At 38.9% G+C, this 256,562-nt stretch overlaps 2 protein-coding genes across 2 annotated transcripts; one reads left to right on the forward strand and one right to left on the reverse strand.

Annotated features, from left to right (window-relative positions):
- Positions 1–6,216: 6,216 nt before the first annotated feature.
- Positions 6,217–26,173, forward strand: LOC140231114 (N-alpha-acetyltransferase 35, NatC auxiliary subunit-like). The gene is made up of 16 exons (XM_072311266.1): positions 6,217–6,263; positions 11,383–11,453; positions 12,602–12,698; positions 13,918–14,107; positions 16,243–16,410; positions 17,002–17,112; positions 18,166–18,216; positions 18,733–18,816; positions 19,248–19,386; positions 20,682–20,860; positions 21,200–21,436; positions 22,056–22,154; positions 22,915–23,093; positions 23,697–23,904; positions 24,629–24,892; positions 25,678–26,173. The coding sequence occupies exons 1-16, from the start codon at positions 6,217–6,219 to the stop codon at positions 25,816–25,818; spliced, it is 2,265 nt and encodes a 754-aa protein (XP_072167367.1). The 3' UTR covers positions 25,819–26,173.
- A 16,740-nt stretch (positions 26,174–42,913) lies between these two features.
- On the reverse strand, positions 42,914–217,766 carry LOC140230439 (insulin-like peptide receptor). Its single transcript, XM_072310593.1, has 23 exons — positions 217,701–217,766; positions 163,909–164,457; positions 106,952–107,115; positions 100,418–100,568; positions 98,675–98,773; positions 72,120–72,270; positions 69,080–69,297; positions 67,737–67,869; positions 66,228–66,439; positions 65,036–65,206; positions 64,212–64,410; positions 55,217–55,240; positions 52,627–52,985; positions 51,789–51,991; positions 50,959–51,136; positions 50,092–50,209; positions 49,755–49,828; positions 48,958–49,165; positions 47,838–47,982; positions 46,578–46,737; positions 45,894–46,023; positions 43,857–43,991; positions 42,914–43,283 (listed from the first exon to the last, which is right to left on the reverse strand). Exons 2-23 carry the CDS (start codon positions 164,444–164,446, stop codon positions 42,914–42,916), a joined length of 4,140 nt encoding a protein of 1,379 aa, XP_072166694.1. The 5' UTR covers positions 164,447–164,457; positions 217,701–217,766.
- Between the last annotated feature and the right edge of the window lie 38,796 nt (positions 217,767–256,562).

Here is a 256,562-nt window from a genome sequence, read left to right on the forward strand (position 1 = left end):
TCCCCCTACATATCAATAATTATTATGACAAATAAATGAAAAATTATATATATAATATATATATGCATATATATATATATATATATATATATATATAGGGAAAACTTTGAGCACAGAAAATGGGTTTCCATCGGTTTCGTTTTCTTTTCTCATTTTCTTTGCTCAAAGTTTCGCTATTTATCATTTGTTTCTGGTCAGTTTTCCCTTTCTTTGTTTCAATATACATATATATATATATATATATATATATATATATATATATACAGTATACTAAGTATATATATATATATATGCGGTATATATATATATATATATATATATATATATATACATATGTTTAAATACGGCCACCATCGATCCTATTCCAAGTTGCTGAATCATGGTGCAATGGCAAAGAGGGTAGTAAACACACCTAATCTTATCTTGTCTTCATTTTTCCTTCTGACGAGATAGTTGGATAGCCCGTATGCAACTAGATGGTCTGTTTGTAAAACTGGCCAGTTGTATGTGTACTTGGGGTGGACCACTTTACCGGTTTATGCACCTTGAGTTTTCCGATAACGGAATGCCAATTCGGGATCTTTTCATGCGTCTGGGTTTGTGATTCTTTCACACAAGGGACTTCCACTTTTTATATCCAAGTGATGAGGTGCAAAGTGTTGTGCCTCTACTAGAGGGGACGGTATGACAACACACACCATTGCTCAGTGGCTAGACTTGAGATAAGTGGGATTCGAACCCGCGCCGGAACACAAGTCCCTTACCGCAAGCCATATGCTACCGACTGAGCCACCTCGTCACCTTTCATGGTCAATTATATAACTTTCCAGCTGACAAGCGATATGGTTCTCCTCCTGCTGAAATTGGTGTATGCCTGCTCTCCCTTGGCAAGACAGCGTCTGCTTCTTCAGTGAAGGAAGCAATGGCCGAAGCTTCCAGGGAATCAAGTTCCTCAATCCAGGTCAGACCAGTTTTCTAGGGGCAGTAAACTAAATTTGATCATTAAAGTCCTTTAATGGTAGTATCAGAGTAGGTGAAGACAATTCAGCTGAAGGTTTTTTCTTATCTTTTTTTATTCTCTTTTTATCAAACGAAACCGTTTCTTTACTGAAAGCGCAAATGACTAGGGAAACTGAACACCTATTGATGTTGTATGGGATACTGATCCTGAAGAAAATAATCTTAACATTTTTGCGCAGCAACACTGTGCAGTCCTCTGACAAGAGATGGTGATGGCACCACTCAAATCTCAAATTATGATTGGAAGAGCATAGCGGCTTCCTGAAAATTAAGATTGAAAAATAAAGAACTGCCCTCATTTATCAGCGCACAGATATCCAAGAATAAATGGGACGGACACCTCGTCCTGAGCACCTGATTCGAGACGGAAATATCCAACAGGAACTGTGATCTCACAATCCTTCAGCTTTCCAACAACTTAGATGCGATCTCCGCAAAGATCCTTACAAAGGATGGCATAATGTTTTCTGAAAGCATTTTCTGAAAACAGTATACAATCGCACGGATGAGCATAACATCACATTTTTGGTATAGTGTGCTTTTTTTAATCCCTTTGATCTGAGGGAGTTACGGGTGGGTCGTGGTATTGAAAAGATAAAGGCCTTTTCAGCTCTTTCCTGTACAGCATACCTCTCTTCCAGAGCCCAACATCAGGCACTGACAGGGTGCGACATTACTTCAGACTTGCTTTAATGTGGCATGCAAAATGCCTAAGTAGTATGGGTCAGCAAACCAGAGCTCACTGACACATTAACTACTTTAATAATCGTGCTCATGTCCAGCAAGGACTGATGAGCAACAAGGTTTATGGGGCAGCCAGCGTCAACGAGGGTAGGCATCATCTCGTCATAACGTGGGAGCAGATCATCAGAAACTACCCTATCTGCTCAAGCGGCGCTGTATCAACATTTCGAAGATGAGTGCTGCTGCAAGTGAGTTTCTACTAGAATCATGACAGCATGGGTCATGATGTGATCCCTGACTTCAGGGAGTGGAGTTGGAGGAAAGATGGCACAGGTACATGGCAATTACTAGTACTATCAGCCACCCTCCGCAGTGCTTCAGTACCAAATTTCATTCTTCTGCACCGCAGCTGTTTCAAGGCATGCATTGGGAGGTGGAAAACATGGATATGAAAAAAAAAATAATGAAATGAATGAATGAATGAATGAATGAATGAATGGATGGATGAATGAAGGTGAAAATGCACAATGTAGAGCAGGTGTCAGACGAGCCATGGTCAGTAGTTTGATATTGCTGCAAATTTAAGGGGGGGGGGAGAGGGGATTGAGGGCCTATCTGACGGGAGGAGACACTGTCGCAATGCCAGCGTCTCGAAGAAATTATTTTCGCTGTCACAACTAATGCAATTTCCAGGGCGACGTCCAAGACGTCTTCAAACAAAGGGACAACTTATTTGCTTGGAAGTCACGGGGATGTTGGCACGGCTTTTGCAGTCGCAGGGACTTATCAGAGACGTCTTTTCTCAGCGACTTCTCCCTTTCGTTGCCATTATGTTATTACGGTCTCCACAAGATGCGGGGACATCTCGAAGATGTTGCAGACAAATTTAGTCCCCACGACATGGACACAGTGATGGACACTTCGCAGAAACGTCTCGGAGACAAGCTGGAAGACGGAAATAGTCTCTTCAAAAATCGAAAATGTTCGATTCTCCTGGGAATCCTGGAGATTGGTCTCATCTCCAGGAGACGTGCGTCGTAGAGATGTTGCGGAGAGTAGAGTTGCAACCTATAGTCTTCAGACCAACGAGATACCAACTTATAAAGTCTTGTGATATCATACCAATTTGCGTCCAAGCACTTTGGATAGAATCTTAATAGACCCTAGAAGGTGTCATGAAAGTTGTACTATAGCATGTCTAATCTGTACCCTGTTAATGGTGTCACTGGTGGCACCTGTGAAATAATATGCTTTTTCCCTACATGGCGTCACCAGGACCGTCATGTTCTCTGAACGGCATATTTAGCTGTGGAGGCACAATAAAAAGGACTTTAGAATCGAACTTTGATACACAAGTTCGAAAATAGCAAATTGATGCCAACCTGATGTACTAAAAACTCTCTTAAACACGACAGATTTTTTTCTTTTTTCATCCGGATTAGGAGTGATCTTCATAGTTATTATTCCATTGAATTTAAATCTGAAATATGAATATATATATATTGTGATTGAGGATCCCTGAACTGCAACAGAGAAATAAAAACACTTCTCTTTTTAGTGGCAACGTCAAGGACGCTGGTAATATAGAGAGTAGCCCCTCCCCCTATTGCTAAACTTAATATATTCGGTAGCAATAGGATTCTATTTCTCATATATGTATGTTTTTAATTGCATTCCTTGCAGATGAAGATGAAAATAATAATCCAATAATCAAATCCTGAAAACTCTTTAAAAGGGCATTACCCACAATTCTATCTAGCTCTTTTGGCTGTCATTAAAGCAGATGCAAATATACTGAATTCCGCAAATATGACCAGTCGGTGAGGATATTTCCTCTTAGCGCCTGTAATGTAAAAATGATTAATGGAATGATTGTGACATGAACTATGATATTCCATAGGGAGACCTTATAAGAACCTTTAGGGAGACCTTATTTGGAAAAGTTGACATCCGACCATAAAAACAACTTCAGAATCGAATTCCTTGACCCATGAAACCTCTAAAGCTGACTTTTCAAATTATTGTAACACTTTAAAGGTTTTTAATTGTTATACTGGCCTTTAAACGTAGGTGGCAGCCATATTGGATTTTGCAAATATGCCGCCCCGAAGGGCGCCCTTCACAAGAAATACGCCTTGTTTTCAGCCGTCGACAACTGCAATTCTATTACTAAGGCTGGCATTCCTGGAATATTGTCCATGGGCAAGCCATTTTTTTCAATAAACTGTTATGAATACAATGGCTTGACCCCTAAATGACCTTAAGGTGACCTTATAAGGGAAAATTGACTTCAGACCATAAAAACAACTTCAGATTCGAATTCCTTGACCCAGAAAACGTCTTAACCTGACTTTTTAAATGAGTGTAACCCTTTTATGTTTTCAAATGCAAGTGACCTTTAAACCTATATGGCGGCCATATTGGACTTTGCCAATATGGCCGCCCCAGAGGGCGCCCTTCTTGGCGCCCATCAAAAATCGAAATAGTATGGATTGGGCTACATGTGTGCCAAATTTTGGTGCTTTTGGAAAAATTTGAACCAAAAATCCCTTGCGCCCCCCACTAATATATATATATATATATATATATATATATATGAAGAGTTTGTTCGCAAAAACCGATAAGTCCATATTTGCCAAATGGAGATATTTGCGATTAAAGGTCAAGAAAAATAAAGAGAATAATAAGAAAATTTTTGCTTCTTTTGACTATAACTTCAAAAATGTACCTTTATATATAGTGACAAATATATCATTTAAAAGGTATTATTTTGTACTTTATGACAGAGATCGTACTTCAAAATCTTCAAAAATGGACTTATCGGTTTTTGCAAACAAACCCTTCATATTGTCATGAATATGTATTTGTACAAAGTGGGCGTGGCCTGTTCGGCCCACGTTGGAGAAAAGATTGATCAAGACTGGGATGATGCCGCTTGAGGAGAGGGAAGAATAAAGTTCTTGTTGCTTTAAGTCTGATATCATTGGTGATGGTGATTTGTTTTGTTGTCAGAATGTGTGACATGTTGTTGTGCCACCAGTATTTCCCTCCCTATCGTAATAATATATATATATATATATATTTTAATCATACAACAATGAAAAACTATATTTCGTTTTATAGGGGGATGTCCTTGCCCTCCCAATCCAGCCATCGCCCACAAAAACTGGCATCACAAATGGATTCCTGTTCATAGAAAACCTTTGAAAGTGTATTATTTTTTCAAACTTTCTTTATTATAAAGCGTAAACAACGTATTCTATTGTCAACCTAATTAGATCTTTATGCTATTTGGCTACTAAACTGCATTTGCCTGACGTTGCCAAAGTGGCAACGAAGTATTATTTATCCTTGAATACAAATCTCAAAACCTCGAAAAGTCATATCTTATGAGTATTCAGATTCTAGGATTAGAATTAGCAACATGCTCATTGCATATTCTAATCAGCTAACATCATGCTAATTAGCCTAATCAAAGATAATTACCTAGGGTTCAAAGAGTGGCAACCAAGCTGAACTAGTTTACTGCATTGTTAGTTCCCATCTAACATATCTAAAACCCCAGTCTACAAAGACCTTGTACATACCAAATTTTCCAGGTCATATACAGTACATGGCATATGACACCATTTGCTGGACTATTGTACACTGTTCAAACATAATATGCTAATTATGTAATTATGCTAATTATGATATTCAAGACCAATTTCATAGTTTGGAAATATGAACCAGTGTTACAGATGAATTCCTAGTCTTAAAAAACCTTTGAAAATCGTATTATATGTGTGTTGTCGGGCTTTCTACAGTGAAATTAAGAATATATGACATATTGCGCTAATTAGCTGAATATGGTAATGAGACTAATAAAAATGATTGTTCAAGGTTGCCATGGTACTGAGCAAGTTCAGATAACTTCAGTATCCATCTTAAGAATGAACCAACCACAACACCAACAAAACCTTGGGCTTAACAGCATTTTCAGGTCATATCAATGGTATTATTATTACCATATACTTCACTATTATACGTATGCAAATACGCTCATTATGCTAATTACGGTATTTAAGACACTTACATAGTTTGAAATTGAAAATTAATGTTATGAATGGATTCCTCGATATAGAAAACCCTTAAAAAGATTTATTTCCCATGATTTCTGGTTTCCTGTATCAAAATTAGTAATATATTACATATTTCATATATGCTAATTACGTAATTATGCTAATTAGGCTTATAAAAAAAAGTTGTCCGAGGTTGCCCAGGTGGCAACCAAGCTAAATTTACTCCAATACCCTTCTAAAACACGAATCAACAAAAAAACCTTGTACTTAAAAACTTTTCCAGGTCTAATAAGTTTCTACTCGACTAATGGATTTTTACTCATTCCAGTGTTCCCTCCACAGAACTCTGTGGTTCCCTCTGCCCCTTCATGTTAACGAAAAGACGCCCTCTCGGTTCCGCTAGCGCTAGTCTGACTGGCTGCTGCATGCTGAGTGTAATATCCAGATGAAGATGGCCAATATGAGCAGCCAGACTGGGATACAAGTTACCGAATCTGGGTAAGAATCACCTTATTAATCTCTCAATGTTGCAGTTTTATGAACGGCTTCTTTATCCATTTATGTGCTCCACTTCTTTCAGGTTATTAAGAGTCATACTGACTGCATAATTAGTGCTAGGCCCTACTAGAAGTTTACAACGCAAGTTGCCGATTCGACAGCCTCCGAAAACGTGTAGTCCCATGCGTTTGTTTACATGTAACTTTATCCAGAGAAGTCTTCGCGTTCAGATATGACCCGACGAAGAAGCCGAGGCTAGGATTCGGGTATGCCATAAATTGGCGTAAATACTCAATTCTGAGTGATACACGCCATTAAAACCAAAACAACAACAACAATAGGCAAAATCGTGAAATAGGCCCCACTGCAATGCGCGTGCACCCGTGCGTTATGCAGCTGTCATTTGTATGACGCACCTCTTGACCCCCGGGAAATGTGCGTCATGGTCGCGTCAAGTACCACCAATTTGATGACGCGTGGTGCCGTCACGGGAGCAAAATGTCCGTCACAATACTGACCCATTATGTGCGTCATAGTCGGTCATTTAACCAGAGTGTGTCAAAAGGTTCGTTAATGGGACCGTCATGTAATTTTGCGAGGCTTCTTGCATGGTATCCCTCCGTAACAGAATAAAACAAACTCGCGATCGCGAGTCGGCCGAATTCACCGGCTCCTGGAAACGCGAAAATGACACAATTTTCAATCAGTTTTATTATAACATACTGATACTCACTTCATTCTCGTATGTCTTCTCTTTCTATCTGATGTCAGACTAAAGGTCTTTTCAGAAAGTTTGAGTACAAATTTGCTCCAAAACCACACTACCAAACACGATTTGTGATTAAAATCATCACATACAGCCCGCGGCATCGCGAAGCTCGCTATCCTTCAATCGCATTCACTGTAGTGTAGCATCGACCGTCGACCGTGGAACCTGCAGCAAAACCACGTGCGTGATGTCGACCATGTGGTACATGTATACATACAGTACACGCGTACATACGTATACAGAAGGCGAGGCATGGCAGAGGCCAGGCCCCAAAACACATACAAACGATTATAGAACTAACATTACTGAGAGTCTATTAAAACCTGCATTAACTTAAAATAGTAAATTCTATTTAAACACTAGCCATATAAACCATGTACCTAACTTGGGTTTAATAAGGTTCGTGTTTAAATAGGCAGGGGCTTCAATCAAGCTGTTTTCGATTCGGGGAAGGGGAGGCGGGAGGTTACGGAAAAAATTACTGTGGCCAGGCGGTACAGGTAGTTTCGCGAAACTAGATAGTTTGCCATAGCAACGTGTATATCAAAACACGCGTTTCTATGGGATGTCCATGAACTAGGGAACGGTTTAGAGAAATTCGAAGTCATTCGAGGTTGAAGTGGTTTTTTCCTACGCATTTTTTTTTTTTGTTGTTGTTGTTGTTGTTCATATCTAAAAAATTCGATTTCTTAATTTTTTTCAACTGGTATTTGGGAGTCTTGTAATATATTTAAAATGTTGATAGAAATTTCTGAATATATTCAGAAAGTACGCCTAGGCGCCTACTGTTTGGATAAACGGTAAACATGCAGTCTACGTTCGATACGAAGAAATCATTACGTCTTTCACGAGGAAAAACATACAAAACAAACAAAAAACACCTACGAACGAATGTTGATAGCCAAAACTTTGATAAGTAATAAGCAGTTATCATGAGCGTGAACTGAAATTAATTGTCATGATTTTGTTGTCTAACCAGGTGATGACTGCATCTCATTGAACCTACTCGTAGTGAATTTCTCTGGGCATACGAGACCTTTTAAGTATTTCTGGCTCAGTTGCATTTTTAATTGACTGATTAATCGATCTTTTTTTTTATTGTTCAGGGAACATAAGATATTCGATCAAGTACATTATATTCGACTGTTTGATGTTTCCTACTATGCGCCAAAAGAAAGGCTATAGAATCACGATATCTTTGCAATGATTCCTTTAATTCAACTAATGAGCTGGTTCTTCGATCGATTCCATGATATTTACACGCTGTTTATTCCAGTGCGCGCATTCTTCCGTCTGGCACGCACCTGGGTGTGGCACCTGCTTTTGTGGAAATTTCCACAAGGGGAGAGGGGTGGGGTGTCAAGTTTCTTCGAGCCGAAGAGACTGCATGTAAAACAATCTCTTCGCTCTAATTTATTGTCATTCGTGCTTTCCCCTTATTCTTTGCTGATATTGAACATTTAGATATAACTTTACGAAGGTTGGTAGCACGTGGTTCTATTTTGTTGTGAGGTGTATGTAATTTCTTTTTTTTTATCATTCTTGGAAAGGAAAAGAAGAGTAAAGGGGAAAGAAGAATAAGAGGGAAAGTAAAATGGAACGAACGGCACGTACGCTCAGCATTCACAGTAAGCCGTCTTTTTACACCAGCATAGTTATCATCATCACCATCAGACATCACTCAGACCATTTTAGCCTTTTCCTATCAACATTAAGAAAAATAAATAACAAATACAAAGTATCAACACCTCCCAACAACACAAATATTTAGAAAAGACAACACACGGCACACTACAGCGGCTGGTATCAAACTTCGTCGCTTCGATTCGAAAAAGTATTGCAGCAAAGCGGAGAAATCGCCGTTACGAAAATAGCAGTGCGAGACACTTGAAAGAATTACGTCAAATACTTCAAAGTATAAAGGGAACGGATAAAGTGATATAAAATGGAAGAAATCGTACCAAACGATGTGTGAGAAACGACAGTGGAGAACGGTAAGTTTAGTAGTAGGCTTAGGCCCTAGCAACAGTTTACAGCACCGAAAGCTACGCGAAAATAAGGTGAAAATAAATACACATTGGAAACTCGGTATTGCGACAAGATCCTTAGGATCAAGTCAATAAACGATACAAAACAAAGGAAATCAATTCATTTTGACCGGAAAACAGTTTGTTATAAGTATTCTGTTGTATGAGATCTCCTTTGATAGGCCGAGAAATACATCGAGCTTCCACGATACTCGGGAAAGACAGTTCGAACGCTTTTCACCTGCACATACTGCAGTGCACATCAATACACGAACAGAAACTCACCTCTTCCTTGCAGAAAAATGATGCAATAACGTTACAAAAAACACACACAACACTCTAAAAATCATTTCATACTTGGGAGGCAAGGGACAAGCGGATGAAGAAGAAGAGAAAAAGAAGCAGACATTGCACAACGGAACGCTTCTACCCCGATTCGAATCGAAACAGGGTACTGGAGTGTAGTGGCAGCTGGCTACAGTGTGCAGCAGCCAAGCTACTATACTAACGCTCCCCAGCCGCCCACAACATGGGGATACAGTACCACGGCGATCGAAGTAAACATCCAGGGTCCGTAGGCGACAGGGATTCACGCGGGCGAAGTTCCGTTCGGTGTACACAGTTCGCAGGCAGCGAATTGCGTGAGCGCACACAGAGCTCTGCAAGCATTCCAGTCTGGCACGTACTGCGAATAACATGTGCGTCAAGGGTCAGTCATTTTCACGAAGAGGTGCGTCACCATTTTGACTGGTTAATGCGTCAATGTCTCATAGAGGTGGGTCACTTTTTGTGACGGAGGGTACGTCTTGGTACCTAAAAGGTATGACGCACATTGGTACTTTGACGCACCTATCCCGGGGGTCAAGAGGTGCGTCATACAAATGACAGCTGCATTAGCAAGCAAGGTTACAAATGTAGGTTAGGGTTAGGGTTTAGGGTTAGGTAGGGTTGTATTTATGGTTAAATTGGCCATTAGATTAGTCAAGGGACATTAGGGAGTCCTTCCGAGAATAAAAAGTAGAAGACCAAAGAAAAAAACGGGAGAAAGAGAGGACGAAAGATGCTATGCTGTGGAAATCGGCCCCACCGCCGTATGCATCTCGCGTAAACGCCGTTTGATGGGGCCGCATTCACGAGTATTATACTGTGGAAGAAAGCCCCACCGCCGTGCTTATCTACCGATGAACGCCACACGGTGGGGCTGAATTCACGAGTATAAACGGGCGAGCCGCCGTAGTATTTGTATGTGGACACGCAGTGGTGGGGCCTATTTCACGAGTATGCCCAACAATATATGACACGCGCCTTAAAAATCGAAACAACAACAACAATAGGATAGGTCTAGAAGTCTAGTCTAGTCCATTCATCAGTGGTGCCAGTGGCAGTGGCCTTGGCCATTTGATTTGGATGAGCGGTGCAGTGAACGTTTGGGTCAGCATACCTCGCCCTTCACTAGTATTCATTTCATAGTTAGTAGACCATTTGTCTATCATTTTTTTTTTTTTTTCACTCAGACATGTAGTGTCACAAAATCAGATTAGAATAAAATCAGAGGACCAAAATGGCAGAGGATTTATCAAGATCAGACCTAGAATCTATCCATTATGGGAAGTGATGCGTGATGGAATTTTGAACTTTGATTTTGAAGGTTCATGTGTTGTCATGAAACACTAAAACAGTGATAATAGTTGCAGCAACATGTTAATGTAATTACACAAGTCTGCTATTAACTGTTAGACCTGTGTCGTGAATCTTTCTCAATGATGTCCTTCCTTTGTATGGTTTAAGTTAAAGAAAGACAAAGAGTAAAATGTACAACCTTTATGCATTGATCTTTATACTGAAGAGTGAAGACTTTCAAAACCTAAATCGTCTGTTGAGAATGATAAGGGCGTTAAGTTGCCACAAAACCCATAGTGTTCAAGACCACTTAACGCCCTTCTCATTCTCAACAGACGAAATGTAGTAACAATAACTTATTAAGGGGAAATATTAATACTAGAATTAGTACAACTTGTATAATTATCATTCCAAAACATGATTTAGATATATGTTTTAAGTGTACATGCCTTTTGCAGAGTTATGAAGTTATGACATTCACTTTCCAGTAATGTGGCTGCCACCAATATCACTACTCGGTGAAGACATGTGAAAATTTCAAATTTCATTCAGATTTAATTTGAGATTCTGAAGAAAAAAAAAACTTCTACTTTTCACTCAGCTCATGTTTTTCTAATTATCAAAGTAAAAATTGAATGTTGGATGAAATCACACTTTTAATGTCTATAAGATGATTTGTATATATGTGCTTGTGTCATTCCAGTGCAGAAAGGCCTTTACCAGCTGACCCCTTTGATGATCATGATGGCTGTGCTTTCACTCATCATTTGCCGAGTATGTGTTTGTTGAATTGAACTTAATCTAAATGAGAGGAATTGGATGGATTTCATTTCCATCAAACAGTTAAATAGTGAGAAATTGAATTATTTAAAGGATATCTGATTTTATTTATTTATTTATTTATATGTTTTGTTTTTTTTTCACAGGGTGGCTCCATCAGTGGGTTAAACACTGTTGTTCTTGGAGGCCCTGCATGAACACATACATACAAATAGACACATGATAATTATACAATACCAACATCAAAATCAAGTTTGCAGTATCAAATCTGTATATATCTTAACATACTATACACTATTATATTAAACTCAAAATTTAACAAATATTATGTAACGCATTACATCCTCATATTCTTGAATTTCTCCTACCTAAAAAAAAAAAAAAAAAAAAAAAAAAAAACAGGAGAAAATAACAGAACTATACTTGGGCACAGTGGAGTGCCCTCCAAAATTGGGCTGAGAACGAATGTTTAGATGGGGCATGCCTTAAGTTTATTGGTAGACTGTTCCATTTGAGTGCTCCAGTGTATAAAAAAGACTGTTTCCCAGCATCAGTTCGAGCTCTAGTTACTATTAGCCCGTCAGAGACTGCTGATCTAGTCGGGTAGTTGTGCGTATTACAAACTTTCTGAAACAAGAGTGACAGGTACTCTGGAGCATCCCCATTGGCCAAATGAAATGATACATCAAAGTTGTTGTTGTTTTTTCTTCAACTGGTTAATGATTGAAATGCCTAGAAGTTTTCTTTATAGTTTTGACTTGTGGCAATGCAACAATACTGCACAAACTTGCTGGCTATCAGGCACAGTCATATAATGCTGACAATGATACTGGTATATAATTGGAGTGGTATTTCCATTACCAGCTTATGTGCAGTAGGTCCTACAGTACCTTCCACTTTCAGAGATGTTCTTAAGCGAAACTTACAAGTGGTCTATGAAGGCTAAGGCTCCTACTTTTAATTTGAAGAAAATGGGAAAATAATGACAGATTAGTTGATAAAATTTTGAAACAATCCAGTATTTAGGAGAAACTTCAGTTAGATATTTTTTTTAAAATATCATATTTTTTCGTTTCTTTGTTTCTCTTTTCCGTTGCTTCTCATGTCACATCCCTTTTAATACTCTGTCTTGCTTCTTTCAGGTAGACAAGATGTTCCTAGGAATTGGAAGGATATCACTGGAGACTTCAATGAGGCATCATCATACCTCAAGCTTGGGGAGCTTCTCCATGACTCCATGTAGGTTTTGTTCTACATACTTTAATCTTTCAGATGTTTGTTTGTTTGTTTGTTTTTCAACTCAGAGTAGTGCTGTGTTTTAAATAGAAGCTCTCTCTTGCAAACCCTTTCGACATCCATCAAGTTTTATTTTTAATATGTTCATTATTTAAGGAAGAGAATATGCCTTCATGTTTATGTCTCGCCTATGTTGCCTTCACATTTGATAAATGCTCACTTTTGCATTAAAGGACAAGTTCACCTTCATTAACATAAGGATTGAGAGAATGCAGCAATATTAGTAGAACACATCAGTGAAAGTTTGAGGAAAATTGGACAATCGATGCAAAAGTTATGAATTTTTAAAACTTTTGTGTTGGAACCGCTGGATGAGGAGAATACTAAGGCTCGTGATGTCACATGAGTACAACAGTAAAGAAAATGTAAAGAAAATTCAACATATTTTCACTTTTTTCCCATAATAAAAGAGCACTTGACTTGCCTCTTTCTAAAGGTAATGGGAATAATATTACCCATAACATATGTCAGTAACGAGTCAAGGGAATGTGTACTTTTTTCAAAAGATGAAATTTTGTGAAATTCTCTTTATATTTTCCTTATACAGTATTGTTGTATGCATGTGACATCATACACTGCAGTAATCTTCTCATCCAGCGGTGAATGCACAAAAACTTAAAAAATTCATAACTTTTGAACGGATTGTCCGATTCTCCTCAAACTTTCAATGATGTGTCCTACTAATATTGCTACATTCTCTCAATCCTTATGTTAATGAAGGTGAACTTGTCCTTTAATATTTGACAGAAAGGATAAAAAGATGACTTATAAAAGCAGAAATACATCATTGTAATGTGAGTCAAGTCAAAACCTGTCATTTTAAAGACTTACTGATGTGAATAATGAGAGAGTGGGCCTGTAAGTACTGGCATGCCTTTCATGAGTGAATGTGGGCTTTTAAGTACTGGTATCTGAAAAGGAAAGGCAAACGCAGTTTTTTGTCATCAAATTTGGCTTTTGGAAATGACAAATGTTCTGAAAAGTGTTTTGAATATGTGCACAGTATGGAGAAAGAAAAATTAAGACAGGATGCAAGAGAATTACAATGCAAGGAAGAAGGAAGAAGAGCTGGCAGTTTGGTCAGACCAGAGAGAAAATTAAAAATGGCAGATGAGTTACGTTTTAAACTGGTGCCATTTTTTATGGTTGTTTGCTATCAAAGCTTTGGTCTCTTTGAGGCCATGTCGGCCATCGAGATGATGGATCCGAAGATGGATGCAGGTATGATGTGCAACCAGGCCGGGCGTAAGGTTCTCAACCTGCAGCAGTCTGTGGAGGCTGGGAGAACGAAGGTCGGTGACCTCACCAACGGCGAACTCATCGGAATAATGGACACAACATTTGCATGCATGGTAAGAGTGATTTCTTACGTCCCCTCCATTGAAACATGCACACTCACAAATAAACTAAGTGGGCATAGTATGCATAGTTTATCATAGATGGGTGGATCTCCTGTGAGATTGTGTTGCAAAGGTCAAGATTTCTGATTTTTATGCCTCCGCCACGAAGTGGTGCCAGAGGCATTATGTTTTTGGGTTGTCCGTCCGTCCTTCCGTCCATCCTTTCGTCCGTCCGTAATGAATTTTGTGGACAACGTAACTAAAAAACCTTTTGAGGTATCCTAATGAAACTTGGCATGTATGTGTATTAGGGGGTGAAGTTGTGCCTATCAACTTTTGGGTGCACATGCTCAAGGTCAAAGGTCAAAAGGTCAAGGTCAAATACGTAAAAATTTCACTATTTCCACCATATCTATGCAATGCCTAAAGATATTTTCTTGAAACTTAGTGTATACATGTGCTACCCAATTAAGATTCTCTGGTGAAAGTTTGGGGTCATGAGGTCAAAGGTCAAATGGTCAAGTAAAAATATCAAAACTTCAATTTTTTCTCCATACCTTGGAAATTGTTCAAGGTATCTTCATGGAACATAGTAAGTATATATACATGTACTGACTGGCAGTGATTATCTAGAGAATTTAGGGTTCATGGGGTCAAAGGTCAAGGGCAACACTTGAAAATTTTACTATTTCCCTCATATTTATGCAATGCCAGCAGGATCTTTTTTTTTTCTTTTCTTTTTTTTTTACACTTGGTATATGCATGTATAACCTAATAGAGATTCTCTAGAAACTTTTTTTTGTTGCCTCAAAGGTCAAAAGGTCAAAGATAAAGGGAAAGTGCTGGACTCACTTTTTCCTCCATATCTCGGAAATGGCTCAAGTTATCTTGAAACTTACTACATATTTATGCATGTTCTGCCGACAGTGATTCTAGAATTTTAGGGTCAAAGGCCAGATGAAAATGGTAACAATGTACTTTTCAATACAGAAATTGCACTTTTTCTCCATACCTTGAAAATTACTCAATGCATAAACTTATGAATGGGTGAAAGTCAAGTTAAAGTCCTTTGATCCCCAAATACATGCTCTCCTATTCATCCAATTAAACCTAGGTCAAGGAAGGTGAACATTCAACATATTTGTGACAAACTTGTCATTTTAATATTTTGCCAATTTTGTGAAAATGTAATCACACATTGTCCACATGTACTATAGACCTATTAGGAGAATCATGCATTATGGCGGAGGCATACCAGTCGCCTTAGAGACATTTCTTGTTCCATCTAAAACATTTATAAACCTCAACAGCAGGTACGACTAATTGAATGTAGAAGATCATGTTTGAAAAGGAGGAGAAAGGAAATGACAATGTAATACAAAATTTCACTGGCTCATGCTTCATCACTTGAGTTTATTTCTGATGAGTTTGAAATTATGAATAACAATCTCTACAGCTCCAGTGGAATACAGGACAAACTAAAGCCATTCTTAGAAGGGGGATAAATTAATAGACACTGCATATAAGCCAAGACCTTGACCCTTATTCTGTGTACCTGTAGTGTTATTGTTTTGTGTACTGAGAAACTGATACCTTTTTGAAATCTTCTGTTTGCTCTGCTTTGATGTTCCATTTGCTTTACTGATGACCATGATTACCATAAGTAAGAAGTAAATTATTTGCCAGACATTAAGGAATTTTCCTCTGAAGCACTCTTCTATGTGAGCACATTGAAGAGGAGCAACAAGATTGCAAAGTACATCTCGCTTCCAACTAAAAAGATTGACAAAAATATAGAAAACAGACAGGTGAGTAGGGAGGCAGTGGGGCAATGTTTCTGTGCTTCTGTTTGTGTGTTATTAATTTCTGTTGGGTAAACACCTTGACTGCTGAGAAGGGAGGTTTGTGGTAACACCATGTGGTGTTGCTGCAAACCTCTCTTCCTCATTTATATCACCATGCAAACTTTCAAACAACACCTTGGCTGTTATTCAAATTCATGAAATTCTTCCGTCGAGCTGTTTTCATTGCAACTGATTGACAAATTGCCCTACATCGACGTAAATAAGCACAATCAATTCAGTGCTTATTTACGTTGATGTAGGACGCTTTGTCAATCAGTTGCAACCTTGGCTGTTGTTCCCCAGGCAACATGGTTGGAGGGACACTCGCTGGCGCAGACCGTGTTCACCAACCTCTACACCCACAACCCTGAGCTGATCGATGACAGGTGTCTGAGGGCCTTTTCCCTGGTCACCTTGAAGCTTGTTGAGTGCATCAAGGACAAGGTCATGAGGGCAGGAGTCTTTGAAGAGGTCAGTCACTTGGGCAAATTTGAAGTCAATTGATTTGATTCATTTCGATTGATTTGAAGGAAGAAAAAAAAAACACCACAGAATCAGGGGAGTTGATGAACATATAACTGCTGTAAGGTGAGCACTGGAGAAAAGTGAGACAAACTAGAGTGAGCAGATTTCTCTGTGTTCTGCTCACCTGATGGGTGTAACTGAAACTCACTTTTGGGTTAGCAAAGTGACTGTGTACTTGTCTGCTATTCAAAGAGTGTTGATCCTGTGCCCTGATTCCCATTTTGGCAAGGGGAAGAAATTTCTGTTTTTTTTCTTCATTTTTTTTTTTTTTTTTGATTTTGTAATGCCCCTAACTGTTACAGAAATCTTAAAAGAGCAAGTGGTTGTCACCAATTGTTTGCATTGATTTAGAATTATGCTTATCAGCTGTTTGCATTGATTAATATTATGCTTATCAGCTGTTTGGAGTGACACAGAAAATGGTAAACAGTCTCATCAGTGTGAGTGTATCATTTCTGTACACTTGGCATGCCTTGCCAAAGGTGTTGATGTTTTGCTTATTACTTGGTCATAAAAACCTGTTTAACATCTTTGCAGGAGGACTTCCAGTCAATGACATACGGCTTCAAGCTCGCCCACAATGTGACAGAGCTGAGAGTGGTGGGAATGCTGAAAGAAGTCGAGGAGGAGTACAACAGGAAAGTTCGAGTAAGAATTGGCCTACTGTTGCCCGTATAGAAATTCAGAATGTCACATGCTACTGCAGGGGAGATAACTGCATGATATTTATATTGCTTGGTCTTGGGGGGAACAACATAATATGCATAGCCTGAGCTGGGGCTGTACTGCACAAGTTGAAGATGTGTGTAGATTCATAACCACTATAAACCTTTTTGTATGCTCACCCTGTGAGAAAGAGTAACAACTAGATGATGGTATACAAGAGTGCAATGATGTCACAACATATCAAAGTATCAAATTTGCCAAGTCTCCTTGGTTTTGCAGGAGGCTCAGTAAAACAGATATATCAAGTATTTGGTCATGTCTTGACAATGAGAACGCCCCCTGATTTGGGTTATTACCATTGTGTACTGAGAGGAATGTAGCAAATAAGAATTTCCTTGATATCTGTTTGGAACTAGAGATGTTGGCAGCCTTGAAGTATACTTCATTTACATTGTAGACAAAGACTAAAAGCCCCTACATTGTGTATCAGTAATACTGCAAAGGCTTGTAAATGTACCTACATTCACAGACGTCTGTGACTTTTCTGTCACCCATTGCACACTGGAAGGAGGAGTGCTTCAGAAGCAGTTCCAATTTCCATGTATGAATGGGTCATGAGCTCACGAGACAGTTAGGCCTCTTAAGTTTAGGCTGCTCTCGGATGGTCCATTTCAGGGCTGCTGTAGAATTGCCTCTGCAGCAGTTTTAAATGGTTGCCTTTTTTTTTTCTTCTAGCAGTGGTCTGAATCCTGGTGTCTTAAAGTAAAAACTGACAGAAATACTCTTATACAGTGGACTCCTGTTATAACAAAGTCCTTGGGACCGGCAGTTTTGTTTTATAATATCGAAATTTTGTTATAACCAAGCAAATCAACAATTAGAATACATAGAGCCGCTAATGCTGTGCGGCCTGAATTTCTATTATGTTGTAACCAGAATTTCGTTATAACCATATTTGTTGTAACGGGAGTGCACTATAAATAAATACCTGGTAATGTTTGCTGTCAAATGATCACAAATCTTCTTATTTCATAGAGTACGAGGGCAAGGCAGGGTGAAGACAGAGATACTGCCACAGAACTGGAGGTTAGTCTTGATTCTATTGCTTTTGATTTTGATCTGTTCTATCCGCTTATCATGAATGCTGTGTGTTCTTACACAGACTGTCGGTTGGTGCACCTTATTCCACTGTAAATTGAGAGGAATGGTAAATTGGAAGAATTTTGTTCTTTTGTTTTGAATTTGATAACTGTATCTGAGGTTGCTCCCTTCAAAATGTGTGTTTTCTATAACTTGATTCATACTATAAAAACAATAATGTCTATCAAAAATAGGAAGGAGAAAGGTTTTTTTCCATTCATATTCGTATTATTGAAATCTATCCTGTATAACAAATTGTGAAATATGTAAGCATTAAAAAAAAATTTAAAAAATCATAATCTTTTATTCATAAGAGTATGCCCTATCTTTGCGGAAAAGAGAAAATAAAAAAGGAGGGGACACACTTTAAAATGGACATGACCAAATGCTATGTATCAGTATCTTTGACAATGAACAGTGCAAGAATGAGTCATAATCATATTAAACATTTTGTCTTTGCAGCATGAACAATGTGTAGCTGTCGTCTCCAGAATCAAGTTTTGCAGGATGTTTTACTCTGCACTGTTGGCATTCAACAAGAGAGAGGTAAGACCTTTCGTAAAATATCTTCACGTGGACTTTGCTGTTGTCACCTGTATGATAATAAGATAGAAGGTAAAAAAGCATTTTCAGTTTGAAAGGTTGCACTGTCGTAAATGATGTAGCTTGATAAATGATGTAATGAATAGGTATGCTTGATGATTATGCAGTAAACAAACATGTTGGTGATCATTCAAAGTGTTATTTAAGGGGAAATGTCCTTCAACGGTTGTTTTAATATGATGCCCAGGGACAATTTGTGTTCCCTGAAATCAGTAAATGTTGCATCTACTACATCAAGAATTGCACAGCTACAATACAGTGTATGCACTTGCTGGTTGTATGTGTTTGGTGAAAATTAATGCTATGAATGAATGACAACACCAAAGGAATCCTCTGTGCATGCTCTGATTTTCTACATCCTTGCAACATCCCAGGTCAAACAGAGCATTGAGGAGGCTAGGAAGCTCTTACTCTTGGCCCAGGACCTCCTGCCTGTCATAGAGAAGACTGTGGAGCTGGGAAATCCCCTGGAAACAGAGTTAGAAACCAGTGAGAAGCTGCCAGCCACACCAGGTCTGCTCCAAGCGTGTGATGATGATGATGGTGATGATGGTGATGATGATGATGATGATGATGATGATGATGATGATGATGATGATGATGATGATGATGATGGTGGTGATGGTGATGGTGATGATGATGATGGTGATGATGGTGACGGTGGTGACGATGGCGACGATGGTGGTGATGATGATGATGATGATTGATGATGATGATAATGGTGATGATGGTGCTGTTGATGAGGGTTATGATGATAATGGTTATGATGATGATGATAATGGCAATTGTGTTGATTGTGATATTGATAATAATTATGATAGTGATAATGATAATGATGATTGTAAGGATTATGGTGATAGTGATGATGGTACTGGTGATGCTGATGAGGATGGTGATAGTGATGGTGGTGGTGATGATGATGGTAGGATGAGGGTTATGAAGGTAACAGTAATGGTATTAATTATGATTATGATAATGATAATGATGGTTATGAGGATTATGGTGACAGTGATAGTGATGATGATGGTGATGATGAGGGTTATAATGATAACGGTAATGGTATTGATAATGATATTGATAATGATTATGATAATGATGGTTATGAGGATTATGGTGACAGTGATAGTGATGATGATGCTGATGAAGCTGATGATGGGGATGATAACGATGGATTGATGGTGATATTGATGGTGATGGTTATGAGGATGATGTGGATAATGATGATGATGGTGATGAAATAGTGATAACATGATAAAAGAAAAAACTAGTACCAGTAGTGATGATGAAGAATTATATCACCAAAGTTGTAACTGTAGAGAAAGTAAAAAGTGGGTTGGAATTATGATTTCTGATGATGAATCAAATAATAATGCTGAAAACATGATGATGATTAACATTGACTGATGCTCTTTCAGTGCACAAATGACATGAAAAAGAATGGAAACTGAAAATTTGAAGATATAATATGTCAAACTGAAAATGTATTAAAGAGACAGCATCACTCAAAATTCTTGTGGAGGTACTAATCAAGACTCAAAACCTGAAGGCACCCAGAGGTACTCTGTGTAAAGCCGGCATCCATTGGAGATGAGTCTAAGCTCTTTGTGAGCTCTTTGTCACCATTTCCTGGTAATTATCTTATAAATTAGGAGGAATCTGGAGCTGCCCAACATCCTCTGTAAATTTCAGTTATTTTTTGTGATGATAATTACAGGTAACATGCCTCTGTTTCACTCTTGTGTGTGCGTTCAACGCCTTTGAACTTACTGGACAACACCCTGTGGTTATTCTTTCCTCCCTTTCTTCAGACTACCCAAATATGATGGGCTTTGAGCCACTGGTCAACCAGCGTCTGCTACCTCCGACCTTCCCTCGCTATGCCAAGATCATCAGCCGGCAAGATGCAATAACCTACTTTGAAGGGCTAGTTTCTAGACTAAGGACAGTCTGCGAGGTCACCAGCGTGACCTCCTTTCATTCCATTGTGGTAAGACTGAATATTGGTACTCCAAGCCAATGGTAAATCTATAGAGGGACATATCTGAGTTTCATTAAATTCCTGTAGAATTTGATAGTGGTATCCCTCTGATAATTTTGCTTTGTGTCAGTGTGGTAACTCTGTGAAGGTCTTGTAGGTGTAAAGAAGAAAGCAGAAGATTGATATTGGTACCAACGTTTGTCAGCCACATTGATATATTTCACAATGACATATTCTGCAACTGCACAGCCAGCCAGAAGTGAACAAAGGCATCTATACCCATGAAAATATATTCTGAGGGCTGCATTATCCCTCTTTATCGCATTCTGTTTCTCCCTCATGCATCAGGATTTCTTTGCTGAGTTCAGCAAGCACTGCCCCTGTGTTCTGTCCCGGTCCGTCCTGCAACAGACCTTTCTACCGTACAACAACAAAAAGGTGTTTGGGGTTGAGTTGGTGCAGGAGGCGCTGAGAGACGCCATGAGGGGCTTCGTCTGCCCCCCTGTGCTGGCCCAGCGCTCGCCCATCTACAACAATGCCCAGGCCAAGGAGCTTGCAGACTCCCTGCTTCTCCATGCTGTCAGGGTACGTAGGTCCGACACTGTCGGGATGCTTGAGGTTTGGTCATAACCTGTTGATGACGGGCTGATTTTGCTACAGCATGCATTTCCCATTGACTCTTGCCTGAGTATACGTTGTACTTGGAACTCGTCCTCAACAGGTTAAGTGTAGAACAAAGTGTTATCTTGGATGTGAAGTGCATCGAGAGTTCTGTCAGATCTGAAATGTACTATATGAATATGTATTATCAGTATAATTATCATAACTATAATGATGATAATGATGATTGTTATTGTTATCATTATCATCATCATCATCATCATCATCATCATCATCATCTTCATCTTCAAAAATTATTATTGTAATGGGTCTGCATGTCATTAGGGTAGGTTCGACACTGTTGGGATGCTTGAGGGTGGGTGTAGCTAGTCCCCCTCTGTAGATGATTATCTGTTGTTTCCCATTTGGGATATATCAACAAAATCATTGCAGAGATGCTGATTTCTGTATTATGTGATGGAGATATCCCAGTCTTCGCACATTTTAATATAAGAGTAGGTTTCTACACAGCATCCCATCTTGTCGTGTTAAATTGTTACCTGAAAGTGACCTTGTACTTGCCCCCACCCCTCCCCCTTTTCAGCCCATGTGTTCCTTGGTCCAGATCCATGGTCACAACCGGGCCAGGCAGAGGGACAAATTTGGACAACTCCTGGAGGAATTGGCTGCTCTTCAAGATCAGGTCAGATACTTCTTTCTCTCCCTTTTTTTTCTCTCTTTTTCTTTCTCTTTTTGGCCAGGTCACATCCCATTGATCTCAGTGAAATTATATCCTTATGGTGTAATAGTGGTAATATTTTCCCATCCCATTCATTTCTAAAACAGACTGTCTAGTGCTACCTCCACCATTCCTGTTTTGACTAAAACTTGCCACACCATTTCAGGTTGACTTGATTATGTATGTGAACTGCTGGACAGAGCTGATCATGACATGTTTTTTCTTGTTTTTTTTTTATTTTTTTTTTACAAATAAGAATTGAAAGACTTATTCACTTTTTTCTAGAAAATTAGCAGGTTTACTTGATAATCATTCTGTGTAGGTTGGAGAATATGGGCTGCCGTAAATACACTGTACTTGTATGATGCCAGCAGGGTTTAATTACAATTTACATGTACAATTCATATGGTATAATAATATTTGTGTGTGTATGTATGTGTGTATGTGTTTGTATGTTTGCACATGTGTACATGTATGTATATGTATGTATGTATCTGTGGTTATACATTTGTATGTAATTATGAATTTATGTTTGTGCATGTACAATTCTATGTGTGAGTATGTCTGTGTGAATATATATTTGTGGATTTGCATTTGAGTGTGCATATTTTATATTGTTTGCGTCCTTCATTCTTGAATTCTTATTCATATCTTTGAGCTTTGCTAACCTGTGTCCTGGTAATTTTCCCCGTTGAATGTCCCCTCTTCCGCTGGACCGATGCAGGCAGAGAAAGTGGACGCCAACCTGCACACCTTGATGTCCAAGGCAGAGATCAAGAAGACGTACGAGGCGTCCTTCAGCTGCTGGGTGATGTACCACACACTGCGCACCATGATCCAGTATGTCCTGTCAGGCTTTGAGCTGGAGCTTTACGCCATCCACGAATACCACTACATCTTTTGGTGAGACTGGCATCCTTAAAGGCATAATTTACCATTTGCAGATGAAACAAAAACCCAGCTACATTGTATAGAGTGCTTGTTTCTATGGCAGGTGTCTATGGGAAATGCATGTTATAGCAATATCAGTCCGTCCTCAACGGGTTAAGCAGATCCCAATTATCAGGTGAACACTGTAAAGCTGTTAATGGTAGTTCGAAGTAGTGAACTTTTGATTGATTTTGAATTCGAAGGAAAGTTTATTAACAACATATCATTGATAAGACAACTTAAGCCTTAGGGTGTTCATAAACATTGTCATAGCCTGCTATTGAAACCAGTCATGTCTCAGTAACCAAGTTTTATGCTTTTGTACTGTATCTTATTCATTGCTAGTGTTTAATGAAGTACAGTACAATCATTTTCTTTTTATTTGAGCCCTTTGTGAAATCTTACAAGCATTCTAAGCTAGCATATCATACTTTAATAGACTGACCTGATATTTCTCCAATTTTCTCCCTAGATTAGTCCTTGGAGTGAAATGGTGAATTGTTACCATGTTTTCCAGATATTACTGCAGAAAAATATTGTCAGCGAGTTTAAATTGCTACTGTGATTGTATTCCAGGTACCTCTCTGACTTCCTGTACGCCTGGTTCATCTCGACCCTCAGTCAGGCGGACAGCATGCTGGGGGACCATGAATCCCTGTACGCCGAGGCCCCGGGCAAAGGTCGCAGCAACAAAAAGAAGGGCAAGCGCAAGAGGTCGCGGCCGCTGGAGCGCGAGCTGGCCCTGAGCAAGGCGCTTCAGGCCCTGTGCTCAGGCTACTACAAGGTAAGTCTTCTCGGCCGTTCCCATGCAGGGTTTTTAAACCTCCATGAGTATGGGATTCATAATTGGAGTTACTGCTTTTAAATGGTCCTAACCAATGAACTGTTCATTTTGCATTTCTTCCAAGAGAATGTGTGCTTCCCTGTGACTTGTGGGCACTGCATGCACATGTAATAGTGGAAGACAGAAATTGACTGCAAGTCACATTGATTGTAATATTAAAGAGAACATTCAAAATACTACCAGCGCTTGTTTCTGTCCAGTATTGGTGCAAATTGTCCTCATTTTGCCTCCTTTTTCTTTCTACGTGTATTCCAAATATACATAATATGCTCCTGATTTATATAGCTAGCTATGGATATACAACTGTAATGTGATGATAACAAATAAAAACATTTTATTGTTGGCATTGTATATCATATATCCAATCCTAACTTCACGACTTCAGGTGTGACCCTCCCCCCCCCCCCAAAGGGGGAAAAAAATGCCTTGCCCCTACCCTTCATGGACCTAACATGTCATCTGTCATGTACCTGTGTCTCTTGTGTTGGTCTCCTTAGAAAAAAAAAAGTTAAATCAGATGGGTAAGTATAGTTGCATGCCATGAGAACAAAAGCTTGTCTCATGCTGCCAACCACAATGCCTGCAGTAACTGTCTCTGTCACTTTGACCATAAGCCCCACACTTCACACGTGTTTCCTCATTCTCACACCCTACCAAAATACAGGCAGTCGTTGGTTTCAGACTAGACGGCAAGATTCAGCAGCCCAACTCGGAGTTCGATAACGAGCGGGTGCGCTTTGAGCATCGCTTTGGGGCGTTCACTAACATCTTGACCCCACCCCTTGTGCAATATGACCAGTTCTGTGAGATCACCAACCCCAGGAAGGGGGACAATGTGCCCAGCCCGGTGGCCCTCTATGGCACCTCCTCGGAGCTCTTCGCCCACGCTGCCGAACTCTTTGACAAGGTTTCAAACCAGGGCCCTGAGGTAAGAACAACCTGGTTGTGACATACAGTACCAGTAGCCCTCCTTGGCAGGCTACATCAATACATCTATGACATTGAAGCTGTGAAGACCACATGTGGTATTTGAAACAAAGTTTTTTGCCATGCCTTGCTTCACAGGTGAAGCAGGACCAACAGTTATAATTGGCTGTGAATTTGAAAATGTAATGGTAAAATTAACAAAAAGCCAACTGCAACCAAATGCAGGTTGCTTTTGAGCCATTCAGAATATGGCACACATAGAAGGCTTGCTGTTGATTTTCATTAACAGCTGCAATCAAAATATTTCATGCAAGAAGACTTGCCATTTGTGCTCATGACACATGCCATTGGGCAACAGGAAATCAGTCCCCCCCCCCTCTCCCTTTCTCTTTGTTGCCACCTCACCACCCCTCTTTGATTTTGTTTTGTCCCTGTGTTACTGTTAGCTGTGTTAGATGGTCAGCTTCATACCTGAAATTACAAAATAGTAGTGATGAGAATGATGATGCTAATGATGACAATACAAATGCTGCTGCTGATGATAATGATGGCCAGGATGATGATGATAATGATAATAATAGTTATAACAGTGGTGATGAAGCTGATGCTGATAAGGAAGATAGTAATGATAAGATGTTAGTGATAATGATGATGGTGATGTTGATAATGATAATGATAGCAAGAGTGAATAGTGATGATAATGATAATGATGATGATGATTCGGATGATAGAGATATGATGATAATAAGTGACATTGCTATGGAACATTGCATCTCTCCTCTGCAGATTGTCAGTCTGATCAGGGTGGCCAAGACCAACACGGTTGTCCTTCGCCTCCTCGTCAGGGGCCACAAGCGGGACTCACAGGCCCCGCCCGAATTCGACTTTGGCACCCACCGGACTTTCCCCATCATCAAACTCGTCTGAAGAAGGGACTGCTCAGAGCTCCTCCGATACGCAGATGAATTGGGGGATATTACATAAACTACCTGAGGAGAAGATTGATACTGGGGTTGGTATTGCTTCAAGTCATCATCATCAAACGGCATTCTGGATGACCTGGTAAATCTGGAGAGATGTGGTCGATATGCTGCATTGAGAGACACTTTGGATTGGGGTATCACACTTCGCTTATATGGACCATTAAAGTGAATTGCATAGGAGCAGGAGAAAGACTCAAATGCCAGGACCATGAAGTGTTTCCTGACACAGAAGAGTGAACGTGGATAGTATGTGGCAAATGCAGTCAGGATATCCCAAGAGGCTTCTGCCCTGCAGCATGCAAACAATGCTATGTTGTCATACAATGAAACACGTGGGGGGCATTTCATGAAGGAACTTGTCGGATAAAATGTCCGACAAGTCAATTATATCTGACAAGTTCAGAGAAATCAGCCAATCAGACTAAAGAATTTCTCAAAACTTGTCGGATATAATTGACTTGTCAGATATTTTGTCCGACAAGTTCCTTCATGAAATGCCCCCCTGATTTCAGGTCACTCACTATGGCAGGCTTTTCAGTGCAGCTTTAAATGTGTTCCAGGTGTTGATCACTGTTGGACGATGCGAATGGAAAAAAAAAAATGGGAGTTCCGTCCAGTGATATGTGATTTTATTTGCATCATCTGACACATTAGAGTAATCAGCAAAGATTTTCATCTGTTTTACTGTGCTTTTCATTCTCAATTGCTGGCCAGGATTTACAAACTCCTGTGACCTAATGCTTTGGTGAGTGTAAGACTGCTCACACAATCACAGCAGGTGAGATATTTCCATATGTGTCAGTCTCGTCTGAAATGAATGACAAAACTTCAGACTACATGGTATAAATTCTGTTGGATTTTTAGCTCGCCTGAGCCAAAGGCTCAAGTGAGCTATTGCGATCGCCCTTCGTCCGGCGTGCGGCGTGCGTCGTGCGTCGTGTGTAAACTTTTTATATTTTCATCTTCTTCTTGAAAACCCCAAGACCGATTTTCATCAAACTTGGCAGGTAGCATCCCGAGGGGGTTAGGAACTCAATTTATTAAAATGGGCACCATGCCCCACCCAGGGGGCCCCCAGGGGGGCCCAAACCCCCCAAAATTAAGGAATCTGTAAAAATCTTCTTCTCTAGAACCAGAAGTGATAGAGCTAAGTTAATACTATGAGTTAGTACATTGATGACTGTAGTTTCAAGTTTGTTCATGGCAGAATCAGGGGTGCCCCCCTTGGGACCCAGGGGAGGGGTCCTAATGGGGCCTAAATTGTACATTTTCATCTTCTTCTTGAGAACCCCTTGACCCATTTTCACCAAACTTGGCAGGTAGCATCCCTAGGGGGTTAGGATCTCAATTTGTTAAAATGGGCACCATGCCCCACCCAGGGGGCCCTCAGGGGGCCCAAACCCCCCCCCCCCAAAATGAAGGAATCTTTAAAAATCTTCTCTAGAATCAGAAGTTATAGAGCTAAGATAATACTATGAGTGAGTACATTAATGACTGTGGATGGGAAGGTTCAAATGGGGGCCTGAATTGTACATTTTCATCTTCTTCCTGAAAACCTCATGATGGATTTTCGTCAAACTTGGTAGGTAGCATCCCTAGGGGGTCAGGATCTCAATTTATCAAAATGGGCACCATGCCACAGCCCAATCCCCCCAAATTAAGGAATCTTAAACAATTTGGGCCCTTATTGTACATTTTCATCTTCTACTTGAGAATGCCTGGTCAAATTTTAGTAGAGCTGTGAATAATTTAGATTAGTGACTGCATGAAAGGTGAACTTGCAATACTCAGGTGAGCGCTAGACCCGCGGGTCTCTTGTTTTTTTTTTTCTTTCCAGAGTCACTTCGAGAAAGGGTTCTCCTTTAGTTAAAGAACACTGTGTATTAGAACTTTTCAATGTGAAAATTTCAGCTGAATTGGAAATTTGACTAGACTTGTTAAAGCCGCATAGCTAAAAAAAAAAATGGGGCTCATATCTTTCATATTTGAAGGGAATCTCCAATTGTGTTGCACATCCACCAATAGAATGCAAATATTTTTACAGGCACAAAAACCTCAACACAATATCCTACAAATCTGAATTGATTTGAAATGTATTCATAGCTTGGGCTGTACCTGAACAACTACCAATGTCAATCAAAAATGATGTTTTGCTAGCCAGGGGTGTTAGTTTTTAAGATTATGATACACAATTCTGTCAGTTGGTACTGGTGGATAAAGAAAGAAATGTTTTCTATAAGAAAATATATTTGACATTCATCTTGCCCTAAACATCCAAATATTTCTATGATTTTTTTTTGATGTCCCATCTCTGTCATTTCTGGTACATAACTCAAGTTACTTTATAAAAATCAAATACCCCTCCTTATGTATGGTCCATTTTTATTTATTTTCCTCTTTTTTTCTCAAAATTTTCTCCTTTGGATCAACTACAAAATTGAATTACCTTTATAATGGTGTTTTCCTAATCAAAGGTAGAATAAACTTGTCTCTCATTTGAGTACTATTTTGGTCATATACCATAGTGTATTTCGGTTGCAGAATTGCTAAATTGTTTAATCATCCTTAGATTGACTACACTTTTCCAGAAGATCAAAGTTAACAATGATCTCAAAGTGGCAAATTGTTTGAGGTTGTTTTTTTTTTTTTGTTTTAAAGAAAAAATCATTTTGTGCAAATTCATTGAAGTTAATAAGTTTCATTCTAGTTTTTCTCCCATACCTGCAGTAAAATTCAGAGTTGCCAGAGTAATGATAAGATGATCATTCCTGCCCCACAATTCTGCAAGGACTGGACTCAAATCTCCCTCATTTTTGTTATGATTATTATTATTATTTTTTTTTTTTTGGTCTCCCCTCAACTCCAATGTAGTTAATATTCATCTCACTTATGAAAAGAGGAAAAGTTGGCTAAGTTTGACAACATGGAATTTTAGAGCAATCAGTAATTTGTGTAGTCAAAGACATTCTTGATGTTTTTTTTTCTGTTGCACTGGTTATGAGGGAGATTTGAGTCCAGTGGAGGTGTCGTGGCTGAGTGGATAAGAGCGCTCGTCTGTGAACGACATGAGCGTGGTATGGTTCGTGGGTTCGAGCCCATGCCAAGCCCGACACGTTTGCCCTTCAGCAAGGCACTTTATCCACATTGCTGCTCTCCACCCAGGAGTATAAATGGGTACCCGGTAGGATGAGAAAGCTTATGTTGGTTGATAAGCATGTGCGCGCCTGTAAAAATGGCTGCGACTGGCTGGAATGCTCCCCAGGGAGTGGAGAATGAGCACTGTTAGTGCTGGTTGATAATGTATCCAGTGACCGGGGTAATAATAGTCTGTAAAGCGCATTGAAACCCTGAAGTGTGTGAAATGCGCTATATAAAAACCAGCTATTATTATATTGATAGCCAGAGAAAAAGCCATCCTGTACATATTTAATTATATTTTATGGCCAGATACAAGCTGTTTATGAACAAATGTATATTGCATTTTTCTCCCAAGGAGCAAAAGTAAAATGTGTTATGATTATGCAGTTTGAGGTTACTCATTAAAAGGAGATAAATACACAATGTGTTTGTGAAAATGTTGCTCCAAGATCACCAGCTTCGTCTACGCACAATGCACCATTCACTCACCTGTGTTACATCGTTGACCTTGAAATAATAATAAAAAAATGGTAAATGTATTTCGTATTTTCTTTCCCGTTTGTTGCTGTGTCTGGTCAGTCCTGTCACAAATATTGGGTGGTGCATGATACCTTATGATTGCATGAAACTGAATGTGACACACACTTTCAGTCAATCTGCATGCATGAGGGGATAAGAGTTGCGCATTGCTGATGGTGATCAGACATTCTTGTTGTTGTATCTTTGTTAGTGATGGAAGCGAGAATATCTGTGACTTAAAATAGGCAATTTGTTGATTTGTAAATGCGGACTTACCCAAAGAATTTCATATGAAATATAAGTGGCTCCGATCCTCAGGACCAGCAGGGTTTTTTTTTTCCCCCATCATATCAAACTTTTGTTTACAATAAAGCACATATGTATATAAAGATGTATAGATAATAATTTCTGGACCTGAATTTTTACTTCATTGTAACCAGAGTTTCATTATAGCCGACTTTGTTGTAACGAGTGCACAGTAACATTTTTGAGCAAAGAATGGAGGCTTCTTAATTACGTCTACTTACGGTTGTATATATATGCATTTGAGCAATTCCTTTCCTTGGGTAATAACATACTTCAAAACATCAGTTTATTTGTCTGATGTTAGCCCTATCTTATACACATAGCATGGAGTGAAAAAAAAAAAATTCATGCATTTTGCTCAGGTCAAAGGTTGAGCTGAATGTTTAGAATTTACCTTTTACCATTGACACTGTACTTAAATTTTTTCCCCACCAATTCTGATTTTTTATCTTCTTGAAGTCTTCCCCAAATGCAATACATGTATTGATTTCCCCTCTGCACTCTTCAAAGTTAGAAATTCCAAATTGAACGGGGCCATTAACTTTTAGTCCTCTCTAGCAGCTCACAACATTAAAATTTATGCAAAGCCCCATTATTTGAGCCAATTGTCTTCAATACGTTCCCACTAAGAAATTCATTGAATATGCAATTTTTCAGAGCAGTAAGTAGAACCAACAAATTATTCATTATTACATTGCATTACAGTCCAACCTATTACCAATAGCGACCACCTGCTTTAGTGTATGTATGCCCACTATAAAAGATCACGATGATACAAATACGTGTGGGATACACACAAAATGTCAAGAACCTGTGACACCTGTCTACAATGTTACTATCATTATCATTATCACCCTTATCATCATCATCATCATCATCATCATCATCACCATCATCACCATCATCACCATCATCATCATTACCATCATCATCACCATCATCATCACCATCATCATCATCACCATCACCATCATCACCATCATCATCATCATTACCATCATCATCACCATCATCATCATCATTGTCATTACCTATGTTTCATCTTTGGGGTTTGCCTATTTGTTTTTTGTCAACAAACTTTTTCCTTCTTACTGCCAAGAGATGACATGATATGACATTGCATTTGACTCCTTTTACAAGTATTCCATCTGCTCAGGGTAATTATAATCTGGTAGGCTGTGACTCCATATTTTGTGGATACTACCAGATTTGCAATAATGGGTACTGTCTGTCAAACAAATGAAACACACAAAACACAACAAACAGAAAGAATATGAGCTAAATAACATGAATGACTACACAGAGACAGACAATTTGCTTTTTGAAATTTTAATATTAAATATGTGACATCTGTGTGTATCTTGTTAGAGTCAATTTCTGTAACTTTCCATGTACATAATATACAATGAGTGCACAGTTTACATTGTCATTACACAACATGAAGACAAAGTACAGTGTAGTTGAGGTACATGTAATTTAGTACAAACACTGGTTACAACTTCCACAGAAAGCCGTCTGTGACACGGACAAAAATAATAGGCCTTTCACCAGAGGGACACCATATTAAACAATGACATTTTACGAGAACGGAGTTGCGCGTGTGAACTCTGTCCACACCATAACATAATTATACTTTTTATGACAATCAGACTGAAGAAAAGCAACAAATAATATCAATAATATCACCAGAGGGACACCATATCAAACAATGACATTTTATGAGAACGGAGTTGTGCGTGTGAACTCTGTCCACACCATAACATAATTATACTTTTTATGACAATCAGACTGAAGAAAAGCAACAAATAATATCAAAATAAGGGGAGATTTTTTAGAACACAATCTCTCCATCTACTGGCCCTAGATGCAACTAAAATGTGCTGCAGCTCGGGTGGCTCGCAATCTCTATGCAACTCTTGCCTGGTGCAAACCAGATAAGTGGAATTAGCAGCACTCGCTAGGCCTCTGCAGTAGCCTATGCTGTAATGCACCTCTTGATATCTTACGTAGGAAGTACAAATTTTTAAGTCAGTCTTGTGAGAAGCACGTTCATTGGACACCACTCAAGCCCTGTCAGAAAACAGACTGGCCGTAATCTGGCAACAGAGGGCCTGTACAGCACATTTCAAGTTTATCTCGAGGAATAAGTAAACTACAGTTATGAAATCATATGAATACTTCACTTTAATTTGTGCTTACAATATATCCTTCCTCAAAAAATAAACTTGGTCTTCGCATAAAACCTGTGAACCTCTGTTATACACATATTAGTTGGTCAGTCAGGAGTAATATTTTCTTCTAATTTTATAGTAATTTTCTAAAGTTAATCATATACTTTTACCCCACATTTGCCTTCGATGTAAAATTCCCCCTTCTCAGAATTCTGTGCCAAATACTGTAAAAGTGAAAATTTTTGCAGTGTGGAAATTTTTGTGCACTTCGCGCCACATGAAACCAGCCAAAAAATAAAAGCACGCAAATACCCAGTATTTGTGCTTCTCATATGCATGCAAAAATATTTCATATCTGAATCCACAAAATTAAAGCATGCAAAATTCATTTTACCAAATTGATCACAAAAAATTACACAAAAAATGTCCACTTTTACAGTACTTTCTTCACCTCACCACTCTCAATCTACACAAAGAAAGCTGTGAGTAAACGTCTTTAAAAGAGACAGGTCACTTTAGATACACAAATTATTAGTATTAGGCATTGTTTACATGTAATCCATTTTACAAAACCAGTGAATACTTGCAGCGTTATATGGAACGGACTCCACAAAAATCTCTTTAGTTTTATAAGATTTGTTGCAAGAGAATAAGCTTGGCTGCATTTAATAACATTTTTGAATGAATTGCAAATTTCAAGGCTTCTTCATAAAGGTTGAATAGATATGGTTGATGAGTACTTTTTTTTTTTTTATAATACTACTGTACTATTTACTTTGGGATACACCTGTATAAATATCATGTTTAATGTAGTTTATTGAAAGATTAAAAGACGTGATTATTCCTCCTAGCTAGTGACAATAAATGATTTGCTAGCAGCAAACTGAGCTCAACGTTCCTTGCAAAGTACTGTTTGACTTGAGGAATTTCTTGCGGGGATTTGAGGAGAAATGAATTCTCTTTTGTAAGAATACATGTACATGTCATGTCTCTTTAAGTACTGTAGTAAAAATACAATGACACCCCTGATTCATGTACCGACACGGTAAAAACATCAACATTGGTACTGGGTTGTAGTTGTACTTGGCAGCACTACAAGTTTACTTCCAAAAGTTTTGTGATGAGATGAAAAATCCAGTGGGTTAAGATGAACGACTTGTCTATGAAAAGGGAATACTGCAGGCTGTACACTTTACTGTAAACTTTAGCTCGCCAAATTTGTTTCCTGTAATTTCACCTCTCTGAATGAATGAATGCTGGTTTTGTCATTAGACAGTAGCATTCCGAGTAGATCCCAGAGTTGACAAAGTAAGCGTCACTTCAATTCTGAATTTTAAAATCACTAACTATTACTGATCAGTTGATCCGCAACCAGAAGGAGCACAATTACTGTGCATCAAATGTCATTAATTTGTCTGTGAGTCAACTGACCCCTCAAGACCCTGTGATGTAACAATAATCAAATTGAAACTCCACCATGCCCTACAGCTGTATAAAACAGACCGACTGGTAGTAGAATTGTCAATGAAATTGGGGATGAATACAAATATTTGGACCTTGAAAGCTTGGCATGTTTCTTGATACATGGACATTAGTCACAACTACATTCATGAATGCAAATGAAATAAGACGATGGTCGCATTGCCCTGCAATTCTCCCATGGGTTAGTATACAAAAATATTACAGAAATCCAATGTTTGGTCTTTCAGTTAATGAACTATAATCATCTTATCTAATTTGTGTATGTAGTTGTGACTAGTATCGCTGTATTGTGCAAACATGAAAAACATTACAATTCCATGTCTTTCCTCTTTTTTTGGGTCTACTCTCACTATAACTTTTACTGTTGTGTACATTTGCTTTTACTCTGCTTGTAACAGTCAACTCAAACAGAGGGATGAATTTTCATATTTAGAAGAGGTTTCTATTCAATAAGCAGCTTTCTCTCACTGCGCTATCAGACTTCCACAAAAACAACATCTGAAATACATTACCTCAGATAATTTGATTTTGAAATAAATACATTGTGCAAGAAGAAATCTTCACATATTCTATGAGTAATTATTATTTTTTTTTTGTATTTCTTCAATTTTACATGAATACCTGTAAGTTATTCTAGCAGCATAATTATAACTTTGTTCATTTACTAATTCAATGTATACATTTTATTTATCATGTAAAATGATATGCCATGTTGAGATGGTATTTCCCCTCACGAGTTGTCACTTACATGTCTACTAATGCCTAGCAGTGACTCAGAAATGAGAGCGAATAATTTTGAAGGCAGCTTGAGTTGTGGCAAGAATAACAGTAGGTATTGATTAACTTCTATTCCCACCCCCCATCCAGAAATAGATGGAGTGGAGTTGCATTAACCTCTCACAGTATCGAGATGTGGCGACAGTTGTTTTAGAGAGAGAGAGATGGCGCGACTTGCACGACAGCACCACGAACCAAAAATCACTTTCAAACCCCGCCTTCGAGGGGTCAAGTCTTGCGATCACAACCAATTGTAATTGACTGCAGTAATGCATGCAGCAGGTCCATTCCCTTCTATGGCTACGAGAGAGATAACCATCATCCCACTTCATATAAGATTCTGCAATACCAAAAAACACTCTTACAAAATAATATGCATTCCATGCAAATTCACCGCCAGGTGGATCCGTCTATACCACTGCACCAATCAGATTCAAATCCCACATCAATGGACTCTATGAAAAACAACAAGTACTGGTACACACTTCGTGAAAATACACAAGTTTTAGCTGACCAATGGAAACCCACACTTCCATCAAATGTACATTGACTGTATGATATATACGGGACATACTATATACCAAAATAATGATACTTGATGTTGATAATTTGCTCTGTACAGATCTTGATATCAGAGATGTTTGTCAGTTGGGCTAGTACAGTCCACAAATCCTCATGGAACTTTTGAGAAGGCACTACTTTTATTTTATTTTTACACCCTTTAATCGATTCAGGGTTCGTCGACTGCATAATGACCAATTTTTTTCTTCTGTTTCACAGAAATTACACCAAGAAATTTCAGGCAAAACAGTATGCTCAAATGTGAAATAACTCTTTTTTTTTTTTTTTCATAAACACAATTTGTACTACTGTGTGAACACTCTTCCTTCGTCGGGCTGAACATTGCAGTTTGGGGAAAGAGAAATTAAAACCACATAAGAATAATTATCACTTTTTCATAATGTGATCTACACCATGATGAGTTTAGTTTGAATGCACCACACACTACCATGATTCCTTATCCTTAAAAAAAAAAAAAAAAAAAATCACTTGTACTTGCTTGCTTACAGAACTGCACACTATCACCTATGCTATCACTGACTAATAATTATGAAAAAAAAAAATCTCCCCTCCATTCTCCCTCTTAAGCACCTCAGAGCTGTTTGCAAGAACAGGGCAATCCATCATGGCATCTGATCCTCATACACACAATGTTTTCTTATCTTTCTCTGGGTATTTTTGAAAAGTCGCCGCCTGGTTTTAATAGCTCTGCTGCGGCATTGTAATGACCTATGGCTATGACGCGAGAAATTTGAGAAAAATCCATATCTCTACCATTTCCACGGGTAATGAAGAGCTGTCACACTATAGCTTGGATGAACAGGGAAGTAATGCCTTACTAACATATCATTGCATTTTTAATCATTCTCTACTACATATATCAAGACAATCACCACTTAATGGGATGCTCAGTGGAATCCCTAAAGTCGTACATTTTCAATCTTTCTACCAATCAGATCCAGGTCTTGTCCGGTTGAATTTCCATCCCTTATTCATTCTCCCCATTTTCTTTATTGTGATGAGCGAAGTTCATTCATTATTTCCTCAAGATCATAAATCCTCCCTCCCCCCCCCCCCCCTGAATTACAGGCAACTATCTGCAAACTAACAAGATTGTCAATGCCATCACTTACTGTCCATCCAACAAAAATATTAATGAGTGAGGAGAAGTAAACTCAAATACAGCACAACTTGGGATAATGGCTCATCGTATTGCACAAACAATCCTTTTGCATTTTCTCTTTCTTCAATCTCTCCCTTCTTCCTCGCGCATCCTTTCTCTCTCCCCTCTCTCCTTTTTCCATACCCCTCCCACACCCATTTTCTCCCCTTCCATTTTCTCCTCTATCAAATAAACGTTGTACATCCTTAAGATTTTACTTGAACACATGGACTATTATATGTATGACCTCCTCCCCTCTCCCCCCCCCCCAAAAAAAAAGAAAAAAAAAATGTACTAAAATGTATGAATAGACTGTGCCAGATACAGAGGTTCAGAACACCGTTATGAGACAGATCTACAAACACCTACAACACAATTCCACCGACACCTATTCCTTGTCCCTTGACCTAAATTACGACGAGTTGAGTGGTTGTATGTGAATGATAGTAGATATTGGATTTTACTAGTATCGCCTTCATTCAGCGTTGGCAGGACTTACAGTCACAATGGCAAGGGGAGATTTTGTGTGATTTAAAAAAAAGGGGGGGGGGGAGAGGGAAAAAACCCAATTGTCTCTGCAAACTATTCTCTCTTTTTGGGTGAAATTCCACATATTTGTTTATAAAACTCTTGCTTTTCACCTCCACCCTGGCTGCTCCTATCATGCCCCTGTAAACTATACAACAATTCAGAAACAGCTTCCTCCACTATGCTCTCGACATTAGCAATGGTTATGGACAGAGGCTCCAACCCCAACCTTCTCTTATAAACTGGAGATTCTCCCACCTGCCCCCCTGCCCTTACCAATGCTTATTAAAGGGCCTTAAAGCTCCAGGGTAATGGATGCTCTCTGGTACTACAGTGCATGAACCTTGCCTTATTTTTCAACATATGCACCGTTTGACATAACTACAGTTGGGTGGGAGAAAATATATCTAAAGCGGGAGAATTCAAACTTGAGCGGAGGGTGCGAGATTTTGTGAAAATGGCCTCAAAGCCAGAGATCTCCCATTGAAAGTGGGAAAATTGGACTCTCTGCATGGAAGAAAGGCTGCACAGCTTTCAAAAAAGCCAACAAATTTACTTGTACTTGTACTTGTACTTGTAAATCATCCACATTACTTTCAGTGACAAAATGTAAAACCCTCCTGAATAACGGCATGTGTCTGCACCTTATATGAATGCTGTCTGTACACAGTTACATTTCAATTCAAACATTTCTGCACATCAACTATCAGAGCTGGATACAGACTGATATATATAATGTTTGTTTTGTTTGCAAGTATGGCAGGAATGGCATGTGCAATGAACAGTTGAACTCTTCTGCAATGGGAAGAAGAATAAGCAGAAGAGAGTTGTAATAATGAACACAAAAATCTCTCTTCTTTTCCAAAGAAGACCTCTAACACTTGTTCCCCTGTGTCACATAGAATATGATATGATCAAAAGTAGCTTTTCTGAGCTGAATGGTCCCTACTTTTCAACAGGTCAGATGTTGCGGGAGAATTTACACATACGCTACTCTACCGCTAATGCGATTCCTGAGTCCCCGTCTGCAGGCACAGCGTGGTTGAATATGAAGTACGTACTTGGGTGAAGGTGATAATGGGTTGATTGGGGGGGGGGGGGGGGAAGTGGTGTGTTCAAAGCTGCCACCATTTATTAGGTTGAGCTGTCTGGCGGTAGAGCAGTAGTATGGGATGTGACCCAGTGGTCAACCTAGAGACCATTGAGGGATCCAGAAGGGCAGAAACCAAAAACAAACAAACAAACAACACAAACAACGAAAAACAGCAACAACAACCCATTCCAAAGTACTCAAGGAGTTTAAAGAGGTTTTTAAATAGTCACTGGATAACTACGGCCTACAAATACACAAATTCTGAGCAATGTTAATACACTGCATCTAGGGCCCATTTCACACAATTCCCTTGAAGAAAAAAAAACACCCTCCCAAAACCAACATCAAACAAACAGTTTCCAAGAATTGACAATAAATCCTCCACAGACAGATCATTAGATTTCACAAAAGTTGAAGCAAGACAGTCAATATGTGGTGGCTTGCACAGACAAACGGAGCAGGTCTTTACGGCAATTTCATTCTAAGAAAGCAGTATGCCAAGTTGATAAAATTTGGGGAAAAAAAAGAAGAAGAAGATAAACATGAACATCAATTCTGGAGCAGAAATTGGTTAGTACTATTAACAATGACAGGCATCTGACATCTCAATCCATTCTACAAACAGGACACTTTACACATAGATTCTCTTTCTCTCTCACAAGATATTAGTCATACCTTACAAGTTATACTCTTGCTAAGTACATTCGAAAAAATGAATACATAGATGCAATATCACATGCTTGTTCGCAGACCCGGATACAAGTTTTCTCGATAATACCATTTCTCAATAATTATGGTACAGATGTGGCCAGTTACATTCAAACCACAAAAACTGCAAAATCTGATGAATGGCAGAATACAAGAAATTTGATGTCTGTTTCATAACAGAGAGCAATTAAGATATCTTAAATACATTGTACCTCTTGTCTTACATCTAGGAATGTTTTGGTATTGAAAATTTTTCAAATTTTGCAAAGCACATAATTTTAGCAAATAAAATTGCTCTTTTGTGTTCAGTTTCCTTAAAATCGCCTAAAAACATAACTGCATCTAAATTTTGAGGCCCATCTTCTAAAAGTTCATCCAGTATTTCATTATCTTTCTGTTTCTGTGGAAGGTTTTTTTTTTTTAAAGGATTCAGCTAGACACACTAATAACCATTGAAAAACAAAAAAATCAACAGAATTGAAAAAAAAAAATGAAGCAGGAAGAATCAATGTTTAGGCTTTTTAAGATGACAGGTAATAATGTGCATACTTTGGACAGCCGGGTCCCTTTCTTTTCCTGGTCATGCAGAATGTACGTTCATTAGCTCTTCTTAGTGAGGGGAATCTCGTTGTAACAAGGACCTATTGACAATTCCTTTGTTATATCAGGTTTCTCACTATATCACAGTACAAATATAAAGAGATATCAAGAGTTGGGTACTGCAAAATCGCATCGTTATATTAGAGGTTTTTGATATATATCTGACCTCTTTACATTGAGGTTCCATAGTACTTGTACATCAGAAGGGGTACTGACTCATGAGTACTCATCTCGTTAATAGTACGCTGTAGAAGTTAGGTATGTTATCAACTGCATTACTGGCATACATCGCACACTTGAGACAAACGAAAAAAGGACACAAACTCTCGACAATGTCGAGACAAAAAGACGCTTACATGACAAAATCAATATAGCACATTTCATAATTTACAAGCTCTTTAGAGAGACCTTCATAATGCTCTTTTAACACTACACTGAGTACAAATTGGAATGCAAATGCAAGCTCCCTCTATCAGAATATGCTATGATCATATCAAAAAACGATGTGAGCACCATTATAAAACTTGAAAATTTTCAATGATTGTCAAAATCTTATTAACCACTTGACTATTAGTTTTGTCTCCAATTCATTGAAGTTCACTGGACGAGTACTTACCAACACCATATAGCACACAAAAACTCTCAAAAATTTACTGTGAGGAGTTAATTGCTGTAAAAAGTTCTACCTAGATATGACAAATAACCATGGAGAAAAGTTGAACGTGATGAAAATATTTGACAGTCACAGACAAGAATGGAAAACAAATAATATGAAGACCTTTTTATGGTTCATTGCTGTTAATAACCAATTTTCATCCAATAACGATCTTTCTTGCAAGGTGGTTGGTATTACAGTATAACACCTCTGAAATATACAATTACATCTTTTAATATTTTCTTTTAAATGTATTTTTAAGTGGCTTGATTTCATGTAACCTAAAAAAAAAGAAGAAAGATATAAAAAAAAAAAGAAGAAAAGAAAAAAAGTTTATGTGGCATCTCTCTAGCAAACTGCCAGGACGTTTCATGGTGCCTATAAAGCCCATCTTGTTATAAGTATCCAAAATTGACCACACTGTAAAACCAGAAGCATTTGCGGTATGAAAAAAATCGCAAATAGCCACTGGCATTCAATGCATTGTGGAGAGAAAAGAAAAAGAAAACTTTCATGTGCATTGCACTTTCGCAAATCTTTGCTCCCTGTGAAATGTGCAAAAGTTCCACGCACATGAAATTTTTTGGTTTTACAGTAACTGATTTTGTCAGCCCATGCTGTGCAATCACATGACATCTGAAATACTCAATCCGTGCATTCTGCTTGATGGCCTTTGACCTTCTACTGACAATGTTTATCCCCAAGATATCTGCGCCCACACCATGTTTCTAGTTTAATAACCTACTGTTTGCTGGAACTAGCTGTAGATGTACCACATATCAAGACTATGGAATATCAAAGTCTCAGAGGTAAAAAGACTAATCATCAGAAATTCGAAAAGTCAAAGAGCTCAAATTCTTTGTCTGGTCTAACATAATTTTCTACTGGCCCTCCTATTGGAATCACCTCTCATTCTCACATTTTGGAGGTTTTGCAATCAGCTGCATGAACATCTGCCTTGTGGGCAACACAACCATTTGTTGTGGTGGTAACTCGAGGCTGTTACCGGGCACGCCCTTCAAAGACGAGAAGAGGAAACAGCTTGAAGGAAATAGCCATATTGTGAAAATTTGTTGACAAATTTTTGAGAGATGTAATGAGCAAGTACGTAAATTCATGCCCCCATTCCACAGAGATTTTCTCTCATCGGTCATTCATCCGAAGCAAAGTTTGTTGCTTCTGGCAACCAACCGAAGTGTATCGGATCATAGTACGACTAATCCGACTCATGTTGGTCGACCATCTGGGGGGCGTTTCATGAAGGAACTTGTCGGATAAAATATCTGACAAGTCAATTATATCCGACAAGTTTTGAGAAATTCTTTAGTCTGATTGGCTGATTTCTCTGAACTTGTCAGATATAATTGACTTGTCAGACATTTTATCCGACAAGTTCCTTCATGAAATGCCCCCCAGGTCAGTGTCAGACATGTCAGGTGGTGATCCGAGGAGGCAAGATCATCTGATGAAGATCACGCGCCACAAACCTGACACTCACCTGATAGTTGACGAACCGAGTCAGATTTATCAGATTGTGATCCGATACACTTCGGTGGGTGGCTAGAAGCAACAAACTTTGCTCGATGAGTGATTAATGAGAAAAAAATCTCTGTGGAATGGGGGTATTGTGGAAGGGCAAAATGATGTCAAGTCAAATTATGACCATGTTTCCATCCAACTAATACTTGAATTAAAGGTGTTTTTAATAGTGCTAGCATTTCTGGATGCAGATAAAAGCATCACAGCATTTGACCTTGAGCGCACCAGCCTATCACACAAAGGATTAATCAAATTGTCTCTTGCAGTAAATATGTGCTAAATGGGCAATATCCCACATTGTTGGTAGGCTTGACTCTAGACATGGCCTGCCTGACAGGCTTAAAATTAAAATCAAAGTCAGCAAAGAATTTGGTGATCAGTAGATTTCTGGTATTGATAAAGCAGAAATAAAGAGCTGTACTGACGGAACATTCATCACTATCAACAAGGCACCAGCAAAGGATGCCATGGAGTACCCCACAGACAAAACAGAGAGTATCCTTGTCTTTTCTCTACATTCAAAGTTACCGTAGACAATTGGAATTTCGACAAAGACAAATTTTTATGGACTGACAGTACAATGACTTGTGCCTTAAATCCCTCTGGAAAGAACAGCAACAACAATAACAAAAAAGAGCAACCTCAACTTACAATCGTAGCTACTTTAGAGATGCAAAATTGGACACGGGCAGTTGTTGTTTTGAGTCAAGCGATTCAGGCAAGATACAGTATTCTGTAGTGTTTTCCACTGTCAAAGTCTTGAAAACCAATATTGCACCAAAGAAACAGTAATTATATTCCTGGCTTTCAAAACTCAAACTGTAGACCGACTGCTCTCAAAACAATCAATAGGACTACCCAGGTGAACTTCACAAGTACACCGGTTTGACATGACGATCGCAGCATGGTACCTTATACCTTTCAACAACAACAAAAAAAAACGGAGAGAAGGAAAAGAAGAGACAAAATAACACAAGAAAAATGTATACAAAAAGTTCAGTGATGGATTGGTCGATAGAAAATAATCTTTTTCGTTTTTCTTGAAGGTCTCGTCTCGTCTTTCTCAGAAATGCCAGACAGCACATGCAACATCTTTGTTTAATATTTTTTGCACATGAGAGCTGTCCTCCACCGGAACTAGGTTTCCTCCACAGGGATCGAGTGTTAAGGGTTAAACATCACAGGTAGATAAGGCTTCGCTCAATTCCTCTATCCTGGTACCTCTCCGCGATCACCGGTCTCTCTAGGAGATGGAGAAACGATGGCTCTTCCACCAAAACTTGAACTGCATCATTTATATGAATTCGAAGCACATACACAAGTATTCGCTTTGTTTTTGTTTTTTCCTGGAGACAGTATAGAGTGTTCTAAAAAAAGGCATTTCTCCATTCTCTTTCCTCCCTCACCTTGAATCTTGGTGCAGACTTGAGAACAAAACCCAATATATATTCACAGGGCTGCGAAAATTGAAGTTTGATGAACAGCCAACTGACATCTAAGACTCTTTATGAAAAAAAACAAACAAACAAACAAACAAACAAACTGCACGAAGACTTCAACTTTGCACAAATCTCTGTTATGAACCTTCTGTCAGGAAGTCTAGCTTCACATGGCCCAATCCGGTGCGTCTCCTCGCAAATTGCAAAATAGGGTTTGTTGTCTGCGCTCATCCACAGTCTGCAATTCCCTTGCATTCAAATATCAGCACACCCTCGGACAGATTGATTTTTCCTCACGCCAGGTGCTGAAAGATATATATGAAGCTTCCGTGGGCACATAGGGTGTGGGAGGGGGCCGCCCTCAGCACTCTGTGCACTTTCCGATCTGAGACTTTCCGTGCAGAACCGAGCCGTTGCCCATTGCGTTTCCGTTTCGCGGGGAGGGTGAGCCCTGGGCACCCGTGGTGGGCGGGGTCCCGCTGGCATTAGGCCCCATATTGGTGTATAAGTTCTCCTGGGGTTGCCTTTGCTCTAGGATGGACACCTTCTCCAGTTCCTTGGAGGATAGTCCCTCCTGGGCATCACCTGCCCTCAGCTGCTCGTTGAGATAGAAGGAGTATTGGGGAAAAGTGTCGTGGAGGAGACCCGTGTCGTCTAACACCATGAGGATCTCACCAAACGTTGGTCGCAGCTTCTCCTGGTACTGCCAGCATGCCATCATAATCTCATGTCTAGAGGGTGAGTGGAGGGGGCAGGGAGCAGGAGAGGATAATAAAAAGGCACAAGAGAATAGTTTATAGTACAGTACCTTAAGGATGGCATTCACAGAAGGATGCGAGGGACACTAGTGTCATGTTGTTCTAAATATCAGATGGAGTTTCCTGTCACTACATTCATTACATTCTCAACACACCTTTGATACACCTGTAAAGCAAGTTCGTGTAGTGAAATGTAAGAGACATCTTTCTATATGTTTACATAAAAAAAAAGACAACTCATTTTCAAAAACAATGCTTCAAATCATATGTCAAACTGGAAATGAGTAAAGTCCTATTGTTATGAGGTTTTGGGGTTTTTTTGCCTTAGCTTGACAGTTTCTGGTTGTATTTGTAGCACGTAAGACATGAAGAAATTAATGACTTTGCATTGCAGATATCAGGATTCTACATCATACAACTTTGCAAATGACAATGAGTTTGTTACAACTGCCATCTAATAAAATGAGTAACATCGGTATCAATCCTACAATCAGTAGCAATGTTTCTACAAAGGATGCCAAAGTCAAATCAGAGAGTGTTACTCACAATTTCTCTGGACAGTTCTCCGGTGGCCGTAAAACGTTTCCGCCCTTGATGTACTCCCCTGCCTCTTCGTTGGACAGACCTTGGTACGGCAACTCGCCGAGTGTGGCCATCTCCCATAACAAGATTCCATACGACCTGCCATGTGACAGATGTGAACGCAACACTCGTTAAATCTTTTTGATATGAACACGTGTTGGGAAGGTCTTTCTTTCCTTATTGTCGACTCATGGGAATTTAAGTGATGTAAATCACACAAATAATGAACACAAACAGAAAAATGCCCAGTCACAATTAGCAAACTGTAATTTAGTCATTGTGACTATCCATAAGGTGGATACATTTTACATGGCACATCTGGGCCCCATTTCATAACAAGAGACCCGCAGGTCTAGCGCTCACCTGAGTATCGCAAGTTCACCTTTCACGCAGTCACTAATCTAAGTTATTCACAGCTCTACTAAAATTTGACCAGGTATTCTCAACTAGAAGATGAAAATGTACAATAAGGGCCCAAATCTTTTTAAGATTCCTTAATTTGGGGGGATTGGGGCCCCCTGGGGCCGTCTGGGTGGGGCATGGTGCCCATTTTGATAAATTGAGATCCTGACCCCCTAGGGATGCTACCTGCCAAGTTTGACGAAAATCCATCATGAGGTTTTCAGGAAGAAGATGAAAATGTACAATTCAGGCCCCCATTTGGACCTTCCCAACCCCCCCGCCCCCAAGAGGGGCACCCCTGGATCTGCTATGAACAAACTTGAAACTACAGTCATTAATGTACTCACTCATAGTATTATCTTAGCTCTATAACTTCTGATTCTAGAGAAGATTTTTAAAGATTCATTTTGGGGGGTTTGGGCCCCCCTGGGGGCCCCTGGGTGGGGCATGGTGCCCATTTTAACAAATTGAGATCCTAACCCCCTAGGGATGCTACCTGCCAAGTTTGGTGAAAATGGGTTATGGGGTTCTCAAGAAGAAGATGAAAATGTACAATTTAGGCCCCATTAGGACCCCTCCCCACCCCCCTCCCCTGGGTCCCAAGGGGGGCACCCCTGATTCTGCCATGAACAAACTTGAAACTACAGTCATCAATGTACTAACTCATAGTATTAACTTAGCTCTATCACTTCTGGTTCTAGAGAAAAAGATTTTTACAGATTCCTTAATTTTGGGGGGTTTGGGCCCCCCTGGGGGCCCCCTGGGTGGGGCATGGTGCCCATTTTAACAAATTGAGTTCCTAACCCCCTAGGGATGCTACCTGCCAAGTTTGATGAAAATCGGTCTTGGGGTTTTCAAGAAGAAGATGAAAATGTAAAAACGGACGACGCGCGACGCACGCCGGACGCCGGACGAAGGGCGATCGCAATAGCTCACTTGAGCCTTTGGCTCAGGTGAGCTAAAAACTTGATACGATAGCAACTCTTGTTGGAATGGCAATAGTCATGGTAACGACAAGAATCCAGCTTCCTGATTGGCTGTTGCTGTTAGAAGATGCCATTCCAGCGAGAGCTGCCATCCTAATATCTTTTATGAAATGGGTTGAGGCTTGTTCAAGTTTGACTAAATTCATGGCTTCTAAGTTCAGAAGAGTCTGTGATCGAAGGAGTGCAATTTGGAACAAAGTGGTATCTTTCAGGGGCGACATAAGTCAATTAATACTAATTGTAAGTTTGCCTTCAAAATTGGACTCTCCATTATGCACTTGCATTGGATATAAAAAAGGACAGGTTTACAAACTGCCATATGTTGTAATTCTCTGAATGGTTCTTTGAAGATTTTCTGTTTCACTTTCTCAGGAACTTCTCAAATTCTTGAACGTCTGACAATACTTGTTTTGCATGACAATAATGCACAGTTAAATCCCTGCCCTTTTATCTATTCAATGATCAAATCTGGTTGCATATCAGCATCAAAGATCTGAAAGCATAGTGTCCTGGTTTGCTCAAGTCTACGAACTGTTTGCATTGAAATCTGCCTAATGAAATGATCATGTTCGTAAAAGAGAAGCTTATCACATCACATCTTGACGCAACTCACCAAACATCGGAGCTCATCTGGAAGACGCCATCTTTGACAGATTCTGGAGCCATCCAGCGAATCGGCAGCATGCCGCCCCTCTCCTTTCGGTAGTAGTCTGACTGGTAAATGTCTCGGGCAAGACCAAAGTCTGGACGCAATAAAAAGTCACAAAGTATGATAGAAAACATTTTTAAAAAATACACTCGATAAACATTATACAGATATGTATGTAATTACACAATCACATACAATAAACATGTGTACTTCATATTCAAATTAGTGAAATAATGAAAGGAAAAATATGTACAACAGAAGGTAAAAAAGTGCAATGTATGTTCCTCTAACACACAAAGTGATAAAGAGCAGAAAAATAGATATAGATACATACAGGCATCTAGCTACATGTAGCTTGAAACACATACACTGTAGATAGATAGGCAGAGACAGAGATATGAGGAACAGAGATGAACATACAAATTATGTGCACAGTAAATATATTCTATGTGCATAGCAGTGAACACACTATCAAAAAAGTTCAAAACAATAAGCAATAGAATTGTCAATTGTTAAGGTGCTAATGAGGATATTGACAATGAAAATACAGAAGTATGCATGAGACATATATACAGAAGAAGATGCACAAAAAACAGACAATCTACAGAGAGAGAGTACAGTATGACAGTATGGTGCCAAGACACTTGCCTGCAACTTTACAGGTTCCGTCCTCGGACACAAGGCAATTTCTGGCGGACAGATCTCTGTGGACGTACTTCCTGGCCGACAGGTAGGCCATTCCGTCGGCAATCTCGGCTGCCATGTTGACCAGCTCCTCCAGGGTAGGTACACTCTTCCTGTCAATCAGCTGTGCGTGTGGTTTGGATGGGTGTGGTTTGGATGGGTGGGATTTGGATGGGTGTCATTTGGATGGGTGGGGTTTGGATGGGTTGGGTTTGGATGGGTTGGGTTTGGATGGGTGGGGTTTGGATGGGCAGGGTTTGGATGGGTGTCATTTGGATGGGTGGGGTTTGGATGGGTTGGGTTTGGATGGGTGGGGTTTGGATGGGCGGGGTTTGGAGGGGGATTGGATTGGCAGGCAAGTAAGTATGGGGGTAAGAGGAGGATAAGAGAGAAAGACATTAGTTATGTTTACACGAGGGCTAATTATCAATGATAAGACAGGGCTTGATATCAGCCATAGCTAAGGGCCACTAAAAATTGATGTTAGGCCACCACATTTCAATAATGGTTACCTTTGGTAGCCCGATTGGGAAACTAATATTTAAAATGGATTGTAATGTTTGCTCTTCATTTTTTTTTCAGGCACCCTACTACATTTCTTTTTCAGGCAACCTAAGTTTCAGATTAAAAGATTTCAGTGACCTGAACCAGCCACCAAAGATTAACCCGTTGAGGATGAGTCTCGCGTATACTCGGGCAAGTGTCTATGGGAAATATGTGTTGTAGCAAAATCAGTCCGTCCTCAACAGGGTGAAGTTAGTGTTGAGCCCTGGTTAGGAAGTTCCCTCTTACAGTACCATGATCGTCCACACATCTTCAAGATTAAACATTTGAATAAGAGTCCCACTCGATTATTATATCATAGAACCATACCAAATACATATGCACGCCACACTGCTTGCAATACACCAAATAATATGTGACGAAACGGTAGTGCTATTTACACACTGGAGGATGAGGATATCAAATCATTACTACCATAGTGAGGGACAGCATTACAATTTCAAATACGGACATGGAGACATGTTCATCTAGAGACTGTCGAGGTTCTCTCCCTCTGGATTACCAATGGATAGATATAAAAGAAGCAGGTTGCTAGTCATTCAGTGCATGACACTCAGTTCCCCCCTTTCCCTATCTGCCCCCCATCCCCCTTTCCCCATCTGCCCCCCAGTAGGCAGACCCTAAAGTCCTGGTCCTTGGTTCAAAGTGTCCCAGACTCACCGGCAAGTCCTGCTGGTTCTCCGGTCTGCGCGCCCTCAGCCAGTTCTTGAGGTCGCCCTGGGCCATGAACTCCATGATGACATAGGTGGGCTGACCCTTGGATACCACTCCCAGCAACCTCACCACATGATGTGTGTCAATGAGTCTGGTACAAGGGGAGAACACACTTCAGTATTTGTTTCCATAGCAACAATACCTAAGTTACACCTGCTTCTTTCTGTGTGTTCACTTTTCTTTCTTTTTTTGTCTTTTCATTGTCAAATGACTTTACATGTATATCCCATATTTGTAGCACCCCGTAATAGGATAAAGAAAAAGTGCCTTGAAAAAATCTTATGTGTGTACACTGATTTTTTTAGGAATATTCTTTCAGATTATTGAGGATTTAGCATCTTTTGTAACAAATGTTTTAGTAAGGTGATGTACACCTGGTAAATATTGTTTTAGTGACTAGTTTCTGTGATTTTGTGCATTTTTCTGGAATGATTTGCCCTGCTATCTATACACATTCCACAACTATTCCCTCCATTTCTCCAAAGAATAACAAGTATAGAAATGAGACATTTCACGGCTAAAAATCAAGTAATGTGAGGGTCATCTAGAAAGTTACACAGGCAGGAAAGCTAGCCACCCTGGCATTTACTCTGGGGGTCAATGTGCGGTCAAGCGTGCACAAAGGATTTTGAACGGATCCTGCCAGATTTAGTGCCTTTAAAAAAAAAATATAATCATCATCATTTTTACGATTTTTTATTGTCTGATTTGTCCATTTTCATACAAAAACTTGAATACTTTGAAAGGTTTTCTGTATGGGACTACAAAGATGAATACATTTCTGTTCAATAGTCCAGTTTGATGAAAAATGGATTTAGCACCTTTTGGAAAGGAACTTTTCATATACTGTAAAACCAGAAATATTCGCAGCATGAAAATTCCACGAATTGGAGCAGAAGGCCTTTTCGTGGCATGAAACTTTTGCAAACTGCCACCGGCATTCAATGCACTGTGTAGGCAAAACCTTTTGCTAGCATTTTACTTTCACAGATCCTGGCTCCTTGTGAAATTTGCTAAAGTTTCATGCATGTGACAATTTCTGGTTTTTATGGGTACACACACTCACTTCATGACCGATGCTTCGTTGAGGAACTCAATGCGGTCCCTCATGGAGGCGTTGGCTTGCACTGACTTGATGGCCACACGGGAGATATCTTCCTCCGGGAGGATACCCTTGGCCAAGCCCTCATACACCATGCCGAAGCTTCCCTTACCCAGCTCTCGAATGATTTCCAGCTTGTCACGGGGGAATTCCCACTCGTCGGCAACATACACTGGAAAAAGGTTCGGAGCCAAAGGCACAGGGGATTGTGTCAGTCACGGATTATTGTTCTAAAAACTGCTGCATACCTAGAACTTTGTTCTGTATCTTACAGCAATACTGCAACGAAAGGTCTGTTATGACAAAATTATTCCCTTTGCCTATATTTTCACAAACCCCCTCCATTTTAGTGTCGAATACACAAACACACATGCACAGAAATGAAATCTTGTAAAGCATTACAGTTTGCACAGGGGTGGCCTATTCAAATCAATTCCACAATTTTCAAACACCAAACACACTATTGAAACTGAAAATATGGAGAAGTAAAGTTTTAGATTACATCTGTGCAATATTGTAGTGTGCAAAGCTAGAATGATGTTCTACAATGTCAGTGGGGGTTAGTTTTAACACTGAATTTCTGTCTGTTTAAGACTCGGCAGCAATATTTGTAAAACTAACCCAGACTTGAGATCAAAACACAAAAAAAACAATTGCAATTATTGTTTAATGGAGTACCTACAAGATGTGACAACTATTCTGGAAGCAGATGTAGAGGGAAGAAAAAACAACATAAATAATATGATGGTTGAGAGACTTACTGTCACTTGTGCTCATATACTCTGGGTTGACTGAGGCATACAATACGCCATCAGGCATTTGATCTTTGCGGTACCTGTGATGGAAGCAATTACATGGGAACAACAAAAATTAATCATTCACCAACATATAGATTAATCTCAACTTTATATTAGGGTGATAAGCATCAACGAATAGTGTTGTAAATATTGCTGCCTTGCAGAACAACAAAAAAAAAATTAAAATAGACAAATAAATAAACGGAGGTGCTGCACATGAATGAGCTTCACAGACAGGTCACACCTTTGTGCATGAACACACAGAGAGTTTTATATTAGGATCAAGCTGTGAAAGACTTACTGCCATCTGATGAAGATGATGATGAAGACAAAGATGATGATCACTGCGGCGATGCTGACGGCGATAGTCACACCCATCATGGGCGATAAGACTGATGTAGGCGGAGATGTAGGCCCAACTGTCAGGTGCAAATGCAGAACAGAACTTTTGAGTATTTACAGCTAGGAGTACAATTAGTCATTAAAGCTGAAAATTGATAAACTGTGTCTTTTGACCTTGGGGAAGGTGATATGACATTTTTGACATGAAATGATTAAGGAAGATTAAAAAAAAAAAATGAAGAAAAACAAAGTTCTTGAGCATTACATTTCAGATATATGAAGTTGTGTGCTACAAGCATGGTCAGAAGTCTAAAGAACAGAACACTTCAGGACAGAATACGATCCATGCACTCCAATTGGTGACTTATTATCAAGGAACTGAAATGGAAGCTTTGCAGAAAAATACAAATATCAATTTCTGGTTTCAGACTCTGCAGGTAGTGCATTGGCAAGAGTAAAGCATTTTAATGAAGTACACTGTACAACCCAAGCAAAAATTGAGAGAAATACTAAATTGAGACCCGTGTCTCCAAAATATTGCACTGTTGTACTGTTGATGTACAGAATTATGCGGGGATGCTAACCTTGTGTAAAGCACTGCAGTATTCTGAGAGCTGAAAAGGCATATTTGTGAGTGTGTGTGTGTCTGTGTGCAAAAACATTGCTATCTTTTCTTCAGTCAACATTTGTAGTAACGCAATTTGGGAAAAACTATATTTCCTAATACACCTGTAGTATTTTTGACAACCCCCCCCCCCCAAACTGTACAAAGAAGAGCAGAACAAAGTCAACAGTTTGCAATTCTGATAATGAAATTGAGACTTACTGTTTTCGATTTCTGCAACCTGGAAGACCACAGGCCTGGTCCAAGGACCAACCCCGGCTAGAGAGACGGCCCGAACCCTAGCTGTGTAGTTACCCACTGCCAGCCCCGAAACTTCCGCTCCAAGATCTCGCCGGTAAACCTCTGCAGACACGCACTCTATGTTCTCCTGGGCCTGAGTCTAGAGGACATGGGCATGGTGCAAAAAAGGCATTACAGCTTGCTATAATAGATAATCACACAGAATACTCACATATGGCTGCTCACATATCTTCACTTTATTATAATCTGTCATAGCACATGGATAGTGCTCACAAAAAGCTCACTCGGACTCATTCTGGAAGAATCTTTGGGTGAAGAGTGAGTTTCTATCCTGATGACAGGCTTGCTGAGTAATGTATTTTGATTTAAAAAAAAAAATAAGGGGTACATGTATATGTAATCCATGAAGAAACTGCCTGAATTTTGGCTTTCAATGCATAAAAAGTTTTCTCTCTTGGTTGGCTGTGTGACTAATATGGAAGCCATGACTTCATGTATCTTATTCCTTTAAAAAAAAAATGCTCAAAAGATGCAACTGGGGCTGTTGAGCAGAATATTCATAATAATATGTTTCAGTGGAAATGAAATCTTAACATAATTCCATTAGATCACCATTCTGCCTCTACAACTCCTCTACACACACGGAATGTAAAAAAACAAAAATCCCGTCACTTTCACTTTTGATCTTCTTCACTGGTAAGCAAAATGTATATTTGAACATTCAGCATGTGCTTGAGAATTTCTCTGCGACATTTGAAGCATTTCAAAGAGAGAATTTCCAAGAAGCTTACTGTTGTCTCAGCGGTCGTGCCCCCGTCAATGGTGTACACATTGCGCTCATCATGACCCACCACGCCTCCACCACGCCTCTCGATCATGACTTCGTGGATGACGATGATGCCGTTGGGGTTATGGGGGGCCGCCCAGGTGAGGCGCACCCTGTTGTCCGCCGTGTGATTGACAGTGACCGTGGAGCTGATCTCATCCGCAGAGTCTGGAAAGGAGAGAGGTTGACGTTGACCACCACTAGTGTCATTCACTCAGACTCAACTGCCCTTTAACCCGTTGAGGGCAGTCTGATTTTGCTACAACACGCATTTCCTATAGACACTTTCCCAAGTATACTCGGGACTCATCCTCAGCAGGTTAATAGAGACACTGCCATAAACTTCAGCTACATCAGTGACTAAACAGGTCATGCAAATTGTTGTAAAGATCTGTTGATCTGGACAGCCATGATTTTTTTTTTTTTTGCACATATTTTTTGTTTTTTTTTCAAACAATTATTTCAATTTCCTATCAATTTAAGTGACAGCAGTTAAGCTAGCTTTTTCCATACCAAGGCAGTCCATCTTGGTGCATTCGAACTGGAGAATATGTGCATTACACACTCCACAATACCCATATACTATACACAAAGCAATGTTTCTTTTATTTGTTTTCTTGGGCCTATGCAAAATGAAATAATTATAATAATAACGATGATGATGGTGATGGTGATGATGATGATGATGAAAGCAATCCTAAACATTTTTTACAACATCTAATTTCAAGAGAGAAAGAAAGACAGGTTATGTGGGTTCAGACATACTTGTAGGAGTGGTCACTGTTACCATTCAGGTGACTCACCCTTGGGCATGGTGCGGCCATACTTGGCCGCTGCTTGGCTGCAGCCCTCAAGGTTGCACGCCTCGACCTCAATGAGGTACTCCGTGAAGTGTTCCAGCCCCTCCAGGTGGAAAGACTCCACCACGCTCAGGTTGCGCTGCTTCACCAGGGGGGCCGACGTGGTGGTGGTGGCGTTGGCCTGCGGAGGCGGCCTGCTGGGGGTGAACTGCCCGGAGGGGGAGGAGGAGTCGTTGCCGGACGGCGCCCCTGGGGGGCGTGTCGGGGAGACGAGGGGCAGCAAGGGAGGGGCGAGGGTGGATTCCGGAGTGAGGTCCTGCTCACTGGGGACATCCCTTCTCCTGCGACGCCTTGAGTCGGGCCTAAAACAGGAAGAAGATGGAGGTTAAACTCTACCACCAGCACAGGGAAAAAATTAATGATGATGAAAGGAAGAGGTACCTGTGTAAGGGTGTGGTCTGGTAGATCTTGGACTACGATCTATGAAGACTCATACACACTAATCTCCTTTTAGAATCTCTGACAAGATACAGCGTACCACAGACAAGTAGTTTGTTGAATGGAAGAATATCAATTTTTCAATATAATTGCTATAAAGATGTCATATATGCCAATAAATATGATGACAAATATTTTCATACATAATGTGCTAATATTGCGGTATTGTGCGTAGATGACACATGCATGTGATATGCCCATAGACTTACAAATTTCTGCACAATTCCATGTGTTTCTTTTTAAGGTGTGAAGCATGCAAGATAATATATCACATTCTTGTGTGACTATTCAGAATGGAATAATGAGACCAACAGATATATTGATATTAAGAGATACCTTTGTCAATAAACAATGTTGGTGCAAACATCAAAGAATATTTGATAAATACAGGAACTTTCCCAATGCCCTCAAATGTTACATCATTACACTGGCAACCAAGCATAATAAGAATTATGATGATAGATTCTTCACATTACACACAACAGGCAACATGAGACAGAAATCTCAAAGTAAGCCCCCCCCCCCCACACACACACACACACAAACACATAAAAATCAATTTACTGCACAAATGTAGCACAGTTATATATGTAAATCATAAACTGTTGTCAAGAGATTAATTGGAATCACTACAACATTTCTTCATTCAACTTCTTTTGGTCATAATTTCTTGGATGTCACTTTAATTCATCAGTCTTGACCTTTCACACTGACATGTACCAAGCATAAAACATATGGCAGCAAAAAATAATATGCATTATGTTGCCTTATGCATGTTTTAGAAGCAACATCTAGGCTTCATAAAATACACAGCAAAAAAGTGTTTGATGTAGAAATTTACAGAAATGTTCTACTCATTTGAAACTAGGGTATTGAGGACAAATATGAAATATTTGTCAGAGTCTAAATGTGAGAAAGGGGAGATTATTTATCTACATTTGCAACCAACTCCCCCCAACCCACAACAAAAAACCCAAAACAAACAGCATTTCAACTATTGCTAAGTTGACTAGCTAGCTCACTACAGTGTATGTGAGACACTGTCCTTCATTTACATGTTGATTTTACATGTTGATGAAGTTTATTGATCTTGAGCTTTAACCAGGGACTGACCTTTAACCTTCCCGGCACAAAGAAAATATTCCCCAATCTATTTCTATCTATGACGCCAAATAACATTATTACTAGACTTGTACCTGGTAGAACTTATGGCTGGAATACAAACATTTATTGGCGACCTTTTGGTAACCTTTGACCTTGACTGTTATTCCCTGCAATGCATGAGCACTTTTGGAAAACACTTTCAGAACTCTTTATTTTTAAGCCACATAACTTTTCATAGAAGCATTTATGAAATAAATGCAGCACAGTATAGTTGAAAAATTTGCAAGTGTTGCTGTCATGTAAATTTTATGACAAAGCTATGATGATTTAAATACACTGTGGTAATAACTTTCATATCTTTGTCTCATTTTCGATAAATTTCAATTATTCTGTTTGTGCAAGTCTTTCTTTATTTTCAGACAAAATTCCACCAGGATTTTCCAGTACCACATACAAATCTTGAGATGCTATTCAGGAAAACTGGAAAGGTTAGCAAAGGGGCATTTGTTGATTTACAATGTAGCTACTCTTTGTGAAAACACAACCTTATCTTACTTTGCTTGCAATGAATATCAAACCTCCACCACATTATAAGCAGAACTGATATACATGTACATAAAGCCACACAAGCTTAACATATATACAATGTTTCTATAATGAATGCCAAAGCATAAATAAAAACATGTACAGCAGACATACTCCAATATTGACAGGTAACATTTGAAAGTATTTGCTGGGGAAAAAAAGTCCAGTACACAACATTAACACCAGTGCACACACGCACACACTTACACACACACGCAACATGCAGCATTTTACTTCTTTTTTTTTCTTTTAATTCACAATGTGCAGGCAAAGATTATAATTATGTGCAGCACACATAGCTGATGCTTTCTTTTTTTTTGTTCTTTTCTTTTCCATTTTCGTGCAGGACTGCCGGATACTTCTGAAGCGTGGCAACACAATCCATACGGCAAAGGTTAGTACCTACCCGCCAAATAAGTTGTTGTAGTCCCTGGTTAGTGGAGGTTTGAGTTGGAGGTGTAAGATGAAAGAGTCAGAGTCAAGAACATTATTAGTTAGAGTGGAGGAGGAGGTTTGGGATTAGGGATTAGGGTAGGGGTGTGACCATAGTTTATACACAAGGTGGTGAATCTTAATGGTGGGGGGGGGGGGGGTAACAGAAAGAAAGTAAATGAGCTATAACTAGATGAAAAGGTAAGAGAAAAGTAATGGAAAGTGCATAAACACATGGTGGTGACTGACTACATTCATGTTGGCATGAAATGAATTAATGAGCTTGACTGATATGCTACAAAATGCCTGGTTCTAGCAGAAGCTTATACTTTAGTCGTGTCACTTTCACTAGAATTGCTTTCATTTTACATCGTGCAGTACACTATCTTGATAGCTCAAGGAATGCATGCTGGAAACACACTTGTATGCTTTTATTATTCACATGAATGTTACGGACAATGGCTGCATGGCTGTAATGATAGGAATAATGGTCACAAGACAATGCAGCCTGTAATGATAGGAATAATGGTTACAAGAAAAGGGTAGGGATAGAACATTCTAGAGGAAACTACAGAGGTTGAAACAAAGGTTTGTGGTATTTTTTTTTCCCCTCTTAGACTGAGAAGAAAACAAACATCAAACATTATAGCTTATGGGGAATACAGGGGAGGGAGATAAGAATCAATCCATTAACACTGTCACATTCACAGCATTTTGATAGCAGTGACTCATTTACATGAAATATTAGGACAACATCATATGGGGGAAGGCATTTAATCAACAATGGGATGACATCCTGTTAAAAGGAACAAAAAGCTTGGAGATATTGTCTCCTGGTAATTTCTGAAAAAAAAAGAGCAGTTATAGATGGTGACCAGACAGAGAAATGGTTAATGGCAGTTACTGGTAGTCCATGTGAGTTGACAAAAAGGGTTGGAAAGAGGGTGATCTATCACTTGGTCTACTCCCACTTTGTCTAATAGCCATTGAGTCTCAACCCACATGGTCTAATCCTGTTTTGTCTACAACGAGTTTGTCTAATGACCATTTAGTCCAATTACCACTTGACCTCATTGCTAGTTGGTCCACTTCCAGATGGGCTACGTCCATTTCATTTAATACACACAATTTATCAGACAAAATGGGGGGGGGGGGAATCTAAGGAGGCAAAATTGCAATCAGACCATCTGGTCATTAGACGAAATGATAATTAGCCAAACTGGGCATTAGAGTAAGTGGGAATTGGACCTAACAGGCACTAGATGAAATTGATAGAAGACCAAATGAGTTTGGTCGTAGTTGTGTTAGACAAACTGGGTAATAGATCATCCGATATTAGACCAAGTGGCAATAAACCAGAGAGAGTATGAGCCGAGTTAAGATCCACTATACACATGTATCCGATAGACAACCACAACATCATGTTTCGTCACCCCTGAACACTGATCATTGCAAGATGACATCCAATTCCATCTCCTCTTGGTACAGCTTTACATCAGATCTTAACACAACGGTGCATCCCACTTCTTTAAAGGGATGGTATAGTATTGGTAGAGATGAGGATTGGGCTTTTAACTTTTTGTGAGACACCAAGAAACCACTTTGAATATGAAATAATACAGAACATTCCATTCTGAGAGGAATTCAAAGTTTATCAGATGAAAATGGGTTTTGGAATGGCTGAGACATCCAAAAACAAAGTAAATGTGAAACAAGCGATCCTAATAAAAGGTGGGTCCCATCTTTTATTGGATTGCTTGGATATCTCAGCTTGAATATCTCGGCCATTCAAAAACCAATTTTCATCAAATAAATGTTGAATCCCTCTTGGAATTACATGCTCTTTCCTATTTCATATTGATGAAGAGGTTTCCATTATCTCACCAAAAAATGTTAGAAACCTTAAGATAGGTCTCAACCAAAGCTATAAGATCCCTTTAAAGTGTTTGTGTCATGATGGCACAAGGGAAGAGAATCAGTTTTGGAGTCTCTCAAAGCAATCTGTTATCTAATTTCTCCCATCATTCAACCTCATAATCATTGCCTGGTAAACTGGATCACATCCTGGACCAATTTCCACCTCAGAAGCAGAGCTCGTATATGTCAAATAATGACATTGAAGATTTTTGGCAAGGCATTCCAGCAATTCTGAAGCAACGTTCTGAAGGGAAAAATGCTGTCTACAGAGAACCCTCTTGACATAACCTCCAGTACAGGTGTATATCAAGTTTGTATTAATCTTTCTTCAATTTGTCAAAGAGAGAAAAGTAACCACATTTTATATAAAGATATCTCTCACTCTAGAGACGTGGTTTGAACAGATGCTCTTATCAAACTATGACAATATATACCATTATTTAGTTTCATTCTTATTCTTCTTTGGAATATTGACTATAAAAAGTAGAGTAACAACACCTGAAATTAAAGAACCAAAACTACCATCCTAGATCAAACCACTCTTTGATATTTCCCCCACAGGTATTTCTTACAGAGACTATTCAACAATGTGGCAGTCCCCTTCCCCTCCTCCCCCCCCCCAAAAAAAAAAAAAAATCCAAATATACATGTTCCATTAGATGAACTGCAATTCAAAGCAAACCCCCCAAAACAGAAAATTATGCTGTCATCATCAAGATATTAATGAACAAATATCATCCCACTATAGTCATTCACTATTAAAACTGAGTAGTCCAATGTGATAAACGCTATAATCTATGTGAAAATGGACTATGGTAAATCACTCCCAGATTCCCACTCTTTTCTTGAACGTTTTGAGTACATTAAACCTTTTTTTTTTTTTTTTTGCAACGCTTTCATAGCTTCATTTCTATATAATAGCACATTATTGCAGCCAGTTGGTAGTAGGATCATGCAGGTAAGTTGTTTCATTCTATTTTCAAACTGCTAACATACCTAAACACTACCTTTAATTTCAATTCTCAGTATAGTGAGCATTTCCTCCCCAAGGAACGCGACAACCTGAACAACAAACAGTACTTGTGTTCAAAGCTTTAGAAAGGCTGTAGTGCACAAACACTCATGTCCTAAGTGCCAAGAGCCTTCCAAACAAATAGATCAAACCAAGAGCACTTGATCTCAGATGGACAGATAGAGGGTTACAACAACAACAAAAAGAAAAAAAAAAACCAAGAAGACAGCCACTGTTTCACAATTGCACTGTGCTAACACATATTTAGTCTATATACAATATGTATATAGGTAAATTCTCATTGTAAAAATGTCAAAACTAGGGTATCGATTAGGGTCAAAGCTTTTTGATTCATCATTCTCATTGTAAAAATATTCTAAGCTTGGGTCGCGATTATTTGCGAAGAGCTGACCTGCACATGTACGTACATGAATAATGGTATGCTTACTATGTCAAACTGCCAACTGCAATACAGCGGTGCGCTACAGCTGGTAAAAAATCGTAAGGAGCAACATGTGCAGTGCATTTTGGGATATGGAATTTCAAAATATTTTGGTAACCACAGTTCACACTGTGCAACTTCACATTTTTGAAAAAAAAAAATCACACAAATTACTGCGATATGGATCGCAAGCCAAATAACACACTATTCCTGTTCCTAGTGAAAAATGTCTAAATTTGGCTTGCGATCATGAGCAGGACCCCAAAATAACACATTATTTTGAATGCAATGAGAGCAGTTCACATGACACGGGGGTGTCATCTTCCCCTTTATCGTGATGAGGGAATGGGGGACCAGCAACCTCCGATCAGCTAGTCCCCATCCTGGGTGAGCTATATATCATGCCAAATGATGTCCCATCCTCGGGCTTTGGCAGCAGTCCATTGCTATCATGAAGCGAGGGAGGAAGACGGACAGAAAAACAGACAGACAGAAAGATAGTAGAGAGACAGAGAAAGACAGAAAGGGAGAGATAGAAAGACAGAAAGATAGAGAGAGAGAGAGAGAGAGAGAGAGAGATAAAGAGTAAGAGAATGAGAGGTGGAGAGAATGAAAAGAGCCGCCCTGGATTGGCTTTGACGTTGAGACAACTTGTTTAGGGATATCATTATTGTCTGCGTAAACAAGCACATCAATCATTCTCGGTCTGCATCCCATCCAGCTCTACTCCTGTCCCCGTCTGTCTGTGCGTATGTTTGTATGAGTGTCTCTGAATGTGTGTTTGTGTTTGTGAGTTTTAATAGAAAGTGGGCAGGTGTCTGTGAATATATGTGCATGTCTATTTGTTGTAATTTTTCATTTTGGTAGTACATGTTTGTGTATTAAAGTGCTCTTTTGTATGTGTGTGTGTGCGAATGTGTGTACAGACTGTGTATGCCTGAGTTCGCATGTCTGTCTGTCTGATAGTTTACTCATTAATCTGGTTGTCTCTCGATTGACTAACATCCAGAGTTGTCAGTTTGACTCTTTATTCATGTGATTTATAGTATCTCTCCATTTCTCCTCCCTCTCTCTTGCTTTCTTTCTTTCTTTTTTTTTTTTGCATCTGTCTGTGTCCTTTTTGTGTCTCTATCCAGCCTGTCTATTAATCTTAGTTTTTTTCCCCCCCTATGTAACTGTCATCCACTAACCACCTTCTCAATTTTAACACTGGTGCTTCACCTTAAATCTTGTCTAAAGCCCACAAAGAAAATTGATGAGGCAACATGCTCCTGGGTAATTCCATGAAGTTGGGGCAGTGTCCATGTAGCATCGTGATATTTGAAAAATACATTTCAGCATAACTCAATATTAACTATGCTATACATTTATTGTTTGTAGGCTTTACATTTGCATTGAGGCCACACATTTTCCTGGAAATTTTGTGCCATTCAGACTCAATTTTGATGAAGTTATTAAACAATATGTAACGGTGTCCTGTAGCATCGTGACGTGTCCATGTAGCATCGTGAAATTTTAACATTTGGTCCTAAGAGACAAATTATGGCAATTAGCTTGACCAAAATTTGATGCAATATGCGTATTTACTAGATTAGTCAGATAGCTAAATATCTCAAATTTCCTGTACACAGTTTTAATTTTAAAAGAAAATTACAAAATGTATCACGATGCTACGCGGTGTCCTTTTTTGTTACATTTGTTGGACACCGTGTAGCATAGTGACACATTGTGTAATTTTCTTGTAAAAGTAAAACTGTGGAAAATAGAGTTCAGATATTTAGCTAGCTGACTAATCGAGTAATTATGCATATTATATCAAATTTTGGTCAAGCTAATTGCATTAATTTGTCTTTTAGGACCAGATTTTAACTATCACGATGCTACATGGACACGTCACGATGCTACAGGACACCGTCACATTTTTTTTAAATAACTTCATCAAAATTGAGTCTGAATGGCACAAAATTTCCAGGAAAATGTATGGTCTCAATACAAATGTAAAGCCTATAAAGAATATATGTATAGCATAATTAGCACTGAGTTATGCTAAAATGTAACACTTTGTGCCCCAACTTCACGGAATTACCCTCCTGCATTTTGTTTGATTTCATGCTTTCATGAATATCTCAACCTAGACATGCTTACTATAGTTTGCATCAGTATCTGCCCCTTTCATTTTGAAAAAGGAAAGAGTCACATGCATCCGAATGAATAGTGCTTATGAAAGGCAATTGTAGGCCTTGCCTTCAATAGTATGATAACATTTTCATTTGAAGCCTGCACAATTTTGTTTTTATCTCTAATTTTTTTTTTTTTTTTTTTTTTTAAATGCAGCTGAAATGAGCAGAAATATTGAATTTATGAGAGCAAAAATATCTGACACACACACAAGACGACCATCCCATGAATTACTTTTTGGAAACCTGAAGAAGGAAACCAATTATGCCTGGATTTTTCTTCATATTATTTATATATCTATTACTTTTAGTTTTATCTGTTACCAGAGGAAACATATCCCAACAGAATTTCTCTCAAAAATGTATCAATCTACCAAAAATTTGTATCAATGATTATGGGCTGCCAGTACATGTTACATGTGAATATAAGGGCCCCTTTAAATGCATGAGCCAAATTTTCTGGAGCTATTGAGATAAAGGTTTCATAATATCTGAGTATCTTTGATCAGTCTGATTTTTCATGTTTGTTTGAATGGGATGGGTCATACCACCTAGAACTAGATATATCATTTTTTTTTTCAACAAATACTGGGTATTCATGGTAAAAGATAGTTTGAATATACTCTGTAATATCTCATAATTACACTCTTCTTCTGCTGGTCTGATATGAAGTGATATGATTTATCAGTGCTTTGAATGCAAATTTTGGCACATATGTGGGCTAGGCAGCTGAGCAAGCACTACAATATGCAAATTCTTGTGTGATGAGAATCCATAATACCAACTATGATGTCGAGTATACGCACAATGGGAAAAGAGATAGATGTACCCCTTTTGGTATTATATACAGAACAGCAAGAGGAGACACTAATTGTGATGCATTGTCGGCTTTGGTACGATTGGAAGCATGGTATAGAGGAAAACAGCAACAATAACAAAAAAGTATGTCAAAATAAAGAAGTGCTTACACCATACTAATGATATGCAACATATCTCTATAAACCCAGTGTTCCTTAACCCTATTCACACAATACTCGATATTTTGGCAGATTCACAACTCAGTGCCCACATAACATACAAGGCACAGAGTGAGGAAAAAAAAAAAACAAACAAACATCAAAACAACCCAGATCAATTTTGCAACTGCTGAAAAACAAACCTTACTCAAGAATCTGTGAATTGCTATCTTAAGTAATAGTCTGATGCCCATAGTGCCACTGTTTCCTGAACATTATGGCATGACATGAAAGAACTTTTGATGGGTGTCACCATGGAAACATGAAGGGCTTGCTGGAGGGTAGCACAGAAAATATTTTGTTGCTACCTTGACAACCCATTGGATGAAATATGTAGCGAGTGCTGCAGATATAATCAACAGCATATCCATTTCTTGAAAACAATGGGCTAATTGAAGCAGAACTGCATGGCAAGCTGCGCCCGAGAGCAATCATGCGATGTCTGTAATTGTGGTAAAGCATTATGAGAATATAATATTTGCATATGAATATATTTGTCTGCATACTTTTTTTTTGAGAGAGAGAGATATGTGAGAAGGAAGAAGATTGCAAGGATGGCTCATACAGGGAAAAACAATAAAAACTGTTGTATTGAAGAGACAAACATTCATATAGCTCCAAAGGTTACCATATATCATGTTTAATACTCACAACTACAATAGGACATACTACCATTAGTACCAACCAAAAAAAAAAAAAAAGGTTAATCAATCCAATAAATTTGAATAATGACCTGTCTGTCTGTTTATCTCTCTCTCCATACTTAATCGCTCAATCAGGCTGCTGTTGGATGTGGCTGGTCTTGTGCCCATTTCCATCTTTATAGTATCTTGATACCATTCGGCATCCATGCCATAACAGCTACTACCCATTCATACTGCCACTTTGCCTACGATTTGGACCAGGAGAGTTGGTCGCTCTATGTGTGTGTGAGAGTATGTGTGAGAGTGCGTGTGAGAGAGCGTGTGTGTGAGAGTGTGTGAATGTGTGTGTGTGTCAGGAAGAGTATGGGGCGGAATCTCGGGCAGAATGAATGCACAGTAATTTGTGACGTATGACAGCAAGTACACGGCCAAATTGTTACTCTTGCTCAATAAATTGCTCATGTTATCAAATATAAAAAGTTTCGAAAATTCTGGCATTCACTTGGGGAATAGAAGGGAAAAGTTATGATTATATACTTATGCTTCTCACATTCTACACCCATAGGCACAGTGTGTAAGTCTGAACTTCAACTGGCCCCATGCTTGTTTGGTGTAAGACAATATCTTCACATGTAAGAAAATTTAGCAGAAATTCTGAGGGAATGCCACAACCTTCAAACACTGACGGTGAGTCAACTCTGTACTGCTGAAGACAATCTCTTGTTATCTCACTCTCAAGTCACTACCCTGTTTAGTTGATGACGAGGGGTCTGGCAAGCAACGGGTTAATTGCAGAAGAGACAGGAATATAAAGGAAGACAAGATGCTGCTTAGAATGCTGTGATAAAAAGTCATCCCGTCTATCATGCCTCAACTCATTCAGCTGAACTGACAGGGAAGTGGTGGGGTGGTAGTGGGGAGAATGTTATTCTTTTCTTGGTAGACTTGCATATGTAGGGCTTCCATTCCTTGCAGAAGCCATAAAGTTATGAGTCAAGTAGTATTAGTGGGACCATCCAAGGCTGGGGAGAACTTGCATATTTTTTCTCCTTTCTTTCTTGGGTGCGGTCGGGGTGGGGGGGGGGGGGAGTGGGGAGAGGCCACAATGCAGCAAGACTGGTGCAGCTGTAGTCATTAGAATCTCTCTTTCATTCATCAATGTTACAAGGATCACGCCGCTAATCATATTATGGTGTGGATTGATCCTCGATATCAAGGATGCAATCTTCCCATACACCCACCTTCACACCAAGGCAATGGTGTGACAAGCAAGGCACAGGAGAGTGGGATCAATTACCCCCTTCCCTTGCTCCAAAGAAAGAAAGAATATTAATCAAGCTACCACTACATGCACATATTTGGGTTCCAGATTTCTCCCTGCACATCAAAGTGAAAATATTCTGAATTGTTTTTCAAGTGTTTAATTAATTTCATATTTAAACTTGACAGAAGCTCTTACATTTCTGCAAGTAAAACATTTCACCCTGTGTTGGTAATATTCTTGGGGGAGAAAAAAAAAATTAATCTTGTCTGATGCAGATAAAATCTCCCTAGGCCTTGAATAACAGGTGGTTTACTGCTTGCATAATTGAAGCAAACCCTCTCCCAAATGCAGTTGCACGTTTTGCGGCAGGAGGTGTACGAGAAAATCACATCATTGAAAAGAAATCAGGGAGTCTCACTGCAAGGTAAACCGCGCATCACAAATTCAAGTGGAGTTTGTCATTGCAGGGTGGGGCGGGGAAAACCCCAACTACTTACCTCCGGACATAGATACTGTTGTGGAGTTTGTTCTCAAAGGCCTTCTGGAAGCGGGCCTCTTCCTCCTCCCGTTTCAGGTCCTCCGGATCAGGGGGGCAGGCGCAGCACCCGTCCCCTACCCCGGTGTTGCTGGGCTGCTCTTCTTCCGGAACATCCACTGGGTCCGCGGTGGACACCGACTTCTTCAGGGTTGGCAATTCTGCATCGATCATCGGTACAAAATGTTTGTAACGTTTCAACCCAACCTGTTTGCCCGTTCTGTTCAGACTGTGAATTTGGCACACACTTTCAAACAAAATGTTTTCTGCAACTTTGCAAGTGCTACTTTTTGTGAAAAACAGGTTTGCCCTAGCTACAATGTCAATAGGGAGATGATAGCTGACCCTTGCATAAATTATATGATACCCGACCAGTGATATGTGTGAAGGAAAGTCTGAACAGCAGAACACAAAATTGTCAGGACTAGGAAAGGCAGCATCTAGATGGATGTAAACAGGGAAAGACTGATCTACGTATGACTGTAACAGATATATAAGAATGTGATGAAATTTGTGATCAGTAGACTAGCAATCAAATAGTAGAAAGTTGAGAAGAAGAAGGGCTTTGACTCTACGGACCAAGTGCAAGACTTTATTTGATGCCCTTTTGTATCTAAATGGAGAATATCTCTGAAACTGTTCTTCCCAAAACTCATTTGCTCCCGTACTGCTAAAAAATGACGAGAAGAGAACAATAAATATGTCTGGTCTCAAAGAGGATGGCCAACAAACAAGAGACTCTGGCCAACCCCAAGGGGGCAAGCAAGACTGGCCTACTCTACTCACTCTCCCTGCAGAAGTCCCTGTTGGCAAACTCCTCCGTGGGCAAGTATTGGGGCTGCCACCTGATCCTGTAGTGGGTCAGGTTCCCGTTGGGGTTCACAGGCGGCTTCCATGTCACCACCAGCTCCGAGGAGGAGTTGGACGTCACTTTCAGGGAGCTGGGCGGGGAGGCAACTGTGGGGCAGACAGAAGACATCAGATACAAAAACACAATTTTCATAAGTTGGACAGTGAATCACAAATTTGGAGGTTGTTTGAGTATGGTCTTAATGATAAAAGACTCATCAGTTCTTTATTTGTTTTCCTATAAAGTATGCGCTATAAGTGAAATCTCTGAATGGTGGCTTCTGAAAGAGTGTTTCAATTTTATCTTCTCAAAATGAAAGACAGCAGGATTATTCATTTGCCACAATAATTATCATATTGCAGTACAAAAGAGAAAGGCTAACTAAAAATAGCAATATTTAATGCATACCTTTCCGGCATAGGAATGTTACATAAAAATTAGTAACTTTGCCTCAGGGTTGCCTAGATTGCCACAACTGATACAAACAAACTGGATTCCTTTGCAACTGATTGACAAATTGCCCTACATCGACGTAAATAAATAAGCACTAAATTAATAAGTGTTTTCGTAGTAGCCATGATAAAAAATCATGGCCGTACATACTCGAGCAGGATTCGAACCTATGACCTCCTGATCACCGGACAGGCGTCATCTCCACTATCTTGATGGAAGAATTTAGTGAATTTGAAAAACTGGATTCCTATCGTTAAAATGTAGGCCTATTCAGTAAGTACTAGAAGTAACTTGGATACAAAGGTCTTACTGGGGGTGACACAACATTTGTTCCTGCAACAATTACTCTGGTCTTTTTTTTCCAAGGACATATGGTAAGGGAAAGGATTAGGGTTGTGAAAGGGTTTGAGGTTTAATTTAACTTAATTAAAGGATTAGGGTTAGGGTTATGTTTGTGGGTAGAGGTAACGTTTGGCTTAGCGTGCAGATATTTTATGGGAGCAAATGTCATGGAACCTTTACTGGGTCCTCAAGACATGTTATATAATAGGTTTTGTGAATTTTTGAAAACATAGTTCTAAAAACTGTCAATCTTGAAAGGGCATAGATACAAAACATCTGGGAGGAAAAAGGGGGAAAAAACACACAAAGAAGAGTGTGCCATGGGTATCTCACCAGCCTCATTGGTGAGGTGATAGACAATGTTGCTGCGCGCGCTGAACTGGGCCCCGGCGATGGTGTAGGTGCGAACCATGAAGGCGTACTGCGTCCAGGGCTTGAGGTTGTTTATGAGTGTGGCAGTGTGGTCCGGGTTGACGTACTGCGCATCCCACGCGCTCGTCCCGCACGCATCTTCCCCATCCAGCTCTGTGACGTTCCGGAATGGCCTGTGGCGGGGAATTTGACCGTGAAAGCAGAGGAAAGATTGGTCTTGTAATATTCATCTCTCTCTCTCAGTTTGGCTGCATTTCTGTGTCATTCTCTACCCCTCCCAACCCCAACCCCCATGAAGATATTCTGTGGCATGGGAAATGCAGGATGCATTTCCATTTGAACTGTGCCTCCAGTTAATTACAGCAATATCAACTTCATGGGACTCATTCGAGAGCCATTTGGTTGCAAAGCAGATCCAAATATACATGTGGATTTAGTGAATGCAGCATTATCAGTAGAATACATTAAGTTTGAATTAACTCGGACAATCCATTGAAAAATTATACATTTTTATTGGTGTGCCATCGCTGGGTGAGAAGACTACCACAGTTTTTGATGTCACGTACTGTAAAGCTGCATATTTTCGTGGCATGAAATTTTCGCAAACTGGAGCCAACGGCCTTTTTTGCCACATGAGATTTTCGCAAATTGCCACTGGCATGCAATGCATATAGTGTAGACAAGAACTTTTGTGTGCAGTTTAATTTCACAAATCTAAGCTCTTGTGAAATTCGCAAAAATTAAAATGCAAACAAATATTTATGGTTTTACAGTATGCAAACTGATATAAGTAAAGAGTAATATCATTACCCTTGCTTTCTGAAAGAGGTAAGCCATGTGTTCTTCATGCCAGCAAATAGAAAATATGTTCAATTTTGGTCATATTTTCTTTAAATTGTTGTCCATACATTACGTCACAAAGTGTTGTAGTCTTCTCATTCAGCAATGGCTGCCCCGAAACTTCAAATATTCATAACTTTTGAATGGATTATCCAATTTTCCTCATTAATGTGTTCTGCTAATATTGCTGCATTCCCAAAAGTCATATATATATTTGGGTTTCACTCTCCTTCAAAAGCTCAGCTACCTCAACACCCCATTTGTTGAGCTTCCATACAAAAGTTGTGTGCTCTTCAGAGCAAATAAATCTTTCTTCAGCAAACCAGAAAACTTTGACATATTCTTGTGAAAGAGTGATATCATTGCAAACACAAATGCAAATTAGATAAAATGACATAATTGGCTCATAATGATCCCATTGGCTTTTGTGTTCAAAATAGGGGAGTGGCTTTCTATTCTTTTAAAGCTATTATAAAGCAGAATTATGGCTCAAAGTATACAGGACATAGAAGAGATTAACATCTCATAGAAGGGATTAACATGTTTCTTTCTTGAAAGGCATAAGCTTCAGCTGCTGACTGTCACCTCATCTTGCAGGTTCCTGCACAAGGTTTTGCGATTTGCACTTACGCTTCGCGGTACGAGACGATGTATCCCACAATGTCTCTTGTGTCCTGGGCGCTGTTGTTGGGCTGGGACCACTCCACCATCAACAATTTGCCAAAAGACGCCGGGAATACGACTGTTAGTCGCTGAGTGTTGCCTGGTGAAAATCAGAGAGAAGCTTTAGATTTGTTTGCTGTTGATGTCATTTTTCCTAACTTCAGGCAGTGTTCAAAGTCAAATTTAAATTTGTATTTTATTTCATTCTTTCAGCACCACATACACTTCAGTGTAACAAAATAATTTCATTTGCATTTCAGTACATAATTGGAAGTATGATGAAGCATAATAACAAAAATCTGAGTAGATGATACAAAATTTGCAAACATTATTTGCTCATTTCAAAGTAAATAAAGTTATGGAATCATAATTTTTTTTTAATATGTAAACCCAGAAAGCTGACAAGCAGTTTCCAATGCAATTGCTACCACAGCAATTATCATCACTTATGATGACATGTCACCCTGATTTGATCTTTTTTTTGGATCAATTCTGAACTATGGGGATGGGGGTGGTGGTGGTGATGGTGGTGGTGATGGTGGTGGTGATGGTGGTGGTGATGGTGGTGGTGATGGTGGTGGTGATGGTGCTGGTGATGGTGGTGGTGATTGTGCTGGTGATGGTGCTGGTGATGGTGCTGGTGATGGTGCTGGTGATGGTGATGGTGGTGATGGTGGTGATGGTGATGGTACGCAGGGCTGCCAACTCTCACTCATTGAGAGTGAGACTCACTCATTTTGGTCCTTTCTCACTCGAAAACTTTATTTCATTTGCATGCATTTCTATTGATCTCACTCATTTTGACTCCTAAATTATAGCATTGGCCTATGGGAGTCTCACTCTCAACTAGTTTCCAATGTTGGCAGCGCTGTGGTACCTGGAGGTGGTGGTGATGGTAATGATGGTAATGATGGTGGTGGTGGTGGTGGTGGTGGTGGTGGTGGTGGTGATGGTGATGGTGATGGTGGTGATGGCTGGTGATGGTGGTGGTGGTGGTGGTGGTGGTGGTGGTGATGGTGGTGATGGTGGTGGTGGTGATGGTGGTGATGGTGGTGGTGATGGTGGTGGTGATGGTGGTGGTGATGGTGGTGGTGATGGTGGTGGTGATGGTGGTGGTGATGGTGGTGGTGATGGTGGTGGTAATGGTGATGGTGATGGTGATGGTGGTGATGCTGGTGGTGGTGATGGTGGTGATGGTGATGGTGGTGGTGGTGGTGCTATGTGTGTGTTTGTGTTTGGGGTTAAGGAGGGTTGGGAAACTGCACGAAAGAGGGTATTTCAGTGATAAAGCGTGTGTATGGCAGACATACATGCCACTTGGTCCCCATTGGAGGAAAGAGAGACATCGGTGTTGCTGAGTGGCTCCTTCAATCCCGCAATTCGGTGTAGTCCCTGGATCTCGGAGTAGCACAGCTTCGGGTTGTAGTGGAAGAAGAATGTCCCGTTGGCGATGGTAATGTTTTGATGCAGCGTCCAATCAAAAAGCTGCTGGAGGTTGTTGTTGGCCAGAACATAGAGGGAGTATTTCCTGTCAAATACCACAATGAGAGAAGAAAGGAAACAAAAAATATTTGAAGAAAGTGTTAGCTTGCGGTATCATTAAAAGACAATGAAAATAACACCGTTGCTGTGACAACAGACATCTTCTAAATGAGTAATATCTTCTTCTTTTCTGGCATCAGTAAACTTAAATGTGAAACACCATGCAAAGAAAGGTGTATTGTATTCATAAGATGGGTTAAAAGCTGCCACTACCGCAAGCTCTGTGAATGGGATACATGTCATCATATAGACCTATTATAATGATCATAAGAAAACGTGTTAATATCATGGTAAAATAAATTAGTGCATCTGCACCTACCAAGTTACCATCCATACCATGAGGTAAAACAAGAATCCAAACAAATTTGTCAAAATTCCCTGAACCAGTGATAATACAGGCCTTGGCTGCCATGACACCATGGGAACAGACAATGTCTATCAAGAAAACTACACTGAAATCAGTTACCGAGAAAACCTTGAAATGTTTCCATTTTATTTGTTTTCTATGATTTTTTCCCCCTTGTAGTTGCTATGCAAACACAACTGTATGTTCCATTGCTCCCTCAAGCATGAACACATTCACCCCCAATACTTTATCTTCTAGATCTGGTACAGTGACCCTCATGAACTCGACAAAATGAAAGAATCAAAACCTCTGAAAGTCAGAATTGGCTCAGTCCATTGACAAACATTGCTACTGGACAGCATAATCACAACCAGTGTTGTATGTCTCCAGCTGAATTTCTGTTTGACACCTTCAATTCCACAATTTGTTTTGTTCTGTTGTTGCTTTACTTTTACAAGTCAGACCACACGATGAAAGCCGAAGAAATGTGATAGAGAAACCGGTTCCCTCTCTCTCCCCATCCATCCATCACAAGGCCTTTTCGTGGTCTACCTCATTTCGCAACGGAGCTTTGCACCAATTGCAATCGTCCTCCCTCCTCCTATCCCAGAAATCTACCGGGCGCCCCGGGGGCACAAACTTTGTTGGCTTACTTCGTCTGCCACTGATTGAATGTTTTCTTCGGCAGTTGTTGGCGAGAGCTCCCCTTTGCCGCTCAGGCTCAGACACATCGGAGAACAGCGACGTCAATCAAGATAACACCATAACGTATACACCAGGAGGCTCAGATTTCAAAGACTTTGACAGCGGGGAATACAACATCGTATCAAGCCAAGCCAGCAAATTTTTCTCAGAGACTGACAGCAGCATAGTGCCACAGACAAAACAAATGTGAACATTAAACGCAGGTAGTTACCATCAATTGCATAACAGTATGGGAGGGAACATTGCAGAAGGTTTCTCTTCATTTTCAAGTTGAAAGTATATATAACCAAGACAGACAACTCCTCAAATAGATATCATAGCAACAGATCTCAGACTGCAATCAGGTAAAACTATGTCGCCGGAAAATTCCCCTTTTAGAGAGCCAAACTATGATCTGCGATCAAATTGACTGAATGACATTAGAGCGAATAAAAACAGAACAGTAAAAGATTCACCTGATTTACCAATGGACTTGAAAATCTTTATAAAGACATTCATTTGCTTTTGTTCCTTTCATCGTAGGTCAATTTCTGCATGGAAAAATGTTTGCTTCAAAGAAGACAACCACTTCCAGTAATTTCTGAAAATATAGAATTCATATCATTGTCCGAGACTGCATTTCCCCACTTTCTTCCTCTCCCTACCCTCCCCCCCCCCCCCCCCCCATTTGCAATTGCCTTTGGCAATCTCAGGATCTGGGGGTTGCCACTGAGGAAAAACAGATTTTCTATCGAGAAAAATAACATTAACAGCTTCGCAACTTGATCCTTGATTAATTTCCTTTCATTGTATAAGCATTTTTCTCAATAATGAAAATGAAAGCTTGATATGATTCATTGATAATGAGTGATATATCATTGTTGAGGTTGCAAATGTATATAAATGGTATATTACATGAAAAATGCAGGGAGAGCACTCTAACAAACACCTCTTTTGTAGTCAAAGATCTTGCCTTCACAGCATGGACATGAATTACTTTCATCAATCAAGCCACTATAGAGGGTGCCAACGTTAAGAAAGATGATACATCGATAACAGCTCCACAGTTCCTCAATATGGCCCTTTTCGAGACGGTGCAGTTAAGTTCAGAAAGAAATCAACTGCTCCATGCTCGGTCCTTCAGCAGTGCCATTGTTTGATGTCAAAATAAAATTTCCTTCAGTCATACTGCCAAATGGTATTCTGAATGACTCACGTAGAAGATTGCAATCTCCACATAAGTTGCTGAATAGATGATTGATCCACTTTCATTGTTCATTTCCACAGTAAGGGACAAAAAAAACAAAACAAAACAAAACAAAACAAAACAAACCCTTCAATTCTTGCTCCTTTAAAACAGATTTAATACAGCATTTGTTTAAAAGCAATTGCAAGTCTTTGTAAATCTAATATCTTTGAAGGAATGAGGATCCCTGTGAATGCCAATAATCTTCCAGCTGTACTCAAGATTATCAAACTCATACAGTAGCTGAAACACCATGGCATAAAACATTCTAGTGTTTAGCTACATCTTTTCTTCCATAACATCATTAACTCTGCATATATGTATGTGACTGTGACCAAAACCACTAATTTGTGAAAACCTGAGAAATATGTTACAAAGTTTATAATTAACCCTTTTCAATTGATCTTAATGACACTTTCACCAGATAAATTGGTGTTTCTATTTATCAGTCTAGTTTAGTATAGAGTGGATATTTATTTCAAAGTTTCACATCGTGTGACTGCAGCTTACAAAAGTAATTTCTTGCACTTACTTCATCTCCAGCCCGTCTTCCTGTCCCTCAATGCGTCGCAGCTTCTTGAGAAAGTTCAAGCTGACCAAGGAGTTTGCGCGGCGGATGACCAGCGCTCCCGTCACAACTTCGATCAAGCCAAGATTGTTCTCAAGTTCAGTCACCACATTGCCTGATGGGGCATTGAAAGAAAGAAAAGTGCAAAGTTGTTTCTCAACATTTCTTGATAACTAGTAACTACACTTTCTTCTTCTTCTTTCAATATATCTACTGTGATTGTGAACAAAAGCCAAACTAGAGGAATGGGTTCTAGCAGGCCAATCAATTGTTCACTTCCACTCAGCTTAAAATAAATACCCCTCACAATTTCACAATGGTTTCACATCTATTTGAGAAACTTACAGAAGTTTAAAATAACAAATGTGTTTGAAAAACTGTCTCTAATCCATGAATATTTTGCAACAGATAAGTCACAGGCTCAGAACTTGTTCTGGGCAGGAGTGGTAAACATCAACTATCACACATGAGTCAAGTTTCAGCAACAGCACTCTGTCGCCTTTGTGGACTTTGTTACTTCTTGACTGGTTATCAACATATTCATTATAGCACATTTGATGGTTGTAAATATTAGCAGCCATACTATTATTTGGTATTGTCTGGTTTTAGGCATCAACAACCATCATTCCTATTTGTGTGTATGCAAAACATACACGCATACACACTTACAAACATGCATACAAATGTACATATACACACATACATGTATGTACACCCACACATACATACATACTTGCAGATATACACACATACAGAAAAACATAGGTAAACACTGACACACATACCTTTCATTGCAGATGTACATGCATACATAGGCCCTACAAACATACTAATCTTGCTGATGTTAGAACAATCCCTGATTATGTCCTTGATGATAACATGAATAATCATTATCAATGTCAGGCCTCGAATTAACCGACGGCCACCGACGGCCATGGCCGTCGGTGCCCCTCTCGTTGGCCGCAATGCCCTTTCTTCCGTGATCAAAGTTACGGCCAAAAAAAATGTGCCCTTTTTCTTGTGGCCGTGGTGCCCTTTTAGAATGAAAGTTCTTGTTTATGACGTATAATATGCCCTTTCTCAAAGTCTACACTTCAATAAGCTTGAACAAATTTCCTCATCTCAAATATCATACCTGCTGTTCAGTTCACTCGCGTCCCTATATATCTGATTCAAACTCAACGACACGACGTGTACGTACACGTCTTGTACTTATGTACGTACAGTACGGCCGACCGGCTTTGACCGTTCCGACTGCCTCCGCAGCGAAGCGGCCATAGAGTTACTAGCTAGGTAGTAGTCCACTTCCTGGACTGTATTCATTCGTAGTGTGCCCGCGCGTGCGTACGAAAGTACGTTGATGGTGTCTGCACGTCGAGTGTCGCAATCAGCGGTTGAGCGCGTTTGGTGGGTGCAGTATGTGCATGCGTGTGTTACTGTGGGGAATATCGTCTGGAGCAAGTGGTCGCAAGCCATGTGCCAGGCATGTCGGACGGCTGCGAGAATTGCCATCTCTCTCGCTCTGCATTCATGCCCGCATGCTCAACGTAAATGTGATCGAGGGCACGCATGCGAAAAAAAGTGAAATAAAATGTAAAAAAAATTGTGCAGATCCCCCACCCCCGTAACACTCCATGTATGTGAACACGGGTTGGCTGGTTAGTTGAAAGTGTTCCTCAAAGTGCCCTTTTTGTTCCTCAAAGTGCCCTTTTCGTTCCTCAAAGTGCCCTTTTCGTTCCTCAAAGTGCCCTTTCCGTTCCTCAAAGTGCCCTTTCCGTTCCTCAAAGTGCCCTTTCCGTTCCTCAAAGTGCCCTTTCCGTTCCTCAAAGTGCCCTTTCCGTTCCTCAAAGTGCCCTTTCCGTTCCTCAAAGTGCCCTTTTTGTTCCTCAAAGTGCCCTTTTTGTTCTTAAAACTGCCCCTTAGGAAAAAGTGTGCCCCCCTTTACAGGAAAAAAGGGGCACCTTCAAAGAAAAAAGGGCACATAAAAAGACTGCGTACCCCTGCCCCTCCCCCGGAGAGCTGCCCCTGTGCTCCTTCCAGGCCCTTTTTGTACTTTCAGTTGCCCTTTCTAGTGCAAAATCGGTCCCATTCTCCTAAAAAGGGGCATATTCCAGAAAAGGGGGCACATTTTGATGGTGCCCCAAAAAGTATAGGGGGGGGGGGGGTATGTGCCCCCTGCCCCTGTTTTTGTAAATCCGAATATTTTAACGTTGATTATTCCGAAGCGGTATTAAAACCAGGGCCCTTTCTAAAAAGATTTATTACAATGCAACAGTACTAATGATGCAACTCAAAAAATCAAATGCAGGTGATATCAAATCACACGCAACTTTTGCATTTAAACGCAATTGCGTTGCTGAAAAGACTTGCCTTTGATAATCATATGAAACTAGAAAACAATTGTTACGAACCTGAAACTCAATTGCGTTTAAACGCAACTCTAAAAATCAAATGCAAGTCCATCAAATCACACGCAACGATGTATCTTAAACGCAAGAGCGTTGCAGAGAAGACTTGCGGTTTTTGTACGAAACTAGAAACTGCGTTTAAATAAATCTCTATACATCTACGGAAATGACGGAAGTGCGTTATTGTTGAAAAGACTTGCATTATTTTTTTTCATTTCGTAAGCAAAATTAAAAATTAAATGCAACTCTGAAAATCAAATGCAAGTCCATCAAAACACGTGGCACGCTGAAAAGACTTGCGTTTGATAATCACACGAAACTAGAAAATTGTAGGAAACTTAAACTCAATTGCGTTTAAATGCAACACTAAAAATCAAATGCAAGTCCATCAAATCGCACGGAACGCTGAAAGACTTGCGTTTGATAATCATACGAAACTAGAAAATTGTAGGGAACTTTTTTTAACTCAATTGCGTTTAAACGCAACTCTAAAAATCAAATGCAAGTCCATCATATCACACGTAACGCTGTATTTAAACGCAAGTGCGTTGCAGAGAAGACTTGCGGTTTTTGTACGAAACTATAAGAAACTGTGTTTAAACGCATCTCTAAACATCTACGGAAGTGTGTTATTGTTTAAAAGACTTGCATTATTTTTTATTTCGTAAACAAAATTACAAATTAAATGCAACTGTATGCAAATTGTAGGGAACATTTTTTTTTTAACTCGCGTTTAAACGCAACTCTGAAAATCAAATGTAAGTCCATCAGAACACGTGGCACGCTGAAAAGACTTGCGTTTGATAATCACGCGAAACTAGAAAATTGTAGGAAATTTAAACTCAATTGCGTTTAAACGCAACACTAAAAATCAAATGCAAGTCCATCAAATCACACAGAACGCTGAAAGACTTGCGTTTGATAATCACACTATACTAGAAAATTGAAGGAACTTTTTTTTTTAACTCAATTGCGTTTAAACGCAACTCTAAAAATCAAATGCAAGTCCATCAAATCACGTAATGCTGTATTCAAACGTAAGAGCGTTGCAGAGAAGACTTGCGGTTTTTGTACGAAACTATAAGAAATTGCGTTTAAACGCATCTCTAAACATCTACGGAAGTGTGTTATTCTTTAAAAGACTTATCGTAAGCAAAATTAAAAATTAAACGCAATTCTGAAAATCAAATACAAGTCCATCAAATCACACGGAACGCTGAAAACACTTGCGTTTGATAATAACACAAAACTAGAAAATTGTATGAAATTTAAACTCAATTGCGTTTAAACGCAACTCTAAAAATCAAATGCATATCTGTTTTTAAAACGCAAGAGCGTTGCAGAAAAGACTTGCGGTTCTTGTCCGCAACTAGAAACTGCGTTTAAACGCATAAAAATGTACGGAAATGCGTTATTGTTGAAAAGGCTCGCATTATTTTTTATTTCGTAACGGAACTTTCGCCGTGACCGAACTTAGTCTGCACTTGCAGAGGAAAGACATCGCAACATTTACACGTTTCAAACTACCGAAACTTTTCTTCTTCTTATTTCAGACAGGCCCGCGCCGTACAGAGCGGTAGTTATAATGTTGCAAATCAGAGCGCGAGAACAATTCATTTTCAGAGTATGGCAATACAAATTTAAGCAGAACAAATATGGCGACTTAGGGAAGGAAAATCACACATATTTCAACTCAGTCGGCACTGAAAAATAATCTCGACAAAATCATGCGAAATCACACGCATATCTTCCCAGCAACGCACTTGAATTTAAATCGCAAAGTTTAATTCAATTTTGGGGAATTTGCCTTTGATATTTCAAATCAAGTTTAAAACGTTAAGTGTCTAGAAACGGGCCTAGGTTTCCGATCCCGCTCTCTCAAAATCTCTCTAGAGATTTGGGAATTGTGCGTTGTCGTTACTAACCCGTGCAAGATTTATGCATGAACTAAAACATTATTGTTGCTCATGTCAGTAGGCATGTTTTGGCGGCAAAAGGAGTAAGATATATGGGTAGCGATCCGCATCGTGATCCTAATCTTACTCTGTACAGAGGAAATTAATTTTCATTTATAAGTCGACAAAATGTCGACTTACACGTAAGTCGACATTCGCGTAAGTCGACGACCAATCGTGTTTTGCTCAGTCCCGATTATGTCGACTTACGCGAGGTTGAATTGGGGGGGGGGGGGTTGTTGTTAGAATATGAAAAAAAAAAACAAAATTCTTGCAACGTCGCAAAAATCACCCTTTAAAAAAACACCCAACATGCCCTTTTCAATGTGGCCTTGGTGCCCCTCTGACTGACCCAAGTGCCCTTTCATGGCTGGCCTCTTGGAAAAAGTGCCCTTTTCTAAATGGCCTTGCCCCTCCAAAATCCTATTTCAAGGCCTGCAATGTGATGTTCTGTGTTATGTATGTGCATACTATCAATATGGTTTGAGTTAAACTTTTCCTCTACTAACATTTGTCTGCTGATGGTATTACGAACCTTTGGAAAAATGAACCTTCAGAATAATGGCACACACAATTGGATCAACGTACATCTACCTCTAGGCAAATGGAATTGGTGTGTTTTTGAGTGGAGGCAGTCATTCCTTTTAAATTCCTCACACACATTCCTTCCTGTTCGATGTCTGTTTGTGACAGTTTACTGTAGAACACAATATTTTCGTGGCATGACATTTTCGCGAATGGCAGCCAACGGCCTTATTTGCAGCATGAAATTTTTGCTAGTTGCCTCTAACGTTCAATGCATATAGTGTAGACAAGTTCTTTATCGTGCATTTTAATTTCACGAAACTCGGCTCTTGCAAAATTATAATGCACACGAACATTCCTCGTTTTACAGTAATTCAAAGTGTGTGCTGGATGCAGACCTGCGATGATGTACTGTATCTTGCTGTGTCTTAACAATGTACATTTAGGACAGGGTTGGGGCTTCCTAACAATCTTCCTAATTATTTCCTAGGTACGTTCTAGAATACCAACTTCTTTCGAGATCAGAAATTTGCATTTCTTCCAAGAATTCATCCTCATTTGCATATTTGCCTTACTTTCTTCTATATTAGGAAAAAGTTAGGGGGATTTTCAGGAATAAAGTTAGGAAGAAAGCTAGGAAGATTCTCAAGATTTCATAAAAATTCCTGACTTAGGAAGAACAGTCTTCCTAGGAAGCATTTCAGAACACCATCCTTCAGTTGTTTTTTGTTTTTTTGTTTTTTTTTTATGAGGTCATGCTAGACATACACAAATATTTGCAACATGCATGGCTGTTGCATCGTATTTCGACTGTTCATGTTAGTATATATCCTCATCTCTCGTAAACTAACATTAGCAATCCCTGGCTGCTTTGCATGCTGTACTTCTGAGCTGTGGACTTCCAGTCACACATTCCATGAGCATGCGCCTCGCTTTCTGCGAAGCTCCACTTTCTCCTGCCTGCCTGGAAATGCGCAACGGCCAGGATAACTTGTCACCCATTCATTCATTCACTGATTCATTCATTTGCCGTCAGCCGTGCAAATGCACACATGCAGTCCCTATCTGGCAAGACCCAGCAACAACAGCACTTGATTGATGCATTTTACAGTCAGGGGGCACGCTGGTTTCACTTTACCTTCGCCCAAGTAAAATAACTTGCATACCAGTGCTTCCCTTTTTTTTTTCTATCCCCTTTCGCTCCCTCTCTCCTAAAATGTTAAAGGCATTATTTACCATCTGCAGATAAAACAGGAACCCAGCTTTAATACTTAAGAATACAGATGTAGTTATAAAATGTAAGTTAGGGATAGAAACAACCATTGTAAATATTTTACCTGGGATAACCAATTTTAGGTATCATTAAATATACAAAATGTGAACGACAGTTACAACAAAATTGTTTATAGACTTAACTGTGTACAGTTATGGTTTACTGAGGAAAACAGTGATATCTCCCTAAATTTTAGGTTTCATTGCAAAAATGTTTATATGACAGGATGTTTTGTGATACAACTGACCTACACATATGCATCAAATGTAATAACGCAAATATTTTTAAAAATCACTGCTCTCAAAGGTAGATGGTACCTTTAAGCCCATGATGGCAGGAGAGGAACTCTTGCTGACCCTTCAAATTGGCAATATTATTGCCTAAGCACACTGCTCTGAGTAAACAACTGCTGAGGGCAGATGAGAGACAAACAAGACTTGACCTCTGACCTCTAGAAACATTTAGTCAAAGATAATAGCTTGTGATAGTCTTGGCTTTGGTGGGAGAGATGGGACAAGGAAGACTGTGTTCTACTGAGCGACTGAGGTGGAGGACCATCAATCCCAGCTCACACGAGAGCAGCATAAACAATTCATTTGGCTCTTCCTTGCATTTGTGTTGGTAGAGATGTCGTCTTATTCTTTTCAGATACAGTGTACACACAGCAGGGTGAAATATCTGGGCAAACATATGTATACATTATAGAAAGACAACCATTATTGCATATTAAAGCCTGGGTAGGATAAGAATCTACAGGATCTACTACCTTTTTACAGCTACATGATATACGTATCTGCTACTGATAATGATTCAAATCAAACAAATCCTACTTTAACGCACCCTCCAGAAGTATTTCTGAGACATCCGCTGATGCCAGAGAAAAACATGGTTTGGGGGCAATGCTCAGAAACCTGCATCCAGGCTATTAGTTTATCCCCATTTCTGCTCAGATATTTCACCCTGCTGAGTGTTTATTTTGAAATGCTCTTTTTGAATCACATCCAAGAAAAACATAATGCAGAAGGGGGCATTCAGAGGAGATGAGAAATTCATCCCCTCCCCTACCAACCAACCAACCGACCGACCGACCTCAGGCCCTCTGCAAGGCATCCCAACATGATTGGAGGGTCAAGACCAGGCAAGATCAGCTCACCTTGTAGGATAACAAATATTTCAACACTGCTTTCAATTTGAAAACAAAGTCTCAGCGCAGTATTTGGGTGCACCTGTATGTCACCCTTCAGCTCTTCCAGTAGAGCAAATACTCCCTGAACTCTGAAGGACAAGGGGAATGTTGTGCTCACTTATGCTCCTCTTCTTCTTCCCCTTCATCATCCTCCTTTTCCTCCTCCTACCGTTCTCTCCATAAAACTGGTATCATCTCCCTTACATGAATCATTCCCTTCCACCCCAGGGCCTTTTTTTTTTTGTTTATATTAAAACAGGATAATGTTTCCAATTCCATGCCCTAAAACGAGGCTGGGCAATCTAGAAAGCAACATTTTATGGACTTGTTTTGGCCAAAGAAAAATCGCATCCTCACCAGTTAAAATGTCACAACGGGCTGGCTGACATTTGCTCAAGCCCTGCATTCCCTTTGCACTCATGTCTTGCTAGTTTACTTCATCCTTTGATAGAATAAGCATGGTAGTGAGAACAGTATGAACCTGTAGCATGTTCAGAGACAGAAATATGATATTTAGTAACCAATGTCAAAGAGGTCAAATGAAATAGGCACATTTCTTCTTTTCTTCCAAAGTTTAAGGAACAGTATCATCAAACAAATTTGAGCAACTTGATTAAAAAATGACCTCAATTTGCATTGATGAATATGGACACATTGAAATGAAAGTGGAGGTCTTGTTTTGCAAATTGGCCAATAGAATTTTGATAATCTTTACCATGTAAAATTAATCATCCTTTCTAGTTTCATGTAAAACACCACATGCTGACACAATGGAGAAAGAAATGAGCTCAGTGGGACCACTGTTGCCTTGATACTGCGAGATCCAATAATGAATCCAAGAGTGAAATGGGAAGCCAGTTTTTGAACTGCCACATTTTTAAATATGCACACTACAGGCAAAGGATAGAACGCTATTTTCAAGAACCGTAGCATTCTTCATCTTCCCAACACCAGCATTATTTTCTGCAGACTGTCAGGCACAATGCAAACAGCCTTGTGTCAAATATATTTATCGACATCAGAGCCTGGACTAGCAGACTAGTCCATAGTCATTGATGAAGGGTTAAAGAGAGATGATCCTATTTACGCACCTACAAATGATGTTGGGATAAGTCACTTAACCTCTTCGTACAAGGAGAAGCAATGCTTTCATAAATGGGGGGGGGGGGACTGGGGGGGGGGGGGAGGGAGGAAGGAGTGCGGAGTCCCAGGGTTAGGTCAATTAGCATCTGTCAAATGATACCTGCACACGACTTGACAAGACGACAAAACAATTGGCAACCAGGACTGGGATAATTGGGAGAAGATGATCCCATAAAAGCCGCTCTTTGACCAAAATGGGCTGGTTTGGGGAGCCAAGGGTCCTGGGTTGGTATTCTTCGCACGACCTCCTCAGCTTTTGAGTTCCAACTGTGCGCACCATTTATTTCTCACCCTCTTAAATCTTGTTGCTCTTTTTCCTCTTTGCTCATTCTCGTTAATAGCTGACAATCTACATTCCTAGCATTCTTATGATGTCCCCTGGCGAAATGATCGGCTTTTGTACAATTGTTCCAGCTATTGTTTGCCATTGTTACTGTTTCTTTAAGTATTCTTCTGTCTTTTTCGCAATGTCAGCTTACAAGCTGGTTCTACTTTATTCTAATCCATCATAATGAAGCAAATTTTGCTCTGTACAGCACCACATAAACCTCGGGCCTGCAATCTTTTTGAAAGATCTTCATACAAGACACAATGGACATTTCTTGAACTGAAATGCACTTTGTATGACACTCATTGATGATCCACATTCAGTCGAAGGTCATTTCACACAGAATCATTCCTTTAAATTTGTTCAGCAGCATTTGAAAAGTGCTCCATATCCATTGTTTACAGCAATCATGATTTAGTGCCCTGTTCCCTTCCAAGAAATGCAAATGAAGTCACTGATATAACTACCGATAAACAAAATACTTTGAATGGAAAGTGGCTAAATTGCACAGCTAATGTACATGCCGAAAATAGCACTGCCAGCACTTTCAGGGAGTGCAATCTGGTACTAGAACTGTTGAACTCTCTTGCTTTCCTAGAAAATGTCTTTTGAGTAATATCCAGTACTTTAAAAAGGCCTCTTTCAAATTCAGTAGGAATGCCATCAGCAGTCTCACAGCAAGGAAAGAGAAATACTTGATTCTACCGTCAATCCTGCTTGAAGCAGTAAGAAAGCCTTATAAAGATGCAAAATATCAAGTTTCTAATTTCAGGGAATTCTGCTTTCCAAACAGTCTATTTGCATGATGAATGATTTGTAATGCACCCTCCTTTATTCAGAACAAACTATCATGGAAATGGTAAGAGAACTGTCCATCACTTCCCTGCTGTACAAGGAAGCTTTGGGCATTGAATGTCTTCTGCAGAAAGGGGATCTGTATAGGGGAAGCCCCTAGACCACATGGTTCACCATCCGTACTGGGCTGGGGAGGCAAGATGATTCACATCCCTGGTTTAGGGGTATCTTCCTTGGTGAGTCCAATCAAGTATGGAGCCTGCCTATACAAATCTTTATCTACTAGTACGCAACAGTTTTTATTAAGCTTCCTTTCAGCTGGATACCCTTGATCACCTCTCAGAGATCTTTTTATCTTCAATACCACCCCACTGCCCACCTCTAGGTCTGCTTCCTAAAACCATGGAGATTTTATGCTTCCAACAACATACCACAAAGTGTACAGCATTTTTCTTCTTGCTTGATGACCCCCAAACCTCCCCAGCATATCTGATGCTTCCCAATGCTTAAACCAAGGAGCGAGTTCACCTTCTTTAGAATGAAGAAGCAACATGTTCGCACACTTGCCTGAGCACATTGTTCAATCTCATCTAGGCACCTTGTTTAGGCCAAGAGAGAAAGAAGGAGAATTCTCAAAATTCACCTATTAAAGAACTTTGTTTGAAACACAACTTTGTGCCTTTGATAGTGAGTTTAAACCAGTTTTCCTCTTGCCTTCTTTCCCAGAACCAGTTTGAGCAGGTCACCCTCTTGCTGCACTTTAAAAGTTCCATAGAACTTTCCCGAAACACATGACTAGGTCTAGACCACTGCCTTTGCATATTCCTTAGCTGGATCCCCTTCCTACCTTTAACTTTCTCTTCTAACACCCACTCCCCTATGTAGCCCAGGGCCAGATCTCACTCCAGAGGACAAGACAACACACCTAACTATACTTTTGGCAGCTTACTTTTAGCTGGACCCCCTCCCTTCTCTCAAACCTTCCCTTCTGACAGCCTCCAGGGGTCCAGAGCCTCGCCTCTCTTGGCATATTATTTGTGGACTGCCAAGGAAAATGTTTTGATCAAAGAGTGAATGTTTTTCCTCCAGAGAAACATACCTGACTTCTCTGAATTTTCCTACATGCAATTGTAACCTCAGGAATGTTTGCCATGGCAAGGTTGCTTTTGTTTAGACGAAGCACGCCACCTCCCCTGTCACACAATATCAATCTCCTTCGCGCCAGCACTAGCAGGCTACTGAGGTCCTCATTTGTGTACTGAAGTGTGACTGGCTCTGAACAGCCTGCCACTTTAATACCTAACCTGAGACTGGTTAGTCACCTACTGATTAGCACCTTCAAAACTATAGTTAAATCTACACTTCAAGTTCAACTACTACGACTGAACACTGTACAACCACGAATATATGCATGTACTTTGATATCGCGAGCCAAGAATTGCAAAATTGAAATGCATGCAAAAGTTCCTGTCTACACAAAAATGCATTGAATGCAAGTGGCAATTCGCCAAAATTTCATGCCGCAAAATAATTTTCTGTGCAGGAATATGCTTTGACGTGGGCAAGATTTATATTCCATCATGTCATTGATGTGCTCCTGTCATACTTAGTCAGTTACTTCAACCCCTGTGAATTAAAACGTGCATGACATCAACTACATGTAAAAAGCAAGACATTACTTTAACCATTAAAGTTTTTATCTTTGAAAAAGTAACAATAATGATAACATGGCTGGCCTTCATCTTTGAGGGAGAATTTAAAAAATACCCCCTTTTCGAGAGGACATTTGTACTTGAATTTAACAAAGAGGGATACAGTTCCAGCCTAGGGCAGGACGTCCTGACACACACTTCAAGTGAAGTTACTGCCAAAAGGATACAAAGTCAAGGTCATAATCATTCGGCATGATGAATTTCAACAGTCTGGCCCTGGGGCGACAAGCGATTGGCAAAAGAAGTCCACGCCGCCCCCCCCCCCCCCCCCCCTTGGGTGCTAGCAAGGCAGCTGAAACATTTTGTGAGAACATGAAATATGTGTCTCTTTCCTTCCTGTCATATCTATGTCACTTCTGAATACACAAATGACTCCTTCTTTTCTGACTTCATTAGGGGGCCTTCAATGGTCTCTTATTGAAGGATTCGATGCCACGCCTCCGCACACGAGACTTGCAGACACGCAGTCGTCATTTATTTTGTCTCCTAAGTGGCAGGTTACAGAGACTAGGTTGGAAGGTGAGGGGGTACAGGATGATGGAGGACAGTGGCTTATGCCTTCCGAACATGTCAAATTTAGATGATGAATGCAATATTTATCTCCTTCGCCAATGCACTCTGAACTTGGCTATCACTTGAGGTGCCATGCCATCCATGTACATCTTGACTTCTCTCTACACCGCTGCATGCGGCAGTATCTTGGTGAGAAACGAGCAATTCCTTTTGAACCTGACATTGAATGGGAACATAACAAATGTGTTTCCAACCACTGCCATAATTAAAAAACATTCATGTCTCAAGCTGCTTGAGTGTCTACAGAAAATGTCAGAAGTACATTTATTCAAAGGGATGGTACAGTATTGGTGGAGATGAGAATTGGGCTTGTAACTTTTTGCGAGATACCAAGAAAGCATAGTACAAAGCCTACCATTTTAAGAGGAATTCAAAGTTTATTTGATGAAAATCTGGTTTGGAATGACTGAAACATCCAAAAACAAAGTAAAACAAAGCGACCGTAACAAAGTGTGGGTCCCACACTTTCTAATACCCCTTTCATAAACTCAATAATGCGGATAATATCCGCAACATTTGGTCGTAAAATCGGAGCGGGGAAAGAATAATGCGCATTATTTCGACCCTTCTATTATCCGCATAATAGCAGCATCGCGACCAGATTTTGAGTTTATGAACGCAAACCCAAATAATGCGGATAATTGCCGGGGTGCGGTCAAACGTCACCTGTCTTTCCCGCAGGAGGGACATGTGTAGTCACCATGACGATTATCCGCCCTTTTCAGTACGGGCGCTCGTAAAAATAATGCGGATTATTTTCAGAGTTTGTGAACGCATTTTTTATTGAATTGTCCGCATTATTCTTATGCGGATAATAGGAGGATGAGTTTATGAAAGGGGTATTAGAATCGCTCTTTTTTGGATATCTCAGCCATTTCGAAACCCATTTTCATCAACTAAACGTTGAATTCCTCATAGAATTACATACTCTTTCATATTTCATAAGAGGTTTCTCATTATCTCACCAAAAAAATATTGGAAACCTGAAATTAGGTCTCAACCAAAACTATACGATCCCTTTAAAGGAAAACTCAAGATTACACTCTCTATCCCAGTGAAATAGCAGAGATGACTAAGATGAAAAACAGACTAAGGTCATTTTCACACATACCAAGAGTGAGCAATCATCATGATTCCAGTGATTATATGCATCCCTAGAATCATAATTCAAATGATGGATTTTGGCTGTGCATATGCAAACTGGAACCGCGGGGAGAGTGATTGAATCATAATTCAAAATGTGACGGTCCTGAGGGATTTTCCACTGACAATTCTCAAGAATTATAGAACGAAACAGTCCTGTATACAGATTGACCTCCAAATCATTTTTTTTTTTTTTTTGGGGGGGGGGGGAGGCACAGCTTGCTATAGTGACCTTTCAACCACTTCGCAGAAAAGTTCTGCTTTCCTTACCACTCAAGAGTGATTGATTGGAACTTGGAAAGAAGCCACACCTCTTCTCCTCAGCTCTCAAAATCAAAACCTCAGAATCCGCCAAACCTTCCTTGGTTGCATGTACAGACAATAATTCTAATTGTAATTCAGCATTGCAATTATGTTTCTAAACCCATGTGAAAAAAATCTATGAAAACTCCCCCAAAATGCTGATTCTGCCCTTTAAAAAAAAGTGAGACTGGACGCCGAGATGGGAATATGAAAGGAGAAAAATAATTGGGAGAAAGATATCCAGGTGCAGGAAACAAGAATGATAATGGTTAAAAAGCAAGAATTTAACAAAAAAGAGAGATAGGTAGGGATATCTTTTGGAATGTTTGCTTTAATTTCTGAATCACATTATAAAATCAAAAGAGGGTACAAGGAGAATATAAATACAAATAAGCAAATGAAACCAATGAGATTGCCTGAAGTCAGCCACATTAATCAAATGCAGCTGTTTGTCCTTAGGGTGTTCATATGTGACTATTGTCATACCTCTGACGCACTGATTGGGATCGGCTAGGCCCTGTTGCATGAAACAAGAATAGAAGCTGGCAACAGCTCTGAGGGCTGATTGGCCATTGGCTTTGGTATATGTAAATGCCACGGATTATCGCTAGAACAAGTCTTTCATGTTCAACATTGTTCAGAAGAGGTGCATTTACATTTGAACTACTATGTGATTAAATACCACAGTAATTTGTTTGTACCATTCTCACTAGCGAAATACCAAGGCAATACTATACCATGATAAGTCACTTGCTACCATTCTCATTCATGAAATATGATGGTACTTGTGGCCTAACCTCTCCAAGGTCAGCACTAACCATATCTGGTAAGGGAATAAGATGGGAATTGTGTCAGGTCATACAAGAGATATACCACTGTACAATTGGTGGTAGTTTGTGACATGAGTCACACTCAAATTTTGCATATGAATTTTATGCAATGTTTGAATTACCATCCTAAATTCCACAGTACTTCGCAATATATTTCTTGGTGTACCTGCATTCATATCACAAATTACAAGGGCAAATACTACAGAATTTCGCCATGAATTTGAATGAACATACTGAGTGTTATTCGAGCCCTCTGCCTGCTGGAACCTGAGGGTCCTCAACAAAGTCTTATGTATTTTTTTCCCCTAATCTTGTAGGGATCAGCTTAAAAATGCTCACTTTATAATTGCAGGAACTGGGTAATACATGTATCACCATTAGGGTTAACGGAAGCAAGAAATGAAGAAATCAATTGATACATTTCATATAGCTGCCAATAGACAAAATGATGCTAAATTCTTGTTTATCTGAAAATGATCTCTCAAATTCTGCTGGACGTGGATACACAGATCAAGAATATTTCTAGCTCATTCTGGATTCCTGAGAATTCTTATCATATACACTATCATTTTTTACAGAATTAAAGGAGGAGGGGAACTCATGTTTCAGAAATTTTTATTTCCACCACTGATTCAGAATAAAATGTAGTTCTTGAATCAGCTGATTTGCTATTGTCATCCTCTAGATTGTGAGAAAATTTGGGATGACCTATTTCCATTGACATGCACATATCTCAGTGGTTGGTAGTTTCGTGACACCGGCACTACAAGCTATCAAGTCTGATGTGAAGTTCTCCAAGACTAAATGAGACCCATCAAGCAAGCTACACATGATGGTCTCGCCCAGCCCCGGAGATGTCTTGAGGTGCCACAAAGCCCAGTCACTTCCATCCCACATGCACCGCACTTCAAGCATTCTTGCACGGAAAGCAGTTACACGAGTAAAGACACGATTTCATCCTCCCCACGAGAGAGGGGTGCGTCTCCGCGCCGTATCATATCGTGTGAGAGCCGAGACCCTTCACTCTGGGGATTGGGTACCTCTCAGAGAATTTGTGTCGGGGGTCAAAAGTCAACTATTTATGACAAATTTCCTCCAGTGCCGGGGCCGAGGCCTGCCCAGGCAATGTTTTCGGCCGGATCAATTCATGTGATTGATCCGGCATTTCCAGGGCTCCCCCTAATCCACCTACACAAGGGAGTTCAGGAGGGGTTTCTGTTTGTTGTCTTTTCTTCTCCCCCTTTTTTCCTTCTTGCTTTGCTTGTTTTTCTCCTTCTTCCAACTCCTTCTGACAAGTGAAGACCAACGCTGGTTACAAAACATGCCGCTCATTTATGTCGTCATCGCAACAACATTTCAAATATTTGCTATTATATGTAATGTACATGGATGGAGTTTAAATTTGTGGTCACGAGTCTTCCAGTTCCATGTTGTGCAAAAGCAATGTTCAGAGCAAACTTCTTCAGTGCTGAAATGATATGTGACTAGCAATCTAGCATAATGGAACAAGTTGTGGCCAGGAATATCACCTTCAGAAGCAATAATCTAAAGACACAGATATGTCAGAACATATTATCCTTACATCCACCCACTGACATTCCTAAGTGTATTATTAAAGTGTTACATCTCGACTTGTTTCACATCTTGGTCATATTTCATCTAGTTACACACAGTCATGAATCTACATCAGGAGTGATAATACATATTTATCTTGATGCTATTTCTAAACAATAGTGTTCATGAATCAAAACAGTCAATTACCAGCAGTTATTCTTTCTGCCATTAGTTCTGAATACTTATACAATTATTATTTCTGTTTCTTCTCAAAAACTGCACCGTTATTACTCTATTTAGTTACAATAATGTTGTCATACAGGTTTGCAATTCTTAACCTGTTGACAACGTCTGCTTCCCATACTTGTCCGAGTATACTTGGGACTCATCCTCAATGGGTTAAGAAAGCTTTGTATTCTTTGCTGACTTTGATGTATGAAAGTACATTGATTCCTTTAACTGTTTAGTAGGACCCCGTTTACAGTGCGGGGCTGGGCCGCGGCTGGGCCGCGGCCGAGCCCGCCTTAATTTCAGTGTAAACGCGCAAAAGGCCATTGTGGGGCAAAAATTGGCAGCGCATTTGGCCACGCTCTGGAGGTGGTCTCAGCCGCGGTCGAGCCGTGGCCGAGCCCGGCCTTTTCTCACTGTAAACGCAAACCGGGGCCAAATGCGTGGCCAATTTTAGTCTGGCTTCCAGACCCTCTGCCCGTACTATTTCATTATTCAGGATATTATTATTATTACAGTACACAGCTGGACATGTTGAATACTATAGATGCCAAATAATTTGTGGACATAATATTTCATGAATCCAGAGTTGTGAGACAATTTCGCTGGTGGTTGAATTCATTATTGGGAACGTGAATATCACACTGCTTGCATGTGCTCAGCTAATAGGTGTGCATGTGCACAGCACTGAACTCTGTTATGGAATGGATGAAACGTGCAGTGCATTGAAGCTGGTCTTTGCCATTTTGAGACTCCCAAGAAGCGACTGAGCATGCAGGCCCCTCTCACTACTGTTAACGTGGTATAGACCAGAGTAGAGAAAAACGCATGCAGCGCACTGCATGCGTTCTTTTGGGTTGGAGAGAATGAGAGAATAGGAAGGGTGGAAATGGGAGTCTTAAAATGGCTGCCGGTGGCTTCAACTCTTGCACGCCAAACTCAGTAGCCATTCAGCACGTATTGCGTGCAGTGCCCCTTCCATAGTAGAGTTCAGTGGTGCACAGTGCAGTAGGCTATGCAGCTAAGTGCAGCTACTGCCTGCTCATGTCGCGTATGAATTGCTCTTATACTTCGTACTTGTGAAATTAATATTTTAGTGGTTTGGAAAATTTATGCATTTCTGGCACTAGAGAAATTCATGCAATAATTTCAGTCTTGTGTGAAAAGGGTTAATTGTGGGTCTGAAGGGGAGACTACAGAAACTCTACCTTCACATGCATGTCATACGATATGTTCATGGAGACAAGTGTTAATTAAATTGGGAATTTTGCAGTATAATGTCATTTTGGGATTGGTTTTCCAAAATTAATACACAGGGCTTTTAAAGGTGACCTTGTTTTCTGGGTTGTGATCGACATTCCTCAGCAGCCAGACCAAGAAAGCCAAGGGGTACCAGTCTGAGCAAAATGTAAACCATGTGTCATGTTCCACCCACAGACCTTACTCTTTCTCAATTTCCACCTTCACACATACATTATCAGCAACTTTGCTGTAAGGGGTCCTGTGCCCACTTTCATAGTTCGTTAATTTCCTACAACCTTCGGATGAATGCACGCATGCACATACATGTATACACACACACACACACACACACACACACACACACACATACTTGACGCACCATTCCACTTAGAGTAGACCTGTATCACAGCAAGTCGCGTGATTGGACAAAAGGTTTAGGTTTAAAGAAAATCATCTGATTTCATGAATGCATGGAAAAGATGATTATATTTTGGTAGTGATCGCGGATTTTTATGGATTTTATGAAGAATTTTCGATATTTTCGCAGGTAAGGTCAATGAACTTGGTAGTTCAAGCTGCACATTTTTTTTTTTTTTTTTGAGGTTTACATACGTGAACTAAAGTGCATGCTTTAGTTTCTGCTAGTGCAAGGCGTGCTGCGCAGCTCAAAGTTGATGATGCAACAAAAGGCATACTGGGAAATCGGGCGATTTTCAGCATGCGTTTGGGTGGAGATCACTGATCTCATATGGGAAACAAGATCAGTGGTGGAAATGAGCTGCTTGGTGGAGGTCTGTGCTCTCAGAGTGCTTCTCTAGACATGCAAATACGTTTGCCTGAAAGGACTAGTCTGAAAAAAAAAAAAAATAAGCATTAAGTCACCTGGAGACTTGTGAAGCCATGTTATCATCACCCACACTCATTTACAACTAATGAGGTTCTGACAGATGAAACTGTTTGCTGGAGAATTACACATGAAATCATAATAACCCAAAGCCCTTTTGTTCAATTTTTAATGAAAATTTCAAATGTTCTGGTAGTTCAGATTTTTTTTTTTCATTCCCTTCACCAATGTCAATGTGAACATGTGGTAGTGTTTCCCTTTAAAGACCCAGATACCACCAAGAGAAGATGAAGGACGCTCTGTCTTCAATAATGTGCAAAGAGCAAACTTGCACTTACTTCACACCACGCAGAAAAGAGGACATCAGCTGAAAGATGACATTTGGCATCAGAAAAACACTTCATACCAAAATTTTAAGTTAGCATCCCTAGAGAGAAATTGGTGGGATTTTTTTCTTAAGAATGATGTTGGTTCAAAATAACCTGTAAGAGGTGTGAGCATGACACAAATTTTTCAACAATCCCAATAGCTTACTAAAATTGATAAATTTCAATAAAGGTGATAATATGCAAAATAACAGAACTGAATAAACTGTGCATTTGAGTTCTATATATAGCATAAAAATGAATCCATACGGTAATTTGTCTAGCACACAAAGTATGCAATTTTTTTTTCCCCACACTGAGTACTTTCTTCTGTTTTCCAGGCTTCAGCAATATTCTGTACTGTTCAATTACTCATGCAATATCATAAAGTAGTTCAAGAGAAAATTTTCTCTCTAGACTAGAGATGCCTTTCAACCACTGGAACTATGTATGCAATTTAAAGGGAAATGAATTCCAATAAAATATTTCAAAATAATAGTTGGTAGGATTATGGTTTCCCATAGAAAGTCATTAATTGGCCTAGTAATGTGCACATCAAACCTCTTTGTTAATTTCATGGATGTTGTTGTCAATTTTCTCTCATCAATATATGCTCTAAGAGAGAGGATTAATAAAGCTTTTAGCAATTAGTATGGAAAAGAGCCATTTTCACTTCCCACTTCTCAGAAAATGGAAATGTCAGGCCCTTCTTTCCATCAGCGCCTCTCCTACACACACACACACACACACAAACACTCACACACACACACACACATGTATACACACAAGCCATCCCATTCACCGAATACGAAGACTGACAGGCCCTATGCCACTGGATGTCGTTAGGCCGCAGCATCCAGGACTGCAAAACAAATTGGCGTGGAGTACGGCAGCAAATTGTGCACTCTGGCAACCCCTCACGGCACTCTGCAACTCGAAGAGTTCATTTGCACCTGAGGTACGCCAAACCTGGACTTGCTACGTGGGTATTAAAAGGTCATCATTTGGACAAACAACTGCATATTTGCCCCACTGTTGCTGAGCTACAAATGCACTCTACTTTGTCATGCGTCCGCACTGTTTCCCCTGTCAATCAGTCCAGAAACCTAATTGCAACACCAGAGCAGTACAGAATCTGTGCAAACTACTCTGTACATGGACTGCTATTAGTATACCATAAACATACAGTGATAATCTTTTTTCTTCTTTTTTTCTTTTCATACATAACTACAGTGTACATAAGGCAGTTTGCTCTATTTTCTCTCATGGTAGCTAATTACAATCATTAGTTTATACAGGAAGCTAGAATTCTAATGAAAAAAAAATGAAAAAATAGGCAAATGAAAAGGATACAATACTTTTCATATTCAATGTTCATGACAGTATTGAAACATTGTCACCTTTCATTTAGTTGTGTTTAATACAATGTGAATATTATATTAGTCTCTAAAGAAAACTGGAGAACAAATGAATATAATCTGATTTCTCTCTCTCTACGTTGGAGATTTACAAATGGCCAAGCATAAGAGTGAACACTGTGATCTGTATCATGTATAGCACACGCCGAATATTTCACAAAGTTTTTATTTTTGTGAATTTTGCAAGTCAGATGCTATTTGTAAATTCAAAAACATGGCAAAAACATGAACTCTGATCCCAACATGAATGTCATGTGGGCGCATAGGCCTACATTTTTCCATTCAGTAGTGCGTACTCCACAATCACAAATTTAATCACTTGCAAAATTGTCGGGAAGTCCCGATTTGTGAAAAATTAGACCCTGGGTTAGATTTGTAAATTCTTCTTCTTTCACTGATGAGAAGTACACCATAGGTAACTAGTCTGTGTTTTTCTTGGAACTACCGCAAAGGGAAGAGGGCTCATTAGCCAACATGAAGACAGTGCACAACATTACAATGGGATGTAGAATCAGGAATAATGATAAGGCAGTAGCTAGCCAACAGTAAATGAAATAGGAACTGAACCAAATGATGAAGATTACAGCTTCATAACTGTCTGACTTACAAGTAGTAGCAATCTTCTTTCTGTTCTTGGCACTATGTCTTAGCATTGATTTGTCACTTGATTGCTATATCCACTATCTTAGTCATGTTGATGATGCAAGTTTGCATCTTTCATGATTTCCCGCTATGTCTTCCACTAAACCATTTTTTAAGCAAGACATTTAAATCTTTTCTTTTTTTTCTGACTGTATGTAGGCCCAATACATCTGATGGAGCTAACAGGCTGCAAAGGTAGTTTTTTAGTACGTCAGGAGTGATTTTCTCCTTTTCCGCAGTGGAAGCAGACAGCATCCCTGACCTTGGGTTCCCCTCCCGTTTCTCCCCAGCTTGGAAAGGTGGAGTTATCCGTGCGGTCCCACCCGGTTCCATCCACTGGGCCTTTCCGAACATGCGCTAAACTCATCAACCGCCCTAGCTGGGTCACGAGGAGTCAAGCGAGCCAGAGGTGAGGGGGAAAGAACACTGTATGCTGCCTTCCAGGCTGCTGCATCACAACTTCCATTGCCTATGTACGAGAAGTCTCATTCCCTCTTTGTGTTATACTAAGCCCATTTACAAATTTCTCTCCAAAAGTAATCTTGAATTCAGTTTTTTTCTATGATTTCAAATATCATAACACAAATATTGGGCTGCTGCTAATCTCTGCAGACCAAATCTATACTGATAATCAGTATTCATTTATATGGTTTGAAAGCACACACACACAAAAAAAGGAAAATATATTTTGGTTCAGACATGGGAAAATTGCTCACATTAAGCAAGCGTGTTTCAACAAATTCCCCCCCCCCAAAAAAAAAAAAAAATTCGGTGTAAAAAAAGAAACCAAAAACAACATTAAAAAAAATTCGGACCCCCCCCCCTCCCCCAAGTCCTAAATATCGTAACAACATACAAGCTATCAGCCCTGTGTATGAACCCTGATCTGTAGGGTTGGACAAGCTTTATAGATGTCATCACAGGCACACATTATGAGAGAGAGAGAGATGGAGGGATGGAGAGAAAGGAGGAGAGAGAGAAAGAGTAGGAGAAAGAAGAGAGAGAGAACGAAAGAGGGAGAGAATGGCTGCGCACTTGCACACACTCTTCACTGCCAACCGCGCTCAATCCTGATCCAACCAGATTAACCGATCTCGGGAGGGTTGACCTCAGCTAGGATTGAATCTGTCACAATTGGCTGTACGCTGTAGGCATATAACCTGTACATATCATAACCACACCAATCCCAACATTAGCTGCCACTTGCCAGCACTCGAGACTTTGTCCTCGATAAAACGGGAGAGGATTGGGGGAGAAACCCCGACCATCAAACCGTAGTGGTGTACGCCATTCATACCCAAAGTCGGGCCCAGGAGCTCTCCTGAAGCGCCTCAATTTTATGCCCCTCTGGGCCTGTTCATACAGAGAATCACTACACGCGGAGTGGCTGAGGGGGGCATACATAACTGTCATGGTGACCTTCAAGTGTGCGGGAACTTCATACAAACTATATGCACAGTGCGCATCGCATTCCACTTCCGGAGCACTCTAAATGTTGGTGCCCATTTTCACAGTCTTTAGACCTCTTCTATAATCTGGAGTGCTCCTGAGTCTAGGCTTGAGAGAGGCAGTTTTCTTCTTCATGTACAAATCCATGTCTTTCCAATCTCATATGGCTTCTAAGTATCTAAATAAGATATTTTTTGTGATGTTTTGTTGGAAGTATCATACCCAGAGAGTGCTTCTTTTATTTTTTCCCATTTACTTAGTTATTTTTCTTCTTTTTTCTTTTTTTTTTTTTTTTTTTTTGGGGGGGGGAGGGTGAATAGTCATTACTGATATGATTCCTTTTGTGTTCTTTCAGGGTTAGCAATTATACTGTATGACAGTATTGTGATACATGGTATGTTTGTATGGGCTTAGCGAGAGCTTGGTGCAAACACAATTGAAATTGGAAATTGATGACCATCCAAATGTCATGGGAACCACATAAAACCTTCATTCTGAAGAAGAAGCATTTTCAAGTACTTCTTGTATAGGAATTCTAATCAGTCTGTGGTTCTATCTTTTTATACTTTTAAGGCATTACAGTACTGCCTGAAGTTTTGCTGGAAGATCAGTACTGTACTGATAATGCGAATGAATTTCAGGAGCGATGGATAAATGATATAATGGCTGCAAGGATTTCCACCTAAAGCTGCTGCAATCATGATCAGGGGAGGGGGGAAGTGATTCTACATTGTTACGGCTGGTATGAGGGAGAAGTGAGGTTGTGTTGCTCTGAGCAAAACAGAGACACAATGCATTCCTCTTAACCCCTGTGCAAGTCCTTCCTTACTGTGGAATTCAAGATCGGTTAAAAGTTAGTCTGATGATATGAAGGAGTAAAATTTCTACAAGCACAACAGTGAATTGTGTTTTTTTTTTTTAAATGGACGAATATTGAAGGACGTTATGGAAGTCCGAAGTTTCTCTCATTTCCACAGAACACTTCCTGGACAGTCAATATGAATATAGAGGTAAGTGAATTGACAATGTCATCACCTCACAACTTGCCATCTGGTTCGCACACAATTTTGTTTGTTTGTTTGTTTGTTTGTTCAGATGCAATTATGCCCCAGTCCCTAATCCAAATATATTTGACTGATTATTATTTTCAAGTTATTTGGCCAGGAATAACATTGTGCTGCACAATCTTATAGTAGAAAATTTCATTTTTTGTAAGTTTTTAGTGTATGATCAATGAAAAATTGTGATTTGATGACATCATCAGTCTACTTATTTGCATACTCATATCAACTTTTTGAAAACTATTTTGCAAAAATTAGTGAAACTTTTCAATTTTATGACTTCCCCGATTTTCATCTGCTTTTGACCAAATCCTCGCTGTTGTGCTCATAGAGTTTCACTCTTTCTTTTCAGACCAATTTTAGACTGGTCTGCAATTCCCTTTAAAGTTCTGATATCCTGGCACATCAATGTGACAGATTCTAAAGCTGGACGTAGGCTCAAGGTATACTCTTTGCCCCACTTTTCTTGTCTCATTCACATTTGGTGTTTCACCCAATGCCCATCCAGCAGTGATAAGTGTGTCTACATCTTCAGTAGATATCTTGGCACCAAACAAGCTGTATATAATCTCCAGAACATTGTGCAATATACATGTATTGTGGTGATCCACTCTAACAAAATCACAATGGGATCCTGAAATCCATTTTGTACACAAACAAACAACTCCCCCCCCCCCCCAACACACACAAAACCTTTCTTACTGGGATAAATTAATATGAGCTATAATGTCTATTTTCTTTTTTTTTTCTCTCAGATTACATCCAGGAATACTAACGAGAGATGGATCACAATCCTAAAAGAATCTCTCTGTCCTGTATATGTAATTATCTTTTATCTTCTCTTTACGATTAACCCATTGAGGATGAGTCCTGAGTATACTCGGGCAGGTGTCTATGGGAAATGCGTGTTGTGGCAAAATCAGTCCGTCCTCAATGGGTTAATCAGTTAGAATTTTCTGTAACATGATACAAAGAAGCATTATTCTCAAGGGATTTCACATTTGGACCCTGAATAACATTCTTTGAAAATAATATTTTGCTTGTAGAAATGGCTAATCTTGTTTAGACAATTTGTGTCCACACACTGCGGAAGTGTCACGCCACTGGAGTCACAGATGCATTTACCGCATATCTGCATCTCCTCAATCTGCACATGAGTATGTTAACTAGATCTCACTTCATGAAAAGATGTTAGGACAGCAATCCCACCGAGGATATCAACTTCTTGTCGCAACAGCCAATCAGAATGCGGGGATTCGTGTCATTACCATGACATCCGCCACTGCTACAAGAGTTGTCATCACAGCCAGCAACCTTCTATGAAATGGAGCCCTGGCCTTTCTCTTGCAATTAGCCACACGCCTGCAATCCGATTGCGAAAACAGGATGTTTACCAGCCTTTGAATCATTCGAGTACAAACAGCCATGAAGCAGGGGACTGAGACAAAAACAGAGACACAAAAAAAGCTCCCGTCTCGGCAAAATATAGCAATATTGAAGAGAAGCCACAGACTAACGAGCTGTTTTGTCAATTGCGACTGATCAACAAGGGACAGTGAACCTACCACATGCCTCCTCATTAACGACAGATTCAAGGTTCGGCTAGCTATGCTCCCAAGATTTATATAGACTTGAAAATCTCAACTTCTGACACATGGTGGAGGAGATTGCAAGAAGTGGGCAGGGAAGAGCTGTCGATATGAATAGATGGGAGAAGAATGGACAAACAAAATGCCTTTGCTGCTTCGCTAATGACTGTAACATGAAGTGTCATTGTCATGCAATATTTGGAAGTTGGCGAACATTAAAGAGTTCATTCATTTTCAAGGTGCATCAGATTGGTCTTTGCTGTTATTTTTTTTTCTATGATAATCATTGCTACTGCAAAGCAAGATGCATTCAGTTTCAAATCTTTGGTATGGCATGACACAGATTGAGGAGACATGATATATTCAAACTGACAAATAAATATTTCATGCTGCGTTCTGTTTGCACATGGTTTACGATGTCCCTTGATGTCGATGTTTACATGTACCTCTTGGATCTCTATATGTGCCTTCCCCTTTGGTACTCCCACCCCCTCTCGTCTCTTCTCTCTACACCACTAATAAGCAATGACTGATACTATTTCTGGCCTACCTTATGCCTCTCTTAACATCATGCTTACTACCCTCTTCTCTAGCTCATAGACTCTCCTCTCTCCTCCCCATTCCCTCTTAATTCTCCCCAAAATACAGTCTTGTTACATTATTCAGGGTTTCAGCTAACATTACCTCAACTGCCTACTCCTGTATCTGACTAGATACCACTACATGTAGGTCACAAATAAAGCCTTACAGTTCTATCAGCTTCGTCCATACTGTAAAACATGATATAATCGCGGCATGAATTTTTCGCGAATTGGAGCTGACGGCCTTTTTTGCGGCATGAAATTTTCGCGAACTGCCACTGGCATTCAATGCACAAAGTGTGGACAAGAACTTTCGTGTGCATTTTAATTTCGCGAATCTTGGCGCTCGCGAAATTTGCGAAATTAAAATGCACGCGAACATTCCTCGTTTTACAGTATCACAGACAATGGCATGTCAATAATTGAAGTTGTGGGATCTGCACTGTTTATTCTAATGCCTTCTTCTCGCAATCCTTGAGTGCCTGTGGCCCATTGCAAATAATCAATGAGAAATCCACAAGATTTTATAAGTGACTTTGGCCCACATACTCTAAAACACAATATTTTCACGGCATGAAATTTTTGCGAATCGGAGCCGACAGCCTTTTTCGCGGCATGATATTTTCGTGAGTTGCCTCTTACATTAACTAAAAACATTCAATGCATAATCATTACAGTGTAGACAAGAACTTTTGCGTGCATTTTGATTTCGCGAGTCTTGGCTCTCGCGACATTCGCGATATTAAAATGCACGCTAGCATTCCTCGTTTTACAGGAATTATCACGAGAGGACAACAAAAGTTACAGTAAAAAGAACAAGAACAAAAGTTGCCTATCCTTTACCTTCGTCCGCGCATAAATCAGAGGTAGACTTTCTGCCGGAGTCAGTCCCTTCCATGTCCTGCACCTCATAATTGGCTAATAGATCAACTTACATCAAGCAGGTCCGTCACTTTTGTGCATCTCTCTTTTTCTCTTCCTTTTACAATTCTCTTAACCCGTTGAGGATGGACTGATTTTGCTAAAACATGCATTTCCCGTAGACATTTGCCCAAGTATACTCGGGACTTTTCTTCAACATGTTAAAGAATACTCTTGTAAACACCCAAAAGAACCCACCACACAAATACAAACAAGCATACATACTTAATCACAAATATATTCACAACCGTACACACACACTAACATATACATACCCATACACACAAACACAAAAAAATACAAACGGGTATTAAAAACGCACTCAAATACATTCATACAAGGTAGAATACAGTGTCACACACACACACACACACACACACACACACACACACACACACAATGTTCAGCACAAACTGCATCTGTATTATCCCTGGTTTTATTGGCTACATACCTCCTCCATGTATGCTGATGGTCAGTGTCCCATTCACAATGGTGCATCCCTTCATGCCCGCAGCATCCTCTACTGACTGGATGGTCTTGCTTCTGCAAACTGGACATGAAATGGTGAATGTAAATTGAGTATTAGGAAGAGAGCAGAGAGACAACAACAACAAAAGTGTGTGTGTGTGTGGGGGGGGGGGGGGGGGGAGAATACCACTGAGCCAAACCTTTGTTTCCAACTTTTTTTTTTTCTGTACTGCTTGTGTAAATCCCTCCACCCTTCCCCCCCCCCCAAAAAAAAAATAAAAAATAAAAAAATAAGAACCAAGAAGAAACACCCATACAAAAAAAAAAATGACGTAGACAAACCCAAAGTCAATAACTAGCATCTAAATGTTCGGAACATTGAATATCTTCTCTGAACAATACACTGCCATATCCCAACTTGAAATTACAAAGGGGGGAAAAAAAAGGAAGAAGACAGTTCTACTTATCTTTTCTCAGACAAGGTCATGCTGTCACTGTACAGTATGTCCCAAAAATAATTACAACGGGGGCCTCCGCAATGATATCTTTAAAAATAGTGAATCAATCTAAATACAAATTCAGGGTATGAAACTATAACTCATTGCCCACATCTTACAGAAAAACCCCACTCGATTTGCTTCAATGTTCAAAGAGAAATACAGAATTTTGTAGAGGATGTCGGGAATCTCTTCTGTCCAAGTTCTATCTATTATTCACACACAAGATCATCAAAATGCTAAACTCGGAAGAATCCGATTCATGACATGCTTTACAACAATCCATATTTCTCTGTGACCGCTTAATCAAATCGAATGGGGATTTCTGCAAAATAGAGCTAAAATATTATATTTCAAGACCCTGAAGTAGCATTTAGAAATTAAATCATATTGGGCGTTATCAATGCGAAAACCTGATTGTAATTTTTTTGGGGGACATACTGCAGTAAGTCGCCCCAAAAATTACAATCAGATTTTCGAATTGATAGCACCCAATAAGATCAACCTGTCTAAGTGCTACTTCAGGGCCTTAAAATATAATATCTTAGCTCTATTTTGCAGAAAACCCCATGCAATTTGGTTGAGCGGTCACAGAGAAATGTGGATTGTTCTAAAGCATGTCATGAGTCTCATTCTTCCAATTTTAGCAATTCAATGCTCTTGTGTGTGAATGATAGACAGAATTTGGACAGAAGAGATTCCCGACATCCTCTACAAAATTCCTCATTTCTCTTTGACCACTGAAGCAAATCGAATGGAATTTTCTGTAAGATGTGGGCAATGAGTTATAGTTTCATACCCTGAATTTGTATTTAGATTGATTCACTATCTTTAAAGATATCATTGCGGAGGGCCCCGTTGTAATTTTTTTTGGGGACATACTGTATATGGATAACTTCATGTTGACATATAAAGCCACTAAATGGGAAGCACAGGAATTGAATCCATAGAACAAAACATTTCTTTTTTAAGTATGCCAAAATGTAGCTTTTGTGTAGCTATTTCACAAAACTATGAATACAAAAAGGCTGCCTATTTTCATCTTGAAAAAAAATTCAACGAAGACATGCAAACAAAAAGATTTTATATAATGATTCAGCTTCTGAATATCTCTGGTTTCGTTGCATGGTGACAAACTTAGTGATTTTAAAATTATCTACTGAGTAGACAATTTACATTATGAACAGGGGCTACAATGTGAAAAAAAAAAAAAACAGTCAGGAGTCTACCTTTCGGACACGTTCCATTGCATGGTAGGCAGTGACGAGTGTTGTTCCTATCAGGCATGTAACCGCCGGGACATTCCAGCGTGCACCTCTGCTTAAACAGCTTCCATCCTTGGGGGCACTGTTCACTGGTTACGCAGCGACGATTCTTAAACTGTTTGGGTAAAAAAATTTTTGACAAAAAAGTGAGATTGAAAAAGTCAGAAAATGATTTGTAATACACACTAGAAAAAACCCCCTCATTTCTGTATAAGAGAAGAAGACACCGTATAGTACAAAATCACAAAAGGTAAGATCTTTGGATAATTACACTTACTTACTCTGTCTGAGTATTAAAAGCACAATACACATCTTTGAAAACATTGCATTTTCATTGTCCCTTCAAAACATAATTTACTAATTGACTGGCAATTCACGGTCGGAGCAATTTTCATCCCATCCAAACTCCTCTTACTGCTCCTAGGCAGAAGAAGGGAATGTCAGTGCATTATCAGAGCAAACCAGACCAGACAATACGATGATGGCGACCCTCTGGTTGTTCACGTTTAATCTCACACAACGGTCATCACTTGTGACATCGAGATTTCTCTTAATAAACCCTGCCACGACCTTGTCCAAGTACAGAGTGCCTAAAAAAAATCAATGATGAAAGAAAAAAATCATCTTCAGCCACGGAAACGCATCTAACGGACCTTTGCATAGCACAGTCACATTCATCGAACTTCGAAGTAAAAAATATTTCAGATACATACATACATACATACATACATACACACTTACATGCATATTATATAAAGAAAGGGACCTCATAGCACATAATTAAGAAATTCTTTATTTTGTTCTCCCTCTCTCCAAAATTGGGCATATTTACGTATCTTCAAAATGCTCATTGCTATTCTATAAGTATATTCATGGTTTTAAGCTCACAAGCAAACCATTTGTTATCTCACAGCTAGCAGTTTAGATTAAACATTCAGACGGCCATTTCAACCTCCACTGGCCATAGTTAAAAGCTGAGGGCTGAAACTCAAAAATCACTTGAGATTTAATTAGATGAACGAGGTAGAAATGGCTGATAGTCTCTGTCTTTGCTGTCGTTGTTGTCGTTGTTCCTTTCCCCCCTCCAGTCTGACATGCTAATCTCGAAAGCCACTCAAGAGGCCCCAAATGCTGCAATTTGTGCTACGCACAAAATCAATCGCCGACTACTTGCCCTCGCATTGGGCTCCCAGCGAGAGAGAGAGAGAGCGTGCCAAATGAGGGACACGTCCCATTCATTCACGGCATCCTCCTCCAGCACAACTGACACAGAGGTTGTGGATGGGTAAAATAGAGCAAAGCGCAAAAACAAAACCCCAAAAAGAATATAATGACAAAGTGTGTTTTCTGTTTCTTTTTTTTTTTTTTTTTGGTTTTGTTTTGTTTTGTTTTTTAGACACATCAGCATGACAGGAGATTTCCAGTGCTGGAAGGGAAAATCTATTTCCTGCAGGTATTTAATTCAAAGTACAGAATTGGAACGCTCCATCGTATCCCAGCAAAGGGAAAGTCCCCAAAACAGTTTGCAACAAACACGCAGCTTGGACATGATGATGTGAATTTTACAACGTGATGAGAGGAAATGGATATCGTCCCTGGGGTGACACCACCTTGCTTATATCTCAAATATAATGAATTTTTAGGGGAGCGAAAAACTTGTTCTTTTTTGCAACATTTTTGCAAAATAACATCAATGTTGAATGTCAAATGATGTAGTTGTGTTTTGTTTGGGGGGAGGGGATTACTGTACATTTAATGATCATTGTAACGTTGAAAACATATATCAGTACATTTTTTTAAATTCAATATTGAAATGGGTAGTTTTTTTTCCCATAAAATTAAAGGTATTTTTCACCACTGGGGGCAGTGACTTAAAAATTATTTGAGTTATCACATTTGATACATATTTGAAGGTCAGTTGTATCACAAAACATCCTGCCATAATAAAGATTTTGCAATAATGTCTAAAATAGAAAGAGATATCACTATTTTTCTCAATAAACCATAACTGTAGACGGTTTATTCTAGAATCTATTTCATTATAACTTCTATTCACATTTTGTATAGTTAACAATACATAACACTGATTATACTGATTAACACTTTTACACTGGTTGTTTCTATCCCTAACTCACATTTTAGAACTTTAGATCTTGAAGCACTAAAGCTGGGCTTTTGTTTCATGTACAAATGGTAAATAAATAATGCCTTTAGTTTTTGTAATGTTTCAAAACACAAATCAGTATTTAGGTGTTCACTGCTTTTTTGATATGTGCCAATGGAGAAACCCGGTCTTGTCACTTCGGGGACGATATGCTGAAGACCAACAAGGCATTCTTGAAATTTACAATATATTTTTTAACACAGCACTGTGTGGAGATTATGTTGTGTGGCAGACTTCACAATTCCCTTCACTCTGATAATTTCCCCCAACTGTACAGACACTCACTGAATGGCATTCTTACTTGGGAGAAAAATATCACTAATGTAGACCTACATTGTCTTTTATAATGGCTGCTGGAAACTACAGTATTCAAATGAATCTTCATTAAAAAAAAAGTTGTATAAGCTTAAAACTGATTTTGTCCAAGTATCACCAGCAACAAGTCATACAGTTGCCTTCTTGTTTTATCTCCTTCTAATAGTAAAGATATGCAGCAGCCTCCCTCCCCCATCCTTTCTGAAAAATCAGAGCAGGCTTTTAATAAAAGAAACCAAAACCAAAAGAGAAATCTGCAAAAGCAGAAAATATAAACAGAAAATATAATGGGAATTAAAAAAAAAAATCACTTTTCATGAAAATTACGCATTCTATCAATTTGATACTGACATATGTTAAGGGTAACAATTATTCTCCCTGCTTTCTGAAAGCTGTTAGTCATGTGCTCTATCATTATGCTAGAAAAGTGAATTTTTGTGGAATTCCCTTTACATTTTGACTGTTGTACACACATGACATCATAACCTCTAGTAGTCTCCTCATCCAGCGGTTCCAACACCAAAACTTTAAAAATTCATAACTTTTGCATTGATCGTCCGATTTTCCTCAAACTTTCACTGATGCGTTCTACTAATGTTGCTGCTTTCACTCAATCCACATTTCTCTTTGGGTTTTGGTTTCCTTTAAACTTTTGATGAACATGAAGGGGGACATCAGAAGGCTACTTTTTACAGGTTACACCACCATTTTAATCTCAGACAGTTCTGTGTCAATGTGGCAAAGTTCCTATAATTATAAAGGATAGTATTTCAATGACCTCTGTCATATCTATCAAAATATAACCAGGAGCCACAGTTCTCCTGCATTTTTTCAAAGTTGCTGTACTTTGTGAGTGAAAAAAATAAAAAATAAACAAAAATAGTTCCAGAAAGTATATTTGTGTAATGTGAGGTTTATCAGGTAGGTATTAAGAATGATGAAACAAGTTGTAATGTAACTAAAATGACATATTTACTTTTTCCAAGCTAAAGTAAAGTGAATAAAATCATTCAATTAGTCACAACAAGCACTTCAGCCTTTGAATGTGATGTAACTATTGAGAAGAAATCACTTTAAACCTGCTTTGCATATATACAGTCAAACCTGTCAATAGCAACCACCCAAGGGAGATGAAAAAATTAGCCATTATAGACATATATGGCAGACGGCTGCTATAGACAGGTGACCGCTATAGACAGGTGGCACTAAGGCAGGTTTGAGTGTTAAATGCTATTCCCACTAACTCTCTTGCTGATATGCTGTTTAAGGATTAAGAGATTTTATAATATGAACTGGTGAAGTGGAAGAAGAAAAAAGACTGCATTTCAGTGCAATATTTCTCTACAGACAAAAGATATACAGTGAAACCAGAATTTTCACAGGACAGGGAGTGGGGAAGGGGATCAGAGCTAGCAAACATAGCAAAAAGGGAACATTTGGCTGTTCACTGCAGGAAATGGGACATAAGAACTACAACATTATGGCAGACAGAGAAAGATATGAAAGGATGTGGGAGCAATGGGACCCAGTTGGGACCCAGTAACATCGTGTCACAGGAAAACAGGGACTGTGTACTGCAGGAAACCATGTGGATTAGGGAACAACATGGCAGCACCCAGAAGCAATGAGGCCTGAGAACATTGGGTCATGGGAACATGGGTCATGGGACTATATACTGCAGGAAATGGAACATGAAATCTAGGAACCATGAAGATAGAGAGAAATAAGACAGGGCCTGGTAGCAATGGGACCCAGTGACATGGGGCCAAGGGAAAACATGGACTGTGCACTTGGGGGAAATAGAACATGAAAAGTTGGAATCATGGGGATAGGGAACAACATGGCAGGACCCGGAAGCAATGAGGCCTGAGAACATTGGGTCATGGGAACATGGGTCATGGGACTATATACTGCAGGAAATGGAACATGAATTCTAGGAACCATGAAGATAGAGAGAAATAAGACAGGGCCTGGTAGCAATGGGACCCAGTAACATGGGGCCAGGGAAAACAGGGACTGTGCACTGAAGGAAACAGAACATGAAAAGTTGGAATCATGGGGATAGGGAATGACATGGCAGGACCCGGAAGCAATGGGGCCAGAGAACACTGGGTCATGGGCACATGCGCCATGGGACTATATACTGCATGAAATGGAACATGAAATCTAGGAACCATGGGGATAGAGAGAGATAAGGCAGGGCCTGGTAGCAATGGGACTCAGTAACTTGGGGCCAAGGGAAAACAGGGACTGTGCACTGGAGGAAATAGAACATGAAGAATCACGGTTAAAAAGAAAGATAGGACAGAACCTGAAAGAAAAGGGGATTTGGAACATGGGTCATGGGAAAACAGGGACAGTGCATTACACTACAGGGAAACAGAACTTGAAAACTAAGAATCATGGGGATAGGGAAAGATCAATGTGGCAGGACCTGGGAGCAATAGGACCCGGGAACATGGGGTCATGGAAAAACTGGTGCAGTGCAGTGAAGGAAACAGAACATGAAAACTAAGAACCATGGGGACAGATCAAGATTTTGCTGTACCTGGGGGCAATGGGACCCGGGAACATGGGGTCATATGGAATCAGGGACAATAGAACATAATTATGGAGTGGGGCCTGGGAACAAAGGAACAGAGATTATACAGGAAATGCGGAGAGTAATGTCCAAGAATGTCAAGGTCTGGGTTCCTTAAAACCAGAAATCATTCAGAGACTTTGCCCAACATTGCAACAATTAATGCATGAAAACTTTATTCCAAGTAATGAGGTGTATTTTGCTGCAACAGTAGATGAATATCTCATTACTAGTCCACAAGAGAAAAAAAAGCTGCAGCAAATTCTAATGCATTCTTGAAATGACTAATTCACTGGGGAAGAGTGAGTTATATGAAACTTGATTAAATTATTTTTAAAAATTGTGGGGGGCGGGAATATTACCACTTCTTCTTGAACAACCAAACAGGAACGAATACAACTTCTATCACAAATGGGGTGTGATGAGATCTGATGCAGAGTGGGCATACATCAAAGTGCTTCAAATCCAAGCAGGACATAGAGAGTTCAGTGGCATTGCAGCTAATACCTTGCCACTGTGCCCTATGCTACACTCTCTCCTGCCAGCATAATGAGCCTGGGGAATTAATCTATATTAGATTATTTTGCCTTTGAAGTCAGAGTTGACCTTCATCCTGAAGTGTGTGTGATTTGGCAAACACTCAATGAAACATTGACTATTTCGACTGGCTGACTGTAGCAGGGGACATGCTCTTTGGATGTGGATTTTCAATTACCAGTAGCCTTTAAAGGTATAATCCCTCTTTTCATACCCATCCCTACACCACTTTAGAATCGTTTTACTTTGTGCTTTCTGAAACAGCCATCACTAACCAGGATCCACATTTTAAACTTAGTGTCCATGTCCAGTAAAGAAGAAAAAAAAAAAGATATTAAAGATAGGACAAAGATGGGAGGATTTCGTTCTTATTCGCTTGAGGGTGTCATTTCTGCAGTCACTTTTGTATAAACACTGCATAAATTTGACTATGAAGTGCATGCACACTGTTGTCCTTAACCCATTGAGGACGGACTGATTTTGCTAAAACAAGCATTTCCCATAGACACTTGCCCGAGTATACTCGGGATCCTCAACAGGTTAAATACCAGAAGCCCCTTCTCCGTTATATGACTGTGATGCCCGACTGGTCTATGGAAGCTCATTGCCCAAAGAAGAGTTGAGTAAACCGCTGCTGTGAATGAACATTTCGAGGGATACCATCTTGATATCTGACTTGCCTATGACTCTTCTGCGCAAGGAGTGGCACATTTTACGGACAAACATTCCAGTGAAACACTAATTCACGTAATGTTTCAAAGCAAGATATTTCTCAGGTTTTCACATATTCTTGAACATTTTTTGATACAGAATTACTCACATAATCCACACACATAATAAATGTACGAAAGTATGAAAGGACCAAAAATACAGCCTCGAAAAACGGAGGGCTGATCAGTACCTCGTAGGTTCCAATGGGGCACCTGGCCAAGCATCTTCCCTCGTACAAGAAGTGTCTGCAGGCAATGCAGTTGCTATCCAGGGGCCCGCTGCAGCCTCCGATACATTGTTCATGGCAGCACTGCTTGCTGGACAAGCAGGATCGTGGGCAGCTCACTGGGCACACTGTAACAAAAAATGAGAGGGGGAGGGGGAGAAGAGGGTTACAATCAGATTTCTTTCTTATATAGGAGAAATTGTGTACATTATTTTGAGTATTCCTGCTGATTTCAAGCATTTCTGAGTATGTTACAGCAAGTATACCAATACAGATATTGTGTACTTGGCATCAGCGAACATTTAATTCAACAGCTCTTCATGTTATCAATTGCAAGGAACTTATCGAAAGCAAGTGTCAGTATTGGTATTTAATTTCATCACAATATCACTACTAAAACATTATTTAGTCATTTCCATGGGCTTACTGAAGCTTTCAATGTACAAAAGTGAGCACTGTTTCCGCATACAAGATTTGGCAGTTACACATGATATAGGGCCTCCTTTTAAAAGTGCAATTTTTTATGTGAGTAATTTTTACCTTTTTTTTTGCACTAGATTGAGTAAGATGAATATCGTATGTTTTGAATTCCATGGAATCAAAACTTGAAATACTTTCATTTTTACACTATAACTTTGCATGCAGGATGTGTTTGCCATTAGACATATCAAGATCATATCGAAAATGAATATTCCAATATGCTGCTGAAGTGAAATGGATAACATAATCCAAATGCTGTAAATGCAAGATTATCAACTACTAAAAAAAGAGAAATTTTAGAGAGCTCATGAAATAAATTCATTACACTAGCTTTAATGGTGGTTCCAAGAGACAAGTAAATTTGAGTCCATTACAATAGTCCTATTCACAGACAAAATAGCGCAATAACGATCTTGATCCAAATACTGAGATTCTTTGCCCACAGACAGACAGAAATATCCTGCTAATATCGCAATAATTGTCAACCAAACTGGGCATGCTCAAAATCTACCAAAAATGATGACCCTTGCCCTTATGTCTGTACGCTGTGCAATCATGCATATTTTGAATGACAGGATAAAAAATCTCCAGAATTTTTGCTTCAGCATTCTCGCTGCAGTGCCAATTATCACACTACTTCTCACATTATCGTGATAATTCCAAAATAATTGCAAGATTTCTTGGGATTTGGATCGCAATGCTGATTGCAACATTTCATGAGATATTTACGTCCATACAGGCAAAAAAAAAAAAATCTTGAGATTTGGATCACGATACAAATTTCAAGATTTGGATCAGGATGCAAATCTGGATTTTTTTATCCCACTTTTTTTGTGTCAGTATGAATCCCACTACTAAACACAGATGTGTGCTAATCGATGGCATAAGAAGGCAAAAAAAGTCATGAAATTTGGGCGGGCTGGGCGTACATGTAGGTGTGCTGGTGAAATAAAAAGCTGTTGGGGTCAGCTGAACTGAAGTGGACAACAGGTAACACCACGCAGATATAGTCAAACATTTTGATTCAATTTCTCATCTGGAAAATAAAAATAAAAAAGGTCTTGATGTTCAGGCCTTTTGCCTTCATCACTACATGTGTACACATAAATATATATATATATTTTTTTATATATTATATACATACACCAAAGATCAGCCCACAGAAAAATATATTGGAACCTTTTGTGGTGGCATCTTTCATGATGACATACATGTACAATCTCTAAACACTGCGGGAACTTGAATCAAAAGGGGGGGGGGGGAAATACCTATTACCTACTACACCGCTGAAGCTGCATCTATTCATTTTCTTTTTCAGCTCAGATACTTCTGAGTTAGCCAGATTTTGGGCTTACTTTTTGATGTTTACTCCTGAATGGAGACTATATTTTCAAACATCCGACAGGGCTACAAATAGACACAGCTCCATCAGAAGACGGAGCTGCAGTTCAGTCGCATCGGAAGCATTGCTTCCTTTGATGCCGGTAACACGACAATCTGATCACATGCACAAATATCAAAGTTCGTGCATTATCTCTGAAAAATCACTGAGCATAGAAGACATAACTGTCTCATTTGGCTTTATTGATTAGCGTCAGAAATCCAGCCGTCTCTGGGTCATGCTAATGGTCGTCATCAATTAGAGGGAATACAAGAGGCAGGTTCTAGGCTCCCAATAGATGGTCGGCGGAATGTACAAGAAACCATGACACTGAGTCGGGGAAATGAGACACGGGAAGGCGAATACATCTTTGCGATCAGGAATTCTTTACTTGTAAATTTTGATTCAGAAATATCTTTACTTTCATATCCTCTACATACAAGCATGTTGTTGTCTCCCATCTTTGACATCGAGAGAAGTTTAACAGCCGCAATTTTGATTTCCAATAGTCCGATTTACTGAACCTGCTGATGTATAAATAACATGAAGTGACTGAAATATCTCTAGACATCATTTTTTTCAGTTATTTTGCTCTCCCACTCTTTTCTTTTGATATGATAAGGACATAGAATCAATCAAGTTGAAAAGAAGCTTTATTCGTCCATTCCCCTCTATCAACAGAGTGGGTGAGTATCTGCACAAGACGAGATAGTGCAACACTAATGTAAGCAGTAGTTATGGTCCCTATGCCACTACACTTTAAAGGGATGGTAGGCCTACAGTTTTGGTTGATATGGGGATTCAGGTTTCCAACTTTTTTTGTGAGATAATTAGAAACCTCTTATGAAATATTGAACAGCACACATAAGAGGAATTCAAAGTTCAATTGATGAAAATTGGTTCTGAAATGCCGGAGATATCCAGAAACAAAGACATCCTAATGTTACGACCAATTTGTTTTACTTTGTGTTTTTGGATATCTCAGCTAATTTTCATCAAATATACTTGGAATAGCTTTTAGAATTATACTCTCTTCGATATTTCATAAAGTGGTTTCTAATTATCTTGCAAAAAGTTAAAAATCTAAATCCTCCATCTCAATCAAAACTATACCATCCCTTTAAATCATCTCAAAGTGAATTTAGATTGTCTTTCCATATACTATCCAAAACTAAATATTGCAAGCACAAAACTTTGTCATTTCAATGATCATTGCTAATGTATGGTTGAGAGTGTGACAGAAATTCTGCAAGAAGTGTGATATCTTTGATATCTTGCAGCTGGTTGTTGCCCAAATGTCCATTTAGGCTTGGGGGGGGGGGGGGGGGAGGGGGGAGATTGTAGTGGCATGTGAGTAGTAAAAACACTAAAAAACACAAAAACATTTTTTGTTTAAATATTCCATTATCAAACTGACCCCACTTGCACAACAAACTGATATCAGTATGTGATGATGAAATACAAATACACGAACAGTATATTTTTGTCTTCTTTTTTTTTTTTTTTTTCATTCCAGAGGTTTAGGTCTAGACTGCCTCATTCCATTTATATTTCAAGTCATTAGTAAAGCTGAACTTATATGAATGTACGAAAAGTAGATTTACACCATAACATGCCCCCTTGCTTTAATACACAAAGGATCAGTTCCAATACATTTCAAGTGCATCATTACTGAAATGTGTGGGTGTGTGTAATGGGGGCTGCGTCACAATTTTCATCTTTTAGACAGCATACAGGTGCTTTATGTAAAACCAGAGTAAGCCACCACATAATCTTCATCTTCTCACGACATAAACATCATTAGTATGTCTATATGTTTGCATCAAGTCCACTTAAAGCAGTTCCAACTCATACGCTCAATGGTGCATCATCACACACTGGGATATCGCAAACTTTGTACTGATGTAGCCGGGGCAACTTTTAACAGTCAGCAGCTCTCGCAAACCTCGTTCTTTCATTTTTGAGTCAAGATTCTGAATATCACATGGAACACAAATACCAAATAAGTCTCTAAAATGCAGAGGCTAATTTCTTTCATCTGCAAAAATATAATGCACACATCATTTAGCTTCAGACTGCAAAGATTTCCCAGTAATTATGACTACTAAATGTGTTACATAATTTTCCTTGACTGTAACTTATGGTATAAATCCCTTATGGCAACTTCGATAAAGATGCACGTGCATACTTTTAGGCTCCACTGAAAATTCACAAAATTCATAACATACCAACATTTTGGGAGAAATAGAATTGGGTACATTAAAAAAAAAAATCATTTCCAAGATAATAAACAAGTAGAACTCTCTGATGATCGCAAAAGACATGAACATTTACATTTTTCAAGTTTATGGAACTATTCAAAATTGTAGTTAAACAAAATGTGTGATGAAAATTGGCAACATACAGTACACTTTAAGAAGAGGTGCAAGTCAAGAATCTTCAAGGGCCTATCTCACTGGATGAGATGTCATCACCACTGCTGCAACTCAGATGACTCAAAAGACAAAATAAATAAATAAATAAATGTTACCAAGAAGGTGACTCAAGGGCAATGTCCCAAATGTCTAAAAACAAGTTGACAACTTTCAATATTCGCCTGGAAGTTGCAGAAACGTCACTGCAACATCACCGCGACGTCTTAATAGACATCTTCTCAGTCACTGAGACGACTCTGCGATGTCTCCACATCATCGCCGGTAAGTGGCCATGGGTCTCCGCAAGGTCACGGAGATGTCCCGGGGATGTTGCAGAAAAAATTAGTCTCCGCAACTTGACCGCAACTAGGAAGATGTCACAGAGACATGGCAGAAACATCTTGGAGACCAGATAGAAACTGGATTGCGTGTCTCAGAGAAAAAAATCAAACATGATCGATTTTCTTGTGACTTGAGAGCACACTAGTCTCCAAGAGACGTCACAGAGACATGGCAGAAACGTCTCGTGACTCGCGATACTTGAGCCTATATCAGGTCACCGCCTAGTCTCCAGGCCAAAGAGATACCCATTTACACATGATTATAGTTAAAATCCTAACTATTGATTCCATATGCTGGGCACCATTCTTCTGTGATTCTCGGCTGAAAATTCCAGACGTCATTTTTCCTTTATAAGTCCTCCTTCAGGAGAAACACAAAAAAGAGCACGAGTTGGAGAGAAAGAGAGAGAGAGAGAGGGAGATAAAGAGATAGAGACAGCAAACATATCCAATCTAACTCTCTCTGACAAATACTTTCAGGAGGGTCATTATCTTGTGAAGTCCATTTTCTTAAATTTCATCAATACAATGTTTATGCCTGTACATGCTCATGAATGTGTATGTGTGTGTGTGTGTGTGTGTGTGTGTGTGTGTGTGTGTGTACATGTGAATGTGTGTTTCCTTTTCTTTGTGTTTTCTTTCATATAATCACATCCTAAGACTGCCCATGGTCTTCAAGATGTTTGTTCTGACATAAATCATCCATGGCATTGACGCCAAACAGGCCAGCCCAGCTCCAGTCAGCCAGACATCTAAACAATGGGGTGTCCCTTGCCCAGCCCATTTCTCTTCTTACACTCTACGCATTCTTTCTTTATTTCCTTCCTCTGCCATCCTGCATTATCACTCATTTCCATTTTTTGTCAGTGTTCCTGCATGTGAAAGGAAGTAGAAAACTATTTATTTTATTTTCTTATACCAAAATGTGGCCCTGGAATCTTGTTACTACAGAGAAACACATGCATGAGCCAGTTTGTAGAACTCATTATTCTGCCTATCAGGATTTTTGGGGAACTACATTGTAGAAGTGCAGTGTATATCACGAAACTCATTAATAAATGCAGTGCCCACAAGCACACAGACAAGCACACACACACACACACACACACACACGCACCCTGTGGATGTCTGACGAGTCACTGCTTCATTGACAAAAAAAGCAGAAATGTTCGTCTTGCAAAAATACTACCAAAAACATAGCAAATTGAAAGATTATGTGTTAGGTAATGTGGACTGCATTTTCTTTTTTAAAGAGGATAAATGTAAAACATATCAATAAAAGCGACATACAGATCGTATGAAGGGTACCAGCAGAAAATTGCACTGTTAAAGACAGGATGCACAGCTATGTGAATGTCCATGACAATATTTTATCAGTCTTCATCAAAGAAGAAAAAATGAGTTGAATGACCTGAATTGACCTTTGACAAACAGCATGTTGCCTTGGAAAGCACCAAAACATGCAGATCCACAGTAAATCTCTGATTGTTTTAAAATGAACTAAAGACTGGTTTAAAATGAACTAAAGTTACATAGTTGTTAGAAAGAGAGTCTTGCAGGTCGAACTTCAGCACCACAATGGGGAGATGCCACTGAGTGCATCTTTGACACAAGTTTAGTGACTACTGGAGAAATGGTTGCAGTCCAACTTCCAGTTATTGTATAAATATGTCATGTGAGTGTCATACCAGTACACTACAACGTTTCCGATGGACAATTCAGAGACACCATTCAGATCCCTTCATCCTGCAATCACTGTAACGGGGCTAGACATACACACATACACACACACACACACAAATGAAATGACTCAACCGCCCGTGTTTCTCTCTAAACAATACAAAAGATGGTACTTAAAAGCCCACTGCAACAGAAAATTAATGAAAAACCTAAGACACTTTCTTGATATCATCAGACCAGAATTCTAAGAGTGAGCTTCAGCATCGCAGCATTAGGAAGTTCGGCTTTTAGACATAGTTCCGGTGTAGACTATAAGACAGGCAAAACTTTCAATTGCATCCATACGTTATTACCAAGAATATTCCTTCAATGGTGAGCTGATATGCAGCCAGCATTTGGCCAATCATGATTTTTGAGTAAGTGTGCCCAATTTAAATACAGGCAGCAACACATGAGCAGCAATTTGGTTAATATCCAATTCAGTTGAAGTTACAACCATCTGGTAATGTCAGTCTATGTCGATATTGCCAATCATCTAAAACACAAGGTCCTTGAAATATGATTGTGTGCCTGCATGTGTGTGTGTGTGTACGCACGTATGTGTGCTCTGTAGCAAATTGTATTTTTGTAACTTTACATCTCATTAGATACACTCTGGGGCCCAAGGAAGGTTTGCAACTAATGTGAGATGCAGTAATTGCAGTTACTTTTGGACGCCGTCAGGAAATGACCAATCAGTTATGAGAATTTCAACTGTTGCCATGGAAACAGCACTCATTGCAAACATCATGACTGTACATCTCTCCATGATATAGGCCCCAAGACACATATTTTGTTATATCTTCAGCACAACCCATGAAGAAACTGTTTGACCAAAAAAAAAAAAAAATGTTATATCAGTGACATTTAACATGAATGAGCTATTATTACCAACAAACTCAAGGCCACATGGCCAAGAAAGCTCTATTTTACAGCTATGGGCAGCGTGCTGGATGATTCATCCAATACTAAAGTAACTCCAACACATAAACATTTGTCAGATTATTTCATTGATTGTTAACATCTTGTTGCTATACCAGTACTTTGACTAAACCATATTGATTATAAGTGAAATACTGCAAGGGTATGGATTTTTTTTTTTGAATTTGCAATATTACAGAAAATCATTGTGAAAAATGATACCATGTAAATATTTCTAAAGATATCACATTACACACTGGAATAATCTACTTTAATAGAAAAAAGTGAAGCTCACTGAAATTGGCCAAATGCTGAAGTTTTCTACTCTTATAGTATAATTGCTTGTTTTACATGATCCACCAAGTGCAATATCACTCCATGTTTCAGTTTATTTAACAGAAAAAGAGTAAAATCAAACATAATGGTGCAGGGTTTGCCAAAGTCGGACATAAGATAAATTCTATCGTGGAATTTTTTAAGTGTCATATTTCCATAAAATACTGATATCAACAATACAGTATGCGGTAAAGATGTCACAGCCTACCTACTCTCACATTGGCCTGTGCAGAACATAAAATTATGAAGCCATGTTTTTGGTTGATGATTAAGCAACCACAACCCACCTCCTTAACGAGAAACATCACCGCCTGCTCTTTCCCATCCGAAATGTCACCACATGTTTGCCACTTTCAAAACAACATTCTTTCTTCAAGAAAACACCTCAAAATTGCAGAGAAGACACCAGACTTCTGTGTCAGCGGGTGAAATAGAATTCTGACCCAATTTCAAAACTGCCATTATTCACAAACAGATGAAGTGAAAGCAAGATCAATAAAGCTTTGCCATTAAAGGTAATGCTGGCAAGCAAAGGTCACAAAATAATATGCTCTTTCTACACTGAGGTAAAGTGACACACCTCAACCCCAGCATCAATCTTCAGATGGATTCTGTCTATCTGATCTTTTGTGTGTGTGTGTGTGCATGTTTTTTTTTTCTTTTTTTGAGATGGAATACAAGTAAACGAGCAGTGTCAGAAAGACATTTTGATTTCAATCAAATTTTGGTAGCCTGAAAACATCGCGATTGAAAAAAACAAGTTAATGAATGCAATAATGCCGGCTTGATCGGATGAGGCTTTCTTGGGAGGGTGCGTTGTCACGGCGACGTGAAACAATTGTTGTGGACTGGAAGAACTCCCGGGGACAATCAGGACTGCATCTCAAAGGTAAACGAGATGATTGGCCACGGTATTTCGGCGGGCCTCACTGGCACGGCAGGTGGCTAGGGCATAGGGGCGAGTGTACCCCGCGCTAGACGGAAAATGTCATTGAACTATTGTGCCCACCACCGAAGCATCTCCCACCGTTCTCTTCCCCTCTTTAGCAATACGCTGGTACAGCAAATGACATAGCATGACCTTGCAGCCCCTGCATCCCTCTCCCTTAACTATTCTCCTCTCCTCTTCACTGTCTATTTTTAGATGTGTGCACTGTGAACCTGTATGATGTATGTTTGTGTAGATATATAAATGTGTATATACATATATATATATATATATATATATATATATATATATATATATATATGATTATATACATGCGTGTGTTTGTGTGTGTGTGTGTGTGTGTGTGCATGTATACTCTGATTATGCATGTCTGATTCTTATTGTCCTAATGACCTGATTTATCATGAAGACAACATTAGCACTAATTCTTCCTCTCTCCTCTTCATCGGATGTTAAAACTTCTTTGGTGAAGCACATTTCTGGTAGCATGGTAATCTTGATGTGTTTTGGTTTATGATCCATTGGCTTTCATCCTACTGTCATTCCCCCGGATGGAGGCAACAATGGAAAAAAAAAATAGATGGCTCTTGTTGCCACGGTAACACCTCATAGAGATGGCTGCATTCAGCCATTAGTGTCCTCGTACTTGCTCTTTGAAGGTGGAGGATAACTACTGTTGTGTTCCAGATTACTGCTGATATGTCAAAAGGATGGGATGGTGGGGGGGGGGGGGGGCGGGCGGAGAGGAATCTTGTGTGGTGACAAGGATGACACTGATGAAGGCCAACTTATCAGCTAGGTGTATAACTCATATATGCAAGAGCAAATTAATGCTGCTGCACATGACCTTCCGGCAGGTAACGACACGCAAGAGACTACTGTTGGAATGACAAAGCAGCCTATGCATCTGCATCAGTGACAGTGACAGTGACCTAGCTATAAACAACACATCATTTCAGATTAAATGCTATTCAACCAAATAACAATTAACAGCAATGACTAAGCCACTGATGATTTATCTTTCTATTGGAGAATGATACACTCATCTGCACAGGTATGGTCGCAATGTTGCCCCGCTATAAACTAAAGATAAATGTTCTGGCTTCTTTCATATGATTTTGTTCAGATGGAGAGATGAGCGAGAGTTCACACTCCACGGCTGGAGTGTGACATGCTCTCCCATGTGTCAGCAGTTTGACGAGAGACTGCTACTAGCTTATTCATGGTAACCGTGGCAACAATCAATCATACTAATGACAGCGGATCCCGGCTCGTGCGCGCACAAACACACACTCACTCAGGGCACAGACATGAATTCGTTTGGACAGGGAGTTGAGAGGTGAGTGTACTAAAAAATAAAAGATATCCCCCCCCCCCCAAAGTGGAAAACAGGCGCTGTAGGCCGGTGGCAGGTTACCCTCTGAGCGTCCTCCTGCTCTTCTCCCCAGTTCCATCCTCATCCCGCTGGGTGGTGGTAAGGTCAGGGCCATTATTTTGTTTTATGTATATATACTACACATATACATATAGTTTTTTGATAGGATACCTCAAATCTCATTAAGAATGCCGAGGAGTACAGTCCCCTCTCTCTGGCTCTGCCATCTTGCTCCTTTTGGCCCGCACCCTGCCCCAAGCATTGAAGAGTCTGTCTTCTTCTTCTTCTTCTGTGTGTGCTTTTTTTTTTTTATCATACCTCTGCTGATGTTTTTCATCTTTACTGATCCTCTTTCAACATTTATTCTCTTTTTGATATCTGCTTGTGCCTTTCCAACCATCATTCATAAATAGATAGATGGATGGATAGATAGATGGATAGATAGATGATAAGAGTAAACAGACAGAAAAACATTGTTTTCTGTTTGCTCCCTTCCTTTGTTCTTTTAAATAAAGAAAAATAGTTTGTACAGGAATGAATTTTGCTGACCGATTCAAAATACTAAGTGAATATGAGAATAAAATTCCTGTTTCCGATGATGGACATCACTTGTAGACTTGGAAGATTTTTGTCTGTCCTTCCCTTCTGCATCATGTATTAATCTTCTCATTATTTTCATGCACCACCATGTAAAATATCACTCCTTCAAAATCAGAAGTGATGACCCTGTGATGCTTACTTCCCCTCTATCTCCCCCTCCCCTAATCTTTCTTCTTCTTTTTTTTCAAGTTCACAATAAACAAAAATATTCCCTCTTACCCTCCCCCCCCCCCCATTTCTGTGCCATTATTTCTGGGCACATTTTCTACCAAATCACTCAATTTACCTCTCCAGCGGCGAGTGTCTTCCGATCCTCGCCAGCTACTTGCCACCATGCTGTGTTGTGGGGAGAAAGGAGTACCGGTCTCCCATTTTGCCTTTTTTTTTTCATCTCTCTCAGACTTAAACCAACAGTTTTCCCATCATCTCTCTGCCGCTTCCCTTTCTTGTTTTCTTGCCAAACAGGCTCGTAAATGCAAAGTTCCATTCACTTTCAATTTTTATCCCTTCTTCTTTGGGGGGGGGGGGGGGAGGCGTGGGTGGGAGAGGAGACTATATTCATGAGATCCTGAAGAGAGCATTTTATCACTTTCCAATATCATCTCGTTTGTTTAGTAATCTTGTGTGGTCCAAACTAGAGGTCATGTACACAATATCAAAAGCAAATTAGATTAAAATGTTATGATATTATGTTTTCCCCCCTCTAATGTGTGCCAAATATCCAATTCTCTCCTCTTTCACTATAAACCTGTTGAGGACGAGTCCCAAGTATACTCAGACAAGCGTCTACGGGAAATGCATGTTGTAGCAAAATCAAACGGTCCTCAACAGGTTAATAACTGCTTCAACACACAGTGCTACATGACAGACTTTAGACATATTCCCTGAGCAGTTTCTTTCTTGTCCTTTTTATGAGCAAATTTGTTTGTGTAAATCTTTCTCTCAATGCAATCATTGTCTCATCATTCTTTGCTAACTTGTAGAGAAACCTGGTACCTCAGTCCCATGCATAGTCTTTACAGGCAAATATCTGATAGTGACAGACATCCATCAGTAATCTCTCCGATTCTAGCCAAACAATATTTAATGCATGAGGCATAATAGCAGTGCATGAAACATTCATACCACAAGCTTTTACATCTTTCATCCCACAGGAAATGTAATTTATCACGGCTATGACTGATCAAATTTAGCATACTCCATGAGGCATAGTCAAAATGAGATTAGATCAAAGAAGAAATGTCTCTGGCAAATGCGATTCCATCACAATATCACGTTGTGGACATTGAAGCATCGTCTAAAAATAGACTCCCGTGCTATAAAACGGCAAACAGCACTCGGAAATGTACTTAATAAGTACCCCAAACATAATCCATATGATACCTTAAATCCACACTTGGCTATGCAAACATCAATCTATCATGATACTCTACTGCTGTTTCCAGAGGGATGAAAATGATTTTTCTTTTATTGATGAACATGCCAGTGGCTGAGCAAGGAGAGGTCATATTCCTGAACTTGGCATTTTGCTTCAGTCCCCTCATCACATGATGTGCTCAATAGTCCTCTATTTTAGGTCCACATTCTGATGAAATTGAATGCATTGCTCACTCCACATACTCCCTCCTCCATACATTCACCGACGGAGATTGAGCAGACTTTTATTTCCGGGAAATCGCCTGCACAGTCTTCCCATCGTTCGCAGTTTCCCCATTCAGCTACATCAACTCTCATTCAGAGGATGATTAGTCCATCTGACAAGCCAAGCGAGGATTCTCTTCGTGTTTGTGCAACAGAACAAGAATGCTGTCAGCGGCTGGTTACTGCATAAGAGCACAGATTTTACAAGACAGACCGACAATATGCCTAGATTTGAGTGATGAATACATAATTCACATTATATATGGAGCTCCTCAGCAAATATTGTTGGTTGAGAATGATAAGGGCGTTAAGTTGCCACTAAACCCATAGTGTTCGAGACAACTTAAAGCCCTTCTCATTCTCAACAGACGACTGTATTAGGAACACACATTTAAAAAGATATAATCAATAACTACTGGTATGTTTCTCAAAGTGCTTTTAGTAAATTGGGTCATAATATCACACTACCACAAATTCTTTGGCAACAAAGAAAATTAAAGTGTAAGTTTGAGTTTGCTTGTTTCTCTTCTTGACCTGTATCTGTTCATGCAAAATACAGGAATATCATTTGTTCTTAAAAGTCTAATACAGATATCATGACAATCACTATTTGGCTCATCTGTCTCAGAGCATGAACATGTTACACTTACCAGTAAACATGGACAATAGTCCACAAACTTATGAAAGGCCATTCAAATAGACCGTGGTGGTCATAAGTCTTGACATTAGAAAATCTGCACATTCTCATAGAAGTTGCCATGGCAACCATCCCAAGAGCCACCAGGAAGATGACAACAATGCTGCAAACTGTGAGTGCTATCTGTCACTGCCAGAACTTTGCAAAAAAATTTGCTGAGGCAAAATGCATTGAGAATGCTCACTGCACATAGAAAACACATGGTTACACTTGTCTGCTGCTTGACAATTGGATCCCTCCCTCTAGTCACATACAAACAAGTTCAGAACCATAGTTGTGGGTTGCACACAATCCAAGCAGGGCCTACATGTGTGCAAGGTAATGGCAAACACAAACAACTCAGTGTGATTGGAAAAGCTCACACACAGAGATCTTAAATGTACAGCAATACTTCCCAATGAAAATGGGTCTTGATTCTTGATTTCATGCCTCCTACCCTTGACAAACACCATAGCCTTAATAGCCACAATTGCCCTCTGTTGGGTAGTACGCACTGCTTCCTAGACTAACCAGTGCATTCTCATTCCCACCCCAACCACATCCATCCAACAAAAGCAAAAACAAGAACAATATATGGGGCAATTTGTGTTGTAATGAAGTCCTCAGGGCCAGCAGTTCTCTTTTATCATATTGAAATTTAATTACAGCTGGACAATGAGGTACATAGAGATATATCCTAATAGATAGTAATTTTGCAACCTGAATTATTCCTTTGTTGTAATGAGAGATTCGTTATATGACGGGAGTGCACTATACTTGTACTTACCCAAGAAAACATTTTGCACTTCTGTTGCTGTGGTGTCAGACAGAGGAATTGATGTCTCTGTGCACACTGCATGCACTCAGACAGAGGAATTGATGTCTCTGTGCACACTGCATGCACATTCCTACCCCCTCCCCCCTTCCCCCCACATCAAACAGGAATGTGTCTACGAATCTTGGTGGTGAAGTTCCTCTTACGTAGCTTGACAAATCTGATGAGTTCTTGACAAAGATGAGAAGGAAAACTCATCATGTTCCAAGGTACAGGATATTGTTCACAAGAAAGATTAATTTTTGAATTTTCACATTTCAGCAATACTGGCTGGAACATTATATATATCTAGAAATTAAATGACTGAGTGGTCTGAGTTTATCACAAGCTCACCCTGAAAGAGGATACAACAAAGATATTTTAATTATGAGATGCCATTTCTAAACTAGGTTCTTACTTGGAGTCCATATATCTGTGGACATTTCTTTTGACTGGAAACAACATAATTTCTTGATGAAATCAGCATTAAGGAAAAAACAAATAAAGCAGCTAAAGAATGGACTCAGCCAATCACAGCTAATCAAACAGATTATGGGCTCCCAGAGTTGATATCTGTTGTCTTCTAATATGGCTTCAGGCCATTATCTCACATTGCTATCTTAAGAGAATCATTCCTCAAGTTTTACTCTGAACATGTTCCTTTACAACTGCATACGTGTATAAGGTGACTGCTGCGATGAATATTTGATGTCTGTTATTATGTCATCATAAATCATTAATTCACCATGGAAATTCTCACAACATCCTGTGCAAAGTGTTACAAGCAATGTTACTACATTACAGCAGTACAACCTGTCAAGGTACAATGTATAAAAAGATCTTGTCCCCCCCCCCTTTTTTTTAATTTACTTTAAGACATATTGACAGGGCATAACTTAATGAAGTATTATGAAAAATTGTGAAGTCTTGTAGCAGTCCCATGTAAGTCTAGAAGAGGAAGGTATGTGTGATATTAGCAATCTAAATTCTAATAATGCTCTGACTCTATGACTTCACAAAGATGGGCCCTACAAAGATTAAATTGTCTTTTAACTAGTGGTACTCTTCTCACTTCCACATGACAAACTGCTGAATGTGCCTGCAATTATTCATACCAACTAGTTATTTAATGATGACTTGCTGAAGCTCACCGGTATTGATGCATTGCAAGCCCTTTGATTGTTTCTAATTTGTCACTGACTCACTATAAGTATTAGTTAATGATGAAGCTTTGCAGAAATAAAAAAGATACACAACAAACTAAAATCAAATCAAATGAGGTAATTATCGATTAAATCAAAATTACATACAATGAAAGAAAACAATGTTATATAAAATGAAGCAAATAAAAAAAATCAAGATAACTTTTTTATGAAAAATGTTGAGTAAAAAAAAAAATAAATAAATAAAATAAAAATGTTTACCACACAACACTTTGCTCTAGATAACAAGCTTATCAGAATGGTGGCTCTTGTTACCAAATGGGTTGGGGGGGGGGGGGGGTGGTTCGGGGGGGGGGGGGATTCACAATTGATGAATGATGTCTCCTTTTTAATTTTTCATTTTTGTTGTTGTAAAGGTTTCTTTGTAATTACGTTAATGAAGGAAATCACGCCAATACACATACAAGAAAATACTCGCCACCAAGTACAAATGTAGGAAAATCTAATTAGGAAAAAAAAAAAATTGTTGAGAGGACAGTTTTATGAAATTTCCTGGATGCCTGGTTCATGAAATGAATGAACTAAACCATCACATTTTGACAGCTTCTTTTTGAAGCACAGATAGACTAACATTTTATTTGATATATTTTAGCTTGTGGAGAGATCAAAATGTTCCTGTGGCTCCGTAGGTAAGACCACAGACTACCAATCATAATGTCCCTGGTTCAAGTCCCCCTGAGTGCAGGTGGTGGTGCCCCTATGCAATGCATTTTTTCCTCATTAAATCTGTTTATAGTCCCAAGCAATGAGTGCTTTACAAGCACTCCCTGCTTTCTTAGTGGCCACGACATTTAAAACAAAAATGAAATAATAATTCATATTCACTTGAATTTAAAAAAAAAATATGCCTCACATCTCAATTCTGTTCTTGTATATATCACTGGAATTTGAAACAGGGCGGTATGGGGAAGGAGCCCTTTCCTTTAAAAAAAAAAGAAGAAAAAAAAGAAGAAGTTGTATGCTGGTGGTGGGTCAGAGAAGGCACTGTGAAATCAAATAAGTGAAATCTGACTCCTCTAAAACAGACTTTGCGTTTCAAGTCAAAAACAAATCATAAATCATCCTCTGCCCTAGACCATGGAATTGGCAGGCCTTGGAGGTGGACAATTTTTGTGTTTCAGCTATCATGGGGGTGAAATAGACAGAGACAGCTGCTGCTCTGCTTTGCAGAGTCCTAATTTTACTTGTTTCCCACAAAAAGTTAGCCAAACATTGCACTCCCCTCCTTCTCTTTCAATTTCATTATCTTCGTCAAAAAGGGGGGGGGGGGGAATTATACTGAAAGTAATGCATGGTAGACATGTCACTCAACTAAAACTAGTTATGCCTTGCTGTCCCCTCCCCGACCCCCCCCCCCATGTTGAGTATGCTGTGTGTATGTGTGTGTTTCTGTGTGTTTGTGTCTGTGTGAGAGTTCATCTTTGTCTTTGTGTGTAGTCAAGGGGTATAACATGGCACATACTTAACAGGGGTAGATATGAAGCATACTGTAAAAGCTGTTATTTTTTTCCTGCAGATATTTTTTTTTTTTTTTTTTTTTTTTTTTTTTTTTGCAAATTAGGAGGTCACAGACATTTTCGTAAGATGTTGTTTTTAGTAATTTGACACTGAGGCTAATGTTAGTGTACTTAATGCCTGTCCTTTAATTCACTCTGCTACAATTTAATGTGCTCAATATCAGGTCTCTATATTTTCAGATTTTTCTTAAATTCGTGGCCAAACAGTGATTCATGAAATTCACAAATATCAAATCCTTGTGAAAATATATAGCTTTTACAATAAAAAATATTTAAAGAATGAGTCCTTTACCAAAGAGTGGGTCTGAGTGTGCTTCATACAGAAAAATATAAAGAAAAATATCACAGAAAGATTTTATTCCATTCAAAATTTATCATCACTATTCTGAATTTTGACAACAAATTTTATTTGCAGAACTTTCTGCCTAGTTTCGCAAGTTTCCTTACATTTTTTTTTTATTTTTGTGTTTGTCAGTGTCATAATCAATTAATTAAGGGCCTGAAATATGCATTCCTCTCAAAACAATTATTACTATGGTACAGAAAAATATTGGCTACAAAGGAACATATATATAGATATATATACCACAGAATACAAAAACATACAAATACACCACAGGTCCTCTTTTTTATTTTGCTTGCTAAATTTTCAGGCGGAGTGGAATGATGTGCAACAAAGAATCCCCATTCAAAACAAACAAACAGCAACAACAACTCACACACACGAACACACACACACACATGCAGAAGGTCTTAACTAACACAACATGTTTTTGACAGGACACTCGGAACTTGTTTGCATGATGACGTCAAACCACACTGGTAACCCCCTCCCCTCCATCATTTGATAAATTAACGTGTTGTTCATTGTCATGTGGTATTACATCTCGTTATGATGTCCTTCTTCAAGTATTCCTTTCACATTTTGTTTGTCGCCCCCAGCCAAATTCGTCACCACTTTGTTGTTGTTGTTTTGTTTTTTAGGGTTCTTCTGTGTGTATGTGTGTGTGTGTGTGTGTGTGTGACTGTTGTTGGTTTTTTTTTTTAAATGATAAGAAAAGGTCATCTGATCACTTTTCTCCACAACACAATGCTGAATTCAAAATTAATCTCCTTTTAACAAACAACAGACAGAGGGTGACAATATGATAACAAAGAAGGCAAAACTATCTTGCCCGACCCTGCTTGCGTGCTTGCAATTCTTTCCATGATCCTAAATAACGTGATCAGCATTTGAACCTTCTGGGTGAAATTTTTTTTTTCTCTCTCTCCCTCTCTCTTCTTGATACTCTTAAGCATTGTTCCTAGTGTCAGGACTCCTTGTGCTGAATTCTTTTTAAACAATTCAGAAAAAAAAAATCCCTGTCCTTTGATAAATGAAAAAAAGAAAAGTCTTGTCAGAAAAAAAAAAAAAGGTTTCTAGGACAAGCACGTTGAAAACAGATATATAAATGACTATATTGGGATGACTTAGGGTAGAAGGCGTGAACAAATGTCCATATAATAGCCACATCATGATTATACCTCCATACTTAGTGAGCCTAGAATGAATCATCTTATGCATATCACATCTTCTAGAATCAATTTTGTAAGTGGTAAAGAGGTAAAGAAACAGAGGAGCAAGAGATGAAGGGAGAGGGGAAGGAAAACGAAAAAGATGCGGGGACGGGGGGGGGGGGGGACATTATTGGTTTTCATTAGATACAAATGATTGAGGAAATAATGGTAAAGTCCAGTTTGGAAATGTGACCATCCTACGCACAATTACACCTGTCCAGAGACATAAAACCAGGGGGTTTCCGTTGGTGCCGAGATTGGCAAATGTAATTGACCCAGCCAATCAGGGGGCGGCTCCTTCCTGTCCACTCGGCTCAAACGCGCATATTACTTTTGTACTTTCCTTCGTAAAGAAACCCATGTAACTAGAAAAACGCTCAGAGCGTGCAGACCTCCGCCAAGAAGCTCATTTTCGCCCATATACACATATGCCAAAAATGGCCCTATTTCCCATTGACTTAATGAATCCTTTTTAGCATCTCTACCCAAAGAGTATTAAAGGTAATAAAAAAATCTTTTGTGTTTCTACCATGGCTTCTTGCTGCGTCTAGAGCACGTACAAATATGCGCTGCCTTGAAATTCCCTCATTTGTTGGCCCTGATGATAAAGAATCCTTCAAAAATAAAAAAATGAAATTTCAAACAAATTTAAAAAATATATATATATTTATATATATATACTGTATACGCTATATATTTCGTGTGGGTTTTATTTTCACAAATTTCGCGAGTCGGGAGCTATTCGCGAAATTAACAACACGCGAAAACATTACCTTCCAAAATGAATCCCTTGCCTTGATTATACGAACATTTCAGTACTAGTATACCATGTCACGGCTTACCGAACAGACCATCTAAACAAAAATGTCGAATTCTAACTTACTAGTTCGCAGAGTTTGGTAAGTTTTTTTTTCATGCAGTGTATAACTAGTATCATTCTTATTTGCTAGTAAGTTGAAAATTCACACTTTCTTTGCCACTTCATATTTTCTCTGGTCCCCCAATCGCGACTTTAACCACTCGTGAAAATGTGTGACAGCGGCAATTCGCGAAAATTTATGTACGCGAAAATCATAGTGTATACAGTATATGATATATGGATCCAGATGTTGATCTAGATGACCATCAAATACCAATATGTTCCCTGTGTCATTATCAACACTTCCTGAAAATTCCATCTAAATCTGTTCACAACTTTTAGAGTTATTTTGCAAACAGAAAAACATTTCCTGAAAATTCCATCCACATCTGTTCACAACTTTTAGAGTTATTTTGCAAACAAACATTTCCTGAAAATTTCATCTAAATCTGTTCTCAACTTTTAGTTATTTTGCAAACAGACAGACAGACACGCTAACCAACACCAACAAAAACATAACACTTTATAGTGGAAGTAAAAATCTGCTTCACTGCAAGTCCACACAGACAATGTTGTCCGACATCTCCTGGTAATCTTTTCATTCATTGTGATGGCTGCAGCTTTTACACCATCATGTTTTTTCCAAGAACCTTCCTCCTTATTTCTTTTTCACCCACGATCTCAATGATTACAAAAAAAAAAAAAAAAAAAAATTAGGATTATCATTTCAAGTAGTATACAGTTGAACCTCTCCTATCCGGACAAGTCGGGACCGGGGCTCATCCAGATAAGGGATTTGGCCGGATACGGGAGACTCAATGCTTTATACATGTACATATACATACACATGTACTGATAAAGCCCATTGTAGTACCACATGTAGTAATGTGTATACTGCAACCTTTTCATTGTTAAATTTGGGGATGTTTCGGGATGTTGAAATGTCTGAAGGTAAGCAATTTGGAAGGAAATTTGATGCAATGTATGTTAATCATATTGGAAGTAATATGTAATTCATGTGTGTTTGGGTAGGAGTTCTCAAGGAGTTGGGAATCCCCCTTTCTTCCTGTAATTATTTAAAACAATATCACGGCGAGATTGCGTCCGGATAATAGAGAGATCCGGATAAAGGGAGGCCGGATAATAGAGGTTCAACTGTACTACAAATTGTCATTACAGATATATGAAGAGGAAGCTACTCGGCAAATGTGTATTCATTGTATTATACTGAAGAATATGAGCAAATGACGACAAAAATAACCTGTAAATGTGGTGATGCAACTGTTCAGACCACAATATTGTCATAAATTCTATCACACAGAAAAACAAAAAACAAACAAGGGCTGAGTGGTTTTGTGGGATAGACAAACCCACACAATGCATTTACTCTGGAAGTTTTCAACAGTGTGTAAAACCGCTGACCAAGTTCACTGGAAGATAGGTTATAAGCTGGGACAAGCATAAATTTCTTCTACGGTTCAAGATTCAAGTTTTCATGTAAAATAATGATCATGAAAATAAGAGTTTACAATGAAATAACTACTCCTAATTTACACACAATTCGGATAATAATAATAATAATAATAATAATGATAATAATAATAATAATAATAATAATAATAATAATGATAATAATAATAATGATAATAATAATCATAATAATAATAATAATAATTACTCCTACGTTCACCATCTGTCATAATGGCAGAGCTTTGAGATGTCGCCATTTTAAGAACACAGATATGCAAATGGAAAATGATCATTTAGAACTCTGAACAATAAATCACTGTGAGTGACAAAATCTATCACACTCATGGCAAGTTCAGCTTCCTTTCAGGCTCATACCAGGGAGGTGTTACAGAGATGGAGTGGCAACTCTTCGTAATTCATGCAAACACATGTTTGGGTACAAGGCGTTACAATAGTTACGTTCAAACGGCAGGCCCTAACCTCGAGGTTAGGAAACCTCGAGATTCAGCTCTTGCTCTCTAACTACGACGTGTGTCCACACGACGAATCTTAACCTCGAGGTTAAGCTTCTGCCCCCCCCCCGTAACTACGAGTGGGTCCCACTCGATGTTTAAACCCACAAAACCGGAAGTTTCAGCCCACACTGCTAACAAGGCGTCTATTTCTTCTTTAGTCCAACCCTGTCGGACTCGCTTACCGGTACTCTTTTTCCCACCGGCGGCACCAGCTTCCTCAGTCATGGTATGCAGAGATAGCACTGCACTGATGACTTTATGCTTTATGAAGATATTCGTCGAAAACAATTTTTAGCGTCGGAGAAGAATATAGAATACAGTAGCGAGTTCGACGTGTTCAGTTTCAGAGATCAAGCGCATGGGAAGAAAAGATGATGTTGTGATGTGCGTCACATAGGTTTTTCACCTCGGGCGCACGTGTAGTGTATTTGTGGTGTACGTTTGGGAGGTTGACCCAGAAGAAGAGGGAAATTGTGGGGGCTGGAGTTCACAGCGAGGTCACTCTTAACTTCGAGTTCGTTGTTTTTTGTGTCCACACGGTGCTTACCTATGAGTGGGGACCCCCGCGGCTCGTGGTTAGAGCGCTAACCATAAGATTTCTCGTGGCTCGAAACATCGAGCAAACCTCGAGGTTTGCTAACTACGAGTGCGTCTTCACAGTCCCTAAATACAAGCTCTAACCTCAAAGTTTCCTAACCTCGAGGTTAAGGGCTCCCGTCTGAACGTAACTAATGGATGTCTAGCATTCCACTACGCTTTGAAGTCATGCTCGGCACCGCTCTGGTTGCAAGACGAAGTTCGGAGACGAAGAATGCATTTCACCTTTCGTTGAATTACAAGCTTTATTTCACCGCAAAATTTTAAATGAACTACTCGAATTGATTTAGAATAGTTTAGGAAAGAATTCAATATTATAAACATGTATTTCTAGTTTCTTCGTAATTCGCAAATCGAAATGAAATGAAAATTAGGCCCTCCTCAATATGGGATATTTTGATCTTTCAAATAAAGTACTCCGCTAAAGCATGTTCCAGCGTATTTTTAAACTATTTGCTGTTAAAATTGTGAGTTTTACACTGCATTTTGATTCGCTGCTCCAATTCAAGGTACACAAATTCATTGTTACCATCACATTGAAAGAGAGAGCGAATTGCAGTAGGAGCAAGTATTTCTAGATGTGAGAGCGCTAGTTCCAATTATTGATGCTCTCTTTTGTCAAAGCACATGGTTAACACCTGTAGTTGAACGCATAACTTCTCGGCGGTGCCGCGCATGACTTCAAAGGAGAGCAGTAGTTGTCTCTCCTTCTCTAGCACCTCCCTGCTCATACAACAGCTACACACTGGTGTGAAACACACTCTCGTGAACAAGTTCTTTTTTCAGTCTGAAGAAGCTCCAAGACACTTCACACCTGTTTCTCCAGCACGTTCTTCACTGGTGGAACAACACATTCCATATTATTTGTTGGCCAGGGTCATGGTTGATCCAGAAATTTGGTGAGACTCAAACGGCTGCTACCATTCACCTGAAAGTTGTGTGGTTTCTGTGACACTAAACACACATGGCCATGTGCAAGCTTTCACCTAGCTCAGCACATGAAACTTTCTCTCTTTTTTATTTCAATGTTTGTTTGTTTGTGTGTGTGTGTGTATGTGTGTGTGTCATTGAACCAAGAAAATCGCTCTCCCTGATTTTGTATTTAAAAAAAAAAAAAACCAAACAAACATCAGCAGAATACACCTAGGTTAAGGGGAATAGATACCAGTGAATCAAAGCACAAATATCCCTGTTGACTAGAAATAATGACACTGGGTTTTTTGTTGTACCAGCGGAAGTGGCTGCACAATCAAGATGCGGCTAAATGTCACGGTTCCTTGGATCTTCTAGTGGGGAGTCGGAGTGACATTTGGAGGTGGACATCAACAGTCACACAGCTCTCATTGGTCTCTGACCGAAAGAGCAAAATTGCCTGACAAACAGGCAGTCAGAATGCATAAAACCCGCTGATCGTAACTTTGCTCAACAACACCTAGAAGACGGGTTAAAAAGGTCATGTGCCCCTTTGCATCCACCTCCCTTCCATCCTAAAATCTGCCAGATAGGTCACCAGCAAGTGACGTGCGTCATGGCTATTACCATGCTGCATGTCCAATTTGAAGATTATTTGAAGATTACACTTTTCTGATTGCTTTCTACGAATGTCAAACTCATTCATAATGACCTGATTTTTTTTTTTTTGACAAGTCAACAAATATTCCAACATGAAATAGCACTCGATCCATGTTCATTGCCTTCAGTCAATCAATCTATCCATCCATACGGCCATCCATCTGCTATCATTATTATCATCACCAATATCATTAACCGCTATTATCATCATATATTTTTCTTTACAACTAAATCAAAAGGAATTACTTGGGTGCTCATAAATACGGATGTAACTATCGTTTTAATACCTTTTTTTTTCTTTCCCCAGCTTAAAGTCAGTATACACCAAACAATAAATAATCTCAAACAATGCACTCAACTCACAATGCTTGATGGTAAGCACAGCATCATTCTATAATACAACTGAAAAATAGTCACTGATGTACATACAATATATGAAGAACCTTTTAAGCCACATTTAATAAATACTTACACTAAAAAATCGACAAATACAATACTATATTACCCTTTACTATTTTGACAATGACCTCCAACAGATCTTACACAGTTGCTATGAGCTCTACATTCAAGTCAACATATTCCAATTGATAGAAAAAAAAATAAAGTGCAGCGACCAAGAATCAGACAGATGTGCACTGCCAACATGTGTGTTGTGAGATCCATGAGAGGTTGCATGGATCGCTCCATAAATTTGTTTACATTCGTAGTGTATGCCAGTGGAGACATGGGGTTACGCATCCGCTCCCTTACTCTCTCCCGTGCCATCACCCTCCTGCGGTCATAATGGCTTCTGAAAGGTATAACGTCCGACAATGCGCTGCTTGAAGATGACACCCCATACTCTCTCTCTCTGTCCCGACTGTCACAAACAACCACTCTCATGAACCCGTTTCCACGACAGGGGGTAGAACTAAGGTTCACACGGCACAAGCCAGGCAGTCTGAAACAAGGTATCTTTGCAGAACGTCTGTGTGTGTGTGTGTGGGGGGGGGGGGGGGGGAGGTGCAACTTTGTAGTGCAACTACATCTACAACTACATCAGCCATGTTCATGAGGATTTACCGACATTTATGGCAACAAATAAAAAATGAAAGTTTGTCCAGAACACTATAAAATCTTGCAGAGTTGTCTTTTGCATTTAATGATGATGTGGTTGAGCCTTCTGCTGATGCTAGGATCAAGTCAGAACACAGATGCCCCCTCCCTTCCCACAGGAACAATTACCTGTGAACCTGAAAAGGGAGGGGGGAGGGGGAGGGGGGAGGGGGAGGGGGGAGGGGGAGGGGGAGGGGGGAGGGGGAGGGGGGAGGGAAGAGGGAGAGGGGAAGGGGGTAGGATGAGATGACAAGGTTTAGATGCTTGTCACCCATCACCATGCTGTCCCACCTCTCCATGACATTTGGGAGGCGTGACGCCATGCCAGCAGAAACCATGGGGTGCTGAGGAGACCGGGACTGCATCCCTCTGCTTCAACTTCACTCCCCCTCTTGTCCACCCCTTGCTTGGCCACAAACACCAGGTCAGTTGATCACAAGAGTTCAGAGAGCGGACAAATTCAAATTGGCTAGTCTATCAGCTCCAGACTCTCATATCATGTGGCAATCTTCGTGGTTGTAGCATCATAAGCCAATATGGAAGCTCCACACTTGTGTGCGTGTTGACTCAAACAGAACATGGGCCAAAAAAATATAAACTGCTTTTAATTTAGGTTCCCCACACTTTTGTCCTTATATTTTTGTATTACTTTTTGTTGCTAAAGTATACAATATGATTTTAATATACATCATTGATGAAAGTGTCTGTGCAGTTATATTACTTTTGTTTATTATAAGCACAAAAGGGAAATCAAATCAAATTAATCAATTTATCTTATCAACAGTGGCTGCTTCATCAACATTTGACAATCTATGGTGTAAATGAACATCATGATGTTTTGAAGTTTCACATGTTTAACAGTGAAATTAGTCAATAATCAGATAATGTGCAATTTATTAGACTGCACAATGGTGTCATCACCTCACCTTTCTCCTTTAGATTATTCAATGAAATCTAGCATAAGAATTAAAAGTGATTCCGTTATCAATGAGGTAAAACCATCTGTCTGCTTTCCTTACATGTGCTAATCCTGCGTAGCCATTCAGTTTGCTGTGCTGCATGCATAAGGGGAGACTTGTGGAGCTGTGACATCATCGACTCATCTTGTTTGCATAAATGGCTGAGAATGATATCAATGTGAACCTCGGCTGTATTGACACATTTTTAAAGTCTGCACTGCAAAGAAATAGCCCCTTCACATGCGGAGTTCATTCTGAAATTGCTTCAACATTTCATTAATCCGTTTCACTGACATTATGCAGTGGTTCGCTTCGGTTACATTCACACCAAGCAACCGATGTCTGCATTTTGGTCCCTAGGGCGTTCAAAGGCAGAACGAGCTGAGATGCACAGAGCGGAAGTACGTCATCACTGCAGTGCATTGTGGAATGCTTTCCGATGTCAATTTTTTTCCTGGTTCCGAAATCACCCTAAAAATCATCAAATATTGATATGGTAACAACAATCACAAAATGCCACCATATTGTATGTGAATTGAATTCCCACCTGGCAATGGGAATTCACGTGTATGAATACTTTGTCAGTTAGACACAATACATACATTGTATATCAATAAACATTGATTATGCATGTCTCACATTGATATTGAATAAGCATGCATTACAAATCCATTCCAATCTGAAGGTTTATAACATTATTCGAAAACTCACTTGCACTGTAAAACTGATCATACAAATAATACAAAAAGCTTGAAAATTTACATAGAGATTTTAAGGTAATATATTTGTATTTGTTGTTTCCTTCTTTTAACTCCATCAATCAAAGCAGTAAATTGGTAACTTACAAAGGTTGCAATCTGCCAGTCCAGCACGCAGGGCACTTTTCTTGTGTTTATATGCAATTCACAGGCATGGAAAGTACATGTAGAGTATTTCATTCCACATTATATCAAGACCTGCACTAGTTGCAGATTGTGGCATATCTGTGGAAAATGCTTCCAAAAAATACCTCTCTATTGAGCAATACCTCTCCAGCTCATCACAGACCTCACACGTACAGAATGTGACTTTTTCTTATTCTGCTTTCAAATATTGCAACAATTGCAGCAGTGGAGCGTTCACATCGAGCTGCATTTTCCTGAAAGCACTTTTGATGGCGCCACGCTGTAAAACCAAAATCGTTGCACACATGAAACTTTGGAAAATTTTGAGAGGAGCTAAGTTTCTTGACAGTAAAATGCATGCGAAAGTTTTCATCTACACAAGCCAGTGGCAATTCATGAAAGTTTCATGCCGCGAAAAAAGGCTGTCAGCTCCAATTTGCAATAGTTTCATGCCACAAGTGGTACTGCCATGGCTTTCAGTATTCGCTCGATGTGAAAGGGCTATTAGACTCAGCCTTCGATTCAACTTCTGACTTGAGGGGCATGGTGGCCAGGCACGAACACATCCTACACAAGGGATAGGCTTCACCTGAAGTCTTCAGAAAACACTCGAAACCTTGAGTCATATGATTCTGATTAGCAGGATATTGGTTTTGCCTTGTGACACACAATCCTTATTTTCCTTCATTTAAGTCGCCCACAGGTTTGAGCACTATCCAGGGAATGGGACCAGATGTTCACAATTCCCCAACTGTGGGCTAATGGTAACCTAGTATCAATCCACTTTGAAGACTATCAAAAGGGTGGAAGAACCGTTAAAGGCGCTGAAGAATCCATGAAGTTCCACACACCAACATTTCTGTAATGTGATGCTGCATCTGTATCTTTTTTTTCTTCAGAACTATTAATAATTGAAGTTGCATATGGTAAGAAAAAAAAAATCTTTCATTTGACTACAACTGTGTGTCAGTTGCAGAAATGAAAAAAAAAAAAGAAGAGTTTTTTTACCTACTAAATTTAGATTTCGATGTAATAACAGCACAATCATCAAATTTTTTTATGCTGGATTGTTTTTCTTTCTTTTTGACGCACTTGGACATCATTATGCAACTCAGTCAGGAAAGTTTGAGGATTTCTGACAGTGTGCCATGACAATTTTGTGCAGTATATTTAACCCTTCACATGCTATGTTCACCAATTGGCACATCCACTGGAGTGCATTCTTGCGATTGGCACAGACATCCAAGAAACTAATGACCAATGACAAGAGATTACCTAATCCATGTAGTCCCCACTGTGTCATTTATGATCTTTCTGTTGGACTGTAGTGATACATGGATACATCTGAGTGGGATTGATACCTAATATTAGAAATCAAGTTCGGACAAATTAATTGGATGCTGTTGAAAAAGCTTGGCAAATTATATGTGTAGCTAATTACATGTTTGGACATGAAGAAGGTTAAAGACAGTTGATGACTGATATTGAAATAGACTGGTAACACTTCAGCATCTCAAAGGCTTGCTTTAACAAAGTCACTTTGTAAGAAGACACCTGAATGAAATTACTACCATACAGTTTCAATTTCCAATGTAGAACCAGGGAGGTGGGCACCTCCCTGGTAAAACTCTGACAGAAACTTTAAACATGTTTGCACTGAATGACCCCCCCCCCCCCTCCCCTCGGATCTGGCATCCATTCGACAATGATCACTTTCATTGCATTTAGTGGATAAAGAGAGAAAGGGGGCGAATTCATAATGCAGCTCTAAAGAGGAAACGGGCATGAATAACAAAAATGATCCCTTGAGCACAGAAGAATGTGGTGTACAGCAAGGAAGAGAAACATCCCCGTTGCAATGGTAAAATCTTTCAGTAATATCTCCAGACTCTGGAAAAACTACCGCCCTAATTGGACTTCTCGGACTACGTGCAGGATCTCCACACCGCCTTAATCGGATCTTTCAGGAGCAATTTGGCACTTTAACAACAGGCCTACAATCAGCTGCGTTTTGTGTTTCAAGTCCAAGCCCTGCAAACAGGAGGTCCCATGAAAGCTATAAAGTCTGCATCATTCGATCCACTCGGTTCATCTACTTTTTTTTTTGTTCTTTTCTGCACATGAAATTTGGAAATGGCTTCATGCGATAAATGCTGTTAGAGCTAAAAAAAATAATCAGTTGTGCTTGAATTATATCAGACTTCTGATTTTATTGAATTTGTTGTCATTATCTACTTTTTTCCTGTTACGAAAACAACAGACTATAGGCCTAAACCTTAGTGACAAGGTATGCAAATAAAGTATGTGATATAGAAGACATGGAGAGAGTTGATGTAGTGGCATAGTCTTGGAAATAGTTCCCAAAAGCATTAACGCAAAAACAGAGACAAAATCCCTTCTGGGCCCCATCTCGTAAACTTGCGACTGATTGGGGGACTTATGATTGATTCCAAGCAATCGCAATTCTAAACAAGATTTAGGCCAACTGGACTCGACAAAAAATCTCTGCAATCCTATTCATGAAAAATAGGCAAGACAGGTACACATCATAACAGTCCTCAATTGAATAGGCATACAAATATGTAAACTGGCATCACATGTGGTGTCATAACTTGCAGCCCTGCAAGATTTCCCTGCTCCACTTCTGTCAACTGGACACTGCAGGACATGACCACGTAGACCCCAACCAATTTGATAGGGCTCACACTGACCTCAGAGGAACTTGCTTACAAGTTCTATGCAAATCCACCCTTTGGGACAACAACTGACATGCCCATTGCACTCATGAAAAAAAAAAAACCTTCTTCCTTTTCCATTCCCCTTACCCGTCAAAACTCCATTCTACCCTACAGGCGGCATAATGGTGATTGATATGATTGACAGAAATTTGTGTGTGTGTGTGTGTGTGTGCTTTTTTTTTTTTTTTTTTTTTACCAGTACTATGCAAAATGGATGAAAAAATCTCCAGAGGGGCAAACTCAGCATTCAACTGAACTCAACTGGATTATGTGATCCAATGAACAAATGTGCAAGTCACAGTGATTTAAGAAATATTAGATATGATATATAGAGAATGATAAGGGCGTTAAGTTGTCACAAATCCCATAGTGTTCAAGACAACTTAACGCCCTTCTCATTCTCAACAGACGATATATATATATATATATATTTCATATATTCTGATGTATGTTTAGAATTTAACAATCTCATATGTCTCAAATGTACCTCCCATCTGAAATTTCAATAGGTAGGTATGTTTTAACATGTAGGCATAGAACTCAAAAAAGTTATGTTTCTGAACAGACCCCCCCCCCCCCCCCCCCACTTTCTACCTGAAAAAGACGGGTGATTTGGCTCAAAAGTAGGAAAGAAAGACCAATTCCCACAGGAGTGAGAAGTAAAATTGTTGATCCCAGGAAAAATAGGAAACTCCTATTAAAACAAGAGCTGGGAATGGTCGAAATTCAGATTCTTTCCCCAAAATTCAGAATGGTTGGGAGGTTTGAAGAAGCATCATATTGAGGTGGTTTCAATATGACTGACTGTGTGTAACAAAATTCAACATAAATTCATATTTCTAGAACAATGAAAGAGCACTGGACTTACCTCTTTCAGAAAGCAGGGGGAATGATATTGCCCTTAAAGGCATAATTTACAATTTGCAGATGAAACAAAAACCCAACATTAGTGCTTTAAAATAGATCTAAAATGTGAGTTAGGGATAGAAACAACCACTGTAAAAATTTGAATCCATATAATCGATGTTAAGTATTGTTAAGTACACAAAATGTGAACAATAGTTATAATAAGAATGCTTCCAGACTAAACCGTGTACAGTTATGGTTTATTGAGAAGCATGCTGATATCTCCCCATATTTTAGGCTTTATTGCAAAAATTTTATATGGTAGGATGTTTTGTGATACAACAGACCTACACATATGCATCAAATGTGATATCTTGAACATTTTTGAAATCACTGCTCCCAAAGGTAAACTGGACCTTTAACATACATTTTGTCAGTAACAAGTCAATAAAATTTGTACTTTTCATGAAAAATGAAATCTTATGAAATTCTCCTCAAATTTTCTTTACATGGTTGTTCAAAATGATGCCTTGCAGTGAAGAAGTCTCTTTATCCAGTGAAAAAGCACCAAAACTTTAAAAATTCCTTACTTTTGAATTAATTGTCCGATTTACCTCAAACTTTCAATGACACGTTCTACTATTAATATTGCTGCTTTCACTCAATCCACATCTACATTTGGGCTTTGGTTTCCTTTGAAGTACCCAATGTCACTAAAATGTGCACACATCTTCATTAATAAGTAGGCCTACTTTCTGCCTCAGACATAAGTTACATTCACACACTGGAGTTATCGCAATGAGAAATAGATTTAATTTGCCACTGTTCACATGTGTTGCACAGGACAAATTATTGTAAAATTAAAAAAGAAAAATGACAGTGACTGGAATGTGACCTAGGGCATCAGAGTGTGCAGACCTACAGTGGGCAGTTGCATTATGGGATTAAAAAAAATGAATAAAGTCTCCACATATGCTGTTAAAACACACAGTGCATGGCAAATTATTGCGATGTTAAAAATTAATAAATAGATAGATAAATAAATAAATGGGACTGATTTAGGCATTCTGATGTAGATGTGATTCAAAACTCAAGAGTTCAAAAACTGCTAATGTTGGGTGTGTGTGCATGTGGCCGGAGTCTAGAAGAGAAAAAGAAAGATGAAAAAATAAAAACAAGAAACAGGGACAGCCTGGCTTTTGTCAACCCACGTGACCCCATTACCACCCTGACCCAGATTCACAGAATAAAATGACCCTATTGACTCTACCTGGAAATGATCAAAAACTACCAATGCCTATTTGTGACACCCTAAAAACAACTCACAGGAATTGACTCGATTAAGATCATTTTCTTCTCTCCTGTTCAATGTTTTGTTTAAAAAACAACGAAATAAAACAAATAAAATTAGAAAAAAATATCTCAACAGCTCTCATTGAAGATGAATGCTGAAGTATAGTACTGGAAAACAAGTTGAGATTAAAAAATATGCATTTGATATAAATATTATAGTAATATTCTATCATTATCATTATGATACTGTACGAGCTGAAATTTTCGCGGTGGTTTTATTTTCGCGAATTTCGCGAATCGCCTTTGAACCGCGAAAATAACAACACGCGAAAATAACAACGTGCGAACAGATAAGCACAGTTAGACCTCGCAACCGCGAAATTAACAACACGTGAAAATGTTTTCCTAGTAGCAATTCGCGAAAATATCTGTACGCGAAATTTTCAGCTCGTACAGTAATTATTTTTCTCAATATTACTGTAATCATTATCACAGTAACAAAGAAGAGTACAAATGATCCAAATAGTGAAGTCAAAATGCTCCCAGTTCATCAGAGTTATATACAAGAAGCCCATATTTTACTGTTCAAGTATTAAAGCATTATTGTTACTATTCAAACTGGTCATCTTCTACTTCGAAAGAATTGATATGGTGCTGGTTTCATTGTCTGAAAAACAAGTTATTTGTTTGTAAACACATATATGCACTTGACATATTTACATAATGTTTTTAACTACCTTTGAGTTATTGTCATCACCAAATCATTATCAACATTCAGAATTTTCCATTGTAATTGAATAATTTTGATGATAACCGTGGTCATTACACTAAGCATTACCAATTTCATCATCATTACCACTGATATTTCACACTATATATTTCCATTACACAGAAACAGAAAGAAAAACAAACTTTTAAACAATAGACAAATTATATACTGATGTCAGGCATATCAAAGAAAGAGATATCTTGGCTGAATGCCCCAAGGCAATCTTTTTTCTCTCCTGTTTTTATACAGTCATGGTACAAAATACATCAAATCTCTCGCCTGTTTTCGCTTGCACTAACCTAATATCTGTTCTAAAGAACCAGGATATGTTATGATGTCGGCTAAGTCATCGGATAAATGGCAAGAGGAATCACTTAAATCCTCTCTATACATTCAATAAGAGAAATTCTACAAAACTACACAGTCAGAAGCAAAATAATTTTATCCTGCATTGATGTATCCATACCCTTTATATGCAGAAAATTATACATAATTCATTTTCTGTGCCGATTGTCATTGGTGATGCACTGCTTCAATAACAACAAGTTTACCAATCAGCTTGGGATTTCGCAAATCACCCTCTATCTGTATCTCAAAATGAAAATACTCCCACTGTTTTTGATAAATGCCAGGTTCTGTGATGAGGAAATGTGCAATTACAATTCTACATCCTCCGATTATCCAGGCCCACGAAAGCCAAGGCAAATGCACACTGAATATTGAGTCTAGTTACATTCATTCCAAACAATAGCAAATCTCCTTTAATAAAGGGATTCTACTGCTAAAGCTTTGGAGGCATTTTCAAGATCAACCTTTGGGCACACAGAAATTGATCTGCATATCTTTGTAGAAAAAAAGAAGATTTAATCAAATGGCTACAAAATGTGAGCAAGGAAAACTTGTTTTGTTCCAAATCATCTGCTCTATAATCATCACTTTGTGTTCTTTGGTGCAAACTTTGTCTCGACCAATCAATGATTCTGCATGAGATAGCAAACCTTGGCACTTATCAGTTTTTTCAATTTGTTTCAGCACACTTTGTTCTTTCTCCAGGTGATCAAATCTATCCAAATGTTAATGAAATCACCTCACATCGTTCATCTGTGATCTGACCTCAGACACATCACTAAAATGGTTCATCTAATTGCTTCATGTCAGTACTACGCTTGATTGCATTCCTGTTTTTCTTTGTTAATCTGCTATCATTAGAAATTAAATCAAAGTTTAGAGCTTGAGCTCAGAGTCTGACATTCACCTGCAACACATTTCCAAATCAGTCACTTCATTGGCCTTCAATAATTAATAATCTTACACTTGACTGACCAGTCACACTTTTGACCAATCACACTTTCATCACAACCCCTGGCCTCTACTTTGACCCTCAACTCAAAATAACTTGGCACGTCCCACACATGATCAATTTCTGGGGGGTGTTTCATCAATGTTTGTCAGCGCTGACAACTTGAATCACCATAGTAACAGTCAGTGACCAGAGCATCTCAGCCAATCAAAACCAAGGATTTTGCTGAAATTGGTCAGCACCGACAGTTGTCAGCGCTGACAAGCGTTGATGAAACACCCCCCAGATTTGGTCATTTGGTCAAAGACTCTAGTGGAGAAGGTTTGATCAACTCCAAGGAATGCTTGTTGAATAGGTACTAGAAACATGATTTCTTTCTCTTTATTTCTTTTTGTACTTCATTGACTGTATAACCTGCATCATATCACCTGGACGGTAACCCTTTCAGTGCCACAAATTTTGGACAGTGTGTACAATGCTATAGGGTTTTCTGTGCCAATTGTCACTCCAAGCATACGAAGGGTTAAAGGTAGGGAATCCCATTTGCATGCCTCAAATGAAGAGTTGTATAAATACTGTGGTATGTTGAAGAGAGTATCATTTTTAGAAACTCCCATAAAGTATTGAAAGTGGAAGGTAACATTTAGTACATTTTTATTGACCGTTAGATTTTGAATTGAATTTTTTTCGGGGCTCACCGTAAATTCCAGTATATTACTAGGCTACCTTTGCAGACCCATGCACTGCATGTGTGTCCATCATGTATATTTTGTGAAGAAAGTTCATCAAAACTTACAAACATTTCTACATTCTTGCCACACACTCTATAATGTTATTACATCAGCTCTTATACTTTTAGATTTGTGTTTATAGATAATAAAAAAAATACAGAAGACTGCAACAAAAAGGCTTAAGTGTGGCTGACACACAGAACTACTGAGTAGTTGAGTTTTGTGCATTATTCAAATTGTAGATAACTGTTGACTTCCAAATTTCTCAGCAGTGGCCTAAACAAGTCCCCTGAGGTTTATAATTAATGTTTTGCTGCATTTTGGGAGGTCTGTAAAAGGTATCCCCTGCCTTTAAATCTTCTTCAACTGTTTAAATGCTCATGCTTGTTTGTTTTTGTTTTTTTGTTGCAGAGTATTTTGAGATACCAAGAACCATTCTCAATTACAATAGCTCAGCAAAAACTTCTGTAGACTCACAGACCACTCCAGATTGATGTTTCCTAGGTACCACTTGCAGGACAAAATATGACAAGCTGAAAACAACAACAGCAACAACACATTCGGTAACGTAGGTGACTTGCGGTGGAGCAGAAAATCTCTACAGAGGTCATATCTTGGACACATTAAGAAATAGAAGGACTGAGGTGAGTGGACAAAGAGAGTGACTTCTCCTGGTTCCATTTCCTTTAAACCCTTCCATGAACGCAGCAGCAATCAATGACTTTGAATCTCATCTAAATGTCACATATTATGTCCGCCGCTGAAATGATGTGCCGTTCCCCGATTGAGGCTGGTGCAAGTTTTTTTTTTTTTTTTTTTTTCATTTTGTGATCTTCACATTTGTCTTCAAAGGCTGTCAAATATGGTGAGAATATCCTTGGTATTTACATCTCTTGTCTTCATCCAACACAGAGAGCGACAAACACAAAGTGAGGTAAATTCGACCGCAGCATCCGCTGTCAACTGGGATGGCTCAACCTTCTCAGGCATTCACCTTTATTTTTATTTCTATCTTTTCGCTTCAATATGACACTTCCTTTACATTTCGCCGAAGTTAGCTGATCTTGACCACTGCAAATTTAATGTCTCTATTTATGATACAAAACTTTGTTTTTCCACAAGCCTTTTTATGTTTCTTTTTTTTTTCTGCTAAAGATCTGGCTGATCTTGAGAGGTCTCTGAAATGTCAATGCATTATTTTTGAGCAAAACACTGTCTATTCATTTCTATCTTTCTCATCAAATCATGTTGCCCTCCGACATTGCCAGCTCAAGTTATGGCTGCAAAAACTTGATAACGTTCACTGATGGGGAATTTTGATTTAATGTGATTTTACACATAAATTGAAAACAAATGAAATCTTGAACAGCACATTCAGATTTCTTGTAGCATACATATCTGGGCTATAAATCATGAAAATCTGAAGAGCTTTTACTTTTATCATGTCCTGGAAAGACGGACAAATCTACAAAAGGTGGGATTGATGAATGGAAAGATGGCAATCACTTAAACTTTATGCTTCTGATGACCTTTAGGGGGCCAGAACTAACTGTGGTAGCTTCAAAGTAAACACGAGAAGCACATGTGTTCTGTATATGCCATTACATTACTGGTAGAAGAATCTCAAACTTTTCACAGAGAGCAGAGTTTCACAAATACCATACTCATATCCACAAGCAGAAAACAGGAGTATACTGTAAAACTAGAAGATTTGCATGCATGAAACTTTCGCCAATTTCACGAGGAGCCAAGATTCACAAAAGTAAAATGCATGCAAAAGGCTTTGTCTACCAAATGCACTGAATGCCAGCGGTATTCGCAAAAGTTTCATACCGCAAAAAAGGCCATTGGCTACAATTTGCGAAGTTTCATGCCATGACTGTTACTGGTTTTATAGTACTCCACTCTTCAGCTAACCATCTCTCTCCCTATTTTCTTCTACCTCAATATCTCTTCCCTCCCTCCCCCCCCCCGCCCCCACCCCCACCTCCTCTCTCTCTCTCTCTCTCTCTCTCTCTCCTAACACTCTATGCAAAAGGTATATTCTCAAGAAAAGCAAAACATTTTCAAAAATTCAACTTGACTTCTCAAACTTGTAGAGCTACAGGATCAGGTATTCCTATTCCAAGGCTGTCAATCTGGGGCAATGCCAGATGTCAAACTGCTTTATAATTGAAGCTTTTGCTGCCTACTGTTTTATCCAAAACAGATTGGTCCGCGCGGGCATATCAAAATATGCCAATCGAAGGAGGCAAATCCACCAAAAAACCCTTCTCAATTCCACAGTATACCGAGGCAGGATTCCCCCGTAAAGACCCCTAGCTCTAAGAATCGTATCTCCAGCGGAGGCCAAAAGTTTGCATCCTTCATCCTCATATGTCAGTCTTCATCATTGTCGGTGCATATGAGATTCCTGGTGTTTCTCAGAATTCTGTCACTCAGCTGTCATATAACATGGAGGGATAACTCACGATGCTCACCGCTCTAATGCAAACACACAAAAAGGACGTGCCTCACTTTGGTGTCTTCTCGGTTTCATCAAATCGGCCTCACTGTAACTTCCTAAAACTTCTAAAACATTATGACTACACACTTCATTTTTTATAAAGATAGGTTCTATGTCTTTCTAGACATTTTTCTTATGGCGATACAGAAAAATTATGCACTGAAACCTGATGCATCATGTATCAATTCTGAGGGAAATGAATGAATCTTGGATGGCAATGGATTGATCATTCAGACAAGCAGGAAATTAGCATTATGTGAAATTAAAGACATCATGATAGTGGTATTTTGGTGTTCAACTCTCACTAGCCTTACTGCATCACACGATTATCACAATTATGCACCTTGTAATCAGGTTTGTTGAGGAAATTTGTTGGGTGTTCATTACAATACAAACAAAAAAGACCACATAGTACTGAATGGACGCTCTTTAGATGCTAACCCACACCTCTACCTCATATCACGTGTTTGTTTGTTGTTGTTTTTTTTCATTCTCTGTACCTCTCTGTCTCTATCCTTTTCTCCTCCGTCTACAGCCATAGTTTATGATTGATTTTCATAAACCAACATTCATCTCTACCTACACGGCTATGTCAGAAGCAATCAGCTACGTATTGATCGTCATTTTGTTGTGCTCACAGTGGCGTGAATGTACGAGAAACTAGCGCACACACAAGTGAACCCATGTATCTAATGAAATGCGCAGGGTGCCCTCGGCAAAAACTAGCACTGTCAAAGCAGCCATGTGTGCGCACCCAAGGACGTGGATGGAGGGAGGGGAGTGTACATGTATTTACCTAAAAATTTGCAAGGACAATGGGGCATGTAACGACATACAACAGCTATTCCTAACATGCAAGATTCATGGTGTTTGTTCAATTTTCCACTGCGGGTCACAGCAACTTTTTGGAGTGGGTGTTGCAAATGCCTTGCATATTTCAATAGCTGCTGCTTTCATGTCCCTCCCGAGAATTTGACATTTTTTTGTAATCAGTCAAGGAGAGGAGATCAGATGATCACAGCATAGCAGACATTCAATCTAATGTTGTGTGCCAACGGGTTATCCCACACCTATATTGTACTACCACGAGTCGTTCCATCTCACTCCTTCAAGCATTTATCATTTGCCCTACCTTTCTCCACCTTGTATCCATCCCACACCTACAATCACTGCCACCACCTATCTCTTGATATTCACCTATCTCTTGATATTCACACATCACCATCCTCCTCCCCCCCCCCCCCCCCAAAAAAAGGGATTTCAGAAACCTTGTGTGTGCATACTGAAAAAAAAAAAAGACTTCTTTTGTACGGATGCTGAAAAGAAGAAAAAAATTCCCATGATTTGCACTGGCATACATTTTATCCACAATAACTGCAATGAATGTTTTTTGGTGTGTGCAAACAACATGGATTACAAAAACATTTTCACCCTTAAATTCACATGATTCCATGAGGAGTTGCAGTTGCGCCTCTAGAGCACTTCGCCTGCGACCATGTAAGTTCTTTTGGCTAATGATACAATAATTTTTTGCATCACCATCCAAAAAGTGATATTTCTGGCATGTGAACCGGACTTTTCGCCATCTCCTTGTGTCTTTCATCTTAGCACCAATCTGTCATCCACTCCAGTAGGGCTAGCAAGAAGTCTCATCCTGTAATAGCCAAGGTCACTGGACCAGCAGCTCTGGCATCACCCTAAGGATTAACCCCCACTACTCAGCATCTCCTCAGGTCGTCCTCCATCATCCACTGGTAAAGGCAAGGGAGGAAGCTAGCAGGATATCACGCTTTGCTCGGCAGCTCCCAGCACATCCACAAGCCACAAGAGCTTCGAACAGGCCAGAACAGTGGGCCCATTTACTTGACAACAGCGAAGAGAAGAAAAATTATTTCATCCCACCCTCCTCCCCCCCCCCCCCCCCCCGTTCCTTGATCTTTAAACTTGAAGGTTTTTATTTTTTATTTTTATGGGGGGGGGGGGGTCACTTGTTTTTAATGTAATGTGTATGCCCTGCTAAAGTTGGGGTAGCACACATGGATCCCCACTCAAGTGTAGGATGTTGACAAAATGTAACCAGCTAGATAACACTGTCAGACTTACATGTGTCTAAAGATTGAGGATTCCCAGGGCAGGGGTAATCACATAAACGATAAACTTGCTTGGTAAATCATACTGCTGAAAGGTGAGCAAGTACATGGCCTATACTAACTTTGGTATAAAAAAATTGCCAAGAGAGTCAAGTTTCAACAAAATGCAAATCAGAGGTTCAGAATGTGAGTTGCTGTAAATACTCGGGACAAAATATCACAAGGTTTCAAATTGTGCAAAGTTTAGGAAAGATCAAATGTGGACACAGAAAACATTACAAAAATAAGTTCAATGTTGTACATGAAATTACATAACATAGATACCACAGCCACACTTTGTATTGAACACTTTCACTGCTTTCTCTTTTCTCGTGTTGTATAGCAATATATATGAAGATATGTTGATATCGCTGACAAATACCATGCTTGGGAAAAGTCTTCCCTTTCCTCGCTGGATGTCGAGGGATGAGAATAACTCAGTTTTGGCAGGCATACACACACACGTACACTTGTCGAGCTGGCTACTCGGGATTCTAACAGCAGGCGAAGTCTGGAAGAAATGAAATGGCCATGAACCCCTTGTTTATCGCACACATCAGCCCAATGCCAGCCTTATCTCAGTTCACACTTCTTGCCCTGAGCTGTTGGCTCTAGCTTCCCAATTTGAGATTCCTCTTAGACAGGACATTTACCCAACACAAATCCTCCCTGCATAGCTTTTCCAACCCTTAACCCAACTCCTTCATAACCTCTTGTTCATCTCCACAACCATCAACCCCCCCCCCCCAACTTTTTTTTTCTTTTTTCGTCTTGTACTCTCTTCATTTTAGTATAGGGGCCAATTCCCTTACACCTATTGTGAACTGAAAGTAAGTTTGGGAATGTTTAGCGTAAAGGATGAATCCAGATGTCAGGTGACTATTTAGAGAAAGCCTGATGGGGGAGAAAATAAGATAAACGTAAACACTTCAAAGTAAATGTCAGAGAATCTCCCGTCAAGGCTACTGACAAGCGGCAGAGCATTCCGCATTAGGGTTGATATCAATCATTCAATTTGAAATTTCATCACCCCGTGCGCTGTTGTTTGTGCTCCACCTAAACTTTCTCCCCCTAGTGCAGCCAGTGCAAACATCTTGGCTGACTTCATGTCTTTCAATGTCAAGGTCTTCTTAAAGCTCAAATTTTGCTTTCATCCTCATCCCGTGCACACACTCCTGTATTTTCTTTGTCTAATTCATATAAGCAACTATTGCCATGTTTAGATCAGGCGGCAGAAAGTCATATTTTTCCTTGGCCGAAATACATATGAAAAAATGCCTTTTCTTCTCCTTTCTTGTGCTGTCTTTCACTAAAGATGTCATCTTTATTGTTTATGTATTTATTGACCATCTAGATTCTGATTAGCTTGCTACTTCTCATCCCCTCCTGTCCTATCCCCTCCCCCTTTGAGCCATCTCTTCTTCGTCATGTTGTGACTCAAGATTTCCGAGAACCAGACCGACCGACTGCATTACAGCAGAGTGAGTCAGTCTACCTCCAGAAGGTGACGGGCCACCTCCTTGATGCCCACAGGACCTCTAACACTTTGTTACAGGGAGTGAACCATACCTGAGATTTTCCAAAATATAACCAAATGAATCCACATAACAAGAATAATGCACTTCTCGATAATTATTGACCTTGGTAGAGCAAAACGAGACAGTGAATTTCTATGGTGATGAAAATATAAATTAAAGTCTTGATAACAAGAATAATGCACTTTTAGATAATTAATTGATAATTGATCGTGATAATTAATCTTGCTTTTCCCTCATTCATTCAGCCATTCACTTTTCCACATTGCAGATTTGACCTCAGAACATGCAGGCACCCATCTGGTCATATGACATTTTGTGAGATATATGGGTCAAGTGAAATTTGTCCCTTACAGAGTTCCACAGCTGGTGGGTCAATATTGCACAAAAAACTTATTTGATTGGATTTCTGAAGCCGTTACCTCAGGCCTATATTGCAATACCCACAAAGTATATATGGACAGCATACCTGGTTCCCACAATCAAGGTTTCTATTCATACCCAGGATGTACAGCACCTTGTCATAAATCAATACAGTGACTCATAGCTAAAAACAAAAAAGTGATTACTATCATTTATTTAAGTATCATCTTACAGTAATTGCCAATTGCCTTCAAAAGACAGATTTTCCAGCCATCATATTTGTTGATGGTAATAAGAAGGTGAGCTGATGGATGTTGGAAAGAATCATATGCCAACCATGAGGAAAAAAAAAAAAAAGGAAAACTCATTTTGCTAGCAAAATGACATCTCTTCTTGGAAGTGACTTTGTCAATCTGGTCAAGTCGTAATACTGTAAAACACGATAAATTCGCGGCATGAAATTTTCGCAAATTGCAGCCGACGGCCTTATACGTGGCATGAAATTTTCGCGAATTGCCACTGGCATTCAACACATATAGCATAGGTAAGAACTTTTGCATGCATTTTAATTTCACAAATCTCGGCTCTCGCTGAATTGAAATGCATGCGAACATTCCTCGTTTTACAGTAACATGATCTACGAGTCGATTCCTGCAAAAACGATGTTTGAATTTATGCTGCCCTTTTTAGTCAAAGTATCCACCAATGAAATGTGTCGGTGACTGAAAATTCAGCTGTAACTACTTTTTGCTGTGGAGATAACATCAAGACAGATGCTGGTACACTTAAGGGTCTGCATTTCACATAATGCGTGATTCCAATGATCAAATACATGAGTGAATGTGCTTCCCTAAGTGGTAAAAATTAACACAATATGAAAATGTCTGATGGCTGATAAGAAGAAGAAACAGAACAGAAAATTAATACGATGTCAATAGTGAATCGCAGTCTGATATTTGCATTACTCTCCTAGTTGTATTATCAGCTGATTATAAGAAGACTGCATATCATTTCTCTCCTATGCTGCAGACATTACAAGTGATATTTTGTGGAGAACATCTCAGAGAAATACATTGGCAAATCACAAGAATTTTTTGAGAACTCTTTAAATAGCAGTCTACATAAACCTACACTGAACAATTCAATTAATTACTTGAACAGATTAGGATGAAATTCAATCAAATTATGACAAAACACATACGAACGACATTCAATTATTTTTTTTTTCTTTCACTCTGTATCTCTAGCCAGAATACTGATTGCATAGAGCGAGAATGCAGGTGCTGAAACACTTACCAAACAAACAAAAAAAAGTATTAAAACTAGAAATGTTGCTATTGCTACTGGTAAGCCTCCACCATAATGCATGGTTCTCCAAATTGGTTTAAAGTAGCTTGTAGGGCCTACATCTTGACAATGTGCGAGACGACAGTTTCACATAAATGGCACAAAATTCTAACGACATGTTTGTCATTCAAATGTGTTGAGCATTTACTCTCCTTGATTAGGGTTTCATTTGGATGGATGGCTAAACTGTTTAACCTGTTGAAGACGAGTCCTGAGAATACTCGGGCAGGTGTCTATGGGAAATGCGTGTTATAGCAAAGTTAGTCCATCCAAATGGGTTAAGAGAGCAAGTATTCGGGGATTTGAGCATTTTCACTTGACCTTTGACCCTATGGCCCTCAATTCTTCAAATAATCACGAACTAGTATCATCCACTTTTATGACAATACTTTTCAGTAATCTTAAGAATATGGGAACAATTTTGACTTGATCTCTGACCACATGGCCAAAATCTTCCCTACAGAATCATTGTGCAGTAATGCATGTACAGATGTACACACCTAGTTTTACTAAGTTTATGCATTGAGTAATCTCAAAAGTAGGGGATGCGGGCAACTTCAGCATTAAATTGTAGAATTTTATCATTCTAACCTGACCTTTGACCTTTGCCCCCATGGCCAAAACCTTTTTATGAGCGTGTGCAACCAAAAGTTGATAGGCACAACTTTGTCCACTCATACATAGGTCCTACAGATGCAAGTTTCTTTAGGATACCTCAAATGGTTTTTAAGTTACACTGTCCACAAAATTGATTACGGACAGAAAGACAGACAGATGGACAGACAGACAAATGTACAATGTGAAAACATAATGCCTCCTGGGACACCTTGTGGTGGAGGCAAAAAAAAAAGAAACACAGTTTTCTGTGTGACTATTGTGCTATAGTTAGTGAGTCTTAAAAAATAAGTCATAAAAATGCAAGGGGCAAAATAAAGGATTGCATATGTAGGCCGTACTTCACAAGAAATTTCACTTCTAAGCAATATGTAGGCATACATTTCAGTTCACGGTACCATACACTTTTGCAAATTGTAGGACTAATGGTGCCATAATTGAAAGGGGGAGCAGTAAAATTCCATTTATTTCTTCTGTGAAATACTTCAGTGAACTTTACGGTAAACATTCAGGATGATTAAAGAATAAGCTGTGGTCATTTTCTTTTCTTTCTAAATTAAAATCACTTATCATTATGAAGACGATGAAAGGAATAGGGTGCACATGTTTCAAGTGAAATGACAAACTTTCTCATTCTCTGATTGCTAATAAATCTCCAGTTTGTGGAAAGAGACATCCACTGGCCACTTCAGTATGTATAATTCCCCCCCCCCCCCCCTTGACTTGAGTGCAATCCACTGCCTCTGTTCCTTATGTCCATGTGGCAAACAAGCCGAGCAGGCCACGTTGAACCTCATTAAAATGCATTACCCCCACTGCATCAACATGAAGTGATCTCCTGATATTGTGCTCAGATTGCGGTAATACAGCCTCCATCTCCTCCTGAGTACCAAACTCTCCTGAATCCAAATTTTTCCTTGAGGAGACTCTCCCCCATCCCCCTCCCTGCATCCCCTCCTCCTCCTCCTCCTCCTCCTCCTCCTCAACCCAGCCATTCTCTCTGCATTACCCTTGTTCTCAACAAAGACATAGAGAGAGTGGATAGAGAGGGAGAGAGAGCACACCAGCAGGAGAAATTGGGGGGGGGGGGGGGAGGGAGAAGGGGGAGATGGGGCAAGGAAGGTGGAGAAGAAAAGGTCAAACATGTTTTCGTAGTGCACTTTTCAATTACAAAATACCAATTCATGCCCTGAGATGCCTGCAATCCACTGAAATATGTGTATCAACATCCACAGCCAGAAGGAAGGGGGGGGGGGGGGGGTGGGAAGATGGAGGAGATGTAAGAGGGAAAATTTATGTTGCACTCCTATAGGGAGTGAATGCCGGCCCACACAAATAACTTTCCTGATGATTGAAAGAGAACACTGCCCTCATTGGCCTTGATGGCTTCACAATCCGTCACAGTGATGTTGTTCCTCCTGCAATTCCAGCGCTCCATGTTTTGTGTTCTACAGCATTCTCCTTGTTGCAGTGGATTGGAGAAAAGTTGATGTGGCTATCTCTATATAGCTCCCTCTTTGATGAATTAACTGAACTAGATCTGATTAACTTGTTTTCCATTTTGCCCCCACCACGTCATGACCGGGACTTAGAAATAAATTCAATCAAAGACTCATTTGAAGTTCCCCTTTCAATTTTATTTTCCCAATAATTTCCCTGAAACTTTATATTTGTGCTCATACAAGATGGCTTTAATCCTTTTAGTGTACAAGAGAACAGCCAACAAGAATCTCTGACAAACTCTTGAAAAAAAAAATAAAAAAAATCTGACATAACATGAATTTCTGATGAACTTTATTTTTATATAATTATTATAATTAACTTTCAAATAGACAGGGAAAATGAATTTCTGAAGAAATCTTAAAATGGTAAGAACCTTTTTCATGTCACAGAAATTCCTACTGTATGTCTAAAATTGGGACATTTATGTCCAATTCCTCATTCAGCTTTAAAAAAAAATCTACACTTTGACGCCCCCCCCCCCCCCACCGAAAATAAATCCAAGCAAACAAATATGAACGCTTGATGAATTACCAGCTTCGCTGCTCATACATCTGTAGATTTAGCGCACAAAATGGGTCAACATTTTCTCAACTAATCGAGATATATTGGACATATTTTTTCTTGAACCCTAGCTGCTTGCCGTCATTTCAGTATGAATCAATTTCATCCCGTCTCCCATCTGCACTGCCTTTTGATCACAGCATCTCAGCCGATTGTCTCCCGCTCAAAAACACGGTAATTGAATCAATAGTCGCAAATTACCAGACAAACAGGCAGAAGTACACTCATATCTCGCCTTAAAAAAAGCCCCAGCACAGGATTGGGGGAAGGGGGGTGGGGAGGAGGGAGGGAATGGAAAAGATACATGTTGTCATTATCAATGCCAATTTCACTACTCTCTCAAGATGATGGTAGGAAGTATCACAGGATGCATGAGATGATATGAGGGGAAAGGAAATGCATCTAGACAAACAGATAACAATACAACCATATAACAACTGTGAGAATGAAATTGCAAATATTTCGTCACAGTACGATACGCCCAAGCTTACATGGGTAGTTCCAAGCATAATTTCTGTAAACAGCCAGATTGAGATGTCTGATTTCTTTTTCTACGTAGTCCATCCACTAGTCATGACAGAAAAGGGTTTTCCATGTTCCATGCTTAACCAGGTATTTGGAAACAAGACTTACAAAGTTTTCCTAAATATGCACATTAATAAAAAAAAACAACAACAAAAACATTCTGACTCTGACAAGATACAATTTTTGTATGATGATGATGACAACCTGCATTTATATAGCACCATTTGTCTGCAACAAACATTCAAAGACATCATTTCTTCAGAACCTCTGCATTACATCTGAACATGATGTCATAAAACAACGCAGTTCACCGATATTTCGGATAAGGAGTGAGAGACAAAAGCATGAATATCATCTTCACTTCTCGGGCTGTATCTGACCATCCTCTTGGGAAAGGAAGAGAAAAGGTACAAGCCATGTAGGGATGTACTCTATATATATATATCAATACCCCTGTGCAAATTACCCCTCTGCTTTGCAGTATGCAGGAGACTTGCCCCGTTTGCTCTGCACTCTGGGACGCAGATGATAACAACATCTATTGATCTGTTTGCATTCCAGGCCATTGGGGAAAAATATGTTTATGGATTCTCCAGCATGGGAGTAGCCCTCAGGACGTACACATGTCCACTTGTGACTCTTACTTTTTTTTCTGTCTGTTTGTCTGTCTGTCTGTCTGTCTACTTGTCTATCTTTCTGTTTTCTCCCTCTCCCTGCATCCTTCACACACACACACACACACACAGACACATACACACAGACACAAACATTCTCTCTTTCTTTCTCTCTCTCTCTCTATCTATCTATCTATCTCTCTTTCTTTCTGTATCAGTGCCTCTCGGTATTTCTGCCATGTCACATTTTCTAAACAATTATTGGACAAATAGAGAAATGAAATGATTACATGAAATGTAGGCCCATGTATATTCTAATACATCAACTGAAAGGCTGAATTATTCATTCTCAGATGGATGAAGTACCTTGGGTGATTGAATGTATTCAGCAGATCATCTGCTCAACATTTAGGCATATGCTCCTGATTTCTGATTATATCAATTTGATCTCCTTCTCTCTCTTCCCCCCCCCCCCCCCCCCCACAATAACATCCATTTATCTATTAAATGTTCATCAGCACCTCATTCTGGAATTTTTTTTTTGGCAAATGTAAAGTGTTTTGTTGATTAACCAGATTCAGTAAAAGCTAATATGAGCAGAGGAGAGAGAGAGAGAGAGAGGGGGGGGGGGGGAGGGATGGAGTCATTTTAAATCAATATTTGATGTACTAGTAAGGGCTACTCATCTCCACACTCACTGTGTGTGTGTGAGTAAAAGCACACAATTTGCCCTTGGGCTCAAAATCATTCTGATTCTTGGAACTGGATGGCGTGACAGTTCTGACGTGTACTTTTTGTTTGTTAGCACTTGAGACTTATTATGGAATGCGAGTCCCCAGGCAGACACAACACTGATACATGTGACTAAACTTTCTATTACACAAAGCTCTGATATACATGTATAGTTATAAAGGCAAAGCTTGTGGAAGTATCAAAATATATACTCATGACTGGAAAGGTTCTGAAATACATTTATAAATCTCTGATCTCTGGACATGTTGAGAGAGATAAAAATGAATAATATAGAATGTCCAGACTTTATCTTTCTACCCACATCCTGTTTTGGTTCTTTTCTTTCAATACAGTATAAGTGCTCATCACATCATCATACCAATTCACTTATCACTCTTCTCAGCAAGAAACAAGAAACTCTGACATGGTTGTGTGGGAAAGCACATTTAGAATGAACTTAATTTTTTCAAACTTACATGAAAAATACTACTTTCCTTGTATGATTAATAAGAATTACTTTTTCTGTACCATATGTGTTTCTGTTTGCGCTACTTCACCACCACAAATGCAGGACCAATATACTCTCTGATTATTTGCATTTCTGGATATATACGTAGCATGCCATCATCCTGCATGGTTGATTACATGCAAATTGTTTTGGACACTGTCCATGCTGGTATGCATATTTTACTTGCAGGTTCCAAAAAAGAAAAAAAGAAAAAAGCAAGTTCAACAAAAAATGCACTAGCTGAAAAAAAAAACAAAAAAACTGTCTCTGTTGCTGCTACTAGACATGGATCTGTACTCTATTACTGTACACGCAGCATACAGGAGAGATGATGCACATATGGTCATGACACACGGATGATCAATAGCATTTGAATGAACAGATATTAATGCATTTCGGCAATTCCTTCTGCCAAGGCGTGTAAAAATCCCTAGAGAAAATTCTCCTCACTATTAGCGTGGCTGTTTGTGAACCAAAAAAAAAAAAAAATGAAAATGAAAATGCTAAGAGCGTGAGGTTGTTTTTCTGGATTGTGATCATTAATGATTTACTGGTAGTACACTTGTATATTCTCCCACCCCCCCCCCCCCCAATAAACATACCCCCTTGTTAGGTGTGTTGTTTTTTTGTTTTCTCTTTCTGACTACATCCCTGTTCCCTTGGGCACACTGCCTGCATGGCAGGAGGCTTAATTAGGCTGCCTACAATTAAGGCCCTCTCTACACTGCTGCAGCATCCAAATGTGACAAACAACTCTTTAGTGGACTAAAAAAAAAATAAAATAGAAAACTCCTAACCTTCATCACCTAGACTTGGCTTGTCTAAACTCGGCAGTGCTCATCCATCTGTAACAGTATGAGTATAGTACCACTAAGTAGAGCTGGATTTTGTTTATTAGTACTTACCAGTAACAGCAGTAATGATGTACATGATGATAATCATTAGATGGTTGACTCATTTTAATGGTAATGAATATTGATTACTGAACATAAAACTGTGATACCAATGATGACAGTAACAGTGATAGTAAGATACAAATAATAGCAAAAAAAAATGTTTATAATAGTAATAAAAAAAAAATAATACTGAAAATCCCAGTAATAATAACAATGATAACAAAGAGAATTATCATAATCCTCACCATTTTCATACCACTATCATGATTATCCTCATTGCTAAATATCATCTTTGTCATTAAAACCAATAACAACAACGAAGAGCCTAGGGCTAGATGCCACAGATGAAGACGTTTCTCACATTAGAGCAGAATTTTCACAGAGCTTCATGAATTAGTCCATCCCTTCCCCGTGCTGCGACGAAGACTACTCCAAGGTGCCCCGACGCAACGCCACGAGGGGTATCTGGGCGAAGCCAGAGAGTCATTAGCGATACCATAGAAACCCTTCTTTGCATCGCGGCAATCAATGAGGGCACAACAACAGATTCCCAGTGTCGACTTGTTTACCCGACAAACAATGAGCCAGACATCTTTCCAAAATAGATGATCGGCGTTCAGCATCCGTAACAAGAGGGGAAAAAAGACATAATATTCGATGGCAGTCGAGAAATACGCCTATATATAAAATCATATTGTCATAGGAATTCATTCTGACCTCACAAAGTCCATATATTTTGGGAATTATGTGCCCTTGCTCTTTTCTTTCATTTTCTTGACATAACAACATTTTGTAAGAATCTATAACTCTGCACACAAATGAATATATGACATGATCAAGAAAAAAGATGCTACACACTAGTCTGTCTCTCCAGACCCTTTTTACAACAACCAAATCTGGTTTTCATCACAGACATCACAAACACAGGTACATGAATATGTTACAGAGCTGGCAACCGATGCAAACATCTTTGTTCATAACTCTGCAGAAGAATGAACTTGTATCACACAGTTTATAGGACATTTCCTTCCTTCCTTCTATCCGCGAAAAGTTTTGCCACACTTAACAAAAGGATGTGTTTCTGATTACAGTCCTCAAGCACATTTCAATAAAAACATGTTTTGAATTTTGGTGTGTTCAGACACTGAAATGAGCCTCCTACTAGACTGCTAAAAATACAAATGGCATTCCACACAACAGCTGCGTCACAAACTCAATGCCTGTCAAACATACAAATCTTGATAACCTTGTAGGCAAGACTACATACCGACATGCGCCATGCAATATAAGAAATTTTAGAGGTCGAAACATTGGAAAACACTTCCAGACCGCGACTGACCAAACATGAATTCGTCTAAACATGAATTCGTCAGATGAGAAAGATAAGGGCATTAAGGTGCAACTAATACCATAGGTTATGGGAACCTTAACATCCTCATCTTACTCAACGGACAAATTGAGAAATGTTTCTGGGAGACGTGTCATTCAAGTTTGATTTTAGACTTACCAAAACTTCACATTATACTCAATGAGCAAAAACATACTTATAAAACAAGGAATATGAAATAAGTTTGTAGACAGTCTAAAAATGTTTCAGGTATGTCTTTAAACAAAAGCCTTTTTAGAAATTCTCGCTTTTACACTTAGAAGTAAAGACTATATACTGACCTCCATGTGTTGTGCATGGGTGCATTCGAACGTAGCGTACAAATCTGACTGCTAGCAATGAAATAGTTACATTTATATGGTATAGGCAGAATTCTTTCTCCTATTGCTCAGTTTGAAATGAAAAAAAAAAGGTTGTGTAGAGTGAGACCTTGTAGATTTCAGTATCAGATTTACATGTAAAATCTTACATATCACGGGGGACATAGTTCCTGCTTTTCTTTTCAATGGTTGTTGTGATATTAGACCCATTAACAATTTACAAACACTTCTTGTAACCACTACACCTATAAAAGGATAATTCTGAGACATGTTTTGAGAAAATTTTTGGACAGCTGTAGGAGAGAGAAAAGCATAAGGAGCTGTGGTTTTTTAATAGTATTAAACAAAAAATTGTTGTTTCAGTACCGCCCTCTCTACAGTGAATCTCCACGAGAGAGAAAATGAGAAAAGCAGTACTTCAACATCTTACCCTGATAGTGCAGTACCTATCGGTGTGCTGTTTTACATAGAAATAGGATGGGGAAACCAAACTTGCAACTTATTCTACTTCATACTATATGATTAGAAATATTTCCCTTACATTAGATATATTGAGTTGGAAGGAGAATCTTTTTTTTGTTTTTTTACTTTTCACAAAAAATTTTTTGTTAAATTTCTGAACATGAAATATATTTTCATGATTCAAAATGTCATTTTTCTTTTCATCAAACACGTTAATTTCAGAAATCCTACCAGTCAATCGATAATCATAATTTATTACTTTTGACATATCATATTCATTGAAACAAGCAAGTTTTGTTTGCATATTCCACAGTTTAGAAAGAACATGAAATCAGCAAGAAATATAATTTGCCGGCAGGGGGAGAAATAAGGACAATTTATATCTCTCACTGAGAGTTCTGCACATAAATCAAAAACAACAAAATGAATGAAAACAGACAGCAAATTTCTTCAATAGCTACCTGCCATTCAATCAAAAATTGACATAGTTGTGTTAGTACAAGTAGAACTTAAAAACAAAATGGAAGTCCCGGTCAAGTTTACATATGAGAGAGAAGGTCAAGTGTGCATTTAAGGGAGATGTTATTGTTGCCGAGGTAGAATATTGAAAATAGGATGTGGCTACTTCCCTGGAATAAGCCCATGATGAGGTTTGAAATACAGTACAGCACAGAGGAAAAACGCATGATTTTCATATTGACCCACACATCGCTGTCCTCACACAGCATTGACCCTTTTCTTCGTGGAAAAAGACAAGCCGTCATTAATTATTCATGTGTTTTGTAGCACTGCAGGAAATAGCTATAATATCAACCAGGCTCCTGCTGATCAAGCACAGTGATTGTGAATGAAGTACTCAGTGAGAAATGTCGACTTGTCGGCATTTTTTTAGACACAGGCAAAGTCATATTTTCTGAAATGAAAAACAAAAAAGTGATGACAAATCATTGTTCTTCATGTTTGTTTCTTTTTTCCAGCTTCTACATTCTGCTATGAGCCCAGCACAAATAAAAAAAAAAATACTATAGAAGTCGAAATTTTTCGCAGTGTTGAAATTTTCACGCATTTCGCGCAGCCAGAAACTAATACAAAACTAGAAATGTCGCTACAGCGACTGGTTATACCCCCGCCAAACAACATTTCATAAGCTTTGGTCAAAACAACATTTCATAAGCTTTGGTCAAAAAACTGAGGAAGTAGTTAAATCCGCAAGATCTTTCCTTGATCTTCTGCCATTAATATGCCGTTACCATGGCAACGTACTTTTGGGTACTGTCGAAAAATGCGTCTTGCACATCTACAACCAAAGGCACACATCTGTACCAAGTTTCATGGAAATTGGGCAAAAACTGAGGAAGTAGTTTGCAACACAAAATTTTCCATCATTTTGGCTCATAATATGTGAGCTGTTACCATGGCAACATACTTTTTGTCACTGTCAAGAAATGTGTCATGCTGACCTATATCCTAAGACAAACATTCAATATGAATTCCATGAGAATTGGAAGAACACTGATGAAGCAGTTTTGCCATGAAGCAGTTTGCCCTATATTTTACCAATAACATGCCGTTACCATGGCAATGCACTTTTTGCCACTGCGGAAATATGTGTCTTGCACATTAACATATTCAGATGAACATCTGTACCTAATTTCATAAAAATTGATCAAAAACTGTGGGAGGAGTTCGCGACGCAAGATTTGTACCCATTTTTGCCCATAATATGCTGTTACCATGGCAACGTACTTTTGGGTACTGTCAAAAAATATGTCTTGCACATCTACAACCCAAGGCACACATCTGTGCCAAGTTTTATGGGAATCGGTTGAAAACTGAGGAAGTAGTTCGTGACGCAAGATTTGCAACGGACCGACCGCCCGACCGACCGCCCGACCGTCCGCTGATTCCTATATACCCCCTTCAAACTTCGTTTGGCAGGGGTATAAATATAAGCATGCGAAAATTTTTGCTTGCCATATGTTGCAGTAGTTGATGTCTTGATTCCGCGGAATCAAAAACATGCGAAACCCATCATTTTACCCGGCGGAGCACCGAAAATTAGTCACACACACAAAAAAACAAAAACAAATCATGTTTACAGTACTGCTCAACATACTTATCAAATCACCATGCTTGGTGTGATGAATAGTTAAATGTTAACCCATTGAGGATGAGCTGCTTTTGCTATAATACACATTTTCATTAGACTCCTGCCAAAGTTTGCTACGTGTACTCGGGACTAGCCTTCAACGGGCCAAGAACTAAATGAAGCAATGAAATGGCAGTGTGAAACGTTCGTTGACATACTGCAGCGATACAAGAGCAAACGTTTCAGTCGGGACATAGCCTTCCCTTCATCCATTTCTTGATTTGAACATAATACTTATTCAGAATTTTGCATTGGGGCATCACATTACATCGAACAAAGACTTGATTTTTGCTAATTTTGTGTCTCTCAACACATAACAGCAGTATCCATTCCATCCAGTCTGCAGTGAAAAAGGGGGGAAAAAGGAAAAAATAATTAAATACTGGTTGGTCTGTGCCTTAATTCACAGCGCATGAGGGAGACTTATTACCCTCGTCAGGGAATATAGACTACAAAGGTTCTACTATTACACGAGCAGGTATGACAATACTAACATGTTTCTGAAAGTGAACACGAGTCATCGATACTGTGTTTACTTTTGTGACTCCCAAGAAAGGGGGTTGGGGGGACTCAAGAAAGTAGGGAGGGAATGATGGTATGTATTCAATCCACACGCTCAAGAGTAGTAGCTACCAACCTTGTTTTTAAATCTACACTGTCCCTTCCCCTCCTACCTAATTACATTATGCAAGAAAGACCAGACTTTATTATTGCACACAATTATATACAAGTTGTATACATTCACAACACACCACCTCATACAGACTTCGACCTAAATATTATATCAATTTCTAAGAGTTTTGCACACTACGGTACCTTTATCAGCCATGACAGCTTTAACCCATTGAGGACGGTTTGATTTTGCTACAACACGCATTTCCCATAGACGCTTGCCCGAGTATACTCGGGACTCGTCCTCAACGGGTTAAAGGATTTTTGTGGGTCCTCAGTTTTAGATGGTGTGTACAGATGTACATTCAACCATAACATGTACTTGCACAAATAAATAGGCCTAGATACGTGCTACTCTCCCAGTCCCCTTTCTCTGTCTCTCGCTCTCTCCCACTTTTTTCATTTGGTCACATGACCGATAAAGTTTGTCTTGGTATCACTGTTTTGTTTTTCCTTTCTAAGAGAACTATGTCACTATGCCATGTTATTTTCTTTTTTTTTTCATATTTCAAGGAGGGGGGGTGGGCTGACATGGGGTTAGGTTTGAGGATGAATAACAGATGATATATTTATATTCTCTGGTGTTCTCTTGTAACTCTTTGCCCTGATATCTCATTTTCAGTGACTAGGTTTGCCTTCAAAATTCACATATTTACGATCAAAACAAAATTCTTGGGATGTTCCACCCATGACTCACTTGGGGCGGTATTGCTCTTTGCTGGACTCTAGAAGGTTGGCTGGAGTGTAAACTCATAGGACTTTTTTCTCTCTTTTTTTTTTTCAGCTGAAGTATAGATTACAGAGCATTTTGAAAAATAAACACCCATTGCTGTTCCCTACTCACAAATAGCCCATTTTGTTGTGGAGGAAAAGTGCTACGTGACTGCAGTCATAGCTCAAGGAAGCCTCGCTGGAAATGAGAAGAGCAACAGAGACGTCGGAGAACTCTGCGGTGCACGTTAGCCTCGTCCTCCCAGTAAACAAACCTGCTCCATCTCAGCTCTTATGTTCCTCTTCTTATCAATAGCTATGTATTGTATCTCTCCTAAGGTACCTCTCTTCAAAACCAATCCTGCTGTCTCCCTATACAAATAAAATCCTCACCTTCGTTCAGTTATTCGTAGTAGATCAGCATTAGAGGTGATTTACCTGTAAAGACGTGAAATTTCAAATGCTATAAGTATAACCCCCTAATCTTACATCCTATTTCATGATGTCATGTGATTCAGCTGGTTTCTTTTCCCCTAATTATCAAAGGGAACTTAAACAGCACTTAGCACTTTAAATGGTGTGTACAGTTCTGGTCGAGGTGAGGATTTAGCTTTTAACGTTTTGTGAGATATTCAGAAACCACTCTATGAGATGTCAAAGAGCATGCAGTCCTAAGGGGTATCAAAAGTTTATTCGATGAAGATCGGGTTTGAAATGGCTGAGATATCCAAAAACAAGGTGAAACAATGAGATCCTAATAAAGTTGTGGCATGTCGCCTTTTATTATTAGCACTTTTTTGGGATATCTCAGCCATTTGAAAACCAATTTTCATCAAATAAACGTTGAATCCTTCTTAAAATTACATGCTCTTTCATATTTCATAAGAGGCTTTTCATTATCTCACTTAGGAATGTTCAAAACATGAATCCCCACCTCAACCAGTACTGTACAGTCCCTGTAACCTACTGCCAATGCTAACCTGGTTGGCCCTGTATGAAGGCTAATTTGAGAATTTGAGAATCTGGTAAAGAACAAGTTAACAGAGTAAAAGGGAGTCGGATATTATAGTTGTTCGACTGAATCAATCAGGACTTGTTTGCTGCCCACTGCTGTACATTCGAAAAACCACGGCTAGCACAGCCCAGGTAGAATAGAATCGTCCATCAGTGAATAGTGTGTGTACTGCAGCAAAAGCTCACTGGTAATGATCGACTTCAGTTGAGCATGACTCTGCACGTGTGCTGTGTTACGGAGATCATGAGCCAAGCGCAATTATGCACTGTAATTCAGATGTACGTACAATGCTCATGACCCACCCGAGCAAATTTTGCACCAGATTCAGGCAGTTCAGCAAAGAGTACTGCATTGACAAGCTATGACAAATTGATTTATAAAATGACTGAATGATCACCCATCCTGATCTTAATTTTTGCTTGTATTTTGGCCGTTCAGGGCCCACCATCTCAAGGACGCACTGTCTTATTTATAGGTGGTTATCATGTGCGATCACCTTTACTCCGGGTTGTTCATCACTGTTGGGACACTAGCATCGCATTCTTTGATCACACCAAAGTATGCATCTGTCTGTCATCAAAGTGCATCAGGCGTATCTTGTGTTTGTTAGTTTAGAGGCTCACCCTGCATATTACGTTTCCATGCCACCTTGATTTACGTCAACGAGAAAAAAACAAAAAATCACCCTCCAAACAGAATCATCAATTGATCAGCAAAGACAAATGGCAACTCTCTTTCTCTCTCTCTCTCTCTCTCTGTATATATCTGTATTTCTCAGTGATCATGATCACTCTATATGCTTCTTCAAATATCCCATAAAGAATTCAACAAATTTTTCTGAACACAAACAGTCAATTAGTTTGGATCAACCACATACGGAACAAATAAAAGGGAGAAGGCAGGAATAACACGACTCCATGGAAACACACACAAAAACAGAGAAAAATAATTAAAGAAAGCAGTGAGAAGAAATATACCACCATCACAAACCGGCAATCAATGAGAGATAGATAGATAGGTAGACAGATAGATAGGTAGGTAGATAGAGAGGGAGGGAGGGAGAAATTGTATATTTTCCAGAAAATTGGAACAAAAATAATGTGAAAGTTATGGACAGTTGAATAGATGGAAATTCAGTTGTAATAAAAAATTCTATTCTATCACTTTTTTTTTAAAGATTTGTATCAGATATGAATATGAATACAGTAGTAGAGGTTTTGAAGTGGTTTCAATTTATGCTTTAAGTATAGAATCAAAGTGTTTGAAGAGAAATCCTTTGAAAGTACATGGATGTTTTTGTTTGGGATTTTCTTTTCCTCCTGATATCGAGCATCAGGATATATCAACCTCTAAGCAAAGCTTTTACTTTCTTTTTAAAACTTCCACAGAAATCTATTGAGGAGCACTGGTTCTGGTATCCAGTTATAAGACACTACAGGCTTAAATTTGACATCGCCCAACCCTTCTCCCATAAATCAGAAAGCCATATTGGGGGCATTTTATACTGCCCATTCATCTTCACTGGTAGTGTGTTTATTGGCTTCACAAACTGACCTGCATCTCTACAAACACAAGAAACACCCATGAAAGCCATTCCTGGATAGGTTGGAACGCTACATCTAGAAGAAAATGAAATCTTTAATCTAAATAAAAAGATACATCTTACCCCCTGTTCAGACACAAGCCAGTTTATACCAAACTCGATACAGAAACGACGAATAAGGAATCATCGTATAGCCGACAGACAGTTCAGACGCCAATTTCGATCATTCCGGAAAAACGTCGTATAGATGTGCAGTTTCTCACTGCGCATGTTGTTATGATCATGAGTGACAGGTACAAGGTCACCTTTCATGCTCGCTCCCATTAAGCCCCGCCGTTATACCGTTCTATGGTTGCCATACGTTCACACGCACAATGGACATGATGGAATGCTGATTCATTATCAAGTTCTAGTTCGAAACGATGCTCTGACCGTCGTTTCGCTATATGTCGTTTTGTTATACGTAGTTTCGTTAGTCAGCATTCAGACGTTTAAATTCATCGTATAGCCATACCGTTTTGCTCTGGTTTCCAAGCTTCTGATGGGGGATTGGGGGAGGGTGGAGGGGAATATACACACATAGAGAAGACCCCACACAGCTTACATTCACTGTTGTCATCTAGAAAAATGTATGATTTATGGTGCCCAAGGCTTGGCCATATAGTGGTGAGGGGGTGAGGGTTAGGTATACACATTGCACCCCATCATGCGCCACACAGGCAAAACTGTCACCCCTTGAGCCCCATGGGGCAGATCTTGTGCTGGGGGGGGGGGTGACTTCTACAGAAGAACAGCCAACCTCAATATCAATAATTCTTCAGCCCCTTTCTCCTCGAATCATTTTCATATCACCATTATCCATTTATGTATTACCTTCGGCAATTCTTGAGAGCTTCCCAGAGCAGATGTTTTCTTCTAGGCGCTAGGGAATTTCGTTACAAGTAACCACGTGTGCACTCTGTGTTCTGCACACTATGAATTCTACTGTTTATTCTCCTCTTTTACTGTCATTATCATAACCAGTTCATATTACATGAGTGCAAGGACTTTTTGCATCTACAGTGAGTAAATTTAGACATACATGGATATGCCAGTTAAAACTTGTTTATCGTTTTATCGGCATGATATCTTTCTTTCCTTTATCTGTGTTTGGCATGGGTGGGGGGGGGGGGGAGGGGAGTTGGCTGACTCAAAAGTACAGAGAGAATTGCAAAAAAAAAAAAAAAAAAAAACCTAAAACACAGCATATCTCTCACCTTTCTGGCAGTGTTGGGCAGTCCAACAGAGTTCTGCTACATCACCGCCGGGAGTGGCCTGGCGACAGATCCTTTTACCATCTTCTTCCGGGCAGAAGTTGAAGCACTCGTCTTGCGCCTTGTTCTCCTTGATGAAGTTGTTCTCCATGCCCTGGACCTGGATGAGGGACCAGTCCACAGTGGACATGTAGCACAGGTTGATGTTCTTCTCGATGCGCACCCAGCCGCGCATCACCGCCGTCAGGCTCGGCAGCCCGATCTCCTGCATCTCGAACATCTCAAAGATGATGAGGGCATAGTTGTAGAAGAGGCTGTTGCCGCGGATCACCGCCAGGTTGGGGAAGATGTGCCGCAGTGTCTGCAGGTTCTTGACGCGGAACATCATGAGGTAGTCGGTGATCTCGCGCAGCTTGGGGAAGGACAGCCCCTCGTACTCACTTGGCTGGGCATGGTCGATGAGTAGAATCTGGAGGTTGCCCTCGATGACGGTACAGTTCTCAAGCTTCCGGAAGTTTGCCACATTATTCCGGATGTCCATAGAACCACAAACTGCAAGATGAGGGGGGGGGGGGGGGGGAAGGAGATTAAGGTAATCATATTCATCATTGTAAGTTAAGTTGGTCACCTTACTTTTCTAAATACTTTTCTTAAAACTTGACTAAAATAATTAAGTCTTTCTCTTGATATCGGGATTGATGTAAAGAGTGATAAAGGTTGATGGTTCACAGCCTTCGTGTTTTAAAGTTATTTCATCATGCTCAACAAGACTGAAATAGTCCCCGCGTTCACATTGGTCCCCGCGACGCGGGGACAGCCACAAGAGATCTTATCTTTTTTACGACTGACCGTTCACATTGGTATCTCATCTGTCCCCGAGCTGTGGGGGCATTTTGGGGCTTGGAGCGAGCTCTGCCACTTGAATCCAGGCATAGCGCATGCGCACATTTGATGACCACAGCTGGACGCTATCAATTACGCCCCAAGGTCACTCTCCCCTCCAAATCTTGTCCCCGTACCCGACTTGCTTCGCGGGGACGAGGGGACAAGTCCCAGCGAGCGTTCACATTATGGTTTTTGAGGAGAAAGTCCCACAGCTCGGGACTTTCCCCGCGTCGCGGGGACCAATGTGAACGCGGGGTATAACACTTGACGATTATCCTTCCAGGAACACAAAGAGAGGGAAACAATGCCAAAACTGGTGGACATAGACTACAGCTGATGCCACTGAAGTCACTTCTTCATACACTTCAGTATTTTGGGTACATAAGTCATAAGTCCACCCTGTAATATCCTAGGATGACCATATCTTGGAGAAAGATATTGAAAAAAAAAATCAAGACTACTGATACTCATAAGTACAAAGATCAAAGCAAAATTGATACATGCATAACAGTGCATGCAGTAAGTTTCCCAGGAAGTTTCCCTGGTAATTTCTTGAGAAGTTTGTGGTCACACTGCCCAATTTACGTGAGGTGAAATACCTGGTAGTTTGTAAAAAAATGTGTAGTTTTTTTGTAGTGACTGCAGCTTTTGAGATGTTTACTGTAAAACATGATATATTCGCAGCATGAAGTTTTCGCAAATGGGAGTCGATGGCCTTTTTTTGCGGCATGAAATTTTCGCGAACAAATGCATTATAGTGTGGACAAGAACTTTCACATGCATTTTAATTTCGTGAAGTTTGGCGCTCGCAAAATTCATGAAAATTAAAATGCATACGAACATTCCACATTTTACAGTACTTAATATTTTGTGGTCAAAATGGTCATAATAACTTACAAATTTTGATAAAACTTTTGCAGAACTGTTACATTCCCTGCACTACTTTTTAAGTGCGATGTCAATGCTCTTATTGCTTGGGGTTTTGTGGATTTTCTTTTAGGCAAAAGTTGGAATTTCACACTCGGTCCTTTTAAAATCATTCTATTTCACACTCTATCCATTCAAGATAATTTTCTCTCCAGTCCCAAGCAAGGCTGGACATTACCCTTGACTGATTACTACATCCAGCCTTCCAAAAACTATGATGAGTACCATGTCCCCTATCAAGTGGAATAGAGTATACGTACAGTCTTGATTGCTGCTAAAATCAAAGACTTTCAACGGGTAAAGATATCATCACTTTCTGCAGTGTGCATGGGGTGTTGCGCAAATTGCCACTGGGGGTCAATGTTTTGCATGTCCTATGCTCCATGTTCTAGTTTGGCTAGAGACCGAGTGTTACTTGGTGTAGCATTTTATACAGAAAGAGGTACAATGAGAAAAGAAAGGTGAACTATTCCCTACTTAAAGCTCAACTCACAAGCAGTGTCATCTGCATTAGCATGTCCCTATTGGCTTCCCATAAATGAATAGATACATAGAGTGGGTCGTGGATAAATCAATCAGATAAACATTTGTTGCTATGATTGATCGAACAGGCACTGCCCCTTTCTGCCAATAAAGTACGCATTAGCGGGCACAATAGCCACTTTTTCTGGATCATGAGATTCAGTGGGGAGCTCTTTTCTCAAGGATCCTGGGGCTCCTCGGACAGTTATTTAATTTCAGGTCTTTTTCTTCCAATTTGTTCCAGTGTCCTTCACAAATTTTCCCCCAGCTTGGCTGCTGACCATAAATTTCCCGTTTAGAGTCAGTTGCCTCTGGAAAGCTCACAAAGGCCATGGACAGGCTCCGAGATAAAAGAAAAAGAAAAAAAAAAGGAAAAACTGAAGAAAAAAAGTTTGCAAAGTCAATTTGCTATACTTCACTGCCAATGCCACAAGTCTGTTCTTCCTATACAATCTAATTTTAGAAGCAGAAGTGTAGTCCCCCCCCCCCCCCCCCCAAAAAAAAAAAGGAGATGTATACCAGTAAAGGACATCTCAACCTGTGGGTAGTACATTGTACCAGTGCTTACCAGCTACTTACATGAACACACTTGAAACTGTATGCAGGATATGTTATAAGCCTATAAAGTGTGATAGTTCTTATGAAACAAACACATGCATGATACCAAGAAATGTTGATATGTCTCAGCATATTCTGCTTCAAATTTTGCACTCTAGATATATGTATCTGCAGCTGATCTCTTATAAACTGGTATCTTGTGAGTACTGTAGGCTCCGATGATAATTTTCAAACTGTTTTATTTCACGCTACTTGTCCCAATAACTACTCTTCATATAGGGCTACACCATATTGAATCATAGAAAGTTAACTCTGGCCAGCAACAGCTTACCAACATATCATGAGCAACTTCACTCACTTTCACGAAAATTTCTCCCAAACACTGATTTCTATGTTACTTTGCAGAGTAAGAGAACATGCATACATTCTAAACCTTGATCTGGGTCCAGTTCTACATGGAGTCGAAAAAGAGCATTTATAATACATGACAACATTAGGAAACAAATGCAATCTTTCACAAAAAGAGAACTATTGATGAGAGAAGTTTCCATAGAAACAAACATGCTTGGGTGGGATTCCGTGTCCTCCACCACTACACTAAGAGGTGTTTCACACCTGCAAAAGAACTTGCTTATAACCACATTCTGCAACTGCATTCTTTCAGACTAAACATGGGTCTGGCTAGATTTACACTGTATTTGGAAACGGAAGTGAGCTCATCACTGACCGGAAAAAATGATTTTCCACACAACACTTGTTCAGAAACTCCATAGCTTGTTCAAATCAAATGCAGAACTATTGACCCATTTTACATGCAAAAAAAAAAAAAAAAAAATATATATATATATATATATATATATATATATATATACCAAGGCCTATACACACCCATTATAGTGGAAGTGAATACAAGGTCAAGTGACCTCCATCTCATTACACTTGCCTTCCAGAGGTCATCAAACACTCTCGAGACTGCAAATGCAACACCAAAATTGAATTTCAATTGGTCAGCACCTCCGGGCCATGACTAGCCAAATGCGATTTGAGAAATGTGTTTGGGAGGAAGGTGATTCATGCACGTTTGCTTTCAGCTTTATAACAAATAATTATTCAATTAGTGTAAAACATGTTTCTTTAAAGCATTTTCAAAGGAGTTCTTCAGCAGTCGGAATGGGCTCGGATGGCCTGAAAAAAAGACATGTAAAGGCCCAAAATAAAAGCACATGCAACAATCCATTTTGGAATATCAGTAGCCTGATAGGGCCACCAAAACATAACCATTTTTAAATTTGGTGACTTGACATCAATTTTTAGTGAACCCGAGCCAACAGGCCACAGAGCACTATTTATCTGTATTTCCAAACAGGCCCAAGAAAGTGCCAATAGAAGCATTAGTTTCTGGCACAATGGTTGAGACGTTGCTGTTTTTTGTTGTTGTTGTTTTTATTATTATTTTTTTTTTTTGTTGCTGTAGCTGCCACCTACAAAGGACAACATAGGCCTACTTGTAAGTAATTTGATAGTCAAAATATTTACTTAGAGTGGTTTTCTTGTTTAAACACACAGAGGAAAATCATGATGTCTTCATAACTTTCTGAAGGCATGAAGTGAAGATTTTTACTACACTTAACTTTCTGACACGACATAACAATTGTAACATTTCACACATCCTTTCTAATTACAACAACCATCCAGCCCATTGGGCGTTACCTCTTTCCACAAATTCAATTTCTTGACAAATGCTTCTAAAGAAAAATTGCAAATTGTTTACAACTCCTATCAAAATTAGATTTATTCTTTATTGTTTCAGTTGTGAAATCCCTATTATTACCGGTATGCAGGATGGATATACTGGCCTTAAAAAAATGAAATTAAAAAAAAAAATCTTGCTGGATACTTACCTGTCTAGCCCACACACATTCGTTTATAAATGCAATACCTAATCAGGAGAAATCAGTGCACACGCATCTCATTTCCATTTTGATCATTTCTCTGATTACTACCAGTTCATACGGGGGAAGAATATACAACTATTTTCTCACTGCAAACTTGGGCTGCTCTCTCATGAAAACTTTCACAGATGACTATATTTGGAAATTAAATTGTTTACATGCATCAGAATCATTATGAAATAATTCGACATAATCATACAGTCACTTGTTGGCCATCACTGAATATATGGCCATGGAAATGAAAACTAATGTCTCGAGACAGTTCACGTATCTCGTCATCATTTCTACGTCAATTCTAATCCAAATCATCAGGAATATTCGAGTGTGAATGCTGCCCTTGCCAAGTTGTTTACACGGTAAGGAATCTTATCGAGTGATTGCTCCAGTTTTTTTTTTTTTCTTCTCCTTCTTCTCTCCCCGCAGTCTCAATCTCTCGCTCCTTCTCTCTCCTGCCAATTCTCCTTTATCCTATGGAAGTGCTGCGGTTCGTTCGGACGTAAACATGTTAAAGGGTCGGCAGCCGGATGTCAGCATCTCAATATTTGTTGTCTCACCTCAACCCTTACCTGGAGTGCTGGCATACAATATGTGCCCTGTGTTCCCCCCTCTATACTTCTGCCTGTTTTCTGCATCATTTCCAGCTAGTATGCCATCAGCTCCTCTCACTGGGGCCTGACACGGTGATCGCAAAATCCATCAAACTGTGTGAGCTTTTTGGGGGGATTTTGTTTTGGATTTGCAAGGTTTGTTTGTTTGCTTGTTTGTCTGTTTCTTTTTTTCCTCATCAATTTGCTTCAGGAGTGAGCTAACCCTTACTTTAATATGAATTAATAATTATCAGTGACTTCACGAGAATGTCACCTACCAAAGGCAAAATACGATCACTTCTTGCACAGAATCATAATTTATGCCTACTTCATAAAATTTGTTGCAATCCGGAACTCAAACAAACACACACACACAAATACACACCCAAAAAAAAAAAAAAAAAAAAAACAGTGCTATTTAATGCAGACATCATGGGTAATATTTCCTTTGTGTGTATGTGTGGGCTTCTGTTTCTGATCTCACACTATTTGTGTGGAATCTCAGAAGTGGTGAGACACACTCAGTTTCACAGACATCACGTGACCCTTTAAACAGAACGAGGCATGCCACAGTGTTCCTTATCTGCTGTGAATAAGCATAAGCAGCAGTTTGTTTGGCGAAAGGAGCGCTGCCTCCGCTGTCCACGCCACAGTATGGCGCATCTCCCACAGACAGTGCCCGTATTTCATGCGCTCCCCATGGACACAAAATTCCAGTATCCCTTGAATTTTTCAGCTCTAGCATTCATGTCTGGTTTTCAGTCCTGATGAAAATAATAATACCCTTGTAAGTGCTGGCATATTAAGTGGCTATCCATCAATTATGCAGCATTACTTCATACAGTAGGCTGGCTGAGGGAAAGCAGGACTTTTTCTTCTTTTTTTTTTATTCTAGACATAAGAGGAGTAGAAAATAGCAGAGAATCTCAGACGGATTATTTCATTCAAACCTTTAAAGCTAGGGGATACCTTTTACAGAACTCCTAAAATGCAGCAAAACATTAAATATGAACCTCAGTGGACTTGTTTAGGCCACTGCTTATAAATTGGGAAGTAAACAGTTATCTACAATTTGAATAATGCACAAAACTCAACTACTCAGTAGTTCTGTGTGTCAGCCACACTTAAGCCTTTTGGTTGCAGTCTTCTGTATTTTTTATCTATAAACACAAATCTATAAGTATAAGAGCTGATGTAATAACATATAGAGTGTGTGGCAAGAATGTATATAGAAATGTTTGTAAGTTTTGATGAACTTTATTCACAAAATATACATGATGGACACACATGCAGTGCATGGGTCTGCAAAGGTAGCCTAGTAATGTACTGGAATTTACAGTGAGCCCCGAAAAAAATCCAATTCAAAATCTAACGGTCAATAAAAATGTACTAAATGTTACCTTCCACTTTCAATACTTTATGGGAGTTTCTAAAATGATACTCTCTTCAACATACCACTGTGTTTATACAACTCTTCATTTAAGGCATGCAAATGGGATTCCCTACCTTTAAGATTTAATGAATTCAAATACTTTTTTTTTTTAAATCAAACAAACATATAATCGACATGATGGCACAAAGAAATTCAAGGAACATTCTGTTATTGCTAGAAGCACGGCATTTTACATAGTGGTATATTCATATTAACAGCTGCATATTTTGTAAAATCTTTTTTTGTTTCTCCTTATCAAACAGAAAGTTACTATTTCCCCCTACCTAAACCATGGGTGATATGCATATTTGACCCACACTATATGAAGTGACATTTATGCCAATATAAATCCACTGAAATCCAAGAGTTTCAAGATATTCAAAATATTTAATAATTTTTCAATTACATTTACAGCTATATCTAGGGTGTTAGTATTCATTCTTTACTCAACTTACAAATGTATGCTCTTTTAGAAAAGCGCAATCAATAACACATGTATGCACATCACCCCACCACCCCCGTACATATATATCCTGGTCGAAATGTATAAGAGCATTCATGTGTGCAAGAGTGCTGTGTTGCGTGAATTTATGCTCATGATAATCAAAGTGTCGACTTGGTGACTGTGTTTGTGTAAGAAAACCATGGTTACGATGTGTGAGGATCAGACCTCTGTGTGAGCAGGTTGGGAAGATTTTTTTCCCCCTTACCTCTTAAGAAGAATTACAATGGGAATTTATTTATACACTAGCACGCATGAGGCATTTGCCATCAGTTGTTATTCAAATGCGATTCTATTTGTGGCATTTCCAGTAAGAATCGATAATGTGTTTCGGGGATGACTGTGTAACAGCTTAATCCAAAACAAAGCACAACAACATCTGAGTTCCACCTAATTCTTTGCATACAAGCTATTTAGCCCTGCTGGCCCATATATACTATACTTAAAGGTAATCATGACTCTGCAATGTCTGGAGTTGACAAACAATGTGAGAAACATATCTTTCCGCCTTTGTTTTTTTTTGTTTTTGTTTTTTTTTTGTTTTTTTTTTTTTTTTGGGTCATGATGTTTTTTCCATCTCAAATGCAATGCATCACGTAGCAGCAGTCTTGGTTTGATAATCTATGTTACATCTTCTGTGGATATCATAATGCAAAACTCCACAGATTCTTTGTAGATAAAATAGTGATGCATCATTTGGTTCTAATTTTCTTCGTATGTCGAGATTGATACATGTTGAGAGATTTTTAGCTTTCAATGTCTATAAATTGTGCTTTATGTAAATAATGCTCTTTTAAGTGATAATAAATACAGTCAAATAAATATACACAATCATCATCTTGCATCAAATATTTGACCAAATTTATAGGAACAGAAAAATTGCACAAAGAAATTGGTAAGTGGTGTACCATGACAACATTTTAACTTCTTTTTTTTTTCAACAGTATTTTTGTCCCACTGGAGGTGCATGTGTAATTGGTTGGTTGATAGAAACATCATTTCAAATTTCAAGATATCTGTGGTGAGACAATAGATTTCATTGCCATCTTTGTCATAAGACAGCTAGTGACAATGTTTTGCTTAAAAAAAAAAAAAAAAAAAAATCTGAGCTGAACAAATTGACCCAGTTATCATCACAAACTGGGCTACTGCCGTTGTCAAAGATACATTGTACTCAAGCACACCCAAAAGAGAGTATACAGCGCAAACACATACACAATCATGGAGTGCTGGCACTGGAAACAAAAATGAAATGTCAGTAAAAAACTGCTACCTGCGTTGATGAGCTCCATTCATGCAAGTGATACCAAAATTAGATGGTGAAATGATCTATTCTGGTCATTTCTGATGACAACGGGTACACTAGAATGGTCACAAATGATCCCACTTCAACAACGGATTTTAGACACCAACACTATTTGAATGTAAAAACGCTCATTCCAACAGTTATGGGTGCATGAAACTGATGCCATTAGACACAGAAATTGTAAAGTAAATATTCTCCCTCTCTATCTATCTATCTATCTATCTATCTATCTATCTATCTATCTATCTATCTATCTTCTTTCTGATCTATGTCTCTCTGTTTCTCATTGTTTGTGCTTATCATATGATGAAGGAAATCCATTCTCTCTCCCAAGCACTTTCATACCTTTCATGAAGACAGGTGATCTTCAACCATCTACTTGAAGCTTGGTATCCCATCCAAAATGTGCTCATGTAAATAAGTTCCATGAGAGTGAAATATACACTAGATGGCTCCACTGACCACTTTTGTCCGGCATGGCTTCTGGTTTGTGAGATTTACATTTACTAAACACAAATACACATATACAGAGCACACACACAAACAATATAATATGTACAAACACATACACACACACACACACACACACACACACGCGCACACACACACATGTATTCTATGCACATTGTGTTCTTCTGGGTCACATGTAACACTTATATAAAACAGTATTACACTTTGTATATTTGGGACCTACAAATCTTGCAAGTTTCTTGACTTCTAAATTTCCCATTTCATATCAAAACATTTACTTACATAAACCATAGCAGTGGCATGATACTTCTGCATGTCTCTTTCTATATCATATAATGCCTGATACGAATAAAGAAATTGAACTAAACACAAACACACATAGTGTTAAAGGTATCACTGTTCTACCATATGAATCATGACAGTAAAAATGCCATGCACATTTTGCACAAGGCACATGTTTCAACTGAATGGTGGACTATGAAAACGTATGATTGACATACCATTTTTTTTTTTGGTCAATTTTAAACAATGTCAGCATCTATACTAGCATAAGCACCTAAAATATAAGGGTACATACACCATGTGTCCTGATTATGGAATGCACATGTGTAAAGTGTAGATATAAAAAAATAATACTACTGACTGGTATATAGCTGGAATGTGCAAAGAAAGTCTGATCTCTTTTTGCTTCCCAGTCTGAGTGTCTATTGCTAGTGTTACTATTCTCACTCTGATGAGATGGGTATCGGTAATCTTACCACCCCCCCCCCCTTCTTCCATAGTGATTTCTGGGATGGGGGGGGGGGGGGGTGATGTAGTAGATTTTCAGGCCCCTGGCTACTGTGTAAAGAGATTTCTTCAATTATTAACTCACAACCATCTCTTTATCTTTACCTTTCTATCTGTCTTTCTACCCATCTCTTACTCTTTATCTTTCTATCTGTCTTTTTACCCATTTCTCACTCTTTGTTGTCCTTCTACCATCTCTTACTCTTTATTTTTCAATCTCTCTTTCTACCCATCTCTTACTCTTTATATTTCAATCTGTCTTTCTACCCATCTCTTACTCTTTATATTTCATTCTTTCTACCTATAAATCTCTTACTCTTTATCTTTCTATCCGTCTTTATACCTATCTCTTACTCTTTATCTTTCTGTCTTTCTACCCATCTCTTATTCTTTATCTTTCTATCTGTCTATCTATCTATATTCCCCCCCCCCCTCTCTCTCTCTAGATATATCTTACTCCTATATTTCCCTTCTCTCTTACAACCCTGGGAAGCTCTAACTTACCGTATATCCTACATCTCTCCCTATGATCGCACATCTTTCTCTCCTTGCTCTTCCATATTTCCCTATCTCTTTCTCTCAATCAGTATCCCTCTCCTTGGTGATATGGTATTTCTTCCATCCAGTCATCTCTCCACTGGTTTATCTCTCATCTTTCTCCCTCTCTCATCTTCATCCTCTCTCCCCCTCCATCTCTCCCTCTATCACTTACTCTCCCGCCCTGATCTACTGCTGATGGTAAACAACTGCAGATTACTCAGTACGGTCATGGGAGGCCGGCTAAAAGCAGGCATGCCAGCGTGAAGCTTGCCAGTGCCTGACTAAATACCAGCAAAATGCGCTAGCGAGTAATCAACTTGTTTATCTCACTCAAGCATCCATTCATCCAATGTACAATGACTAGCTGTCGGATACCTGATGGCAACGTAAAAATAAGACCAATGAAATGCATCATCTACTGTATATACAAAAGCATAAAAAGGATTGGAACATTTCACACAAAAAAACAACAACTATTTATAATAGGTCATTGTCATATTTTTTTTGTATATTAACTGATATTCACTCCTATTATCACAGCCAAACACATTACCATCATAGTTACAACTTGTCTTGTCAGCCTTTTTTGTTTGTTTGTTTGTTTGTTCTATCTACGATAATCATCACAATAGTGATCATCACAATTTTCACTGTCACAAATACTGTCATTATCATCATGAGAATGCTAATATTATAAGGTGGAAAGTCAACCAGGGGTAGAGGTGGGTAGAGTGGCAACTCACAAGGGTATTTGTTCACGAGGCTGATCGCGAGACTTAGTGGCGCATTCACGAGGGTTCGTTGTCGTCATGGAACGTGCAGCTGCCAAACGTGTACCTTGAGACATGCCACACGGGAGGCAAATTTGTAAACAACTCTGAACCCGGGCATCCTCTCGGTCTCCTTGAAGCCACACAGAGGGGTCCCATTTCATAAACTAGTTAACATCCATAGCAACACATGAGACAACCTCTGCTGTTTCCATGGTGGCAGCTGGGAAATGACCAATCAGCTGGGAATATTTTACTTGGAAGCTGAAGGTTGTAGTGCATACAGTATGTCTTAGCCTGCAATGCGTTGTTGTTATTGTTCTTGTTTGTTTGTTTGTCGTTGTTGTTTTGTGTGTTTGGTTGGTTTTTGGTTTTCTTGTTTTGTTTTGTTTTGTTTTGTTTTTGAAATCTCTTCATGACAGGAAGCTCAAGAACAACTGATTACTGACTAGGATAGGCAGACAGATTGCCCAGATGGAACAGGTATTCAAAATACAGAAGAAACATCAGCATGACATAATTCATATAGCTCGGAGTAAAGGAATCAACAGCATTGTGGGTATGTGGTTCAAAGGTTTGGAGTAATTGCACAGTTCTGTATGCATGTTTCCAGTGATATGCAACTTGGTAAAAAATGTCCCATAATCATATCTGTGCCAGATATACCAATCTATTCCAGTTTACTGGCCTTGGTACAATGAAAAGCAATGGGAATAGACTATGTTAAAGAGAAAAATTCATACTGCTATATTACCAGGGCTCGACCTTAGCGGGAGCCCGGGGACCATTGGCTCCCCAGAATCGCTACGGGCTCCCCAGAAATGTATGAAAAAAGCCCGGCTGGCTCCTTAAGTTTTTTTGCCGTATAGCCTCACGTTTCAAGACAGAATCATAGTTTATGTACACAATCACACTATTGACGAGCGCGAGCGGCCCCGGCGCGCGCAGCGAGCCCTGACGCTCGAAGTTATTATCCCTGCAATTGCAATATAGACTACACACTGAACATACAGTATTTCATTCTCCAGCCGGCCGGCCCACGTTGCCCGCATGTGTGTGTGTCTGTGTGTACCCGACGTGTGTGTGTTCCTATCTTCTATTATAGAATACTAGTAGTAGTGTGCGCACATGCAATTTGCTGCTTGCGTACTGTGTACGCCGAATGGAACTTCGCGCGCCTGAATCCCTGTCGCCTACGGACCGTGGCCGGATGTTTACATCGATCGCCGTGGTATCCCCATGTGTGGCCGGCTGGCTGGGGAGCGCGAGTATAGCAGCTTAGCTATTACACACTAGCCAGCTGCCACTATAAAACAGTACCCTATTTCGTTTTGAGTCGGGGTAGAAGCACTCCGTTGTGCAATGTCTGCTTCTTTTTCTCTACTTCTTCCGCTTTTCCCTTGCCTCCCAAGTACGAAATGATTTTTAGAATGTTGTGTGTGTGTTTTGTAACGTTATTGCATCATTTTTCTGCAAGGAAGAGGTGAGTTTCTGTTCGTGTATTACTATTGATGAGCACTGCAGTAAATGTGCAGGTGAAAAGCGTTCGAACTTTCTTTCCCGAGTATCGTGGAAACTCGATGTATTTCTAGGCCTATGAAAGGAGATCTCATATAACAGAATACTTAATTATAACAAACTATTTTCCGGTCAAAATGAATTAATTTCCTTTGTTTTGTATCGTTTATTGACGATCCCAAGGATCTCGTCGCAATACAGAGTTTCCAATGTGTATTAATTTTCGCGTAGCTTTCGGTGCTGCAAACTTTTGCTAGGGCCTAATCCTACTACTAAACTTATCGTTCTATTTGTCGTTTCTCACACCTCGTTTGGTACGATTTCTTCCATTTTATATCACTTTATCCGTTCCCTTTATACTTTGAAATATTTAAACAATTCTTTCAAGTGTCTCGCACTTTTATTTTCGTAACAGCGATTTCTCCGCTTTGCTGCAATACTTTTTCGAATCGAAGCGACGTGTGTTGTCTTTTCTAAATATTTGTGTTGTTGGGAGGTGTTGATACTTTGTATTTGTTATTTATTTTCCTCGGTTTTTATCTCGAGGGACTGTGCGTGTTTCTTAATGTTGATAGGAAAAGGCTAAAATGATCTGAGTGATGTCTGATGGTGATGATGAAAACTACGCTGGTATAAAAAGACGGCTTACTGCAAATGCTGAACGTACGTGCCGTTCGTTTTATTTCACTTTCCCTCTTATTCTTCTTCCCCCTTACTCTTCTTTCCCCTCCAAAGAATGATAAAAAAAAAGAAATTACATACACCTCACAACAAAAAGATCCACGATCTACCAACCTTCGTACAGTTAAATCTAAATGTTCAATATCAGCACAGAATAAGGAGAAAGCATGTCATGAATTACAATAAATTAGAGCGAAGAGATTGTGAAATACTGAATACGTGCGCGCAGTCTCTTCGGCTCGAAGAAACTTGACATCCACCCCTCTCCCCTTGTGGAAATTTCCACAAAAGCAGGTGCCACACCCAGGTGCGTGCCAGACGAAAGAATGCGCGCACTGGAATAAACAGCGTGTAAATATCCTGAAAATATCGATCTCGAGAAGAACCAGCTCAGTTGAATTAAAGGAATCATTGCAAAGATACCGTGATTCTACAATTTTATAGCCTTTCTTTTGGCGCATAGCAGGAAACATCAGTCGAATATGGTGTACTTAATCGAATATCTTATGTTCCCTGAACAATAAAAAAGGATCGATTAATCAGTCAATTAAAAAGGCAATCACAGAAATACTTAAAAGGTCTCGTATGCCCAGACAAATTCACTATGAAGTAGGTCCAATGAGATGCAGTCATCGCATGGTTAGACAGCAAAATCATGACAATTAATTTCAGTTCATGCTCATCATAACTGCTTATTACTTTTCAAAGTTTTGGCTATCAACATTCGTTCGTAGGTGTTTTTTTTTTTGTTTTGTATGTTTTTCCTCGTGAAAGACGTAATGACTTCTTCGCATCGAATGTAAACTGCATGTTAAATACCGTAAACAAGCCATCAGCTCAGCTACTATGGCATATTCGATCCATCGAACTTGCAGTAACCTCTTAATAGGCAGGAGCACATGGCGCATTCCTTTAAACTTGAAAGTGGGGTACAACCACGTGTTTGCACATTGGCACAACCACACACAGCGCGGCATTTTGCGATCATCGTTATAGCAGACTTTCCGATTCCAGTCAGGGTAAAAGAAATTGGAATACCGGTACTTTCGGAAAATACTGATGTTTAAAATCCAGTAAAATTAAAAAGCCTGAAAACAGCGCATGATTATGTTTTATAGTAAACAATAGTTGGAAACACCGAACAGAGTTTTGCATTCACTCACACAGAAGCTTTCTTGAGAAGATGAAAGCATCCCCCTTCCCTGCTAGATAGTGGAAGCTTCCATAACCAGCCCAGCAAGTTTCTGGAGGTACATACATGCACTTGTAGTCTTGTACACATGCATTGAGAGAAAGCAATCAATCAACGCTGAACATTGCGTAGTTTGGATTCTTTATCGTGCTAGTGACCAGCTCGATACTTCGGTATGTGTCGTAATGTTGTAGGCCTTATAAGTCGACAAGTTTAATTCAAAATGGCAAAAAAGGGGGAGATGGAAAAAATACAGATTCTGGTGGAAAATACGGATTTTGGAGCTGCTGAGTATACGGATTTGTGCTTCCAAAGGTTGGCAGCTCTGCTGATCAATCAACATGTGGCGTTACATAATTGTTTCTAACCCACACCTTGCAGCTAAAAAAAGAAGAACCGATAAAGAAAGACAATAATTATGAACAGACCAGGGTAAGAAATTACACAAGGGAATGGGAGAGGGACCACACAAAACACCTACACACACACACGCAGGTGCACGGCAGGCTCAGGCACACACACACACACACACACACACACACACTGTGACTGTGCTAAAACCCGTTAGATACTAAGAACCAGGTATCTCCGGCTTGTGTCTGGAGAAATGCATGTTATATCCAAACGAAATCTTCTCCACCAGGTTAATACATGTACATGTAATAGACCTCTACTGCTGATTGTGACTGAGGGAAACGTGGCTCCCTAAAACTCAATTTGGCTCCCTAAAAAGGTCCCTGAGGAGCCCGGCTGGCTTCCTAGAAAAAAAGTTAAGGTCGAGCCCTGATTACATTTAACTCCATCATTGTATGCACTAATGTCTACATGTACACCTCATGAGTCCAGTATGGAATCTATTTTCAACCATCTCCCGCCCCTTAAAAAAAAAAAAAAAAAAAAAAAAAAAAAAAAAAAAAAAAAATCCTGGCAAGATCCAACAATTATGTGGCCCAGGAGCAGATTTCCTGCAGATTTGCAGTGCCCTCAAGTGTAAAATTGGTGATTACTGGAGAATGTGTTGCTGATGAACATGGATACCACATAGAAAATGCAGGCTAGGTTTTCTCATTCATATCTCTGCCACCCCTGCTGCATCAGAGATCACCATTCAGTATCACTCTTGATATACACCACACTTGGTTTCAGGGGAATTAAAACACATTAATAATTACACAGTATATAAACATGGGAGAGAGTGAGAAATAGGAAAGGAAATACCATTAGAACAGAGAAGACCATAACAGATCATTCAGGGGAGATTTAAAAAAAAATGCAGTCCAGAATCTGCTCAATCGTGGCGCAAAGAAGAGCTCACTTGCGATGCGTCGGCACAATTGGGCCCCGCGTCTGCAAACTCTGCAGAAATCGTAATTGCCCTTCATGCTACCGAGATCTTAATTCAATTACCAATGATCTTCGCACCATGGCAGTCATGTCCAACAATGTGTTTTCCATTGGGTGCAGAGCTCACCAAACAAACAAGAGCCATCTCAACCTCATTTCCTTGGGGGGGGGGGGGTATCAGAAAAATCAATTTTTCTACTTTAGAAGCTACTCTCAACCTCCTGGTCTACATGACATTACAAACAATTAAAAGATTATCAATTGTAATTGGATTTTAAGTTACACTATGAAGAAAAAGTGAGAAGGAAAAAAAACAGGTCAAACAATGCATTATTCAAAATGTGGCACATAGCTTGATTATACTTTTACTATTGTGTATATTTGACACTTTCATTTTTTACCCTTTTACCATAGGACCACTAGAGTGTCATACCATAACGTACATTTCAACATAGATGTATGTAATAATCAATTAAAAAGTATGCTGTTGGCTGGCAATTAAACCAAATGATGATGTAAACCTACAACAACCTCTGTTTGTTTGTTTTTCTGTTCATTTTTTTTTTTTGAAGACATTTTGCAGATATGCAGCTGAATGGGGTTTTTAAAATGTTATGAAAATAAATATGGGGAGATCAATCAATATTTTGACACACTTGTATTTAAAAAAGCATGCCATTCTGGCTGGATGTTGCGCAGCAGTGGTGAATATTTGAGGAGCAGGCCACAAGCCCTCGCCCTTTTTCAATCTACTGAAGATGGGAAAGGAGGAGACAACAGGCTACAACCCTCCATGCACTGCCATTGGAGCTGACAGGACAAGAGCTCTTTCATTTTCTCTATTTTTCTTCACACATTTTCATGGCTCATTTGAATAGCAATTAGCAGAATGTGACTTGTTTTGCATCACGCTCCACACATAAATCAAGCACTGCGTATCGCGAGCTACGGAGGATGGTAATGATATAATTTCTTTCTTGCAACACTGTGGTATGGTAACTGTGTTGTGTGCAGGAATGTGCACGTAGATTTAGTGATTGCCATCCATCTAACTTTAAATTCATGCTAAAGAAACTGCTAGTGAAAATTTTCAGGCACTGGGCCTCACTAATGATCGAACTTGTTTCATCTTCCACCATACAAATCAACACCAGGGCCCTGTTTCATAAAACTTAAGCAGTTATGATAGTTGGTATAAGTTACTGAAATCTTCGCATCTGATTGGCTGAGAGCAAATTTGTTATAGAAATGTGGCACTAGTTGTTACTGATAACAAGTTTTATGAAATGGGACCCAGATTTGTAAACAAATTGTGACCCGCTACAACAAAATGATCCTAAAGTTGGGCGAGGTCGATTATTTGAAAATTGCATGATATAATCCCCTAATCTTTCTGCTTTAAATTGATATATAACACATTTTATAAAAATAATCGGCTGCGGAGATATCGACGTTTAAAAGAGAGCATGTCGAGATGTCTGGAAAATCACTGTTTCGAGAAAAGCGCCCTAAAAGTCTTCCTTTCGACAGAATCGCGATTATGGGACACGCAAGTCAGTTTTCACCTCTGGACAATAGAAGGTAAGCCCTAGCAACCCCCGAAGAGTTCGTTCAAGCACATCAGCGTCGGCGGTCTCCTCACCAACCAATCAGTGACCAGGATGTGAGAAGCGGCTGATCATAGCGCACCCCGCCCGCACGCACCAGTCGACTGGGCAGTGTGCGAGCTTCACGCTTCGGTTAGCAGCAAGCAGCAAACTGACCAATGAGATCACTCCGGTCGTTGTTAGGGGCGGAACCTATCTGTGGCGCTCAATCTAAATTTTCGAACCAGTTTCTGCTTCGTTGAAACGCCAAAAAACATGGCTCAGAAAAAACGCTATTTTTTAATCTTTCCTTTGATCATTTTGCTTCAAAATTTCGACAGATGATAGAAGACTTGTTAGACTGCAATAATATATCAAGATCAGAAAATCGTAAGTTTTGACCAATTTTAATGCTCTGACTTCAAACTCGATTTTCACGGCTTCGACCGTGCGCGACTTTAGGACATTTTTGTTGTAGCGGGTCACAATTGTTATATCCATGACCTTGAGCCGAAGGGGGGGGGGGGGGGGACTTTTTATGGGACGATTCACATCCTTCACACACTCTTGTTTGTTTGTTGTTGTTGGTTGGTTTGTTTTTTGAGAGAGAGAGAGAGAGAGAAAGAAGACAAGCAGAATTAAGAAGGGAGAGAGAAAAGAAGTGAAATCCATTACAACTGCATCAGCTTCACTTGAAAGATTCAGTGCCCCCGTCATAGTTTGATATTCTTTCCGAGCTGGACACAAGTTGTGTCAGAGTCTTGAATATTTGCCTTGTCTATTGAAGATGTCCTACTATCCGAACGGTGAATTGAAAAGGGCGATCTACACATCCATGTATTTCGGGCGACATCAGAGGTGAGATGAATTGACCACCAATTTCCATTCATAACCCCTCCGTTGATATCACCGAAATGCAGATATCACTTTTGTTCTAACGCCCTACAAGACAGTTCCCCTTCATCTTCATCTGCAGAGTCGCCACATTTCATTACCTGTGAGCCTGGCGTGGATGGCACCCCTTGTACCGGCTGATTGGTCGCTAACTCTAGCGTGAAAAGTTCATGGCACGGCTACAGCTCACTCTAGCAGAAGGGGTGAGAAGTGGTGTGTATCACAAATAGGGGGGAAAGGGGAGGGTTGTCACACATATCCTACCCAAAAAACACTGGCTTGCAAAGTATAGCAAAGCATAAAAACAGGAAGCAGATGAGGAATTATTTCTGTGGCTGATTGTTTGTGAGAACCGTACCTTTGTTGTTTTGTTTTTGCCTTGTTTTATCTTGTTTTGCTTTGTTTCTTTTTATACTTCTCCACTTGCTCTCTCCAAAACTTGTACCTCAGAAAGGTGTTTACCTCCTGTCAAAGAATGTGCTTAATCTGATTGACAGTGCGTAAAATGACTCTTGCTCATGTTTGCATGCGTAGGTCAGTCACATATGCAGCCAACTTTGCTACAAACCACAACAGAAATACAAGATTCCAGATGTGGGTGCAGTCTCAACAGATTCAAATGTTTTCTCAGCAGCATCCCTATGAATCAAATCAAATGCACATGGGTTGCCGATCGAGCTCCATCTCAGCATTTTATCATCTACTGTTGAACCATTGGTCCTTATTTATCATAGGCCTATATACATATATTATGGATTAAATGAAATTTGTAATTCACACATGGTGACCTTAAACGGCACCCAAAGTCAGCAAAAACATTCCTTTCAAACCCATAGCAGTCAACAATCATGTGTGTTATACTTTTACTCCTGAAATCTCTCCTTTTTCTTTTGCCACAAACACAGAGACTATCAACATATTAAAACATGCCTAAAAATGCCTATTTTTTTTTATTTCTGAAAACACTTGAAATAGTAGATGAGCACACTATACACATGACTATATTTGCAAAGTTTTAAGTGTGTGTGTCTGTGTGTTTGTGCATGTGTGTCTGTCTGTGTGTGCTCGCTCATGTTTTGACAATAAACAAAGCATCTCATTGTTGGTTTCCCCAGCTCACATACTTGAAATATTTCACCCTAGACTTTAATATATCTTGCTCATCTTTGAAATGCAGCTCCACTTTGTACAAAGACTGAAAACATGTTTTTACGACAACACATCAGGTTGATTTATGGTAAATGTTATCCATGGTTGCTGGACTATGCAGTGAAATTGTATTAGCTCCCGGAGATACCAGATAGGGGAGGAAGGAGCAGAGCGAGTGAACATGGGTTAGACGAGAGGGGAGGGATGAGGTTTGAAGGATGAGGTTTTAGAGGATGGGGTTTGGAGGAGGGGGTATGAGGGATGGGGATTGAAGGGGTATGAGGGATGAGGTTTGAGGGATGGAGTTTGGAGGAGGGGGTTTGAGGATTGGGTTTGAAGAAGGGGAAGGGTTTTGAGAGCAAGGATATAGTACGAGGAGGATTTGGAGGGAGAGGTGTGAGGGTAGAGTTTGAGGAAAGGGGCTTGAGGATGGAGCTTGAGGTAATGGTTATAAGGGGTGTTTTAACCTGTTAAGGACAGGCTGATTTTGCTCCAACAAGCATTTCCCGTAGACACTTGCCCGAGTATACTCGGGACTCATCTTCAACAAGTTAAAGGGGCTGTATGCTACAGTACTGGTTGAGGTGGGGATTCATGTTTTTTACATTCCTAAGTGAGATAATGAGAAACCTCTTATGAAATATAAAAGAGCATGTAATTCTAAGAAGGAGTCAACGTTTATTTGATAAAAATTGGTTTTCAAATGGCTGAGTTTTTGGATATCTCGGCCACTTCAAAACCGATTTTCATCAAATAAACATTTGATACCCCTTAGAATTGCATGCTCTTTGACATCTCATAGAGTGGTTTCTGAATATCTCGCAAAACGTTAAAAGCTAAATCCTCACCTCGACCACAACTGTACACACCCTTTAAAGCACGGAAATATGAGTGAAGGGAAAAGGTTTGAGGGTTAGTGTCAAAGGAGAGAGATGAAAAGGAAAAGAGTCAACATGGTAAATATGCAGGGAGGATGATGGAGAGAATGAACACACACAGCAGCTACTGTACAACCAGATATTTTTGTGAGCACGAAATTTTCGCAAATTTTGAAAGGAGCCACGATTTGCAAAATCAACATGCACTCAAAAATTCTTGTCTTCATCCACTATATGCATTAAATGCCTGTGGTAATTTGCAGACATTGCATGCCACAAAAAGAGGCCATTGGCTCAAATTCGCCAAAACTTCATACTGCAAATATTTCTGAGTTCACATATTGAGAGCGTGTAGAAGAGATAATTGTCAGGATATAAAAGAGGGAAGAATGCTGCAACCCTGAGCTACTACAGCACTTATGGCCACCAAGAACAGGCAGGGGGTGGGGCAGGGCATCAGAGTATAGCAAGGAGGAGGAGTCTGCTCTGTCGTCCACCGGTGAGAACCACTGCAGATGGTGCCTGGTGCCTATCAGGAGTCAGGTGTTGGGGTTGTAAACAACCATCGCTCACTGTCAAGGTTCATGTGAAAGAGGTATAGCACACTGATGACAAACAAACACTCATTTCTCATGGACCTGCTTTGGGCTTTCTTCTCTTACTCTTTCTGCTCTCCATAAACTTTCAAATCCCCCTCGGTGAGGCTGCGAATCACATTGCAAGGAGAGAGCTAACACAAAACCAATTTTGAAAATCCTCCTAGAATTTCAAATGAACCCCTTTTCAAAAGCCACCTGATGAGCACTTTGTCACTACGTGGAAAAACAAGCACCCGAGGATACCACGAAATTCACGACCTCAATCTTTGACAGCAATTGTGCCTCGGTCTCCCCTCACTCTGGAAATGTGAATATTCTGGACACTTGTTTGTTTACGTATCAGTTGTGATGTGTCATCCTTTGATATAAACACTGAAAACTCAAGACGCCACAATAAAATAAAGCAAAAGTAAAACCATCTGACAAAGAAACAAACAAAATTTTCCTTGAATAAAGGTACAGTGTATAAAAGAAAATTGGAATAAAAAATATGAAGAAATCTCTCTTTTTTCGGAAAACCTTGCAAATTTGTGTATATTTCATGATTTAGTTTTCTTTCACATCACTGGCTAATGACACTACTGGTAGGACTGTTAGTTCCTTCCTTATCATCAAATCTGAATACATGCCCCTGCTTTGAAGTACCTACAGAAAATGACTTCCACACCAATTATTCATCTAGAGCCTGATGAGGGACAGAAGGTCTGAAATCCACAGACTTTGTATGTATTAATGACCTCTTTGTTCTCCACTGGTCATAACTACACATAGTTTGTACAAAACAGATGGACTTTTCTATTTCAGAATAATAGACCAGAGCAATACAGTCCTTTGATCAGTGTCTCCTCTCCCCCCCCAAAAAAAAAAAATAAAATAAATAAATAAAGTGACCACAATATTCTATCTGAATAGAGCACAGAGCATCCCTTTTTTCTCCCCATCAAACAAATCATTTATCAGACTGTTTTCATCAAACATTCAAAAATGATTAAGGTTACCATTTCTTTCGCGAGCTCACAGCAAACAGTACTTTCATATCACACAGCCTGCTCCACAACGCACCGGAAGCATGGATTCGCAGCAGATGACGAGATAGAGAAGGCGAGAAAGAAAGAAAATGTGGTGAGCAGCAACGACACAAGAAATAGACAAGAGTGAGAATGGGGAAAGGAGGATGGTTCGGGTGAAAAAAGGAAGGGGAGCTCATGATAAGGAGAACCTGCATAGAGTGAGGGAAGCAATATGTCGCCATCACAAGGCACACCGTCAAGTTGTTTTGACAGAATAACTATTTTTAGCCCACGACTCCGCCATCCCCTGGCAAATATGTTTTGATCGGCCGTGGAAGCGTGGTGTGTACATAGGGGTTTTTGTGCCCGGTGCTGCGGTGGCGTGTGCACAGGATGGGGGGAAACGGAAGAGAACGTCCATGTATGTGTGTGTATGTGTGTGCATATGGGTGTGTTTAGGTGTCTGTGTGTCAAGAGCAATTTTAAGCATCACTAAATGCAAGTCAGAAACATCATGCATGTGTCCCATTTGTCAGTTTATCTGCATGTCTGTCTAGTCACGCAAATACATTATGTATTTTATGTGCATAATTGCTGACAACCCTCTCTCTTTTTTTTTTTTTCATTTAATACACTCCTCACATGCGCCCAATTACTACAAATGCTCCGCATCGTGTATTTGTCATATCGTATTAAGACTTCACCAAGAAAGCTTCAAAAACAAAACAAAATACAGATATCAATCTTGAGAAAAAATATATACTCGTGCACAAATACGACCCTCGAGGAACCGCGGCCCTCTTCCGTCCTACTATTGATGCTGCCGTCTTCAGAAGATGACTTCTGCTTTTCCGCCAGAAATGATAATAAATATCTTTGTCCCCATTGCGTGCCCAGTGCTGGCTATCAAATCACAGCTTTGTTTACATCGGTTCGCATCTGCATGTGTCATATTGTCCATCACTGGCAGCAAATTCATTTGTTCTGTTCTGCCATCTTCCTCTTGTCTTCCTCTTGTCTACACTATATGCATTAAATGCCAGTGGCAATTCACGAAAATTTCATGCCGCAAAAAAGGCTGTAGGCTCTAATTCGCGAAAATTTCATGCCGCGAGTATATTGTGTTTTACAGTATAGGCCTACTATTCATAAATTTTTTGAATATTTATTTCATGTAATTGTTGGAATACACATGTACATTGTAGTTTAAGAATCAAAACTAAGAGTTCGCTTGGTGACATTAGTCGTATCACAATTAACAAACATGGCTCACTCCCCCTTATTTATGTTATATCTATGAACATTTAAGGACGATCACAAAACAAGCGATTCAAAATAATTCAGAATTAATGTATGGCAAAGCAATAAAGGACTAGCTAGATCATGACTAAAACATACACTGTAGCTCACAGAAATCAGATCACTAACAGCGATGACTTAAAATGTCTCTCCAGAGGATGGACACTCCTGATTCAATCCACTGCTCTACAGCTGGAAATGCTCTCAGAACTTTGGTGGAGCATGAAACGTCTCTCTCGTATCCTCTAACCACACCCTCTATGGAATGGGATTTCTGTAGCTTCAGATGTAACAACATTTCACTTTAAAAGGATTATCATATTCTATTGCACGGTAAAACCTTCAACATTATCGTGGAGGTTGTTCACATCCTACTTTTATGTTAATACTATCAATATTGTATACTGCATCATTGCTTAAAGGTAACAGTTATCCCTTTTTAAATGATAAATATAAATTAGTTTTCATGTACATTTCATGTTAACTGAATGTTCCAATGCCATCTATCATATTTTCAACAATATACACGTGTCTGTAGTATGAATGCATTGTATATTACTTGACTGCATTGATATGTTGTTACCTTGTGTCTCATGCCATCATATACACAGCACTGCTACCACATACAACTTTTGCCAAGATTTTACCATCCATATTTCATAGCATAATATTTCATGTAGTGAGATTTTTAAGAAATTTTCGCATGTGTTCCAAATTGCAATTAAGAGAACCACATTGACAGAATGAGAAAAACAAAATTTGATTTCTAACTTTCGATATGACAGACAATGCATTTGTATTAGGGGAGAAAGTATTTTTACAGGAGTAAGGAGTGGGGTATCAATCTGAAATTTTTCTGAAAGAGAAAGAAAGAATACTTTTCTTCATTGGGATCCCTGACGTTTAGAACACTTCATGAATGTAACACAATTATGCAATCAGCAAACACAACAATAGCAGCCGTGTTTGTCTGAAAAATACATACGTTGTCACAGAGAAAAGTGCCCCTATATTCCCCCCCCCCCCCCTTCATCCTTAGATTTTGAACTCCACCAGATCTCAGATGTGCAGTATACATTGCTTGGTATTCCTCTCTTTGCCGGAGAGGGGTAAACACAATATGCTCTGGCCAGGCCGCTGTCAGGCCAAACTGCTTATAAATGGCTTTAAATGTCACATGGTATTCATGACTGCGGTCACAGCTTGTCACCACCATCTTTGACCACTGGCTGAATTCTCTGCTTTAGCAAACAAATGAAGTTTTTTTTTTTTGTATCCTCCTCACTTCTGAGCGTGCCTTTATTTGCATCTCATCTTAGAAATCCCACATCTACTCTCCGGGTATCACGCTTGAGCAGGAAACACCCACACGCCTTCCCTTTCCTCCTACATTCTGGAGTGCTGACCTACAAACTGAGAGCACTTGGAAGGGAAGGGGGGATTTGCTTGTAAATTGGGACACACTTTCTACAGTCAAAATTTGACACATGTATTCTAACATTGAATTATTACATTATTACTGGTCTTCCCTTTCATATTGCTCCCCTACCTCCAAAACTCAAATCAAGATTACAAACACAATTCATAGACATGATCATAAGAAAGATTTTTCCATCATCTAATAAAGCTTTACGCTTTTGCATTCAAGCGTCTGAAAGGTCCATAACTCAAAATGTGATTACAATCACGACTGATAACTTTAGATGATTACAAGAGAGAGTTTTTTTTTTTATTATCTGAAAGGGCAAATCTCTCCACAGCATGGATGTCACACTAGAAATGTCACTGCACTTCTCGACTGATAATATTTGTAACTGATGTTTACTGCTTCTTGTTGATGTTGCTTAACCCACTCCATACTGAAATCTAAAATGCCCAAAGACTTAATACACAGTCCACCAGGTTTCTATACAGAAAGAAGTGTCGTACTTGTAAGGTCTAGGTCATGAGGGCAAGCTGGATGCTGCATGGTTATTGTCTAAATACGGCCAGCTGGAGACACAAAACATTCAAATATGACACATTGTCTCTGTCTATACCGGCTAAAAACACACAAACTGCATATCATTCCTTTGGTTACAGCAAGCATTGTTTCAATGAGGGCACGGTTGCTAGGTACCCACCACGGTTGTTCAGTGTCACGAATGGCGTGCAGCGGAACCAGAGAGCTGAGAATGGCAGAATTTGTGATGGATTGTTCATCAAAAATTCATTAGACCCCTTTGAATGGCCAAGGTCTCTCCCTCACTGACCCACGACACACATCTGGGTCACTCTTACTCCTCTAACATCCATCCCTTACCCACTGGCCTCTTCCTATCAACAGCCTCCCCATCACCAGAAGAAGGGATCTGCTAAACACATTACGTATTCACAAAATAACAACAAAATAACAATGCACATATTGAGAGGCCCCCATAAAATGTTATGCACCATGAATTAAGCATTGATTGCACATGAAATTAATCATTACGAGTGTTGAAATGATGTCATCAGCAAGTTATTATTTTCTCCCTTCCATCCTTATCTCCCTTCTACTGCATATCATCTATCTCTATTCCCAGAAGACCACACATCCACGCACAAATACACACATTAATCATAGTTTACATTCATCATCCCACTTGATACACTGTACTCGACTCCACACTGTACTCGACTCCACACTGAGATGCACTGGCTGGTAATTTGGTACAGTATCGATGGTTCTTCTCCCTGGAAGTTTCCACTCCATTTGGTGCGGTGAGACTTTGTTTAAATTGTTTCTGAAATTCTTCTCTCGGTCTCATCTATCTGTTTTCATCATGCTAGCTTTGCATTTTTCCTCTTTCATCCACCTCCACCTGCCCCCACCCTGCATTTACAAGCAGTGGTAAAAATGCAAATGATGATTGTACAAATCTCTGTCATTTTACACTATAAATCCATATCCAATGCATTCTAGTGCGTGATTATTTGTGAGATCTTCGTTCATGTGAAAATTTCTGTGTCACACCGCCAGTGTTGTGGTGGATATCTCTTCCAAGCCTTCAAGTGTTTACACAGCTCGGGCGAAAACAAACTTATCTCCCTGAAGTTCATGTGTAGACACTCATGACCCAGTTTCAGTGACAAGCATGGAGTTGTTTGCAGGACTGCAAGAGTGGGGAGACCCAGTGATTTGGAAGCACCAGACTTTGGCTCTGCAACTGTTGATACAATGCTACCAGAACAGGAGCAATGTACATAAAAAATGGATAATGTGTCTCATAAAGCGAGGCCATATTGACAAATAGACAAATATTAGGCATGAGTTTGACTTGAAGTCCTTACTACATGTTCCATGTAAACACAGTTCTCACCCAGACTATGTGGGTGGTACTGTCAGAGCACGGGTCCCACTAACTGCTAAACAGCCAACTTGTGCCAGTGTGTGAAGTGTGTGCGAGAAAACAAAAGAGTACTAGCAAGAGGTTTTTGAAATGTGTTTCTATTCACATTCTGAGTGACAGTGTTCAGACAGACAGAAAAAGAAGTTTACACACTGACTGTAAACAAGTTTCAATACAACGGCTGTGTCACAAGCTCCATGGCCTGCATACCTGTCAATCAAATTACATGCAACTGAGTATGTGGGAATGTACTGTATGCACACACAATGGCAGAAATACATGCAACATACTTGCCAACATTTTGAAATCCTGAAGAGGTAGATTTTGCGAGGGAGCGAAGCGACCGAGCCCGAGCGCGCTTGTGCGCGAGGGGGGGGGGGGGTGGGGGGAGGGTGTGGGCAGGGGGTGTCGCCCCTCCCAATGTGTGGACTTTTTTTGTTTTTCAATATCAAAATATGAGATTTGGTGCATGCTTTTTAACCTTTTTAAAGGGTTCTTGGTATTGATTAAAAAAAAAACATATAATCCATGTAAATCTATGAACTATTTTATAGACTATGCATATAAAAATAAAATCAGACATATTGGTAAATATTTTTTGTAGGCTAAGCATATGTGAAAAAGTAATCAAACATAATGGCAAATAGTACTTTCTATTGTGGAGCTTGTTTGATGAATAAGACATAATGTTGCCCTCACCAAATCTAAATTAATTAGCAGATGACCTGGCTGTGAGATTCCTGTACGTGGCAGATTTTGCTCTCTTCTGCAGTGTTTGGGAGGGTTTCCATTCATAGCATTCACTCTTGCAGAACGTGAGCTACCAAAACATTTACTTACGCATGGTTCTAGCTACACGTACACGTGTACAGTAAGTCTTGCACGCACGTAGATATGATAGACTATAACGTGCGCCACTGCATGCTGCAGTGTGCATACATGTGTGCATATTAGAAGGCTGAATACGGCGTTTTTGAGGAACGAGTTCCTTGAAATACATTATTAGTATTCTAATTACTGGTTTATTTTAGGGAATCAACGCACAATGAAGGGAAAATATGACTTCCATTTCATTTTATGGTAGGTTTGCTACAAAATCGGTAGATCAGAAGAGAAAATCGGTAGCCGGTCAAAACCTCTAAGAAGCGGTAGTCTACCGCCCAAAGCGGTAGAGTTGGCAAGTATGATGCAAGGTCAAGCTAAACTCTAACTTGTAAATTATAGAGCTTTGACTGATCCAGCCCTTAAAAAAACGCACCAAGAATCAGGCAAAACGTGACGGGAAAAACCATCCAACCAAGACTGGCCAAATGTTATTTGAGATAAGCAATGTGTCTGGGGAAAACATGATGCAACTCGCAAATCTACGTGTACTTTAAAACTCAAAAGACTGTACAATACACAGCCCCGCCCTGCATTATCTGTTCACACAGATCACACCCAGAGGTTTCATCCTCATAATACTCCCTAGATCACATAATACAGTTGAACCTCTCGTATCCGGACAAGTCGGGACCGGGGCTCATCCGGATAAGGGATTTGGCCGGATACGGGAGACTTAATGCTTATACATGTACATAACATACAAATGTACTGATGTAGCCCATTGTAGTACCACATGATACTGCAACCTTTTCATTGTTACATTTGGGGATGCTTGGGGATGTTGAAATGTCTGAAGGTAAGCAATTTGCAAGGAAATTTGATTTAATGTATGTTAATCATGTTGGAAGTAATATGTAATTCATGTGTGTTTGGGTAGGAGTTGTCAAGGAGATGGGAATCCCCCTTTCCTCCCGTAATTATTTAGAAAAAAATCACGGCGAGATTGCGTCCGTATGATAGAGAGATCCGGATAAAGGGAGGCCGGATAACAGAGGTTCAACTGTACTTGTAAAAACCCAAATGGTGGCAGTGCTATTATTGTCTGTAATGTGATGACAATGCTGTGCTAGTGCACAGCTCAAGCTTTATTTGGTCATACACGCAAAACATGGAGCTCTACTTCCATCTCCAAACTAACAGTTTTGTAGATTTTTCAGCAATTGTTTCATGTTGGGAAAAGAAATGTGAAGTTATATGCTCTGAAAATGTATTTCTATCGTAGAGTAACGATGTTGTAGTCATGATAAAAAGGGGAAAATTAGATGCAATTACAGCATAATTATGTGCTCTGCCCATGCCTGCTGAACAGTAACTCTGCATTCTACCAGAAGTGCACAATTGAACACCTAAAATGTGACTACACTTGAACTCTGCGTGTTTCACGCAGGTGCGTAGGATCACCTCATTCATTTGCATGTAGTGTACGGCCAACGTTTAATGCCGTTCTCTTTTCATTCAAAATAACGCTTTATTGTGGGTCAGTCGCGATCCAAATTTGCAGTGAGAACAGAAATAATGCATTATTTCATGAGATTTCGGCCGTGCTCCAAATCACAGTTCTTTGGGCATTCTTTTTTTTTAAAAGACATGAAATTGTGCAGTGTGAACAGTGAGCATCAAAAAATTCGACATTTTATATCCCACAATGCACCATGCATGTCACTCCTTGCTATTTCTACCAGCTGTGGCATGCCGCAGTATCTATGAAAAGACATAGTGACGTAGTAAGCATATCATTCATATACATGTCTTCTCAAATAACAGCCACCTAAATTTCAAAATTTTAATGCTAAATTTTTAGGCTAAAGAAAGGTGCTTGCTTGAACTGCCAGTACAATGGCACCCGACTGTATAGTCCCACAAACTATATCCTGCCTATTGTCAAATGTTTTTAAGCCTGTGCAATTAGCAGAATCTATTTGAAATTGATTAGAAAATAAGCATTTGGTAATGAAATAAAATCCCTGATACCTTTTCTATGGGTTTATTTATCATTTTTAACCATTAATGAGGGACAATAAAAGTGTGCCAGCCAAAACATACTAATACACTGTCCCAATGGTTCTGATTAAAAGCTGTAAAAACGGCACAATTAAAGCAGTTTGTGCATTGAATTTTGTTACACTTGCTCAGCAGCATCTCCACTACAACAGGTCTCAATAACAATTTGTATCTGGTGGGCAACTGTATGCATTTTAATTTTTTTTTCCTTCTTTTATCTTCTTTCATCTTTTTTTTCCCTCCTTCCCAATTTGACTTCATGTCAGTTGACATTGGTTCATTTGATTTTGTTTTATATCAGTTTGTAGCTTCACTAATTCATTATTCACTGTTCTATGTATTTTCTGAGGGTCCCATATCATAAAAGCTTTGTTTTTTAGTGGGACCCTTCATTTCCATTCCCATCTTTAATTTGCTCATACTTATATGCATTTGAATATATTTGAAAAAAAAAACACAATTGTGTCTTCTTCATTGTTACTCATATTCACATGTATTTTTTCAATTTACTAATTGCAATTATCAAAAATATGTTCTGCTTATACATTGTATATAATTTCTCCGTTTATTATATGGAAATGAAAATAAATTTGAATCTTGAATCTTGAATCTTGAAAGTAAATAGACTAAAAAAACTAATAAATCAAAAAAAGAAAAAAAAAGAAAAAAAAAAAAACAGTTTAATGGATTTGAAGTATGGGTGGGACCAGAAAGGAGTGGGGTTGAAACAGCTAGTAGTTGGTAGAGTTAGGAGGGGGGGGGGGGGGGGGGTAATATACTTGTGTGTGATTAGAATGATAGCAAGGTGATATCAACAGACATTATTCAATTTGGCCAGGACTACACTGTTCTGCAGCTGCATAAAACTATGATAACCCCATGCTAAAAAGCAAACATGGCACAACCAGGTGCTGAACAGACACAAGGGATGCATTGAGATTTTAACTTTACAAATGAAAGAAAAAAATAAATAAATAGAAAACATAAACAAAATTATATTTGTCATCTTGCATACAAGATCTACCTTTGCACTCCTAACAAAAAGGAACTAAATTGGGTTTGTTTGTTTTTTTTCCCCATTCTGCATTTCATTTTTCGGAAGTTATCATTTGATGATCATTATTAGAGGTCCTGTTTACCACTGGGAGCAGTGATTTCAAGAAATGTTCAAGTTATCACATTTGATGCATATGTGTAGGTCAGTTGTATCATAAAACATCCTACCATAAAAATTTTACAATAAAGTCTGAAATATAAGGAGATATTACTATTTTTCACTTAACCATAACTGTAGAAGGTTTAGTATAGAAACAAATCAAACATCATAATAATCGTTCACATTTTTTATACTTAACAATACTAAACATTGATAATACTGATTAACTTTTTTACACTGGTTGTTTCTATCCCTCACTAACATTTCAGAACTATTTTAAAGCACTAAAGTTGAATTTTTGTTTCATCTGCACATGGTAAATAATGCCTTTAATGTCCCCAGTGGTTTTTCATTCTGAGTCATGACATATCTCCATGAGCAATTTGGACAAAATGCTGCTTCAAGCTTGCATTTTGCATGAGACAGGCAGTTTTGTCGAAGGACAGTTTGCTCATCATCGAATGTGAACAGTAAAACAGGTGAATTAAAAAAAAAACACCACAATCACAACTATGGTACATTATGCATCAGTAACCTGATACCTTTCATACTGATGATGTGCACTTACAGTCGCAAAATGATTTAAGGGCTGGAATGAACTGTAAATGATGTGATCTTCATTTTTAATGCATCAGCGGGGGATTCCCTGTCAAGGAAATGAGGTTGCTGTAGCTTCAAAGTTAAATGTTACTCCACATTCACGTTAACATGCAGTTTCATCATTAAATTTAATAGTCATGTGATATAAAGAAAGTTCAGGAAATTTGCATGTTTCACATTTTATCACAAAAAGTAATTCTGGTTAAAATAATGTCAACAAATTTAAGTGAGGTGATGAAATCTTCACCTACATTTTGTGACAGATCTGCGTGATCTACATACAAATATTCATTGAATATCCATTTTTTTAAACTTGAAATTTAAACACATAACTTGCATTTTCCCAACTTCTAATGATTGCTTTACAAAGGGAAAGGCTTATAGTTGCTTAATTAGCAACAATTTAAAAGAATTTTTTTTTTTTTTGCAATAGTTTGAATACACAAACAGATGAATTGTGAGGTGATGGGAACATTACTGTACCTTATCCAATTTGCATACACAGGTAGTTGTGCACACTTTATACACTGTATTGTGAGATCATGTGCAACACAAAGATCTAATAATTTTCATATTTTCAAGCTTACTGAATTTTTTTGCATTCTTTTTGTTTGATTTTCACCCCTTTACCTGAAGTTAAATCAAATGAAAAGGGGATTGACTTTCACCTAAACATACATTCTCTTGTTATAAACTGGATAATATAATTATGTTGTATGTATGTCTAAAAAGTTTAAACGCACAATGCAAGGTGCCAAAAGCATGGAGAATGATTCTCGACACTTCTTTTACTCTCTTAAATACCAGATCTTCGTTTTTTTCATCATCTCTATTTCTTCCTCCTCTCTTCTCTTCCTCATCTCTGTCTTTCTATCGCCAAGTTAAATCAAATATTGAAAACAAGAAAGACTGTGCTGGGTGGGAAAAGTGGGTCAGTGCCTGTGCTAAAGGTCACCGTTGTTTGCATGCTGTTGGCAGAGAGGATGGCTTCGTCGTCGCACGCTGCACGAGGGAGAGGGATGCCAGACAAAGCAGCCAACGAAAGAGACTGTAACAGCACACACACCAGTGTGGACGGCGTTACTCAGGGAGACGGGATGCTCTCTCTCTCTGTAGGAGCAGTCTTCAGTTGGAAGAGGAAGAGGAGAAGGTTGTATGTGTATGTATGCATGTCTGTGTGTGTGTGTGTGTGTGTGTGTGTGTATTGTGCAAGTGCAACCGCGCAGGAGATGCCTGCATGAGTGGCACTAATGGCATAGCATGTGCAGATCCCCGCGGCGTCGCGACGACGTGTTTGCGTGGACTGCATGACTCAGGAAGACAGGATGCGATGCTTTCGTTACAGGAGAAGTGTGAATACATTTATGGCATACTATCATACAATGTACATCACAATGCACATTTCATCCCCCCCCCCCATCCTAACTTTCTATTTTCTCTCAATCTGTATACTCTCTTGATAATTGAGTGTCCTAAAAAAACCAAAAAAACAAAATGACAAAGAAATTAATAAAATCACAAGATCGAGTCACAGTGTTCCAATCATTTTTTTTTTCTTTCCACATCTGACATCAACATCAACTTGATATTTCATTCATTGCACAAATTCACAAAAAACCTAGCTTGTGGTACAGCCTATTCAAAGCATATTGGATATCCCTATGTATGCATTGCAGCTATACAGGAAAAACTACAGAAAAGTGTTGTATCAGAGAAAGTTATATCTCCAAATAACATTCAAATAATGAAACAGGGAAAAATGCCCTTTTTTAATACAATTTTCACTCTAATCTTATAATAAAATGAATACACACAGTGTCTCTACTTAGCTGCATCAAATATTTTTTAATGCACAGTTTTGTTTCATTTTTTTTTTTTTATTAAAGTACTGTCTATTTCCCATTTTATTTCAAACTGCCATAAAGTTTGAAATGATGTTTTGTATGAATGTGACTGGAAGAGACTAGAGGTGTATAAAGTACCAGCCTGTGAATTGTATTGACATTTTCAACCTCTCTGACCTTTTCCTGAGAAGGGCAGAAGAAAAAGGAAAGTGCAGACGTATGATGGAAACTGAGCCCTCCCGTTGAAACTTAGCAGCACAAATTACAAATGCAGATCTTGGCAAGTCCATATGCATCCCCATTGATAAGAGCAAAATGTTCACGTTCAGTCCCCTCTTGAAATGAATTCTCATTCAACCACATGTTCGGATGAATCATTTATCACACTGAAATTTGAGTCTGTATGTCTGGCTTGCATGAATTTATCCTCAGGACAGAGAAAAGACCACAAAAAAAAAAGCAATAAATTCCTTCTTCTTCAATATGTCAGTACGACTGATGCATAGTCAATCGTCCCTACAGAAATCCAGATTTCAAAGTGACACGTTTGCTTTGTGTGATTTGTTTTTCTCTGGTACTGATGTACACGGGAATTCATTCCAATTGAAACATCATTATCAACACAATGAAACAAAAACACTTGATCTGAGTGCCGCTGGACAAGCATCACTAGAAAATTTGAATACAACTCTACCAACTCCACGAATATCAGTATGTATAAATCAGTATAAATATAGTATGTCATCTGTACTCTGAAATTCATCAGGCACACTAGAATGAGCCTATTGAATTCTAAATGTTTTCCACAAAGGGTGTGACAGACTTCACACTTTATACTTTCACACCCCCATATATTGTATTATTATGTGCACATGTGTACGTGCTTGGGCATTACAAAGTCAATAGTGCACACACATTATGAGGGAAATGTGTAAATTATGTGAAAACTGTGATTGGGCCCACTTGCTACTCAGCTTTTAATACACAACACTAAGTGTGGACACACCAGTATACAACAAATTTGTTTGGCATGATGACAGAGCTTTAAAGCCAAAGGACCAAAGCAGGGATGTGTATCATTGAGCCTAGGCTCCCATCTTCCTTCATGGATTGTGTGATGTAAATAGTTTTTGGATTTATTACCATGGGGTGGGGGGGGGGGGTGTGCAGGGCAGTAAATTAAGAATTTGTGCTTGTATACACAAAGACAAAGGCTTCAAAAAAAAAAAAAGACCTAGATGACAATCAATGCATGATGCAGGGGTTAAAACACAAGTGAGTACCTTTTAGAAATGTCGAAACAGACCAGCACTAAGATGTGGTCACAGTAAATTATGGCACTCTTTTGACAAATCACAAATGCAGTCTCAGCTGAAATTTCTAGACCTTGGTTCAACTGCTGTTCTGAATGATTCCCAATGTACAAGGATCCAAATTGTCCCTTATGCCCCAGTCACATATAAACACGGATGCTCAAGGATCTACACGGTGATCCGGGGATATCCGGGGAGATCCGGGATTTTGGTATGACTGTACACACGGTACCAACACGGCAGCTACACAGATAGTGTAAGGCCGGAAGAGCGCGGCGTCTACACGGATCAACACGGCAGCTACACGGCAGCCACACGGACCACCCCGGATTGCTCTGCCAACACGGCAATCCCTGGATGACGCCGGATGTTTTTGACCTCCAAAAGTTGCCGTGTTGGCCTCCCGGCGTCAACACGGATCTCTCCCCGGATCAGATCCGGGGTGGTCCGGGGTGATCCGGGATGTCTATGTGACTGGGGCATTAGCCGATATGATCTACAACATCGCCTAACGCGGGGTACAACACTTGTACTATTGTTCCCTGGGTTACGGCATTGTTTAGCACCATCTTGTGTTTTTAAGATGAAGGGTACACCTACACACTGCTATCCTGGCTACCAAATCCTAGCAATCTGCAATAATGAGCCCAATGCCAAAATATCCCTGTTATGACGTGTTCACCATATGAACAATAATAATAAAACATACTATAACTCTGGACAGTAATTCAAAAGGACATTATTTTAATCTACAAACTCAGCCCATATTTTTTTTTTTTTTTTCGTCTGCGGATTGATAATGCATTGCACTGCCGTACAAATTGTAGTTGCACTGTTGGATCTGTAGTAAGTGTGATGCTATTCTTGATACCAAACTGATTTCAACAGGATTGAACCTTGTGGTGAAACTTTAAAGGGTGTGTACAGTTCTGGTTGAAGTGAGTATTTAGCTTTTAATGTTTTGCGAGATAGTCAGAAACCACTCCATGAGATATCAAAGAGCATGCAATTCTTAAGGGGTATCAAAAGTTTATTTGATAAAAATCAATTTTGAAATTGCAGAGATATCCAAAAACAAGGTAAAACAAAGAGATCCTAATAAAAGGCGTGGCCTGTCGTCTTTCATTATTATCACTTTTTTGGATATCTCAGCCATTTGAAAACCAATTTTCATCAAATAAATGTTGAATCCTTCTTAAAATTACATGCTCTTTCATATTTCATAAGAGATTTCTCCTTATCTCACTTATTAATGTTATAAACCTGAATCCCCACCTCAACCAGTACTGTATAGTCCCTTTATTCCACAAAATGTATTATGGAACCAGAAAAATAGCAAAATGAATCCCTGCCAAATGACATATTGAAGATTGCAGTAACAAAATGTCCACTAGGAATGAAGTCCCTACCTCATGCTATCCCCCTCATAGTTTGCCAGGTCATCTGGATTCTCTATCAGCACAGATCTAGCTAGCTCTGAACCAGAACTTGTGACTGGCTGTTATATTTGTCCATCACACAGGCTGTGATGGTGGAACCATGCCACCATGCATATACTCAGCCACAGGTACACTGTATGACCCAGGGCCTATTCTCAATATGAAATCTTGGTGGCATTCACAAGATTACTTTTTCTTCTTTTTTCTTTCTTTTTCTTTGTTGTTGTCAATTCATGCTGCAGTGAGAGACTATAATATTCCAAAAATTGCAAGCTTTAGCCAGCATAACATGCATATCATATCTACAATTGACTTGGTAGTCTGTTGCATGCAACTGTGGCTTTAACAGCCTTCACTGGCATCTACATGTGTGGCTGTTCTGAGGATACAAACACTGAGTGGATGTCATGTGATAACAGATTTTTTTTTTTTTTTTTTTTTTTTGCATTGGGCATTCTAATAGCAATTTCTCACAGCAAACTTCATGTGCAAAGTAAAAAATATGGCACTCTGATGTGCATGATGCCACTTTGCTAGTGATGATCTGGTTGGCAATTTGTACAGTACAGCTATCAACTTTCATTCTTCCATGAAAATATTGTGATTTTTGTGTGAAAGGCCCTCCAGTCAAGGAGGGAGAAGGGGTGAAAGTTGATTCGCTAGAGCAAGGATCTAAGAGGAGAAGTTAACAAGCAAACAAACAAAGCTGATGGGGGTTATGAACCCACCTTTATAGTGTGCAGGCTCCTCTTTGTGGTTTCTGCCTTTCCCATTTATGTCTCAATCCATGAATATATAAATCAAAATTCTTTTTCGACTGTGGCTAAGCAGTGCAAACATTGACACACAGAGGGGTCCATTGTTATCATACATGTACTGTATTCCCCACACATATACCACAGTGGGACAGGCCAAGACAATGCCATCAAAGTCACATCATGTTAAAAGACATTCATGATTCATCAGATCACGTCCCCTCCCCTCCACCGGAAGATCATTTTCGGGAAGGTCAAAATGGGGGGGGGGGGACAAAAAGTCATGTACAAATTGTACAAGAGACACACTATCATTTTTCTTTCCTTTGTGTTTGTTGGTTTGTTTCTAATATAATTTTTTGATTGAGTAAAATGACATAATTTCCATAATTATGTTACAGTCACTGCTCACTGGCACTAGACTTGCAAAAGCAATGAACACGTGGTGAATTTCACATGGTTATCTGAAATGTAATGGGACAGGTTTTCTTAAAACCCTGTACATGGCCCGAGTGATGCATTCTCCTCTCAAACCTTGTTGATAAAGTCAATATTAACCAAACCTCATAAAACTGACAGAGATAGTCCGTATATCATGATACTATATCCACATCAACCTTGAGTCTGCAAATGCTGTTGGTGGCTATTGTTTATTTTTGTGTGTTTTCATTTTTACCAGCTTACACGTATATACAACTTTCACATCAACATAAGGCTGAGATACACTTCCTCGAAGACTACTTTCACGCCACATAACCACTCCTAGTATATCTTTTTCTCATCTTTTTTTTTTTTTTTGGGGGGGGGGGGGTGGGGGTCATTTGCCAAGCAGATCAGTGACCGAATACTGTGGTTGTGTGTGTCTTTTACAAGTCTGCCATATCCCAATCCAATGGGACTGGCTGAGAGGAGAACCCCTCTTAATGGAATTGCCACATCGAATGTTGCTTCTGAATTTCTTCATCATCTGGATGCAGACTGCACTGATTGAATGGGCAAATAAAAATTCACTGTTGAACAAGCCTGTTGAATGTATGTATGGGGCTGGACTACAAAAGTCCCATTTGGGCTGGTGGGATGAACACTGTACCTTCTGTGATGCCCTCAATTAGCATGGTTCAATCTTGCAAGTTTTGTGTCATCATCCATATCAATCATCTTTTAATATACACCTTCTTGTTTTGTGCTTGTAGTACGTTAATAACTCATCACAAATTTCTCTGAATAAATTCTCTGAATAGCATATTTGAGAAGCATATAAATGAAGAAAAAGCAAAGTATCATATATGATAGATGAAAGGCATGTAAGCAGTGCCCCATTTTATGGTACCCATGATTAACAATGTTTCTTCATTTTGTCTAATCTTACCCAAACTTTACAGACCTGTTGGATTATGTTTCACTGCAATCATGAAATATCAGGGTCAACATCAGCTACATATGTAAGTGGCAATAAGGCCCCCCCCCCCAAGAAAAAATAATAATAATAAAATATAAATGAATAAAAAATAGAAATAATAATAAAATATAAATAAATAAAACAAAATAAATCAACCAAGACAAAACAAAAAACAATGAAAATAATGACTTGCCCCTGATTGGAAGATTGATATTCATGGAGAGTCAACACCAAACTACAATTGTGTACCCACAGAAAGAAACAATTTCAATCAACTGCTGATTCTCTTTCAGAGCCCTGGATATCTGGGCACTCATCACTCACTGGGATTCACAATAGGTAACAACAGAAAGCCTTACAATGCTCCCAAGGCCTATAAAAACCCAATAATTTCTCAGCCACCAGCCAGGGGCAGGGCTTACTGAACGGGTAGGTGGTGAGGCTCTGTTTAGAAGCTGTCTCATTTTACACCAAATGTCACTTGTATAATATGAATATGCCTGGCTGTTATGAATGACAAAACAAAAAGAAAAAGAAAAGAAAAAGAAATGCAGCACCTACATGTATAGCTCAAGCATTAATAAAATGACACATGAACTAATTTTTTTCATATTTTCTCAAGTTACTATCAATCTACAATAAAAGCTGTTGTTTTCATGAAAATTTCATTTTTATGAACTTTGGGAGGGTTTCATTTTCATGAATTTCACACCAATTTAACAGCATACAAAAATATCAGAACTACACAGGCATATACTCTGTGAGGCATCTCAGTGATTAAATACACATGTAGATTTACACAATGTTGCACTACTTTAAACAGTCTAGTATATAAGATAATGATATTGCAATATGTTAAACAGTCAAGATATAAAATAATGATATTGTAATATGTTTGAACAGCCTTGGTGTATAATAATGATATTGCAATATATTAAACATTGTTTACTTCCAAGATCTCTACAACTCGACCAAGACTTTGCAAATAAGGGCTACTGCATTTACTAAGTTTGATTTAGGGCCTACTCACAACTTTTTTGAAATTACAGATGTCTCAACTTTATTACTGAAGGTTACATATAGCGTTGAGAAGTTTAAATTCAGTTACATGAGATGTTTAAGTATATACTAGATAACCCTGAAGAAAAATCAAAATAAATCACCAGCTATTAGAATGAGCACTAACTCATATCCAACGCAATCTTTTAGTGACAGTTGTTCCATATTTTGCAAACTCTCCAGTTAAAATTTAAATCTTAATAATCTAGCTCCCTCTTTGTACATTAGGCCTATATTGTAGCTAAAACATCATACAATGTACTTTGACTACTACCGTATACTGAACTACACCGTTGTACGAAATATTTTCTTTTCTAAAGTGGGGAGGAGGAAAAAGAAAGGAAAAAACAGGAAAGCTGGTTTGTCAGTCAAAAATATATGCAGGCATGTGTTTTTTGTTTTGGTGTGTGTGTGTGTGTGTGTGTGTGTGTGTGTACATAAAGAGGTGAAATACTGGTTAAACCAACAATTACGAAAATTCAACCTAGGGCCCTGTGAATTTCTATGTACCTTGCAGCGGAGTTGAATGATTGCCCATTTAAGTGGCAGGTAGGTACATATTACACATTTCTGCTACGCATAATTAATCACTCTTTGCACCGTAAACGGACCCGCCAAATCAGGCATGCACGGCAGAAAAAGGATATAAGAGGCCGGTACACGGTGAGGATTTTCTGAATTGGTTAAAGTTCAACCCCCTTTTCAACTGCCGTGAAAAGATCCGGCTGCGAGCAATCGGGTAAAATATTGACAGCCCAAAGTACCCGCTTGCTAACCAATTAACTTTGACTGATTAGACTGTTTACAGCCTCATAAATCATGCTAGAGGTTGGAGGCATGCAACAAACTCAAGTCATGCATCTCAGTAAAGAACTACATCATTGAAAATTATGTACACACCCCACATACATGTACTATGTACACCATACTTTCATAATACATTGTACAACAAGCACACATGTTCCCCCAATATCCACAGATGGTTGCACAGTGTCTGTGATGGTGTAAGACTTAAATGTTTTTAACCTTATTGGATCATTCACAAATATGAAAATTCATTCAGCCAGGATTCCCAAGTTTGCGAGGCATGAAGACCCATCAAATCAATGCAAACAAATGTGATGTGTGTGTGAACATGTGGTTGTTGTATATCATGTGAGTAAGTGTGTAGTGCTCCATTTTTCAATTGTGTTATGCAAATTGTATACTCTGGATATCTGTACTACTGCCTGTGATTAGTGTGAAGTCAGTTGACAATTAAACACTTTATTTCACTCTATGTGCTATATACAGTAGGTATTTCCAACTGTTGTAAATACATTGTCTTACTGTTATTAGTTTTTAACTATTAAACACCTATGGTGATTGATTGTAGTCACATGCAGTACAAATGCCTCACAGGGATTGGAAATGGGAGAAAAATCACACAATATCTTAATTTTGTCACACAGATTTTGAGAATAGTCAGGAAGATATGATATTACACTTCACTTAAAATATTAATGTCTGTGCCTGGAGAGAATTTGTACTCAAACACTCCAAGGACCTTGAGACAAAGTGTTACAAAGAATTTGATATTTTGCAGTTATTAGAGCACAAATTGAAGTTGTGCGAGAGCAGAAAACTATTCTTTTGAGTGAGTGCATTTACACTTTAAGTGAGTTGTTTGTTTTTGCTTTATTTTGTTTTTTGTGGGTATGAAATTTTTCTGTCAAGATGCAAATGAATGTGGTATCCTCAATTAATTGGGCAAGCTACTGCACTGGGCAAATAAATTTCTAGCTTCTGCCACGAGATTGCAGCACAATTCGCATGAAGGGTTGAAATGGGACCATATTCAGACCTTGGAAACATCGATGCCATTCACTCAGTGCCGTGGGACTTGATTCCCCACAGGAATTGCATCCCAGCACAAAAGCTGGAATCACTGCGAACTGGGTGAGTGTGTGTGTGTGTACACAGAAGATAGGTTGCCCCAGATCACTTGCTATGCCCCAAAGCATGCCCTTGACCTTGGATTTCAAGGGGGGAGAAAAGATAATGATATCTCAGTCTGTATGGGAAACCCTGCCCGAGGACACCCTCATGACCTCATGAGAAACCAGCTCTCTTCTACAACCCTATCTCCCACCCTTTCCACCTTACTTTTTATTTAATTCATTTTTTTTCTTCAAGGAGTACTGATAGTATAGTTGGTAAAACATTGTGAAAAGGGTTTCACTTCAATGCCCATGGATGCATGCGGGACTTTGAAAAAAAAAAACAAAGACGATTTCTCAGAAAGAAAGAGGCAAGTCCATTGAGAAGATAATAATAGTGTGTTCAAAAGGCACTGGCTACAAATTATTCAATCCTTAGACCTGCAGACACACGCATAATGCAGCATTCACCCTGATCATTTACTGTATACAGTGAGAGTCTAATGAATGTTAGACAGTGCCTACACACAGGAGGGAAACTTGACAGGAATGAATCTAGACAATCCTGTCCATGGTATCTACAGTTTGATTTTATGCACTCTCATGAATGTGGCTGTGATTTAATTCCTTGATATTTTTTTCCCTATTCATTTCCTTTTTGCATGCAAGTTTTCTTAACACTGGTATAAAAATATTCCAAGAAAGGAAAAAAAAAACATGAACCAAGAACAATGAACCAAGAAAAAAACCATGTATTCTGTCTGAAAGTAAGTTAGTAAAGAAAGATATTTTTGTGAATTGCCACTGGCATTCAATGCATATAAATATATATAGGCCTACACTTTGTAATGCAATTTAGTGTAGACAAGAACTATCGCGTGATTTTGATTTCACAAATCTTGGCTCTCGCAAAAGTTGCGAAATTAAAATGCACATGAACATTTCTGGTTTTACAGTGTAACTGACTCCATGTTACTACAAGGAGAAGACAGCACTTCAACAGTGATTATTGAACTGATGCTGAGACTATTTCAATCACTTGCTCTTTTCTTTAACATTTACAATTGTAAAGTAGCATGCTACACATCTCAGATAAGCTTAGTCACCTTTACGCTCAGCGCAAACATGAAAATGGTAAATCACGACCCACAAATGACCAGGGATTTTTTTTCCCCTGGTCCGTTTAAATCCTCGTTAGTCACTCTTGTTTGGTCACTCAAAATACACCCTTACAACATGGAGGGGAGGAAAAATTTGCATCATGCAAATAATGTTAGGTCTGGCCCTGACGTTATTTGCAGGGTAAATAAGTCAGCTCTAATCCAAAGAGGGGATTAGATGTAGGAAACAAACACGCATCATATTTGATCACCGTGATTGACAAACAAGGTCGTGATGCCAACCCAAGAAATGCCTCAGCCGAAACTCTGGGCCAACATGATACAATACACCAATCATTGGTTGCCTTTTTTTTTTTCCACTGATGTCTGTGCCACATGACAGCTTTCTAGTCAAATTCTGAAATGCGTTCTTACATTTTGCACTGTACAATCCCGTCACTGAAGGTCGGTGACCACATTCATCAAAGCTCTAAGCAAGAGAACCTGTTGTAGGAAATACACACCCTGCATCTACTGGCAAGTCAGTAATATAAAGTCATGGTTAGGCTTCAAATTTGATGAGTCTGACTGCATATATATGGTTTAATACTAGCCATGTACCTTTCTAGCCAGCCATATAATTAAGAACGAGTTTACAGTCATTTTTGCTCATAACCTATCTACACTTGTGTATGCAAGAGGACCAAGATGGACATATGGACAAGGACATACAAAAGATCCATAATGGGGTACTCTGCAACCACAGACCCTTGAGGAACCAGATACACTGTAGTACTATCATTGCTCCTCAGTGACTTCCAATGTAGCAGCCTGACTACTGATCATTCAGTGCCCATTCTTTAAAGGGAAGATAAACCCCAAGAACAATGTGGATTGAGTGAAAGCAGCAACATTAGTAGAACACATCACTGAAAGTTTGAGGAAAATCGGACAATCGATGCAAAAGTTATGAATTTTTTAAGTTTTGGTGTTGGAACCGCTGGATGAGGAGACTACTAGAGGTTATGACATATGAGTGGACAACAATACCATGAAAATTACAAATTCCATCAACTTGATATTGACATATGTTAAGGGTAGCAATTATTCCCCCTGCTTTCTGAAAGCGGTTGGTCCACTGCTCTTTCATAATTCTAGAAAAGTGAATTTTTGTTGAATTTCCTTTATATTTTCTTTGTATTGTTGTCCACTCATACGTCATATCCTCTAGTAGTCTCCTCATCCAGCGGTTCCAACACCAAAACTTTAAAAATTCATAACTTTTGCATCGATTGTCCGATTTTCCTCAAACTTTCACTGATGTGTTCTACTAATGTTGCTGCTTTCACTCAATCCACATTGCTCTTTGGGTTTACCTTCCCTTTAACAGAACCGCAAATGCGCCACAAGTGCAGTCACATATTTCCTACAGGTAACCATCTCTGAGCTTGAGCAGCTTGAAGTGCCCATCCTCCACACTGCATGCAAATAGTATACCATGCGAGGAAACGAAATTAGGTGCAAAATACATTGCAAGCACCTTGGCTGTGAATCAGTATCCAGATTTTTCATGCACTCATTGCTCTATCTCTCTCATTTTCTCCTTCCCCTTCTCTCTCTCCCTCTCCCTCTATTTCTCTTTCAAGTCTCCTCTATCTTTTTTTTTTTCACTTTCTTTTTCTTCTTTTTTTTTTCTACCATCTCTCACTTTTGTGTGTTTCTTTTCTTCCTTTTCTCTTTCTGTTTTCCCCCACCATAATATGGGAAACTATCTGTTAACTTTTGCTCCTTCATGAAAGTGATAGTGATATTACAATTAAGTTCATTTCCTGTTTACATCAACAACAGAAAAACCCAATGCCTGATGCACGTACCACACGGGTCCACGCCTGGGCCATGTCAGGCGCCATCAGCACAAGATTATACCACCATGCACAGAGAGTACAGTATAAATGAAACAATAAACAGGTGTTAATCGATCGTAGCAAACATCCAAATTACCGGAATCAGCGTGTTATACCAGATTATTTTGACCTCCCACACTGATTTCACAAACATTTCCACTATTGTTTCCTCACTTTGGCCTCTCTCAGATATTTTTTTCAAAGCAGTTTACCAGCACTAAAAGCAGAGTATACGACAGACTTATGAACAAAAATTTTCTCCCACATACACCTGTACAACTTGTTAAACATACAATGCAAAGAAAACAAGTGACAGGCCAGTTCTAAGGTAATGCTGCATATAATGTATCTGATCTGTATTAACCCGTTGAAGACTAGTCCCACGTATGCTCGAGCAGGTGTCTATGGGAAATACATGTTGTAGCAAAATCAGCCCATCCTCAACAGGTTACTAATTACAATAAAACAATGTGGGGAAAAAAGGACTACATTTGCAAGCCTGGAATATGAACCTAAACTGCTCATGTGGAAAGTGGTAAACTGCACTACTACCTGACCTGAAACCAGCATATGGCAGTGATATGATAAGCTTTATTAAGAAAAACAAAATGGTTTGTATGGATCCCTGAAATATTCTCCTTTTTTCTCCTCTTGTCCACAAAATATTCCAGACTGGCTTCATCCTTTTTACTTTTACTTGGTCTATTATATAGATGAAAGATGGTTTTGTTTTTGTTTTTGTTTTGTGTGTGTGTTGTTGTTGTTGTTGTTGTTGTTTTGTTTTGTTGGGGTTTTTTTTACCTACAGAGAGCAATACTATCAGATTTGTGGTCTTATCTAGAGGAAATAAAAAGCATGAAAAACTACTTGCATTCAAAAACTGGTATGCACTGATATGAACAGAGATGTTGTTTACAGCAGATCGGGTTACCAAGCCATTTGTAACACAGGGCTCTGGAGGGGTAACTTGCATCCCTGGCCTACTGATTCAGAGAGAGGAGAATGAGTGTGATACCTCCTTGGGAGAATCAATGATTAAAGTGCGATGCAAATTCGTAGAGTTAACTCACACAAAAAGAATATAATGGGAAGTTTCATCAAACTAAGATATGAAATAACAAAGAAATGGAATTGGGCATTTCCAAGGTAAAAGGGTACATTTCAGGGTTGTGGACTGACAAAAATGTGACAATCCATGTAAGGGATGTTCACCACTAAGCTTAATGGTTTAAAACAGTGTTCAATAGAATTTAAGGGCTGTTATTATCTTTTCTCTGATCAATATCAGGCCATTCAGTTGAAAATTAAAAAAAGAAAATGAATACTTTTTAATTGAACTTCACATCTATACCTTCACCGTACTGTATGTACATATAAATGCATAATTGTATATTTATGTTTGCCAAAACCATCATATTTTTGGCATAAATCCCTGAAATGTACCCTTTTACCTTGGAAATACCAATTTCTAATATTAACGCATCTTTTAAATATGGGGCAAATGAAGATTTTAAAAATGATTTTATTCAGGTCTACTTTGGGTGAAACCTCTTCCACTCTGGCCAACTTCTACGCACAGAATTTTAAATATGTGGATTTGCACTTTAAGAAATACTGCCATCATTTTTTCTTTTTCTTTTTCTTTTTTTTTTTTTTTTTTGCACAGGTGTGTTTCTCTCAATACAGTGAAATATCTGTATGTATTGTGTAGGACCTACATACTGTAGATTCTACTGAAAGTGAGTTTCAAGAGTGGTTTTGTTCACAGGGTGAATATTGTATCCTTCTTTCCTCAGAAGATGAACAGATTTTTACTCACAGTCACTCATAAGGCTTCAGGCACTGATTCAAAGAGAATGCTCACTTTACTCAGGGTCTAACTTTCTGTGACACTACATGAGGAACATGAGAATCTACCCGACTACGGTAGACACTGGCTTGTATAAAGAGTGAAACTCAAACAAGTGAAGTCTGCCTTGCATTCAACACTGTGATTTACATGTACAATAGCATTCACTGCTTTGGAACACAAACTTTCTCGATTAGTTTGCAATGAGGAGGCCAGACTGAGTGTTGTCTACTGATGTGACTGTATCAGAGCTTTTGTTTTATTTTCTTACATTCCTCCATATCCTACAACTGGTTGCTTTGGATTTTTTTTCCCGTACATTTCACAGTTGTTATTTCTCTAAATATAAAGCTAGTGTACATTAACACCCAATTCCCTCTCCTTTATGGGGATCGGGTTCTTAAAATACCTCAGGTCTTTAGTAAGCATCATAAATCCAAATGAAGAGTTCACCGCTGCCTGTACATACATGTAGCCCAATTGATTCTATTCACCACATACAGAAGGTACAATTTGATCTGATGGAAGGATGGAAGGCGGTCCTTGGGATCTGGTTCCCTTTAATCTAGCACAATTTAACTCAATCACTACTTGTGCTTTGTCGCTCTGTTTTTTTACTGTCAGTTCTGTTGGGAGTGGGGGAGGAATTACTGAGTATTGGGAAAAGCCTAGTTTTGAAACCCTGAGAATACAAAGAACTCGAGACTTCGGTCTGACATATCAGAGACAGCAGTAAATAGGAGACCCATTGAAGGAAAGGAATCTCAGATTTCATGTCTCCTTATGTTCAAATGCCACCAAAGCGATTTGATGTCATCTCAAACCGCTTTGTGGCATTATTTCAGTTACACAGGTATACAGAATAACTTTCCTCTGCACTCCCCTTCTCTTTCTTTCCTCTCTAGTCTTCTTGGAAGATTGTCCTTTTTAAAAGTGAAATAGTTTAGCGGTGCTGAGTACAGCAAGAATTCCTTTTACTTACAAAGACCTACAGATCTTCTCTCTCATTCCTTTTTTTTTTCCCCTGGACATCTTATTCTTCTTTATAATCTTGTAGTACCTGGTGAAAACCAGCCAGCGTAGAAAGTTACATGGACACAAACAAAAGGTGGGCGCACAAAGCTTGAACATTTACAGCGCCGTGCCAAACAAGCCCTCCACAATGGGACTTAGCACTCGGCTGCATTTCAAAGGATGGGAAATTTGTTTTGCCCCGTGTGAAGTAGTCGTGGGGTACCACCTTAGCGCTAGCTGGTGGCGGCAGACAAATCTCGTCGCTGCACTCGGAAAGAAAAGATCCGGAGAATGCGGCACAGCTAGAGCGATGATGCAAGACATGGGAGGGTGAATCCCATGGTTATTACAGGCATAAACAGAAGGGAGCATTCAGGATTATTCACACAGGCATCACTTGTTGTGCACCTCCAATGTCATCGAAGCGTTTAACTTGCTCTCTGCAAAAAATAACCTACATAAGTTCAAGGTGCTTTCCTTCTATCTTCCCACTGATATCAATGTACATTCATGTAAAAACAATGACACAAATTTTGACATGCACTTACAGTGACCCTCCCAAATGTCGTCGTATGACAAAAACATGCTCTTATGCTTTGATTATTACAAAAATTATCAAAAATTTACTTTAAAAAAAAATGATTTTGCATAAACTCTGTAGAAACCAAGTTTCTGGCTCAAATGTGTTTGCAATTTCAGTTTTTCAGCATTCAAAAAAATTATTTTTTAACCCCATAATCAAAACAGCTTTGCATTTATCAACTGCCAAAAACTCCCTGAAAGTTGTTTGGAAACCTTAATTCTGCACCAGAAGTGAGTTGCTAAACACGTCCACAGCTGTATAATTTATGTGCATACCAAGGTATAACTGCAAATTTCACGTTCAGATGAAGCTCAAACCAGCCTTCCACTGAAGCACTGACAGATTATGGGCCAAAATTTCAAATTTGCCATCGATGTACAATATACACTTTTTGTAGACCGCTGCTGCCGATGACAGATTGAATGTTATTGTTACTTGTAGTCACTACAGTTAAAACAGAAAAGTGAAAAAAAAAAATGTAAATAATTAGTTATCCTGTCCTATTATTGGTGTACAAAATACAGGCCAGCTCTATGAAATGGGACCAAAAGTTTAGATGCTAATTCACCCATCTTTGCAGAGACTGCATTTTTAAGTTGGAAGACGATTAAATTACCATATGTCTACAGTACAATATGACTTACAGCTGTACTATACAAGCAGGGAGGTGGGCTTCCCACCTCCCTGGTACAAGACATGATCACTTCCGGCAACAACAAGCTTATGCTTGAGACGTTCATGACAATATCTAGGCATGCAAATAAGAACTACATCATGTATTACCTTTTAGTTACCGTACCACACAAGCACACAAGCACACAAGCAGACCTGGGACACTTCGCCATAGTTAATCTGTTAGTAAACTCGAACCAATAACAATCAAGTCAAAGGTCATTTGATCTCTCTGCCACGTGATATGATCAGCTTTGGGTTGTAAACACAACAGACTGTTACTGCTACAGTTGTACAAGCCTGTGGGCACATAATACTCAAATGACTTGCAAACATATGATACCATCTTCAGATAGAGTTCATTGAGAATTGGGCTGGTAAAAATACTTTAAAAAAAAAACAAAAACAAAACAAAAAAAAACAAAAAAAAAAACATTGCTAACATTTTCTAGAGTACATTTCACTTCAGCTCTCTCTTATCCAGATGCATCCAAGCAGTGAAGTCAGGGGAAAAAAGTGATTTCAAACATAATCAAAACTCTGAAAAAACTCACTCTATTTTCCTATGATATTCCCTGCAGAAACATATATTATGAATTTTACAGTAAAATGTATCAATTGATGACTACGATTTTAACTTGGCTAGCATAAATTACATGTACACTACTGTTGTGTGTGTTAACACTGGTCACTTCCTACTGTGCGTAGCTACAATTTCGAATTTTTACCACTGGGTCAGCAGCCTACAGTATTGTACAAGTGTACTTGTACTCATACAAACGTGTATCTTGATAGGCATACATGTATGGGTACACAAACATTATTTCTCCCATATCCGGCCAATTCACTTATTGGGACAGGTGCCGGTCCCAATGTGGTCAGATGACAGAGGTCGGACTGTACAGGGGTATGTTTGATACAGACAGATCCTTAATAGAATGTACACTCTGCACAATGATGTACAATGCAAAGTTTCTGTCATGACATTCACTCTTTCTTCAGTACCCAGCCAAATCAGTCTATCACCACCCCCCCCCCTTTCACACACACATACGTACACACATACACACAGACACACACAAAGATGAAATGGCTTTGCATCTTCACAATTTATTCTTATTCTGAGGCAGAATCTGCAACTGGCTGGAGTGGAGAGAGAGCAACACACTCTGAATTATGGCTCTAATGGACCCTCACCGTAAGAAGCCGCTTTAATACGAACTTCTCCCCTGTGGCAACAGGAATATGACCTCAGATGTTGATTTTACGCCAGCTCCCCCTATGGCTGGGGTCAAAGGTAATTCCGAGTGGTTTCCCCCAGCCTGTCATGTGCCCTAAACTGTCCGAAGCACTTCAAATATGAAGCTCTGGAAAATTCCAGCATTCCTGGCGTGACAACTGTGATTGCAGTTGGTAGCAAAGTCGGTGCAGCAGTACAAAACCCAACCATGTCGAGCCAGCCTCACCCTTCATCACACTGCATTGCACTACCATCCCATCAGGCATGACCAAAATAGAGAAAGGCATGGCTGGGGTGGATATTTCCATGATGTTTGTACCGGTCCTCAAGTGTGTAAAGGCACCAGAAAAGGGACAAAAATTGTATAATCAGATCTCTTATTAAAGTTAAGAATGCGATCTGCATTATACACATACCATGTGCATGTTTGTAGGTCTGTGTGTTCAACGGCCACTGCAAGCTACACTGCAACAGAAAGTCAAAACAATCGTACATCTAAAGCACTCTGCATCAGTGAAATGATGGCCAAATGTTCACACACACAGCGCTGCACTCGAACATTTTATCTTGTGCCTCAGTTGATCCCTACCAAAGTGATATTTATCAACAGTTATAGACCTTCTTCCGTTAAAAAAGAGCATGACACTACTGTAGATATCACTGTAGTCAGACTCATTACAATTGCCCTTGTCCTTGAACCAGATTCCTTCAACTGTCTTTTCATAGTAGCCAATATAGAATTGCAGTTGTTTACTGCAGAGGTTGTAGATGTAACTTCCAAACATTTTTATACATTTTGTATATATTCTTATGAAATTTAGAAAATTCATCTACAATTTCACAAGGAACATGGTAATTTTGGTGTTATTTCCATAATATAAGTGGAAATTGTGATGTCAATAGTCAATAATAACAATTGATAATCATAACAAAATAATGTCCATTCAAAATTGCACAAGTAATGAAAACATAGCACTGTAGGGACTATACATATTGTACGTACGTATGCATGCAGAATCTGCTATTCACATGTAAACATTACCCTACTGCCACCTACATGGTCTACAAACTTTTCAAATGCTGATATTAATATTCAGATTAATTCTGAAATCACTCCCACTTTTTCACTTTTGATATAATTATATGTGGTCACATATATCCAGATCTGTAGAGTATGACAGCAGTTTTTAGGATGCCTGCAGGGTGAAATTACCGTTATTACTCTTTCTAAAGCCTCATTGTCCTCAAAAACTGTAACTAAATCCTTTTGCTATTGTGCAGGGGGAAAAAGAAATAAGCCACGTCCTTTCCGAGTGCTTTTACAAACGAAGACAAAGTTAACTGTACTTAAAAGAGAGAGAGAGAGAGAGAGAGCTCTTGAATATCATTCAATCATCTGCAGGAAAAGGGGAAAAAAGCACCCACCTCAGCAGTATAATTGGGGGGGGGGGGGGAATAGAAAAGAGCATTTTTTGACAGAAGAACTTACCAGTAAAGTCAACACAATGATGTCAGACTGAGAACATACTATCATGTATGAGAATAGCAAAGATCAAGGATCACTCATGGAAGCGCCTGGGATCAGGGCATCTCAACTCTCAATGGTGCTGCTAAACACCCATTGTGGCTCATTGTTACTCAGCGGAGTAGCAGCGGACAAAGCGCTGCCATTCATGGAAGTTTCAGGCTTGCTGAACACCACTTCTCAAGGTTAATGACTTGTAACTACTGGAAATACCAGACTCCCCTTTTCTACTACCCCCCCCCCCCCACACACACACACACAAACACACACTCCCAAGAATTTAACCAGAAATATTGTTTTTGGTCCATTTGTTCTATTGATCACAGTTCATGAAAACAAAGGAAGACTCTGAATGGTGGCTTTATCTGCCTTTGGCCTGTTGTAATACAATTTTTGTTCTGACATTGCAATTCTGATAATAACTTTTCTGTACAAACATGGCTTGTTATAATATTTGAATTTAATATCAAGGAGAACCCCAGAATCTCTTCTTCCAGCTGAGAACACTGCTATGCACGCTGTGCACACACATGCATCAGCTGAAACAGGGACCAGGGCAATGTTGGAAGAGCCAAGCACTGAAGGGAGTGACCCAGTGACCCCAGGAATGTAATTTGGGCAAAATTTATCAACACAGCACCCAGGCAAAGAATGGCGAGGTCCATGGGTGAGCTAACCCCTGAACCACAACCACACAAACATGAAAGAGCAAGTGTAAGTGTGGTGTTCATGCATTCTTCTACAGTCATCAGATAGAATTACAGGCACAAGGACTAGGCCAATTCCTATTACTACAATGACTGACAAGTGATTATGTTGACTGTCAAAGCAATGAAAATTATACATTGTACTAGTATGTACATTGACTTGATGTGACAATCTCCAAAGATATCTTGGGGTTGGTAGGCCCTAGTAGTGCTGTTCATGTACTGTAGATTCTTACTTTCTCATATCTTCATTTAATCAAAAGGGATACACTCAGTGTACAATGAATAACAAATGGTGAGAGTAGTTTTTCATCCTATTTACAAAATGGGAGGTGAAGTATCCTTTAAGTGAGTAACTACCACGTATGTACTGTATGTACATATGTATGTGTATGGATAATCTTTAAACAATGATTTAGAGGTCCTATTAAATGGTAGGACCATGTCTTCCTCCCTTGGATTGATCGAGCACTGAAAATGACTTCACTTTGAAAAAGATGTCATTCACTGTACCGCCTATGTCATGTGAATGAAGATTTAGATATTATGTGACACAAAAAGACAAAACTTCTAAACTCCCCTTACAATTTAAGTTGTCCATGTACATTGTACATGTATAAGACCATTTCAAAGTTTAAAGAAATAAAAGAAACACTTGATTAGTTGTTGGAGTTCAGGAGTATCATTAATTCTTTTTGCTTTTGGAATACTTTGCCTACTCTGTAACTACAAGATGTATACTCCATGAATAATGTACCGATCTTTCTTTCTTTTTTTAAGACAAATTTTGTTCTATGAGGAAAACAAGTTTCACTAAGAAAAAAAAAAGTAAGTCGGAAATATATATTGTAATTCAACAAAACATAATAATTTTCCAAAGTGTCAAAGTCATTTCAAAGAGGATTTTCTGTTTCAGCGATTAATGTTTGTGCATACACTATGTCTTTCTATTGTTTGATGCATGTGTATTGATCATTCATTATGGTACTTTGCTAAGATTATCTATGCAGTATCATATGGGAATCCTATCTCATTGTGAATGTATACAGTGTATTTAAGGCACATCCAAATATACAGAAAGAATCTACACCTCCAAATCAAAGTTAAAACTGCACGTGCCATGATTTTCATATTTAAATATCATACCCACGATATAAATGAATGGATTTATTTCTAATTAATGGAAAAGAAATGATTACTACATGAAGTACAAATCAATTCATAATGATTTGGCTTGGAACACTTTTGTTTCACTTTCACTTGAATTGTTTGAAAACATGTAGACCTATACAGCTATGTACGTGTAAACATTGACTCTACTCATGTAAATGTTGAGTGGCTATGAAAAAAAAAAAATTATGTACAAGCCATGAATTTATAAACTTACACTGAAATTCACAAAATATAGATTTACCATTGTATGTGTGTCAAACATTATATATATCACAATATCTTGGTTTCAACTCTACACACATTTGTTCTCTGATCTCCTGTCTGACTGTAGACAGCTCTTTATGAGAAACTGTGACAGACAGACTACCTTGATCAGGTTTTGAATGAAGTCAAGTGTTAACTGCATTTCATTCATGAAAGATCAGATCAACTGGTATAACGTGGCGATGAAATATCAAACACAAAATACCAACATTAATCAAATAGGTCAATCTCATTTAGAAATAAATAACCTACATGTAGATGTTGTCTAGAGGTCTAATGGTATTTAATACACTGAAGAAACCGTGCGATCGGGAACACTAAATTGACTTTATATTGATGTTAACACGAAGGCCCCTACCAAAAGTAGTTAGATGTTGAGGTTCTTCAGTTTGACACAAAATGATTGTGAGAGACAGTTTTTGTTTTGTTTTTTAACAATTAGAACTAGTGCACTTGACTTTTTTGAATAATTGGGACCAAGAATATAATTTGTTCAGAAGAGGAATAGTAAACCTCACTATTGTATGAAACAATTGTTACAAGAAGAAACACTATTCAAAATAAAATCTGTCAAAGTTTCACAAAGGAAAGCAGGTCGAAAGAGCGCGAGAAATTCCAGCATCAGCGCTTACCGACTTCTGATGAACACGTTACACACGCCGGTGAGAAAACTAGTCCCAAGAACAATAGAAGCGAAAGAACAGATGTTCTCCGCATCCCAAGTTCATCCATCGTTGGTCTGCTTCTCTGCAACGCTCGTATCAATGGCAAAATAGCGGTGAATATCCCTTGCAAGAACAAAAGTGGAGGAGAATACAAAAGATCCCCCAAAGTACTAATGAAACGTTATATATCCAAGTTAGGTTTTCGTCAAAAGTACGAACCGTAGATAAAACTCAAGTCAAATTTGTGTCGTGCATGCTCTGATGTTCGTGGCTTTCCTCTGGCAAAAGCAAGCTTGCTCCAACAGCAGTTTATACACCAGCTGGCCAGGGGAGCGCTCAAGCATTCTTCCCGGTTTCCGCTGCGGAGAGCGGGGTTTGTGGTAGTACTCGTGCGTATCACCCGACCAGATTTGTGCTCAGCAGCATCACTCCAGTGATTTGTAACTCGGAATCTCCTCGAGCATTTACATCAAATAAGTACGAGTGTCTTCAAATGATAAATGCACAACGTTGGTTTGTGGCGAGTACAAGCACAGAGAATTTTGTATTCCAAAATCAACGATTGAATCGATGAGTAACTGAAAATCCTGAAGTCTGTCTAGCAACGCAGATGTAGCACGTTCAGGCATTTGTGGCTTGCTAGGATCCCATCAGCTAGCAATTCTCGAATGTGTACTGTACAGTTAGCTCGCATCGCTCTCATCATGCAGCTGCCGCGCCGGAGTTGCGAGTGTATGTGTGTGTGTGTTTGTGTGTGTGTGCCATCGGTGCACGTTTACGGAGTGGCTAACCTCCTTTTGAAAAGATGTATTTGTCGTAAACAACTTCGCCGTGCGGCGCTAACTGTGCAAGCGTATAAAACACACAGAAAATACGAAAACAACACACCACCTGCCCCCATTGGATGGGTCGCCCATCGCTCCGCTAAAACAACCACGAACCAAAACGAGTGGGCATAACGCGTGTTTTCGCTGACGATTTTCTCATCAGGTAATGATAATCATTTGAAGGTTTGCTCAGCCCCTTTTCTCTTGAACTTCTCGTTCCCCCCCCCCTTTTTTGTCAGTGAACGTAATGATAACCGGATGTCAAATTGTCATAAAACTCTTCGTTATATTGAATGAGACATTCAGATTCATTCAAAGTGGATGAAATGAACAAGGCAATGCAGTCAGTGTGTGTAGACGATAGCAAAAGTATCAGTGCACCACTCATTCATACGATCCCTTTGCTATTAAAGAGAAAGGAAGAAAAGGGAATAATGTCAATGTTGTTGGCGATATCATCAACTTTTACCGCGTCCGGTTTGTCCTGTTAAATGCCGCCATGAGAATCAAAATGATTGACGCCATTCTTCCCCCTTACTTATTCACGTATTGTAGACCCATTTTTCATTTTTAAAGCTGTATTTTTTTCTGAGATATGTTGATAAATCGGACAATGAATGCAAGTGGCGTGCGAGTGATATTGGCAGCAATCCGATGACTCACATCGATCGGAAGGATGCCATAATATGAGTCGTACAAAATAATTATCATGTGAGTTTTCTTGAAAGAATGAAAATCGAAATACCCTGATCCCGTGACATACACTTCAATAGGCCTACGTCAGAAGCTTGTCGTTTTATTACATTATAAAGTTCTTTGGTATCTAGGCCTATTGAAAACGGACGGAGGGTGTAAGAACTATTCAAATTCAATTCGAATAAAATTTTACTTCTAATATAACACGTTTTGGTTGTCGAAAACTAGACGTACAAAGTATTACAATAATATTATACATGAAACTTATAATTGTTTTTAAAAAAATGTGTTATGAGTGATTCCAGTTGGCTTAGTGCACAAGTGGGCCAGGGCACCATTTTTCCAATGTTTTTATTTTTCCTACTTTAATTCATTGTTCTTCTTTTTTGAGAGTACATATGGGTCAAAAGGGATTTTACCAGTATTTGATTTGATTTGATTTGATTTGATTTATAACATATCGCACAGGGATTCAAGCTATGAGACAGTCAAGATTTTAACTCAAAGTGACGATATCGAGATTTAGTAACACTTTGCTTTTCAGCTGGCCATGAATAATCAGTTAATTAATTTATTTATATCTTATAACTAGCGTGTGGCCTAGGGGGCCCCTCCTAACATGATGAAGTAGCGATGGGAAAAAGTGCAGAACAAACTGAATTAATAAAGTGTATTTCAGGGATGAAGAGCGCATGCAGAGCAGTTCCATTGATCAAAATGTATCTTCATCCCCATGCCCCCCCCCCCCCCCACTTTATAAGCAGCCCCTAGCTGCTTACATCCATGGTAGGTCGCTGCAAACTTAGGACTTAGGATAAATTATTATGTAAAACCACGGTACCTCATAACTATCCCGAACTATCCTGAGCTTGCTTTCTATAATGTAGCTGCGCTTCCAAACCCTTCATTCCAGTGCCGAAGGAGACTAAAGACATTTATATTGATAATACTGATGATTACATGGCTTTATATGCGATTATTGTTAGTGTTTACGAAGATTCGTTAAACCGAAAATGAAACAAGGTTCGTTATTCCGAAAGTTTGTTCATTCGAAAACGAAATAAGGTTAGTCGTATAATTCAGAAGGCTCGTACGAATTTGTAGATATACCTTTTCAGTTTCGGGTTAATAAGCCTTCGGAATATAACGAACCTTATAAATAGGCCCGATCTCATTTTCGGATTTTTTGTTTTCGGATCAACGAATCTTTGGAATAAGAACTTTTGGAATAATGAACTGTCTAACCGAATACTGGTATATGAGGGGCCTATAATAATATAGTATACGATACTGATACCTCCATCTTTATACGCATCCGAGATATACACTCTGGTAGTCATATCGCAGATCTCTTTAAGAAATCATAAATAACAATCACGCCAATGTATCGTATACATAATACATCCCATCTCACAATATATATAATTATGTATACGTTTCCAATATTGAAAATGATTTCTATCTTCTGAAGACGAAATGATACCTTTTTAGAAATCATCTTGAATAAAAATGCTTTCCAGATCGTCTGATAAAGCGAGACAAGGTTTGACGTAATTCGATATCAATGTCATCTTTGGGCGAAAAATTGGTGAAGCTCTTGAGCGCGCCATTAAGGCGAATTTTGTATTTGTTTTGTGTTTTATTTTGTTCTTTTTAACTCATTTCACTGTTTAAAAGAAAGCACTTTAATCCTCATCACATCTAATAAGGATAGTTGACATGAAAATGTCCCTTTCCAGCAATCAATTACTTAGCAATGTTCCATTCAATATTCTATATCTTTATAATGTTCCATTTTTAATAATAAACAATATTCTATTTATTGTCATGCACTATAGATGATAGTTGAAATTATGGATTCAGAGGTGGCAGCATGAATAGTACTATTTTCTATCACCGATTAATCCACAATTTCACTATTGTGTCATGAACAATGCATGACATATTTTAATAATGTTTATATCCCCAACGGGTAAAACAAAAATACTCAATTGTTAAAATAAAATATTTACATAGTTCCAACGCAGAAAATCAGTGAACAGGAAATCAGTGCACGCGATTTTATGCACATGCAGTGGTCGATGAGGCCGATGTATCCCATCGCTCTTTACGCATCATTACGCTTAGATAGATGAAAAGAAATGAAGATTGATAGCATGATATGTAATTATTCACGGTATAGTGCACTATTCCACGAATATTACGTCACGGCATAATATCACTAGCTCATTTGTTTGTTTGTTTGTTTGTTTTTTCTCCATAGGCATTTGTCTTCAACATCTTCAACATCATACAAAGCAATATGTTTGGTCACAATCCTGAGATTGTATAATAAGTTTAAGAGTGTAATAATTATTACGCCCTGTAAAAGAATCTAGTGAAAATGTTCACTCCTGGCATGGATAAATCAGGAGTGAATAACAGGGAAGATTGAGTTTAGAGGGAAATTGGAGTGAATTTTGAGTGAAAATGTTTATATTCACTAATTTTGGAGTGACCTATAAGGCATCACTCCAAAATCTTCCAGTGATCCCTGAGGTCACTAAAAAAAACGAATGAAAATGAACAATTTCATTCAAAATTCACTCCGATTTCACTCAAAACTCACTCTTCCTTGTTATTCACTCCTTCAAGAGTGAACATTTGCATTCGATTGTTTTTTTTAGAGAGTACGGTGTTTTCTTCAATTTTCATGTTAAACTTAGCCTTTAACCCTTTCTGTGCCAGGGACTTTGAACAGTATGTATTGACCGATTCGGGTTCGTTGAGGGCAGCAGACATTTTACGACACAGTACAGGGCGCAGCCAGTGTGGGTGTATCAGCCGACCCCCCCCCCCCCCCCTGCTCTCCCCCCCACCCCGGGGCAACATGTTTACACGCACTTGTATCAAAGGTTCGCGCACTAAGCAAGCATTCGCGCACTCAGTACGAGACGCCTATTGGCTAAAGCAGTTTTTCATTCTGCGCGCGTGCTAATGTAGGGGGAGGGGTGGGGGAGTGCGGAGGGGGGGGGGGGGGGTCGGCTGATATACCCACTATGGCTGCGCCCATGCCAAAAATACACATAGCGCGTCACAGAACCGGTCAATACATAACTTTATCATGCAATGTGGTTTTCTGTTCCATTTGGCACAACAAAAAAAAACAAACAAACAAAATGTGATGTGTTTTCTTGACTTTAAACTGCGAGTAAAGAGGTCTGTGAATATGCATTTGAGAATTTATCATTCTTTTGTTCTGTGTGGTCATTGTTGTTGTAGTTGTTATGTGGCTGCGTGCTAACAGGTCAAATCAATACACTATGATAATAAGACAGAAAGATTCACCAAAATTAATAATAAATGAGATACGACTTAAATAGATATCCAGGGATCTATGTAGTGTTACTCCACAGTTTGACTCATTATATTTTCATTTGATTTCCAACAAAGCGCAATTACAGTATAACCTTTAATAACCTTTGGCTATTTTTGAGATTTTCTTTTTCTTGACGATGGCCTTTGTGTTGCTGAACATTTTACATCACAGTGAGTGTAATATGTCCATTTTCAGAACGAAAAACTAAATTTTGCCATGAAACAGCCACCCCCTCGTAGATGCTGCTCCCAGATTCTTTCTTTTTGTGTTTTCTCTCAAGTTTTTCTCCTCTTGGTTTCAACCTTCTCCTTGTCATTGTTCCCAGTTTTATTAGATAAAAAGGATTATAACATTTATGTACTTTTTGCTTCCTCTCTTTCTCCAATATTGTTTACTTCCACCTCTCGTTATCACCTTATATGCAACGTCTGACCTTTCTTCTTTTACATCTTCTTAATACTCTCATATACTAGTAGCCGTTATTATAAAAACAGTGATTTACATATTACAGTATACCCACTTCAATATACTTGCTATATAGCTACTCAAGTAATTCCAAAAGTAATGGCTTTTCAATTACGTATGATATAGAGCGTAATGCTATCTTGTTTTCGTGAATCTCGACGGCGGATGACACCCTTGGCATGAGGAGTCTAGGCAATGAATGTTTATACGTTTCATAGCTTTCAGCACTGTATTATTGGTATATTTTCATTACTTCAGAAACAATTCGCTCCCAAAAACATTCAGTATTGAGATTTCAAGGAATCTGTAAGTGGTTTGTAAATGAAATAAACAGCCGGCATGAGACATATACGTAGATTGCTTGCGCAAGTACAAAATGATTGACGAATGCAATTCCAAGGTAAATTTGGATTGTGTTATGTCATCTTCAGTAGACGAATAAAATCAGCACGAGGGGAGTACGAGGTGCGTTAACACTCCTCCGATGAAGAAGATTTGAACCGTAGAGGGCTCACTATGTCGTTTTGTTCAATGATTTTTATGTCACCACCGTCGATCTTGTATTAGATCCTCGTATGATCCTAATTAGGTGGTATGTACAGTACATGCCAACTTTATTCAATAAATGAATTGAATCTATATTGCATATCTGTAAGCATTAGAAATCCAGTTATCGTCTATTTCTTGGAAAAAGAATAATTTTCGTCCTTTCCCCAAGACAATTGATTCTATATGCGATTTCAAGGAAGAAAGGATGAAGGGATGCATGAGGTGAAGAGTACAAAGAAGAAGCTCATTGTCTGTTTGAATGTTTGTTTGTTTTTTGTTGTTTTTTTTTTTTCAAAATCGGCTCACTTGGGCCCTATTTTGATAAAATAAAGTCTGAGATTTCAACCATTGTCAATGGTTCACAAAACCAAGTAAACACATAGACATAGCTCCCATTTTCTCCCCCAATAAAAGTTGATTTCTCATTACGTTGATAATATTATAATATCCTAATTCACTCAGCCCCTCCTCTCACTTCCCTCTCTTTCTCAATCTCCCTGTATCCCTTGTAATATCTTTGTTTCTTTTTTTCCCCCAAAATTTCTTTTTGTTCTTTTTCTGTTTCCTGCCTGACTTTCTCTCTTTCTTTTTCCTCCACTCTCTCTATCTCCCCTCCCCTCTCTCTCTCATGTTTTACCTTCTCTCCCTCGATCTGTCACACACCCACTCACACGTTATACTCTCTCCCCGCATAGACAAAGTGACAAGCACGTTGAACTTTTCCGGAAGAGGAGGTTGTCTCAGATAGAATGTTGATGACTACAAGTTTGACGTCAATACCACAGTTACATCAGATACGAGATGACGTATTACTTGGCTGATGAACACTGCGTAATTTTGTCAACAACAACAACAAAAACAAAATGTCGTCATGGACAAGATAGTGCCCCCACTCTGTGTTCGAATTCTTCAAGAATGCTGCAAATTGGCAGCCTACGACTTTTCTTTTCTTTTAAAAAGTAATCACCAGCCACATATCGTTTAAGAAATGATTTGGTAAAACTGTGATTTTCTTTTATTTCGTATTGCATGCACTTAAATGCGCATACTGAGGTTCATCAACGTATACCTTGTATATTACTGCGTGTATTTTGATACGCATTGCACACCAAGGGCTATTTTTTTTTATATTTGTGTATTTACAAAATGTATGAATTATTCATTTATTTGTTTATTTATATTTATGACAACGTGGTTGCTTTTAATTTTTCATAATTTCATTCGTATGTTTTTGTTCATTTACGTAGGGACATCACAGAAATGAATGATGACCTAATATTAGTTGTTTTTGTCACATGGAGTAAGAGTCATTTGCGTATAATTATAATACGTCGTACCTCATGTTGACTGTGCATATTACAGCCGGATGTACTATATTGTCTTATTTGTGTTTTGTTGACTTGAGGTTTTGTTGTTGTTGTTGTTGGTTTTTCTGTTTTGTTTAAATAACTGCTCTTTCATGCTGTATGATTATTTGTTTTATATTCTTGCGAACCAACGGCAGTTTCTATCGTGCGTCGAATAACGTTATTGGATTAGGTGCTACTTATCATTCACTATAGACTTGAATATAAACATGATAGGCACATGGAAACTATAAACCACACATTTATTCATCATGTTTGATTGAGTCCCAGTCCCCCCCCCCCCCATGTAAGTCTTTGTTCTTAACTTTTCATGTAGGCCTACGTTAATGTCTTGGACCTGATTTTATAGGTATCTGAATATTGTGCAGTTGCTGATATCATGTATATCTGCGCTTTCAATGTTGTGCTAAAGGGTGTTCCTCCCTTAACACGTGGAAGACGAACTGTACACTGTATACTGAATTAGGAATGAAAACTATGATGGGTAGAGTTTGGACGTCGTCGGCTTAAACTTTGGGTATGAAAAGGGCTCCCTCCTCGCCGCCATGCAATAGTGGGTGATCCCTGCTGAGAACGTGGATAATATAGGTGTTGTTTGTTCCGTGTTCCGGATAAGTGGCTACTCTTGCCCCGTTGAATTTCCAAATAAAATGTAATCAGATGGATTTTCCTCCTCGGCCATTAATATCAAAACACACGGGTGGTTGATATACTGTATATAATACAGTGCTGCCTGACGTCAACAACAGAATCATTCAATATTTTGAAGAAAGAGAGAGTGTGTCGGAGGGAATAACAAACAGAAAAAGAGATGAGAGAGAGAGAGAGAGACATAAATAAACTAGCTTTTCGGAGATAAAACTATAAAAAAAACCCCACACAATTTGAATGCTGTAACGTTTCTCATGTGACATACTAGAAACCGCATTTACTGTGATAATAATGACATTCAAAGGTGATGATGTCATCTCATTTTGCTTCACAATATATCAAATCCTCATCCTTTTTAACAAACGAAGCTCATGTGGCTTTCGATTTATCTAAGACCTTTTTTTTTTTTTTCGTGAGTAAATTTTGGCATTATGCGCTCAAATTGCCTACCTAATTTTACGCCTTAAACCTTATATATCTGTTTTTCATCTATATCTAGCTTGCTGTTTCTCTATCTGTATGTTTTCGTATCTATCAGTATCTATTTATCTGTTTGTTTGTCTGTCATTTCCTCTCATGGATTATGCTCATTTGTATAGTTTCGTCTGCTAGACCTATATTAGTGTTAATAGGTGCTTGATCTCTTTTTGATCACATTTTTTTTTTTCCTTGAGCAACCACCCTGTTAGTCGTTTCCCTCGTAAGATAATAAAGCCCATGTTTTGTTTCATAAGGCGTTTCATAAAGAGCCCGGATGCTCTCATTTAGATAATACTTGTGATGCTTTTCAGTCATGTCCTGGCATTCGCGATGACTGCAGCTTGAACTTGTTAAAAGTTTTTCTTTTTAAACTTTTGCTGTTGTTGTTGCTGTTTGAACACTCTTTTCTTTTTCTTTTTTTCCCAATTTGGCCTCGCATTCTACAAGCATTATTTTTTCAGTGCATCCTTCCATTTTTTCGCCCAATGAAAACTGATACTTTCTACTTTGAATACTTAAATACTCATTATAATGTATCGTTTCTCCAAGGTTTCAATTATTATTGTTTACTCTGTTTAATCCATATTGTCTTCTTTACATCATTTCTGTTCCTAAGAAAGTGAGATAATATTATATTATTGTAGAAAAATGGAAATAAAGTTGAACTTGAACTTGAACTTTAAAGTGGTTTTCAATATGGGTCCCCCGATGCCGTTTATAAAAAAAAAAAAAAAAAGAAACAAAAAACCCAAACAGCTTAAGATAACAATATGAAATAAATACTATCTACGGGTTGCTTTTTGATATTATTTAACATCATATCAGTTATAAAATGCTCCTTGTAAATAAATAAATTTTGATATATTTGATATGATATTGGTACAACTGTTTTCTCGGGTTAACAATGTTTAACAAGCTTCGCTTTCCGTAAAACACTCTTTTCCATCGATTTTACTTTTTATCACAATTGCAAAGTATGCATTGTTTCTATTCATTCATTCACTTATTTTGTATTAAACTTGATATGATTTGTATTTCTTATACAAATTGTTCACATGGTACATGATATTAATGTATGTATTGTACTTGCATTAATCTGTTTTTAGATTGAAATAAAGCACTGAACTGAAAGACCAAAATTGAAGTGTTTCTGGAGTGCGAATTATTTTTCTCCCAATAAAAAGGACACCAATGAAAGGTTGTCTTTATTCCAGGACGATTTTTTCCCCAGAAGCAGGATGCTCGGTTTGAAAGCTGGACACGTCGCTTTATTGGCGTCATGCCTAAACAATATAGTCAAGACTGGTGTATATTGATTTGAAGTGTCTCATAATGTTGCATAAAATTGCAATATGTCGCAGTAATATGTGCCCAAAGCGATCAGACATGCAAATAAATAAATAATCACATGAAATTATAAACAATATTTATGTACGCACATTCACACAGAGCAGATAAATTATTACGTATAAACATTGGAAGAAAATTGCGGCTGTCTTTCGCCTCCTTTACAACTTATGTCTTTGATCCACGCTCACAGACAGTTGCGTCATTTGTATATATTTTTGCTTTATTTACGTGATCTTGCAGATCCGATACAGGTGTATATGATTAGATATATATAATATTGTAGACAAATTGATGAAATTAAGGGAGATTGAAGCTGAGAAAGAAGAAGAAGAAAGAGGAAGACACGGGCAGGTTACAGACAGACATTGATACAGGGAGAGAGAAAGAGGGGAAAAGAGGGAGATAGCGCTCATGGGAGAGGGTATAGAAGTAAAAGCGATCGAGGTAAAGGGTAGATGAAAAAGGGAGGGAAAGTTATTGTAGGGCATACTTCCTTTTTCATTACGCGATTGTTGTTTTCGCATTCGACTACACCTGCCGTCGTAAGTCACGCGACGATCGCTGTAGAGATGTAGATTTTAGTGAGTCGCTGCTTTGAATTCCTGTCTGAGGCCACGGAGTTTGTTGACCGCATGTTTTCATCTAAGAGCCCCCCCCCCCCCCCATCATCACCATCTTGATACCAACATGTCCATTGTGTTGAAGGTTGAAACTTTCATTTGGAATTTCCATGTAACATTAATAAAAATTTTATCACATCATGCATGTTACACTGGGGAATGTGGTTAACATTTCGAACATGTTTATACATATAACAGAATGGAGGAATATAACATATTATGCAGAAGAAAAAGAAGGTCAATTTGAACTAAAGCTTGAAAAACAAACCCACAAGTTATTTGAATTCGGAGTAAAAGTGGAAACAGAGAGCACATCCCATCAGATGTCTGTAAGCTGTACGACATCTCGAAACAGAAAAACAGATCTACATACAAGACTTGACATAGTCATAGTGCTAATATTATAGTCCATACCTAAATTGTATACTACCTTTTCATAATACTAGTAGGTAAGAAAATGTGAGCCTTCTTCACAGCCATTAAAATAACTGAGAAAGACTAATAAACAACACAGAAAGTACGTTCCATTAACAGCCCCCCCCCCAATAAAAAATTAATAAATACAAATAAAATTGTTTATTGCTGGTTTGGATGTTCACGAAATCTGAACCAGAGTATCAGTCTTTTTATAAAGAAAACTATACGAATTATTACTGACCAGTTCCTTGTACATTGGTTATTCTGTGATATATTTTATAGATCACCATGTACCAAGCGTATTTCGTATTATTGTTACGACAATAATAATATTTGAAATGTTTGTTTTGTATTATGTTTCACCCTTTCGATGGATGGATGTGATATACTATAAACCACTGTACATTTTAAAATTCCCAAACTTTCTAATATTTTGTCCACAGTTTCAGTTAGCCTTTTCATGTTTTTTTTTACTTTGTTTATTTTTTGAACACAGAAAGAGTTTCTGTGTAAGTCAATATTTTCCTGTGTGTACCTGAAAACAACGTTGATATGGTCACGCGAGTGTGTTCTCATTCGCTATGTTCTCATATCGGTGATTTTCTACTCAAATGGATATCACTATTTTCACCTGTTTTGCAAATGGCTTTTCTCCAATGACTATGTTCAGGTCATGTCTACGAAACGTTGTCCTTGATATACACAAAGACGTGTATGCACGGCCTTGCTGAAAAGCAGCTTCAAATCAAATCAAAGACCGGCAAAGTTCTGAAAAGGTCTCTCCAGACAAAGCAGGTACGAGAATTGACGCTTTAGGTGGAAATTGATTTCCAACGTTTAGTGACTCACTATAATGTATGAGGAGGAATGATAACTGCATGATCACCGAGAGGTGAAGTAAGCAGAGCGATATGATCGATCTACGACTCGAACTTTTGTGATGTTTGTTGTTTTGTAGGTGATGTTTTTAATCAGAAACGGTTCTTTCATCCAAAAATGTGACGACAGTGCATGCTAACGAACCTGCTGTTGATAGTCGGAATTACGAACCACATCCAATTTTCGGATAAACGAACCTTCGGAATAACGAACCTCATTTCATTTTCGGATTAAGGAACCTTCGAATTCTGACGTGTCATCCCGATACGAAACAGCTTCGATACAATATGGTTCCATACATCCATTCCCATTACGTTTGTATGGAGGGTAAGTGTATCTATCGAGTTATCGAACTGTATAATCGAATGAGTACAAACGATTTATCCTTTTGTTTGTCGTGTTTCACAGAGAAAGTCATCACAAAGTGTGGAAACACATCATATCCGGATAATCAGAGCCCAACTAAGAAAGAAGAAATAAAGCTACTTAGAGGTTGAGAGTGAGAGATAGTGATTAAAATGATACTAGAAAGTTTCTCGCCCACGTTCTATGTAAAATCACGACCTCTCAAAAATCCACAATAATATTATTACAACAGCTTGAAGCTGCGTGGTTTCACCCACGTATGATTAATACACTAAAAAACATACCTACCCCAACACACACACACACACACACACACACACACATACACACACACACACACACACACACACACACACACACACACACACACACACACAAATAGAACGAAAACTCCCCTCTTCACACTGTTTTTCGAACTGTTTGTTTGTCCCGTGACAACATGTTTTTCTCGACGTGAAATTGAATCCAATCTCTGGAGGGCCTGAAGTGACTAACTCGCACCATGGTCAAGTTTGTTGTACCGAGGTGAAGCAATAGAGAGAAAGAAGTTAAATTCTGGTGTGTGTGTGTGTGTGTGTGTGTGTGTGTGTGTGTGTGTGTGTGTGTGTGTGTGTTTAGAGGTGAGGTTAATTGAGGCTGATCTAAAATGAGAACGTGCTTCCGTGTCTTTTAGCGGAGAGTTTTTCCTCATGATAAACATGCGAATCCACGAAGTGAATTCATTCCAATCTACATCCTCAAGCACGAAATTCGATTCAGTCATAATAACTCCGGACACAATCATCAAGCATTGTTTACTCTGAATGGATTTCATACCCGCCTCCTACTCCGACAAAACCCCCACCATTTTGTAAAAGATAAAAGAAACAGTTTTATCTTTTTTTGGTCATGTGCTGCAATGAATGTTGTTGATTCAGCGCTGGTCATTACACGGTCTACATTCTCTTGGCACAATAGCTCACCTAATTGCATTTGTTAACCTACATTCTAATGCGTTTGCACATGCGTGGACCGGGCACGGTAAGGGCAACGGTCCGGTTTTTAGCTATGGTGCGCCAAGAGGAACCATGTGTGGCTCTGTAAAAAAAAAAAAATGAAAAAAAAAATAAATAATAATAATAATAATAATAATAATAATAATAATAATAATAATAATAATAATAATAATAATGATAATAATAATAATAATAATGATAATAATAATAATAATAATAATAATAATAATAATAATAATAATAATAACGAAAATTAAAAAAATAATAATGACAAATAACAAATAAAAAATCAATAATTCGATGGGTACAAAATCACCCAAAAGCGTATTCTTAAAAGACAAGTTCACTTTCACAGACATGTGGGCTGAGTGAATACAGCGATATTAGTAAATCACACCAATGAGAGTTTGAGGAAAATAGGACAATCCGTTAAAAAGTTATGAATTTAGAAGTTTCTGCTCAGTCACGGGTGAATGAGAAGACTACTATAGCTTGTGATGTCACATGTGTTCAACGATATAAGAAAGTATAAAGAAAATTCAACATATTTTCACTTTTCTCGCATAACTAAAGAACACTCGACTTCTCTCTTTCAGAAGGAAGGGGGAATATACCCTTAGAATACGTCAGTAACAAGTCAAAGATCAATGTGCGCTTTATTCAAAAAGTAAAGTTTTGTGAAATTCTCTTTTTATTTTCCTTATCTATCGTTGTACGCATGTGACATCATACACTGTAGTAGTCTTCTCATCCAGCAGTGATTGCGCAGATACTAGTACTTAACAATTCATAACTTTCTAACGGATTGTCGGATTTTTCCCAAACTTTTACTGATGTGTTCCATACTAATATTGTTGCATTCACTCAATCCACATGTTAATATGAAGGTGGACTTGTCCTTTGAATACATGTCAAAATCAAGATCAAGAAAATCATGAGATAAAGATTTATTTTGTAACAAAATTTGATCAGCGGGGAAGTGATAGAACAAGACATGGCGCACCATATCAAAACAAAACAAAACAAACCCAACCATTACCGTTACTGGGCACGGTACGTGTGCCGAGGCCTATGGGGCTCACACGGGTAAATAATTCCCCATAGAGACCTGTGTTAAAATTCAAAATTCAAAAACTTCTCTAAAATAGCTGGGAGAAATGAGGTGTTTCATCTTCACTAACCTGGACAAGTGAGATATATCCTTTCATCCATCAAATTCCCAAGGCGGGCTCTTCGGCTCAAACTCTGTCCAAGGGTCCGCAAAGCCAGACTACGAGTTCTTTTCACTCAAAATATCACCTATTTTCTGTACATGCACCCAATGAAATATAGTCCCTTCAAATCCCATGAGAAAAGCTTTCATCTTCCAACCAAAATGCAGTTTGTAGAGGAATTCATACTCGATATCTGCAGCTATTCAGTTTTTTGCCAAACTGCATTATTGATTTCTAATCAAACTTTTTCTTCATTTATTTTGGAATATTTGGTACGAAGGGGTCTGGGACATTCCATTTTATTTACAGGTGTGAGCCCTTTAGATTAATGTGCTGTTCGAAACTGATTTCTGTGTAAACTAATGGCAGTATGCAGAAATGATTCATAGAAAGGTTATTCTTATATCCACTGAAACAACCAACCTGTGTTTGTGGCTTATACAATGTATTTCATTTTACTTTCCTTTTTTTCTTTCGAAGTGTTCGTCTCTGACTAAAAACGAGATAATTATGTATAGGAACAATGCAACCAAACCAAACCAAACAAACAACATTATTACCTCATGTCAAATGTGTCTGAGATGATTACAATGTGCATAATGTAGGCCCTATTGGTGGTTGTGTGTGTGTGTGCGTGTATATGTGTGTGTGTATGTTTGTGTGTGTATTATGTGTTTACACACACATATCTGCCTCTTTTTTTTTGGGGGGGGGATAGTAATAATTTGCTTAAGACCCTACTATTTTCATTCTGTTTGTTATATCGAAAAATAATATCGACATGTATAATGTCTCAATTGTTATCCTTAAGAATTATTCTGTCACGTTTTACAGTAATGCCAAAGTGAGTTGCTTTTTCTGGTATTATTTGAATTAAATTGGTGATGAATGGTGTATGTGTGACATTCTTTGTGCATTCGTGGTGTAGGCCTATACATTGTGTTGTGTGGATAATGAGAGTGTACTTGTGCCTCTGTATGTTTGACATGTCTTCTGTTGTTTGTCCGTTTGTTGGGTTTTTTTTTCTGTTTATTTAGTTTTTTTTTCCATTGTTTAACTTCACGTAAGCCTATTTACAATCTGATAGCTTCAACTAAAAAATCCACGGCCCCAGCTTGTAGGTATATGTGCAGGTTACTTGTGCATGGACTTGTTGTACACTCGCCGTAGGTGGGGTAGTGTCACTATCACGATCAGTGCCATGATACCGGCACTAATCAGGAGCTATAATTGCGTGACTTTTCTACAGATTGCCAGGAAATGACATGAAGTGAAGCCAACGGAAGCAGCTTTTAAGTGCTATTCTACTTGCTGACATGGTGAGATACTTCATCTTGTCAAATCGACTTGATATTCATATCATGCAGACGTGTCAAGAGCTGTAACTTACTATGTCGACTAACAACTTTATCAAGGTCGACATGGCGACATAGTCGACTTCCCAAAAAGTGTACGTCGACACTGCGAGATTTATTATCTTATTTAACATATTAAACCATAATAAACTTATCTTTGCAGCAGACTTTGTCAAATTCCAGCACAATGAACGCAAAAAGAAAATATATTTATTGTAACTTATTTGTTTGTTTGTTTGTTTGTTTGTTTGTTTGTTTTTGTTTTTTTTTTTTGTCTTCTTTTTTATATCGCTCTCTGGAACCAAACCCGTCGGGGACGAGCTGAATTTGCTATAACACACATTTCCCATAAGACGCCTGCTCGAATATAATCGAAACTAGTCTTCAACGGGCTAAGTGCCGATGTCAGAGCAGAGAGATACATCATAAAAACCAATATAATCATATAGTATCGTCATGACGTTTCAGGGCTTCGACTCATAAACCAAGTTGTCATAGGAGCCCATAGTACATGAGTTCGCTCAGTTTCCACATAATGAAGACTCGATGAATAGCGTTTTTGATCAACGCAACTGCGCCATCTTTTGACGAACATTATAGATGATCATACTTACACTGTTTACTGTTCATCGGGAAGTATCGTGACCCCCTGCAAACGGTGGTTTTGTTTGTTTGTTTGTTCGTTCGTTTGTTTTTAATCTGCCACGGTTTGCTGTGCCTATCATACATATTCTATCTATTTGCTCACAGAATGAAAATAATGAAATGGCGTAATCTTAGTCTTTTTCTGAATTCGAGGAGCACGATCCCACGAACACACTTTGCTATCCTTGAGTAGCTCGCCTTCATGACATTGTGTGACAAGCAAGAGACTATTTTCCAGACGAATGGCTTTTGTTTGACACTTTACGACGACGATAAAAAGAAAGATAAGGTGATCTGACATGCCCCTTTAATCCCCCCCCCCAAAAAAAAATAAATAAATAAAAAATGGCAATCTGAACAATGTTTACCCAGACAAGTCACATTGATCTTGGTTACTCAAAGAAAGCAACACAGCAGTCACTGTGATGACCTTCCTAAACATAGAGGTCCATAAGTTGCATTCAGGCGAATTACTGAAGAATTCCTCATTTTGGACGTAATTTCATCACAATTGATATTACCGAATTAAGGTTCGACGTGAGGTGGGCTGGGCGTGCAAGGCCAGGCGTATTAGCGGCTGCAATCGAGCGCGCGTACCTACAACAGCACATTTCGTGGGTTGCGCTCGTGATGGCGAGCACCCGTCAGCTGTTCGCATGTCGTCTGCTGTTGAGCCTGTAGGTGGACTGTCGCCAAATTTTCCTTCACAGCACTGCCAATTCGACGTCGATCAACCGTGTTTTCATTGAACTAGCACGCTGCACAGGGGCTTATTTTCGGCCAGTACCTCGGGATTCGATAAAGCTTACCAAGTACATCTGTTTTCACTTCTGTGTTTCTCACGAAGAGGGATTACTGCTCAAAACAAACAACGGAAAGGTGACTATATTATGTGACCAATTTTAGCTGTTTGCAGTCTAGGGAAGAAAAATAAGACCTGGATATCTTGTTACTGACATAGGAAAGCCTATCTCGTCCCTCACCTGGGCCTATAAGCAGACGCTGTGGTAAGTATATGTTTATTTGCTGGTAGAGGAGCATGGTATGAGTCTGGGAATTATAATACTTGTACCCTGCGTCCATTGTAACAGTATACATGTACTTTAGTGAATCTTGAATCACCACAACAACGTGTCATTATATTACTGGATACTGATATTGTCATGACGTGAGTCTGTGAATGATAATACTGTACCCTGCCTCTATTGTAGCAGTATACAATCATGTACCTCACTGATTACCACAACAACACGTCATTATAATTCCTTATCATTTGGCATGATGTTAGTCTTTTATATGAATGATAATACTTAATATATACCCTGCGTCCAGTGTAATAGCATAAACCTCACTGAATCTAGAATTACCACAACAACGTGTCATTATATTGCTGGAAATTGAAAACAAGATCGATGCGCATGATCGCTATACAATGTACCGGACACTAAATTTGATCATAACGTGTTGGATCTGGACTATAATCGATGGGTGAATTTTTCTTACGTTTGTAAAAAAGAAAGAAAAAGAAAGAAAGAAACTTCATTATTCCTGTTCCCTAAAAATTGGACAAACAATTTCACTGATGAGAGAAAAGACTATCGGATCAAACGTAAATGGGAGGGAAACAAGTTTGTCGTTCAGTCTAGTTAAAAAAAAAATAGAATGCCCAGAAAGTGATAAGTATCCACGTTAACAGTTTCTACTCTGAAGGACATTTTCCTACTACATACTAGTATATTTATATACAATGATATGAAGGGAACATCGATTATTGTTCCCGCATGTATGCTTTTAATACCCTTCTGTTTCAACTTCAGAAGATTGTCTTTCCAAGTTTGCTTGATCATGATCGAATGGTTTTGCAGCATAGTATTTAAAAGTTCACCCTTCCAATAGGCCTAATTGTCAAGATCGTTTTTAGAACCTATCGATATGGATTAGAACTATTTTTACGTTTCCTATATGTAGCACGTACATTATGTTTCACTGTTTGCCTGATTGTGAAACACTTTTTTAAAAGTTGTCGTTGCTATCGTTATTATGATTCTATTGTTGCAATGATAATGATGATGAGTATAATAATAATAATAATAATAATAATAATAATAATAATAATAATAATAATATTATTATTATTATTATTATTATTATTATTATTATTATTATCATCATCATCATCATTATTACTATTTTTATTATTATTATCATTATTATTATCTTCATCATCATCATCATTACATTGCTGTTATTATCGTTACTACCATACCTTTGTACTAAGTCCATCTTGTTGGTTCTTGGAAATAGTCTGCGGACGTTAATGGGAAGTCTGTGCTATGAACAGCAGTCGACAGAGAGAACATGAGTTTTATTGAGCTTTAGTCTTGAATCAATTAGATTATCACCATTAGCACACAATCTCAAGAAGTGCTGTTCACCTTGGCATAAGCACAAATTCTGCAGCTTGTTTCACAAGCCGCAAATTCTGACAGCGGGCGTTGTCGGGTCCGTAAGAGAAACTTGTATTACACCTCTAAGGACAAAAGTTGACGATCCGTTTATACAGGGTGTTGAGGCGCGTGTCTTTCAAACAATGATGGGATTATGATCGAAGTGAGAGTGACGAATTTAGCTGTGACGATTAAGGTCTGCTATGACAACCGAAGGGATCCCATATCATGACTTACTGTGGCAACTATAGGAGATCAGCCATATCAGCTTGTGAAGCCCAAGGGAGGGGGGGGGGGGGGGGAAGCGGGCTGTATGTGGAAGTCCAGGGGTAAAGGAACGAGAATAGTCTTGCTTTTGGCCGGAAATTATTTACCCTATAGGGACATAAGGTCACCACTATTCACCGTGGTCACCGGGTATTATCCTAGATTAAAATCCAATTGACAGGCTGGCACTCACCATTTGCCTCGTATTCGGAAACAAAGATAGAAAATAGCATTTTCATGGTTTTGTTTTGAGAAGAAGGAACACGATTTTGTCGAGTATAAGCTACCGAAATAAATATGTCAAAAATTTTATGTTTTTGTTGTTGCCGATGCTTTTTCAGAGTGTAATAAAATCAGTGACATCGGTTGCAACAAATGGGACTGGAATTATGCGGAAAAACATTTTGAAAAATCGCTTATTTGAGATACCCAAACCAGCTGATCTTCGGGTTTTGAAATGTAAACAGGATTCTTAATGTGCTCATAATTTCATCATACTCTTGCCCTTCTTTTACTTGTGGTAATCAAGAAACTGATCAAAAAAAAAACAACAAACAAACAAAGAAAGAATGAATGTAATGGAGATCAGAATAATGCACCATACTACAGAGGAAATCCACGAATGCGGACGGCCACCTAACATATGCATTTTCTGTGCAGGTTGCGGAGTGTATGCTTATGCCAAATGCGCAAGAAGGTGAAGCCTCGTTCTGCCCTAGGTATAGGTTGCGTTGTCCAGCCTGCATATTATTTTCTGACAATCCGCTAACATCTTTACCAGATGAAATGTCACGCTGACCCGAAAGAGGTCGTAGATTACTTTATTAATGAACTTGGTAATTGGGCAGCCTGTGTGGCGCGATCTTTGATCGCGCCACCAGACTCCCGAGAATTCTAATCACCCTTCCCCTCTTTGCTGATTGACCTTCGTGAAATTGTGAAGCATCAACGTCGTTTGGCAACTCAGTTGTGCTTCGTAGATGTCGGTTTCCGATTTACGAAAGATACCGATGCAAACAATAGCAAATTGACTGTGGGCGCTAAATTGCTTCGTTAAACGAAAGCGGTAAGGCGATGTGAAGACAGGAAATATAGCTGTGCTTGAATCCCCGGATCCCTATTAAACTGGAGACGTTGATTAGTTCTCATGTAGCTTATATCACGTCGATTGTGACGCCACAGAGCTTAGCAGCTCATCTGCAGTGGCAGCTCTCTATCTATACCTAGACACCATTTTGTAAAGGCCTCAGGAATCAAAACGCACTCTCACAAAAATAGGCACATGGAAGCTTTAACGGATCACTCGCGTTTGTAAAATAATAGCACCAGACAACATACTCATTTTTTTATGAACTACGCATCGTATCTTTTGCCTCTTGATCGCAAGTCTCTCGGTCTCTCGGGAAACACTCATTATATATCGCTTTATGGAGAAGATACTGCATAGGCCTAGATAGTGATAATGTTATACTTTACTTTCAGGCATCAGTTAGGGATTTTTAACGTAACTGACGTTATTATATCACGTGAGTGACGACAACTCTGTAAGACAGTCATATCATCATAAGTTGCTGAAATGTTTTAATCGTATCTATCATCTTAATGTTGTGTTTGCTAGTGCTACATGATTGTGTATGTCTGTGTGTGTGTGTGTGGGGGGGGGGTTGTAGTGATAAAGTCAGAAATGAGGAACAAAGTCAGAAGAAAGTGTCGATATGTTTATGAAAGTCTCTTACACCTTCCTTGTCTTTTAGTTCCCTTTTGTATAATTATATACCTTTCGGCTCCTATAAAGAGTATCATGAAGAAAAACAAACAAACGGAAAAGACTTACCGTTGTAATGATAAGTTGAACTTTATTCTACCCCTTTCCCCCTCAATATATTACGAGAATCTGTCTATAGGTCTATACCGCATAGTAGCAGTAGTCTTTGTAAAAAGGGTCAGATGTTGTCGATTAGGGAATACCCTTCTGGTGCGTAACTTGCACTTCCGAATCTGATTCCCCATGATCATCCCGCGTGCGTGTGATTTAAAAATATACACTGCGTGTCGACAATCAAAAGATGGACCCTAGAGCTACAGAAGAAGAAATCTTTCCCTATTCTTCTCTCTGATATAATACACTCACCCGCACACACATAGGCCGTACACAGACATATCACCCTCCCCAACACACACACACACACACACACACACACACACACATACATACACACTATTGTCATATGAGTAAAATGTATGTCTTTTATAGTGTCATTCTATTTTACTTTCTTAGTGTATTTTAGTCATGGTTGGTTCGCATCTGCTATAGCTTGTATATGAATTTAGCATATTGCATATAATAATAATATGAATTGTATAAACATAAATAGGTAGCCTACATCACAGATAAAATTATTTCAACACTGTTAAATTATTCATGTCTAATCAATTTTTGAAGACATTTTCCCTATTTTGTATAATAGTGATCCACCATGATGTATTATAAATATGTTCAATGAACATAATTACCTTGAACAGTTTGTGATGCTTCATGCAACGTTCTTTCAGTTCAAACGTGTACCTTTGACATAACAGCGACCTTCAAAACTATCCAAACTCTCAAAATAAAACATAATTGCACTCAGAACTAACGTGACTTGCAAAGCGTTTATGACGCCAGATGACTGCCTATTAATAATCTTCATTATAGATAGGATATGGATGGTGTAATTCTGATTCTTATTTCCCATGGCAATGACCTTGATTCGTTAAAAAAAAGAGAGACTTCAAAAATAGATCAGTCATTCTGTCTCGAACGTCAACTCGAGTGAAAAAAGGAGGTGAATGCCTCATGTGCGTGCCGTCATCAGGGAGGAAACTCTTGGCAGAATGGACGGTGTTGAATGTTTGGGGAAAGGCATAAACATAATTTTCCGCTCGGGTCGCGCCGAAAAAGTGTTATCGGGAAAGGAAATGTTATGTTTAGAGATATACAATGCCACAATGATCCGTTAAGCACCGCCTACTACGTTTGTTGAAATCTCTGCACGCTTCTCACGATATTTGCCTTTGTTTTCAACGATGGCGCAATGCAGTTTGGCTGTAGAAACATAATGTTCAATTATAATGACATCTTATCAAAATATTTAACCCTGTGTTTCCTTCAATTATTACACATTTCTTCCTAAATAAACAAAATGCACAATTTCTACATTCTTTGTTCCAGCCAGTGATTAGTTTTGTGAGTGCCCATTACAATTGTATTTGAAAATATAATGAGGAATGTAATATATCACAACGAGCCTCATATAATATTATGATGACCTATCACGTATGTACTATACCACATTATTTTACACATTCAACAATGTTTAAACGGAGAAATGAAATTAACTTATTGCAGGATTTTAACATCAATTATCAATTCCACATTTCATAGAAAGCCAGTATATAGTTGTGTATAGTTGGTATAGTATTCATTGATCAAAACTGCGTGATTTTCCTGTGCTTGTTTTGTTTACTTTGCAGATCAAAAGAGTTGAAAGCGATTGCACTTAATATCACCTTTTTCATAATTAATGTATTATAATTGTGACCGATATCGCTCTCTTGGATTAATGAATAGCAGCTTCAAAATTCAAGATATCCTTAAATTTTGGTGCGTGTTTAATGAAACTCGAACCTCTCTATTTACATGACTTGCTTTTTATTTTATTTTTTATATAATCAACCTGAACGAGGTGTGCAGTTTCCCTTCAAACAGTTATCACACACACAGCTTTCCATTGTGTTCAGTGTCATGGGAATATAAAAGGAGAAATGAAGTTGATGCTAGCTAGTCATGCCAGTGTGAATAAGAAAAAAAAAAAGTGCACCAGATCACGAGGTGTTCAAACTACTGCCAAGTTCTCTGACAGCTCCGCAACAGACGGCCTTCTTGTGTTGAAAGGCGTTGCAAGTTAATAGGTCGTACCCCCAGTATAATTGGAACATTGCCTCGAATTAGAAATAATAGCCTCATATCGCAGTGGTCAAGGGGAAATGTATTATTCGGGGTGGGGTGGCGTTCCTCTTCCAAAGGCTCGTCTGTAAACGGAGCTGTGTGACAAGTGATGAAGTCAGATCTTGTTTCAGTCTTCTGTACTTTGGCTTCACCTCCAGACGCACTAACTTGTCTCACTTATTAGAACCAATGGTAGAAGAATTGTTTAAAGAGGAGCCGACTTACCATCACAGGAACGCAGATCGAGATCTGTTTACCTGCAGTATGCAGATTGTAGGCCAAGTTGATCGGACTAGGTAAAATTTTTCATCTTCATCATCATCATCATCATCATCATCATCACCATCATCATCATCATCATCATCATCATCATCATCATCATCATCAGGGAGGTCTCTTTCCACATCATCGTTTCGTCCTCACTTTAGTCGGCGCTAAGCAGTTATGTTTTCTTTTTTTTCTGTCTTTTTAATGAAAAGTGAAGTTAGCTACATTTCTTTGATCTTTGTTATACATTATTTTAAGCCGTTATGGCATTTTAATTACCTTCCTTAAAAAGAAGAAATTTTACTTTTTCCACTTAGCTACGATACCATTCCTATCCATTTTTCTTTTTTAAGCTTGAAGGAAATCTAAAATGTCAATAATTATCTAAAGACGTTGTGAAGAAACAAACCCCTAGCAACTCTGTCTTATAACACCGTGATAGTATGAACATTTCCTTTATAGTAACATGTGAAGTGACATAAAATATCCTGGACATCATTAGATAAACATAATATCCAATTCAGTTCAACATACAACTTTATTTACTGTGGCAACAAACATCGAATGAATAATTATAAAGGTTCGCGAATATGATAATCTTATCGAACATAACACAACAAGATAATGCATGTTACTAACATAGAAGATCTAAATCTTTTCCCCTAGTAAGAAGATCAGCGTGCTGTCAGCTATTTGTAAAAAAAAAAAAAAACAAACAAACAAACACAAACACAAACACAAACACACGGCAGCACAGATTTTTTTTTTTTTTTTTGATGTTGCCGTTGTTCCATCTGAATTTCGAGGAGAGAGTTGCGTAATAAGAAACTGACGATGGTATAGTATTGGTTGAAGTGAGGACTCAGCTTTTAACTTTTTGAAAGATACTTAGAAACCACTTTATGAAATGTTAAAGAGCATACAATTCTAAGAGGAATTCAACGTTTATTTGACGAAATTTGGTTTTGAAATGGCTGAGATATCAAAAAAAAAAAGAAAACAGTAAAACAAAGTGGTCCTGGTAAAACGTAAATCCCACCTTTTTTAAGATCGTTTTGTTTTTGAATTCTCAGCCATTTCAAAACCAATTTTCATCTAACAAACTGTAAATTCCTCTTTTGAATTGTATGGTCTTTAATATTTCATAAGAGGGTTCTCATTATCTCAAAAAATTATCATCAACAAAACGTTGGAAAACTAAAGCCCCATCTAAACCGAAACCGTATCCTCCCTTTAACATCACATGAATGCATCGTTCTATAAAGCACTGAATATCTGAGATGTTAGTGTAAGCATGTGTAGGAGAAAACAACCCTCCACCCCCTCTCTCCCGGAAGTATCTGAAGTCTTTGTGATGGGGGTGGGCTTATGACGGCTAAACACATCGGAGGTCGCTAAAAATATATCGTGTATAATATTGTATATCATGAGTAAGTCTCTGCACTCTATTCGATCCCCCCCCCCCCCTCTCTCTCTCCCTCTCTTTCTCTTTGTTGCCATTGAAACAAGACAAGATGGTAATCTGTTAAACTCTGATAATTTTGGGGTGGAAGTGGAAACGGAAAATGCTCAAGCCAGCAATTCCAACGAGAGTGTCTGACACGGAGGTGGACCATGCCATAGGATTAGATGAATTTCGTGTCCAAGCCCAGACACGAAAATGAAAACACAAGAAAGACCACAGACACGTGAACTTTAACCTAGAATGTACCGCTCATAATGAGCCACTGAAGTTATATATGGCCTTATTTTAAGAGTATGTTCTACTTATGCCCTAAGTGAAAATTAAACATTCCGTTTAATCGCAGAGATCATTATGACACCAAGCTGTCAAAAAGATTTGGTTTATGTTGGCAACATACTTAGAGTAATTTTCCTAATTCAGATAATTTCTTAAGAATTATTATTTTTTGATAAAGTTAATTTCAGTGTAATATATTTTACATAATTACCCTTCAATTTGCGCTTTGATAAGACGCTGGATGTAATGTTTATGTTATTGTTATACTTATTATTGAAACGTTTCGTAGTCTTTATATATGTTGTTTTTCATAATTATGTTTTGCAATTTCATACAATATGCAATATCATGATAATTTAGCCTTTAATCCAATATTTTTGCATGTTTTTCAATAAACCATCATCTATCAATCAATCAATGCGCAAAAAACCTCTCCCGGTTTCAATGCGATGAATAATAATGTATGCAAGTATAGTTATAATATTATATGACTCTGTTGTGACGTTTCGGCCACATGACCCTTTAATTTCTTTAACAAACTCTACTTTTTTGTTTTAATCTATAAAAAAAAAAAACGCTGTCCTTTGCTCAAATCACATCATCATGTCGATTTTTAAATCTACATTTCATATAACAGTATATACAAGATATATTATTATGAAGCGTATCCAAACCATTGTTCCGGGTGTAGAAGTTGAGGGGGAAATTAGTCTTCGGTCAAGGCTAAAGGTAATGGTAGCTGGACTCATTCGTGGGTCATGGTGATGTCTGCCAGCAAGCTGCTTCTAGGAGTATACTCGACCACGCAAACGATACCCAAATATCCTCATCCACGCGAAACCAGCACTATTAGTATTACACCGATCGAACCGCAATACCTCGCAGAGTGAATCCAGGGAGCATTATCATATCACTCGGCGCAAGATGATCGCTTGAGCTCAGTGCGCTTCAAATATCTTGACTCGCGAATGGTGGGAGAGCGCAGAATAAACGGATGTGATTCACATACCCAAGTAATCATCTTGCCTCAAGCGATTGACACTCAGATATTGCAGCTGCGGGCATGAATTCTGATGCTGAAGACGAAATTGAGGGATACATACGATATTAACCTCTCATACCGATTGTTCCACATTGACAATATTTTTTTTTCCAAAGGAGATTGCATAATGTTATTATCTTTTCAGTTTATGAGGCAATCAGAGAACAACAGCTTTGGCTCCAATAATGCTGTTTGTTACTAATGCTTTGCTTTCCGCCAGTCAATTTTCTATGATGTGCATGATAATAGGTCAAGGATTGCGGAAACTGAAAGGATGGCAAAGCCAAGGTGCGTAACTGAAAGAAGGTAATATTTCAATTTGTTCCCGACAATGCCCTATGTCACAGACTTCAGAATGACGTAATTACGTCAGAATGAAGTCAGAAAGGGACGCGTTTCAGATCGCGATTCTTGCCACCTCACTGCTTCATCATACCCCACGTTTTCAATCGAACACATACTGTCCAGTCGTGTTTGAACCATTTGAGCTCCAGTCCTATCAATTTAGTCTAGGACTAGGAGATCAAAAATAGTTCTCTTCTTTTGTGATGTCGTCATGAGCAAGGGCATCATCTCACCACGCGAAACAGGAATCGATATGTACATGTATTAGTATTTAATATTGTCTGACGAGAAAGACAATGTTACCATACCCTATAGATTATCATCCGCATGCATGTTAGTAACTTTATCGAGGATGTAAACCTCGTATTGATGAGCCAAGTGCGCAAAAAGAAAAAAAAAATGGAGAAAAAAGAAAAAAACCTTTTCCCGTAGCGCTGATAATATAATAAAAGGTTAAAGAATGTAAGCGCAAATTTGGTTTCATTAAAGTGAAGGAACTCTTTCCCTTTCACTATAGATCCCCCTTAAACTGGAATTACTGCGACCCACATGCGTCAGATTGGGTTTGCATGGGTCAAAGATACCACTAATCATCGTCCTACGTGATATACCTGTATGTGAACCAAAGCCATTCCCACACCATGTTTATAGCGTTCCTCCTAGATCTGTCCTTGACCTGACACCGAGATTACCAGTGACCAATATGCGGACCCACTATAAACTATCATCAAAACAGGCCTATACATGAATACAAATCGTCTTTTGCATTGGGGTTAAGGTTGTGAATATGATCCCGTTTGATCCTATTTCTACATATTATTGCAAGAATATTCACCGTGCAGACAGCCAGGATATAACTAATTGAATTAGAATATTCGCCAAGTTAACTGTCATTATTGCCAAATGTTTGATGAAAATCATATATATATGCCGAGATCATAACTCCTTTACTCATGTTCGTCACAGACTTCTTTGCAGTATTGTGTAGGTCTATTACAAGCATAAAGACGACATTCTATCGCTCTCAGTCAACTGGAAACGAATACCATGACGACAGAGCAACAGTGGAGCAATAAAACATAATTGTTATTATGATACACGGATGTGAGGAAGTTATAACTGCGTCATAGGCTATGTGAATCATCACATTTGATGAAGTTCTATTGTCTAAAACTCAAGTCGCTCCTTTGATGGGACTGTTCACCATCATCTTAGAAGAGGAAAGTGTCTTCAATGTTCTTGCGTCGCGACTGTCGAAAGTCATTATATCTTGATCACGTGACAAGTTTCCATAGTATTCTTCACTTTAATAGTAAAAGATACTCTTTCATCAGTCATCCTGGTCCTTTTTAGTATACCCCATTGTCCTTTATCATAGCGGAAGAGGATTAAACATAGGAGGAAACTTTGTCATTTTTGCCGCATCTGAAACCATCCCGAAGAAGTCTGGAGGAGAAATCATAAATTTACATGGGATGAGATGACGATTCTTTGGCGGGAAGTGAGTCAAGTAGCGTAGACGAGACAATGAGAGAAAATAATGTTGGAAAAGAAAAGAAGAGAAAACGAGCAATGAACATCAGGGAGCCGTATGGAACGCCATTAAGGAAACAATACAAAATTCATTTCACTCCAGCCAATGTTCATTTCACTTTTAACAAATACATTTCACTCACAAACATTGATTTTACTTTTTATAAAAATACATTTCACTTTTCACAATAATACATTTCACTTTTAAATTAAAATTCATTTCACTTTTCACAAAAATACATTTCACTTTTGCATTAAACCGCATCTCACTTTTCACAAAAATACATTTCACTTTTGAATTAAAATTCATTTCACTTTTCACAAAAATACATTTCACTTTTACATAAAGATTCATTTCACTTTTCATAAAAATACATTTCACTATTAGATACAAATTCATTTCACTCTTCACAAAAATACATTTCACTTTGGCGTACCATATCACTCAGACGAAACCATTTCACTGCGCTAAAACCATTTCACTCTGATAAAACCATTTCACTCTGATACAAAAAAAATACGTTCCTCTTTTTTCCCGGCCAAAAGGTGGCGCCAGTCTGAGAGGAGTCACAGTGCCATGACACTTTGTTAGCACTGAGCTGAGGTGAGTAGCCGGCCAGCTGACCGGCTGGCTATGCATGCAGTACCTAGATTTACTGAGTAGCCAGTCAGTCGGCAAGCCCGAAAAAACCCATCTAGAATATCCAAGTCCTCGCACGCGAGTTGACCCCGCAAGTCATAGAGAGCGCGATTGGAGAATCGTTTTGAAATGCTCATATCTTGGTCACTGAATTACGTTTTCCCATGATTTTTCTTTTATTTGATAGGTAAAGGTTAAAACTTGGATGCTATCTTGTTGATTTTTCCAAGAATGACATGAAAGATTATCAACTTCGTCGCTAACTAATTGCAGATGTTCCGGAAATAATGGATACAGATATTCTTCTAAAATTCTCCTAAAAGTCTTCTTTTTCATCGTGGGGCACCAACAAAAGTTATATCATGTAAAAGGAATTTTATTCAGCTTTAAGATGATACCTAAAAGTGTAATGTGATGATTTGTAGATGGGTCAGCAGCCAGCTGATATCATAGGGATGTCATTCCTTTTTTTCTCGGCACGAAATCGCGAAGTACTGTACTGTCCCACATATAGAAATTGACGTGTGCCCTCGATGCCTTTGTACGTGTGTGTTACTGTATGAGCGACCCCAGCGTAAATACACGTGGTCAGTTTCGAGCGTCTAGCTGTGATATACTGTACTTGTGTCTGTCATTAGACATTACGTACTAATAGTCTACAGCCTCTTGCTGGGCCTCCCTCTCTCTCCCTCTCTTTTTTTTGATCATATGTCTTGTTCTTGTTATTCATAATACAATGTATGTTTGTTTTGTTTGCTTTTGTCCACCCTTCTGATTTCGTCAACAGGAAGTGTCTGATTCTCAGTTTCATTCTGCCATCAATCATTCACATCACTCTCTCTCAATTCAAAGCATCCTAAGCATCCACTCAAATACATTATAACCACTACTTATACCGTTCACTCCGCTAAAGTGAACACAGTTACATTATATCGAAATTCCGCTTACATTATCCACTTTTTTTTTTACATGCTTGGTTATAACAACATTTTGATATAACAAAAGAAAGCTGTTGATCCCAAGGACTTCACTACATTACTTCACTCTATTACTATAGGCCTACCTAACTAGGCAGAGAAATTTACATACATTATCTCATCAATTAATAAAATACCTTTTTTTTTTTTCATTAATAACAACAGAAAAAGGAGCACAATCCACAAGTTTTTTTCTTTATAAATGTATATACATCTCCATATATATATATATATATATGTATTTATTACATGTAAGTGTTGAAAGAACTACATTGCAGTTACGTTTCAAGGTATCCACCAATCTTCATGACAATGTATCACACACATAACAACAACAAAAAATAATACCTAAAGTAAGAGCTGCATAAGCAGTCTACAGTTTTATCTTCTTTTTAGCAGTATAGTCAAATGCAGTTTTAGATCATTTTATTTTTTTTATTTATAACTCTCATTTATTTATTCATCAATTTATTAATTATTTTTAATTTATTTTTTGGTGGTGGTATTGGACTCAGTCTCCAGCCAAGTGGCATGTAAGAGACCTGCGAAAGGTACAACTGTCATCGGTCTTGTGAGTACATGGAGGAACGCGAGTAGGATCAGTCTGTCTTGACTACGACAGTGATGTACAGTGAACATTTCAACAAAAAAAAAAAAAAAATCTTCTGGTGAAGCTCAGTAATAAGACAAGAGCAAATGAATGTACCAGGTAGTTTGAACAATTGCAGAGCTACATTGTATGGAGCAGATCTGTACAAATAAAATGCCGGCAAATTTTGACACTGGCAATAAACAAACTATACTGATACCGATGTTGCACAAACATGAAACAGTTGTGAATATGGCTTGAATGTTATGTAAGTGAATAAAATCAAGCAAGAATACCACAAATGTTTTGAGGCAATACTCTGTAAATTACATGCCATCTACACTTTTGGCAAGGTTTCACTCAAATGATACATGTACAGAGATAACTTCATTAATAGTTCAAAATGCATGAATGTTTGAGGGTGTACAAATGCCTTTGAGTACTCTGAAGGCAGGTACACATACATGTATCTACTATAGTATTCACATCGCCAAGGTTTCACACACGTGAATAGAGGGTGACAGTAAACTGGCAGCTGCAAGAGCAATTTGAAGGTGTACATGTATACATATGAAGTGTACTTACTGGAATCAAAATGAAACATGTACAAAATATATAAACTTCATCGACAGTCCAAACAGCAGAGAATGTTTTGAAGGTGTACATATGCCCTTAAATACTTTGAAGGCAAGTACAATGTATCTATTGGTCACACTGCCAATGTTTCAAACACATGAACTGGCAGCTGCATCAACAATTCAGAAGTGTACATACTACATATGAAGCAGGGGCGGATCCAGGAATTGCGTAAAGAGGGGACGCGTTTACAAAATTAAAGGGGGGCGCATGCACCCCTCCCCCATTTTTTTCTTTTAATTTCTTTTGTTTAAACAAAAATAAAGGGGGGCGTATGCACCCCTCCCCCCATTTTTTTCTTTTAATTTCTTTTGTTCAAACAAAAAATAAAGGGGGGCGTGCGCCAGTTGCGGTCCTAACTGGATCCGCCAATGTATGAAGTACACTTACTGGAAACTAAACAGATAAAAAATCTAAAGTAACTTTAAAACATCAATATTACTGGAAATCGAAGCAGACAGATTAGATTTGGCCTTATAGCATCTTGCAAAACATCTATGTGAAGAAATCTTTCATTCCCAACTTTAGCATTGACTGTATATAATCTTATCTGAAATGTCAAAAGGCAAACTAATCATCCCAACATCTCTGTCAACTGAATACACATGTACAGTACATGTACACAAGCAGTATCATACACATTTAAAATATCTGTGTGTCACTCTCTTCATGGTTATGACTGAGTGAATGATACAAATGTGTATTCGAACCCCTTACCAGTAACAACACTCGACAACCCTGGGGTAGACTACAGGCCAACACGAAACCCCCCAGGTGTTATAAAAATCTGCTCATCTTACCTTTCACAAGGTCCACAATTTTACTTTATAGGTATCTAATAAGAGCATGCCCGTTCAATGCGAACATGTTCAAAATTTTGGTTGATTTGGGGGAAGTACTAATGTAATGTATCATCTATCTAACTGTTGCATCAAAATCTTCATCTTCCTTATCCCTTCTTGACCGTTCAATTCCTTTTGGTGGCATACCTTGTGTATTTTCCTGATCGAACAGAATTCTTACATCTTTGAAACCTCTTCTGAAATGGGTCACAACCAAAATATTAGCAATAAAACATGCATACATGTACTAACTAAACCTCTTATAGTGCTTCAGTGATGATGTACAAATTAAATTCATACCTTCAGCAACAAGACATGCCCCTGTCGAGTAATGGCTGTACGTCCAGATACTACTTCATACTGTACAATGTACTTGCTTCCATAACATTTATCAAGAATATCATGAAGGATAATATTTAGTTTAATCAAGGCTCATAATTCTGCCATCTGTACAAACTCCAAAGTAATTTAAATGCACATAATTTAACATATACTATCTTGCATAGTTCCACACATTGATGTATCTGTAATGGTCGAACTTCACATTTACTACAACAACCGTGCTTTTCAAAGAATATACATGTACATCCTCTTTACTAAAAATGTTACCGTAAAGATGAATGAAGTTGATATACAGTAACATACTGTAATATGTTACAATTGTATATCAACTTCATTCTTCCTATTGTATCATATCACATATTTAGCACCTTTCTGAGGTAGGTTATCATGATCACATACTGCTCTAGGTTTTTCAATGAAATGAAAAAGTTGACAGGTGTACTAATCAGTTGTTTCTATTCTTGTGAGGAAGTCACTCAGCGCTTGCAAAACAGCAGTGCTCTCCTTGATAAAAATCTGTCAGAGATTGAATGGTACGTGTGCATCCAAGAAAACAAAATACACTATAGAACTGACAGTGTAGATCTTCTCGTTTATGTCATGCAGATTTTCCTGGAGGCCACAGAAAAGAGAATCACCTTAAATATGCATGTTCCATCGGTGTGATGTCAGGTACTGGGGATACCTACATATACAATGTGACACAAATAGAGAAAATTAATCATAGATGATATTATAAACCATTATTCACAATAACATGTCCGAAAACATTATGTTGGAGTAAACCCCAATCCAAGCAGAGAGAAACTACAGACATGCACTGTACTATGGTAAACATATGAAGAGTCTGTTCGCAAAAACCGATAAGTCCATTTTTGAAGATTTTCAAGTACGGTCTCTGTCATAAAGTACAAAATAACACCTTTTAAATGAGATATTGGTCACTACATAAAAAAGGGCATTTTTGAAGTTATGGTCAAAAGAAGCAAAAATTTTCTTAGTATTCTCTTTATTTTTCCTGACCTTTAATCGCAAATATCTCCATTTGGCAAATATGGACTTATCGGTTTTTGCGAACAAACTCTTCATATTATTCTGAGAATAATTGCATTCATTCAGACATCCTCGTAAACTTTATTGTTACAAATTGTAGATGCGGAAGACTAATAATACATCTCTATATTTACTGACAACCTGTATACCAACTTGAAAAATTAAAATAGCCTGGTACTTGCAGCCGGGTCAACTCTTAAACATGTCATGAAAATTATGTTTACATCAAATACTAGAATCGCTCTTGTGCCTTCTTTCTCCATGCGAAAGAAAAAACTAATAATAATAATAATATTGAATCTATACTGTTCTTTTTTGTAAAGTGATGAGTAGGTGCCTAAATCATATAATAATTAACTACTAGTGGAAAAGTGAGCAAAGAAAATGGGATTCCATCGGGATTCGAACCCGAGACCTCCGGATTGCTAGACCGGTGCTCTACCGACTGAGCTATAGAAAGCCCTAGTACAGTGTTCGTCCCAGAAACCCTTAATTCTCAATGCTCGGGTGGTCAGAAGCTATAGCAGTGTGTTTGTGTGTGACACACACGCACACACTTGAACCTGGCATAAACCCGAAGGATAATTCAACTTGGGGATAAATGCGAGGGATCACCAAATTGGCAAAGTGATGCAGCTTTTTGAGTTTGTAACAAATAAAGACAGAATAAACTGACCAGAAGAATAATTAACTACTAAGAGATGAAGACTAAGACCCTGTTTATTATAGACAGCATACAAATTGTACACTGTACAATTTTTGTGAATAAGTTGTAAATTCAAATTTACAAATTGCCATCGCCACATACAATTGTGTAGGCCTACCGCCACCGGCCTACACTGACTCACTGTACACAACACACGATATCACGAAGTTCCAATTGAGCGAATGAACAACGCTAATTTCAATATATGGGACTGAACCTGCACCTCCGCAGAGATCGTTAACAACGGTGCATTTACGGTCCGAAAAAGTCCCCTTCCGCACTAGATGCGATCACGTGCCCTTCCGGAGGGCTAGAATACATTATTTGGCCTCTAAAAATGCAATCTTCAGGCCTAATTTTTAACAAGTTATGCTTCTAGGGCACCGTCGATCTTGGTATCTGCGTAAAGCACGAAGTATTGCCGACCTGATGAACAAAAAGTCACATCAATCCCCTTTTTAGATGGGTCAGCAGCCAGCTATAAACACGGGAATGTTTTGAAAGGGGAAAAATACTATGTCAACTTCGAGATACTATTTAAACGGCAAAAAAATACTCATTTTGAACCGGAAAAAATAGCATGTCGATCACAAGAAGTCAGACATCAAACTTACCCCACAACATCGCTGTTGAAAAGCGTTGTAAAACACACGTTAATTATTCAGCAAGTCAGGCGTAGATTCAATTCTCGATGTAGTATGCATGTAACGGCACGAGCGTGCATATTAGTGAGTGAGGCCGAGGCGAGGACCGTCGACTGCTAGCTCGCCTCGCGTCGCTTCCGCGCCAGCGTAGCGCGCTAAATCTAGGTACAACTGTACTGCATAGCCAGCCGGCCAGCTGGCCTGCCACTCACCTCAGCTCAGTGCTAAGTGCCATGGCACTGTGACTCCTCTCAGACTGGCGCCACCTTTTGGCCGGGAAAAAAGAGGAACGTATTTTTTTTGTATCAGAGTGAAATGGTTTTATCAGAGTGAAATGGTTTTAGCGCAGTGAAATGGTTTCGTCTGAGTGATATGGTACGCCAAAGTGAAATGTATTTTTGTGAAGAGTGAAATGAATTTAAGTATTTAAAAGTGAAATGTATTTTTGTGAAAAGTGAAATGAATCTTTATGTAAAAGTGAAATGAATCTTTATGTAAAAGTGAAATGTATTTTTGTGAAGAGTGAAATGAATTTGTGTTTAAAAGTGAAATGTATTTTTGTGAAAAGTGAAATGAATCTTTATGTAAAAGTGAAATGTATTTTTGTGAAAAGTGAAATGAATCTGTATGTAAAAGTGAAATGTATTTTTGTGAAAAGTGAAATGTATTTTTATACAAAGTAAAATCAATGTTTGTGAGTGAAATGTATTTGTTAAAAGTGAAATGAATATTGGCTGGAGTGAAATGAATTTTGTATTGTTTCCTTAATGGCGTTCCATAGAGCCGTAAGTACAGAAGGTTGTTAAGAAATAAGGCAGGTCCTGTCAGTAAGAGAGGAGCCATTGATTATGTTGCTTATTATTTGTAGTCATTAATTTCTTAGATGTCTTTTAATATACCAATAATTGCGGCCATAAAAATTTGTGTCTGTGTGTGTGTGTGTGTGTGTGTGTGTGTGTATGCATGTGTATAACTGTTTATGACTTTGTGTATTAAAAAATCAAGTATGTATAGGGATGGCTGATTCGAAGATCACGTCATTGTGGAAGTGTAATGCATGTGTAAGTTGTGGTGTTACGATTGGCCAAAATTTGGATAAAGTGTCTCGCTATGTATAACATACATGGACTTACTTAATATTTTGTAACTTAGCCTCATGATTACACTATACTTCGAAAATAGAGGATTATTTTCTCTTGAAACGTGCCCGACTAATTTCTTTTCCATATGCTATCACATATATAATATTATGAATAATAATTGTTGTGTATACATTTCAAATGCGTACCATTATTTGAAGCATTTGTAACACATTTTTTTTTTTTTTACTATTGGTTCTATACACCCACTGCCACTATTGCTGCTACCACTTATACTACCACAGTCTTTGTTTTTATTTTAATAGGGATGATCATGGAAATGGTGATGAAATTGACATCCTCTATGGTTTCAACTATACTAAGAAAGAAAGAAATAAAGAAAGAAAGAAAGAAACAAACAAACAAAGAAACAAAATCTTACTCCGCGGGATGAATACTTTGCGCAGTGACATCGTACGGAAACTTTGAAGTGTCATGCTATTTGATGACACAGAGAGATACTTCATCTTTTCAAGCTGACTTAATATTCACATCATGTCACCATGTCGACACACATTTTGTAGGAAGTCGACTTGGAGAGATAAAGTACTGTATGTTGCCACGTCAACGTATACTTTTTTTGGGAAGTCGATTTGGCAAGATAATGTGTCTCAAATAATAATGACATGATATGAATATCAAATCGACTTGACAAGATAAATTATCTCGTCAAGTAGAATGACACTTTTGCTTCCGTATCTTGTTCGTCCTTCAACACAATTATGCCGGTGCGATTATAATCATACGAGATTTTCATCTGCAACACATTTTCTTATTTTGTAACCAAATGGTCAGGAACATTAGTTTTTTGTTGACCTAAACAGCTGGACAAAAGCTCGAGCAAATATTTCTTAAAATATCCTATCATTTCTAAAAGTGAAACCGGTGCTTTTAATTTATTTTATGAATGATATAGGCCTGTGTCAAACCTGATGTGAGAAGAGTAAACTGCTTTGGACAAATCCAGCCCCTAGGGTTTGCTCATGTGTATAACAGGTGAGTCTGTTTGCTACAGCAGGTGTATTGTGAGGAAAACCTCTGACAACCCCCACTCCTACCTCCTTCCGACCTGCCGTGATCCATTTAATCTGGGTTTAAAGGGATGTTGAAGTTTGGAGTCCAAGTAAAAACGTTCATATATTTTTTTTTCATCTGCCTCAACAGAATTCTGTCATGACTGTGAAGTGTATACCGAAATCGTTATCTGTTTTTCAGTTGTATTATCTTTGTCATGCGTTCCCAGTTGAACAAACATTTGCGTTTTGTTTGGTTTCCTTTTCATAAGTATAATATATTTAGATTGAATGAGAAATGTTGGTGGATCTTAAAAAGTTCAATTCTCGAAAATCCTACATTTTATGTATCTTTTTGATACCCGATTTTCTCAAATGACCTGTATTGTACACTTATGTAAGCATCAACGTTGTCCACGCCATGCTCTTCGTGAAATACTAACCCATTCACTTGCCACACGATCACATAGCCTAGATGTGGGCCTACGATATATGTTTATGTACTTGATGATGCGTAGGTACATATTTTTTTGTGGTAAGACGAAAATGACTGCGAAATAGGTATGGAAGAGAAATATGTATACTGTACATCATCTTACCTTTATCCTTTGAAATACCCCTCGTAAAACGAGTGTACAGCAAAAATAGACTCATAAAATACACGAAAGATGAATAACCACACTATCTGTGACCTAGACAAGTTTTGAATGACATTTGGCAACAGAACAATTTTTGTCCAATTTGATGTCCTGGCGCCACGCTGTTAGGAAATAGAAAATTACCTCTTTACCCTTCTATCTCCCATAGAGAGATGCGTCGATCTTTAAGATTAGTATGTGATGAGTATACGTATATGAAAATATGCAAATAATAATGTGCTTTTGATGATTAAATGAATGAGTGATTGTTTGATTGCATGAATTGATTGATTGATTGATTGATTGATTGATTGATTGATTGATTGATTGATTGATTGATTGATTGATTGAATGAATTACGATGAATGAATGATTAATGAATGAATGATGAGTGAGGGAATGAATGAATGAATGAATGGATGAATGAATGAATGAATGAATGAATGAATGAATGAATGATGAATGAGAGAATGAATGAATGGATTAATGAAATGAATTAACTGATGAATGAATGCACTATATTTTTCCTAGTCAAGTGGCAGAAACATGGCAGAAACTATGGACAGATCGACCTGTGAAACCTATTTATTATTTCTCGATCTGTCTTTCACATGCCACGCCCTTTCCAAATTAGAGCTATGCCATGGTATGAAAGAAGTACTGATTTTCTGTCTCAAATCGATATCTGCAAACAACAGCATCTAGGAGAATATGGCCATACTTATACTTTATGCTTGAAAAACGCAAATTCACCACCAAATTCACAAAACTTGCCTCCCCCCCCCAAAAAAAAAAAAATCCCCCAAAACACCGCAACAACACACACACACACACACACACGCACACACACACACACACACACACACACACACACACACACACACACACACACACACACACACACACACACACACACACACACACACAAACCAACACGAAAATTCTTTGCGGATATTGATATCATTGACATCCATTAGCTGCTACTCGAATGACATCGCAGTCACATGCATGCCCTATATAAGACAACCATCTTTGGCACGTTTGGACCCTCGTGAGGACTCACTAAGAAGTACTTCTCAATACTGTATTAAATGGATTGTTCGCAATATCTTGATATTCATTGCAGTTTTCTGTGATATGTTTATTTTATCCACCCATTACTATAAAGCTTAGTGCGTGTGGGTCACGTCCTTTTTTTGACGAACTAATGAGATGAAGAAGAAATTAGCACGGGGTTGAAAACAACACTTCTGAATCATTTGACAAAAAGGATACAATTGCGGGGACCAGGGACAATTTAAGTACATCACCTGTTTCCGTGGATCTGAATAAGCAAACCATCATGTAAGAGAAATGTTGAGATGCAAGCAAGGGAAGTTGAGAAGGGTAGGGTGAGTAAACTGTGGTAGATATGAATTAGAAACCTGTTTTCTTGTGAAGAAGTTACGGTCACCACGGTCACCACTCAATAAACGCCTGTCACGATTCCTCATCGAGCCAGATAATCGTGTTTTATCGAGCCACAGGTGTCCGTAGCGCGCGGAGAATTTCCCGCCAGCTGTCTTTCGCGTGAAGTGACGTCATCAAAAGTACTTCGTGTCCTACTTTCTTTCTTATTCATTGTTTTTGTTTTTGTTTTCGAGGAGGGAAAAGGAGGAAGAGGTATCACCTTTCTCAAATCAAACAGTCAGGTCTGATGACAAGGAGCTACACTGTGCTCGAGGCAATACCTGAGTCAAGCTTTAA

Source organism: Diadema setosum, chromosome 7 (assembly GCF_964275005.1).
Source record: "Diadema setosum chromosome 7, eeDiaSeto1, whole genome shotgun sequence".
Lineage (NCBI taxonomy): Eukaryota > Metazoa > Echinodermata > Echinoidea > Diadematoida > Diadematidae > Diadema > Diadema setosum.

Coding starts and splice junctions, on each gene's coding strand:
- LOC140230439 (XM_072310593.1), bottom strand. CDS start 164,446: ATGGACATCCGGAATAATGTGGCAAACTTCCGGAAGCTTGAGAACTGT. Junction 67,870..69,079: donor CAATGGGGACCAAGTGGCAT/GTATGTCTGCCA, acceptor GATTTTCACCAG/GCAACACTCAGCGACTAACA. Junction 66,440..67,736: donor ATCGTCTCGTACCGCGAAGC/GTAAGTGCAAAT, acceptor TCCCCGCCACAG/GCCATTCCGGAACGTCACAG.
- LOC140231114 (XM_072311266.1), top strand. CDS start 6,217: ATGGCCAATATGAGCAGCCAGACTGGGATACAAGTTACCGAATCTGG. Junction 11,454..12,601: donor TTTCACTCATCATTTGCCGA/GTATGTGTTTGT, acceptor TGCTTCTTTCAG/GTAGACAAGATGTTCCTAGG. Junction 20,861..21,199: donor CCTCCTTTCATTCCATTGTG/GTAAGACTGAAT, acceptor CTCATGCATCAG/GATTTCTTTGCTGAGTTCAG.